The sequence below is a fragment of the Prionailurus viverrinus genome, chromosome B3, assembly GCF_022837055.1.
Source record: "Prionailurus viverrinus isolate Anna chromosome B3, UM_Priviv_1.0, whole genome shotgun sequence".
Classification (NCBI taxonomy): domain Eukaryota; kingdom Metazoa; phylum Chordata; class Mammalia; order Carnivora; family Felidae; genus Prionailurus; species Prionailurus viverrinus.
Genome location: NC_062566.1, coordinates 34,785,532 through 35,050,965, shown reverse-complemented (window position 1 = coordinate 35,050,965; position 265,434 = coordinate 34,785,532). Strand labels below are relative to the sequence as shown.

Below are 265,434 nucleotides of genomic sequence, written 5' to 3'. Positions count from 1 at the left end.
CCTGTGGCCTGAGAAGGGAGAGATGGCCCTGGCCCTGGGGCTAGGAAGGCTACATCTAGAAGGCAGGACACACACAAAGTACTTAATTTACATTTTTATTTGACTAGTATTATCATAAAACCCTTAGCCCTACTTACTTCAGCTTGGCGGTGCTGCTTGGGTCTGCCTTTTTATACCCTCTGCTATCTTTTTGTTTTATAGTTTACCCTGATGCTACTCAGTACCCTCTCCATTTCAATTTTTTTCTTCATGGATTTCCCCTGGAGAGAGGAGTCCACAAGAGCTGGCCTCCTTGCAGGAAAATTTAGAAATAGCCAGTAAGATCATCAGAGAGGATGGAGTCTAACTCTCTCGTTTGATGGATATGGAAACTCAGGCCCAGAGAAGTTTCCAGTACATTACTGGTGTTCAGTTGAACCAGGCTGCATAGGCCCTCTTCCTTTGTATCTTTCTTAAGGAGGACCTGAAGCAAAATGTCCAGATTCATTCTTCTTGCTTATCAATAGCTCTCATCTTGGATGGAGGTCAGTTGATAAGCCTCAGGTTTCAAGAATGCTGGATTGAAATGATTTTATTTTTTTTTTTTTAATTTTTTTTTTTTCAACATTTATTTATTTTTGGGACAGAGAGAGACAGAGCATGAACGGGGGAGGGGCAGAGAGAGAGGGAGACACAGAATCGGAAACAGGCTCCAGGCTCTGAGCCATCAGCCCAGAGCCTGACGCGGGGCTCGAACTCACGGACCGCGAGATCGTGACCTGGCTGAAGTCGGACGCCTAACCGACTGCGCCACCCAGGCGCCCCAAAATGATTTTATTTTTTATTACACACCTACCAGAATGGCTAAAATTAGAAAGACTGAAAATACCAAGGATATAAGGCAACTAGAACTTTCAAGAATTACTTGTAAGTATGTAAATTGATCAGAACACTTTGTAAAACTGCTTATCTCCTGTGTCAACTATACGAAAAAAAACCAAAACAAAACCAGGAACCAAAAACCCCCAAACTGCTTATCTACTAAAGCTCAACATACACCTACTCTATGACCTTGCATTTCTACTCCTATGTATTTATCCAAGAGAATTAAGCACATTTATACACTAAAAGACAATTACATAAATGTTGATTGCATTCCATTATTTATTTATAATAGCTAAAAACTGGAAACAATGCAAATGCCCTTCATCAAGAGAATGGATAATTTGTGGTATATTCATACAATGAAATGCAATACTGCAGATACCAACAAAAACCATTCCATTTATATGAAATTCAAGAACTGACAAAAGCTACTCTATGGTGAGAGAGGTCAGCATAGAAATTTGCGGGGTGGGGGTAGATGGGAGGCAAAGGTGTATTGATATGAAAGAACCTCTGGGATGCTGGAAATGTTCCGGATCTTGATCTAGGTGGTAATTAATTACACAGATATAAACGTAAGTAAATATTCAGCTTAAGCTAAACATTTAAAATGTGCTCATTTCCTGTATGCCTCAATTTTTTTAATGCCCTATAATTGGGGGCACCTGAGTGGCTTAGTCAGTTGCGTGTCTGACCTCAGCTCCGGTCATGATCTTATGGTTCATGAGTTTGAACCCCTGCATTGGGCTCTCTACTGTCAGTGTGGAGCGCACTTCAGATCCTCTGTCACCCCTCTCTACACCTCCCCCTCTCATACTTGCTCTCTCTCTCTCTCTCAAAAATAAATGAACATTAAAAAAAAAAAGTGCCCTATGTTAAGTGAAATAAGCCATACAGAGAAAGACAGATACCATATGGTTTCACTCTTATATGGATCCTGAGAAACTTAACAGAAACCCATGGGGGAGGGGAAGGGGAAAAAAAAAAAAGAGGTTAGGGTGGGAGAGAGCCAAAGCATAAGAGACTCTTAAAAACTGAGAACAAACTGAGGGTTGATGGGGGGTGGGAGGGTGGGGAGGGCAGGTGATGGGTATTGAGGAGGGCACCTTTTGGGATGAGCACTGGGTGTTGTATGGAAACCAATTTGACAATAAACTTCATATATTGAAAAAAAAAAGTGCCCTATATTGGATCTGCATTGTATTAAAGGCCATGCAATAAAAACACGTTTACCATTTCAAAAGCATTTTTAAAATTCAAGACTATCAAGTTTATTGCTTTCACCATCCCCCATACCCAGCAGATTACTTCACCTCCAACAGGTTTGTCTATTACCAGTTCCTCCTCACTGACAGGTGGAGCTGCCAAGCACATATTTGATTTGGCTCCAGTTTAACAAACTTCTCTGACCCCCATGTGTCTGTGGGACATAGTACAGACGCCTGATTGAAGCAAAGACTTTCCTATTTCATTTCCCATCTGCCTTTCCAGATCCAGGGTGACCTCTATTCTCCATGTCCTTAACCCCCAGTACACAGAACCTTCCATAGCTCTTCACCTTTGGACGCTGGCTCTATGCTTCCGCTATCCTACCTCTGCTTCTTTCTCTATCAAATTTCCTTCTCACATTTCATTGTCCAGCTTTTAAGGATTCACTCTCAAATGTCCACCCATTGGGTTTCCAAAACCCTCATTTCCCACCTTCCTGCCTTTGTAAGTTCAGCACATTCACCATATGTAAAACTCTCTGTATTTTATATGATCCACCCCTGAATTAAGTGTTTCCCAAGAGCCTGTCTCATTTCTTCTTTTTAAATTTTTTTAACGTTTATTCATTTTTGAGAGACAGAGAGAGACAGAGCATGAGGACAGAAGGGGCAGAGAGAGGGAGACACAGAATCGGAAGCAGGCTCCAGGCTCTGAGCTGTCAGCACAGAGCCTGACAAGGGGCTGGAACTCAGGAACTGTGAGATCATGCCGGGAGCCCAACTGGGACGCTCAACCGACTGAGCCACCCAGGCGCCCCGAGCCCGTCTCATAGCTCTTCATCTCTGGATCCCTGTGCTCAGCACTTTGCTAAATAAATAGGTGCCAACAGAACTGAATTATAAGTCTCATTTTTGTCCCAGACTTCTGGTTTTCATAGTAATGTTGCTTCCCATTATTAAACTCTTCACTGCAGCAGACTTAGGGATGAAAGTGGATACAGACAAGATAGCTTAAATTAGACATAAATTAGTGTTGTATCTAGTCTGGGTCCCTTACTTTAAGAGAGAAAAGTCTCCTGCTCTGGCCAATAGGATAGCCACTATTATGTCGCTGTTTAAATTAATTAAACGTTGGGGTGCGAGTGGCTCAGTCAGTTAAGCTTCCGACTTCAGCTCAGGGCATCATCTCCCGGTCTGTCTGTGGGCGCTGTGCTGACAACTCAGAGCCTGGAGCCTGCTTCAGATTCTGTATCTCCCTCTCTCTCTGACCCTCCCCCATTCACACTGTGTCTCTCAAAACTGAATACATATTAAAAAATAAATTAATCAGAAGTAAATAAAATAGAAAATTCAATTTCTCAGTCTCACAAGCCACATTTCAAGTACACAAAGTCTCATGTGGCTGGTGGCTACCAAATCGAACAGCGCAGAATGGAACATTTCCATCACCGCATAAAGTTCTATGAGACTGCGCTGAAAATTTCGGGCCTTTACATTTACTCTTCCCTCTTAGAACACCCTTCCACCCTCTTCCCATACTCCTTCCCCTATAATATCAACATTCTTATTGTGTCTGTAATTACAGGATTTCGGGACAGCAGGGACTGTGTCTTACTGCTTTAGCTCCAGTGTTTAGCTTCGAAACCCAGCGCAATTGATAGGCTCTCAATAAACGTTGAAATAAATAGGTGATAGAACGGGGTGATCTTCCAGATACATCAGTCCCAATCCCTTTCTCACGCTGATCAGTTCTTTATGAGTCTCCAGGACTTTTCATTTTTAAGCCTATCTTAAAGCATCGCCCCGGAGAAGAGGGGAAAGGGCCTTGCATGCACCTGCTGACTCCCAACTCCCCAAACCGCTGTATCAAGCTCTGGCGTCACTCGTGCTGGGCCCGCCCCTTCCCACTTCTGCGCCCCGTGCCGCCCCCGCCCTGCTCGCGCCAAGGTCTAGAGCTCGCGCCACCGCCCCCCTCCCCCGTCATTGCGCAGGCGCAGCCTGCGAGCGTGGGGTGTCTCGAGGTTGGCGGCTGCCGGCGCTCAAGAGCGCAGGGGTTTGTGGCCTGCGTTCGACCGGCACCAGTCTCTCACTCTCCGAGGCAGCGAGGCGCAGCGATCCGTCTCCCCGGGCCCCGTGCGGTGTGGCCATGGAGAATCAGGTGCTGACGCCTCACGTCTACTGGGCTCAGCGACACCGCGAGCTGTATCTGCGCGTGGAGCTGAGTGACGTACAGGTAAAGGCCGCTGCGGGCGGCGGGACGAACGCGGGGTCGCAGCTCCCGGGACCCGCCGATCCCCGCCACTCTCTTTGTCCCAGTGCGCGCTGGAGAGCCTGCAGTGCACCAACGGGCTCGGCGACGCGGTGCACTTTCGGCGTCCAGGCCCGGGCAGGAACTGGCCCTGGTCGAGGCGCACCCGCACACCACGGGCCTGGGGCGCGACCCCCTGAAGGCTGCAGGTACCTTCGGGTGCTGCATGAGTCCTGCGCGGGTCTCAGAGGCTGCCCGGGCCTTCTCTTTGTTCGCAGTTTGAGGCCTGATGGAGCCCGAGCCCGGCCCTGGAGGCCTGGCCGCCGGGGTTCGAGTTCGCCAAGGCCCTTGGAGACGTGGGATGAGCTCGTTGGGCCAGGGGTTCAGAGTGACCGTGGCTTGCTAGGACGCCTGGCGTTCGCCTGAGAGGTCCAGCTGGGCCTGTCCGACGTTCACAAGGCCCGCCGCTGCCCCAGAGGGGCCACACCCACCTTCCAACCGTTCAGTGATGGAAATCATTCTTGTTAATTTTAATTTTAAAATCCGGGGGACCCCGAGAAAGTGATTTCCGCCCCTATTCTGAAGGCTATGAGCTCAGGTTTGAGGAGTTGCATAGAGAACTTAAAAATTAAGTTACATCGAACATTTATGTTTGATTTCCTTAGCCTCCTCCATGAACAAGCTGTTGCCCCCTAAATGGTGGAGATCCCACGACCTGTGTAGCCTCTGCCTCTGTCCAGAGCATCCGGGATTCCAGTCTTTGAGAAACTGGAGTTTTCAGTGTGGAATGTTCTTTCCCCAGTCATCCTTACTCCCTACTTCTCCCTGATATCTGTGGCAATTCGTAACCTCCTTCACTCCACTCAGCTCACTGCCTCTGAGTCAGGCGTTTGTGCTCCTGTCCCTCTGCCTGCCTGGCATATTGTCTTGTGAAGTGAGTGTAGGTGCTCTTTCAGTGTAGATTTGAATTTGTTGAGTTGAATCTGTTTCTGGAATTTAAACCTGTTTTCCCGTTGAAAGATAAAGACAGTACTGGCCAGAATGCCTTTAAATAGGATGTGACATTGCATGGTGTGTCATTTAATGTATTAAACCAGACTGAATTATATTTTTGCATCAGAAGATGAGTAAATGTCCTGTGCTCTTCAGGGTGTTGTAATAAAGAAGGAAACAAACAAAATCTTTGTTGATGGGAATCAAAGTCCCCATTTGGAGAGGGTTCTCACTCAATAAGTGTGGAATGTGTGTTAGTTATGACAGTCTCTTGTTAAAAAGTATTTAGTCAAGCATTATGTAGACCAGTTAAACTCAGGCCCTGTCCTCTCTAGATGTTATCATGTAATAAGGATGTACTATTCTGGGATACTTTTGAAGCTGCAAACACTAAAGGTGTTTAAGGGCATAGGGGGGTGGTGGTGGAAAGAAATGGAAATTAGTTGGACAAATGAATGCATCATACTTATGTTTGTCTTAAGAGATCTCAACCTCTTAGTTGAGAAGTATGAACACATGTTCATCACACTTGGTATGTTTAGAAACACGAAAAGTTTACATTTGAAATGTGTTATAGATAAGGAAATGTAAAGGTGGAGGAAGAAAATGGAAGTTTCTTTTGGATAGAGAATCCTTTTATGTTTGGGAAAAAATACATTTTTCCTCCAAAAGCAACATGTTAGTACCGTTCGTAAAAGAAATCCTCTACCTTGTGTGGGGTACTAGAGATTTATAAAGATGAGTCAGATAGTCTCAGCTTTCCAAGGGCATACTGTCTAGAAGAAGCATATTATCTTATACAAACAAAAAGTTTTGTGTATGGGTATGTTTATTGGTAGAATTAGAGTTGACTATGAACCAGGTCTCCTTTAACCTGGTGTTAAAGGAATTTGTTACCTCTCTTTTGTTTAGTTAGACATGACCTTCAGAAATAAGATGAAGTGTTCTTTTCAAACTGAGATTGGAAGAACTTTCCAGAAAGAGAAAGGCATAAACTTTTGGGTTTTCTGACTTGTACCGTGTCAATGCATGACAGCCAAAGACTGCCAGAGAAATACCTCTAGTTGAACAGGTTGGGTTTATTATTCATTCCAGCAAGGAGAGCATAGCCCATGGGGGACAATGGTGTCTCATTAAGGGGGTTGGAACTGATTGTAGGATTTGGATGCTGTCAGAAAACAGGGACAATTCTGTGGTTGGTTATCTGAATACATCTTATCTGTTGGGAGGAGAGACTAGCAAAAGAATAAAAGTAATTGGTAGAGAAGTAGCAGTCACTCATTTTGGCCAAGAGAGAAAGGGTGTCTGGTATTTTGTGGGTAGCATAGTGGCCATGTTTTTGTCTGTGCTTACCCAAAATTATGAAATGACCTTTGTCTCATTTCATTCATGTTTCATAATAACCTTGTCCGAGGTTGGTATTCTGTGCCATTATGCCTAATAGGAGAATAATGTGGCCAAGCTGTGACAGGCCACCCTCTGAATGTCAGGGGCTGCCCTTTCTTTTTAATTTCTCACTTAACTGCCCAGTGAAGGGCTGTGGACCTGTGATTCAGGGTCCGAATGAAGCAATGCACTTATTCAGTGAAAACCATTTGCAGCGTGCCTACTACTCTTATCTCATTAAGCTAGGTGCTGGGTTTTTGGACAGCTCTCTGTTGCTCCCTGCTTTCTGGCATGTTTCACAGCTTCTATGTTAGTGAGTTTTAGTGTTGAATTCCAATTTGGGGGCAGCAGCTCCCCTCCCGTCCCTTTCTAAGACACAAAGAACTGTCCAGTTTTCACGTCTCCATCTGTCTTTGGAGGTACAGGGTTAGTGGCTGCGGAGAAACCACTACTGATATGAGGAGGAATAGTATACAGTAAAGGCTTCAACTGCAGCATTGTCTGAGTTTGAGGTAAGCAGTAGCAAAGATGCCAGCTGGAGTCCAGGGGGCTAGGGCAGAGTCCTTTTCACAACAGAGTTTATTTTCAAGATAAGCATAACATACAGGTTTGTGCCAGCCACGGCAACTGTAGTTGTTAGAGCATTTGTTCATTTATCAAGGTTTTTGTTTGTTTTAAAGTTATGTGGGAACAAAGTGCATACCTCTGTTCGGGAGCTGTTTGGCAGATACTGTTGTTGTCCTTACTTGATAGACGGTCTGGTAGAAAGAGTGGTAACTGAAGACATGAGGGTGGGTTCTTGCTCTTCTACTTACCGTCTAGGGGCTGTGGATAATTCACTTAACCCTCATGTGTCTCAGGTTCTTCACACAAAGTTTGAATACCCCTCATTCACAGGATTTTTTTTTAAGTTTGAATTGGATCATGGATTTGAACGTGCTTTGTAAATTCTAGTTTGCTATTCAAATGAAAGGGATTATATTGTGATGTTAAACGTTAGATGAGAGAAACCAAAGAGCAGTAGACCAAGGTAGAGTCTATTAGCAGAGTTATCCGTATATGGTATCACACGTATTGTACGACAGAGGTGGCTTTGCGTATGAATAGGGGAAAGGATGAACAATTCGGGAAATTATTTGGGGATGACTGGTAATCCAGATAACAATATGAGGGGCCCCTGGGTGGCTCGGTCTGTTCAGCATCTGACTCTTGATTTTGGCTCAGGTCAGGAGCCTGCTTAAGATTCCCTCTCTCCCTCTGCCCCTCTCCCCTGTGTGCACACACTCTCTCTCTCTCCAAAATAAAAAATAAGAAACCCCCAAACAACAACAGCAATGGCAACAACAACTACAAAACACAGATAGCAAAAAGATAAAATAAGATCTTGCCTTATGTCATACACAAAAGTTAATTCCAGGTGGGTTAATGACCTGAATGCAAAGCAAAACTACGAAAAGAAGATATAGGAGACTGTCTACGGTATTGGACCAGAGAAGAATGTGTTAAATAAGACACACAAAGCATAAACCCTAAAGATTAACAAATTTAAGACAAACCTGAAGAAGATATCTACAGCACATATCACCGACAAACGATTAACGTCGGAAATATATAAAGAACCACTACAGATCAATTAGGAAAAGACATATTACCCATTAAAAAGGGGGCAGAAAATATAAGCAATTCAGAGTAAAAGGAAACAAGAATGGCCAGTATACCTGAGAAGATGCTTGATCTTAGTTATAATCAGGGACATGTAAATTGAAGGGATAGTGTTCGTTAGTAAACCGGTATTTCTTAGATTGGGAGAGATGAAAAGTCTAACATTATCGGTTGTTGGTGAGATTGTTCAGCAATGGGACATTTTTATACAACTCCCCCTCTGTCAAAGACCACCAGAAACACCTTGTTTTAACAAGTGGCTTTATTGCTTGTTTCAATGAGGGAGAACACGTATTGGGGAATCTTGGGGTATCTCAGTAAGGGGGTGTTAGAAATAAGTGATAACAGAAATCCCAAACTTGGATGTTTGGGAAAGGGTCTAAGGACGTAGGGATTCATTTTAGATTGGATGCTGTAGAAAATGGGGACATTTCTATGATTGGATATTTTGTGGATGGGATAGTGACGTGTTCTTAAGACAAAATTATGAGTTGACCTTACTTTGTGTCATTTTATCATGGTCTCAGAGAAACCTGAGGTCAGCTGGTTTTATTTGAGACTATTTGTGTAGGAGAGCAAAAATGGCTTTGCTGTGAGCTTTAGAACAGCTTGTAATAATTTTGAGATCTAGCTGTGAATGTCAGATCAGTTTCAGCTGTCAGGGCTGCTTATTTTCTTTTTTTAAAAACAGTTTTAAAAGTCCTAAATATCTTTGCATATATAGTTCACTCTTCTGTACATGTAAGTTTAAGCAAAATAAATTAGTGAAATTACTTCTAAACCATCTTCATATTTTAGAACTCACTCTTCTGAATCACCTTCAGCTCAGAGATGTCACTGTCCCTGCTTTTCCACATGGTATCATCCTCTGTGCCATTAAGAGGACCAGAAATGCAGCATTTCTGAGAGAGTGCTCTACATGAGCATTGTTTTTTTTCAAGTCATCAGGACCTATTTATAAGTTTTGATGCGGGCACTTCTTGATGTTACCAGAAGACGTCAACAGAACATTTCCAGAATAGAATCAGGACTCCTACTCCTTCCTCAAATGGCCTGCAAGTGGTTTGTTGACTGAAAAACTGAGTTACACCCGTGTCGCCATGCCATCTGGAACAATAGCCAAATTCACATGTTCAGCCAGGGACAACCACGTCATGGCTGCCACTTTACCAGAGCACTTGTAAGGTGCCACTATCTATGGTAGTATATATCCTGATTTTAGAGATTTTAAATGTGAAAAAAATGTGCACTTCAGAATTGCTGAAATATAGCAGAGTTTGGAGTTGTCAGTTAATAAGTTGTAGTATTTAAATTCCTGAGACAGGATGAGCTCACCCAGGTAGAGACTGTAGATCAAAGGTTACCAACTCAAATGCCCAAAATACCGCGTAGCGATTAGGAGCCTGGGTGTCTCTTTTTGCCTTGATTTGAATCTCGGTTTTGCCACTTGCTGATCGTGTTATCCTGGGCAAGTTACAAAGCCTCTGTAAGCCTTAGTTTCCCATTTGTAAAATCGTTGTAATAGTACCTATTTTATAGGGCTTTGTGTGTTTCTGCGTGTGAGCTAGTAATGTGAAACACTTTAAATGATACCTGGCAGGGGCACCTGGGTTGGCTCAGTTGGTTAAGTGTCGGACTCTTGGTTTTGGCTCAGGTCATGACCTCACGGTTCGTGGGTTTGAGCCCCGAGTCCGGCTCCGCACTGATAGTACGAAGCCTGCTTGAGATTCTCTCTCACTCCCCTTCTCTCTGCCCCTCCCCTGCTCGTGTGTGTTCTTTCTCTCTCTCAAAATAAATAATAAACTTAAAAAAATTTTTTAAACGATATCTGGCATATAGTGAGTGCCAGTAAATGTGAAGTGAGCTGGGTGGGGAGTGTGGTCAGTTGGAGAGAATAGGGTTCATCTTACAGAGGGAGCTACTGTTGTGCAAGAATGCAGATCTGAGGTTGGCATCTAATTCTCTAATTTGTGAAAGAGAAGCTGGAAATCCAGGTTTTTTTTAATGAAAAAAAAGTCATAGTTTTACACTGAAGTTATTGAACAAATGTATGTAAATGCCTGCTGTGTGCTTGGGAGTCTTCTAGACTCAGATTCTGGGACTTGGGCATGAGCCAAGGCAGACGGAGGTCCCTCCTCTCATGAAGTTTATGTGCTGACACTGGTGGTGGTGGAAGAGTGATAACAGAAGTAAACAAGCTCATCGAATAGTTTGAGCTAATTGTGAATGTTACGGAGAAAGCCAAACAAGACAAATAGGAGAAAGAATCACGCGAACCGCCTCAGACTGGGTTGTCAGGGAAGCTGTCTGAGGAAGTGTCATGTGAGCAGAGACCTAAATGTGAAGAAGCCATGCAAAATGATGAGGACTGAATGTCACAGAGAGAGGGAACAGCTCCTGCAGAATCCCTGGGTGGGAAGTACTTGGTGGTGAGTTCAGATGAAAAATTAATACATAAATAAAACAAAAATAATTTCTGCAGGCCATATAAAATATTGTGGGTGTAATTTGGTCTGATGCCAGTTTATGACAGAAAACTGATAGACATTAAAAACTGGTAGAGGGTCAGCTGGGTGGCTCAGTCAGTTAAGTGTCTGACTTTGGTTCAGGTCATGATCTCGCAGTTCATGAGTTTGAGCCCCATGTTGGGCTCTGTGCTGGCGGCTCGGAGCCTGGAGCCTGCTCCGGATTCTGTGCCTCCCTCTCTCTCTGCCCCTCCCTTGCTCATACTCTGTCTCTCTTTCTCTCAAAAATAAATAAACGTTAAAAAAAAATTAAAAACAAAAAGACTAATGGAGATAGGAAGCAGCCCAGGGTTGAGTCCTGAGCTACTCAGCCATTTAGAAGTTGAGCAGAGGAGAAAGAACAGCAAAAGATAGAGGAGTAGCCTGTGAGGCATAAAACCCAGTGTCCTGTGATATTCTAGATGCCAGGGGATAGGGGTGTTTCTGTGGGGTGTATTCAGCTGTGTCCAGTGATGCTCACAGGTTGAACATGTCTATTGGATTTGCCAGCATGGAGGTTATTGATCTTGATAATAACAGTTTCAGTGGAATGGCAGGGATGGAGGCTAGATCAGAGTAGATTTAAGAGTAAGTTTATGGTGAGGAAGAAGTAATAATTATAGATAACTTGTAAAGAAGTTTTTTCTGGGAGGGGGGAAGGGATGGGCGGAGAAATCAGTGGTGCAGCATTTTGGAGTTCAGAGATAAGAGGAAGGCTTTCTTTCTAAAAGATGTGGGCCTTGAGCTGCGTTGTTTTTAGAGAGCGCACAAGCAGGGGAGAGGCAGAGAGAAAGGGAGACACAGAATCGGAAGCAGGCTCCAGGCTGTGAGCTGTCAGTACAGAGCCAGATGTGGGGCTCCAGTCCACGACTGTGAGATCATGACCTGAGCTGAAGTCGGACACTTAACCAACTGAGCCACCCAGGTGCCCCGCGTTTTAAAGTGTAAGTAGAATTTGGATTCCAAAAAGGGAGATTGAAGGGGATATGTACTGTTATGTTTACCCAATTGAATATAATGCAGCCGTAAAAAGAACAAGTGAGGTCTGTATGAACTGGTGAGGATTGGGTTAGGTGAAAAAAGCAGGTATGTGAGAATGTATATTATATGCTACCTTTAATGTAGAATGAAAGGGATACAAGAATATCTGGGTGTATTTACTTATTTTTTGGAAGACGTGTACGCATACCTATAAAGGAAAGATTAACCAGAAACTACTGAAATGGTTACCTATAGGTGGTGAGCGGGAATGTGGTAGAGGGAGATAGCTTTAAGACAGGACTTCTGAAGATACATTTCTACAAAGTTTGACTTTTGGACAATGTGAGTATTTTACGTATTCAAAAATAGAACTCAATAAAAAAGAATACAATGGCAAATCTTGAAATTCAAAAGTAGAATCAAAAGGACCTAACTATATTTCAAGTGGATACCATAGCCATCCAGATGAGTAAGTTAAATGCAAGTAACGATTGAACACAGTACTCTGGTTCTTTAGTAGAATACATTCTGAGAACAAAAAGAACTGCAAAAAAATGTTATACTTTACTCAGTAGGTTTATTGTAAGTAAAAATAGATATATAATTCAGAAAATTTTTGAGGATCACACAAATAAGTAAATAGGTTAATGCTATTAGGAACCAAGATTTTCACTGTAAGTAAAAAGATAAAAATGTTGAGTGACAGAAGATGAGAAGCTCTATAATAGTAAATTTGAATTGGAAATTTAAATATGACAATGTGATTTTAAAAATTCCTAGCTAGACACTAAAAATGAGCATTGAGTATACCTCAATGTACCAGATCCTGTTTCCTGAATTACCATTTCCCACTAAATGCACTAAGGCTCCTTGAAGAAATGGCAGATTATTATAAGTCTGTGCTAGAGAAAAATACAACATCCTCAAAGGCTACAAGGTCAAGTCAGAATAACATAGCAGCCAGTTTGAAGAGATTTCCACTGGCCAAATTTGTGATAATTTGAACATCAAAAAGAATAAGAATAGTAGTGGATTTTGGTAGGGAGAAGTAAAAAAGAAGATCCACCAGTTCATAGTGATAGTCAAAAAGAAATGAAGGTGGAGCTATGGGGGAGGCTGGGGGAAGGGGACAGGAGGTAGGTGTGGTTAAACACCAGGGATCTGTAACTGTTCAGTATCTTGACTGTGATGGATAGAAGAACCTATACTTGTAGTAAAGTTGTATAGAACTCACACACATACACACAAATGAATACAAGTTAAACAGGGAAACTAGGAAGAAGTTGAGTGGATTGTATCAATATCAATATCCTGATTGTGATATTATACAATATGTATAATTATGTATGTCATGTACAATATGTATACAATGTATAATTATGTAAAATATCATTGGGAGAAGCTGGGCAAAGAGTACAAAGGATCTCTCAGTGTTATTTCTTATAACGGCATGTAGATTTACAATGATCTCAATAAAAATTTCAATTTAAAATAAAAGAGGGAAGGGAGAGAGAAAGGGGGAAAAAAGCTCTTCCTTACACAAGAATGCCAGCTTAAAAAAGAAATGAAGGAATGATTGAATTAGAAAATCGTTGTGGAGCCTCCAAATCGGGCAAGGATTAACAGTGGGTGACAGCTGGAGGAAAGAGTTAGAGAATAGGAGATGACAGTTAGATTACTTACTAATTGCAAAAGAAAAAGTACCTTTACAGTAGAGGGTTCTGGCAGTCCCCGTCTCTTAATCAAATGATCAAACTTAGTATCACCCATATGACAGTATTGGCCTCTTCTTATGATACCTTAAGAAGTATCCATATCAAAAAAAAAAAAAAAAAAAAGAAAAAGAAAAAAAAGAAGTGCCTATATCACTTATGAAGTATTCTTGTCAAAAACGATTAATATGAAGGAAATGTACAGACAAATGCAGGACATGATATATTTTCTAAGACAACTGGCATGGATTAAACATAATAAAAGTAGAAGTCTGTATTAGGTTAAGATAGACATTAAACAGTCAAATGGGATGTATGATCCTTGATTGGATTCTGGATTGGTTTTTTTAAAAAAGTATACATGTAGTAGTGGTTTAAAGGCACCCATATCAAGAGCTCAGTTGAGAAGTGGACTCTATTTTCTCTTCCTTTGAATCTGGGCAGGTCCTGTGGCAGCTTAACTAGTAGAATGCTGCAGAATGATGCTGTAGTCAGTTCCAGACCTAACTTTTTTTAAGAGAACTGCCAGCTTATGCTTTCTCTCTCTTAGAACACTTGCTTATTGAGACATTCCTTCCCAGAACTCAGCAGCCCCACTGTAAGAAACCCAGATCACAGAGAGAGGTCACACACACAGGTACTCTGGTCAGCAGCCCTAGCTGAACTCCCAGATGACAAGCAACATCAACTCTGAGCCATGTGAGTGGATGTTCAGCCCAATATACTATATATAGGCCTAGCGAGCATCCCGGGGAGCCGTCCATCTAACCCCAGTCAACCTGCATAGTTTTGCTTCAAGCCTCCAAGTTTTGCGTTACAGTAGAGAACTGAAACAAGTAAACGTTTTTTTTTTTTTCAGACAGTTGTTTGAATATAAACTGGTTGTTAGATGATACAGAATTTTTGTTCTTAGGTATGAGAAAATTGTGGTAAGTATGTAAGAGAACATCGTCCTTTTTAGAAGAAGCGTGCTCAAATGTTTAGGGGTGAAGCGTCACGATGTCTGCAACTCATTGTGAGATGATTCAGAAAAATCATGTAGTAGAAAAAGCAAGTGTGATTAAATACAAGCAATTGATGAATGGCATATGAGTATTCATTACACTCTTTTTTTCCCCTCACTTTTTAAAGTGAACTTAAAAATTTCCAAAATAAAACATTGGGTTGAGACGCTTTTTGGCACGGATGCCCAACACCCACCTCTATGTTTGCTAATTCACTTAGAAGGATTCATGGGATTCAGCATATGGTTGTACTCCTGGCTAAGGTTTATGACAGTGAAAGGGCATATGATCAGCAAAGGATAAAAACACAGTGGAGCATGGAGAAATCCATGCACAGGGCTCCTCATCCTCCTCTTTCCTGTGAGGTTGTATACTTGAGTTGCTCTTTTTCCCAGCAGTGAAAAATGCAGTGACTTTTATGTAATGTTTCTGTCCATGGAAGCCCCTTACAGGTGCAGCATCTATGTACCAAAATTCTAGACTCCCAGAAGGAAAGTGGGTGTTCACCATTAATCACATTGTAAGCACAATCTAGGCACAGTGAACCAACTGTTAGGTGATGGAGGAAAGCCAGGTTCCCAGATGCCAGCCAAGGGCTGATTTTGGAAACAGTCCCTTTTAAAGATAGCAGCCCCATGGTTGCTATGTAACTTTTTTGTGCATATATTAATCACACACGTGCAAAATGAAATACGAATGGTTTAAATGAGATCTAAATGTCTAAAGGCTTAGGTAGCAGATAGTTCCCTGAACTCTGTAGCTCTGTCAGAAATTATGAAAATGGGATGCATTGATTTAACTTCAGTTCACTAGTTGTTGAGATAGTAGGAATTCAGAGATGAATAAGACACAGCCCCTGCCATCAAGGAGCTCAAGTCTAGAGGGGCCCATGCACCAATAAACAATAATTGCAGAACAGTGTGATAATTATTATAATGACGACAAAGACAAAGTAGTAAGGAAACTATTAATGCTGGAGGTGAGTAGGAGAGAAGAGGAATTAATATTTGGCCTGGATTTTGAAAGATGAATAGTATTCAACAGATAAGGAAGCTTAGAAGGGCATTCTAGTCAGAGGAAGAAAAGCAACGGGAATATGAGTGCTTACTAGCTGCCAGACTGTGCATGTTACTGTTCAATTCTTGCAACAATTTTGTGAAAAAAGTGGTGTTACTGTTGTTTTAAAAATAATGATGGCTGTTGGGGTGCCTGGGTGGCTCAGTTGGTTAAGCGTCTGAGTCTTGAATTGGCTCAGGTCATGATCTCAGGTTCGTGAGTTTGAGCCCCGTGTTGGACTCTGTGTTGTCAGTTGCAGAGCCCACTTCAGATCCTCTGTCTCCCTCTCTCTCTGCCCCTCCCCCACTCACGTACGTGCGTGCGCGCTCGCGCTCCTGCTCTAAATAAAGTTAAAAAAAAATAGTTGCTATGGATTTGAAAGTGAATGATAGAAATAAAAGTGGTGTAATTAGGATTTGAACTCAGGTCCACCTAACTTCAGAGTCACCTTTTACCCTTGTCCCTAACCACTCCTCTTTTCATAAGCAAAAGTACAATTCTTCTCTAGTGAAAGATGGGCTAGGTTGTGCAGATCCTGAGAACAACTAAAAATATTCAGTGAAAATCTTAAAATCATCAAAGAGTGAACAGGTTAGAAATTAAAGTGGGAATTCTGGTAAAGCCGAATATAGAAACTGCTTTGCCCTGAGAACATTTGCTCAACTGAGTACACTTGAACTTTGCCCGACAGAGTGCAGGGAACAGAATAAGACCAAAGCCCATCGAATATGCAATATGTAACAGGAAGCCCTTCTTCGCACAAACTACTTCAGAGGACTATACTCTTAGGGTAGCGATGACCTAGAAGTAAGTCCATCCCATCCCCTCCTCCCCAGATGTCTTAGCACTGAGTAAAGTGGAGGAAAAGGTCCTTGAAGAGTTAAAATCATTAGTTGGCTCTTAAAAGATTATGTAGCTCAAATACACCGTACAGTTTTGGAGATCTAAAAATCCTCAAGTCATGAATTTAGTTTAAAGTGGTCTCAACTGGTAGAGCCCATAGGTGCCTGGCAGAAGCAAATGCAGATCCCTGTGGTATAGCGATGCTGATATCAGATAAGAATTTTAGACAAAATGTATTTTTAGAGACTGAATGGTCAGTTCATAATGATAGAGGTTTCAGTTCACCAGGAAGGCAAAACAGTATTATATGTAACTAACGTGGCTTCAGTATTATGTAAAGTAACAGAAGTACAAGGACAAATAGACATTTACAGTAGTGTGATTTCTCAGTAATTGATAGAATAACAAGGTAAAATTCAGTAAGGATATAGATTATGTGAGTAAATAGTTACCAGTAAACCCAGTAGACATATGTAGAACCCTGTGTCTAACAATTCTAGAACACACGTTCAAGTACACTCAGAACATTTACACGATTTGATTGTATACTGCTTCCTAATGCAAGTCTCCACAAATTTGAGAGGGTTCAAATCACACAGAGAATATCCTCTGACCACAATGCAGTTGAGGTAGAAATTGATAATAAGATGACTAGAAAATCTCATGTATTTTGGAAATTAAATACTTCTTAGTAACCCACGTATCAAGAAAGAAACAGTAATGAATATTAGAAAATATGTTAGACTGAATGACAATGAAAATAATAATTCAAAGCTTGAGAGATGCAACAAAGTAGAGGTTGGCAGGAAATTTATATTCTTTTTTTAAAAAATTGTAGTTGACAGGGGCTTCGCTGAGTGTCTGACTCTTGATTTTAGCTCAGGTCATGATCTCACGGTTCGTAGAATCAGCCCTGCATCGGGCTCTGCACTGACAGCGCAGAGCCTGCTTGGGATTCTCTCTCTCTCTGCCCTGTTCCCCCTCAAAATAAATAAATAAATAAACATTTAAAAAGTTCTTAAATCTTAGCAAAGTTTTTTTTTTTTTTTTTTTTGGATAAATACCCAGAAGAAGAGTCGCTGGATTATATGGTAGTCCTATTTTAATTTTTTGAGGAAACTCCATACTGTTTTCCATAGTGGCTGACCAATTTACATTCTCACCAACAGTACATGAGGGCTCCCTTTTTTCCACATCCTCACCAAGATTTTTTTTTTTTTCTTTTGGATAATAGCCATTCTGACAGGTGTGACGTGATAATCTCATTGTACTTTTGATTTGCATTTCCCTGGTGATTAGTCATGTTTAGCATCTTTTCATGTGTCTGTTGGCTATCTGTATGTCTTCTTTGGAAAAATGTCTATTCATATCCTGGGCCCCTTTTTTAAATTGGATTTTGTTTCTGTGTTGAGTTGTATATGAGTTCTTGATGTATTTTGGATATTAATCCCTTATGGGATATATCGCTTACAAATGTTTTCTCCCATTCAGTAAGTTGCCTTTTTGTTTTATTAATGGTTTCCTTCACTGTGCAAAAGCTTTCTGGTGTGATGTATTTGTTTGTTTTTGCTTTTGCTGTCCTTGCCTGAAGAGACAGATGTAAAAAGTATTTCAAAGATGAACATCCAGGAATTTACTGCCTATGTTTTCTTTTAGAAGTTTTATTGTTTCAGGTCTTACATTTAAATCTTTAATCCATTTTGAGTTTATTTTTGTATATGGTATAAGAAAGTGGTCCAGTTTCATTCTTTTACATGTAGCTGTCCAGTTTTCCTGACACCCTTGATTGAAGAGACTGTCCTTTTCTCATTGCATATTCTTGCCTCCTTTGCCATAGATTAATTGACCATGGAAGCTTGGGCTTATTTCTGGGTTTTCTATTCTGTTCCATTGATCTGTGTCTATCTTTGTGCCAGTACTCTACTGTTTGGTTACTATAGCTTTGTAGTATAGTTTGAAATCAGGCAGCATGATGCCTCCTGCTTTCTTCTTCTTTCTCAAAATTGCTTTGGCTATTTGGGGTCTTTTTGTGGCTCTGTACAAATGTTAGGATTATTTATTCTAGTTCTGTGAAAAATGCCATTGGTATTTTGATAGGGATTGCATTTAGTCTGTAGATTGTTATTGGTAGTATGGGCATTTTAATAATATTAATTCTTCCAATCTATGAGCCTGGAATATCTTTCCATTTATTGACATCATCTTTCAATTTTTTTCACCTGTGCCTTACAGTTTTCAGAATCCAGGTCTTTTCCCTCCTTGGTTAAATTTATTCCTAGGTATTTTATTCTTTCTGATGCAAGTGTAAATGAAGTTGTTTTCTTAATTTCCATTTCTGATAGTCCATTATTAGTGTATAGAAATGCAGCAGATTTCTGTATATTGATTTTGTATCCTGCAACTTGATGGGATTCATTTATTAATTCTAGTGGTTTTTTGGCGGAGTCTAGAATTTTCTGTATTTATTAGCTTCATGTTATCTGCAAATAGTGACAATTTTACATCTTTTTTTTAACCAATTTGGATGCCATTTATTTATTTAGTCTGATTTCCAGTACTATGTTAGATAAAAGTGGGGACAGTGGGTGTCCTTGTCTTCGTGATCTTAGAGAAAAGCTTTCAGCTTTTCATCATTGAGTATGACATTAGCTATGAGTTTGTCTTATATGGCCTTTTTTATGTTGAGGTGTATTCCCTCTGTACACTCTTTGTTGAGAGGTTTAATCATAAATGATGATAAATTATATCATTGTATTTATCATTGGATGTTGGATTTTGTCAGATGCTTTTTTTTTTTTTTTTTAATTTTTTTTTTTTTCAACGTTTTATTTTTATTTTTGGGACAGAGAGAGACAGAGCATGAACGGGGGAGGGGCAGAGAGGGAGACACAGAATCGGAAACAGGCTCCAGGCTCTGAGCCATCAGCCCAGAGCCTGACGTGGGGCTCGAACTCCCGGACCGTGAGATCGTGACCTGGCTGAAGTCGGAGGCTCAACCGACTGCGCCACCCAGGCGCCCCTGTCAGATGCTTTTTTTTATCTATTGACATGATCATGTATGTGGCTTTTATCCTTCATTCTGTTAATGGGGTGTATCATGTTGATTGATTTTAGTATATGGAAACATCTTTGCATCCCTGGAATCAATCTCAATCATGGTGTATGATCCTTTTAATGTACTGTTGATTTAAGTTTGCTAATATTTTGTTGAAAATTTTTGTTTCTGTATTAATCAGAGATATTGGTCTGTAATTGTGTGTGTGTGTGTGTGTGTGTGTGTGTGTGTGTGTGTGTGTAATCTCTTTTCTCTGGTTTTGGTATAATGGTAATGCTGGCCTCACAGAATAGGTTTGGAAGCGTTTCTCCTCTCCAAGTTTTTGGAATAGTTTCAGAAAGATAGGTATTAACTCTTCTTTAAATGTTTGGTATTTACCTGTGAAGCCATCTGGTCCTGGACTTTTGTTTGTTAGTTTTTTTGGCTGCTGATTCAATTTTATTCATTTTTCCTTCCAAGTGATTTAGAGTATAGGAAACATACCCAGTTTGGGCAAGAGGTGATCTCGGTAGGAAATTTACCTCCAGACATTCTAGAACTTTAGATTTAATGAGAACAGCTATATCAAAACCCTGTTTCCGTTACTGAGGGACTATGTCCCTGGAAGTGTAGTCTCTTTTACTGAGGTTTCCTAACTGCCTCTTCCTGTGAAAGAGATCATCTAGATTTTTAGCTCCTTCCCATGAGCATCTCAGCCTGAAGTCTGTACTCCCAGTAGGGAGGTTCTTAACATAAAGCTCGGCCCAGTTGCTCGCCCCCACCCACCCCAGCCTTCGTTCTTTCCCTTTTCTTAACACTCTTGGCTGTGAATAGAGCCTGCAGGCTCCCACTCCCCATGAGTATACCCCCTCTCCAACCTTCTCTCTGTCTTGTCGGTTTCCTTCAATGCATGATGGAGCTCTCAGCACAGAGAATGAGCCTACAGGGGAAAAATTAAATGAATTAGTTATGTCACTGGAAACACGCTGCTCCCTGATTATTAACTTTGAGCTGGGAGGTAGGAGGTGAGTAGTTTCTTATCCATTGATAAAAGAGTTTCACTTTAAGTTATGAAGTTAAAGGCACATATCAACTTCTGGGAATAAGTGAACAATTTGGAGAATTTAATCTCTTCTAGTGTTGGTTTGGATGAGGGTTAAGAGCATGAGGAGCATGAGGTGAGGGCACTGTACATTTCAATTTGAACCAATCCCCTGTGACTGTCAGCCCTTCTCTCTACTTGTTGGAATTAATTGACTCTTCATGTTGCATTATAGGCCCCACCTTTGGTGAAACTTGCCCCAGCCATTCGATTCTTGAGCTTGCTCTCTTATTAGTGCCCATAAGACTCACTGCTTTTTACTACTCTCTTGGTTTTGAGCATATGTTATTTGATACTATTTGATATCTTCTCACAGGAAATGACTCATCTGTTCCACTAGATTCTGTGCCTCCACAGCTCAGGGACTGAGTCTTGGAGATCTGCGTATTCCCTGGAAGCACCTCACGTAGCACCTTGTGCCATTTGCCATTAGCAGAATGAACTGACTCAGTATCTGATAGTTCTGCACAGTGAGAACAGTTTAGGGTTCTTCTTGCAGCAGCCTGCAATCTCAGATGGGTACAGATAGGCACAGAGAAATCCCGTACAGAGCTGTGAATAAACAACTAGATGTATTTTCTGGAGGAGGCGTAGGTAGGAGGTCAAGTCCCTAAGGGGGAAGGATGGAGGGAAGTAAGCCCGGTGTTAATTTCATTTTTCTCCTATTAAAATGCCCTTCTTGCATCCTTGGTCTCTTTTCACAGAATCCTGCCATCAGCATCACTGAAAATGTGCTGCATTTCAAAGGTCAGTATCCGGGCAAATGCTCCCCGCTTTCTACACAGCTACAGAGGCGTGGTGGTGGTTTCTTTTTCTTTTTGTCTATTTGTTTTATTCACTTTCTATTGATGCTCACCTCTCTGCTGCTCTTGGGGTAAACTAGATCGTTTTGAAATACATGATTGAAAAAGTCAAAGAACTTATTTAAAGTCCCACTTTTCTCTTGGAGAGGCAGTAGATAGAGCAAGAAAGAATCCCGAGTTGGAAATCAGGAGATCTATCTTCTAGTTCTAATCCCGCTATCACCTTGGACAACTTACTGCCTTCTGTGGACCTATAAAATGAAGGTATTTGGTTATAATCTGTGTTTCTCAAACTTTAGGACCTATGGATACCTGAAAATATGTCCTAAGGATCCTCCCAGGCCATAGGCCCCAGTTTGAGAAAACATGTTAAGAATTAAATATGGTCACTTTAAGTGATATTTGGCTCTATTGGAGCTGTGAACATGGCCACAAACACAGCTGCTAAACTTGTATGTCAGTAGTTGATTATAATGTAGCCATCTAGATGATCCAGACTATGATTTTTTTTTAAAGATTATAATCAAAACACAAAATAGAAATTTTCTGAATAGATTTTGCAGCTCCCTGATATGGTACACTCAAAGGCCAGTTTAAGAAACATGGCATTGTGGATGATACCTCGAGCCTTTGCTGCTCTGACAGTCTTTGTTTCTGTGAACTTGCCTCTGTCTCCTTTCTCCTTAGTTCATCAGCAGATATGCTGCTGGGCCTGAGAGGGTAGGTCCAGATTCATTGTCACCCAATGGGATGGGATTCTCCCTGCTCTCTCTTTGTTCTAGTTCTTTGGAATGCCATTACTTAAGAGACTGGGGTTATGGGATATTGACGAGTTTCTGCTTTACTTGAGATTCCATCTACCTTGGTATATTTGCATGAAAGCACAGCCTGGCTTTCGTATCTGCTTTTCAAGATGAGAACACTTGTAGCAGCTCAGATTTTTGGGGTGTTATACATTTGAGAGAGGAAGTTAAGTGATGAAAGTGTATCTTGCCAGTTGGAGATTATGGACTGCTCAACCTTAAGGAATTTATGGTCCTAGAGAACAGTAGCCACCTGTATATAGCAGATATTAGGCAAGTTGTACCACATGTGGCCAGATGAGGAATGAGAATCCAGGAGGGAACCAAATGATAGACAAGTCAGAGAGTTAGAGAGGAAGGGATGTCTACCAGTCATTGGCACCTAGGCACGGCACCTGCTTGATCTGGGGAAAGGAGCCATGTCAAAGCACAGGAATGGTGTAATGGGCAACCCAGGGATTTTCATCCCAGATCCATTTATCCTCTCTTAGAAATGAGCCGAGGAAATTATATTTCTCTTTTTCATTCCTTTTGGGATGTGCTAAAGGAGAAGTGAGCGTCTCCTTTTTCTGTCATTGGTAGGGAGATGTTAGATTCAGAGCTTTCTCTGAGACAGTCCAGCACTTCTGTGTTCTCCACACAACTCTCCTTAACTGCAGTCAAGAGAATACGCCCACCTGATATTTCTCTGTTCTGAATTCAGCACCAAAGTAAATGTGAAAGTTAAATTTATATCTATGTGATACCTTTGGCTTTGCTTTCTGTATTGCTTTTCCTGCCTCTTATTTGTACTGGGTATTATCAAGGCCACATTGGAAGATTCAGTAAATATTCTGGAACTGATCATTAGAAGGACATGTGGAGATAAAACTTTTGTCTGGGATTCGGCTTATCTAGCTGTCGAGTAGTTCTGCTCACAAGCCCCTACTCATTTTGGAAGGACCCATTACTATTTGTATACTTCTGAAAGAACTGCACCAAGCTTTTGGATGGCCTTGCTCTGCCTGTTCACATTGTAACCCACATTTCTTTCTTTTTAGCTCAGGGACATGGTGCCAAAGGAGACAATGTCTATGAATTTCACTTGGAGTTCTTAGACCCTGTGAAACCAGAGGTATGTTTTCTCTTTTCTCACTTCCCTTTCCATTTTAGGAAATAAATACTAGTAGTTTAGTAAAACAGGAGGGCAAGGGTTGTGGGGGGAAATAAGATGAAAACCAAAGGAGAATATGGTTCTTTTATTGGGAACTGAGCCCAGATTTTAGCTGCAAAGGAGTAGGAAAGTCAGAGAACCTGAGGTGATTAGCAGTGCAAACAAGTCTCTTCACTTCTTTGAGTTACAATTTCCTCGTGTGTGTTAAATGGATGATTGGACTAAATAATCTTTAGGGTCCTTTCCAGCTCTGATGTTCTGTGGTTTTCAGTGAAGACAGAGGGGTGTGGCGCTCACAGGGAGCAGAGTTACGTAAGCTAGGTAAAGCCCACGCCAGGGGCTTACTTTCATGTGACTTTGCCACAGGGGCAGTAGAAATCCAAAAAGGTGGAGGCAGCTGACTTTCAGAAAGAATGCTGGAAGTATAATTGAAGTTTCCTTTCTCTCAGAACTCGAGGAAGTTTTTCTGACAGGAAGAGAGAGAATCTCACAGATGGTGTATTGAAGTTTCTGGAATTACTCTCTTATCTCTGGGGGCCTGGGCATATTGATCTCTCTGTGCAGGAGGGGTCCCTTGTTTTGGTTGTTTTAATAGCCAGCAATAGTGTAAGGGATAGAGAACCTGTCATAGGTCTTGCCTTGGAGGTAAGGAAGGAAGAGGCTATGTGGAGGAATAATGAACTGGAACAGCCTCTCAGAATTTGAGTTTTGTTGGGAAGATGCCCTAGGCTGGCCCTTGTGATAGAGTTGTCATTATCCACTAAGTATCCACTAAGTATCCACTAAGTTCCAGTCTTGAGTAGACCTTTCTAAAAAACAAGGGCTCGCTAGGCCAGGGATTGTTGACCACTTGAATTCAGTCATCTTCATGGGAGAGAAATGTGGACAGTGAGGATGCACTGAGAGAGTGATTGGAAGTCATGCCTTGCATGATACAGGTCTGGCAGGAGGTTCGCCTGGTTTCCTCCAGGAAAACCGGAACTATATGCCTTTCTCACCCTGATTTCCTCTGAAGTCATTTGCTGGAGGAATCAAAGAAACAGAGCGCCATTCTTAGCAGTTCTTGGCTATCCCAGCCCTTGGTCCAGATGTTCTCCTTGCATCACGGCTTGTAGGAATGGAGGAGGAAGGGGAGTGAGCATATATTGTGAGCTTCTCTGGGCAGCTACACTGGCTTGGTGCACTTGTCGCAGGAGGAGTGAGGGATGGGAAGGCAAGGGCACTCTCACATTCTCACTTTCTCTTCTAGCCGGTTTACAAACTGACCCAAAGGCAGGTAAACATTACAGTACAGAAGAAAGTAAGTCACTGGTGGGAGAGACTCACCAAGCAGGAGAAGCGCCCACTGTTTTTGGCCCCCGACTTTGATCGCTGGCTGGACGAGTCTGATGCGGAAATGGAGCTCAGAGCCAAGGTCAGTGAGGACCTGGATCCTAGTAAAGATCTAGACAAATCATAAAGAACATAAGTTATTTGGGCTACCTCAGATACCTATTTGGTAGGTATCTTTATCTATCTGATAGAATAAAGACAAATTCAGTTAAAGACACAAATTCAGTTAAAGACCTGGAAACATGGTTTTATAGAAGTACTGGACATGTATTTTGTATTTTGTCTCTCAACTGGGGTGTGTCGAATGTTTTTCTTATGATTAGATGGGGTGATGGGTTTGGGGGGAGGAAGACCACAGAGGTTTAATTCTTACTGTGTCATATCAAGGGCACATACTATCAGCATGACTTATCACTGTTGATATTGATCTTGGTCATCTGGCTGAGGTAACATTTGTCAGATTTCTCCACTGTAATGTTACTCCCCCACCTTTCTTTACTTTGTACTTTTTGTTTAAATTAAAAAAATATTTTTCAATGTTTATTTTCTTTTGAGAGAGACAGAGCGTGAGCAGGGGAGGGGCAGAGAGAGAGGGAGACACAGAATCTGAAGGAGGCTCCAGGCTCTGAGCTGCCCGGCTCAAACCCACAGACCGCGAGATCATGACCTGAGCCAATGTCGGACACTTAAACCGACTGAACCACCCAGGCGCCCCTACTGTGTACTTTTTGGATGGAAGTCACTATGCATAGCCCATGCCAAAGGAGTGAAGAGTGATGCTTTCCAACTTTAGGGTAGAGTGTCTATGTACTTTATTTGGAATTTTTCCACATGGGAGATTTATCTCCTCTTCCATTTATTTATTCAATAATTTGTTTATATCAGTATGGACTGATGAATATTTTATATTTGGGTTATAACCCAGTACTATATTATTTATTTTGTTGTTTGTGTTGTTCCAGCTTTGGCTGTTGGAAGCTTTTTCAGTTGACTCTTGTGTCCCTTTGACAAAGCTCCATCACTGTGGGGTGCTTTTTTTTTTTTTTTTTTTTTTTTTTGACATTCTTAATTTCTAGCACTATAAGCTGCTCCAGGCTTATCTTGTATATTCCCTGCTCCAGCCCTAGAGTCAGCCATTCTTCAAGGAGCTCTGTTCTTTTTATTGAAGGATAATAGTGGAAACCAAGATCTGGGCTCTAGATATTGCTTCTAGGCCCTCTCAGGTAACAGAATGAGCAACTAACTATATGCGTGCATGCAAATCCTACCTATATTTATAAATATTTCTGTACGTATCTATATATTGACCAGATGTGGGTTCTTACTGATGTTGGCGACATGATTTTAGCTTCTGGAAAAATTATACTAAAAATCTGGAAGTCTCAGAAACAACAACAACAACAACCACAACCAAAACTGCTGTCTATTTACTGCCTTAAAATTCTGTTTAATTCCTACGACCATGACACATCTTCTGGGTGTCTTTTCCAGCTCCATGATTCTAAGACTATCCACTTTGTAGTTTGGAAGCCAGCTGATTGGTTTAATTCTGTGAGCATTGGAAGGGCATTCTATGATGCTAGCACTACCTAGTAGGAGGAGTCAGGCTTTCTGGCACCATTAGCTAGGCCGTTTGCCCCAGTGAAATATGAACACAATTGGAGGAAGTGGCTTTGAGGGAGTCAGATCACTTATCCTGCATGTGGACTTTTGCAAGCATCTGGGAATCCTAACCTGTGTTCTTGGAAATCTGTCCAAATTCTAGGAAGAAGAACGCCTAAATAAACTAAGAATTGAAAGCCAAGGGTCCCCTGAAAGTAAGTTGCCCCCACGGCCGTGGGAGTTACCAGTTAACTAATGATAGAGTTGGGGGTATGGAGGGGTGCGAACAACTGAGCCACCTAGGTGCTCCCTGATGAAATGAATTCTTTAGGATGGGGAAGTATAATACATTTTTGTAGTTTTGAAGAAAAAAGTGTAGTTACATGTTGCGAAAAGTCTGACTCTTTCGGCTTCTCAGGACTGGGTTGCGTTTAATTGAGCACACTATTTAGTGTGATTATTTGAGCATCAGCCAAGGGTTATATGCAGAATATCTGTAGCCTAGGAATAAATATGTAGCAGGAAAATTTGAACTCCATAGCTCTTCTCTTGAGAACTGTCCCATTTCCTGTGTCCTACCCCTTTGACTCAACCGTGACTCTAACCTCCTTACTCCTTCCTTAACTCTGTAATTGGCTGTGTCTTCATGAGCCTTAGGCTGCAAACAAAATTAATGTTCCTTATCCTCCTGCATCTCAGTCTGTAATTTTCCTTCTTTGGTTATATCCTCATCCTACCCATCTTCCAAAGCCCAGAGCAGGCATCGTCTCATCTATGCAGACTGCCTGATTCTGACTTCCCCAGCCTAATGTCATTTTCTCACCTCGAAATTGTCACAAGACATTACCTATTACTCTTTATTTTGTATTACAGCTTTCAGATTATAAGTTCTTTGAGGGCAACATCAAGTCTTAACATCTTTGAATCCCAGTAGTGCCCCTCAGTACCTTGCATGTTGGAGGTGTTCAGTTAATACTTGGTTGAATGAATATATGATCAAATGTCAGAATTCTTTTTTTCATTGTGTTCCTATTTCTTTGAGCTACTTTGACCTGCATGGCCTTAAAAAAATTCCAGGAAGAAGAAGCTATAGATAATATAAAAATGGTAAGAGCAGGAGCTGAGTATAGCTTTATTTACCTTCTTTAATGCCCTCTAAGGTGGTCATTCTTTGCCAGAAGTAATTTGTCTTTATTCTCCTTGGACTTATGTCTGTGTACTTACCCTTCAAGGCTATGAGGGGAAAGACTGCTAAAAACATACCTTGGAGTGCAATGTTCATAATTTTACCCATTTCTCTGTGGGACTAGGATCCCAGGCCGGCACAGATCTGGGCCAGATATCTTTTTGGGAGCTTAGGGCACCCAGTGGGAAAGTGGGGAGAGGTCACCCAGGTATGCCCCCCATACTCCCTCCTGCTGCACCTACCCCTTGTAACAGTTTACTGTCTTGTTTTGCTTTTCAGCTCTTACAAGCTTGAAGAAAGGATACCTGTTCATGTATAATCTTGTGCAGTTCTTGGGATTCTCCTGGATCTTTGTCAACATGACTGTGAGGTTCTTTATTTTGGGAAAAGGCAAGCACAAAATTTCAACATTAGTTTTCTGTTTTCAGTAGTTTGACCTACTACTCACCAAAGGTACTAATAATACCCTGCCTCTGGTGTTAATAATAACCCCCCATGTTTGTGTAGCACACATGCCTTCCATTCTACTTTCATGTCTCTTATTTCCCTTGACCTTGTGAAACAAGCAGACTGGAGATTGTGTGCACTTAACATGTGCAGAAACAGGCTTAGAAATGGTCCCCATTCACACAGCTGGCCGGAGGCACATCTTGGGCTAGCATTCCTTTCTCTGTTCACTATATGACAGTTCATTTATAACCAAATAGACTTATGTGGTAATTTCAGTGACAAAGTTAAGCAAGTCCTATTCCAAAATTGAATGAAAGGACTATCATAAAGATGTTAGTTCTTGATGAATTAATTTATATGTTTAACAGAATTCTGGCAAAAGTAAAGACAATGGAAAGTTTTTGAGAATGTGATCTAAAGTATTCTAAACTTATATTATGAACAATAAATAGGTAATAAAATTTGGAGGAAGAAAGGATAATGGGAGAGTACTTTCTCTGCCTGACAGGAGAGAATAATTAACATAGCAATTATTAAAAAAATAGAATGATCAGTAGAGCAGATTAGGTGGTCCAGAAATAGCTCTTACATTATATGTATGTATGTATATGTACACACACACACACACACACACACACATATATATATAAATTATATAAATATTATAAAAAATAAATAATGAACCAATGGAAGGGGAAATATTACCCAATACTTTTTTACTGGATGGGAATTCTAATAATATTTCCAGGGACAATTGGTTAGGTTTGGATACATGAGGCAGGCAAGAAATCTCTTTGACTCTTTTCCTTACATTGTATACAAAAATAAATTCCCCCAAAGGATTTGAGTCATGTATCAAAAATTTAAAACATAACAGAAGATATAAGTTAATGTTTATAACCGTCTCATGTGGAAGGTTAGTACTTTCCAAGGTTAAAAGTGTTAGCGGAAATCATGAAGAATAAGGTCAATATATTTGACTAAGTAAAATACCTAAATTCCTGTGTATCTAAAAATACCCCAGCTAAAACAACACTAAAGATTAAAAGCCTATTGAGGCTAGTAGCATGGGGATGAAGGGTTGGTGGAAAATTGCAACAAATACCAGCAAGGGTTGATTACCTATAAGGAATATGTTACAGATTGATCCAAAAATGTGACAACTTCATCCAATAGATAAATAAACAGAAGTCATGTGCAGGCAGTTCATAAAAGGAAGTAAAGCCAATTTAATGTACAGAAAATGTTTAACTCAATGATGAAGGAAATAAAAATAAGATTTTTATCAGTTTTTCAAAGTTAAAAAAGATACCTAATTCAAGAGGACATATGCTAAAATACACAGTAGTGGCTACTGGGAGGGTACATAAATATGACTCCTTGGAAAATCATTCAGCAAAGCATATCAGGAACCTTAACTGTTCATATCCTTAACCCTGGTTATTTCACTTCTGGGAATATGTTCCAAAGAAATCATTGAAACTACAAAAACAGCTTTTTCAAAAAGATATACATTATGGCATTACTTTTATTAGTGACAAGTTAGAAACTACCTAGATGTCCATCAACAAGGGATTACTTTAGAATACTTACTCAGTGGAATGATGAGAAGCAGATATAAAATATTCAAGGAGTTTGTAGTGACATGGAGAAATATGATAGGCTAAGAAAGTAAAATATAAAGTTGTTCTTCCAGCTTCATCACATCTGCATAAAAAGCGGAAACAACTGAACCAATATGTGCAAAAAGATCGGAAGGAAATGCACCATTTCAGATGGTTTGGATGTGGATAATTTAGACATTTTCCCTTATTTTATAAAATAAAAATGAGGACAAATATAAGTATAATGGAATATATAAACTCTGTTTTAAAAGAGGAAAAAAAAATCCAATATCTGTTTAATTTTCAGTCCTAAATTTTCCAATCTGAGGTTGGTAGTACGTGAACTGCAGTTAGCTCAAGAGTCATTTGAAAGAAGCGCATGTTGTTTTTCCAGCCTTCTCAACACCTTAGAATTCTGCAAAGCACAGTGGCAGGAAAAACTTCCCAGCTGCCTAGTGTCTTACAGCCCCAGGTGATCAGAGGTCTACAGATGAGTTACTTAAAAAAAAGAAGGCAAGTCTCAGACCTGTAGTTTTTATTTCTCTGGGTTTATCACAAGGTCCACGGAATGAACAGGGACATGCAAATACATAAATAATTTAACATAGTTAGGTGGATTCTCCACGTTCCCGTGCAAGCCTGCTGGCCATCAAGTGATCTAGTCCAGAAGCTCCTAAGTTATTTGGGTCATGTGTTTAAGCTGCTTGGATTTGTAATTTCTATTTTGGCGCTCAACCCCTTCCTAACCCCCTTCTGGAATGGAGCTGCTGGTTTAATTCTTCCCTTATCAGTCCTCAAAAACGTAGTAAGGACTTGGGGCCTGGCACTCAATTTGCCCTTAACACTTTTCTCCTTTTGAACAAAGGGTGTTGGGAAATAGCAAATACCACACATATACTTAAGCACGTATTTCCCAAACTTCTTATGCTAAGGAAACAGAAGCAAATTCTTGGGCTTATGTAGAAACCCTTGTTTGAGCTTATCTAGCTCCCTGTTAAGGAATGCTTTTTTTTTTTTTTTCAAATGTTTATTCATTTTTGTGAGAGAGAGAGAGAGAGAGGAAGACACAGAATCCAAAGCAGGCTCCAGGCTGTGAGCTGTCAGCACAGAACCCGACACGGGGCTTGAACCCACAAATGGCAAGATCGTAACCTGAGCCAAAGTCAGATGCTTAACTGACTGAGCCACCCAGGCACCCCAAAGGAATACTTTTTTTTCTTAGTAAAATTAATTTTTTTCTAGCTATAAAAAGGTGTTATAGAAAAATCAGAAAATAAAGACTTAAGACATTCTCCTATAATCCCATCTATGACAGCAACAGATTCTTGGCATCCTGATGTATATTTTTCCAACCCACAAAATTTCCTTAGGAGCAATTCCTGATACGGAATTGCAAGATTAATGGCAAATTGTTTTAAGGATTTTCACGTATACTGTGCAGATAGAGTATACTATATTATACTACCACTATTTAAATCTGTATCTCGTTAACAGATGAGTGCCTTTTGCTACTTAAAACAATTTTTTTTTCAAATCATCAAAGTAAGTGTGCTGACTGAAGCAAATTTGGAAAGTGAGGGAAACCAGGTGGAGGTGTGGGGGAAAAGAAAGGAAGGTGAATAAGCCATTGTCCATCACTTTAATATATCCATACATTTCCTTTTAGTTGTTGTTCTCCTACAGTTAAAAATTTTAGGGCATCTGGGTGGCTCAGTCCGTTGGTTGGGCTGCCAACACTTAATTGTGGCTCAGGTCATGATCTCCCAGTTTGTGGGATCAAGTCCCGTGTCAGGCTCCTTGCTGACAGCGCAGAGCCTGCTCGGGATTCTTTCTCTCCCTTTCTCTGCCCCTCCTCCACTCACGCGTGTCCACGTGCACACACTCTCTCTCTCAAAATAAATAAACTTTAAAAAGTTATAATCATACTGTGTACACAAATTTCTGTCTTGTTTTAAAAATAAAATTATAAATGGGGTGCCGGGTTGGCTCAGCTAGTTAAGCGTCTGACTTCAGCTCAGGTCATGATCTCACCGTCTGTGGGTTCGAGCTCTGCATCAGGGTCTGTGCTGACAGCTCAGAGCCTGGAGCCTGCTTCAGATTGTGTCTCCCTCTCTCTCTGCCCCTCCCCCGCTTGCTCTCTGTCTCTCAAAAATAAGTAAAACATTAAAAAATTTTTTAAATAAAAAATTAGGACCATTTTAATGTTACTAATATTCTTTGTAACTATCATTTTAGAAGCCAGATTTCTAGTCCTGAATTGAAACAGGGATGAATTTCCTATAAAATCAGAGCAAAGCCACAAGATGTGATTTTTGTTCACCATATGCCAAATCTTTTTAAAAAAAAAAATTTTTTTAATGCTTATTTATTTTTGAGAGAGAGAGACAGAGCACGAGTGGGGGGTGGGGTGGAGAGAGGGAGACACACAATCCAAAGCAGGCTCCAGGCTCCAAACTGTCAGCACAGAGCTTGATGCGGGGCTTGAACCCACAGATGGTGAGATCATGACCTGAGCCAAAGTCTGATACAGGCAACCCCACCATATATACCAAATCTTAAGTCACAGCTTTCTGTTTCAACATGGGAGGTTCTCATGTTTCAAAGATTTGTCCAGGAGAAATGCCACCTTAAAGGGAATTCCCTTTAAATGGACACCCGAATTTCACTGTGATTTGATTGGGATTTTGTCTTGGAAACAGGGAGATTTAAAATTAGAATAAGGGGCGCCTGGGTGGTGCAGTCGGTTGAGCATCTGACTTCAGCCAGGTCACGATCTCACGGTCCGTGAGTTCGAGCCCCGCGTCAGGCTCTGGGCTGATGGCTCGGAGCCTGGAGCCTGTTTCCGATTCTGTGTCTCCCTCTCTCTCTGCCCCTCCCCCGTTCATGCTCTGTCTCTCTCTGTCCCAAAAATAAATAAACGTTGGAAAAAAAAATTAAAAAAAAAATAGAATAAAATTTTTATCTTATATATAGCAAAATTCACATTGTAATTTTGCATTAATTCTTCAAAGAAAAGAATTAGTCAAATTTTGAACTAAATTACTAGTGGAATTTTTCTGGAAAAATTACGTAATAACACCGTATATACCATTCTTCATTTCACATTTGACTTCGTAGGATTGTAAAGTGGATCATTTTTGCAAAAATAGTAGATGGTTTAAGTTTTTGGAAGGGCCTCTTTTATTTAAGTAATATTTAAACCATATTCTTTCGAGGATCCTACAAGGGTCATCTTTGTTTGGCACCTGGCCTACCTGTGCCAGATCCTTGGAGGCGCTACTTGTATTTAATAGGCAGGAAGCCATGGGGCGCCTGAGGGGCTCGGTCAGTTTAGCTTCTGAGTTCGGCTCAGGTCATGATCTCACAGCTTGTGCGTTTGCGTCGGGCTCTGTGCTGACAGCTCAGAGCCCGGAGCCTGCTTCGGATTCTGTGTCTCTCTCCCTTTCTGCCCCTCCCCTGCTCGCACCCTGTCTCTAAACAAACAAACAAACAAACATAAAATTTGTTTTTTAAAAGATAGGGAGCCAAAAATCCTAATAAACTCCTAAGGCCAAAGAATTGTCCTGCCCAAATTGTCAGCAGTACCCTGGTTGAGTAGCACGCAAAGAGGAACGTGGGGAGGCAGGAGGTCAAGTGAGGATCAATGTGAAAAGTAAAGGATTTTATATTATGGTCCACTCAGAACTGATACCACATTGGCTGATGTCATATAGGCAATGACTGTCACTTTAAATATTACATACTATTCCATGAAGTAGATAAACTGTAGTTTACTCAAACTTTCCATACGCTTAGGCATTTAGACTCTTTGCACTTTAATGCACTTAGAAATGTTTCAGAGAGCAGCCTTATTCCTAAAAAGCTTTTGGTTTTTTCATTTTAGATTTTTTAGTTAGGATAGATTCTTAGAATAAGAATTATAGGGACGAAATAGACATAAATAAGGTTTTTGAAAGTTAATTTTATTTAGTATTTTTACACATCTGCGTTTGTTTATGATTGTACACTTGAGGTTTTTAAGAGGCTAGATTGCATTCAATATATGTGACATAATTTTAGCTTTAAATTCAATGAGATAATGGATCTGAAAAGACTTAGCCCAGTGTTCCTGATACATAGACTTTTCAGCTTATAATAACTGAATGAAGTATAGGTATACTTTTTTTCTTGCCTCTTAAAATGAGAAGGACATACAGGGTTTATGTGTTTTAACTCTCTGCTAACCAGTAGAGTTTACTATTTATGACTCCACAGGCCTGTTCCCCGCCAGCTTTGTTTGGATACTAAGCTCGAATCTGAGGGGCTGTTTATTTGACTTTTCCTTAAATTCCTTTCATGTAAGGAGGTATCTAGTTTGAGAAATAATTCTGTTGGAATTTGCCATTTGATTTACCCTTAATGTATATTTGTCCCACAGAGTCCTTCTATGATACGTTCCACACCTTGGCCGACATGATGTATTTCTGCCAGATGCTGTCAGTTGTGGAAACTATCAATGCAGCAATTGGAGTCATTAAGTCACCAGTGATACCTTGTCTTATCCAGGTATTGAGTAAATGACTTCTAGGTTGGGGAATGAAAGATTTCAGAATTTAGTAGGTACACCACAATTTGCTGAGAAGTCTCAGTTAGTAAAAATCTCTTTACACAGGAATAGCATTGTTTTTATCTGAAAAAAGAGGGAAACTGTAAGCCACAGGGATAATTTCCAAAGTAGACTTTTGCTATTTCAGATCTGTGTTTTTTTTTTTGTTTGCTTGTTTATAATATCTTCATGAAATTACAAAGTGATAAAAAGGGCTTTAAAACTAGCAAAACTTGACTTTCAAGCAGGAGCAGAAAGACCTCACCCACAGTCTTCTCAGGTAGAGACATGCTTAGTCTCCTCCCATCTTGGGTAGGTGAAGGCAGTGTGATCCTAGGAGATCTTTTCACTTTGGACTTTCTTCCATATATGAAGGTAACATTTTTGGTTTGTGTGGGGATTCTCCCCCTCACCATACATCTGTGTTATTTCCTAACATTTGGAAGATTGCTATCAGGAATAGGAGTCTTTTAATTTCCTTGCCCTATTACCTACCTATGTGATTGTATACTATCAAATATAGTATTTGACCTGGAGTCAGGGGGAACCAGGTGATGGTTGGTTAGTCTCTTCCAGAGTACTGTTGTTTGTTTTTCTGTTTTTTTTTAATTTTTTTAAATTTTTTATCCATTTTTGAGAGAGACAGAGCAAGAGAGAGGGAGAGGCAGGGAGAGAGAGAGACACAGAATCAAAGCAGGCTCCAGGCTCTGAGTTGTCAGCACAGAGCCCGACACAGGGCTCAAACTCACAAACCTCGAGATCATGACCTGAGCAAACTTGACCACTTAACCAACAGAGCCACCCAGGCATCCCTGGAGTACTGTTTTTATAGTTCTATTCTTTTATGGTACACCTGCTCCGGCATTCTGATAGTATCCATTGCATGGTAAAGTGTGTTAATGCAGTGGACTTATTATTTCTAGGTTTTCTGTTCTCAGAGAGAGGCTGTTTTGTTCAGTCTAAAAAATAAAAGAGGATACAAAGTGACCCACTAATATGGAATAATATTTTTTGTACATCAAGGACTACTGCGATAAGAATGAGGATAGCATTTCTAGGGCAAGATGGAAGGGACAGATTGAGTTATTGTCATAACGCATGGCCCCAGGGAGTGCCAGTCACAGAGAATGCAGTGTGAGTAAAACCTCCTGGAGTCGGACAGTGCCATGCGCACTACCACGGACGAATCTCGGAAACAAAACATGGAGTAAGAAGTCACAGAATAATACATTCTGTTTCTTAAAGTTTAAAAACAGGCAAAGTGAAACAGTGTACTGTTTAGAAATATGTACATAACTAGTAAACCTCTAGAGAGACAAGATAGTAGTTACTTATGAGGGGCTGCCACACTGGTGATGTTCTAAAAGATTTTTTTTCTTTAATGTTTATTATTTGAGAAGAGACAGAGAGCAAGCAGGGGAGGGGCAGAGAGAGAGGGAGACACAGAATCGGAAGCAGGCTCCAAGCTCTGAGCTGCCAGCACAGAGCCCGACATGGGGCTTGCACCCACAGACCGCAAGATCATGACCTGAAGTGAAGTCGGCCGCCTAACCGACTGAGCCACCCAGGCGCCCCCACAATGGTGATTTCTTGTTCTTGGGTTACGCAGACACGGATGTCCATTTGGCAGTAGTCTTTAAACCGTGTTTGAACTATTCGTAATGATATGTATTTACACACATGCACACAGTCTATTCAGAAAGACTGATTTGGATACTTAACTTGTTCCAAAGCTGGAACAGAGAATTAAACTAGCTGAGCTCAGTCTTTTCCTGGAGGAAAAGAGCCCCTGAATTTAGTGGGGCTCGGTTTTGGATGACACTTTTACATAGTTTTTGTAGAATATATTTTTAAACTTTTTTTCTCTCTTCTGGGTTCTTTTAATAGCTTCTTGGAAGAAATTTCATTTTGTTTATCATCTTTGGCACCATGGAAGAAATGCAAAACAAAGCTGTGGTTTTCTTTGTGTTTTATACATGGAGCGCAGTTGAAATCTTCAGGTGGGTGAAATGCCAGCATGGTTGTTTGAATGCTTCTCCTTTCTCTGGAACAGCTCTCTTCTGGAGGGAGTTGTTTTATTCCGAGTCTCATTTGGTTTGAAATTAAGGTTCTACATATATGGAGAGTTCTAGCTGAATCTGTGAGCTCTGCAAAGGAGACACACAGTGTCTTTTTTTTTAAGCAATCATAATACCAGTGTAGGCACTGGAGAACAGAGGGAGGAGAGATCTGGAGAAATGAAAGACCTGTGTTACCCTTCTTGCTGTCTTGTTGGAAAGAGAGGACTCATCCACATGGAAATATTTTTGAAAAAGCTGAAGAAACATGGGGTTGAAGGAGTAGTCAGGCTGGATGGAAACAGTGAATACCAGCCTTCTAGAAGGAATGATAGAAATCTTTTACTACAAGATTACTGAAATTTGAATCAGCCTTATATGATTCTTCCATTCTCAATTGTCATAGAAAAAAATATCTTTAAAAAATATATCCATTAATAGTAGAGGTGTTCTTATCTACCAGACCATACATATTCCATTTCTTTTTCAGTCAGGTGGAGAAAGGATTTTGCACATTGACTCCTGAGCTCTAGTATTTTGCAAACTTAATAGTTGAGAGGGAGAAGTAGTTAGCAATCCTAGATTTATCTTAACAGTGGTGTGGTCCCATAGTATCCCGTATACCCTCTTAAATCTGCTAATACAAACGTGAAAGAGATTATAGGTACTTAATATTAACTCTGTTAAAAATTCTTTTATCTCTTATCAAAAAAAATTTTTTTTAATGCTTATTTTTTGAGAGAGACAGAGTGCAAGCTGGGGAGGGGCAGAGAGAGAGGGAGACACAGAACCTGAAGCAGGCTCCAGACTCTGAGCTGCCAGCACAGAGTCTGATTCGGGGCTCAAACTCACGAACCATGAGATCATGACCCAAGTTGAAGTTGGCTGCTTAACTGGCTGAGCCACCCAGGTGCCCCTTGTGTTTAAAATAGAGTGTCTGTGGGGCGCCTGGGTGGCGCAGTCGGTTAAGCGTCCGACTTCAGCCAGGTCACGATCTCACGGTCCGCGAGTTCGAGCCCCGCGTCGGGCTCTGGGCTGATGGCTCAGAGCCTGGAGCCTGTTTCCGATTCTGTGTCTCCCTCTCTCTCTGTCCCTCCCCCGTTCATGCTCTGTCTCTCTCTCTGTCCCCAAAATAAATAAACGTTGAAAAAAAAATTTAAAAAAATAAAAATAAAATAGAGTGTCTGATTCTAGATTAGGGGTCTTTTGTATACTGAAATTATGATGACATTCGTTGATCCAGGGATAAATTGTCACGGTGTTTGTCTTTACGTCTTGGAACTTAGAACTAGGAATGAAGCCAGAGAGCTTCTGAGCATTCACTCCATATACTGAACTATTCCAAAGGTTGTCTTAGGACCTAAACTTAGTCTGCCATCAGAGTTCACATCCACTGAAAATTGGAGGAGGGGTGTGATGGGAGTTTGTGGGTAGAGAGCCCAGGATTAGAATTCTGTTCTGAAGAAGCCATGTGTGGCTAATTGTGAAATGATTCTTCTTGAATGATGTTCTAGGGTTGCATTCAGGACCTGAAGTGGCTTTTCACATCTGAATTCCTTATTTTCAATAGGTACCCCTTCTACATGCTTTCCTGCATTGACATGGATTGGAAGGTGCTCACATGGCTTCGTTACACTGTGTGGATACCTTTGTATCCTCTGGGATGTTTGGCAGAAGGTACTTTCAAGAACACTAGGTTTTATAAGCTTAGTTCTAAAGATAGCTAAGCTAAAAGATAGCTAAACTTTCTTTCTTCCTGTGCCAGCCTTAGTCTGATATATGGGTGTTAGACTTTTTAAGAATTTCTTTCTCGTGGCTTCCTTCCATAGTACTCATGGTACCCAGACTGTTTCAGGGAAGTAGCTCGTTTTTGTAAAGTTTGGAAGCTGGGTGTTCATGTATTGTATGCTTCCTATTTATACGGTATTTAAAATTTTCCAAAGCAGGTTCTTAGCGACAACTTCATTTTATCCAACACACACCTAGTGGGTGGGTCAAGTAGGGCTTTTTCTCTCCATTTTAGAGAAGACTGAATCTCAGTGCTATCAAAATGACTCTTCTTCATTCATCTTCCTTTTGTCAGCGTGGAGGGTTATCACATGAAAACTAGGGGGGTGGGGAATGGAAGAGGCACGAGCCCTCTGTATTAAGGAGGCTAGATGGGACTGTATTTCATTTGTTTCTGACAAGTTATTTCTGCTCTCAGCTGTCTCAGTGATCCAGTCCATTCCAGTATTCAATGAAACAGGAAGATTCAGTTTCACATTGCCATATCCAGTGAAAATCAAAGTTAGATTTTCCTTTTTTCTTCAGATTTATCTCATAATATTATTTTTAGGTAAGTATTGGCTCTGTAATAGACTTTTTCCAGTCACTTCTTAGAGAGTAGAATTAAATGAGTCAAAGTTTTCCAAGTCCTTATTAGGGATTTTCTTTCTAGAAGAGTAGTGTAGAGTTAGAAAAACATTACTTGTATAAAACGGACCCACCAGAATATGCTACGTGTATCTTCCAAATCTCCAGTGGTTATCTTCTTGGTCATTGGGAGTTCACCATATTTCATGTTTAAAACAATGTAAGAAACTCTTTTAAGAAGCTCATTTTAATAATTTCACTGACACATTCCTTATCTAGAGTTCACAGAGGTGGTAATACCACTGGCAGCAAGGAAGGAAGAAGGCAGTAAAGGCTTCTGAGCAGCCAAGAGATGTCATAAAGCCTTCTACTTAACAATAGGAAAGCTCCCTTAGCCCCCACCCTGTTCCTTATGTAAAACCTGCTTATATATTAATTTACTTTTATATAAAATCATAAATTCTTGCCTTAATTCATAAAAACTAAGAATTAAAAGAAGCAAACCTAGTTATTGAAAATATGAGAAATTTAAAAGTCTTCCTAACTGTAAGGACTGTTTACTTTAGATAAAGTTCTAATGCATTTTAATCTATATATTTCTGTTTTAGTTCTCAAAAATCTTAAGGTGGCCCTAAATAAGTATGGCTGTCTGCTCTTCTAGCAACAGGATATGAGAGCGGATACTATGTTAGTTATCTATTGCTGTGTAACAAATTACCCCAAAACTTAGTTGCTTAAGACAGCAAACGTTTGTTATCTCACAATGTTTCTGAGGGTCAGAAAGCAGTCTAGCTGGGTGGCTCAGGGTCCCTCCTGAGGGTTCAGTCAGTCTGTCAGCCCAGTGGGGACTGCAGTTTCTGCAGACTTGACTGGGGCTGGAGGATCTGCTCCAAGCTCACACATGTAGCTGTAGACAGGAGGCTTCAGTTTCTTGCCACAGTACATCTCCATGTGGCTGCTCGTGACATGGCTTTCCCCCAGAACAAGTGGTCTGAGAGGCAGAAGCCACAATCTTTTTTGTTTTTAAATTTTATCTATTTTTTATTGAAATATATTTGACATATAACATTGCGTAAAGTTAAGTAAGGTATACACCATGTTGATTTGACTCATTTGTCTCAGGAGTGACATACCATCACTTCTGCCATATTCTGTTGGCTACACAGACCAACCTAGTAGAGGACAGGAGGGGATACACAAGGGTATGAGATCCCAGAAGGTAGGATCACTGGGGACCATCGTGGTGGCTACCCCAGTGAGAGGAAGACCACAAAAAGTAAACCCGAGAACCCCAAAAGCTCAGTGGTCTTGATCAGTTAGTACTGATCACATACCCTTTAGGAGGGCCTCCAGGTATCAGCACGTGGCAGAAGCACAGTGTGGGTGTAGATCATTTGCCAAAGGTTAAATTTTATGCAATTTCTCCTTTCCTATTTCAGAGAGGGTATCATTTGTTTTAGAAAGATTTCTAACCAGAAATATTAAAATGTTTGGCCCTTGAAGGGAGTAAGCTTCAATTTGGAAGATGCACTCATTAAAAAAATTCTTTATCCCTATTACTGGATAAATAAATCTGGTTTACTGCAACTAGGCTCCATGAGGCATGATACTGAAAGTGTTAAAAGAGGAAGAAGTATTGGAAAGACCCTTAAAATACTTTACTAGAAAAGTTAGAAGAGTAGAAGTATTTTAATGTGCATTAACTTTAGTGGCTTTTCTTCAGGTTATATTGTTATACACTCTAATTTACGAGGTTTTATACTCCTATTTAGTTTGCTTGCAATGAATAATGTGGTTCTTATTTGTCAGAATGAAATCTCAAATTTGCATAATTTAGAAGCAGTACTACAGTTACATTTGCATATAGATCAAGGTGCTTTTCCAAATACACATGCTTAGTAATCCTGTGAAATAGGTGTTTTTAACCTTGTACAACAAGGAAACTGAGGTGAGGCTAAGCCATAGAACTAGTTAGTAGTCAAGTAGGATTGGAAAGTTTTTTCTGACTCTGAAATCCTGCGTTTTCGAATTTACTTCCTAGAAAAGCATTTCATACCTTTTAGACTAGTGCTTAATACACATTATTATATTAAAAATTGAACTAAAAATAGGGTTGTTTTTATACTTAAGGTTTGTATATTTAATTTTGTGTAAATCTTACCTTAAAAGGAAGAAAAAAAGAAAACTGAACTCTAATTAATGGAATGTTTCAGGGTGAAGTATACTGATGTCTGCTACTTACAGTGAAATACATCAAAGATGAGGTGGGAGTGGGCATGTGCTCAGACGAATATAATAAAAACTTAAAGTTTAAATCTAGGTGGTGTTCACTGTACAGTATTTTAATCTTGTAGCATGTGTGAAAATTTTCATATTAGAATATGGGATGGAAGTTAAATTATAAACCCTCTGGGGAAAAAATGAAGGGTCTCCAGTGCATTGATAATAACTTGGTTCAAAGCTGTAATTTCTGAGCACCTACAGTGAGCACAGTGCTGGTGGATAGGACAGGCAGACATCTAGAGACTGTCCTTGCCCCAAGAGCTTCTGGTTATAAATACAGACCAAGATTCCCTTTTCTCACTGGCTTCTTTTCTTTTTCAGGGTTGTACATAAATTTTCGTCACCTTTATAAACAGCGCAGGCGGCGCTATGGACAAAAAAAGAAAAAGGTCCACTGAAAACAAAGATTGAGAGGATTCCTTGCCAGTTTGAGCCTAATCTATAATTCTTACAGTTTTACCTTCTTGTACTGATGTAAAAGTTTTTTTAAAGTTAAATGATTAAATTCTCAGTGAAGCTATCTTCCCTTTTCCCCCATAACATTCCTGAATTTACCGAACTATCTTAGTGTAGTACTTGCATGACATGGGTTCCTGGTATCTGAGGACAGGTTTGTTCTTGTGTGTTCCATTAATGACCGCAAAAGACTCAGCCCTACCCCCACACACTCCTTGTCCTGTCACTCTCACACGGGCCAGAGATATTTCTTCAGTGCCCTAACCCTACCAGGTACTGGCCATTCTTATAGCTGGGAATTGTTCTTTTCAGCTGTTGCTTGCAAGAAAAAAACCACTGTTGCCTCTACAGGGGGCTGTGAAAGTGACTCAGGCAGGACCTTGGATCCATTCTGTATCCAAGGAGTTGCTTGTTAAGTGGGGTGGCATTGATTTTTGGAAAACCAAGTTCAACTCAGTCATTGATAAAACATTTCTGAGTCTGAGTGGAGCTAGAGAACACCTATTACCTCTGAATCTTTTGGCCTCTAACACCACCTGCTACGTGCTTACCTGTGTGTGCACGGGAGAGGCATGGAATGATTTGGGAGAAACCGGTCAGAACCTTGGAACACCATGATCACTTACTTCATTCCTGGCTAAATCAGAACTATTTTCAACACTAGAGAAAGATGAAACATTAGTTAGAAAACAATGAGATTATAAGAGTTCCAAACCCAAATGGCTACAGGGTGTCAGAGGGTGAAACTGGCAGTAAGACAGCGGCTGGCAGTGCAGCCTGTGGCAACCTGGGAGCAGACAAAACAGACCTACAAAATGGCCTCAGGCTGTGCACATACATAAAAAACCTTGCTATCATCCTCCGCACTGGCTGAGTCCATTTACTCGTGTACCTGTCAGAGTGACTGGTAGAACTGACCTCAAAAACACCTGCTTTCTCTGGTTTCACCTGTCTGCCGTCAGACGGTAAAAACAGAGTGAGAACTTTGGCTGGAGAAGCTTAACAAAGCTTCCTGGCAGGAAACCCACCAACAGAGGAACTGAGGAAAATCCAGACGTTGTAAAGTTTGGTCATTGTCAAAAACATTGTTTCCTCTAATACATTCCAAGTTAACCAAGTAAAATATGTTAGAAGTAATGCTTGTATTAAAGAATTTAAGAGCATGATAGCTCTTTCTGTTCTGCCATTCCTACTGTTCTTGGGAAAGGGGGACTCAGTGAGTTATGCTGTTTCTCTGAGTCCAATATGGAAACTTGGTTTGACCTAAAAACATCTGATTAGCATAGGCTGGCTGATTTTTATAAGTTCACTGCACTGAGGGGTATTTTGCATGTCTGTAACTTCTGTCAACACTTGTTTGTGTTAACTTCCGTTGTTCTTTCAATTGACTTTCTATGTTTATTTGGACAGATCAGTTTTGCAGTATATGCTGCATCTTTGTGGCAGAATCCTGTATTCTTAGTGATTGTTAAAACTCCTTTATTGCTGTCTGAGAAAGCAAAAGATTGTGTATTTCTATTAAACATTTACAATCAAAATCCTAATAACTTGTGTTTAAAGATCATTTAGTCTGATAGGTTTTCAAGTTGTTAATGATAAGTCCTTTGTTCAGGGAAAACATTATATAGCATGTTAAAATGGTTGCTCGGGTTAAAGCCCGAGGGAGGGAGTAATACCTTAGGAAGTCCACAGAACAATTTGAAAAGTATCGATGACATAAACAAAGCTTGGTGAAGTTATGTGACTTGCCTAATATCATGAAGCTAGCTAATGAAAAGGTACTGTAACTGACCACAGTGATCCGTCAGAATCCACGGGTGGAACCTGGCTTAGGCAGAGACCTAACCAATGTCAGAAACAAGGAAGTCCATGTGGAACCCAAGGAACTCTGGGTACTTATGAACCTGTGCCGCTTAGGAAGCCGAAATTATACACAGGTGATAGGACAGACCAAAAGGCAAAGACCCATTAGCTTCCCAGTGAATCCATTTCATAGAAAATCAAGTATTTTATTTTCATTAAAAAAAAAAAACAAAAACAACTTGAAGAAACAGGAATCATTTTATACATTTATGGTTGCTGTTTAAAAGTCTGTATCTCAAGACATACCAAAAGCACCAAAGGGTTACCACCAAGTTTTTGCCCAAGTTCTAAGGAAAGTTCTGAAGCTTAATTAGGTGTTGGGCTTGTATTTAGCAAGCCCCAGACAGTCTGGGCTACTCATTCTAAGGACAGGAGCCTGAAAGTGTCCTTATGGTTGAGAGAGAAGAGGAAAAAGGTGCCTTTCAGGAAGCTGGAGAGCCCTTGCTGGTTAGATTTCCTGAGGAAGTGGGAGAGAGCTCTGTGCTCAATAGTCCTTTAAGTTTCTGAGATGTGCCCATTGTGGGAGCAACAGCGTTTTTTTGGGCTTAAAGACTCAGCCCCCAAAAGCTAAAGTCAAAGCCCAAACTGGCAACCACTCTTCGGAACCTCCCTCAGACTCTAGCAGAGTCACTGAAACCAGCAAGTGGTGCTTCTGAGACAGCCTCGGAGTTCTTCGGGTGGCTCCTGCAGAGGTGAACAAACTAAAAAGTTTTTACCCTAAATCATTTTCACCTGGAATGACAAAAGAAGGAAGGCTCCCAAAGTCAGCTTTACATTCTTTCGGTGCTGCTTCCGGAGAAGTCTGTGTGCAAAGGTGTGATGTTGTGCTCATACCCAGCATACTCGGAGGTGCCGGTACTGGCGAGCTTGAGTTGCTGGGCAGCATGGGTCAACTGGAATGCAGCGTCTGGGTGCGCTGTGTCGGGCAGCAGTGTGCACTCCCTTTCCAGCATGTCAGCCACCCCTTTGAGCAGGTCCAGGAAACCAAATGCCAGGGCGGCCTTTCGTAAACGGTTTAGCTCCTGAAACAAGATTAAAAAGAAAACAAAAACAAAAAAAAACCAATGTTCCTGAAATGCATTTTCCTTATCACGTACTTTCTAAATGCTCAGCTTAGAATAAGTTTTCCTTGATCTCCGAACTTAAGTGAGCATTTTTATAGGAGAACAAATGCTCATACAGAGATGCCAATAACAAGAGAATGTGATGACACGACCAGGTCCTCTACAGGCAATCAGAAAGCTGGCAGACTGAGCGCTTACACCAAACATGAAGAGACCCTTGTCACACACCATTCACTTGTAACTCTCAGGAGGATTACCTTTCCCCTGTTACTCAGGTATGGAAAAGGCATGCCTCAAACCTCAGAGGGCTCTGAACCCTCTGGTGCCTCCTCTCTGGATGGGCCTCAGGCCAAACAACAACACGCTTGGAGGAGGCTCTGGAGGATTCAAGAAGTCTGACTTGAGAGACTGCCATAAAAAGAAGGGCCGGGCAGTGGATGGAAGCAAGAGAAATACAAAGTGCCTCTAAAACCACTTAGCAGTGCAATCTAGGCAAGCTGTGTAGCCTCTCCAGGTCTCAGTGGTCTCATTTATAAAACAAGAAGGATGACCTCGTCCTTGCCCACAGGAGGGGCTGACTCTTGCCCAACAAAAAGAGGCCCTTCCACATCTGGTATGTGGGATTATATAAAACCAGAAAAGAAGTGGGCTTTCTGACCACCTCTCTACTATCATCTGTGAACGGGTGAAAAGTTCAGAAGAAGGCGAAAGTAAAGCGTGCCATCTGGATAGACGGCCGACAATCGTGTGTAGGGGAGAAAGGGACTATAGCCAAATAGTGGTCATCAAGGGCCTGTGTGAGCTCAGCTTCATGGGGAGGGAGGGCATGGTGGACCGAGCAGCTGTTTGAACTCTGATTAAGGTTGCTCTTCTTTGCCACAATTAGGTTTGAAGACACCAGTGACATGAAGGTAATGAGATAACACCCAGACAGAGTAGCACGTATATTCTCCGGGAAGAGATGCTAGCCTGGGGTACGTTATGCGCACCATAATATATTAGTAGCTAGGCTACAAGTGACAACACGGCATACCTCACACTGCCACTTAATTTAATTCTGGCCAAACGCCAGATGGATAGGGGAGAAACAAGGAGTGTACTTAAATTACGCCCTCAACTCCCCTCCTTGTAACTTTATCCCCTCCACCAACTGTTCTGGATTCAGCTAGACAGGATTCCAGAGGGCCGTCCTTTTGCAACTCATAAAAGTGCAATGTTAATAGTCATTCCTGAGAGCAGCTTCTCTGGTACAGTAAGAATGCTTTGGGAGATCACCATCCCAGGAAGTCATCCTGGCTGCCTGGGGTTTGGCTGGATACTCACAGGAGAGTGGTGACAGGGGTTAAGGGCTTTGACCCACAGGTTCTTTCAACTCCTTCCCTCAGCCATTCACAGCAGCACCAATACAGAGGAGCCCTTCTGCACAGAACCAGGCCATTTAAAGACACCCACTTCTTAGATTTTGGGTCAGCAGTGGACCTATCATTTCTATTGACTTTATCAAGGAAAAAACTGAGGCATAAGCTAAACATTTCTAATTCCTGTCCATGTTCACTCGGCCACCCCACATTCATAACTACTGTGAACCATTTATTTTTGGCACACATCCCAGGGCCCACCCTTTTCCACTATAATTCTGACAGTCTTACCTTATAGAATGTCTGTGTTTTTTCAGGTAGTTTCCTTGCATTTCTTAAAATCTTCTGTACGTCTGTCTATCAAGGGTAAAAAGATTTCAACATAAGGATTCTGTGGTAACAGGGGTAAGAATACAAAAGGATATCCCTAAATGTTTAGAGAAATGAATATGGGAACAGAGAATCTCTTGTGAGTTAATGTCACTGTTCTGTTCAACATTAGTAAAGCACCTCCCTCCTTCAAAATGTTTGATAATAAATCCCCTTGGTGACAGAAATGAACTTGTCTCACAAAAACAAACCCAGTAAACTCATATATCTATGGCCAGCCGCTTTTTGGCCAGGGCACCAAGACCTGGGGGGAAAAGAATAATACTCTCTTCAACAAATGGTGCCAGGACAACTGGATATCCACATGTAAAAGAATGAAGCTGGACCCTTGCTTCACACCATATACAAAAAAATTAACTCAAAATGCTTCAGAGACCTAAATGTAAGAGGAAAAACTACAAAATTCTTGGAAGAAAACACAGGGGTAAACCCTCATGACCTTAGATTGGTAATGATTTCTTAGTTATGACAACAGCACAGCAACAAAAGAAAAAAAATTCTGACAAATATTCACAGGAGCATTATTCACAATAGTCAAAAGGCGCAAACAATTCAAATGTTTGTCAACTGAATGAATGGATAAATGTAGCCATCATCAAAAGAAATGAAGTACTGATACATGCTACAAGATATATGAACACTGAAAACATTAAGCTAAGTGAAGGAAGCCAAACACAAAAACCCACACATTATATGAGGCTATTTATATGAAATATCTAGACTAGGCAAATCCATAGAGACAAAAAGCAGATTAGTAGTTGTCACGGGCTGGGGGAAGTCAGGAATGTAGAGTGACTTGCTTAATGGGTACAGGGTTTCCTTTTGGGGTGATGAAAATGTTCTAGAGCTGCACAGTGATGATGGTTATATAACATTATGGTTGTACTAAATGCCACTGAATGGTTTACTTTAAAATGGCTTAAATGATAACTTTTATGTTATGTGTATTTCACAATTAAAAAATTCATCCAAGGGTGCCTGGGTGGCTCAGTTAGGTTAAGTGGTTTTGGCTCAGGTCATGATCTCAGTTTCATGAGTTTGAGCCCCACATCGGGCTCTACACTGACAGCGTGTAGCCTGCTTGGGATTCTCTCTCTCCCACTTTCTCTCGCCCCTCCTCTGCCTGCTCTCTCTCTCTCTCTCAAAATAAATAAACTTTAAAAACATATACAACCAGACCAAAACAAAATATAAAAAGTAATTTAAGAAAAAAATCGCAATCCTTATGACAGGGGAGTGCTGGGATCAAGGATGGCAGGAAAGAGAGAACCTGATTTTCCAACAAAACCCCTACCCTCTTAGCCACGACAGGACATGTCCAGTCTCCACGGAGAGGGGGCTAAAAGAAACTGTGCCATCAGCCAAAGCTATTTCCCTTGTCAGGTGGCCTAACCGCCTCTTCTCATTTGGCTTAGATTGAATTCATTGGAGGAACAAAGAAAAAGAAGATGGTGCTCAAATGAGAAAAAAGGCTCAAAAATGATTTTTAAAAACAGGCAGAAAGGACTATATGTCAGGGGAAGGAGAAGCATCACTGAGTACTTTGCCTGAAAGCAACATACCTTGTGACAGTATCATCTTAGCTTCCCATGAAAGTGTGTTTGTAGAATTAAAGTGTAATGCCATTGCTTGGGTTCTACTGTGGGGACAGAAGAAATAACCCCATAGAGATTTTTATATCTTTCTCAAAACTGTTGTTAAAGATAAAAACCCATTATGTCAATGCCTCACTATGTCAAAAATTTTACACTGAAATTCAATGCCAGGAAAATGTATCTCTCTAGAACTGACATGCTTCCTTTTATCAGACCAGAAAAACCATATAATCCTACATGCTGCTTTTTTGACCTTGGTAGCAGGAAGCTCAGAGCCAAATTGCTCAAATATAATTATCATTTGCCTTGGGTTCCTGGCACAATTGTCTCTCCTCTTCCTCTAGGTTTTTTACTGCTCTAAATTTTCTAAGAAGTGATTCTGCTGCATACGTGTTTTACTGTAGGCCACCTCAATTCTTTTTTGGAAATAATGACACACATTAGAAGTAAATGGATTACTAAGTATCAAAGGAAAGGAAAATCAAATCAAAGGTCTGCCTGCTTGCCAGAATCCCTCCTCCTGTGCCCAGTGGAAAGCAACTTGAATGGTAGTATTACCTGTAGGCCACTGGGTTTGATCCAGACAGTCACATTCTGGGCATAACTGCGTTTGTTTTTGGGCTGCAGGGGGAATGGGCTCTTATTGTCATCTTCACCATAAGGGTTTTCTTTAGCATCTTAAAAGAAAAAGACATTGTTAAAATGATATCTGGCAAAACATAATCAATTACATTTCCAATTAGGCTAAAAGCTCTTTGAATCATTCAATCTTCTACATCCTGTTACTTCCCTAATTAAGAAAATCTATTAACTTCCCTCAGGTTAGGGAATCTGTTTGTAATAGAAAGCCACTGATGTAGAAGTCTATAAACAATCAACTGAGGCCCATGTAGGTAAAAAACCAAAACAAAACAGCTTAAGTTTTCAAAGAGACAAGCTTCACTTATCTGCTTTATAAATTGAGTTCAGAGAGAATAATACAAATACATGCAACAATACTGAAGTACGTATTTAAAAAATATATAAAAATACATAATACAATTCTATATAGTCAAGCCCAGCACTCTCCAACAGAATTTACTACAATGATCAAATGGCAGTCACTAGACCACACGGCCATTGGACACTTGACTTGTGGCTAGAGTGAGGAACTGAATTTTAAATTTTACTATCTTCATTAAATTTAAATATCCTCAAGTATCTAATGGCTCGTGGGTTGGACATTAGTCTAGGCACTGAGAAAATTCCAAAGGAAAATTACATATAGCCAAATTAAAGAAAGAGCATAAAAAATATTTTTTGGTGAAACATATCCCAGGTCATCATAGTTTATTAGTTCTTGTTTCCAAAGATTAAAAGCCAGGTTGTTTTTCAGTCATGTGAATAAACAAGGATTTCTGTTTTTCTATTTGCTTCCTGAGCCAATGAAACTTTGCCACAAACTTACAAAGCATACTTACATCTACTGGCTCATTTTATCCTGATTATTACCACCTTCTGGGGTAGACAGAGCAGGGATCATTTCTCCAAGTTCAGGGAGTTTAACTCCCTTGCCCAAATGTTCATGCTGGAAACTGGAATTAGCCTAGTTTCTCTGAGTGAGAAGCTCTCTAACCCCAATCTTGTCATTAATTTAATGTTTTATACTGGCCCCACAACTCCTGTCAGTCCCCTCTCCTCCGAGCCCCTCCAGAAGTACTGGTCCAGCTTTTCAGACCTATTTCCGTAAATACTTGTATGTATGTATGTATGTATGCACACACACACACACACACACACACACACACACACACACTTTTTTAGCCAGGCCAAGGCCCCAGCAGTCTTTTTCCATGTAACATGTTTATTTCCAACTTCTCTGCCACTATTTCTGTTATTTCCTCTGCCTGGGGTGTTCCCCTTTCCTCATTCATTTATTCCCTTACTCACTTATTCACTCATGAGCTATATGGTCGACCCACCATGTAGCAAGCACCTGCTAGTGTGACTGGAGAAGATATTTTTCTGGATTCAAGAAACTTACAGAATAAAGAATATTTATTAAATTCCAACTATGTGTCAAACATTTTACATATAGACCTTCTCTCCTTAGAGCAACCCTACAGGGTAGATATTATCAGTCCCATTAAAGATGAGGAAACTGAGGGTTAGACAGGTTGGACCTTCACGGGTTTCACAGTGACCCAGCTGGGCCTGGCTGCAAAAGCAACAGGTTTTCTATCACTGAACGCCACTGTTCCTCGCATAAACTTACACTCTAGGTCCTGATCCTATCCCACCTTCTCCATGATCTGTCCCAAGTTTTCCTGGCACACGGTACTTTCTCTAGACCCTTTTCTACTATAGCACCCAGTATCAGTACCAAACATTTCAACACCTGATCAAAGTCTATCTTGTACTGCCTCTAATTGTTTGGGGACTTTATGTGATAACTGGCTTGGGAGACAGAAAATACTGCATTTATGAATAAAGAACAGGAGACTCTTAGAAATAAGAAATATGATAGCACAATTAACCAAAAAAAAAAAAAAAAAGACAGCTGCAAGGTAAAACTGAAGATAACTTACAGGAATTAGAAAAAAAAGGAAAAATGGGTGGAAGGAAATTATACACAAAAATCATAAACAGATGTTCTAGAAAGGGAGAAGAGAGAATACGGAGAGGGGAAAATCAAAGACATAATTCATGTTTCCAGAACTGAAGAACATGAATTGCTAGATGGAAGGGCCCACTGAATGCCCAGCACTATGAATGAGGAGACCAACAACTAAGGACATCATTCTGAAAATCCAGAACACAAGGGACACAAAGAAGCACCTCCAGGAGTGCAGAGAAAACAGAGCATCAAAGCCCTGACAGCATGGCACTAGACTCTTAACAGCAACACTGGAAGCCAGAAAGGAAAAATAGAGCTATGCTTCAAAACTCTAAGGGAAAGTGATTCCAAGCCCATAACTCCAACAAAACCATCAACTGAGTGTAAGGGATGAAATATGAACATTGCCAAATAGGCAAGGTTTCAAACATCTACTTCCCATGTATCCTTTTCTCAGGAGGAGTCATGAAACAGGAGAGCCAGAGGAGAGATGGGAAGGCTGACAGCTCTCCAACAGGCCTCGAGAACAACCAATTCACTTTATGAAACAAGAGGAAGGGAAATGATACTAAGGGGAAGAAAAAAGAAAACTGACAAAAATACATACTGGAAGAATGTACCTGGAAGGTAGGAAAGTAGGAATTAGCAGTAAGTACACAAAAAAAGGAGCAAAGAAAAACTAAGTAGAGAGGAAGGCCACGAGAGCCCTGAGGGAGGACTGCCCTCATCTGCCACTGGCTGCCCCAGAGCCTGCTTGCCCAGTTATTTCTTGAAGTCTCTGAGCAACCTCAGAGATCGGAGTGTCTCTCTGATTATTGCCTTCCTTTTCATGTTAGGATACAGCTGACCTCTGAACAACATGGGTTTGAAATGCACAGGTCCACTTACACACAGAATTTCTTCCATAAATACAAGTAATGTTAAGTGTATTTTCTCTTCCTGAGGGTTTTCTTAGTAACATTTTCTTTTCTCTAGAATACATTATATAGTACACATACAAAATATGTGTTAACTGTTTGTTATCGGTAATGCTTCTAGTCATTAGTAGGCTCTTAATAGTTAAGTTTTGGAGGAGTTAAAAGTTATAACCCCCATATTATTCAAGGGTCACCTGCACATTTATTTTGCCTGCTAGAAAAAAAAAAGTGGGGCAGAGAACAAGGAATTGCAAAACAAAATGTAACTTGGTATACACCACATGGCTTAGGTGTAATTAACACATTGTCTAACAAGGACAACCAAGAACACTATAACCGCACTGGAAGGATACAGAAAGGGAAAATGTGCTTCTTGGAGGGGTGGGTTGGGATGGTGTTGATAAGAGAGCTAAGTAGTGAACCTTAAAAAGTCAAAAATATGACATTTAAAATGAAAAAAAAGTTAAGAAATAATTATATATGTATATTAATTAGAAATGTAAATATCAAAAAAAAAAAACAAACCCATCCCCAAATTATAAGTTGTTAGTGGTTGTTTCTAGGAACAGAATGAGAAGTAGGAGGGAAAGGTATAAACAATGGTATTGTTCTGCATGCCGTGCTGTGACTATAAATAAATAAATAAATAAATAAATAAATAAATAAATAAATACAACTTCTTTGACATAGGCCATAGAAATATTTTTCTAGGTATGTCTCCTCAGGCAAGGTAAACAAAAACAAAACTAAGCTATTGGGAGTACACCAAAATAAAAAGCTTTTTGCATGGAAAAGGAAACCATCAACAAAACAAAAAGGCAACCTACTGAATGAGAGAAGGTATTTGCAAATGATATATCTGATAAGAGGTTAATATTAAAAATATATAAAAAACTTACACAATGCAATACCAGAAAAACAAATAATCCAATTAAAAAATGGGCAGAGGACTTGAACAGACAATTTTCCAAAAAGACATACAACTGCCCAACAGGCACATGAAAAGATGCTCAATATCACTAATCATCAGGGAAACGCAAATAAAAACCACAATGCTATACCATCTTGTACCTGTCAGAATGTCTACAATAAAAAAAAAAATTAACACACACACACAAAATAACAAGTGCTGGCTAGGATGTGGAGAAAAAGAAAACCTTGGGCAATGCTAGTGGGAATACAAATCAGTGCAGCCACTGTGGAAAACAGTATGCATGTTCCTAAAAAAACTAAAAACAGAATTATCATATGATCCATCAGTTCCACTACGGTATTCACCCAAAGAGAATGAAAACACTAATTTGAAAAGATATATGTATCCCTGTGTTTTTTGCAGCATTATTTACAATAGCCAAGATATGGAAGCAACTCATGTCCTTTGATAGATGAATGGATAAAGAAGATGTGATATATATACACACACACAAGGGACTATTATTCAGCCATAAAAAAGAAAGATCTTGCCATCTGCAACAACATGGATGAACCTAGAGGGTATAATGCTAAGTGAAATAAGTCAGAGAAAGACAAACACCATATGATTTCACTCATGTGTGGAATTTCAGAAACAAATGAACAAAGAAAAAGGCAAAACAAAAAAGCCCAGACTCTTAAATATGGAGAACTGGTGGTTGCCAGATAGGAGATGGGTGGGAGGATGGGTGAAATAGATAAAGGGAACTAAGAGTACACTTATCATGATGAGCACTGAGTAATATAATTGTTGAATCATTATATTGTACACCTGAAACTAACAGTGTACATTATACTTTTAAAAAAGGAAAAGAAAACAATAAAAACAGCAGGATCTACCATTTATATATCTATTGTGTGTCAGTCACTTTATGCACATTCTCTCAATAAATTCTCTCAACAACCCACTAAGGTAAGTTTTATTATCAATTATTACTTGCTGTCATAATGGCAATTCTAACCTCATAAGACTGTCACGAGAATTAAAGGAGATTACACACTTCATTGTCTAGCAGAGTGCCTGGTACAAAGTTAAATTCAACAAAATGTTAGCTTTTATTATCTTCATTTGAAGAGAACAAACCCTGAGGGAGAAAAAAATGAATATGGGGCAAAGTAAAAAGCAGTTCAATTTGAATAAAGAACATGTGTAACAAACCAAGCACTACTAGATTGGAAACTAGATTAGAAAGGAACTTAAATGCTACATCTTAGATCATCAACAAGTATCTGCGTGAGAATGTCACAAGTCTAGGTCAGGGGTTGACAAACTTTTCCTGCAAAAAGGCAGGCAGTAAATATTTTAGAGTCTGTGGGTTATATGGTCTCTGTTGTAACTACTCAACTCTGCCACTGAAGCAGGAAAGCAGTCCTCGATAACACATCAATTAATGCATGTGACCATGTAATAAACCTTTAGAGTAGAACTTTATTTACAAAACAAGCAGTGGGCTAGTGTGGCCAGCAGGCATTGGTTAGCCGACCTCTGATCTAAATGAAAGGTAAAAGAAAACCAGACCAAGGCAAGAGCAGTGCAAACAAAAAGGTAGAATAAATTCAGGAATGCCACAGAGACAAGGAGGTGAGCAATCTCTTCACCCTAACACATACACATGGCTTCCTGCGCCCAGTGCTCTCCAATTACTGCCTTACTTCTTTCCTCTTGTGGCAAACTTGTCATCTTCGTTTCCTCATCTCTCACTCATTCCTCAACTTGTCTCCTGTCTAACCACAACTGAAGCTACTCTTACAAAGCCACAAAAAATGTCCTGTCGACGTCAAATGATTCTTTCCTCTTCATTTCCATTCCTTCCTAAAACTCTTTAGTCATTTACAACATTCTGTGGCCTCTTTCAGATTAAGTTCTCAAGGTGGCAGTCCTAATCTTCCTGTTGGCCTCCATTCAAAGGAGATATAATGCTCATATAATCTAAAGGCTTTTCTTCAAATCAGGAACTCATCTTCAGCGAGGATGGTTTTTCTGCACAAGTCCTTATGCCCTGTGTTGACATTATATTAACTCCGGAGGTTGCACCGTGGGTTTCACTGCTTCAGAAATGGGTTAGTGCATTGCTTGGTTTTGGGGATCCCCACTTCAGAATTGGGAGTGTCAATCTGCATGGTGCAGGACTCATGAGACTTTTGTTTATTTATTTATTTATTTGGAGGAGGAAGAGCAGAGAGAGAGAGAGAGAGAGAGGGAGAAAATCCCAAGCAGGCTCTGCGCTGTCAGCACAGAGCCCAGTGCAGAGCCCAATGCAGGGCTCAAACCCATGAACCTGAGCCCAAACCAAGAGTCAGCTACTCGACTGAGCCATCCAGGCACCCCAGGAGACTTTAATTTTTATAATATCTGGAAAAGCAGGTAGAAACAATGGGTAGAATTTTTCTTGTCATCCTCTCACTAAGGGAGTAGACGTTCCACATTCCTAGCTTTACTCAGAGTTTTCAGTTTTATCTTATTTGGAAGCAAAGTCATATTCTCTTTCCCTGTGTAAGCTTTAAAACACCAGCCCCTGCATCCTAGATCAAGAGCTGGCCAACTGTGGCCTTCTTTTTGAGTTACAAACGGTTTTTATATTTTTAAACAGTTGGGGGAAATCAAAATAATATTTCATGACATGCGAAAATTGTATGAAGTTTAAATTTTGGTGTCCATGAAGAAAATTTTATTGGAATACGTCATTCCCATTCATGTATGTACTGTGCTATAATGGCAGAGTTAATAGGAGTTATAACAGAGAGCACATGACCTGCAAAGTCTAAAATATTTATTATCTTGCCCTTCACTGAAAAAGCTTGCTGACTCTTGGTCTAGCATCTAGGGTGTATATTTAGTCAAACTCTTTTCTAGGCATATATGTGCATATATGCATGCACATACGTATAAGACAGAGTATGTAGGTCATGTATCTTACATGTGTATGAGACAATGTACTTTCTTCTTGACTCTCTATTGTTTTGGTTTCTGTGACATCACTTTTTTCTACTTTTCCTTCTGCCTATTCCTTCTCATTTTCCTTTACTAGCCAGCGCCCTTTCCACTGTCCCCACCAGTTAGTCCTTCCTAGGGGTTTGGTCCTTGGCTCCTTTTTTGCCTTAACTACACACCTTCCTGAGGGTAGCGCTTCTTAAAGTGTGGTTATGGATCACCTGGACTGTTATCACTTGGGTTATATTAAAATTGTAAATTCTTAGGCCAGAATTCAGACCTACTGAATTAGTCCTACCCCATCTTTAAGTGGGGCCCAGGAAACAATTTTTAAACAAGTTTTTTTTTTTTTTTTTATGTATACGAAAAATGAAATGTGTGAACCACTACTTAAGCTTATGCTCATTTTCACCATTTTAACTATCAGTGATATGCTTATAACTAAAAATTATATATCCAACTCTGCCCCCTCTCTAGAACTCTTCCAGGAGTTGTCTTTAGGCACCTCCACTTAAATCTCATAGGCATAAACTCGAAATGCACAAAAGATGTCTTCCCAAACCTACTCTTCCTCCTCTGTTCTGTTCATTTTTTTTTTAAGTTTTATTTATTTTGAGGTGGCAGGGAGGGAGAGAGAGGATCCCAAGCAGGCTCCGTGCTGTCAACACAGAGTCCAACACGAGGCTTGAGCCCACAAACCATGAGACTATGACCTGAGCTGAAATTAAGAGTCGCATATTCAACCAACTGAGCCACCCAGGCATCCTTTTCTCTCTTTCAATCAACAGTATCACCTTTCACCCTGCAGTCTAGTTCAGAAACCTGGGATCATTCTTGACACTTCCATTTCCTTTATTCCCATATCCTAAGAATGTTGATTCTACCTCCTGAATATCTTTTGCATGGATCCCCACCCTATCTATTCCCAGCCACTGCCCTGTTCTGGGCTCTCATCTTTACATCTCCAGGACTGTCACAGTAGACTTCTAACTGCAGGATGCCCTTACCTTTCCAAATCCACACTCCACAGTATTATCTTTCTAAATGTAAATTTATTAGCTCTCGCTTAATTTCAGCCAAACTGCACAACTCCAGAGGCTCCACTGCCCAGAACACAAAGTCTACCAACTGGTATCTCCACTGTTCTCACATGCACCTCCTTCAGTGGCTTCCCAGTACCTACAGAATAGTTTTAGCTCTTCACACTTCAAATGAAGCCTGCCCTATTCCAGCCATTGCCAAGCTCTAACCTAACATCTGGCCCTCCCACCACTACCCTCATCCTTTGTGTTCCAGATTTGTTTTTCTATAGGTGTTCCATTTGTCCAGGATGCCCCCTTTGCCTTCATCAGCTCAGTACATCTTTTTCTTCAAACTCCAGCTAAGGTGTCCCTCCTCTGTGAAGATTCTCCTGAGTTCTCTGGCAGAGATGATCATTAAAGCCAACTCTGATCTTGTACCAGTCTATGTTTATTATTCCACTTTCCACTAGACTTTGAGCAACTAACTCCTGCTAACTCTTTTATCCCCTGAAAGGTTGCTTGGTAGATGTACCTGAAATTTAAATGGGCCCAAATAAGTCAAGGATGACTCTACAGTTGGAGCCTGGGTACCTAGAAGTATTTAGGCTTCCATCAGTAGGGGCAAGGAAATCAGAAGAAGTAACCGTTTAGTGAGGGAAAGGGTGAGAGACACTGGTTTCTGTAACAAACATGCTGAGCTTAGTACTAAGGCAGAATATCTAGGTGGACAGGTCCAACTAGGAAATGGAAATACAATATGCAAGTTCCAGGGAGAGATCGAGTAGGACCAGAGTGATGGATCTAGGGGAAGCTGAAGCTGTAATGGTTGATGAGATAACCAAGAGAGAATAATAAGCTAAGAGAAGAAGGCAAACAGCATTCTGAAAATCATGAGGCAAGAGAAAACGACAAAAGGACAAGAAAATACCAGGAGAATGTAATGTTAGGAAAGGTGAGGGAAAACACTTTCCAGAAGGAAGGGAATTAAATTCTCTAGGAATGACTGAGGTTACCTGGTTTGAAAATAGTGCACTGGAGAAAATAAAGTTTATAGACAGTATCTTTTCACCCTAAGCAGTGAAAGTATTTACATTTACTTAAAGCAACCTAAATGTTGGTTTTCCTTGACATAAAGTTAAAAGTTCAAACATCAAATTCTGTTGGGGTTCTCCATGCACATATCCAGCATCAGAGACCACAGCACACCCCTAAGGGAGATCACACAGCTCTCTGACTACACAGTCAGAGCCATTCAGAATAGTAGACAGAAAACAAAGTCAAGGTAAGTAAAATCTGATCTGGGTTATACCTGAAATAGGACCCAACTGTGCCATTTTCCCTAGCCATGGGAGAGGTTCTGGGCCAGGCTCAAAGAGAGACATCATGAGGTTTGATTTCTTCTTGCTGTCAGCTTGGGAGTAGAGCATTCCATGCCATTCAGGACTAGATGGAGAGAAGATGGAAGACCAGAAGAATGTCAAGCCTGGGACTGTAAAGTTAACAGCTGGGAGCCTGGAGTCTGCTTCAGATTCTTTGTCTCCTTCTCTCCCTGCCCTCCCCCTCTAGCACTCTGTCTCTCTTTCTTAAAAATAAACATTAAAAAAAAAAAATCACAAGGGCAGCAAATAGCCACAGAGGTCGGAAGGAGTAAGGGCTGCAACCTATGTTTCAGCTGCCTCCTTGAGTCATTCACAGCAACACCAACACAGGGAGTACTTCTAACAAAGGGCACAAAGCCATCACCCAACTCCGTTCCCGCCTCTCAAGGGGCCCCAAGGGATTCTCATATTCAGAGCCAGTACAAGTAACTCAGCAAACTAATACCTAATAAGAATTGTATTCTTCTTTTTGGACTAGGTAATTTTAACTCAAGTAGAAATAGAGCTTCATTTGAGTACTCCTAATCTCTTCATCTTCTATACCAGTCAACCCCAGGTGATGGCCAGAAGATGATCAGTCACCTCTTCTTTCCTAACAATAAGTATTATAGAGAGGGAAGCAGATGGCTTTGCAAATTTCAAGACTGCAGCACACGTGAAAGCTAGAAAGGTTTTCCTCATAGGGAAGGGTTATAGCACAGTGGTTATGAGCATGGGCTCTGGAGTCAGAATGCATGAGTTAAGAACCCTGGCTCTTTGGTTTACAAGCTGTGTGACCCTGAGCAAGTTCCCTGACCTCCCTAAGCCTCAGTTTCCTCATCTATACAATAGGGATAACACTATATACAACTGTTGTTGTGAGGGATTTAATGAATTAATACATGTAAAGTGACTACAGGAGTGCCTGGCACATATACAATGTTCAACCAATGTTCTTGGCATCTTGTTTTCATATAGTTCTACCTCCTCATTTTATAGCTAAGGAGGCTGTGAATATTGCATAAGATCTCACAGCAAGCAGTAGCACTGTTATAACTAAGTCCAGATTTCCTGGATAAAAATAGAAAAGAGGAAAATAGAGAAAGGATATAAAAGCAATATAAATAAAAAAAGTCTCACTCTATACTGACTTTAGGGGATGATTTAAAGAGCAGTTTAGAAGGTGATGGTAGGTGGGAAGGGTATGGCAGGGAGAGGAAAAAGATGACAAGAATATTTCTATTTCCTTCAGAAGAGTCTAGGAAATCCTTCGCTTTGTAAATTGATTCTCCCTTTCATTCAACCAAAGGTAAACAAAGTTTCTTACCCTAATTGAACTATTGCCACCATTCCTTCCACTTTTAGGCTGCCATGGAGCAGGACACAAAAGTTGGGTATTTTGCCTGCAATCTGATTGGCTGAGTTTTCATCTTCATTGTCATCAGTTATTCCAGTACCCACCTCATCACCTTCTGTGAAAAGAAAACAGGTCAGACTGAGATTAGCTACAAAACTCCCAGACCCCAATTATACTCCTAGGCTGTTTCTAGCCTTGGAAGGAGAGTATTTGCTTATAAAGGAATATTACTTATAAATTGCTTATATGGGAATAAATAAGAAAAATTCTTATTCTGGTTTTCTTATATCCATATAAAAACCCATTTTCCCATATTATATGAATTCCATTTATATGGAACATCCAGAATAGGTGAATCTATTGAAACAAAAAGGACATTTACTGGTTACCTGGGCTTGAGGGATATGGGAAGCTAGGGGTTGACAGCTAAAAGGTTCCTTTTATGGTCGTGATATTAAAACAGCAGAACCAGTTTCTTAGTACATTAGGCAACATTCAATTTTTATATAAAAAAATTTTAAGCTTATTTATTTATTTGAGAGAGAGAGAGAGAGCATGCGCATGTGAGTGGAGGGAGAGGCAGAGAGAGGAGAGAGAGAATCCTAAGCAGGTTCTATGCTGTCAGCGTGAAGCCTAACATGGGGCTTAAACCCATGAACAGTGAGATCCTGACCTAAGCCGAAATCAAGAGTCAGACACTTAACTGACTGAACCACCCAGGTGCCCAAGACATTCCTTTTTTTTTTTTTCTTTAAATGTGTATTTTTGAGAGAATGTGAGCAGGGAAGGGGTAGAGAAAGAAGGGGACAAAGGATCCGAAGCGGGCCTGGCACTGACAGCAGACAGCCTGATGTAGGGCTCAAACTCACCAACCATGAGATTATAACCTGAGCCAAAATCAGATGCTTAAATGACTGAGCTACCCAGGCCCCCATTCCATTTTAAAAAATCCAATTCAGTAGGGGTGCCTGGGTGGCTCAGTTGGTTAAGCATATGACTTTCGATTTCAGCTCAGGTCACAATCTCACGGTTTGTGAGTTTGAGCCCCACATCAGGCTGTGCACTGACAGTGTGGAGCCTGCTTGGGACTTTCCCACTCTGTCTGCCCCTCCCCTGATCATGCGCTTTCTCTCTCTCTCTCTCTCTCTCAAAACAAATATATAAACATTAAAAAATTAAAAAAAAAAACCCGATCCAATAACTATTCCTTTCCCCCAATTCTTCAGATCATAAGGTGCTTCATCTTTATAACCAGAATAGGAAAAGAACTCACCTTTGTTAAGTGCTATTGGTAGGACCAGATGTCTGGACAGAACTGGGGGACTAGAAATATCAGCTATATCAATAAATCCCACTATTTCCAAATCTGAAAAAAAATGGAATCAACACAATTAATTCATGCTATAGGGAAGTACATTATTTTCTACGTACTAGATGTCACAAATACAGTACTTAGGTGAGGAATTCAGATGCGCTGACTAGGAATGTTATTAGAAGTTTCTCTGCATGATTCAGAATTTGCATTTTAAATAGCTGAAGAAATAATACTACCTGCCTTTCATTTAATGATTTAAGTTATAAGACAAATCAGCTAGACTTTATTTTTATGAGGCTAGGTCCCCAGCCAAGACGAAAGCTTCAAGGTTGAATCCCTGTTTAGTCAGGGATGCTCTGGTCAGCAGGGGGCATCGCAGTGTAGCACGTCCACCAAGCCACCGTCGCAGGAGGAACTGCCATCCTGGGACAGTAAAGCTATCATTAAAAACATTTCTGTGAGAAAGAAATATATTATCTATAAACCCAAGGTAGCAGTATAACCATGACAATGATTGCTTTATAGAAGCTGTATTAAAGACCATGGGTATTTGTTGAAAACCTAATAGGTAAAAAATGAAAGTTTTATCCCAAAGTACTTTTTTTTTTAAACTTTATTTTCTGATTATATAAATAGTAGAAAAACTTGGAAAAACACTAAAAATTGTAAAGAAGAAAAGTCAGTCGTTCTTCACCGTCAAAGGAAACCTCTCTTAATATTTTATTGAATTGCTTTTCAAGTCTTTCTCCTAGGCACAGACATACTCATATTCTCAAAACGATTTTTAAAAAAATCAGAGTCACAGTGAGTACGTTGTACTTCAAACACACCAGGAAATCTGCTTCTCTGGAGAGTTGTTGTCATTACCTTCTTCAGCTTACTAACAAATGAATCAGCATAAAGCAGTTACATATTTTTCATTTGAGTAGCACAAGGCCTGCATTTTAAAGTGGCTTAGAACAAGAATAAGCTATGGACAAAGATCTTGGACCAAAAGTTTATATGGAAAAGAAAAGATCAATTCAAAGGTACTTATCAAAAGAGACGGGAGGGAGTAGAATCTAGAAGGTCTGAAGGCAACAAAACACTTGACACAGCTTAACACAGTGTAGGAGCCACAGTGAGAGAGAGGGATGCCCTACTTCCAGACAGCCAGGAGCTTAAAGACACAAAAAATAAAAAGCCTCTGCACGGCCCTTCACTCTCAAGACTCCTTCAAATCTATACACCCATGAGTGAAATGAACATTTACTGTGCACTTAATTTTAATCATTTGTTGACTGAGCAATTATCTAGTAGACACCTATAAGCATCAGATACTGTGCTAGGCACTGAAGGGACAATGATGATATAACGTGCACCCACCACCTCGAGGGGTACACCTACCAACAGGAGACAACTCTCCTCTCCACTCTTGTTAGGTTTGACTCACTTTGCCAATCTCAGCTAAGCACAGCACTATCAGCACGAACCAGGTAAAAGCAGTAGCACATCTCTTCCTTTTAGTCATAATATAAGCACCAGGGCTAAAGGGGTACAGTATATCAGAGCAGAGACCTCAGAGAGACCATGATTCATCTAAAGATTTCCACGCACCTAGGCAATCAGAATTAGAGGAAGTGATTTGTCCAGATCACACAGGAAGAACCACACAGCCAAGTTTAGAAGCTAGCTCTTCACAGATGATCTTAATTATGATGCTAATCAATCTTAGTATCTCTTAAGAATTACTTCAAGGATATCATCACTAGTAAATCTGGTCATGATTTCTAACTCTATTTAATTTGTGGGCTATAGTTATCTAGGATTGGAGATTAATTCATGACCTCACCATGAAAGATTACCAGCCTGCCACCCCTTAGGCAATGCTTCCTCCCACCCAAAATATACATACTGGTGATGACAACAGCACCCTGGTATGAGAACTTACATTTCTTTTCAATCCTCTTGGATAGAGAAGAGTAGAAGTCAGAAGTTACAAGAAAGTAAGGATGACAGAAGAACTAAGAAGGAAGTTAAAAAACACATTACCTGTGTTGATGACTTTAGGAATGGGATCGATTTCCTCATCTACAACAAAAGGCTCTGGTCTGGGGAAGACTTGCACATCAGCGGTTAGATGGCCGCACTTGAGAACAGCATGGAAAGGCGTATATGCTAGATCTATTAGTTTTCTAGAATATGAGGATTAATTGTTATTAGAAGAGTAATATGATACATATTTTTTCATGTAATTTTTTCAAGATGCTAAGTTTATTTTCCCTTCAAGTTGATTCCAAAACTATGATCTGACCATTTGTGAAATAGAACAAAGTCTGACACTTTTGGTGAGCAAATTTCAATCCTGAATAGCCCAAAAGCAAATTAATCTTTTGAAACTGCTGAGTCGTTGTAAGGAGGTCAATATCTATAGACATCACTGATTCAGTCATGCCTAATTTAAAAGGGAATGAACTTTAAAAAATCACTACTACCATTAATTTTTACCTGACAATTGTGCAACTCGGGAAAAATAAAATAACAATTAGAAATAATGAAACAGATCTTATAGTGGAATATCAAATTATAACAACAGATTGTAAGAAGGCAAAAAAAGCTCAAAGGATATACTCACCCAAACATAGACTGTACATTTTTCAAGCACAGGGGGCCATCAATAGTAAAAATCTGCCCTTCACCATTGTTTAAATCTATGAGACGTTCAAGGCAATCCAAAGAATCAGTACTCTGAAGCTACAAGGCAAAACAGATGACCCTTGTAAAGTGGCACACAATGACAGATTATTATCAGCACACCAAGGTCAAACCCATCACAATAACACAGCCAATAAGTAATAGAAATGATTTTTTTAACAATGTGAGAGAAAAATAACTATAACAATTTTGATTCAAGGTTACTAAGAGGAATGTTATATAAAATGATACCAGTAGAGCTATTTCATTCAGAAAGTTTTACAAAGATTCTCAGAAGTGACCACAGTTGGTATTTACAGTCTCTTTCCTCCAAGGCGTTTCTAACATCTTTTGGTGAGAACCATCATTATCTACATTCTACAGACAGAAAAACTGAGGTGAAGAAAGGTTAACTAACTTTCCCAAAGAAATGAGAAAAGCAGGAAGTAGAGTTTAATAAAACATGTATCAGTAGTGTTACTTTACTGAAAAAGTTCAAGCACACTTCTGTCAACATTTCTGGTGGAATGGACATAAGAATTCCTAAACGAGAGAAATGTCTTAACACCAAAACGAACATTTTGACTTTTAGGCATCTGAAGAGTCTCTGTGGGAAGTAGGACAAACAACAAGTCCAGCTATGTTTCCCGAGATGGGCAACCTCTAAACCTCCAAAGAGCATTACAGACCTAGAGTCTTTTCAAATATAATTTAGTGACCAGCCTCAGCTGAAACCAATGGAGTTCAATGCTATAGTATACACAATATTACTATTAATGGAATATACTAAAAAATAAAATCCGAAGATGTATCTAACCAAACTAAAAAGAACTTGGTATTACCTCCTCCAAATTTGCCATGCACATGATGTATAACTTAGATGGGAAAGGAAAAGGTAGTGGAAACCTGTTGCTCTCGCTTCGTTGACTGTGAGTAGCTAGGGAATGCCGCAGTGACCCTCTACCAATGCCAAGACAGCCATCTGTCACCAGAACAACCTGTTTGCAAAGTGTGAGAGGAAGTTTGTACATGAAATAACATATTTATTTAAAGCAGTCTCATTTAGCAATGTTTTCATTTCTCCCTAATTGCACCTACACTGAAAAGCCCATCTCTTCAGGGAGATAAGAAGGTAAATAAATCTCAAAAACATTTTGTCAAGTGAAAGATGACACAATGTAGGACTCTATTTATATGAAGTTCTAGTACAGATGCAACAAAGCTAAGATAAATCAAACAGGAGACTTCGGGTATAGGGGGAAAATGACTAGAAAGGGGGTTGAGGAAACTTTGTTGGATAACGGAAATGTTCTAGATCTTTACTGGAATAGTGGTTACATAGGTGTATGCATCTGTCAAAACTCAGGGAACTGTGTGCTTAAGATCTATGCATTTTACTGTATTTTATATAATTAAACATAAAAACTAGTACCTACCTATGAATACTTAAAATCATATAATCAATTCTTACTTAATTGTATTAAAACTAGAACTCGATCTCTTAGCTAAGGGGTGGGCCCCTATGGCACTGGACATCAAGAATGACATGAGGATCTATTTTACGTGGACCTAGGAAATCTGAACCTTGACACTATTTTCAGAGATGTTAAACTCTACCTGGTCAATTAAAAAGACCAGTGTTTCAGGGGTGCCTGGGTGGCTCAGTCGGTTAAGTATCCAACTTCAGCTCATATCACGATCTCGTGGTTCGTGGGTTCAAGCCCTGTGTTGAGCTCTGTGCTGACAGCTCAGAGCTTGAAGCCTACTTCAGATTCTGTCTCTCTCTCTCTCTCTCTCAAAAAATAAATAAACGTTAAAAATATTTTTTTTAAATGACAACTGTTTTAAAAATGTATTCATAAAAGCCATTTAACCAGACATGTATAAGACCTTTAAAATACATTCTTAATCAACCTGCAATTTGAAAAAGCCTTCGAACTATACCAACAATAGACAGTGGTTACAAATCATTTTCCTCATTGCTTCAGAGACCCTACAGGGTGGTAGACTTTCCAAGCATTCCAGAGGAGGATTGTTTTGGCTTTTCCTATTCTAGACTTGTACTTGATAAAACAGCCATTAAAGCAGTATTAGGTGACTGCAACCATTGAAGTACCAAGATTGGCCCTTGTTTCTAAAGCCCAAGAATGCTCAATGGCAGTCTCCTGGAGGGATGTCATCTTTTGGGAAGATAGTTTATTACAAGGCAATGTCCTCTTCTATGAACAAATGCTATATAATGATTTACTTCTGCCCCTACTTTTTTCAGATGCTTTGTGATAGTGGAAATATTTCATGTAATATCAAAATGAGACAGACTTCACTGAGATAATGAAGACATGGTCCAGCTGTCTAAAACCTTGGTTAATAAAACTCCATGTTAAAACAAATCTATATGATAGCAACGGATTATAAAAACAATCACTAATAACCTCCACACCTAACACACTGTTTTGGACCTGATTCACTCCAAAACTCATCAAACAAATCTAAGTGGATCCAGGCCTAGCCCCATGACCTCAGGGTACAGTACATCTCAAATTCAGATTCTTCTTTTTGCAAAGGAAGAAAAAATATTAAAAGGCAGAAGTCTGCATGGTACACAAGATCTTGCTTGTTACATATTTTCTGAATTTCTTCTCCAAAATGACTGAAGTAGCAAAGGAAACTGTGCTACCAGCTAGCTTCTAGTTCAGAAGATACTGACAACAAAATTTCATTTATTCAGTATATTGTTAGGACATTAGAAATTCTGTATGCACAGATTTACCAAATAAATGTTTATGAAGGTGCCAAATATGTTTATTTCTGAAAATAAACTGATCTAAAGGCATTTATGGCATTTGCTAAAGTGATTTAACCTTTAGTAGCAGCTCAGGGTCTTCATTAACCCATGAGTTCATACTCTGTAAAACAGGGTGGTTTGACACTAAGAAAAAAACCAAAAACCAAAAAAAAAGTTGGGTTCATGAGACAGACTTCACATGCAATAAAACTCACCCTTCTTAGTATACAGTTCTAGGAATTCCAACAACTGCCTTTAGTGAGCAACGACTTCTACAATCAAGATAAAGGCTAGTTCTGTCCTGTCACTTTCCATTCTCCCTTGTGCTTCATTTAAGTCAATCCCCTAACCCATCCCTCACCCCCAGGCAACCACAATCTTAAAAAATAAATACCAGTTATGCCATTGACACTACTAAAGAATCCATGTTTGACCATATAATAAAAAATCATATGCTATGGCACACTGCCTGCTTTCGTAAATAAAATTTTATTGCAACACAGGCTTTTCATTTATTTACTTTTTATCTATGGTTGCTTTCATGCCATGACAGTGGAAATGAGTTGTCGTCACAGACATCTGCAACATCTAAAATATAGAAAAAGCTTGTTGGGGTGCCTGGGTGGCTCAGTTGGTTAAGTGTCCAACTCTTGATTTCAGCTCAGGTCATGATCTCATGGTTTGTGAGACAGCCCTGCAAAGCCTGCTTGGGATTCTCTCTCTCCCTCTCTCTCTGCCTCTCCCCAGCTCATGCTTGCTCATGTGTGTGCATGCGCTCTCTTAAATAAATAAAGTTAAAAAAAAAAGAGAAAAAGAAAAAGCTTGCTGACTCCTGTTGTAGATTACTATAATTTTTCTGTTAGTGATTTTTTGTTTTCTCCTTTAAAATATGGTACCACTTCTCAAAGCACAAGCATATTCGTCATTGTATTTTTGGTTTTGTTTTGTGTTTTTGTTTTGTGCTTCACAGATATTACAGTTTTTACAAATCGAAGGTCTGTGGCAACCCTGCACTAAGCAAGTTTATCGGTGCCATTTTTCTAATAGTATTTGCTCACTTCGTGTCTCTGTGCCACATTTTGGTACTTCTTGCAATATTTTAAACTTTTTCATTCCTGCTATCTTTGTTATGGTGATCTGTGTCAGTGATTACAACTTTCAGTTGACATCATTTTAGCAATAAAGTATTTTTAAATTAAGATATGTACTTTTTTTTAGACATAATGCTATTATACACTAAATAGACTACAGTATAGTATAAACAATTTTATACATACTAGGAAAGCAAAAACTTCATGTGACTCACTTTACTGCAATATTAGCTTTATTCTGGTAGTCTGGACCGAACCCACAGTATCTCTGAGGTATGTCTGTACCTAATATTTATAGCAAACTTCCAATTCTCTTTCCATCTTAATACTCTGTTCTGATTTGATGCTAATGTGGACTCTGCTGTGGACTCTAAGTAAAGGGCAACAGATATATGACATTCATACTCCCCCCATTTTTAGACAACTCAGTTGAGATGGTTAAGTTTGCTAAATAAATGCTACAGTGAGATAATGAAGACAGAGTATAATGTACTGATGTTTATAATTGTATCATTCAAAATTATAATTACCCCTTCTAGGAAGTGTTCTAAAATTCAACTGTGAGCACTTCGTGTTTTATACAAACAATATTGGTTTGCAATAAGCCAATTTACTAGGAGAATGCTTTCCTCAAGGCATAATTTTGCTGTTTTCTGAGCATGGTAGTGTTGACTTAGTGCCTTCTTTTAAAAAGATACCAATCGTGTATAATGTAGTTTATAGAAATTACAATGCATGCTGTGTCAGAGCCTAAAGAAAATCGAAGCACCTCAGTGGTTAATGGTTTTAACTTAGGGCAATGAAAAAGAATTGATCATTACCTGGCAAGGAATTGCACCACCCCATTCTTGCTGAACAATATTGCAAACACCAACTAATGCAGATTCCAAGCAGGTTTTATCATAATCATCCATATTACTTAGTGCTTCCTAATTGAATAAAAGATAAAATTGCTCATTATTCTTTACTGTCTTAATCTGTTATTAGAAAACAACATAAACCATTCAAATCATGAATGTTACACAGGGGCCATTGTGTTTCTGAGAGCCCAAAAGCATAGTTTCTCAAAGAAAAATGGTAAGACAGGCTTCCTCAACCACAAAGGACAATTAAAACAGCTTCCCCTTATTCTATTCTCTTATCAAGTATGAGTGAACAATCCACCAAGTTCATAGCTTTGTAAGGGAACCCTGAAGAAAGTAACTAAAATGAAGAACTTTTAAACACACCGAAAAAATGACAAAAATTGAGTAGTAACTATATCCTAAACATCAACCTAGGCACTTTACATGCATTTAATTATCACAACACTGTAAGGTACAGATTATTAACCTATTTTTAAAATGAGGAAACTGAGGTACAGATTGATGAGGTAACTTTCCTAGGTCACATGCCTAGAAGTGGCAGAGTTTAGATTTAAACCCACTTAATTGGACTCTAGGGCTCCTGGTCTTAATCACTACTATGAACAACTTAGATAGTAATTCTCTAAATTTCAGAACTACTGAACATCCGAAAACTCTTAGTTTACTACTCATTTATAATAAATCCAGTGCAGGGGTGCTGGGGTGGCTCAATGAGTTAAGCGTCTGACCTTTGATGGTGGCCCAGGTCATGATGTTGTGGTTGTGGAATCAAGCCCCAGGTCGAGCCCTGTGTTGAGCTCCGTGCTGAGCTCATGCTCGCTCCCTCTCTATCTCAAAAATAAATAAACTTAAAAAAAAAAAAATCCAGTGCAATTTTTAAAAAGCTTTTAGGTAACATTAAGAAAGTGAGATAATAAAAGCAATGATTTAACAAAATGTTATTACTTATATTAAAAAAAAAAATCAAATTACACCGATCCTGGATTTCTAACCTACCCAGCAATTATTAACTATTTTCTTTTCTTTTATTGATTGATTTTGAGAGAGAGAGAGAGAGAGAGAGAGAGAGCACACGCACGCATGCACATGAGCAGTAGGAGACAGAGAGAATCCCAAGAAAGCTCCAAGCCCAGTGCATAGCCCAACATAGGGCTCAATCTCACAACCCTGAGATCATGACCTGAGCCAAAATCAAGAGTCAGATGCTTAACGAACAGAGCAACCCAAGTGCCCCTAAACTGTTTTAATTCAACACTTATTGACTATAAGCAAGGCACTATGGAAGGTACTGCTGGAAATATGATTTAGAGATGTTGTCAGAAAGTAAATTTTCTGGCATTTCACAGACATCTTTTGAACTGACACCTAACAATTAAGGTTTAAAAATTATACTTTCTTGCCATCTGTAAATCAAAGCTATTTATTGGAGAGGAAATATAATTTTGAATTACTCTAGAATAAAGGTTTTTATAAGAAGGGCCATTTTTCAACTACTTGGTTTATAGGAAAATAGAAAATAATCAAGTATTGCACCTAAAGACCTTGAATTTTAGAAAATGGGGCACTACATCTTCACATGCTCTCCTTTCCACAGAAAAATTCCAGAAAACCGAGAGAAGAAAATAAAGTAACAACTCACAGCTCGAACTCATAGCTCTACCAAAGGCATAAGGCTTACAGTTTATGAATCTTTGTTTTACAGATATTTTATCTATAAACTTAACATTAAATAATCCCAAATTCTAAATATTCAGCGCACTATGGTAACACTGTTTTCCTCCCTAAAAATTTGAGCCTTGTATTGCAAACACTTATTCCTTTTTGTACCTGAAGTGTGTTGTAATCTCTTGTGAAGGGAACCATCAGCTCCCAGAGTGATGAAAAAACCACCAGGGCTGTAAACTCGAGCTTATAATTTGTGGCCATGTGCTCAAACAGCATCGTCAAACCATGGGCAGCTAGGTGCTTGCGTTGATATTCTTCAGACCCCTCAATAGACACGGGTCGGGTCATGGAAAGGGATACGTCCATTACCACCACTGTTGGCATGATGAAAGTGATCCCAGTGTTCCCAGTCAGAGTGCAAACACACAGCTACGAACAGAAAAATGCTGTAGAAAATAAACATGATTAGGTCTCACATGTCACAGAGAGAAAAAGGTTTTTTGTTTTTTGTTTTTACCCCACCATAATTTTAACCAAACTTTGCAGAAATGGGTGAAGGCAAACCACATTTAAGTTGAGGTGAAGGCAAATCTGTGGAGAGTTCAATGGGAGGGAAGCAAGCAGCTTAGTTCCCTGTGAGGAAGACTCCTAGAATCACCCACTAAATGGCCATAAATCAAGGACCACATAAGTATTTTTCTTGTTTTCAATTTATTTATTTATTTTTAGAGACAGAGAGGACACATGGTGGGGGGGAAGGCCCGAGAGAGGGGGAGAGAGAAAATCCCAGGCAGGCTCCACACTGTCAGCACAGAGACAGATACATGGCTCAAACTCACAAACCATGAGATCATGACCTGAGCCAAAGTCAGATGGTCAACTGACTGAGCCACCCAGGGGCCCCGGGCATTATTACTATCTTAATGAATACAGCAGTATTTGTATATGTGTTTATTTAATTATCGTGTTGCTTGGTGCCCTTTTTTTATTAAAATGAATGCAAAATATAAAAATGAAAGGGTTAGAAGAGTCATAATCCAAATCAGACAAAGCTGGAAATCATTAACTATTACAAAAGCAACACCCTCAGTAGTATGCACTGTACATAAATCAGGCAACAGTACTTTAATTGAAGGAAAAGAACAAAATTAAAGAATGTGAATGACAGCTGGCATTATCTCATGAAATTGTGTATAAAAGTCAATATGCAGAATAAATGGAGAAAATATTTCTATTCTCAAAAATAAACAACATAGTTCATAGATATACAGACCTGTTCATGGGGACACAGCTTGCTGCTACTGTTACTAAGTAAACTACATTCTATTGACATAATCAAATCTCGTATAGCTATAAATGAAAGACACATATGTAAATATGAAAAATATTTACACAAAATACCAGTAACTGAGAAAAGCAGGTCATAGCATTCTATGTATATACTGATTACAACTTCATAAAAATTATACTGCATATACAATTAGGGAACACACTGGATGGATAATACTCATTAAAAACTCATTAGTTTCTTTTTTAGAACTTTCTTTAAACACACTTAACAGTAGCCAGGCTGCTTGTTTCATTAAAATATCCAACTGCTAATGTGTGATATTCTAAAATTCCATTTCTACATAGGCTGCTGGGAACTTAGAACATACTGGTTCAGGGAAGCAATGTTATAAATGGGAGTCAGGGACTCAAGGAGGAAAAGCCTTTTTACCACATAGTGGCCCGAGATACATTTCAAATATAGTAATGCCTCATGTATCTAACACCAATAAAGATTAAATGAGAGATATAAATGACTTTTCCAGACTCCTCAAGATTCTAAAATGTTGGGGCACCTGGGTGGCTCAGTCAGTTAAGCGTCCAACTTCAGCTCAGGACATGATCTGTGGTTCAGGGGTTTGGGCCCCGAGTGGGCTCCGTGCTGACAGTGCAGAGCCTGCTTGGGATTCTCTCTCTTTCCCTCTCTCTCTCTCTCTCTCTCTCTCTCTCTCTGCCCCTCACTGACTCATGCTTTCTCTTCCTCTCAAAATAAATACATAAATAAACTTAAAAAAATTCCAAAATGTTTCACCATTTTGATAGACAAAATTAAAATATGTATCTTTCTTCTCTGCCTCATTAAACACTGTGTGCTGAACATAATTTATCTCTTATGATGACTTGGCATCACCCGTCTAAACACCAATACTGCTTGACACCCTGGTACTCTGATAGGTTTCTTTACACCAACATTCCCCCAAGTACGTGCTGCGGAACACTGTTCTGGAGAAATGCTCCAAGAAAAATGAGTTCCGGCCTTATTAAAGATGTTGAAAAGTACCAGCGCAAAGAATTCAGTTTAATTTGCTAACCCTGTGTTTCCCATTTTACCTTTCTCTACATAATTATCATTAAGGTCCCAAAAAACAGGGCTTATATAGAACATACACAGAAACAATGCCTTAAGAAAAAAAAAAAAGAAACAATGTCTTATATTCAAGGTATCCAGGCTGTTGTGCTTTGTTTTGGTGTCTTTTTATAATTAATTTTTAGCCTCTAAGTTTGCATTCTACTTTCCTCAGTAATCCCCTGTAATCATCCTCCTCTTTCTAATTTGCTGCTTCTTGGCTACTATGGGCTGGAAAGTCAGGTAATCAAGCTTGTTAAAACTGCGTCCAGGGGCGCCTAGGTGGCGCAGTCCGTTAAGCGTCGGACTTCAGCCAGGTCATGATCTCGCAGTCCGGTAGTTCGAGCCCCGCATCAGGCTCTGGGCTGATGGCTCAGAGCCTGGAGCCTGTTTCCGATTCTGTGTCTCCCTCTCTCTCTGCCCCTCCCCCGTTCATGCTCTGTCTCTCTCTGTCCCAAAAATAAATAAACGTTGAAAAAAAAATTAAAAAAAAAAAAAAAACTGCGTCCAAAGTCAAGCGGGCTCTCAGAGTCTGTGGGTTTCTTCTCGTGTCAAATGTATGGGCTTAGGTGTGCCAACTTGGTAAGATTTCACCTCCTCAGTCTTTTTTATTTCCTTTCTGGGTCTTAGCTGTGTTGTTCAAAAGGTGAGGTCCTGTACAATATCGGTTCAACTATACTACATTAGGCCATAAATTCAATAAAAGGGCACTGCCCACCAATGGTCTCCTCGGAACCTATCACAGTAACTGGCACACAGTGTGAGCTAGACAAATGTTTCATAATGACTACCCCTCATCATCAGATGTAACATTAATTCTTTGGCAAAACACATGATAAATTTTAACCCTGGACACTAGGAACACATTTCCTTCTCTCCTCATTCAATCAGAGATACTAGGGACACCTAAGCCTCTTCCCACAAGTAGAATCTCATGGGTAGACCTATTCATGCATAGAGGCCTACCTGTTACTGAAAGTTGGGGATTATGGGAAGTACTTCCTCAACTCTTAGAGGAAACTGAGAAACAGGCTACAAAGATTTAGATCAGGTACACGAAAGCATCTCTCGCCCACGAAATCGGTTGTAACACCGCACTGGGAGACCATGGCTGGCAGTCCTGCCTTCTCTGCGAACACCTCGAGTGCTGGCTCTTTCTCCTTACTGATGCATGTGTGTCCATCCACCTTCTTAATAGTGGCAATGTCATGGGAAACCATTTTAGTACCCAGGTTGTAAGCACAGAAGTAAAAGAGGGAACTGCATGTTCTTGAAGGATGATTCACTCAGTCTAGCCCCGATTAAAAAAAAAAAAAAAATCCTGCCCACCACAGTCCAGCAATTTTGTGAGAACGCGAAACATTTCTCACTTGGGCTAATGCTCACCTCCCCGCCCCACCCCCGCCTTTCCCCATAAGTACTGTTTACATACATGGCTAAAGACAACTGTAGGTCTCCTTTCTCAAGGTCAGTCTACTGCTGAGAATAGACCCTAGCCACCTGATTTGGCCCTAGGGCCAAGTCACAGAAGTACACATTTGCAATTCTTCCCAGCAGGTGATAATTGGCTCATTCGTAAAGAATTGGTTCTCTCCAGTTTTGATTCCACTCGGATTTCTAGGCGCCCGCCCATTCACGTTCGGGTCTTCACCTACCCTCAGGTTTCTGAGTCAGCCTGACTTCCCTTGCCCTGAGGTTCTCAGATACAACTTCATCTCGAAACCTTCAGCCTGGAAATACAGCACGCCTGCATTTGAATCGCAGCTGGAGGGGTGTATTTTTACCTTAAAATCAGCCCAAAACAAAATTTTTGATCGGGAAGTCTCTCATGGGTAGAGGGGACGAACAGGGCCCAGGGAAGGGCCGAAATCGTGGTGTTTACGCGCGGCCGACGACCCCGAGCCGCGGAACGAGGGGAGCCCGGGAGCAGACGCCGCGAAGCAGGGCCCGGAACTGGCCGCAGAGACCGCGCGGGGCGGCGGAAAGGCCGGGCGCTGGCTCCGCGTGGTTCCTCAGCCTGACCCCTTCTCCTGCAGCTCCAACAAGCAACGAAGGACAGCCCGAGACCGCAGCCACCTCCACTCACCCCGCGCCCATCGCCGTCGCAGTCCGTCCGCGTAAACTTTCCGCCCGTGCACCACGGCCGGAACTATAGTGCCGCGCGACAGCAGGGAAGCCGGCGCCAGACGGCTCACGGAGCTGGGGCGGGGCTTTAAGGCCTGAGGGGCAGGGCTCTGGCGCAGTCGGGCCGCTAGGGGGCGCGCCTTCATCTCTCCTTCCCTCCCCGTCCTTTCTCAGGCGCTTCCCTTTTTACCCCTGGCCTCCTGGCCTCCTGGCCTCCTGCCCACCTGCCCACCTGCCCACCTCCCCCCCTTTCTGGTAACTCTGAGCTCTTCACACTCCTCTCGCCTCACGCACCTAGGCCCGTTGGTGCACCAGCCTCTCCCTCGCTGACACTTGTTCCTCGTCGCCCGCACTCTTCAGCCCCCTCAGTCAATATCCTACGAACCAGTTGACAGAGTCCTCTCCAAACTTTTTTAACTGCAATTCCTAACGGCTAAGCACATTTTTTTTTTTAATAGCTGACCTGAGCCAGTTTACAAGTCAAGACTTTCTCTCTTGGTCTCCTCAGCGCGAGACTCACCTTATCCCCCCACCCCCACCCCCACTCCTTCTTTAAGGGAACGGGGTTGGGGGGCGAGGGGGCGGGGGGAAGGTTCAGTGGGCTCTCCCTACAATAACAGGTGCATTGCACTTAAACTTACCCGTGAGGCACCATGAGGCCTCGCCTGCCTCACCTCTGGCCGCCTGGTGTCCCACAGCAACCTGTGGGCCAGGTCTAGCCACGTAGGGAGCCAGGAAATGCCAGCTAGAAGTAGGTCTGAATGGATGCCATCAGGCTGTGGGTAGATGTGGTTCAAGAAATCATGTTGTACCACACAGGTTACAAGTGAGAACAGAAAAAGGCCTCTGCCTCTTTCTTTTTTTTTTTTTTAATTTTTTTTTCAACGTTTATTTATTTTTGGGACAGAGAGAGACAGAGCATGAACGGGGGAGGGGCAGAGAGAGAGGGAGACACAGAATCGGAAACAGGCTCCAGGCTCTGAGCCATCAGCCCAGAGCTCGATGTGGGGCTCGAACTCACGGACCGCGAGATCGTGACCTGGCTGAAGTCGGTCGCTTAACCGACTGCGCCACCCAGGCGCCCCTCTGCCTCTTTCCTTTAGTTGGTGGGATGGGGTGAATTGGGGCAGGGGTGGGAGGGGTGGAGGTTGAGTCCAGGAGGGAGGATGCTTTGAACTGAACCACCCAGTCTGTCTGACTTTCCACAGCTTGTTCTGTGGGAGAGTACAGGGTCCAGTTGATGGGGTTTGGGGAGATGGGGGTTCTGAGCTGACGGCCAAGAAAGAATTCTTGAAGACATCTTTGGTGCAAAAAAGGTGATGATTTTATTAAAGCATGGGGACAGGGTTGTGGGCAGAAAGAACTGCACTGTGGTTGTGAAGAGTGACTCGTTATACACTATGGGGCTGGGAGAGGTGAAGTCAAGAGGAAGTTTCTTTTTTAAAAAAATTATTTTAATGTTTATTTATTTTTGAGAGATGGAGAGACAGAGCATGAGTGGGGGAGGGGCAGAGAGAGAGAGGGAGACACAGAATCCAAATCAGGCTTCAGGCTCTGAGCTGTCAGCACAGAGCCCAACATGGGGCTCGAACTCACAGACTGTGAGATCGTGCCCTGAGCCAAAGTCGGATGCTTAACATTTAACCAACTGAGCCACCCGGGTGCCCCAAGAGGACTCACAGATTACTGGAGGCCTATCTCTTGTCAAGCTAAAATTGTTTTTCCCTCTAGCAAAGTATTAACATTAAGACAGTAGGGAGTTCCTGGAGTTCTACTCTGCCTGCCTCAAGTATATGTCAATGCCTGCAGGTTATAAGGAAATTTAATTTTACCTGCCATTTCCTTTTTGACTTTGTTCCCCATATTACTATGGAGGGGTGATGTTGGGGCTCCAGGAAACTGAGTGTATAGTTTACTGGAGATTAAGTTATTGATAAGATTGCCTTTTTCTTGTAATTTACTAAGATATTTGTATACTGATGGAAAGACCCTATCAGTTTAACCATTTGTTTTCTGTCCTTTCCTTTGTCCTTGGGCAGCCAGGAGTGCGTGAGGACTATCACACATTTGTCACCTGTAGGGGGAGGGTATGCTAGCTTGTACTTTGCCCTCAGCCTGCCTTATGGTCCCTCATCACATTTGCTTATAGTTCTTTCTTCTTCTTCTATCCAAGGTGGCAGAAGAGGAGTCAGTCCCTGGGAATGTCCCTGCCAGCACCAAGGCCCAAACACCTACAGACTGTCCTTTTGTTTCCGAACTTCTTTCCCCAACTTGGCCAGCCTCACTGTCTCAAAACCTTACAATGCTTGAGCATAATGAGTAAGTAAGGCTGCTTTCTGATTACTTAGTCACCATTTCTTTTTTTATTTTTTTAAATGTTTATTTATTTTTGAGCGAGAGAGAGGGAGGGGAGGGGCAGAGAGAGAGAGAGAGAGAGGGAGACACAGAATCTGAAACAGGCTCCAGGCTCCCATCTGTCAGCACAGAGCCCAATGTGGGGCTCAAACTCTGAACGGTGAGATCATGACCTGAGCCGAAGTCGGATGCTTAGCCAACTGAACCACACAGGCACCCCTACTTAGTCACAATTTCTAACTTTTTCCCTAGTGGGAAGGATGTGGCCCAGAATATATGGGCAAGGGAGTCGTCTAGTTACACTTAAAGTGGTGATGACTCAGCCATAGGGTCGCTGTTCTCCTGGTAGTTCCAGCTCAGCTCCATGGACTGATTCGTTACCTTCCTCAGTCCTAAAGCTTACGTTTATTAGTTTGCTGATGGTTGATCAGATTTTGGTAATCTAGTTCTGAATACAGGCTTTCAGGAGACTAGGGAAGCAAAAGGGCGATTTACTAAAATTGAATGGTAAAAGATAGACCTACCAAGGAGGCTGCGTCACTTAAGGCAACTGTTGAGTGCTTTTGTTTTTATTTTTAAATTCTTAGCAGAATCCCATTAAAAACTGGAAAATTGTTCAGTGATTATAAAAAAAGAGAACATCAACACGAAGAGTTAGAAGGTCTTACAGGAGATGTCTTTCAAGCTGTAGCTGGCTAATGAATTTCTTTGTCCCACTCCAGAGATCCTCATTTGCATGTTTCCACACACACATTAGAGAGAATCAATAAACAACTTCCTTTGCATAATCTATCATCCTTTCATTTTTAATTAATTTATTTTTTATTTTTTTGCCATAAAACAGTGGACTGCTGTCAACAGAGGCTTTAAAAGTCAGAGTGGCAAAGTAAAGGTTAGTGACAGAACCACTCATAGGTGCTAGATACTCGGGCTCAGAGGGAGGTTCAGATATCCACCATTGTAGCACCATTCAGAATATTTTCACTGCTCTAAAAATCCTGTGTTCTGCCTTTTTATCCCTCCGTCTAGCCTGATTCCCAGTGACCACTAATCGTTTTAATGTCTCCATAGTTCTGCCTTTCCCTGGGTGTTGTAGAGTTGCAATCCTGCAGTATGTAGCCTTTTCACATTGGCTGTTTTTGCTTAGCAACACTTGGTTGCTTCCAAGTTTGGGCAATTATGAATAAGGCTGCTATAAACATCATTGTGCAGGTTTTGCGTGGACATACGTTTTCAATTCATTTGAATAAATACCAAGGAAAGAGATTGCTGGGTCGTATGGTAAGAGTGTGTTTAGTTTTGTGAAAAACCACCAAGCTGTGTTGAAGTGGCTGTGCTGTTTTGCGTTCCTAGCAGCAATGAACGAGAGTTTCTGCGGCTCCACATTCTCAGCAGCATTTGGTGGTGTCAGTGTTCTTGATTTTGGCCATTCTAATAGGCGTGTAGTTCTATCTCCTTGTTTTAATTTGTAATTCACTAATGATATATGAGGTCGAACATATTTTCATGTGCTTACTTTCCATCTGTATATCTTCTTTGGTGAAGGGTTTTTGCACATTTTAAAATCAGATTGTTTCTTTTCTTTGAATTTTAAGTGTTGTTGTTTGTGTATTTTTGATAACACTTGTCAGATATGTGTTTTGCAAATATTTTCTGCCAGTCTGTGGCTTGCCTTTGCATTCTCTTGACAGTGAGGGACTTAAAGAAAACCACAATAATTACAATATCCTTATAAAATTTAAAATAATGAACAATAAGGCCCTAATATCGTCAAATGCCCAGTCAGTTTTCAAATATCTAGGTGTCTCATAAATATCATAAATTTGGGGGCACAGGGTGTGGCTCAGTCGGTTGAGCATCCAACTCTGGATTTTGGCTCAGGTCATGATCCCAGCGTCGTGGTATCCAGCCCCAAGACAGGCTCAGTGCTGAGCATGCAGTCTGCTTGGTATCTTCTCTCTCTTCCCCTCCCCCTCTCATGCTCTGACACTCTCTCTCAAAGATAAAATAATAAACATTAAAAAAATAAATTTTACTTTTTTTACACTTCGGTTGCTTGAGTCAGGATCCAAGTATGATCCAGACATTGCAATCCCTGAAGTCTCTGATCATCTATAGGTTTCTCCCTCCCTCCATGTCTTTTTTCTCTTGCAAAGTATTTGATGAAGAAACCATAACATTCTCTCTTTTAATTGCTCTCAATCCTTCCTTCCACAACATTTGAGAAAATCACAAAGTTTCTCTCTATTCTGAAATCATAGAAAGACTCACTGAACAAAGAAGGGATTTCATCTGTGCTCTGCAAATAGGGGTGAGCCTTGGTTGCCAAGGGTCTGGCATGTGACACCGAGTATGCATTTGTGGAAAGAAGATAGGAAGGAAGGAGGAGATTATTTGGGGGAAAAAATCAAAGGGAAAAGCAGAGAAAATTTGATACTACATATGTCTAAGAAAGTAGAATTGAACTTCTTTATTTGGGATACCTTCTCCTTTGAGAAGTGTTACAAAACTCTAAATTGTTAAAGACTCCTCATGATCTGGGTCTGCATCTATCTTGCCGGGCTCACCCTCACCCTCTTAAAACTTTGGTAGCATCTTATAAAAAGATATGCAATATCACTCATCGTCAGGGAAATACAAATCAAAACCACAATGAGATACCACCTCACACCTGTCAGAATGGCTAAAATTAACAACTCAGGCAACAACAGATGTTGGCGAGGATGCAGAGAAAGAGGAACCCTTTTGCATTGATGGTGGGAATGCAAACTGGTGCAACCACTCTGGAAAATAGTATGGAGGTTCCTCAAAAAATTAAAAATAGAACTACCCTATGACTCAACAATTGCACTACTAGGTATTATATCCAAAGGATACAAAAATGCTGATTCAAAGGGGACACATGCACCCCAATGTTTACAGCAGCGCTATCGACAATAGCCAAAGTATGGAAAGCGCCCAAATGTGCATCGACATTCCACAATGGAATATTACTCAGCAATCAAAAAGAATGAAATCTTGCCGTTTGCAACAATATGAATGGAACTAGAATGTATTATGCTAAGCAAAATAAGTCAGAGAAAGGCAAATATGATTTTACTCATATGTGGAATTTAAGAAACAAAACATGAACATAGGGGAAGGGAAGGAATAATAAGTTAAAAACAGAGATGGAAACAAACCATAAGAGACTCTTAACTGCAGAGAACAAACTTAGGGTTGCTGGTGGGGTATTGGGTCAGGGGATGGGCTAAATGAGTGATGGGCATTAAGGAGGGCCCTTGTTGGGATGAGCACTGGGTGTTATATGTAAGTGATGAATCACTAAATTCTATTCCTGAAATCATCATTACACTATATGTTAACTAACTTGGATTTAAATGAAAAAAAAAAAAAACCCACTTTGGTAGCATCTTTCAGTGAAAAAGCAGATAAAGCAAAACAAAACTTCTTTATTATAAAAGTAATTCATTTATAAAGGGAAAAAATTCAAACAGTTTTAAAATATATAAAGTGAAAAATAAGTGTTTCCCTTCCTGAAAGTAACCATATGTATCTCCCTGCCTCAAGGGTGGTTCCAACCACTGGCTTTAAGGCATGAAATATCAGAGAATTTTTTGTTTGGTTTTGTTCATTCTGTAACTACTGATGACAAAAGTACAGCCATTCATACATACTTTTTGCAACTTTGTCTATATTTGTGTGTAATGTGTGTTTATGTATGTATATATGCACATATAGGTAATAGTATGAAATATGTAATACTTTAAAATTGTTAAAGTTTATTTATTTATTCTCTCCACCAAACGTGGGGCTCGAACTCATGACCCCAAGATCAAGAGTCACGTGCTCCTCTGACTGAGCCAGCCAGGTGCCCCAGGTATATAATATCTTTAAACTAAATGCAGTAATGTTATATATACTGTTTTACATCTTGTTTTTATTATTTCTCGTTCATTAGTATATCTTAGGCATCATCTTCCTTCCTTTGAACTGCTATATAATTGATTACTGGGAAGATACGACACCATTTATGTAATCAGTTTTCCATTGACATTTAGATAGCTTTCCATTTCTGCTCTTACAAGCATTGCCTTGTAGACCATTGTGGGGGCTTTTCCTCTGACTGAAGTGGAGAAGCACTGAAAAGTTTGGAGTAGAACAGGGACATGATCTAACTTATAGTTTAACAAGGTCTCATGCGCTACTGTACCAGATTGACACACACTTCATCAGCACTGGATAATACATTTTTTAGTCTTTGTCAACTGATAAGAAAAATACAGGGGTGCCTGGGTGGCTCAGTCGGTTAAGCGGCCAACTTCGGCTCAGGTCATGATCTCGCGGTCTGTGAGTTCGAGCCCCGCGTCGGGCTCTGTGCTGACGGCTCAGAGCCTGGAGCCTGTTTCAGATTCTGTGTCTCCCTCTCTCTGACCCTCCCCCGTTCATGCTCTGTCTCTCTCTGTCTCAAAAATAAATAAACGTTAAAAAGAAATTAAAAAAAAAAAAAGAAAAATACAATCTCACCATTGCTTCATTTGGTATTCCTCTGTGGGTTTTTTTTTTTAAGTTTATTTATTTTTGAGAGAGAGAGAGAGAAAGAGCACAAGCAAGGGAGGGGCAGAGAGAGGGAGACACAGAATCCAAAGCAGGCTCCAGGCTGTCAGCACAGAGCCTGATGCAGGACTTGAACCCTTGAACTGTGGGATCATGACCTGAGCTGAAGTCAGAAGCTTAACCGACTGAGCCACCCAACAACCCCCAGTTGGTATTCCTTTGTAAAATCAGATTGACAGTGTTCTTAATTTTTTTTTAACGTTTATTTATTTTTGAGACAGAGAGAGACAGTGTGAGTGGGGAAGGGGCAGAGAGAGGGAGATACAGAATCTGAAGCAGGCTCCAGGCTCTGAGCTGTCAGCACAGAGCCTGATGCGGGGCTTGAACTCACGAAGAGTGAGATCATCACCTGAGCCGAAATCAAACACCCAACTGACTGAGCCACCCAGGCGCCTCAGATCGACAGTGAGTTTTACTTAATAGGCTGTTACTCATTTGCTCAGTGGGGAGTTGTTAATCAGACTGGTGCTGTGTGGGTTCCTGTATGGCCACATTGAAGCCCTCTGATAGTGCCTGTCTGACTTCTCTAGACCCCAGGCCCGTCCAGATGGGTCCTTGAGAAGGCCCAAGCCCTGGCTCTGAACCATTACTAACCTGAAGTGTCACCACCTGCAAACTCCCTGCCTCAGGTAGGGCCCCAGCCACTGGTTTAAGGAGATGAAGTATTACAGGGTGTTATGGGATGTTTTGGGGCTTATTTTGCTTATTCCCACAGTGACAGCTGTGTGGTCATTTTTTGACCTCTTATACACAGTATTATATAAACAATTAAAACAATATAAACAAAAGGTCTTGGGCTGTGACAGAGTTCAGTGCCTGACAGATCCAAGTGCTGTTCCACAGGTTCCCACTGGACCTCTTACATCACCCCCACAGGTTTTATAAACGAGAAAGCTGACTTTGAGAGACCTTAGGAGACTTGCTCCTGTTCTGGCTTGTTCCTTTATCAGATGTTGTTTAAAGTAGTACCTGTAGGTCAAATTTGGCCCATTTCGTTTACATTTTAATATTTTAAAATTGCTTTACGTTGGAATGCCTATTGATAGGTCATTCATTCTCTGTCCAGACACAGGCCTCATTACTCTCCACGGACTTTGAATAGAACTAATGTAACTTAATTTTATCCACCCAGGCACCAAAGGCATTTGATTTTGCAACCCCTGCCCAATCTTGTCTACTTTCCACTCTGAAACTGTTGGGTCAATAGCAGCTCCCGATGTAGCCCAGAAATAAACCAGCTTCAGCCAGAAACCCTCTACATCAGGCAAAAAATCCCATTCCCTCTTCCTCCTGTTCTAAAAGAACCACAGGAAAAGCCCTGAGATGCAGAGGGAAAGGAAGGGCCTCTGTGCTGTCCTGTCCAGTCTCTAAACCCTGCCTTCCTCCGTCCCAGATGCTACTATGAGGGTCAGAGCCAGAATGGCCATATCTGTCCTGCCACCCTGTTCCAGGGAGAGTATCAAATGAGGCAGCTTTGTAGAACAAAGTATATAAATTTTTCTTCCTCAGCGGTCATGGTCTTTTTCCAGCACTTTGTCTCTAAAAGGACATAAACCTATGTGAGTGGGCATTTCCTCCGCACCCTCCTGACCTCATGCGTAGCTCAGGTACCCTATCCCAGAGCATCTGCTCACTGGGATGTACTTTTTCATTCCATCAATAAATATACAGCCCACTGTCCTGGGCTCTGGGGATTGATTCAGTCATGAATAAGACAGGCAAGGTCCCTGTCCTCCTCTTAGAGCCACTAACTAGTAAGAGATTCAGAACGCTAATCAGGTGATCACACTTAGTACACAGTACAGTGTTGTCACAGTGGAATGCATGGGGACCGGCTGCCCCCCTAGCAGCCTATGATCTCCGGAAGAAGAATAACAACAGTACCAGACACTGTTGATGTGTTTTCCATATTAATTTACTTGATCTTCGTAACAGGCCTACCAAGCGGGTAGTGTCATTATCACCCTCATTTTACAGGGGAAGAGATTGCCCAAATTCACCATGCCAGGACAGACAATGCTTCCACTCTTGGTTGAGCAGCAAACTTTTCTACAGCCTGGTGAATTTCAAAATGTGCCATAACCCCATGAGAACAAGACAGAAGGAACCAGATTCACCCCCAGCAAGTGAGATTTGGGTTGGACACTAGAAAGAACTCCTTGGCAACAGTTAGTTATAAGTATATGAGAAAAATTGGGGCGCCTGGGTGGCTCATTTGGTAAACCCGCTGACTCTTGATTTCTGCTCAGGTCATGATCACAAGGTCGTGTGATCAAGCACCATGTAGGGCTCCAGGCTGAGCGTGGAGCTTGCTTAAGATTCTGTCTCTCTCTCCCTCTGCCCCTCTCCCCTGCGCTCGCTCTCTCTCTCTCTCTCTCGCTCTCAAAAAATAAATAAATAAATAAATAAATAAATAAATAAAGCATATGAGAAAAGGAATTCCTTTTCTGGGAATTTGCTTTTTTGAATTTTCTGTATGGCATAAATAACATTGTAAAAAATAGAGGAATTAATCTAGAAAAAAAAAGATCTCTCAAAATTCCACCTGTGAATTGGGTTCCTTTGTTCATCTTTCCAGGCCGCATGGAGACTGTGAGCTGGTGTGGGAGGAGAAGTAACTAGATCTGGGGCTGCTTGCAGCAGCCTGAAGGCAAGGATGTGCTAACTAGCAGAGGTCAGCCCCCATCTCTCTGCTTCCACAGGGGGCAGGCACCCCTGTGTGTTTCAGCAGGGGGAGCTGGCTACCTTCTGACTCTGACAGGCCACTCTGGATAAAGTAGGGCAGGGGTGAGGCTGTGAGGGATTACCTGCTTTTTCAGATGAGAACAATCAAAACTGCATGCTCTCTAGTCCCTGGGGGAAACAGGGAGGGAGAAAGGAGCAATCAGCAATCCAGCAAAGCTAGGTGAATGATTAAAATGACTTCCAGGTCAATGGGTAGGGTCCTAAGTCCCCATTGCTTCACCCCACCTTCACTTCAGCAGCTCCAGCCATGAGCTGGAGGCATAATTCCTTGGGTATCTTGGGATGTCCCAGCTTGTTCTGGGGAGTTCTGCCAGTGCCCTCTCCCCCAAGGATTTCCCTCTGGCCTAATAAAATATTTTTTATGTGTGAAATACTTTAAGGTAGTTTGAAGTATTTTCCCCACATTCTCTCATATTTTACCTTATTTTTAAAGTTCATTTATTTATTGAGAGAGAGAGAGAGAGAGAGAGAGAGAATGGTGGGGGAGGGGCAGAGAGAGAGACACAGAGAGAGACAGAGAGAGAGAGAGAGAGAGAGAGGGAGAGAGAGAAAGAGAGAGAGAGAGAGAGAGAGAGAGAGAGAGAGAGAGAGAGAGAGAGAATCCCAAGCAGGCTCTTCACTGCCAGCCCAGAGCCGGACTCAGTGCTTGAACCCATGAACTGTGAGATCATGACCGGAGCCTAAGCCGGATGCTTAACCAACTAAGCCACCCAGGGGCCCCTCTCATATTTTTAAATAAACTTTATTTCTTAGAGCAGTTTTAGGTTCACAGTGAAATTGAGCAGATACTCCCTCATTTTTAATTTTGATTCTCACATCCACCCTACAAATAGATAGAAGGGGTATTATCTCCACATTTTCGTTACATTTAGACTCACAGTAACAGAGCCTGGTGTTAACTGAGGTCTTCTGATCTCTTAAGCCCCAGGTACTTTCTCTTGGTTACCTCAGAGTGCCTTCTGAATCTTTCCAGATCTTTCCTCACACTAAGCCTGGGAACCTTGCACCATCTCTCCTTGCGAGAGCTTAGAGCCAAGTTTGAGAAGTTTCCCCCGGTTCCCTGTTGACTGCAGGGGGCCACTAGAGAGCCCATCTCTTTCCCGGGTGAAAGGTCCACCCTCTCAGGCTCTGGCAGAGGCACTGGGACCCAGAACTTGTACAATGCCTTGATAAGCTTCTTAGAGGTGGGTATTAGCAGGGATCGGATATTCTTTCCCTGAGATGCCCTTCACACCCGACCCTGCTTTGAATTAGGATTCCATAGGGGAGCTGGGGACAGGAGAATGGGGTGTGCTCTGCTGTCCAGCTTCAGACTCACTCTTTGAGACCCTGGGTTCTGACAAGTTTCCAGAACTGAGAAGACACTCAGATGTCCAGGTTTGAAGGTAAATGATGTGCTTAGGTAGGAGGGATCAGCTGGGGTGCCAGCTCAGCTCTGTTATACAACACAGGCACACCAGGAATAGGAAGACCCTCCAAAGGTCTTGAGGAGAGTCAAGCGGGTTGCTACGGAGTTGAGCGTCCGGCAAGGGACAGGGCGGCTGCAGGGAGATGGTGGAAATACAGTTACAGGAATCAAGGACAGAGAAGGAAATTCGCTTATTCTGTACTGCTCCTTTAGCTTGCTCCTTTTTTGTTTTGTTTTTTAATGTTTATTTTGGCGAAAGAGAGAGGGGGTGGGGAGGGAGAGGGAGAGAGAGGGGGACAGAGGATCCGAAGCTCACTGACGGCAGTGAGCCCGATGCAGGATTCGAACTCAGGAACCATGAGATCATGACCTGAGCCGTAGTCGGACATGTAACCGACCGAGCCACCCAGGCGCCCCCTGTTTTGGTTTTTAAGATAAATGAATTTGATGGGGCGCCTGGGTGGCTCAGTTGGCTGAGCGTCCGACTTCGGCTCAGGTCATGATCTCGCGGCCTGTGAGTTCAAGCCCCGCGTAAGGCTCTGTGCCGACAGCTTGGAGCCTGGAACCTGCTTCGGATTCTGTCTCTCCCTGTCTCTCTGCACCCTCCCCCCCCCCGGCTCATGCTCTGTCTCTCTCTCTCTTTCTGTCTCTCTCTGTCAAAAATAAATAAGCATTAAAAATTAAAAAAAAAATAAATGCATTTGCATCTCTAGTTAGCATGGTATGCTGGAAAGAATGGGGCATTAGAAGGCTCACCTGCTCTGCTATGCACTAGCTGTGTCGTATTGAGAGAGTCACATCTCTTCTCGGGAACTCGGTTTCTTCATGTCTCAAATGGGGAGCTGCACTAAGCAGTGTCTGCAATTCCTTCTACCTTTAATGTCCTAAGAGTCCTAAAGAGTCTTTAATATCCTAAGAGTCTACCTTTAACGTCCTAAGAGTCTATTAGTCTAGACTCTAATATATTAGAGTCTTCTAATATATTACTTTATATGCAAACCCAACCATTTCTAGCTATTGTTTTATAATAATCTGCGGACACTAAATAGAGATTTAATGAATATTTAGTTCTTTATAAATTGAGGATTTTATGAGGGCCCTTCACGTTCTTCTTCCCTCCTGAAGAATATAAATTAAACCTTTGTATAAGATTAGAAAATTAAAATTTTACATAAAATTAACCCTTTATATAAAATTAACCCTTACGTAGCACTTGACTCTCTACAATGCTTTTTGTAGACCTTATGTGTTTTTACTCTCAACATTCCTGTGACATAGGTATTGTTATTAGTATTTACATGCATAGATATTGTTATTACTATTGTTATTTCTGTTAAATTTAAGTTTAAAATACCATAGTGACGCCTGGGTGGCTCAGTCAGTTAAGCGTCCAACCTATGGTTGGACCTGTGGTTTTGGCTCAGGTCACGATCTCATGGTTTCATGAGTTCAAGCCCTGCGTCAGGCTTTGCACTGACAGTGCAGGGCCTGCTTGTGATTTTCTCTCTCTCCCTTTCTGTCTACTCCTCCCCGGTCTCTCTCAAAATAAATAAATAAACTTAAAAAAATACAATTAAATGGCACAGGATAAAAAGGTTAAACAGTTAATCTGAACATTATGATACACTGAAAAGTGGGGTGCCTGGGTGGCTCAGTCGGTTAAGCGTCCGACTTTGGCTCAGATGGTGATCTCATGGTCCATGGGTTTGAGTCCCACGTCGGGCTCTGTGCTGACAGCTCAGAGCCTGGAGCCTGCTTCAGATTCTGCATCTCCCTCTCTCTCTGCCCCTCCCCTACTCTCTCTCTCTCTCAAAAATAAATAAAAATAAACATTTTTTAAAAAAGGATATACTGAAAAGTAAGTCTTCCTCAGACCCCTGACCTCAGTTTCCTCTCTCCACGTGTCCTTCCAGGGACCCTCTTTGCATAATCAACATATACATTATCATGCTTATTTCACAGAGGAGGCAATGAGGTTCGGCCTGTCCAGGGAGGCACACCCAGTAAGCAGCTGAGCTGGAAATCCAGGCCTTTGACTCCATTCTCCGTGTTCTTCCCACCACACCACACTGTCTGGGAAGCTCTATGGCATTAGATTTTGTCCTCTCTGGATGATATGGTGGAATTGTTTTAAGTCAGTCCAAAACCAGAAAACAAAAAATCACCAACAGAGACTTGAATTCCCAGCGCTGCCTTCCACTGCTGCCTGTTTTTGTCTGAAGCTTAAAATCATTCCCTTCCTCTGCCTTTGACAAGGTGCGATCTGTGGCCTGGGGCACCAACTATGGATGACTGAGCTCCCAGTATGTCAGGCTTGGATTTGGGGGATACTGGCAGACCTCTTGCGGGGATCCCAAAGAGGATTAGGTAGTCCCAGCTCAGGAACCTGGCTGCTGGCATGTCTACACAGAGGACCTCTAATGCTTTTTCCCAAGAGCAGGCATTTTTCTCTGGAACAGACGGCAGAGGTACTTTTGTTCCAGCAGAAACAACTGCCTCCTAGCACAAAGGTCCACTCTTCTAGATGATGGTTTGATGGATCTCAGCTCTCCTTGTAAGGGACAAATAACCTCTTCTTTTTTCCCCCTGCAGGTTTGTGGATACCCCCTGGCTGGGCTTCATGGAGAATTCTTCACTGATCACCAACCTGAATCCCAGAACAGACCCCCTCTTTCCCTGGACAGAATGAAAGGCCTTCCGTAGCCAGGCATAGCTGGCCATCATGGGGAAATTGATCAGAATGGGGGCACGGGAGAGGCGGTTACTCCGGCCAAAGCGGCTTCATTGGAGTCGCCTCCTCTTCCTGTTGGGAATGTTGGTCATCGGTTCCACCTACCAGCACCTGAGGAGCCCCTGGGGCCTCCCCTCATTGTGGGCAGCAGTCTCCTCCCAACATTCTGTAAAACTGGCCAGCCGTGACCTCCCTGACAATGAGATGATGATGGTGAGCAGTGACCCTCCAAGAGCTAGCTCTGAAATGGAGGTGCCCCAAGCCACGGTGGGCAGGGTTCGTGAAGCAACACCTGGGATAACAATGAAGAATACACACGATCCACCCAGAAGAACAGCCGATATCACTCCAACAATACCCAAGATTAAGTACACAGCAGGAGACATAGAAAGAGTGAAGGGAGACAGCACAACCATACCCAGTGGAGTACTGAGTCACTACACCCCAACTTCAAACAGACCAACAGTGAAGAATTACACCCCAACACCACCACCCAGGGGAGAAATGCAGAGCTACAATCCAATTCAAGCCAAGGGAAAGGTGAAGAGATACACCCCATCTCCACTTGGTAGACTAGTAGGCAATTATGCCCCATCCACACTCATGACAATGACAAGGAGACATGGGGTCACCCCCAGAACAACAGTGAAAGACAGTGAAATTATGACAACCACCAAAATATTGGAGACTAACCCCTCTAAGAGAATGGTGGAGGAAACCACCCCAGCTACTTTCAAGGGAATAATTAACACCCCAACTTTCCAGATAAGTGGTATAGAAACAAACATCTTGACTTCTCCAAGAAGTATAACAGAAAAGAACACTGTGAATACCCCCAGAACAGTGGACAGTAAGAGCCCAATCAAGCCACGGGGGTTAGTGGGAAAGAACAGGCTGACAACTTCTCTGGGAACGGTCCTTGAGCGCATCACAGCCATCTCTGAGGGGCAAGTGATGATAAGCACCATGACAGGCAGTAGCCCAAAGGAAATCAAAGCCTCTACTGCTACCTGGAGTGTTAGTGATCCTTTGTCTAGGACCAGTGCATTGACCATGGGAATATCCTCAGCCACCTACAGGGGGCTGGCAAAGAAACCTTCCATAGCACCCGGGACCTCATCAACCTCCAAGGTCAGGGTGAATCCAAAGATCCATGTGCATCACTGTGTTTTTGTGGAGCCAGCCCCGGCTGTGCCCCCTGCTTCCTCCCCCAACCTGACAACAGCTGCGATCCCAGAGGCACCCAGTTCCAGTCCCTCAGAGCTGCCCCCTGGCTGGCCAGACCTTCACTCCAAGGCAGAGTACCCCCCAGACTTGTTCAGCATAGAGGAGCGGCGACAGGGCTGGGTGGTGCTGCACATCTTTGGCATGATGTATGTGTTTGTGGCCTTGGCCATCGTGTGTGATGAGTACTTCGTCCCAGCCCTGGGTGTCATCACGGATAAGCTACAGATCTCTGATGATGTGGCAGGTGCCACCTTCATGGCTGCTGGAGGCTCTGCCCCCGAGCTCTTCACCTCCCTCATTGGCGTCTTCATCTCCCACAGCAATGTGGGCATTGGTACCATCGTGGGCTCTGCTGTGTTCAACATCCTCTTTGTCATCGGCACCTGTGCCCTCTTCTCCCGGGAGATCCTCAATCTCACGTGGTGGCCCTTGTTCCGTGACGTCTCCTTTTATATCCTTGACCTGATGATGCTCATTCTCTTCTTCCTGGACAGCCTCATTGCCTGGTGGGAAAGCCTGCTGCTGCTGCTGGCCTATGCCTTCTATGTGTTCACCATGAAGTGGAATAAACAACTAGAGATATGGGTGAAGGAGCAGCTCAGCAGGAGGCCAGTGGCCAAGGTCATGGCCTTGGGGGACCTCAGCAAGGTAAGGACAGGATGGTTCAAGTTCTGCAGCCCCTTTGGAGCAAAAAGGGGGGAGAAGCCAGTGACTAAAGAGGAAAGTGCTGGGTCAGACCTCAAGAGATGGGTGCTTTGGTTCCCTTTGCTATTCATTCAACATTTAAAGTCCTATTCTTTTCTAGGCACTATGCTGGGACCTTTGCAAGAGTGACTTTGGCTCAGCCCCCGATCACCCAGTGGTTATTATCATGATCTATCATTGGTAGGGGAAGAAACCGAGGCCTAATCAAGTCAAACCACTGTTCAAGGTCACACAGCACATAGGCAGTGGAGCCAGGATTTGAACTTGGGCTGGTCTGACTGGGTCTTTGGAAATGGCATTTGAGCTGGGCTTTGGAGAATATCCAAGGAAGGTATCAGGCAGGGAGAAATGATAATCTCTTCCCTGTCCATGGTGTTGAGGGCTTGTCTAGCACCTCCACTTTCACTTAATCTTGTTTGTTCACATTCCAGATGTGGAGGGGCTAGTGGCTGGGATGGGGTCTGGCAGGGGGAGGTTTTTGGGTTTTGTTGTGTTTTTGATATATTGGAGAAGATGAGAGCTCCACTCATCCATGATAGGCTAGCCCTGCGTGCAGAGCCCTCTCTGCGTGTTGAGTGGAGACCAGATATCAGAGGCTCTAACCCTAAGGCTTTCTCCTGACCCTCAACTTCCTTTTTAAGAATTTCTTTGCCCCCATGAGGGACCCTCCCTCTAAGTTCACTGCATGATTCAATAACCTGGAAGATGAGATTAGACCGGGGAAGAGATTTCTGAAGATTCATCTCAGAGTTTTTGTTCCTTGACTCCAAAGTGAGATACCCTAGGGAACACAGATCTTGTTTCTTTCTTGCTCCTAAACAGTGAGTTTGGGCAAAGGTCAACTCTCAGCCTGCCTCTTTCGGGTCTCAGACAAACCACTGGTGTGAACATAATTTTGTGTGCAAAGAGTGGAAGGACTTAGCTACTTAATCCAGAGCAGTTTTGATGAGTGGGCAGGATGGAGACCACATTTAGCAGCATGTCTGGGAGATCTATGATGCAAGGAAGAGAAAATGAACTCCCTCTAGGATTTTTGAGATGATGTGGTGTTCTGGACAGAACACAGAACTAAGAGTCAGGAAATCTGGGTTCTATTCTGATTCTGCCTCTAACTAACTGTGTGACCTTGGATGGGTCCCTTCCCTTCTCTGGGGGAAATGACAGAGTCCACCTGGCCACCAAAAGGTCTTATCTGACAACCATTGTCCAAGTGAGTTCAGTTCTGGCAGGCCCCGCATCGTGGTTTTTTTGTCCAGTCTGGTCAACCAAGCTCCAATTGCCATATCTGCAGATGACTCCAAAGGAGAATGTCCTACCCAAGGTTGTACAGCCAGCAGGTGTCAGAACTGGCATGAGAACCCAGGATCTAACTCCCCATTCAGTGCTATTTTCTATTAGGCTACTACTCCATGAAGCCAGAGGCTTAAAAAAGAAAGGGAGGCTCAGAGCATTACATAATTTAATATGAAGAAACAGCGGCCTCCCTCCTAGTGAGGTCCTCAGGGCGCATCTTGCTGAGGGTGGCCATAAGCCTGGTAGTCTCCCCTGAGAAAAGCATCTAATGCCTTGGTACACACAGGCCAGCCGTTTTCAAAATGCCTCTGACTTGCCTCCTAATTCTTATCAGTAATTCTGTTTTTTTAATTTTTTTTAATGTTTATTTATTTTTGAGAGAGAGGGAGACAGAGTGTGAGCGGGGAAGGGACAGAGAGAGAGGGAGATACAGAATCCGAAGCAGGCTCCAGGCTCTGAGCTGTCAGCACAGCATGATGCAGGGCTTGAACTCACAAACCATGAGATCGTGATCTGAGCTGAAGTCAGATGCTTAACCGACCAAGCCACCCAGGCACCCCTGTTTTTTGTTTTTTGTTTTTAATTTTTAATGTTTTATACATTTTTGAGAGAGAGGGAGACAGAGCATGAGTCGGGGAGGGACAGAGAGAGAGGGAGACACAGAATCTGAAGCAGGCTCCAGGCTCTGAGCTGTCAGCACAGAGCCCGACGAGGGGCTTGAACTCACCAACCATGAGATCATGACCTGAGCCGAAGCTGGACGCTTAACAGACTGAGCCACCCAGGCGCCCCTCAGTGCTGTTTTTATTTCAAGTCTCCAAATTCTGAGTTTTCCATTTTGCCAGGGCTAGACTATCAAAGGAAAGCTCATCAAACAGTGAAACATAATCATGATTTTAAAGGAGAATTTGTAATCTACTTAAAGAGACTCTTCAAGGGCAATAGTAGCAGGTCTTTGCCAACCACCAAGAGTGATGCCGGTTACAGCTCTGTTCTTATCTGTTGAAACAAATCCAGCATGAATTTTAATTAACAGTGTTATTTAAAAAAACAGGTTGAATTACGGGCTATTATTAAAAGTAAATTTATATTTATTTAAAGTTAAAAACCTATGGGGTGCCTGGGTGGCTCAGTCGGTTAAGTATTTGACTTTGGCTCAGGTCATGATCTCGCAGTTTGTGAGTTCAAGCCCCACATCAGGCTCTGTGCTGATAGCTCAAAGTCTGGGAGCCTGCTTCTTTTTTTTTTTAAATTTTTTTTCAACGTTTTTATTTATTTTTGGGACAGAGAGAGACAGAGCATGAACGGGGGAGGGGCAGAGAGAGAGGGAGACACAGAATCAGAAACAGGCTCCAGGCTCCGAGCCATCAGCCCAGAGCCTGACGCGGGGCTCGAACTCACGGACCGTGAGATCGTGACCTGGCTGAAGTCAGACGCTTAACTGACTGCGCCACCCAGGCGCCCCTGGGAGCCTGCTTCTGATTCTGTGTCTGCCTCGCTCTGCCCCTTGCCTGTTCGTGTTCTGTCTCTGTCTCTCTCTCTCTCAAAAATAAATAAACATTCAAAAAATTTTTTTAAAAAATTAAAAACCTAGCCTGGTGGGCTTGGCCAGTAGAGTATGCGATTCTTGGTCTTGGGGTTGTGAGTTCCAGTCCCATGTTGAGTGCTTAAAAATAAAATCTTTTAAAAAATAAAAACCTATAGTTAGTACTTTCTAGCACTAACAACTCCTCACTGAAAATTAGTACAAGTAACAAGAACTATAGCTATTTTGACATGGTTTTTAAAGCATCTGGATTTGAATTTCACCTCAAGTTTCTAATAGCAAGAGAGATAGAGCATTCTTTAAAAAAATTTTTTTTAATGTTTATTTATTTTTGAAAGAGAGATAGTGTGGGAAGGGGAGGGGCAGAGGGTCCAAAACAGGCTCTGTGCTGACAGCAGGGAGCCTGATGCAGCTTGAACTCATGAACTGTGAGATCATGACCTGAGCAGAAGTTGGATGCTTCTAGAGATAGAGATAGAGGTAGATAGATATATATAGAGAACAGTCTTTGTCTTTGCTTCTACCTTTATGTCTATGTTTGGCTGGCCAAGACCTATGATTTGGTCAGAGGGAGATAAATTATCCTGCACTTCACTGATAGACTGAGGGCGAGCTATTCGGTTTTGAATTCATGCAACAATTCTCGAAAATCCAATTGTTGATCTAGTAAACTGTGTTGGCATTTGTTTTTTGCAGTTTACCCCTGTGAACTGTTTGACTTTAACATGAAAATGAACGTGCCTTGCTCTCTCACTAATGTTGACATACTGACGCACACCTCTCCACGACTAATGGTTCCTCTCTGAGCATCACCTCTGGAAAGTAGGGATCCAGGGAAACCGGGCTTATTCAGTCTGCCATGGCCCAAAGTGAAGAAGTCAGAGAGAAGTGGGGCATACCCAGACAGGGTGGTAGGGAGCCAAGGAGAGGCGGGGTAGGCCAGGTCAGAGCCACAGGTGCTCCGGAAGTCTAAGCAGCAGGAAGAGAAGTGGAGGGCGGTGTGAGCCAGCTCCTTTTGGAGAGAAATAGGAATAGGAAAGACACCTGGGCCTCCCCCTGCCTCCGTTAGCAGCCTGGGGTGAGGGGTAGAGGGGGTGGCTACAGCATCAAGCTCATCATTGCCACTGAACAGGAAACAGTCTTTGCATCTCCCAAAGAGGTGCTCCCAGGGTCTTGTCTCTAGCAGGAGATCCGTAAGTATTTGGTTTGGTTTCCTCAGGAAATCCTAACAGTTCAGGGACTCCAGTGTAGAGGAAAGTGAGGCCCCCAGCAGATATTTAACTCAGCTAGTTTCACAGTGAGTTGGTGGTTCTTACCACTGATTCCTGAAGCTGTATTTTTGGATTTTAATCCAGGCTACACTGCAGACTCTCCCCGTTGCCCTGGGCAAGTCAATGCCATTCAACAAACCTTTATTATTAAGCACTTAGATGAAAAGCAGTGTGGGAAAAAGATTGTGTCCCTTCCAGTAGAAAGGACAGGCTTGGCAAGAGTAATTGTAATAAAACGAGCTTTATACAAAGTGCTACAAAGTCACTTTGCTCTTCAACCAGGCCTTAGATTGTTTGTCTATAAAGTGAATGGGATGACCCAGAGCAGGGGTTGGCCGACTTTTACCGGAAAGAGCCAGATAGTAAGTATTTCAGGCTTTGCAGGCCATACTGTCTCTGTCACAACTACTCAGCTCTGTTGTTGCAGCATGAAAGCAGCCACAGACAGAACATAAACACACGGAAATGGCCACATGGTGTTTTACCAATTGCAACATACTTGCAGGTGTTTTTCTATGTGAACAATTTGGAGACAAGATCAGAGAATTATTAATTCTTTAAAAAATTTTTTTCACATTTATTTATTTTTGAGAGAGAGACAGAGTGTGAGCATGGGAGGGGCAGAGAGAGAGGGAGACACAGAATCCAAAGCAGGCTCCAGGCTCTGTGCTGACTGAGCTGTCAGCACAGAGCCCGACGCGCGGTGCTCAAATTCACAAACTGTGAAATCATGACCTGAGAGGAAGTCAAGTCAGACGCTTAACCGACTGAGCCACCCAGGCACCCCTGGGCTAAGATATTTTAGACAACATCGTCAAACTGGCATGTATTGGTTTGGGATACCTTTTATGACCCCTATTATCGATATAGGCTAACTTAGCTTGCTCTGAAATTTTATACCTGAGTAGAAAGTATGCCTGAATATAAAGCGTACACCTGTCCATGTATTTGTTCTAGCCTGACATGATAAATATCTGACTTGCCTTGACCATGCATAGTCACAGAAAGCCAATAAACAGCAAAGCCGATGCACTAGCCGGGCTTTAAAAGCGCTATCTCTCAATGGTTGAAGCACCTCTGGCCATTATAGAGAGAGCTCCCAGCTTAGCTAGAAAGGACCAGCCATCCGCAGGAGATGCTAATTGGCAATATGGCCTGAGGGGAGCCAGTGGTGAAAAGGAATCCAAGGGAGGAGGTGGGGGGGAGGGGAACAAACCTATTTTGGGTCCCTTTGGGTCTCTATCCACATCATGCCCTCAAGAATGCTTCAGAATGTGAAACTCTGGAGAAAAGTCTGTCACTCTTTCCTAAATGCATTGAGGCCTGTTTTTTTGTTTGTTTTGCTTTGTTTTGTTTTCCTGGCAAAGTTTTTTAAATTAAACCAACCAATATGACTCTCAAGCAGGCAAACCAAGTACCTCCTAAGGAGCCACCCTTTCCCTTTCTTGCCAGGGTTGACATTTATTCCAAGGGCTCCTGTCAGTGGCTTATATGGTACCTGTCTGCTGTGGAGACAAGGGGGCTGTGGACAGGAAAGCCTTTTCAGTCTCTGTGGACCACCCCCCTCCCCCGTCCCTGCTCTAGGCTGCAGGGAATCCACTAAGCATCCTAGCCTGGGCTCAGGGTTTTTTTTTTTTTTTTTTTTTTCCTTCCTTCCTTCCTTCCTTCCTTCCTTCCTTCCTTAGCATTCACCCATTTTTAATTAATTAATTTATTTAATTTTTTAATGTTTACTTATTTTTTTATTATTATTTTTTTTAGCATTTATTTTTGAGACAGAGAGAGACAGAGCATGAATGGGGGAGGGTCAGAGAGAGGGAGACACAGAATTCGAAACAGGCTCCAGGCTCCGAGCTGTTAGCACAGAGCCCGACGCGGGGCTTGAACTCACGGACCACGAGATCATGACCTGAGCCGAAGTCGGCCGCTTAACCGACTGAGCCACCCAGGCACCCCATTGTTTACTTATTTTTGAGAGAGAGAGAGAGAGAGAGAGAGAGAGAGAGCAGGAGAGGGGCAGAGAGAGAGGGAGACACAGAATCTGAAGCAGGATCCAGGCTCTGAGCTGTCAGCACTGAGCCCGACACGGGGCTCGAACCCACGAACCATGAGATCATGACCTAAGCTGAAGTTGGATGCTTAACCGACTGAGCCACCCAGGCACCCCTATTTTTATTTATTTTTTTTTAAATAGGCCTCACACCCGTTGTGGGGCTTGAACTCACAATGTTGAGATCAGAGTTGCACGCCCTAGTGACTGAGCCAGCCAGGAGCCCCAGGGTTCCCTCCTTCAACTCCTTGAATACTTAGCTTCCCCCCAGTTGTCACAAAAAGTTGGTATGAGGTATGAGTAGAATTCTCAATTTTAAGCCTTCTTTTCGTCATAAAATTTTTTTAGTGTTCACCTGCTAGTCAGTGCTGGCAGATGACAAAATGAATGTGTAAGAAACAAGTATGAACAGAACTCAAGAACCTGATCATGGCTGGTCTAATAGCTTGTTTCCATGAATGCATGTGTGCTTATAATTGAGATTTTACATGCATTCATGCAACACAGTAATATTTTCTCATACTGAAAATGATGGGATTAAATATGAGATTAGATATACATGGTGTTCTACAAGTAACAGCATGATTTCTAGATGCTCTACCACCTGAATAACTTGGAAATAGAAAACCAACATTAATAGTGTGGGGGAGAGGGCATATGGATGATAAACAAGTAAAAACAAGATAATTTCAGGGGCACCTGGGTGGCTCAGTCAGTTGAGCATCTGACTCTTGGTTTGGGCTCAGGTCGTAATCTCATGGTTTGTGAGTTGAGCCCTGCATCGGGCTCTGTACTGGCAGTGTGGAGCCTGCTTGGGATTCTCTCTCCCCCACCCACCCCCAAAGTAAATAAATAAAGTTAATATCACCTGTAATGGTATAGGAAAGCACTGAGGGGTTTAGTACTGCAGTGGGTACTGCTGAGGGGTTAGACACCTCAACAGACCAGAGAGTTAGGGAAGGCTTCCTCCGGGAGGTGATGTCTAACAGAATCTTGAAGGACCAGCAGGGGGTGGCTGACTGAAGCTGGGGCCAGGACTCTCCTGGGCTTGTGGAGAGGCCGAGGGAATGAGACACCATGAGGAGATATAGCCGCACTGTCCAATATGGACCAGTTGCTACATGTAGCTACAGAGCTCTTGAAATGGGGCTGGTCCGACTGAGTTATGCTGTTAAGTATAGAATATACACTGGGTTTCAAAGGTTTGGTATGATGAAAAAAAGGGGGGGGAGTAAAATAGCTCAATGATATTAATTACATGTTGAATTATAATATTTTTCGTATATTGGGCTAGAGTATATTATTAAAATCAATTCCACTCATTTCTTTTACTTTAAAAAAATGTGGCTGCTGCAGGAATTACATTTGCGTATATGACTTGCATTCTATTTCTGTTGGACAGTGCTGGACTGGAGGTAAGCAGGAGGCTAGTGTGGGCTCAGCCAAGGAGTCTGGACTCCCTCATGAGGACAGTAAACCCCCAGGATGTAGGGGAGGGACATGATTTGTGCTTTGTTCAGAAAATCACTCTGGCTGAGGGGTGGAGAATGAGCTGCAAGAGGAACAGATCAGGAGTCAGAGGCTTGCAGGACTGCAGGCAGGAAGAGTGGAGACATGAGGCCACAAGTGAGGACTTTGAGTAACTAGATCTGACAGCTGATTGGACCTGGGCTGTGAAGGAGAGGGAGGAATTTGGGTAGACTTTTGGGTTTCCAGCCTAGACAAATGAGTGGATCCGGATGCAAGACTGTACTCAGCAAAGGGCTAGAGTGAAGAGTCCCCTATTAGAGTCTAACCTCGGTGAAGGCAGGACTCAGACCAGGGACTCAGTAAATATTTGTTAAATGAACCTTAAAACAACAATAACAACAGAGACTAAAATACATGGTTCAGAAAATGTGTCATGGAAGGTCTAGAAGGGGAGAGGTCAATGATTAACTGCTATACCAGTGGGAAACAGAAACTGGAAGTCAGGAGGGGAAGCCCCCTGAGGGCCTGCCATATTTGCCATCCCAGGTTCCCATGAATGGCAGCAAGGGGTCCTATTGCCCAACCTCAGCAAGATACCATGCAGGTGCTGGGGGCTTTGGCTGGCATGGAGACATCCTCTTTGGTTTCCTCAGCCCCTTTGCTAGTTTTTGTGAGGAGAAGGGGAAGGTGGGGTGATGAGGCTGAAGAAAGAGGAGGGGCACTGGGTTGGTGTGAGAGGTGGATATGAAATGTGTTTGTACTAAGGGCATATTCTGAATGCACCCACTTGCCGGACTGCTTCCTGTAAGTGGACCCATCGTCCACACCTAAAAGTAGGCAAACATTTATGTCCATTTATCTAAAATGTCAGTAATTTGCAGAGCCACTAGGGAATAGAGATTTTTACCTCAATACCTTGGGAAAAGAAATAGGAGTTCGTAAACAACAACAGCAACAAATATCTCCCTCCAATGGAGATCAGAGTTCTGACACTGTCTCTGTGAGTGTGGGCAAGCCCCGGGCTCTTTCTGCATCTCAGTTTTCCCATCTATCAAAAAGCAGTAATAGCGCTAACCTTGTCTACTTCACGGGGTTGGCGGTATTGGATGAGAAAGTGGATGTGAAAGGTGTCAGAAGGTTAGAAGTACATGCTGAAGGGAGAAGATATTGGTGTGTGCAAAGAATGATGCGCTCCTAGAGAAGTACTTTGGCTTGAGTAAACCCGAATAGCAGAAAAATCACGAGGCCTGTACATCATGGGGCAAAAGTCAATCTCTCCTGCTCCTCTGAGGACAGAACTGGCTACCCCAAAGGGCAGTCTGGCTCCTCACAGTTTGTTACCTCCAAAAACTCACTGGGTGTGGGTGGGACATGATAAACAGTGAGATGGCTGGGCCACTGGGGGTCGGTGCTATAGCCTCCAGTATCCCAGTGAACTTACAGGTGTGTCATGAAAGAGTCAGGGGCTTTGTTCAAGAAATCTAGAGTGCTCCCTTCAGATGCAGATTGGTTATTTCTGCTCCATTTCATTCATTTGCATATTCATTTGTTCATCCATCTGTTTATTTATTCAAGTGTATATCCAGCATTCAGACCTCCCCCATCCTTCAAAGCTTACTCAGATTCTATCTACATTAAAAACATTTTTTTAAATGTTTATTTATTTTTTGAGAGAGAGAGAAAGAGACAGAGCGTGAGTGGGGGAGGGGCAGAGAGAGAGGGAGACGCAGAATCCGAAGCAGGCTCCAGGCTCTGAGCTGTCAGCACAGAGCCCAAAGCAGGACTTGAACCCACAAACTGTGAGATCATGACCTGAGCTGAAGTCGGACGCTCAACCGACTGAGCCACCCAGGCACCCCAAGTTCTACTTACTTTTGGAAGCCTCCTCGTCCCTCCAACCACCGCACCTTTATCTGACCTTCTCATTTCTTGAATCACGTTCTGCTTTCTATCTGGAGATAGAATTGGTCCCGATTCCTTTCTGGCCCAGTCAGTGTTTTCTTTATTTTCTGAGCTGAAACACAGACAGGAGATACAGAGCAAGTCTAGTTCTAGTTCTGGCCATGGAGGCCAGCAGTGAGGAGGGGAAGACAATTCCTGGGGGCAGCTATCAGTGACCCTGCCACCTGAAGATAGTACTGGAAGCCACTTAGGGGTAGCTCCTCATTCAGCTCACCTTTAGTGAGCACCTCCTGTATACAAGAACCTATGCCACAGGCTTGGGGAACAGATGACTATATCGTAAGTTCAAAAAAATATGGAGTCAAGCTGGGTAGATAACTCACATATGGCAAAGTTAAAAAAATGATTCTATTAGGGCCACCTGGGTGGCTCAGTCGGTTCAGCGTCCAGTTTAGGCTCAGGTCACGATCTCATGGTTTGTGGGTTTGAGCCCTGCGTCGGGCTCTGTGCTGACAACTCAGAGCCCGGAGCCTGCTTCGGATTCTGTGTCTCCCTCTCTCTCTGCCCCTCCCCCCCCACCCCCACCGTCTCTCTCTCAAAAATAAACATTAAAAAAATTTTTTTTAAATGATTCTTTTAAAAGTTCAAACAGCATTATAAAGCAATAAATGCCGGGTGGAAAGCTAGTGGTCCAGACAATAGTTACTGTGGGTTTAATGATTCTTCATCTTGGATTTTTCTAGGGCTGTCTCATTTCCCAGATGGCTGCCCTACAGCTTCCCCAGGACACTAGCACTTACTTGATCACAGAGCCAGGTTTTGGTAACACAAAATGTGCTTACTCTTGTTATACAGCTTTTGAAGAGAGAGGTATTGTAGTGAGCTGGAGTGAGTGGGGGTGGGGGAAGGGGCCATTCAGGAAAGCTTTATAGAAGTATTCACCGTGAATTTTCTGAAAAACTGGAGACATGGGGGAATGGATGAGGCATTTTATGCAGAGGGAAAAGGTGTAAACAAGGGAACAGGAGCTCGAATAGATTGGGTGTAGTTACAGGATGGTTCATTCATGCATTAATTCAACAAATATTTATTGAACCTTTGCTAAGTGCTCAAGAGTGTTTTCACGCCAAACACATGGTGGTGAGTGAAAGAGGCAATCTACCTTCAAGATGCTAGTGGGGCAGTTGATTTATTTGTCTGTTTATTAAAAACAAGACTAGATTGAGGAAAGTGCTATGAAGGAAAAGAACAGGAGCGTATAAAAAATAATTAGACAGCACTTTAACCTCACAGAGGAAGGTGACATGTAAATGGAGGCCTGAACTATGGGGAGTGAGGGAGAGAGGGTTCCAAACATGGGAGGAGGGACCCTGTGATGAGGGTTTCACAGCAGGTAAAGACGGTGCATTTGAGGGACTGAGAGATGGTTGGTGGTACTGGGCTGTCGTGAGTGGACACATTTAAGAAGAGTGTGGGGGCGGGGGGCTGAAGCCAGACTGTGAAAGGCCAGGCTGGGGTTTGCACATGTGAAAACATGTCCCGAGACCAGGTTCTCTCTGGGTGTGTTTCTCAAACTGAGGGTTCCTTGGAGAGAGAGAGAATTAGGGAGAGAGAGCAAGGGTCTCTCCAGACATCTCGTGACTCCTGTCCCTGTTTGCAGCCAGGCAATGGGGCAGTTGCGGTGGATGAGCTGCAGGAAAACAAGAAGCTAAAGGTGGGTGCCATGTGGAGTCTGCCCAGAGGGGGTGCTGCAGGGTCTCAGAGGCCTGGGGGTGCTGGGCCGGGTTCAGGCTTGGGAAGCCCCAGGGAGTGCTGTCCGGATGAACCAGGGAAGGCACCAGCTCCTCTGCCAACAGGACTGTCACCTCTAAGGTGGCCTTGGACGAGGTGCTTGAGGTGCTTGGGAGCTGAGGCCAGAACATCACTACTCGCTCCATCACTAGCTTGCTGTGTGAGCTTTTGCATCTGTGAAATGACTGTTTGGACTAGATGAACTCAAGCCCCAACATTTAGAATTGATCTCAAAGCCCAATTACCTGTGGCTTTGGAATGCCCTGGAAATAAGAGAAACATAGGAGAGGCACTGGGGGCATGGGGGGGGGGGTGTCTGAGGCTTCTGAAAAACTGTATCTTGGCTGCTTTGGCCTATGGGATATTTGGGGAGAATTATGGGAACCTTAGAAGGGAGAGTCTGGGGCCTGACTGAAACCTTCTTCATCTGAAGAAAATCCCCAGAGCTGTTGTGAAGTACTGTGCTACCACAGCCACTAGATGGCAGAAGAGTTCAGATCCAGAGGGATGGGGGTGGCGTGGGGAGCGTGGGGGAGGGACAGAGCAAGTGTCAGTCTGTCTTTGGATGTTCCCTTGGACATCAGATGATATTTCTATGTGTGTCACATCTGGGTATCTGCATGTACAGATGTGTGTATGTGTGCACCTACGAAGGTCTCTTGAGCACCTGTGCGTAGAAAAAAGGACTGAACTGGGAATCAAAAGACCTGAGTGCCCATTTTGATACTTTCATTTACTCCCCACACGACCTTGGATAAATCACCTAGCCTCATTGAGTTTCCATGTCCTTTTCTGTAGAAGGGGGTCACAGCCTTGCTTATCTGGGGGTGGGGCAATGATAAAGCGCGATGATGCTTTGTGGACTGTAAAGGGCTGTGCCTGTGCACAGGGGTCCGTCTGTGCTGTGTGTGGGTGTGTGTTTCTATGACAGTGCATTTTCAGGGAAGGACAAACCCTTGGTAATGTGTTATGCTTAGTACACATTGTCTGCTCCCTGTTGAGACCTTGGGGAATTATTCGGTATGTAGAATTAGCCAGTCATGGAAGAGTGAGAGGAGCCTGAGAAAGAAAGCAGAGTGTAACTCTTCTCACTGAGGGGAAGGGAGAAGGGAGGCCAGGAGAAGGCTCCTGTGCTTTGTTCTGAGCTCTATGGGAGGGAGGCAGGGTTAGGGAGGCCCTTGTGTGGCTCCTCCTCTGGCTTGGGCAGGGGCTCACTGAGGCCTGTGCGGCTCTCCCCTGCTCAGCTCCCAGCAATGCTGACCCGAGGGAGCAGCTCGACCTCTCTGCACAACAGCACCATCCGCAGCACCATCTACCGGCTCATGCTTCACAGCCTGGACCCTCTGGGAGAAGGTAAGCAAGGCCTCCCTGGACCTGCGTGGTCTCCTGTCCACTCCCTCCCTCCCTCCCGCAGGTGGACAAGACCTGGGACATGCAAAACTAGGAGGCAGTGGGTAGGATGAGGACGGAGTGGGGAATGGGGGGAGTGGGGGGGGTGAAGCCAACTGTCTGGGAGACAGGGTAGAGAGAGGACATGGGACTCAACAGGAGAGGGCTCCAAGGAGCTAAGGTTAGGCATCCGTATCCCATGGCTTCCATGTCTGTGTGTCCCCTCCTGTAAAAGGGTCCACTTGTAGTTAGTGAGGCCATGAGTGCCATGTGCCCTGCTCTGGTCGATGTCAGGGCTGTCCTCAGTGACTTCCCTGCGTAGCCCACCACCCACGAGTCGTCTCCAGTGTCCCACAGAACCTCCAGCCAGGCAGCTTGGCCCAGGCTGACTGCCAGGGCCACTTCTGGGGGTACCTCCTGTAGGGCCCCACAGCCCAGAAGCTTTGAGTAGCACCTCCCCTTGCTCTTTGTCTAGCTCTGGAGTCCTAGGGAAACTGCTAACCATCTTCCTAGCCAGGAACCCCAAAGGAGCTGCCAGGACCACTTCTGGAGGATGACAGGGGTCCAAAGTAAAGTGGGTCCTGATTGACAAATGATGGGGGTAGCTAAGATTCTCTCCATGCACCTTACCAAGTCTTGCCTTTTGGCCTGCTTCCCCAGAGAACTGTTCCTAAAATGCTTCTCAGGCCCCTAAAGGGCACCCTCAGGTACACTCCTGTTCTCCTTGGGTCCCTTCATCTCTGGATCTCTGGTGCAAAACTAGGAGCCCAGGTTGGCCTGTGGGCAGAAGCCAAGGGGTCAGAGTGTAGTTGGAAGGAGGGCTGAGGGCTGAGCTGAATATGACACTGGAGACTGGCCCATGAGCATAGGGAAACACTCTCACTGACTTTTCTGGTTCAGGGACAAATCTTGGGTGGGGGGGGAGGAGTGGCAGGGGGAGAGGTTGGGAAGGGGCTCAGAATTTCCTCAGGCCTTGAAATATCCCCTTCAGATACAGTATTGGGTTTAGGGTATTTAAAAGGCTATTGTACTGGGAAAAGCAGAGACAAAGCCGAGGTGATGAAACCTTCCTCAGGAAATCCTCAGGGCAAGCCTCTGCAGACATTGAGAGAGGTTACTCCCAAATGTCAACTCCAGAAAAACAGTGCCCCTGGAGTTTTGAGAGTGGAGTTTGCATTACGCAGTAGCCTGTGGGTGATCGTGCTGGGGGCGTACCTGGCCTGGGGCGGTGAAGGAAGCTGTATCTCTGTGTTACTCTCGGCCACTCCTTGTAGAATCACCAACTCTAGCAAAGTCCTGAAGATAAAGATCTCCTGAATGGGACTGCAGGGCCCCTTGCCTGGGCCACTTCCATGACTGGCAGCCTGCCAACAGCTGACCTACTTGTCCTAACAGGATTATGTGATGGCCAGGCCAGGCAGAGGTCAGAGGAGATTGATACTAAGTAGGAGATGATCCGGCCACGCTGAGAGTAGAGAGGCCACGTGAGGAAACAAGTGCTGGGGGAGCCAGCGACAGTCATCCCTAGGAAGACAAGCAAGCTTGGTATATGGTGGGTACATGTGGCAGGCAGGGAGGCGTGGAAAGGCCCTCGTGGTGGGTAACTGCTGATACGCTCTGGGACGAAGTCCTGCTCTGAGAAGCCAACCCGGATTCTATACTCCCAGACCCCATCCAGGAGGGCCTGGGACCTTGCAGAACTGTGGTGAAGGCCTTTGTTCCCAAGACTTTCCAGATCCATGTTTGTGTTTCCATATGCTGTTTCCAAATGGCTGTCCAGATGTTTCCACCCTTTCCAGGTGTTCCAATTCTTTCCACAGAGCTGATGTGTGGTCTGAACTCTCACCCACCCTGTGAAGGGGCCTTTCTTCTCCAGGATCCTATGCCTTCTATGGTGACTTCACATCTATGGATGTGTGCATATGTAAGAGAGAGAGGGAGAGAGGGACAGAAAGAGGTTCTGCAGCTGACCTGCTTTCCTCAGTGGCAAGGGAAATGAGAGGTTAGGGTGTGTGATGAGGAGTGAGAAGGAAACAGGGGGACTTGGTTTTTCTTGCCAACCCTTCCAGCCAACAGTCGGCAGATATTCTCAGCACCAGGACCAGAATGAGTGGGACTCTCTCCTTTGGTAACAACTCTGTTTGTTGCTCAACAGAAGATTGCAATGCGTCATCCACGCCAGGGGGGCATTAAAGGTGTGTGGGTGAAGGAGGCAGCGGAGGGCCTGCTTCCTAACATCTCAGCTCTGAAGAGCACCTGCTGTGTTGGCCCACCAGGACACTTGGAAGTCATGCCAGAGTGGTGGCCCTGCAGGATGGAGCCTGTTGCCAGACGCAGCTGCAGCTGAACCATCTCTGAGAGCTTAGTTGACAGGCTGAAAGGAGGAAATTCCAGACCCGTTTATGCTTCCTGACCATCCTGGACCCAGGCAGAGTTTGGTCCCAGCAGCTTCCCATATTGTACCTTCTCAGTCTGTCTGTCATAAACTAGAGGATCTTCAGGGTCCCGTCTAACTCAAATGCTCTGGAATGCTGGGCCACTGCAGAGATGCTTCCTGGGTGGGACAGCTGCTCTCCATTACTCACTTCGTCCTTGTTGTAGCTAATGCTTATATAGTGCTTTCTAGGTGCCAGGCACTGTTTAAAGCACATACCTGTATAAACTTATTTATTCCATTAACAACTCTGTAAGATTTTACAGATGAAGAAGCTGAGGGACAGAGAGGTTAAGCAATCACTGAGCTAGGTCCCTGACTATCAAGCGGCAGAATTAGGATCCAAACCCAGACTATCTGGTATCAGAATCCCAGCTAACATAGCAATATTTAATTGTAGCATTAAAGCCTTTTTATTTATTTTTGTCTCACGGACCCCCACATCAGTGCTCTCGGTGTATCATGATGTTGCCTTTTTAGAGGGGGACGCTGAGGCTTAGAGAGGGCACACAGGCTTCCCAGGGTCACCCAGCGCTCACAGGGGGAGAGCCAGCCTGGACTCCAGAATAGATTCCATGGTGCCACTTTTTTTTCTCGCTTGTGCCGTTGTCCTTACCCTCCCAGGTTACACAGCTGTGAGGACCCGCAGGAGCCCCTGCACCTGTCTCTGTGCCTCCCACCTTGAATTACACATGTAAACTTTGCATGTTGCCTGGAGCATCATCACACTGAAAAAGATTGCCCTCCCTAGTTTTCCTGCCTGGAAATCAGAGCAGCACTATTCTGTCCATAGTTCTCTTTGGGCCTCTGGCAAAATGTGTTCATAGAGATCCAAAAGGAGGCTCCGGGTACCTAGGGTCAAAATGGTGTGGCAGGGAGGTTGGTGGTAGGCTATTTCCCCATTCTGACCAGAGAAGAAAGTCTCACCAGTAGTGCTCCTGGAGCTATAGCAGAGCTTCTGGTAAATTCATTGAAGAAAGCAAGCTACAAAGGACCTTACAGATAATCCAGTCCAAGGATGGCAAAAATGTCTCCCTGCCATTTTTCGTCCGTTCCCTGCTCATTGCAGACATCACCAATAAATCACGGTAAAACCTCCACTATCCTTGGATCAGAATCCTCCTCAATCCAGCACTCAAAACAGCCATCATTCGAACTCGTAAAGAAAATAAATCCTATTTGTTGCCTCTGAGTCCAACCATGTCATCTTGCCAGAGGGGAAATAGGATCAGAGAGGGGACATGACTTGCCTAAGGTCACAGCCAGTTAGTAACATACAGGGAATTTAAGGCGAAAGCTTGGGAGCGGGCAGCAGGAACATGCGGAGTAGGACCGGAACCCAGACCATGACTTCCAGGCCAGCCTCTTCCCACCCACTTCAGCTGCTCTGGTTGCTCAGCTGACCAGTGTAACTGAAGGGCCTCAGATAAGATGTGTTCCCCTTTCTCATTTGCAGCCCATCCCTCCAAGGATAAGGAGGAGGAGAGCTTGAATCAGGAGACCAAAGCCAAGCCTCATGCTAATGCAGAGAACAAACCAGGTGAGAGGATGGTGAAACTGGTGGGTTTCCTCATGCTACCTTCCTCCTTCCTGTTGGCCAGGGGCTGAGACGTGCCTCTCGTCCTGTCTGGGCCAGTCAGCTGGAGTGATATAGTCTGGTGCTGCCCTGAGTGCCACTGCACTCTAGCCTCCTCCTTCCCGTATGCTCCCTTTCTGACTGGGCTGCTGGCCCTAGGGAGGCTCTGGACAGCCCCTCCGCACTCTCCTCTGATGGGCCAGGCCAGGCCAGGCCAAGGGGTTATTGAAGGCCCATTTCTTTTTCACTAAATCTCATCCCAAATGAGACTCCATGGGACCTCTGTTTCTTCTTCCTGTCACGTCTACAAAAGGACAGTGCTCTTAGGGATTGGTCTGAGACCAGCAACCCCAGGAGGGAAGGACACCAGGGGTCTGGTGATGCAGAAGTCCAGCATCCATGTGGCACCTGGGATGGAGGGAATGAGGAAGCTCCTGCCCCTGTGGGTTCTGCACAGCACACCGGGCCTGCCCCATGCACCCAGCGACCTGCGGAAGGAGGGAGAGCGGCAGCCATTTTTTCCATACAATAGACAAGGAAACCCAGGCTGAGAGGTCAACTGACTCGTCTGAAGAAGTGAGAGGGTCTGCTCCTAAACCCGGCTCTCCAGGCTTTCTGAGTCTCCCTTCCCTGCCACCTATTTCAAGGCTTCCAAACTGCTGTGCTGCCTTTGAAGTCATCAGGATCCTCTCCATGTAGGCGGTAGGGGGCAGGGTCAGACCCTGAGGGCTGGGGCTTTGCCCTCTCTTTGGTCCCAGTTGCCCAAGCTTTTTATAGGTTGGATCCCTGGCCCCACTGGTTGGGATGGAAATATGTGTGAATACAGGGGGAGCAAGGATGGCCACCTCCTGGCTGTCCTATCTGCAGCTATCTCTGTGGACAGGGCAACAATAATTCCTATCACATCATGTTACTTTTCCTAACAACAAGAAATTCCCCAAACTTACTGAGACCCTGGGGTGGACGCGTCCTGTAGCCCCTCACACTGGCTCTGCCAGCTGCCCTCAAAAACTGGCACACTCTTCTGATCTTTTCCATGTTTGTCCTTTAAAGAGGAGGAGTCAGCCAAGCTTCCTGCGGTCACGGTCACACCAGCCCCTGCTCCAGATGTTGAGGGAGATCAGGAGGAAGATCCTGGCAGTCAGGTAGGCACGAGCCTCTTCCCAGGTGGAGGGGATTGAACAGGCCAAGGGAAGGAGTTGCTGACCAAAGAGTCTTCCTTCTTGAAGGTCTGAAATGCTGCTTGAGGTTCATTCCTCTGAAGTAAGTATGGCCCTTTCTCTGAAGATCAAATAATACCTCATGGGGCCAGTTAATTCACCGTTAACACCTTAGTGTGAGTGCGATATATGCACACGAGAATGTGCCGCCACGGGTCACGTGCTAGGAGAACATAAGGAATAACTGTTAGGGGGTCTGTCAGAAACTAGGGGGCAGTAAGACCAGGCAGCTCAAAGCGTAGCTCCATGCCTTGGAACCCCCTGAGGTTTGTCTACAGGGCTTGCCGCTGCCTTTACAGCCACACAGCCTCTTCTTCCACCACGCTCCAGCTACACTGGACTCCTGTCTCCGTGCTCTTCCGGACCTTGGTTTCCTCCCTGTCCTGTATCCCCCCACCTGCATGTATGCCCTCACCCACCTCTCCAGGCCACTGTAAATGCCTCCATTGCCCTCAAGCTTCCCTGATCCCCCACCCCCATCTGATGAATAAATGCCCATGTGCTTTGTCCCTGTCCCAGGGCTCTTATCACTGCCTTCCCCGCACTCCATTTAGGAGTCTCTCTTCCTTCAGCTCGCTGCTGAGTGAAGTTCCTGAGGGTAGGATGCACTCCTGAACTGTCTGTCCCACAGAGATAAGTGCGGTGCCTGGCACACGCGGCTGTGCTCAGTAAGGGTTCAGAGATGACAGTGAGGGTGTGGGGCCAGCAGCCCAGTCAGAAAGGGAGTCGATGATGGTCAGTGATAGACTTGCATTTAGTATGCAGGTTCCATCCCTGTTTGTTTTTTTAGTTTGCCACCCAGAAATAGTCAATTATACCTCATCCTTAAGCCAGCAACTTTGGGTTTAGTGTCTAAGACCTCTTGATGGTATCATGAGTGTCCTGAGTAGACCCACTACAGCCAGCTCAAGTACAAGGGATTAAGAGGACAGAGAGATCTCCTGGAATCCCAGGGCCAGAAGCGAAGCTCCATTTCACAAAGAACTGCCCCCAGCTCTAAGCAGGCAGCTGTGACCCTGGTGGCTTCTCACTGTCTGTCTTTGCTCCCTCATGTTCCCTTCCCTGTGTGCAGACTTTTTTTCCTCTCAATTTTTATTTATTTTGGGAAGAGAGAGAGAGTGCGAGTGGGGAGGGGCAGAGAGAGAGGGAGAGAGAGAGAATCCCAACCAGGCTCGGAGCCTGATGTGGGGTTTGAACTCATGAACCGTGAAATCACGAACTGAGCCGAAGTCGGGTGCTTAACCGACTGAGCCACCCAGGTGCCCCGCATTTGCTTTCTTATTAGCACACATAGCACCACTCTAGGCCCCAGTCCATTATGGGGGTCAACCGATGACCGGCTCCCAGTCTCAGAAGAGAGAATCTGTTTAAACCAGGTCACAGGTCAGGGATCCAGCCTGTGTCTAAGCTGTGACAGGGAGTGCTGGGTGCTCTGACTCCAACACAGAAGAATGGAGTCACCCATTCAGAGGGTGTTAGGGGTGACAGTTCTCAGAGAAAAGGGCGCAGGCTGGGCAGACACTCCCACACCTATGGATTTAAATGACTTGTCATCTCCCCCAGTAAGCCTTCTCTCCTGATGGGGTTGGGGGAGGGAGGGCAGGAAGTATTTCAGGGGCACCTAGGTGGCTCAGTCAGTTGAGCATCCGACTTCGGCTCAGGTCATGATCTCACAGCTCGTGGGTTCGAGCCCTGTGTCGGGCTCTGTGCTGACAGCTCAGAGCCTAGAGTCTGCTTCAGATTCTGTGTCCCTCTCTTGCTGTGCCCCTCCCTGGCTCATGCTCTGTCTCTCTTTCTCTCAAGAATAAATAAAAAACATTAAAAATAAAAAAAAATGCACTCTCGACCATTAAGTTAGAGTATCTGGGGTGGGTATGAATGTTTTTAAAACCCTCAGGTGATCTGAATATGCAGTGGAGTTGAGAATCACTGAGTATCCCTTGGGGTTGGCTGTGTGAACTTCGTTACAGATGACCTACTCTATGAGCACACAGCGCAGGTCACTTGCTCAAGGGACAGGCCAGGCATGTTGCTATAGGTTAGTTGGGCGCCTAATCTGAGGACACTCAGAATCAATGCCTTTTAGAGTGCATGGAGTCACAGTGTTTGGTTCCCAAACACTGGTCTGCAAATGCATGAGCATGTTAAAATAGATTCTTGTGAGCATGTTAAAATAGATTCTTGGCTTAGTTCTCATCACAGAGATTCTAATTCAGTTGGTCCAGGAGGGGCCAGGACATCTGGATTTCTTTTATTTTATTAACTTATTTTGAAAATTAGTATTTATACTAAGCTCCCCAACGGAGAACCAAAGATCTCATTCAGCCCTGGCATTTGCGAAGAAGGGTAGCTTGGTGGTTAAGAGGCCAAGAGCTGGACTATCCATATGACAAATCCCAACTTTATCACTTACACCATGTGGACCACTGTGTGGACCACAGGCAAGTTATTTAACTATTCTGTACCCTAGTTTCTCCATCTGTCAGATGGGTTTAATTCTATCTATATCATAAGTTAATTGACTCATGAGACACAGTAAGTGCTAGCTATTATTATTGAAGCCACTTAACATAGTGCCTGGCACATAAAACCCCCCAGTAAATAGGTATTACCATCATAGTTTTACATTCATAAGGTAATATAACAATTTAGAAGTTTTAGTAGGCTCAGCAATGTAACCACCAAAAGATATGCAATATTAGGCAACATTAATGGAAGTAGGTATCTAAGAGAGGGAAGTGATAATCTTATTCCATTCTGTGGTCCAATCCTATTATGTGTGGTGTTCTGTTTCAGTCTTCAAAGCTTCCTCATGGGGTATAATCTAACTAGAATGAGTTCACCAAGATGGGGAGGAGGCTCCAGGCCATAGCATGGAATAAAGGAAGGGACTGGGAATCTTTAACTCAGGGAAAAGAGCTGCTTCATGAAAGAGTGATTAGCTTTGTTCTGTGTGGCTCCAAAGAGTCAACCTATGCACAGAGAGTAGAACCTTGTTACAAATATGGACTCTAATCACAGTTGCCAAGATACAGAGGGTGCCTTAGGTGGTGAGTTTTCCATCCCTGAAAATAATCAAATAAAGAAAGGACAACCACTGTTGTGGTTGTGGAGGACTTTTGCTGAATGATTTCTCCTCCTACTCAAGTTTTTAGATCCATTCTGAGAACAGCAACAACAACAAAGTGGGGGAAAAGTGGGAGGGAAAACAAACCCAGCAGTTATTACACATTAATTTGGTGGCTTTGGACTGCAGGGAGGAGATGTGGCTGGAGCTGAGAGCACAGGTGAAATAGTAGCTGAAGAGGGTGAAGCTCCTGGTGAAGGCAAAAATGGAGAGCAAGGTGGAGGTGAGACTCAACTGGAAGGTGAAGGTGAAATTGAAGCAGAAGGAGAAGAAGGTGAACATGGCAGTGAACTCCAAGCAGAAGATGAGGACATGAAAGCTGATGAAGGTGGAGGTGAAGGTGAACTCCAAGCAGAAGAGGGTGAAATGAAAGCTGATGAAGGTGGAGGTGAAGGTGAACTCCAAGCAGAAGAGGGTGAAATGAAAGCTGATGAAGGTGAAAATGAAGAGCAGGAATTCAATGCTGAGAGTCAAGGTGAAGCCAAAAGTGACGAGAAAGGTACAGATGGTGAAGGGGGAGGTGATGGAGGTGACAGTAAAGATGAAGAGGAGGACGAAGAGGAAGAGGAGGACGATGAGGAAGACGAGGACGATGAGGAAGACGAGGACGATGAGGAAGAAGAGGAGGCAAATGAGGAGCCTTTGTCCCTGGAGTGGCCTGACACCAGGCAGAAGCAAGCCATTTACCTCTTCCTCCTGCCCATTGTGTTCCCACTGTGGTTGACGGTGCCTGATGTCCGGAGGCTGGTGAGTTTGCCCAGCTGTACCCCAGGGAATCTGTGGAGTCTCTAGGCACTCCCGCTCAAGAAGTGAGAAGACAGGGCAAACCAGCTTGGCAGGGCTCAACCACAGAGAGTATCTGAGATGCAACTTGTAGCTCCAGATGGGGCAATGCACCTATGGGGACATACCGGTGGGCTTGGGAGGCCCTAAGACATGCTTATTTCCATCACTATAAGCATGTGATCTGGTCCCTCAACTCCTATTCTCAGTTTCTCGATTTTAATATGGGAATGATGCCAAGATGCCCCCACTCCGCCCCTGTATTTCCAGGGATATTCTGAAAACCTAGGGGGAAAGTACTGTTTCTACCCAGTATTCTCATTTATAGGGAAAGTGCTAACATACCCTACCCAAAGGCCATCCATACACTGTCTCTAGGTCCAGAGATGGGTGGGGTAGGGGGGAGGTGACAGATACCAAACCAAACACCTAGGCAAGCCTGGATCTAGGGCAAGCAAACAGTCCTCTTCAGTTTGGTGACTGCTGAATGCCCTGCTGGCTGGACTCCCCTGCAGGCCACCATCCAAGGGTCCTCACTGGAGATCCAGATCTCAGCTGACACATCCCCAGATCCTCTCCATCACTCACTCAGCAGATCCCGTCCCTGATTCTGGGGCTCCCTCAGAAGGGCCAATGACCTTTAGCATCTGCAACTTATTTCTCTTCCTTTTCAAACTTGCAAATAGGAGTCTAGGAAGTTTTTTGTTATCACCTTCCTGGGATCCATCGTGTGGATAGCCATTTTCTCATACCTCATGGTCTGGTGGGCTCATCAGGTGAGTGAACAGCAGGAACTATATCCAACGTCAGCGGGGCCCAAGGACAATTTTTACCTTCAGGGTCAATGGCCAGTACCCAGGGAACGGTGAGGCTCAAGTGACTTTGTAGTTTCTAGATTGTTTACGAAGGGTCAAAGTTGCCTTTTTTCTTCCAGTGAGTGTAGTGTTTTCAAGTGTGGCTCTTCTGTCTTAATGTTCATGCTGTAGCCTCACATAGAAGGCCCTTCACAGTCTGACCCAACTGACCATTGCTTATTAGCCTTACTCCAGGCTTTCTCTGTCATGGATGCCCTGCTCCTCCCCACCTGGCGATGTTGGACACACTTGCGAGAGCAAGCTCAATTTTGCCTTGTCTCTGGCATCCAGTGAGTCTTCCTCTGAGTGCCCATTGCTTTCCTGTTCTACCTGTAATTGTTGTTCACGAGGTTTTTCTTTCAGTAGGCTGAGGGTAGGGGCAGTGTTGTGGTGCCCATACTTCTATCTCCAGCCTCTAACTGGCACATAGCAGGTGTCCGTGGTTCTGGAGATGGAAACGTGACACGAACAGGTGTTCGGAGGGGCAGTTCTGAGAAGGTGCAGGTGTTATAGCTGGAATATCAGTGACAGCTGGTATCAGGGAGAGACGTGTACTCCAGAAAGGAGCTGCATCATTCCCTGCAGCCTTGAGGAGGGGCCCTGCTCCTTCTCTCCGTGGCCCATCTCCCCAGCTGTCGGTTCACCATACCCTCCCTCCGAGGCCGTGGGAGTATGCTGAGCTCTCCGGAAAAGTGTTGGGTTTGCACAAAGTAGCATGTGGTTGATGCTTTGAAGAGCTTCAGATTTTTCCTTTTGCTGTCGCCATGGCTTATCATCGCTGTTCCTTTTTACCAGGTTGGTGAAACAATAGGGATTTCAGAAGAGATCATGGGTTTGACGATCCTAGCAGCAGGCACGTCCATTCCTGACCTCATCACCAGTGTGATTGTCGCTCGGAAAGGCCTGGGAGACATGGCTGTGTCCAGCTCTGTGGGCAGTAACATATTTGATATCACCGTGGGGTGAGTGGCAAAGTTGCTTTCCAAGGCATATTAAGAATGACTGGAAAACACGGTGTTGGCTCTGTTTGCCGGTTTTCTGTTTCATTATTTATACATGGAATAAAAGGGCATTTATGTTATTAGTTTCTACTAGGCATCAAAGTGTCCTCCCTTCGTTCATCACAGCCTGAGGGGATAACAGAACAAAAATGCTGTCTGAAATGTAACTGACTAGAATTTATAGATGAATCGAAAAACAAAGTCCTTTAAATTTCATTCCCAAATTCAGTCAGATGCTCTGCTCACTGACCTCCAAGGTGGTGGAAGTGGGGTTGGAAGGAGCAATGACTCAATCTCACTCGCTGATACTTCTGCTCCTTTGTGTTTGGGATCCTGCCAGCTCGGAGGCTCTCAAAGCATTTTGTCTAAACAAGCAAATGCCGCATCCTCCTGTACCCATTCTCTTGCCCCCTCCTCCCAACTTTGTCAGAGCCCAACCTCTGGGCTACTTTCATTTCCCCAGGCGTATCCTGGATTTGGGTGGTGGCTTTGATTTTTCTAAATTTTTATGGTAAGTCCTAGCTCAGGCTAATTTAAATGTAAAGACACGTTAGCCTGAGCTAGGACTGATGGCAAAAATTTACAGATGGAAGAGTCACACATCAGCTCACCTGGGTTACTCATAGGAAAGTCATGAATTATAAAGAAAAAAATACCCACTCAGACCCTGAAAATTTCAGTTTTAATATAGAACTCCTTGTTATTAGCTGTGAGACCTTGGGCACGTAATTCAATTTCCATGAACTTCGTTTCCTCATCTGTGACATGGGGCTATTATTTTCTGCTCTATTTCATAAGCTTTCTTGTGTGTGTAGAAAAATAAGTGCTTTGTAAATTGTAAAATACTGTTTATGTTTATGGGATTAGTGCAGACATTCAGAATATTCACATTGTTTCTTCAATCTTGCAGCCTGCCTGTCCCTTGGTTGCTGTTCTCTCTTATCAATGGATTACAGCCTGTTCCAGTCAGCAGCAACGGCTTGTTTTGTGCAATTGTTTTGCTTTTTCTCATGCTCCTGTTTGTGATCTCTTCAATTGCATCATGCAAATGGAGAATGAACAAGATCCTGGGCTTCACAATGTTCCTCCTTTACTTTGTATTCCTGATAATCAGTGTGATGTTAGAAGATCGAATCATTTCCTGTCCTGTATCTGTCTGAGGCAGAGTCACTGTTGCTCACAATGGACGTGGATCAGAAAACCACGCCAGAAGCTACCATACTTCTTGTTACATTAACAAAAGAATGAACATGGTCCATGAGAGAGACCAGAGTGGCAAAGAGCCACTGATGGGAATGTGATCGGGGACTGAATGTTAGCCTTGGAAACACCCGCAGCTCGTTGTGGATTGTCTCACCTCTGGAGGGATGGCGTTTTTACCCCTGCCTGATGTTGGCAGCTATCACGTGGAGGCCAGTAGAAGGACCTCTGGAGCCAGAGGGTTTTCGGAATGAGGGATCATTTGGGGGTGAGGGCTGGGACAGGCACAGTAGCAGGACAAGCCCCTATCCTCACAGTTCCCTGATGGTTCCTGAAAGGCTGCTGATCCAAAGACACAGATGTGGTCTACACCCCACCCTTTGGCCCCTGTCCCAAGCACACACTGCAACTTGCCATCCTCTCTTTTTCTGTTTAAAACATGAGGTTCTACCAGGTTTGTAAACGTTACACGTCCAGTTATTGGTGGGTTTAAGGAGCTAAGACTCGGAAAAAAAAAAAAAAGTATAACAGGAATCAATGATCATTACACACTGTAGCCCAGTAAAATGTGTACTGATATTTGATAGCTTAAAAAGACTCCCTTAGCTCTTCTTTTGCATTTCTGAAACATGAAATTAAAATAAGTAGCCCCCCAAATGAAAATGTATAATTTGCCGTTGTACCAGAAGGGGGGTGGGATATTAGGGAGGGCTATTTAAAAATATGTACTTACTAGAAAATCCAAATTAGTGTTGTCTCCATCAAGTGGTCACCTTGGGGGATTAGACAGTCATACAAAGTTGTCCTGACTTTGCTCCTCCAGCATATTCTCACCTAACAGTGACAAATGCTACTAGTGAGTCAGAAGGGGAGTGATTTTATTTTATTTTATTTTATTTTATTTTATTTTATTTTATTTTATTTTTTTAAATGTTTTATTTATTTTTGAGACAGAGAGAGACAGAGCATGAGCAGGGGAGGGGCAGAGAGAGAGGGAGACACAGAATCCGAAGCAGGCTCCAGGCTCCGAGCCATCAGCACAGAGCCCGAAGCGGGGCTCGAACCCACAAACTGTGAGATCATGACGTGAGCCGAAGTTGGACGCTCAACCAACTGAGCCACCCAGGCGCCCCAGGGGAGTGATTTTAAAAAGAGTCCAAAATCAGTAGGGCCAAGTCTGCTATATTAAGTAAGAGATCTTGTGGGGTAATGCTACTTCTGAATGCCAACCTACATTGGATGATAAAGCCAGATTGATTTCCCGTGTGGCTTACATGTGGCTCTTAAGGCAATTACAAAGGAGAAATTCCAAAAATGCTTAACATAACGACAACACAGTGAGAAAAAGAGTATTACTACTTCTAATAGCTAGTGTAAAGGACTTCTGTGTTTTTAAAAATTGTGTGGTTATTGAAGCAGTGCTTGTGCAATTCGAAGTGCTTGTATGTTAAATACCACTGCTTGCTGCTTTTACTAGCACTCAGTTAGGGGACCATTAGAAATGAAGCAGTTCCGTGTTCCTGGTTTCAGAGCAAAAGGAGCTCAGGTGACTATAGATTATGATGGCAAATATGGCTTTAATTACAAACGTGAGAGGATTCAGACTGGAATATAACAGGACAGATGTGATGTGGAAAAAAAAAAAATCAAACATTTTGGTGTTGAAGGGCTGTACTGAAAATACTTTAGTCCATAATCCATCTCTTAAGATGGGCTGATTAATTAATGGCCTCACTACCCCAGGAGTCACATTCTTTGGAAATGACTTTTATTAAATTTCAATAAATTGTGAGTCCCCATGGTATTTTATTTTACGAACATGGATGAGTTCACCTGTATCTTTAGGTCACTGGGTCAGAATGCTCAAGAAGAAGAATATGGAATCATGTTCACATTCCATTTTCTTACTTATCCTCATTGCCGTTGCTGCTGCATTTGCCCAGTCTCCATATGCCATGGCCTAGGAACAGGAGAGAACAATGCCCACAGAAGGGTGACCCCAATGCCCAAACTCTGGGCATCTGTGTCTAATTCCAGCTAGCTTCAGGGGCATCACCTGGGAGTGTGGGATCTGATGCCTTCCCCAGAATGACTGATAAGGAGTGATGGACAGTGGAACATTTTGTCATGAAAGTGTGTTGGACAGTCATTTCATGATTAGAGTCAACTCTAATGATCTAACATTCTTTTTCTGATTAGCTTGCTGGATTTTTGGCATTTCTCTTTGCTTAGAAGGGATGATCTGATCACTTCACACTATGACAGTAAGGGTCAAGTAAAATGAAAGCTGGGTCTTGATGGATGAGTAAGAAGTCACTGGGGTGGGCAGGAGAAAGGAGGTTTCAGGGAGATGGAAAACTTATGTAACTTTTATAAGATCAATTTGTTATGCTTGGAAATTAAAATTTTTGTCATATTTTTAAGCCTATAGTTTATTAGAATTATGCTGTTGTAGGATAAAAAGAGTCATCTTAAAATGTCAAGATAATGGTGACACGGCCCTCTCATTTGGTAGGCAAAATGATCTACTGAGTTACAAGGGACACATACTAGATCACTCATTCAGCCCAGGAAGTCTGAAGTGTCCCAGCTGGGCATCTCAGCTGGAAGACAGTGGCTGCAGAGACGACTGCTCCCTCCCTCTGGAGGTTCCATTTCCTTGTTGACCCTGGTAATGGGTTTAGGTCAAATTTCTAAAAATGTGAGGGTCTTCCTAATTTAATGGGTTAAGTTTCTATATAGTACTAAGAAAAGATTCCTTCCAAATTTTTGAAAAATGGTGTTATGTTTAAATGGTTACTATACGTGGTTAAATGGTTACTTTCATCAATAGATCTGAAAATGTTTTCATCAAATTATAGGCTTGGCCCTTTAGGACACCGTTGTCTATATCATAATGATCATTTCTTTAAAGACTGATACCAAAGAGGTCAGGAACTGGAATTTAGTGTGTAGGGCACAGCCTGGTAGATACATTTGAAGAACTGGCTGGCCTTCCGTGCCAAAGAATACCCTGGGGATCTGATTCCTTTTTTTGTGGGAGGGTCCCTCCATAGGTGCCACCTGCGATGTGTTTTGGGACTGGTCACTGTGGAAGGTGCAGAGAGGGCTCATGATCACGGCTGTCTTTGCCTGGTGTGGGTGGGGAGTGGGGGGTACCGGAGCCAAGCAGGCCACCCTGGCCTAAGACAACATGGTTGCCTTCACAACCAAAGGCAAGCTTTAGGTCTTCACTGTGATGAGCAGGCAAAGCCTGGAGAATTTCATTTACAGAAAATTCTGTCAGTTGCTCCAGTGGCTCTATCACAGCACAATGTTTGAAAAAAATCTTTACAGACAAAAGGAGGGAGCCATGCAAACGACAGCAACCGTGGGAAGGCCGCAGAGACTTCATCAGGAGGGTCTGCTACCATCTCAGAGGATAAGCACATGCACACACACCTGAGTGAGAGACAAACTCCTATACTAATTTGTGCACTGCTCATTTTGTAAACGACAATAATTAAGCCAGCAAATGCACTTGCTTTGAGGCCAGAGGAAGAGGCTAGTGTGAAGGGATAAGAAGATAATAAGCCTGAGAATATTAAGGTAAACTGGTATGCAACTGCTAGTGGTTCAGTTCTGAAATAAAACTTGGTCTTGTATCCAAACAGGAAAGACGGAGCACACCAACTCTACCACACAAAGGGGCCAAGGGCCCTCTTAAAGAGGCAGCCTGTTCTTTCCCTTTCTGCTCTGAAATAAAGCGCCTAATAGCAGCTTTCAAGTTCTAGTGGGAAAAATAAAACTAAAACTGGGCTACCTCACATTACCATACAAACGGGTATTTTCTAACCATATACTTAAAACGTATTTAGAAATACACTGTAACAGCTTCTCTATACAGCAGGCTAACACTTGCTAGTTTCAATAAGCATCATGGTAATGACCAGCATAAAATAAAATAAGTATTTATCACTAAAAATGCTGAACCAACATTTTCAGGGGCCATTTCTCTATATACAAAAATGTATAAACATCTTAGAAAACCTTAAAACAAAATAAGCTGGTAGTTTTAGGGATTTATCACAACCTCACGCCGTCCCCCCGCCCCAGAAAAAAATCAGGGGGAGAAAAGACAAAAATCAGAATATGAACAGGCTGCATAATTCCCCATCTGACAGTAGGAAGAAAAAGCGGAATACTGAAATAAGATACAAAATACAAATGTATGACATTAACACCATGAGAGGAAGTAGGAACAAGTCATACCAGGACACAGCAGGGTTTATTTTCAACTATTAAACATGTAAACAAAACTAAGAGTAAGAAAACAAGAGACAGATAATGTAGCAAAAGTGTATTTCTCTCCAACAAGATTGGTTGGCCATGATTCTTCAAAATGTATCTTCAACAGAGAGAAAATTGAAGAGAAGTTTGTATAGAGTTATTTTAAAGGATGATCTAGATTTTAATTTTCTTTTGAGCAGGGATTACTACTTTCTACTCATGTTTTTGGTTTTATTTTTAAAGACTAAATTTGCACAAATAATATTCCCTGGGAATTAAAAGTAGAGGAAATAAAACCCAATGAAAAACAGAACAAAAACTCTGCGTGTATGGGAGGAGATAAAAACTATACTCACCTTTCCCCATATGAGTTTGAACCATAATGAATGGGCTTTACCTCATTTTTTTTTCTGGTTAGGTACTTGAAATCAATAAACGATAATTCTTACATACAGTTTGTGTCAAAGACAAGTTAAACAACAGCGAAAGCTGTTCTTATAAGGGAAACAAAACCCCAGGACACAAAAACAGAATAGAACCCCAGAACCCTATTTGGAGGGATATTTGCTGCCAATGCCAAAAGACTCACCTATCAAATGTTTCTCTCGGTTGACAATTATCAAGCGATGTAGGGAACAAAAGACTCCTTTAGGATGTGAAACTAGGATACGAAGAGTGAAGGAGACTGGAGTTGTATTTACAAAGGAAAGGCATATAAATGTGCATAGCACCAGGTTTTTCAAGTAAGCAAGGTCAGTCCCAAACTAATTCGAACTAAAATTTCACATTTTTTAAACTCTCCCCATTACTTCCCAGGGTAGAAAGCTGTGAAATGTTTCAGCTTGATGCTATTCACTAATGGTGTGAACTCACAAGGTAGTTTTTGCGCAGCTAAACTGATTCTAAGTCTCAGATATCCCCAGGACAAGTGTCCTGGGCTCTACTGGCTTACACACCAGATTTGGAACCATCCACATTTTTCTTCAATGAAACTGTCTAGAGAATTCTTTCCTTCATGACAATGTGTGCAACCACGCACACACACATACTGGAAATCTATAAATAACTCTAATAGCCAAAGAATACTTTTTATCAGAAATTACCAAAGAAAGCGATATTTGAAATAATGGGACTAAAAATACTTTTTAAGAGTCTTTCTAATACCCATGGTGTTTAAACGTTCAATTTATTGTCTGATTTCTGGGTATTTCTGGATTTTAGATTCCATAAACTTCAGATTCTGAAGGCTTATTGAAAAAGCCAAGTTCCTCAATATGGGAAATTCTATCTGGCTGTACTTTTAGAGAGTTATTATTTTTCTATTTTTGAAAAAATATCTTGAATATTTATTTATATATATATATAATATGAACAGAATACTCCAATAGGTCATATTCCAGATAAATATGATACAATCTGCATCATATGCCACATTTTAGATATTAAAATAAGGGTAAAATCTGGAATAAATTGTCTGACATATTTCCCAACACAAGTGTTCGTATAGAATATTAAAATCTAAATTGATTTTTGGCTTTGTAAGCTATCCCTGTGTACTGTCTGTATCTGTTAGCAACAGAGAACATTTTCAGTCATGGTATACTGAACCTGATTTTGCAGAAGCAGACTTGGAACCTCCCCGGCTCTCCTTCGACAAGGCTCAATGAGTCAGTCTGGGCAGTGCGCACCCTGGCTTTCATCCACTCACTGCAGTCAGGCTTAGCGGTACTAACATGCAATCCTAGCACAACACTGACACTAGCGCTGACAGTTTTGAATCATTCTCCCAAGTAATAAAATATATATATATATATATATATAGATAGATAGATAGATAGATATAGATAGCTATACATATAGAGATCTGCAGCTGTACTAATTACTTCAAATAGCAGCAGACAAGGAAAATAAGCACTTAATTGCTTGCTTCGTAAGTTTCAGTTCATTTTGTTTGCTATATTAAGTTTAAAAATTAAAAAAATATCAACTTACTATAAACAATTTAAAATATGTATAATACAACTTCATGGTCAAAACATTTGAACAGTCTATGAAAACAGGAAATACTTTGATCTTACATTTGGTTAAGTTCCATACATGATTTTTTCAACATGTTTCTTCCAAGAGAAACCACGAAACAGGTGTCTTATTTTGAGAAGTAATTTTGTCTAGGGATTTCCTTGTCACAAAAATACTTAATTACTGGTTACAGGAGAAGTAAAGAAAAAAAAAAACAAAAACAAAGAGATGAGAAACAAAATGGCTCTCTCTTCACTTGTCACTCTTCTCTTCTTAGAACATTCTGTACATGAGCTATCTGGGCTTTCTGAACCATTTACAAATGCATTTTCAAAAATCGAAGAGAAAGAGTTTAGAATCTCCAAGTATTATTTTATACACTGACTATACAATACATATTGAAAGTATACACGCACGTGCATATCTTAAAGATAAGGTTCTCCAAAGGTTTTTCGACATTCCATCACCCCTGTACTTGGTGGTCGATCACAGTTGTGTGTACTCTTGACTTGACTAGGTGTGAGGCGATCGTATGCCATCTTGTATTCTTTATCAAATGCATCTGTAAAAATTCATAAAGAAACGAGGGCATTTAGCAATTTATACTCGATATTAACAACAATCAAGATTTTAAAATATCACAGAACTAAAAAATTAGAGGCCAAGAAGGCATCTCTAGGTCATTTCTGCCAACTAAAGAAATACAGAATTTCAGAGCTCAGACAAGGACCTCAAAGCTCTCAGCATTTTAGAGCTAGATTACACAGACCAACGAATTTTAAAGTTTTAAGATGGCTTCCTTTTAAAATTCTTTTTCCCAAATTTAAAGATTATGGTAAAATACATACAAAAGTTACTATCTTAACCATCTTGTAGGTCAGTGGTATTATGTACATTCATAACGTGCAGCCATCACCACCATCCACCTCAACTCTCTTCCCTCTTGTGAAACTGAAACCCGATACCCATTAAACATTAATTCCGTTGCCCCCTGCCCCAACTCCTGTCAACTATCGTTCTACTTCTGTCTGTATGATTTTTGACTACTCTAGTAAGTGACTCATAAGAGGAATTGTACAGTATTTGTCTTTTTGTGATTGGCTTATTTCATGTACATAATGTCCTCGAGGTTCATCCAAGTTATAGTATGAGCCAGAATTAACTTCTTTTTTAAGGAGGAATAATATTCCATTGCATGTAGAGACCACATTTTGCTTACTCATTCATCCTTCAATGGACACATGGGTTGTTTCCACACTTTAGCTATTATGAATAATGCTGCTATGAACATGGATGTAAAAATCTCTCCCGCAGACCCTGCTTTTAAGTCCATTTTTAATTTTTTGAAGGGACTGCCATACTGTTTTCCACAGCAGCTGTACCATTTTACATTCCCAATAATAATGTATAAAAGTTCCAATTTTCTATATCTTCACCAACACTTGTTATTTTTTGTTTTTGTTTTTGTTTTTGTTGGGGGGGGGGGGACAATAGCCAGCCTAATGGTGTGAGGTGGAATCTCACTATAGATTTGATTTGTATTTCCCTAATAATTAATGATGTTGAGCATCTTTTCTTGTGCTTATTGGCCACCTATATATCTTCTTTGGAGAAATGTCTATTCAAGTCCTTGCCCATTTTTAATTGGCTTTTTGTTGTCGTTGTGTTTTAGAAATTTTTCAAATCTATTCTGGATATTATTTTCTTCCATTCTATGGGTTGCCTTTTTACATTCCTGATACCTTTTAATGCACAAAATTTTAAATTTTCATGAATTCCAATTTTTGTATTTTTTCTTCTGTTGCTTGGGCCTCTGGTGTCATATCCAAGAAAGCACTGCCAAATCTAATGTCATGAATGATTTTGCCCTGTTTTTTCCTAGGAGTTTTATAGTTTCAGATCTCACATTTAGGTCTTTAATCCATCTTGAGTTAATTTGTTTTTTTCTTTAATTTTAATTTTTTTTTAATAATTTATATCCAAATTAGTGTATAGTGCAACAATGATTTCAGGAGTAGATTCCTTAGTGCCCCTTACGCATTTAGCCCATCCCCCTTCCCACAACCCCTCTAGTAACCCTCAGTTTGTTCTCCATATATATGAGTCTCTTATGTTTTGTCCCCCTCCCTGTTTTTATACTATTTTTGTTTCCCTTCCCTTATGTTCATCTGTTTTGTCTCTTAAAGTCCTCATGACTTCACTCAGAAGTCATATGATATTTGTCTTTCTCTAATTTCACTTAGCATAATACCCTCTAGTTCCATCCACAGAGTTGCAAATGGCAAGATTTCATTCTTTTTGATTGCCGAATAATACTCTGTTGTATATATATATACCACATCTTCTTTATCCATTCATCCATCGATGGACATTTGGGCTCTTTCCATACTTTGGCTATTGTTGATAGTGCTGCTATAAACATGGGGGTGCACGTGTCCCTTCAAAACAGCACACCTGTATCCCGTGGATAAATGCCTAGTAGTGCAATTGCTGGGTTGTAGGGTAGGTCTATTTTTATTTTTTTGAGGAACCTCCATACTGTTTTCCAGAGTGGCTGTACCAGCTTGCATTCCCTTTGAGTTAATTTGTTTTACAAGGGGTTCCAACTTCATTCTTTTGCATATGGATATCCAGTTTTGGCAGCATCATTTGTCGAATTGACTGTCCTTTCCCCAATGGTGTTCTTGGCCCCATTGTCAAAAATCATTTGACCATATATATGAGGGCTTATTTCTGGGCTCTCTATTCAATTCCATTGGTCTACATGTCTGTCTTTATGCCAGTACCACACCGTTTAGATTACAGTAGCTTTGTAGTAAGTTTTGAAATCAATAAGTGTGAGTCATCCAGGTCTATTCTAAGATTTTGGTTACTTGAGGTCCCTCTGAGATTCCATATAAATTTGAGGATATGTTTTTCTATTTTTGCAAAAAAAAAATCATTACGATTTTGATAGGGATTGCACGTTAATCTATAGGTTGCTTTGGATAGTACTGATATCTTAAAAATTTTAGTCTTCTAAGTACATGAAAATGGGATGTTTTTCATTTATTTATGTCTAATTTCTTTCAACAACGTTTTGCAGTTTTCATTGTACAAGTCTTTCACCTCCTTGGTTGAACAAATTCCTAATTATTTTATTCTTTTTGATGCTACTGTACATGGAATTGCTCTCAATTTTTGGATTATGCATTGCTAGTTACAGAAATATGACTGAGTTTTGTATCTTTTATCCTGCAACCTTGCTGAAAGCATTAACTCAAACAATCTAGGTAGTTTTGTTTTGTTTTGCTTTTGGTGTGGAATATCTAGGATTTTCTATATATATGATCATGTCATCTATGAATAGAGATAGCTTAACTTCTTCCTTTCCAATTTGGATGCCTTTTACTTCTTTTTCTTTCCTGGCTGCTTTGGCTAGAACTTCTAATACAATGTTGTCTTGTTCCTGATCTTAAGGGAAAATCTTTCCGTTTTTCACCATTGAGTATGGTGTTAATTTGGGGTTTTTCATAAATGCCCTTTATCAAGTTGAGGACATTCCCTTCTATTCCTAGTTTGCTGATTTTGCCAAATGCTTTTTCTGCATCTACTGAGACATGTGTCTTTTTTTAAAAATAATTTTATTTATCTCTATAACCAACATGGGGCTTGAACTCACAACCCCCAAATCAAGGGCTGCATGTTCTACCAACTGAGCCAGCCAAGTGCCCCAGAGAACTTGTGTCTTTTATTCCAATAATATGGTATATCACATTGATTGAGTTTTGTGTATTGAACCAACATTGCATTCCCGGGATAAATCCCAGTTGGTCATGGAACAAAATCCTTTCTAAATGTTGCTGGATTTCATTTGCCAGTATTTTGTTGAGGATTTTTGCACCTATATTAATAAGGGATATTGCTCTGTAGTTTTCTTTTCTTGTGATGTCTTTGTCTTATAATATTAGCTTCACAGAATGAGTTAGGAAGTGCTCCTTTTTCTTCTACTTTTGTAAGAGTATGTGAAGGATTAATGTCTTAGTTCAGGCTGCTATAACAGGATACCATAGACTGGGTGGCTTAAATGATGAACATTTATTTCTCACAGTTCTGGAGGCTGGGAAGTCTAAGATCAAGGCAACAGCAGATCTGGCGTCTGGTTAGAGTGCTCTTCCTGGTCTGTGAACAGCTGTCTTCTCCCTGTATCCTTACATGACTGAGAGGGATAGCTCTCTTCTTAAGGATATTACCCCACTGTGGGGGCTCCAACCAGATGATGTTATTACTTCCCTAGGGCCCACTTCCAAATACCATCACGTTAAGGCTTTAACATAGGAGTAGGGGCAGGGCATCAATATGCAGTCCATCACAATTGGTGTTAATCCCTCTTTAAACATTTGATAGAATTCACCATCTGGTCCTGGGTTTTTCTTTCTGGGAAGCTTTTTGATTATTAACTCAATCTATTTACTTATTACAGCTCTAGTAAGGGTTTCTATTCTAGAGTCAGTTTTGTAGTTTACGTCTTTGTAGGAATTTGCCTATCTGGGTTACTGAATTTGTAGGCATATAGTTATTAATTGTACTTCCTTATCATTCTTTTTATTTCTGGAAGGGTGGTAGGAATATCTCCTCTTTCATTCCTCATTTCATTAATTTGAGTCCTCTCTTTTTCTCTTAGTCTAACCAAAGATCAATTTTATTGCTCTTTTCAAAGAACCAACTTTGATTTTGATAAGTTTCTCTATTTTAAAAATTGTTTTCCCCTATATTTTCTATTTTTTCTCTATTTTATTGACATCTGCTGTAATATTTATTATTTCCTTTCTTCTGCTTGCTTTGGGTTTAATTTGCTCTTCTTTTTCTATTTCTTAAAAAAATTTTTGTTTAATGTTTTATTTACTTTTGAGACAGAGAGAGACAGAGCATGAGCAGGGGAGGGGCAGAGAAAGAGGGAGCCACAGAATCCAAAGCAGTCTCCAGGCTCTGAGCTGTCAGCACAGAGCCTGACGCAGGGCTTGAACTCACAAACCGCGAGATCATGACCTGAGCCGAAGTCAGAGGTTTAACCGACTGAGCCACCCAGGTGCCCCAAAGGAAACGGTTTTTTCTTTTTTTAAATTTTTTTAATGTTTACTCATTTTTCAAGAGACAGAGAGAGACAGAGCATGAGCATGGAAGGGGCAGAGAGAGAGGAAGACACAGAATCCGAAGCAGGATCCAGGCTTTGAGCTGTCAGCACAGAGCCCAATGTGGGACTTGAACCCACAAACTATGAGATCATGACCTGAGCCGAAGTTGGACGCTTAATCAACTGAGCCACCCAGACACCCCTTTCTATTTCTTAAGGTAGAAGGTTATGTAGGTATTTACATAGAAGTTCCTACCTTATTAAATTTCCAGTTGAGCATCAGAATCACTTGTCAAATTTCTTATTTTTAATGATTTCCAATGTTTCACAACCATCATAGTTAAAAAGCAAATATTCACAACATTCTGCTCAAAGCTCCCTAGATGCAATTTGAATCCATTCATCCTTTTCCTCTTTCTAATGGAAAGTGCAGCTCAACACATTCATACATTTGTTTACAAACAAAATTACAGGTTAAATACAGTTGTACTTCTGTTAGTCTTTTCCACCAAATAGTCCTTACTTCTAAGTTTTACTATTATTATTAGAACTTGTCCCAAATTTTCCACCCTTATTTCAACTAGGAAAATCAATGACTTAATGTGACTTTCGAGTACAACGTTCCCTGGTTATATTTCTTTGCATCATACTTTTTTTTTTCCCAAGCAAAGATACCAAACACTGATCTCTACTGGGCTCAGATTTATAGCTAAACATTTTTTTTTATAGCTAAATTTTTTGTTGTTGTTATACAGCTAAAATTTTTAAAAGCCATTTTAGTGTAAGGCCAATTTTCCAATTCCTAGCTTTTAAATCTTTCTTTCTTTTTTTAGATTTATTTTCTTTCTAATCAAACCAGTCTCTCTGTATTTTTTAAAAGTTTATTTATTATTTTTTAATAGTCTCTACACCCAATGTGGGGGCTTGAGCTCATGACCCCCGAGATCAGCCAGGTGCCCCTCTTTGTCCTTTAAACATTGGTTTTGTTTAAAATAACACACTTGTATAAGTTTCACTTGTACTATTGCATTAGCTTCTTTTTTTTGTAAAATTTTTTTTTTTTTTTTTTCAACGTTTATTTATTTTTGGGACAGAGAGAGACAGAGCATGAGCAGGGGAGGGGCAGAGAGAGAGGGAGACACAGAATCAGAAACAGGCTCCAGGCTCTGAGCCGTCAGCCCAGAGCCCGACGCGGGGCTCGATCTCACGGACCGCGAGATCGTGACCTGGCTGAAGTCGGACGCTTAACCGACTGCGCCACCCAGGCGCCCCTGCATTAGCTTCTTAATTGCCCCTTTCACTATCTACTGGGTCCCCACACAATTTGTTCTCCATAGACTACAGATCCTGGCAAAACATATATTTGATTATGTCTCTCTCCTGCTTAAAAATCCCCCAGATGTTTCCCACTGCCCTTAGAATTCAGTCCAAGATAGTTGGGAGACCCTACAGACACCGTACAATCTAGTTCCTGCCTGCTTTTCCAAACTCATTTCACCCCACACTCTACCCTTTCTCTGTGATCCCTCTCTTCCCTGGCCTTTCCATTACTCAAAAATGCCAGCCCTTTCACCTCAGGGTCTTCCTACAAACTTTAAAGTTTGTTTGTTTTCTCCCCCATTGATATTCTGGCTACGTTGTCAACTTAGTGTCATTTCCTCAGAAGCCTTCCTTATTTTCAAACTTGTCATTCTCCACACTCCTTCCTGGTCACAATGCACTTTTGGTACCTTCTCCCCATAGTCCAATCTACATCTCTGCAGAAGCCTCCAATAAATTAATTCTTCAACATCCAGATTGTCCATCCATCAGTTCATCCTAATACCAATTGCTTATTCATTTATGTTTGTTTCACACTTGCTTTTCTTTCCCATTATTGCTCTAGTCTCCAATCCTTCCCCTTGGGTTCTAAAATTTCCTTGGGCATCAACTCTGGTCTACACAGAAAGTGATAGTTTTTTGAGGGACACCCAACATATATAGACAGTGAAGAGCTTTGCCCCCAGTGAGGGCATAAAAGAGAGGCCATAGAACCCAGATGCTTCCAGAAACCTTCAAACAACTGGCAAAGGAAGCTGATATCAGGTCTGTAATCCTACAGAGAGTCAGAGGAAAAGAGCTCTTGAATTCATGAAATGGTAAATTTCTTTAAGGTACCAGTAAACCTATATAATAATCTCCAAGCAGATCTAGAGGAGGATTAAAATTGTCTATTTTTAAATTTCGCTCTGGTTGGGGGAGGGGTGCTGGTAATATACAAAGATAAGGAACTTGAACACCATCACTGCAGGGGTCAGGCAATGCTGGTCTTAGCTAGAACAAAGTAAATGACGGATTGCTGAGATAAAGAAAAGCCTTTTACTCTTTCCCTCTCTCAGCATTATTTTAGGGGGTCAGGAAATTGACTTTAAACTTTAAATAAATTTGGCTTTTCAGGAGAATGTGCTAAATAAAGGTTAATCCTTTTAGATAATGAGTACAAAAAAAAAATTTTAACCCCAACATATAATTCCATTCTATAAGATGCTCACGGTCTCACCCATACACATCATGGCTTCTGGATTCAACAACTTCTCTCCTGGCATCAAAGCAGACAATTCCCAATGATATGAGTCACCTTTGGTGAGATGGCACGTGATAACCTCTTGAGCGACCCAGTTAGGGATGGCTGCTCTAAGCCCTCAACTTCACTCACTAATTCCTGCTCTTTCCCATCCTTTAGTGAACTTGTTGGGAAGCCAGCACCACAGGGAGTACTCTTGTTCTCTATTCATGTTCCCTAAGGTCTGGCTGAGTAGCCTGTAATAGGGTCTAACCTTACTATACATATGATATACATATGTATGATGCATGTATGAATGATATATGTATGTATATGACTCTGATGAGACTAATAAATATCTGTGGCAAACGTCATGGGCACTCCAAAAGTCAACTGAAGTGTTGACTAGCACTAAATAACTAGATATATTTTGTTAAGATAGTATACAATCACCTAAAAGGTATGGCCTGTTGCATACTCTCTCATTAACCGGGAGTGGGTTTAATTAAGTAGGGCACCCAAGTTAGATACCACTTAAGTCAGGTGAATTATATGTATCATTATCATTTTCATCAACTTATTCACATTAGAATTTCCCAGACAAAACGCCAAAACTCTCTTGAGTCTCTCGATGCCTGACAGCTACCTCTTTCTTCTTTTTGTCTGTCAGGGGCTATTTCTGCCCTTTCCTGAGACTTAGAAACCAAAAGGAAGTCAAGCACAGTAACTGGGAGAGATGATCAGTTAAAAAAGTTTAGGACCTCCTGACATATATATTTAGCTACCTTATATCCCTTCTGAAACAAGCTTAATGTTATTTGTGATATGACCCAACTGTCAAAAGCATGGATGGGCATTTAGAACTGCTTGATTCAAGGGCTGCCTGGGTGGCTCAGCTGGTTAAGCGTGTGAATTCGGCTCAGGTCATGATCTCGCATTTTGTTAGTTCTAGTCCCAAATCGGGATGTGTGCTAACAGCTCAGAGCCTGGAGCCTGCTTCAGATTCTGTGTCTTCCTCTCTCTTTCTGTGTCCCTCCCCCACTTGCACTCTGTCTCTCTCTCAAAAATAAGTAAACATTAAAAAAAAAAAAAAAAAGAAGTTTATAAAACTGCTTGGTTCAAATAGGGCTCTGTTATTCATGGTGAAACCCAAGTTCAAGTTACTTAACCTCTTGGATCCTCAGATGCCTCACTAATAACACAGAAACGATAACAGTACCTATCTCATATGGCTTTGGGGAGAATTATCAGGATAATACATGGGAAGTACTTCCTACAGTGTAAGGCACATAGTAAGCCTTCAAAAAATGTTAGCTTTTATCATTTGACATTACTATCACTAACGTGACCAAAGTATCAAAGTATCTATTTATTACATTAAAATTTAAAAAATCAAAGAAAGAATTCTTCTAATATTAATATATATTATATAATATTAGTATAATTTAATATAAAAATAATAAAGACTATCAGTATAAAAATAATTTGAAAACAGCGTCATGATCTATAAATATTACATGTTAGATATTATGCTGAATTACCTATATCAATGTTTTCTCTTCCCAGTGCCACAAGCGAGAGAAATAGTATTTCTCTATATAAACTCCTAGGGGGGGAAAAGGAGCGGAGAAGATATTATTACTCATTGGTCTCTACATTCTGTACAAAATATTTATGCTAATTTAAGCGTGAAATAATCAAACAAATTACTAAGCCAGTAACAGGAATCTGCTTGGAGGAACAATACATTCATTTAAGACAGACTTACCTCTGTCTTTTAAAATGAGGGCATTTATTCAGGGTCTCTAAAATCTGACTCATTGGTCCATAGACATCATTCATTTTAATGCTTTTTACCATATTTTTCAATAGTTCCTGGTTAAATGAATTATCACCTTTTTGCAATAAATGGACCATTGGATACTTTTGGGCTACAAAAGAACAAAAGAGCAAATGAAGGAAAATGTGTATAAAGGACAACAAAATTAAGCAGTAACTGACAGTTATGAAAGAAGTTACAAAGCCCCCAAAACAAATTAAGGGCAATAGATAAAGGAACAGAAATCTAAGAATGAAGAAAGAAAAGAAAAGGGAAAAAAAATAAGACACATAATGATAAAAATAGGCCTAAAGCTTTCTGTGGCCTCAGACAAAAACTAAAAGGGCTGTTTTCCTTAATACAGCCCTGGAGGAAATTCTAAATCAGCAGCTTGGGATGGAAACAAATGTGTAAAAAGAAGCAGCTGGGACAAGCAATGTGCTAAAAGCAAACTCCACAAAACATAACCCCTTCAGCACATACAAAGCACCACTCAAGAAACAAAAACAAAAAAACAAAAAAACCCTTGACCTCCACGGAAGATAGCACTAAAAACATCAAACTTAACACTCACTCTCAAATAAAAGAGTACGATTTTGACCTGTAAGACAAAAAGTAGTATAGTAAAATAAACGTTATTATACATTAGTTTAGGCTTGTAAAACAAGTAGAGATCACTCTCATATGAACAAAGTCAGCATTCTGTGACAGTACTTACTGTGGGCATTCCAGAGGATGTACAAGGGCTGTCCCGGATCCTGATGTAATTTCATATTGTCCCATAACATCTGTATTAAAACATATTTACTATCTTCAGACATACAGTGGCGAGGAATCTGTGTTGAAGAACCAACAGATACTCATTAATGATCCTTACAAATACTTTTTAGGATAAATGTGTGCAAGAGAGAAAAGAGAACAGAAAATGAGTGGTTTGTATGCATTTTGTCTCTAATGCATACATTAGAAGCTAATTATCTCTAAAGTAACAGATTTAACTAAGGACTGAGATCAGTAAGAAAGGGTGCCATGAAGGTCTAATCCTGACCAGCTTATGATTGAGGGGTCCACAGAAAAAGGAATCCAGGAGCCTCATGATACATCAGTCCAAGACCCTACCCTAGATAACTCACTGAGATAACCTCTTGGTCATTCCTTCATCATGTACTGAAAATCCAAAGCACATGCACCATCACAGACATGAATACAAGTAGGTAGAAAAAGTTCCTGAATGTAGAAACTTGGCGATTTAGTGGTGGTGATACATATGAAGAAGTAAAACAATTTTATAGGACAATATATCAAAAATACAAGTAAACATATAACAACCTATCTAAATGTTAAGCAAAAACTCAGAGTAAAGGACTGAAAAGAACGGTAGCACGTGGCTGAAAAAGGAATTACAGACATCCTCCTAAAAACGTGTAAGGCTCGTTTGTGAAGGAGGTAGGAGACATGAGTGGGGCCAACTCACAGACTCTTCTCATAAAAGCCATTTACAGTTTCTTCTTGAGGCTATGATGAAAACACAGCCCATTTTGTGTAAATTTTACAAGGAGTCTAAAAACATGATCTTGTCTTACTGCTAGGCTGTGAGAAGAAAAATTATCTGTAAATATGACTAAGACATTTTATTGATCTAATGATTCCGATAATTATTTAAAACATTTAGCATAAAAATACTTTTTTGGTCATTAGGAATATGCAAATATTCCAATGGTGATGATAGCATTGCCTTTTAGATTGAATTTTCATTTTCATACCTTTGAATACTTGTTACAGTGCTCAGAAGAAAGAATCAATCCAGGTAAATTACTGGGTAAGTCAAGACGTCTAAAATACCACACCAGGTTCCAAAACACAATTGGATGATGGTCCACAAAGTCTGCCACTGTTATGGCATGATCACCTTCATTTTCCAATAAGCTTTCGAGTTCCTTCCATACCACTAAAGGACTAAGATAGGGAACAGTGATAGGATCTGGACTTGGGAGATGCCACTCTAATCCTAAAGAATCCTGTTGAATAAATAAAAAAACATAAATGGAAAATACAAGATTGGTGATACTAAATCAATTAAAAAACAAAACAGAATTCCTGTCAATAATTTCCATATAAATGGAAATATACTATAATTGTATCATGAGACTAGAAACTCTTCTTGAGAATTACAAAATTGAAGCTTGTAAGGCTATTTAGGACAAAGGGAACAAAATCATATGTAAATCATCAATGTCCAAATTTAAAAAGACACCAAAATACATACTGTAGCTCCTTGTAAAGTAGTTGGCAGGCTGCCTGTAGAAATGAGTTTCTGCCCTCCAGGGTCTTCCTTATCCAAGGGGCCATAAGTACTAACACTCCTGGCCATTGGAAATAGTGGACATTTTGACACAGCTGTTTTTGATCTATCAGCAGGGATCTGAATACTTCGGGCACATGTATTTTCCAGCAGTTTAGATTTGCTTCGGCATTGACAAAAGAAAAAAAGCACATCATTCTTTAGATTTACTTTTATTCAGAAAGACCAGCTCTTTAGTATCAGAACTGGATATGCAGCAAAGTTATCAAAGGAAAGATGTTACTTCAGCTGCATCTGGTAAACAGGATATGTGTATATATATATATATATATATATATATATATATATATACACACACACACATATATATGTATATACATACACACACATGTATTTTATATATATATAAAACAGAAATATATATATATATATATATCATATATATATATATATATCATATATATATCACAGGTTCAAACCCATGAACTGGGAGATCATGACCTGAGCTGAAGTCAGATCTTAACCACCTGAGCCACCCAGGTGCCCCTTTTGAGTAGTCTGATCATGTTAAGTTTCCAGAGAACTTTAAATACTCAAAAGTTATTCACTTATTAAAAACATTTAGTGGACAGCTCTTTAAAAAATATTTATTTATTTACTTATTTTGAGAGAGAGAGAGAGCATGAGCAGGGGAGGGGCAGAGGGAGTGGGAAAGAGATAAAGAATCCCAAGCAGGCTCTGCGCTAAACCTGATGTGGGGCTCAAACTCACAAACCCTGAGATCCTGACCTGAACTGAAATGAAGAGTCAGATGCTTAACTAACTAAGCCACCCAGGCGCCCCTAGTGGACAATTCTATCACAGCAGGAGCCACAGCAGGCCCAGAGGATACAAAGCAGAGAAAATAGGCACTTCAGGAGTCACAAGCTAGTCACAAGCTAGTCTCAGTCAGAGAAAGGGCTGTACTTAACCTATCATGAGAGAAGATGCGCACACAGATTTGTGGGTTTGCTGCCTAAGCACTCAGGATCAAACAGGTCACGCCAGCCTACCAGTACTCTGCAGGCACTTTCTCTTGCACATGCAGTTACCTATATGACTCAACCTGCCCAGCTATATAGATTGGTATCTGGCACGCCTCCAAAATGGAGTCGATTTCTGCATTTGTTTTCAGTGTAAATTCACTTATATCAGGCTTACTGTATAAGTGTTAGTTTGATTTTACAGTTCCTCTAGCAGCTCCAAATGTTTTCTCAGATTATTAAATATTCCAAAGTAGAAGTAAGTTAGTACTCATTTAATTCCTGAAGAGACCAGGGATAAGAGAAAGATGTTCACTGTAAACTTCAAGTGTTCTACAGAATTTTTACTTTTTTTTAAGAAGGTGCTATGCCCAACATGGGGTGGCTTGAACTCACCACCCTGAGATCAAGAGTCACGTGTTCTACTGACTGAGCCAGTCAGGTGCCCCTAGAATTTTTACTTTGATTTTTGTAATTTTTAAAATGGTCTAAACAATTTTATGTAATTTCTACACCCAATAATGGGGCTCAAACACACAACCCCAAGATCAAGAGTCATAGGCTCCACTGACTGAGCCAGCTGGGTACCCCTAGAACTTTTACTTTTAAAACACTAGTAAACATTATCATATAAGAATTATACAGCTTAGGGGCACCTGGGTGGCTCAGTCAGTTGAGCATTTGGCTCTTGATTTTGGCTCAGGTCATGATCTCAGGGTTGGGGTATCAAGCCCCATGTTGGGCTCTGTATTTTTCCTCTCTTTGTCTCTCTCTCTGTCCCCTCTCCTCCAGTCGCACTCTGTCTAAAAAAATAATAATAAAAAGAATTACACAGCTTAAACTCTGGGGATTCATAAAGCATAAACCATAACTATTTAAACATTTAGGTTTTCTTTTTTAAATGTTTATTTTTTTGTTCCCAACTGTGTTGATGGTTGTATAACTCTGTGAATAATATACTAAAAACCTTTAGTTTATATAAATGGGAGAATGTTAAGTGGGGGAACTTTAATGTGTGAATTATCTATCAAGAAATCTCTTACCACCCCCTCTCATCCCCGCCCCCCAAAAAGGAGTTGCTCTCTTTCCTCTGATGTTAAACTGGTAGAATAAAAACTTGAAACTGCTAGTGACCAAATAAATAAATAAATAAATGTTTATTTTATTTTTGAGAGAGAGCAAGGGCGGGCAGAGAGAGAGGGACAGAAGATCTGAAGCAGACTCCTCACTGACAGCAGAGAGCCTAACTCAGGGCTTGAACCTACAAACCTTGAGATCATGATCCAAGCTGAAACCCAGAGTCAGACACTCAACCAAATGAGTCACCCAGGCACCCCAAACATTTAGGTTTTTAGAGAGTTTAATGATCTTTTAACGAGGTGTAAAATTTTAAGATTGATTACGAATCTATTACACACAGAAATTTTACATGTTCAGCTGATTTTTCTGTCGTTTTCAGAAACGTGTAATATAGGTTGTTAAAATATAGTTCCCCATAATCATAGTTACCTATTGAGATCAAAATTCCCTTGAACAGAGATAACAGATGTGTCAAGACCAGTGGCTGATGTTGAGATACAAGACTGCCTTGTCTGACTTGAAAAGGAGGATGGAAAATGCATATTTTCTGTAGATGGGCTTGACTTCAGAAAGTACCTGCAATGTGAATCAAAGGAACTTCTTGAGAAAAGAAATATTCTGGGCAATATGATCTTTAAACATGAAGGAAAGAGAAAGCATAAATCATTACCTTCCAGGTCGTCTTAAATCTCTTATTTCAATATTCAGAAAAGGCAAGAAAAGATTGCCACAAAACGGGCATGTAGTATTGAGATTTGAATCATCTGCTGTCCAGCCAGCCATGATTTCCTCATCGTGGACAAGACAATCGCAAGTTCTACACCGAGAACAACTTGAGATAAGGACCTATGGGAGAAAACAGCATTATAAAGTGAGCCTGTTGGAGGTATTATGAATTAAAAATTATTTCAATCCATAAATCTACTGGAAAACTAAAACTCAGAAGGATTCAGAAGTTACAAACAAAAGAAAAAATAGATTACATTCAGTGTATTATATAATATACTCATCTTTCACTATTTCAGCTAAATCTATTTCAAAATTTTTACCTCAAGGGAACCTTGCACTTAAGTAAGCATTTTTACCATTATAATTAATGTTAAGCCTGCCATGGCTTTATTAATGAGAAAGTGAACCCAAACACTAATTTGCTAATACTCCAAATCAGTACATGTACTTACACATTATGAATCTGTGTGCTACTCACAGTGTGGTCACCAGACAAGTGTGGGCCCACAAACTCTTAGTGGTTAGGGGTAAGTAAAGAAACTAAGAAGAGGACTTAGAAACTTTCAAAGAATTGGTCATTGCTTCAATATTTAAGTTTGTGATCAACATACCGTATTTTATAAGACTATTAGCCATGATAGACTGGAAATCAAAAACGGCAACAAAGGGCACCTGGGTGGCTCAGTTAAGTGTCTGACACTTGATTTTGGCTCAGGTTCATGAGATAGAGCCCGCACTGAGCATGGGGTCTGCTTATTCTCTCTCTCTCTCTCTCTCTCTCTCTCTCTCTCTCTCTCTCTCTCTCTCTTCCCCCCTGCCCCTCCCCACTGGCTTGCGCAAGCATGTGCACTCTCTCTCAAAAAAAAAAAAAAAAGTGTTGCTATAGATAAATGTAAATGCTGTGATTACAATATGGAAATTCCTGAAGCCATCAGAAACTTTGCCAATTGTAATACCAGTGCTCATCATTTATTTTCCAGCCACATGCAAATCTATTTTCCAAATTTATGCCAATTGGCTTAGAAAAGCAACAACACTCACAAATGTATTTGGAAGTAACTTTTACACAAAAATTAGGGACAGGGCACCTGGGTGGCTCAGTCGGTTAAGTGTCCAACTTCTGCTCCTGATCTCATGGTTCATGGGTTCAGGCCCCGTGCTGGCCTCTGTGCTGACAGTTCGGAGCCTGGAGCCTGCTTCGGATTCTGTGTCACCCTCTCTCTCTGCCCCTCCCCCGTTGTCTCTCTCTCTCTCTCTCTCTCTCTCTCTCTCTCTCTCAAAATAAACACTAAATAAATAAATAAACACTAAAAACATTTTTAAAACTTAGGGACAATTTTTAAAGTGTAAAAGTGTAACTTTTTCCTCGTGAGCAAATAGGACATACAAGAAGCATATTGAACAGTTATTCACGTCAAACCGACACAAAGAATGAAAAACATGATGGAAAAATGGCACACAAATGCTAAACTGCTCCATGCCCCTCCTCAACACTGCTATGCCACGTGCTTGCACAGCAAAGCTGGTTTGTAAGGGATTCAGATGTAAAATAAAAATTTAAAGGGAACAGGGGAGCTTGGGTGGCTCAGTTGGTTGAGTGTCCGACTTCGGCTCATGATCTCGCGGTTTGTGGGTTCGAGCCCCTCATCCAGCTGTGTGCTGACAGCTCAGAGCCTGGAGCCTGCTTTGGATTCTTTGTCTCCCTCTCTCTCTGCCCCTCCCGTTCTCGCATGCTCTCTCTCTCAAAAATAAATCAACATTAAAAAATTTTTTTTTTAATTCAAAGGGAACATACATATAACAAGGGATAGCCAGAAATACTGAAAATGAAAATGCTTTTATATGTTAATAAATGCAAAGGAAGCATGGGACTTTTCTAAAAAGGTAAAGCAGTAGGACTTCAGTGTTCTGAAGAACTGGATACTTTCAGTTTATTCGGGTGCCATATACATTCTGAAATCTTCAGATGCTCTGTTTAACTTTTCAGTTACTCTACCCCAAGGCACGAATACTTAAGAAACAGAAGTTTTCTAAGTAGCATAAGTAGTACAGGAAGATGCTCTTTTGATTCAAATCGTACCTCCATTGCATAGTTCTGGAAGATATTTGTATTACTTGTGTTGCAGGAAGATGCCACTTCTGACTTCCCAGGTAGGGCAAACTTCGACAGGGATCCTGCTCATGATTAAAAAACAAAAAGCAAAACCATTACGATTCATGACAAAGGCTATGAAAATCTTTCACTTTCATAAATCCTCTGATAAAATGTCAAACTGTTCTGTTTAAAATAGTAATTTAAGAAATAAACCAAATAAATAGTGAAAAAATGCTTTTAAGGCATACATTTTTGTTTTGAGTACAAACCTAAGGACATGTGCTCTAATCCTACAGATCCCCACACACTAGGGGTGTTCACTCACTACTCACTGAGGAAGCGCTTTGTGCATTCAGGCTACAAGGCATTCCAATTATTTGTCATTACCATTTCGCTGTTTCTATTTTTCCATGTTTAAAATCCAAGAATGTGGGGGCGCCTGGGTGGCTCGGTAGGTTAAGTGCCGACTTCGACTCAGGTCATGATCTTGTGGTTCGTGAGTTCGAGCCCCATGTCAGGCTCTGTGTGGACAGCTCAGAGCCAGGAACCTGCTTCGGATTCTGTGTCTCCCTCTCTCTCTGTCCCTCCCTGGCTTGTGCTGTCTTTCTCTCTCTCTCAAAAATAATAAACATTAAAAAAATACAAGAATGTGTTCAGTTTTAAGGTCTAAAACGTGTAAAATAGCTAATTTTATTTCCCATCATAAAAAGATTTACTAGCAATTCTCTGTCTTGGAAGGATCTTTTAAGATCTGGTGCAGTAATCTTGTTCTTAAACATGAGGGAAGAATTTCCAAATGTATTCTTCAGAGTAATGGATATTAGTAGGTATTAAAACAACAACAACAAAAAGAACAACAAAGGGGAGTTCTGTGGTCAAATCACTTGTTGACAGTGGCTATTATATCTTGTTAGTAAAACTGGAGGTAAGCCATACCATTTTTCTTTTTTTTCTCAATAGTTACAAAATGTTATAAACACTTACATTTTTATAAAGTAAAGGTAAAAATGAGTCATGGGATAGACTACCAGTTCACAAGAAATAAAGAAGGGAAAACGTGTTAAACACCAGTCATGGGGATGCAATCGGCATAATCCAGACAAATGACCTGATTGCTTCCGTAACTAAATGACGATGAAAAAAAAAATTGTTCTAGATCTGCCACCACTGGTCCTAGGTTGTGCCTCACACGTGCGTTGAGAGGGACAGAGAGAGCTGAAGCCTCGCATCAACCTTTAAGCTACTGAGAGGTGGTGGTATTGCAGTCCTTTCCTGCATGGTTCCCCATAACCCTCTGTAATTCCTCTCTGCTAAAGCTAGTTGAAAACTCCCTTCTCATACCTTCTATTAGGCTTGAGTAATGTAATTATTTATGTGGGCAGCCTACCTTTTGTATCTAATTAATCTAGGGCACAGAATAAATATGCATTGTGATAAATACGAATCAGGCTCTAAGGTAATTTTTTTTCTTAGCATAATAAATTGTTCTTGTCTATTCAAAAGAGGTGGGGGGAGCCGATTTCTTCACGAATGGATGACAAGATGAAAAAAAGAGAGGTAACAAAGATAAAACATATCTTAGGAAAACATATGTTAACAGACATATTAACCAGATGCGACAAGTGGACCTTGTCTGGATCCCAATTTGAACAAACCACCTATAAAAAGAGCTTTATGAGATAAATATGAAAATTTAAACCAAGTGAATATTTGATATAAAATGTTATATATTATCACATTAAAAATATAATATTGTAATTATGTTTTCAAACGGCAAATGCTTCACAAAAGACATGCTATAAGAGTTCCTAACTGGCCATGCTAACACACAGTGTTAGAAGACAACGTTCATCTGTGAAGGGAGCAGTGACTAGATGTGGGCAGGACAGGAGCGTCTGGATGTTGTTAATGTTCTGTTTCTTGATCTGAGTGCTGGTTACTTAGGGGTAACCTGAGTACTGATAATTGAGTAACCTGAAATGTATTTACATACATAAAAGTATACGCATTACATGCATATTAATAAAATTAAAAATAAGTTTATGAAATACATGATTTTACTAAAGTGTTAAAAAATTTTTTTGAAAAGAAAACCCCTGGCCCCAAAACGCATCACTAAGGCTGAATTCCCAAAAGGGCTTTATATCTAATCTAATTGCAGTTTCAACCTCCCTTAGAGTATAGTTTTAACCAGTCAGTCAGGAATTTTCCAACCAGTGCCAAGGAGTCTGCCACATGGGCCCCTCCATCTCACAAAGGAAGATGAAGTCATCTGCATGGTAAGACTGCTTCTCCCAAGGGAAAGTGACTTTGCCTGGAAAATTCTTTTTCTTTTGCTAATAACTTTCTTGCCCCACCCTTCTATAAAAACCTTCTGTTTTGTATAATTTGGAGCTCCCTTCTACTTGCTAGATGGCATGCTGCCCAATTCATGAATCGTTTAAGAAAGCCAGTTAGATCTTCAAATTTACTTGGTTGAATTCCGTTTTTTTAACAATATAAAACATTAAAGTCCTTATATTTTAGAGATACATATTGAAGTACTGATGAATAAAATTATATGCTGTTTGGGATTTACTTAAAAACATTTTTTTTAATGTTTATTTACTTTTGAGACAGAGAGAGAGTGCAAGCGAGAGAGGGACAGAGAGAGAGGGAGACACAGAATCTGAAACAGACTCCAGGCTCTGAACTGTCAGCACAGAACCCAATGTGGGGCTTGAACCCATGAACCATGAGATCATGACCTGAATCAAAGTCGGACACTCAACCGACTGAGCCAAGCAGGCGCCCCTGGGATTTATTTTAAGATAATCCAGTGGGGAAGGAAAAAATGTTGGGACTATAGGAGGGGGAAAGACAAAACAAGACTGGTCATTTGTTGACAATTGTTGCAACTGGGTGAAGGGTAATGGGGATTCATTGTGCTATTCTTTCTACTTCTGTGTACATTTGAAAATCCCCACAACAAAAACTTTTGAAAATAGCAAAGGTGCAAATGAAAAAAATACTATAGTGCGTCCATTCCTCACATCATACATTAGGACAAATTTCAAATGTATTAAATATCTAAATCGGGTGTCAAATCTACTTGTGTATGGCCAAGGGCTAAGAATGGTTTTTAGACTGTTGTTATAAAAAGAAAATGATGGGGGCACCTGGGTGGCTCAGTTGGTTAAGTGTCCGACTTCGGCTCAGCTCATGATCTCACAGTTCGTGGGTTCGGGCTCTGTGTCGGGCTCTGTGCTGACAGTTCAGAGACAGGAGCCTGCTTCAGATTCTGTGTCTCCCTGTCTCTCTGCCTCCCCCCCCCCCCCCCCCCACGCTCATGGTCTGTCTCTCTCTCAAAAATAAACATTAAAAAAATTTTTTTTAAAGAAAATGAGAAAAAAGAATATGTGACAGATGTATGTGGCCCACAAAACCTAAACTATTTAAAGCAGGCCCTTTACAGAGAAAGTCTGCTGAACTCAGAAAATGTTAGAAAGAAAACTAAACAAGTGTCAGAAGAAAACACTGGCAAACTCTGGAAGGGGAAATCTTTCCTAATACCTCAAAATCCAGAAGTAGTCAGGGAAATGCTGAGAAATTTGATGACATAACATTAAAAACTTCTGTGTGGCAAAAATACCCAAAGAAATTTAACACACTTGGAAGGAAATATCTGACAATTATATGACACAAAGGATTCCCTAATATAAAAAAAGAACTATCAAAACTTAAAAAAAAAAAAAGGGCCAACAAGTGAAACGCAGGCAAAAGATAGTCCATAGAAAAAGAAATACAAATAGTCCTTGAACACATAAAAAGTTACTCAACTTACAAGAGTAATATAAATGAAACCAAACTGGAATACAGTCCTCACCTATCAGATGGCAAAAAATCCAAAAGTGTGCCAACATATTTTGTTGACAAGGCTGTGGGGAAATAGGTAGTCTTATATACTGCCAGTGGGAGTGCAAAACAGCACACCCCCGAGGAAGGCAACTTGGCAATACCACTTCAAGGGAGAATTTTTGAGTATCTTCCAAAGATACCCTGTCAAAAATATAATATGACATACATGCATCATAGCATCACTGATAATAGTCAAAGGCTGGACACCTAATGTCCGTCAACAGGGAAGTGATTAAAATGAACTATGGCATATCCACAGATGACTGACCATGCAACTGTAAAAATGAATAGGGGACAATGCTATGTGATGTGATTTAAGATACATTGTTAAGTGAAAAAAACAAGGAGTGGGAAAGTAGGTTACTTTTGAGTAAGAAGCCAAGGAGGCAGTAAGAACACACACACCCCTATATTTTTAAAGCAGCAGCAATGAAGGATAAACCAAAATGAAGAAAAATGGTTACTTCTAGGCACAGGGAGAAAACCAGATGAAGGGGTGAGGCTGGAAGGCACACCTCTCTAAAAGTGCCTGGGTTTCTTACTGTTTTGGAGATCTGGAGCTACGCAAATCTTTTACAAAATGCAAACGAAGGAAAAAAAGTAAAGGCACCACATATAAAATGCAGTATGACCAAGCTGCGTGGACACACCTTCTAAGGAGGCAGAACTTTCCAGGCTTGTTCTGCTGAAATCAATTCCCTTAGTCCCTGAAGTGGCACTGCTCTCTTGGGAGGAAGTGGCTCCTTCCAACTCCTGGCAAACATCTTCATCTGTTAAAGAGGTAGATTCAGAATCCTGGGCTCCCACTGAAGAAAGACTGGTACGATCAGAACTTTGATCCTGAGGACATAATTATAAGCTTAATTTCCTTCATATTTAGAGTTAATTATTTAAAATGTCACTCCTAAGGCAGAGGAAATGCCTAATTACTCAGATGATCGATTAATCAACATTACAATGTCTACAGAAAGAAAACAACCGATTTCACAAGGGCTACTAATTTGGACAAACAGCGGGCTGGAAATCATTTAGATAACATTTGGAGTTAGATCAAAGCAGATACCTGCTAGTAAGATACCCTTGGCTGATTTCGAATCTCTTCATTTATTGTTCCTTTTCCTCCCTGCAAATCCCAGCCCAGGATGATACCATTAGAATTGCATTCTATTAAAATTTATGTTTACATTTTATTGTTTTCCATAATAACCTAGGTTTCAAAGACATGTATTTCCAGTTTTCATTTTTGAGAACACCAAAATGTTAAGTTAAATATTTTGCTGGTTACATCAACAATACATATGAACATCTGATAGGTATGAACTTTTGTATAAAGAAAAATATTGGAGGGGGGTGCCTGGGTGGCTCAGTCAGTTAGTGTCTAACTCTTGATATCAGCTCTGGTCATGATCTTGAGGTTCACAGAATCAAGCCCCACGTTGGGCTGGGCTCTGCACTGGCAGCACAGAGCTTGCTTGGGAATCTCTCTCTTCCTTTCTCTCTCTGCCCTTCCACAGCTTGCTCTTGCTCTCAAAATAAGTAAATAAACTTAAAAGAAATTTAAATATCTATAATTCTACTGCCCAGATAATACAATTTACATTTTTTTAGTCATGGGGTGTGTGTGTGTGTGTGTGTATGTGTTGAGTTGTTCTTTCTTAGGATTATTTGAACATTTTTATTGGCTTTTTTTGGCTACATCGCATTGTGTTTTTAAAGTGGGTGCTCTAGGAATTAGAATATACACACCTAATCATTTACAGCCTACTTCAGGTTCATATCATACCACTTCATATATAATAACTAATGAATGTCAGCAGAGTGAATCCCTTCACCACTGTAAAACATGTACCTATGTTGCATATTCCGTAACATGTCATAAGTTTTAGGTTGGAGAATTATAAGCATTTTAAGGAATTTAAGAGACAAAAAAGTATATTTTTTTATATTATACAACTATTTACCATGTATTTTGTTCTTCTTTCATTCCTGCAGATACAGTTTTGCTTGTGGTATCATTTTCTTCAGCCTGAAGAACTTCCTTTAGCAAATTTAAACAGCAGGACTGCTGGCCATGAATTCTTTTCCTTTATCTGAAAATGTGTTTATTTCGCCTTTACCCCTGAAGAGTATTTTCACTGGATAAAGAATTCTGGTTGACAGGTCTTTAGGCACATTCATGGTGTGGTTCCAGTGTGTTCTTTCCTCCACGGATTGTGATAAAAAATATATGGTCATTCAAATCCTCATTCCTCTGTAGGTAATGTGTCATTTGTCTTTAACAGTTTTCAGGATATTTTCTATTAATTCCCCCCACCCCCAGCAGTCATTTTATTAGTAGATGGATATCTTTGCTTTTTAGCAGTTTTGCTTATGTGTGTATAGATGTGGTTTTGAGTTTATCCTATCTAATAGTTTACTGAGCCTCTTACACCTGTAAATCTAAATCTTTTACCAAGTTTGGGAAGTTTGAGCCATTATTTATTTCTTCAGATATCTTTTCTACCACAATCCTTTTCTCTAATATTTCTGGAACTCCAATTATATGTTATATCTTTTGATATTGTCCCACAAGTCTCTGAGGCTCTTTCCTCTACCGTCTCCATTCTGCTGAGCCCATCCAATGAGTTTCAGACTTTTTTTTTTTTTTTAGTTATACATTGTGTTTTTCAAAAATAGTTTCTATTTCTTGCTGAGAATTCCTTTTCATTTATCCAAATGTGTTTTTCTTTAACCTCAGGAAACCTGGTTATAATACCTACTGTAGAGTTTCAGTTGGATAATTTCAACATCTGGGCCATCTCAGGGTTGTCTTTCCCTTGAGAACTGGGTCACATTTTCCTGGTTCTTTACCTATCAAGCAATTCTGGATTTTATTTTGGACACCATGAACGTTATGTTTTGGAGTCTGGGTACTGTTATAATCTCTTGGAGAACACATGCTTTTGCTACAGCAGGCTGGCAATAAAGTTATGTTCTGATTATAATTTGTGTTTCAATTTTTATAGGCAGTGACTTAATTCTTAGTTTAGTCCTCTAAGCTTCGTCTCTGCTGGTTTGCATTTATCCCATGCACGTGTCACTCAAGGGACTCTTGTTTGGGGCATTCACAGAATCTGGGAATCCCCTTCTCTCAGATTCCCCTCAAACTCTCCAGCTCACAGTTGCCCCCCTTCTCTGGTTCCTCTGCCCAGGAACTGTGGGGTTTCTCTTGAAGTCTCAGCTGCCAGGGCTGTCATGCCACACAGTGACTGGACCTGCTCTTGGGGTGAAGATGCAGGAGAAAAGCAAATGGGGAATTCACCTCTGTCTGGGTCCCTCCCCACAACCTGCCTGCTTTTTCAGAATTCTTAGTTGTTTTTTGTGTTTTGTCTGGAGATTTTAGTTATATTCAGGGGGAGGGATGGGCTTTGGTGGCCTTAAATTACCACACTGGAACTGGGACTCTCACCCTAATTTTTAGAGACGATATTTGCTGGGTGTAGGAAAACAGGGTGACGGTTTTCTCTCAGCGCTCTAAAGGGGTCTTTCCAGGATCTCCGGACATCAAAGTTTCTGTTCAGAAGACAAGTGTCGGTTTCTTACTGTTGTTCCATTTGAAGGTAAGACAGCTCTTGTCCCTGGCTCCTTCTATGATTTCCTCTTTGTATTCCATTCCCATCTATTTTAACAGAAATTGCCTGTTTTCTTTGCATTTATTCTGCTTGACATTTGTAGATCTTCTAAATATGTGAGTTGCCATCTTTAGTCACTTCGGGAAAATCTTTGGCAATTCGCTTTTTAAATGTTCCTTCTATCTCATTCTTTCTTCTTTTGGAACCCTGTTACATCAGTGTTAGGCATTGTCACTAAATCCCACCTCTGCTTTTGTATTTTCCATTTGTTTTCCCGTCTGTGCTTCAGAGTGGATATTTTTTACTGAGTTTCCATCTAGTTTACTACTTTCTTGTTCTGTGTTTTGTCTGCTGTTAAGTCCAACTACTGAACTACTGCATTCTTAATTTCAAATCTTTTTCAGTTCTAGAATTTATACTTGATTCTTTTTAATGGATAATTATCCAGTGAAACTTTCTACCTTTGCAGCTGTTTTTCACCTTTTCCTCAATTTTCTTGAACATACTAAAAGTATTTCAAAAGTCTCCTGCTAAGTTAACTATTTGGACCACCTGAAGGTCTCTTCCCACTCCCTGTTTTTCTTTTTTTAGTTATGGTCCCATCTCTTGGTATAGCTATTTTTCATTAAATGATAGAATATAAAAAATTATATGTAAAAAATTATGAGGACTCTAATGATATTCTTTTCCTCTGGAAAGGGCACACTCTTTCATGTGTTAGATAAAGGCTGATTATCTTCATCTAATCACAGGCTGAGCTGAGACAAGCCCGGGGTGCAGTTCTGGTCAGGTGTAGTCCACCTCTGGTTTGCCACCAGCATGGCTCTGTAGGACTTCTGACCAAGGGCTCCGTGTGCTTATCGAAGCTCCCTGCCTCCACTCCCGCCCCCTAAGAACTTAGGAACTCTTTGCAACTGTCTTCCCAACACCGTGAAACTGCTGAAAACTCTTTTTTGTCAGAGACTTTCGGCTTACCTTTTTAGCCTCCTGTCTCATGCACTATCAGTATTTGGAACATATCTTGAAGGAAAAAAAATGGTGTTATTTGAGATTTGAGGACCCTCAAGCCTCTGGTTTTGTCTTTCCAGTTTTACAAGATCCCCAAAGCTCTGCGGCCCCTCACCTCTCCTCAGTCCTCTGATAAGGGATTTGCAACTCCCAGTTCTGAGCTCAAATTCAACAAATGCCCTCAGGGGAAATGTAGCTGTAGTGTGTCTCCTCTCTGCTATTCTCTTCTTGCTAGAATCTTGCCCCAGTACTTTCTAGTTGCTTTAGCAAATGTCTGATGACTTTAAACAGATACTTTATATTTCCTTTAGCTTTTTGCTCTCCAGAGATATGTAGTGGGTCCATTACAAGCTACTGCATCCTAACTAGGAGGAAAAATCTTATGACGGCTGATCATTCTGAAGGCATGCTAGACACTACCTGAAAAAAAAAATCCCCATTTTGAAGGAAATAATGAAGTTCAGTAGGCATTTTCATGTAACACTAATTTTGACTCCAGCTACAATCATTTTCGTTCAAAAGTGAACCAAAAACATAACCCTTGGTTAGTGAATTTTCTTTCGAAGTTATTATTCAAGTTCAGGTTCTGATATTTACAAACCTTATGCATCCCAAGATTCCTTTTTGGTCAAGTTGTGTTTAAGGAGAATGGTAAAAACGGACGTCTTTGCAAGGAAGGGGCTTTTGGTGGTGGAGGAGGATAAAAGGGAAAGTAGAAAACACAAACAGAACTTACCTTAGATGAGGTGGTATACATGGTGAATCTTGAATACCATTTGCTGGCTTTCTCTGCAACTCCTTTCCCAGCAGTAAACATACTGTTCCTCAGAACGTCTAGTTTAGGTACTAGCAGTGTATCTAAATTAAATGAAGGTGACGAATGGGTTAATGCGTCTTGAGAGTCTTCCCTAAATGGGCAAGTAGGTGAGAAGGCCGGAGAAGACCAGAGTCTGTCCCTTGGTCTCTCCTCAGTTTTCGTGTAACTTTTAGATTTGGTAAGTCTCATTGGCCTAGGAGAATGAGGAGGCAAGCTGGATCTTCTGCACGCCTTGACCAGTGTTGGACTTTTCTTACCAGTTGATTTATCATCACATGCCCGTTGTAAATCAATGCTTGGCGTGCGGCTCGTCAACGGACTGCTCATGTTATTCATATACATCACAATTTCTTCAGCCAAATCACGCCTAGCGGATGGTGTTGAAACGCTTTTGCTGTCATCGTCATCCTCCTCCTCCTCCCCTTTTTGCTGCTGTTCAGTCTCAGCAACCAAAAGGGAGAGGGGATCAAATCCCGTGGCGACATCCGTTTTTTCAGAGGGTTTTACTGAAAAGCTGCTGCTGAGACGCTGAATCCTCTTGGGGTTTTGTGAAGCAACATATCCCACTTTTGACCCATCTGTTTCGCTGTCTAAGTCCTCCAAATCAAAAATAACGGGAGAATCCACTTTATCTGCCAAACAATCGGAACCATCGAAAGGTGTATCGTCATCACTAGATTCCTTTTCTAGACTGTCTCTTTTTGATCTCAAAGGTGGCTTTCCAATATCAAGACTAGTTGGTCTTGTGCTTTTTGAGATCACATTTGAAAGTATTTTTGCGTCAGCTCCTAGTTTTTCGGCCATGTCTCCAGGATTTGCTTCCTGGTTGACTCTACTGAGCACAAGTCCCACCAGTACTCCTCCGCTAAGACTGCGCTCTCTGCTTCCCCAGGAGAGTCGCTGCTGCAAATCAGCTTCGTTGTCACTTTTATGTCTTTTCCTGAAGCATCTACTTTGACTCTTTCCTGTTTCATTTGGACCCTCAAAGGATGACATTAAGAGCAGCTCAGATGTGCTTTCTGAAAAACAAGTCAAGTGTTTTTAGCCATGAAAAATGTCATGTGCAAATGTAAGGTGGCTTACATTTTGAAAATACTAAGTAATGAAAGTGATAATAGCAAGTACTCACTGAATTATTTCCTCTGAGTACCGTCTTATTTGACAGACACCATAACTAGGCACTTTCCTCGCATTATCTACTACAATCATTCCAACATCCTTATGGGTTGAGAAGAAACTGACACTCAGAGAGATTAATTATCTAGCCCAAAGTTACCCAGCCCTTAAGTGAAAGAAGTGGGATTCAAGTCCAGACATGACTGACTATGAAAGGTATGCTCTGAGACATTTACATGTACTCCTTTTTAAAATTATTTTTATTTAAATAAAAAAATTTTTTTTTAACATTTATATTTGAGAGAAAGAGACAGAGCATGAGCAGGAGAGGGGCAGAGAGAGGGGGAGACACAGAATCCGAAGCAGGCTCCAGGCTCTGAGCTGTCAGCACAGAGCCCGATGTGGGGCTCAAATTCACGAGTGGTGAGATCATGAACTAAGCCGAAGTTGGATGCCCAATTGACCGAGCCACCCAGGCACCCCTAAATTTTTTTTAAATTCATATTTGAGAGACAGAGACAGAGTGTGAGTGAGGGAGGAGCAGAGAGAGACAGGGAGACAAAGAATCTGAAGCAGGCACCAGGCTCTGAGCTGTCAGCACAAAGCCTGACGTGGGGCCTGAACTCACAAACTATGAGATCATGACCTAAGCCCAAGGCCGATGCTCAACTGATTGAGCCACCCAGGCACCCCAGCGTGTACTGCTTTTTAAAACTGATAAATTAAGATTAATATTTACCTTTCTTGGAGTGGGAGATACAGGCTTTCAACTATGGAAGAAATAAGTCATGGGAATAAAAGGCACAGCATAGGGAATACGTCCAGTGACAGTGTAATAGTGTCATATGGTGATACACGGTAGCTCCACTGTGGGGAGCATACCATACGTCTAGAGATGCTAAATCACTATGTTGTACACCTGAAACTATTGTAATATTGTGCGTACTCAAAAAAAAATTTTTAATGTACCTTTCTTATATTTAATAATAAATTTATATTAATTCTACTAAGTTGATTAAGCAACAGTTACGCAATCGTGGTTGTACTAGATGACCTTGAGATTCTAAGACTTCTGCCTGTAAAAATGAAAAACAAAACAAAAAATGCTAAACCAAACCAAATAAAAGGCAGCTATGTTAGTTTTACCCCATATGTAAAAATTATTTTAAAAAGCTCTAAATCCTAGGACTATAGATATGGCTAAATAATTTTACCTTTGTTTTACATATGGTTTGCAAGTTTGTAACAGTCAAATGTGAATGGCTACTTTCTACTCAGAAACACTTTTCACTGCTTTTTGCCAAATTACTTAGATACCAAGGCTGAAAGCAGACATTTAGATTTCTGATCACCTTAATTGTTCTAATTATGTGTGAGTCTTCTCTAAAGCATTAGCCTAGGTATGGTATTGTTAACTATTCTTTTTATATGTTTATCCAAGAGAATTAGTGTGCTATCACCAGGCAATTATTAAAAATGTGCCTTTTTCTTGCCATGTGATGTATTCATTTAACAGGATAGGAGATAAAAGTAATAATATAACAAGTAATAATATAATAAGCATGTATCACTAACAAGGAAAATAGCATAACAGAAAGGTAAAATTTATTCTTTGCTTCTATATCACCTTATGATTAAGGACATAAAAAATAAAAAATATGCTTTCTTTTAATATTCTGAGAAATCTCCTGCCTGACAGATTATATATTATCAAAGACCTGGAGGAATTTTTAAAAAATGTTTATTATTGAGAGACAGAGAGAGAGCACGAGCAGGGGAGGGGCAGAGAGAGAGGGAGATACAGAATCTGAACCAGGCTCCAGGCTCTGAGTTGTCAGCACAGAGCCTGACGCAGGGCTCAAACTCACAAACCGCAAGATCGTGACCTTAGTTGGATGCCTAACCGACTGAGCCACCCAGGCACCCCGACCTGAAGGAATTTTACAACCCAAAGACAGTACTCTGGGATTGCATTTAAATAGCTGTGTAAGGGTTCCCTTGCAAAGTCAGAACCATGCTACAGCCTGAAGGCAAATAAAGCTGGTTATCAAATTATACCAGGGGAGGGCAAACTATGCTTCTGAGCCAAATCTGGCCTGTTGACTGTTTTTGTACAGGCACCCCTGGTTTTTTCATTTTTCTTGTTTATTTATTTTTAAGAGAGAGAGAGAACACACATGGGGGAAGGGCAGAAAGAGAGGGAAAGAGGTAATCCCAAGCAGGATCCAAGCTCAGCATAGAGCCTGGCGGGGAACTCAATCCCATCTCCGTGAGATCATGACCTGAGTCGATATCAAGAGTAGAATGCTTAACAAACTCAGTCACGCAGGCACCCCTGGTTTTTAGATTTTTAAAAGGTTGTAAAAATCACACACCCGCAAAGAAGATTAGGTGAGAGAACTGTGTGTGACCTGCAAGGCCTAAAATACTATCTGGCTACTTACAGTTAAATTAGTCCAATCCTTGGTTCATATAAATGCTAAGGTCCACCAGACTATGCCGGATGCTTCATGCCTCTGACACAGAGCCACAAACTACGTAACTTCCTTGGACCAGGCAGTTCTGTGACATAATTCTGGCCAGTAATGTTAAAGCAGCAGTTTTTGAGGGTTTCTGGAAAAGTTTTTGCTTTCCTGATAAAAGGAGATAGATGTGGCTGGTGGTCCTATCATAGGCTTTTAAAACCTGACTTGTTCAGCAAAGACAGAAGTCAGACGATGAGTCAGCTGCTGATTACTTTGACAAAATGTCAGGATCAAAGGATGGTTTACAATCATATTAAAACAGCAAGGTCATAAAAGCAGATCTTAGGAAAAAGGCAAGCATGAATAGATAGTAATGGAAGAACTACAGAGCAAAGACTACCAAAGGCAAGGTATTAAGAGTTATAATTAGACAATGACTAGGAGGGACTAAATGGTGGTGAGGCAATTCCACAATGCCAATGAAACAAATGTTAACATTTTAGTTTTAACAATTATCTAATAAAGAAATGCAAAGTAAGATGGCTATAGATCATTTAACATTTTTTTTGATAGCTAGAGCAGGGGCGCTGCAAACTTTTTCTGTTGAGAGACAGTACATGTTTTGTTTTTTAAAAAATTTTTTTAACAACTATTTATTATTGAGAGACAGAGAGAGACAGAGCACAAGCAGGGGAGGGGCAGACAGGGGCAGGGAGACACAGAATCTGAAGTAGGCTCCAGGCTCCGAGCTGTCAGCACTGAGCCCAATGCAGGGCTCGAACTCACGGACTGTGAGATCATGACCTGAGCTGAAGTGGGACGCTTAACCGACTGAGCCACCCAGGCGCCTCTCCCCCAAAAATGATTTGATGAAAATTTGTGAGACCAAGTATTATCCCAAATCCTAAACACTCTTTTCCATTAATTAGGTGATAACTTATATGACCTGTCAACAGTCAGAATATGCCTTAGTCTTCTCATCTATAAAAGAGCGCTTATATCCTCTCTCCTTAATCTAAGCATTGTTCTATTAACAAATACAAAATAATATGTAAAAAGTACTCTGAAAAGAAAAAAAATATTAGGTATTATTATCTAAACTATCTGGAAGACTATCCTCTTGCTTCTGAGAAAACAGGGACAATAATGAAGATTAAAGAACTATAGGCTTCAGGGGCTCCTGGATGGCTCAATTAAGTGTCCGACTCCCAATTTTGGTTCAGGTCATGATCTCATGGTTTGTGGGATCAAGCCTCATGTCAGGCTCTGCACTGACAGCTCGGAGCCTGCTTGGGATCCTCTCTCTCCCTTTCTGCCCCTTTCCCGCTCGTGCTCACTCTCTCACTCTCAAAATAAATAAACAAACTTAAAACAACAACAACAAAAAGAACTATATGCTTCATCTAAAAACTGGTAAGTGTAAGGTACCCTCAGATGGATCATCTCACTTGCTCCCACTTCCCCCTTCCAGAAAGTCCATCATTCCAAACTCAAAAGATGTGTACTGTTCAACTTACCAGAGCCTTCTTCTGATATTTTATCAGCACCATTGTTACTGGTGCCACTGGGGCGAACTATACTGGAAGAACTTTGATAATTAAGCTCAGGAAGACAATCAGCACTTCCTTTTGCACTCTCGCTCTCTGATACTGTAAAGATTAAAATGAAATCATTAAGATAAAAGCTATGTACTTCATAGAAGGCATAAAGAGAAGAAGCTTTTGGTTCTAAATATTTCTATCTTTAAAAAAATTTTTTTTTAAATATTTATTTATTTTTGAGAGAGACAGAGACAGAGCAAGAGTGGGGAAGGAGCAGAGAGAGGAAGACACAGAATCTGAAACAGGTTGCAGGCTCTGAGCTGTCAGCACAGAGCCCGACGCGGGGCTCGAACTCACGAACTGTGAGATCATGACATGAGCCAAAGTCAGACGCCCGACCGACTAAGCCACCCAGGCACCCCTAAATATTTCTATCTTAAAATAGGTGATTAGAAAATACCAAACACCTCTCTACATCTATTTGTCAATCACAAGTACATGATTCCAGTTATTTGAGGCCTCAAGACGTGTATCAAATTACTAAGTACTGGTCATGTGTGAGGTCCACACATTTTGTATTTCTTTTTGGTTGTGAAACACTGCTTTTGATGGAGGTGGGCAAAGGGGAAAAATAGAAGTCACAGACCATTAACAAAGCATTACATAAAAATATTGTTAAACCTTAGAAAAGAGCCACTGTTTGAAGAAATATATATATTTGTACTACGAGAAGAGAATTTGACTGGAGAGTGTTGTGCCACTGAGACGAGACACTTTACACATAAAGTATTTGTGTGTCGGAACATTAGGTGGTGAAGAGAGCCTGTAATGTGAGGAAAGAGGAGTTATAATGGGAACTTGGAAAATAAAATTAGTACTTTTATACTTGAAGCCACTTGTGTTTTCCGTTAATAGACGTGCACAAATTTATACAATATCAACTTAAATAATACCTACGGGAACTAGAATCACTCCCTTTCTTATCTTTTTCTTCTTGAATTTCTTCAGTAGATATACCCCCTCTTCTAACTTCATCCTTAGATAATGAATTATACCCAAGATCAGACTGGCCACCTAGGAAAAAGAGAAAAAAAAAAGAAACAAAAACCCTCTGCTGTTTATCATAAGCTTCTTTAGTGAGAACAACTGGATTTAGGAGCAACACACTAGTGTTTAGACTTACTGATGAGAAATTTTCCGGATAACTTACAATTGAAAGCATTATTTTGTCAGCCCCCCTCTTCCATCTCTACTAATGCAAGAAAGGGATGATCGCAAAGTAACATTTCTGGCTCCACACTGCAGTCAAAAGAGACTATGTACATTCACACTACTGTCCGGGATCCTAAAGGTACAGACTATCCAGATGTTCTTTAAGCCCATGACCTTTCCAGGTTAAAGTCTAAGTTTCAGCTAAGCAATGGAGAAGAAAAATCTGCAGGGAATTCCTGACAGAACATTCACACGCAGATCACTGAAGCCAAATGTATAAATGATTCTACCCAAAAATCATTTAGGTTTGGGTTTATTTAAATTTATTGATAGGTAATTATTTTTCTGCAAGTTCAACGGAATAATTAGTGAATTGCACTTGAGTACAGATACATGGGAATGAGAAAAAAATGTGTCACTGTTAAGAAAAGCAAACCCTGCACTGATAGAAGAAAACTTCTAATACATTGCTGTTCAAGAAGTCCTCTGTAATTTTCAGCAAACTGTTTTCACTAGATTAGCATCAAAATACAAGGTTTTAAATCCTACTTCTCCATCTTAGGAGACACGATTTTAAGCAAACCACTCAACCTTTTGGTCTGGATTTCAAGTCTCCAGATTTATAACACACAAAGCAGTTATGACTATATGAGAGAGGCTATATATTGAACGCTTTTATAAACCTATAAAGAACTGTGTAAAGAAACTGTATTAAGTATCACTAGGTATTTACTTTAAAATTATAATTTTGAGGGGCGCCTGGGTGGCGCAGTCGGTTAAGCGTCCGACTTCAGCCAGGTCACGATCTCGCGGTCCGGGAGTTCGAGCCCCGCGTCAGGCTCTGGGCTGATGGCTCAGAGCCTGGAGCCTGTTTCCGATTCTGTGTCTCCCTCTCTCTCTGCCCCTCCCCCGTTCATGCTCTGTCTCTCTCTGTTCCAAAAATAAATAAACGTTGAAAAAAAAAAATTAAAAAAAAAATATAATTTTGAGGGTTTTTTTTTTTCTAATCAAACTTTTGGCTCCATTTCCACAGAAAATACAAATTTAAAAATATGAAGATGATCATGATGGAAATTCATGCTTTTGTTAGATTTTGCAATGCTTTAAAATAAACTTTTCAAAAGCCACACTTAAAAACAAAAGATAGAGGGGCCTCTGGTCGGCTCAGTCAGAAGAAGGTGCGACTCTTGACCTTAGGGTTGTGAGTTCGAGCCCCACGTGGGGTGTAGAAATTACTGAAATACAAATAAAACTAAAAAATAAAATTGATTTCTTCATTTTTAAGAGAGAATGCCTGAAGATGACTACTATAACCCGGATTAATTCATATCGCATGATCAAAATATAAAACCAGCCAAGTAAGAACAACTATGAAAATTACACTGCAACACAATTTGCTTACATTCATTACTCTTAAAAGTAGGCATAAAAGGAGACAGACCAAAATAATGTTACCATATGTAGAGAAAGAAGCCTTCATATTTTGTTATTAATGCTCAGATTTTTAATTTAAAATTTCTGTCTGTTAAGAGGTGGCTCTTACACTATGCACAAAAGTCATGTATCTTTTTTAAATGTACTAATGAAAAGAACAGAATTATTCAACAAATTTCAGTGTGTCAGTTTTAATTCTTAGAGGAAGATTATGTACAAATCTGATATTTTAAGGAAATTAATGGCATCTTCAGTGCTAGAAGACTACAAGCTTTATATATATTTGAAAAGTTTTTTATAATGCCTTTTTATTTTACTATAGTATAAGACTCACAAGAAGCTGGCAAAATAATACAGTCCGGAGAGTTCCTGTGTACTGTTTACCCAGCTTCTCTCAATGATACTATCTGACATGAAATATAATACACTGTTAAAACCAGGAAGTTGATGTTGATATGTACTATTAACTCAGATCAGGGCTATAAAGTTTCTCTTTAAAAAAACCTCTAATAACATTTTCACAATTACAAGGAAGATTTTATACTTAAAAAATTACATGATAAAGATATCTGTGTGCTATCCAGAGTTAATTGGATTATCATCAGCTAAATACTTGAATAAACTCTCACACTTTTATTTCTATTCAAATAAAGAATGAATAAAACAGCATGTAATTATTAAACACAGTATCAAACCAAATGCCTATCATATAAAATTAAAAAGTAACAGTTAACTTAAATACATCATTGAAAATTAAAATCTAAAAAAGACAGACGAGCAAATCTAGTTTGTAAAATGTACTGTAATAAATGTATACATAAGCACACACAAACCTGTACTAGATCTATCATCAGTAGCATATACTTTGATTAAACCCGTATTAAAAGGTGCCTGCTCCACAGTTTGTGTCCCATGACCACTATCCATGCTGCCATGACTAATAGCATCCAGGTCACTGCCATCTGCTTAAGAACACAATGTGACAGCATTTTACTACTCAGGGAGATATCAAAAATACACATTAGTTGTTGCTCAAGCTAATAATCCACTAATACTGAACACGAAATGTGCCACATAATTAGCAAAATACAACTGTACCAACTATAACCATTGTGAATTATTACTGAACACTAAAGCAAGATCACCAGAGCTTCATAATTTAACAGTTCCAGGAAAAAAGTGAAATTTGGTGTTTTTCAAAGGGGAAAATACTCTAATATTAGAATTTGCTTAATGGCAATAAAAACTAGAAAACATTAAATATTTTGAAACTATGTAAAAGTTCTAAAGAAATGTAAAGTGTAACTAGTCAATGAATTTTTTTTTAAAGTAAAACATATACATCCTTTAAGAACCTTTAATTACCTGAGAGAGTTGTTTGTGATAAGTGTGCGTGTTTCTTTAAAGCTCTTTTGAACTGTGCTACTCCTAAAACAACGTTTCTTACTTTTGTCCAAAGAAAATAGCCACTACGACTTCTTGAGGGCCAAGTACTTTCCAGAACAGCCTATGCATTCAACAAAATAAAATAATTAGTAAAATAATATTGATAAGTGAGTGTACATTGGCTTTATAGTTAAGCTAAAGAAGATCTAAATAGATTGTATAACACAAAAGAGAATAAAAAATCTTATCTGGTTTACAAAATATACTTTAGTACTCCAAAATTAATGCCAAACAAGGCCTGAATCAATGATTTTTGCCAATAAATTAAGGTTGTATAATCACAAAAGTTATACTTTTTCTCCACTAAATCAAAGTAATTACCTTATTATAATAACCATAAGTAATGGCATTGGGGTCAATACCAGCTTTCTGCATTTCGAAAAGCACTCGAACTGCAAGCACGGGCTGATCATACTGTCCACAGAGCTGCATGAGAATGCGGTAGCACACCTGAAACACAAAACACAGAGTGTACAGAAACAAAGTACGCATGAACATAAATCCAAAATAAAGTAATGCTTTTTATTTCATTTCTTACAGTTGCTATTGTTTTTCCCGTTTTTAAGTTTTTAAAATAATGCGTTAAAAAACATGTTTAAAATACATTTATTACTTTTTTTAAGTTTATTTATTTATTTTGAGAGACAGAGAAAGAGAGAACCCCAGGTAGGCCCTGCACTGTCAGCACAGAACCTGCTACAGGACTCGGACTCACCAACCGTGAGATCACGGCCTGAGCTGCAGTTGGATGGTTAACCAACTGAGCCACTCAGGTGCCCCTAAAATGCATTTGAAAAAACTGTTACCTCATCAGGGGGATCCATCTTCTTTGACTGCATTTTTTTAAGCACATCATATGCTGTTTTCAGGGCCCTGACTTTTGAATGACATACTTTCACATAAGCTGGCAGACAAATAAACCATAGTCCGTAACAGTGACGCAGTAGACACCTAGACCACATTTGGGGAATGGAAGAATACTTCTTGGCAATTTTATGGGCTGATTTAATTTCCTAGAAAAACAATGCAAGGATCTCATTAATAAATATACACATTTAAGTATTCTTATTTATTAACTGAATGCTGAATAAGGGCAGGTCATATGCTTTTATAATATTTCGCTCACAAAATCTGTCTGTAATTACTATATAGTCAAGCCTCTGCTTGAATGTGTATTATAAGATGTGTAAAATAAAATTCTAAGATAGGAAAATTAGTTAATGTTTTGAAGTCACATTACTATGAATTCAGGACGCCTTGTGGAGCATGATAACCTACTCATATATACGGGGCAGTAAAATATATTAAGAAAGAGTATCACATTAATTTTGTTCTAATACTTGAATATATGAAAAGCGCAAAATTGTCAAAGTACCTGTTTTGTTCTTCTGAACATGGGAGAAGGGCTACTAGGACTACTTGATTTTGAAGGCAATTTGTTCTTTCGTGTTTGTAGAAATCCTTCAGGTCTCTCAAATAAATTGTTTCTAAGAACTGGAAATCCATTATAGCTGTTTTTGAAAAGAAAAAAAAATCTCAAGCACACATAGATGATCATACTGGTTACAATCTAAAAAATATTCTGACCAATATTTCAACTATTTTTCTCCATCAGACAATGCTATACACTTAACAAATATTCACGCTAATGTTGCCTTGTAATAGTCAAACACAAACTCAAGTATATATTTTAGAGCTAAAAAAGCAAAATATATTTAAATTTTGTTGAACTTGACATCAAACCCTAAAGTAAATCAAGCAAGCTTTGTAAGTTAGTATTCATGTAGATACACAGCAAACATATCAGATAATATGATGGTAAAAGGTCCACCAAATCAATACGCTCTCAGACAGGACAGTCATTAAAATCACTGCTTTAGATTAAAATATTATTGTTGAACTGTCCCCTTAAAAAGATACAAATAACGTATTAGTGCTCCAGGACAAACATATTATTATGAATTGGTTTATCACGTTAGTTAAGTAGGTTTAGGCCCTCATTTATGAGAAAGAAAATTGAAGAGGTTGGAGAAGAAGAAAAGATTAGAATGAGTGGCTCTATGAGGAGGTGGGCCTAATGTGGGTGCTAGAGCAAAGTATTTTGGGAATTTAAAAGGTAGCAGCAGCTAGGAAAAAGACATGCTTTAAAAAAAATTTTTTTTTTCAACGTTTATTTTATTTTTTGGGACAGAGAGAGACAGAGCATGAACGGGGGAGGGGCAGAGAGAGAGGGAGACACAGAATCGGAAACAGGCTCCAGGCTCTGAGCCATCAGCCCAGAGCCCGACGCGGGGCTCGAACTCCCGGACTGCGAGATCGTGACCTGGCTGAAGTCGGACGCTTAACCGACTGTGCCACCCAGGCGCCCGAGACATGCTTTTGAAAAGAGTAGAAGAAGCCCCTGAGCATCACAATGAACCTACTTTAAAATCTTCCTAAGGGCATACAAATAGTTTCAATTAACTGAGAAAACCAGTTATAATAAAAGATAGTAAACTATATCTATTATACATTACTATAGGCAAATTCAGTAAAATGAAAAAATATTGATAAATATTGAATGTTAAGTAGGAATAAAATAGCAAAGAAGTTCAGGAAAACTATGCCCCTTAAAAAATTCATTGTATGTACATGTGTGATAATGAGACCATTCTGTGTGTCTTATGGAAACTTGCTTACTACCTTATCATTTTACACAGACAGTGTAAGAATATGAGTCACCTCTCACTAAGAGGACCCACTGTACTCATTAAAGACATTTAAGTTGTTTTTCCAATGATTGGTATGATTACACCAGAATTACACTGTTAGTCTCAATTCAAAGAGTGACTTAGACTCTTTAAAAAATAGAAACTTTCCAAGCTAAGCAATTTTTTATTAAAGTAAATCTAAAAGTTAAATTTTGAAAAAGTTAAAAGCAAATCATAAAAAAACAAAACTTTATTAGTGAAACATGTCTCCCCACAAAAGTCTTGGAAGTATAATGTACCAAAGGGATCAAAGAAATGAGATCTTGGGGCGCCTGGGTGGCGCAGTCGGTTAAGCGTCCGACTTCAGCCAGGTCACGATCTCGCGGTCCGTGAGTTCGAGCCCCGCATCAGGCTCTGGGCTGATGGCTCAGAGCCTGGAGCCTGTTTCCGATTCTGTGTCTCCCTCTCTCTCTGCCCCTCCCCCGTTCATGCTCTGTCTCTCTCTGTCCCAAAAATAAATAAACGTTGAAAAAAAAATTAAAAAAAAAAAAGCAATGAGATCTTGTTTAGAAAGAAAAAAAAAGTGAGAAAGAAATTAGGAGAGAGATTTTGAACACCTTTGACAAAAGGCAGAATTTTAAAAAGTGATCTGAGCAACATCATCAACAGACAAAAAGTAAGGGCAGGAGCCAAGTGGCCTACGAATTAACTGACATTCACAAACACCTGTTGCACCACTTTTTTGTCTGTGAAAGGAAGAATTTAATCCGAGTTACAAATAAGGATGTTCTGAAAAATCCTTTTTCAATGAAAATAAACTATGACCTAATGAGTGATAGATGTGAAATGGCTTTAAAGTAAGAAAATATTATTGGAGAAAGAAATCATTTATTATCTAACACGAAATATCAGGGGCGCCTGGGTGGCTCAGTCGGTTAAGCGTCCGACTTCGGCTTAGGTCATGATCTCACGGTCCGTGAGTTCGAGCCCCGCGTCAGGCTCTGTGCTGGCAGCTCGGAGCCTGGAGCCCGTTTCAGATTCTGTGTCTCCCTCTCTCTGACCCTCCCCCGTTCATGCTCTGTCTCTGTCTCAAAAATAAATAAACATTTAACAAAAAAATTTAAAAATAAATAAATAAATAAAACGAAATATCAGTTTAGGGGCACCTGGATGGTTCAATTGGTTAAGTGACTGACACTTAATTTCAGCTCAGGTCATGTTCTCACCGTTCCTGAGATTGAGCCCCGAGTTGGGCTCTGCACTGGCAGCTCAGAGTCTGCTTGGGATTCTCTCTCTTCCTCTCTCTCTGTCCCTCCCCAACTCTCTCTGTCTCTCAAAATAAATAAATAGGGGCACCTGGGTGGCTTAGTCAGTTAAGCTTCCGACTTTGGCTCTGGTCTTGATCTCATGGTTTGTGGGTTGCAGCCCCACGTCAGACTTTGTGCTGACAGCTCAGAGCCTGGATCCTGCTTTGGATTCTGTGTCTCCCTCTCTCTCTGCCCGCCCCTGCTCATGCTCTGTCTCTCAAAAATAAATAAACATAAAAAATTAAAAAAAAGTTTTTTTTTAATGTTAAAGAATAAATAAATAGGGGTGCCTGGATGGCTAGGTCAGTTAAGCATCTGACTTTGGCTCAGTTCATGATCTCACGGTTTGTGGGTTCAAGCTCCTGCATCGGGTGAGTTCAAGCCCACTTTTGACTCCACATTCTCTCTTCCTCTCACTCTGCCCCTCGTGGGATTCTCTCTCTCCCCCTCACTCACTTGCATGCTCTCTCTCTCTCAAAAATATAAATAAATAAATACATACATACATACCATTTATTAGAAGGAAATACCATTCTAAGTAAAAATAAATGCATACTGGAAACCACCTCTAGTAGATAACAAGTGTATGTGCATAATATACATCTAGATACATAGATGATAATATATCTAACTCTATCATAACCCTATCTCAGAACTTTCCTCTCTTTTCCACTAGACTTGAAAGCAGTAAACAATGTATCATTCAAGTCTATGTCCCAAGCACTCAGCAGTGTCTGAATAAACTTCCTGAATTAACAACGATCAATTCCCAATAGTTCTGTATTTCCACAGCTTAAAAGAAAAACTCACAAAAAAATTAATAGCCTAAAAAATTATATTGTCAAAATCAAGGCCACAAATATTGACTCTATATCAATTTTTGTAAACAGATTACATTAATCAATATGTGTGTGGGGAAGGGGATGAAAGGGAGGAAATCAGCTTTAGTGAGAAACAAAAATCAAAATCTATAATAAAAGCGCTGCATTTTGGTGGGGTGAGTCCTAACTGAATTTAGCCAACATTTATGAGAACAGATACTTATGTAGATATATACAGCTTCCCAAGTCTAGATTATGCAAAATTATAATTCTTTTCTTTTTATACCTCAAAACTTAATAATGGATGTGGGATAAGCTTGCTTACCACCTAAAAATTAGGAATCTGTAAAGTTTGGATTTTTGAAAATACCACAGTCCTTAGAAAGCTACGTCACAGATGATGGATTGCTTCTCTCTTTCAATCTCAAACATTCTGCCTCTTGAATACCTGTACTGTAAAGGGGGTTCTTCACCATTGGGTAGATGGGGGATCTCAGGTGGTGTTACAAAAACAGTATGTTCACTTTTGAAAGATTCATCCAGTTCTATAAGTCGCATTTCACCACTCTTGTCCATATCCACCTGAAAAAGTTTAAAAAACATACATTAAAACAATACATTGGTTAGCCAAGAGTTTGTCTATGGGGAATGGTTAAATAAACCATTTACATAACTGGATACTAAAGAGCTATTAAGAAGAAAAAAAAAAGCAAGTTCTCTATGCACCACTAAACAAGACTTCCAAGATAATTAAATAATAAGGTGTAGAACACTGTATATAGTGTACTGCCTTTTGAGTAAGAGAGAAAACTAAAAACACATATTCATATTTTTGTTTGTATTCACATAAGGAAATATTAAAGAATATTATGAAAAGCAATTACCTGTATGGGGAAGGGGAGATGAACAGAATGGACAAGGATGGGATAGGACCCACATTTCCCAATGTGTACCTTTTTATATTATTTTGCATTCTGAATCATGAGAATGTACTCAAGAAGTAATATTTTTAAAAATCCACAAATACATGTGTGTATTTGTTGAGAATAGTGGGATCTTTGTTTAATTTATACTCAATATAACATATTTCCCTAAGTTCTTCCAGTTTAGGTGGAAGCATAACGGAGTTAAAATTCCAGTCATATCAGTATTAAAAGTACTGTAGTAGTATAATGTCCCCTAGATACTCTATGGCAAGGTAATAGTAAAAAAACTGAAAACAGAGTCCAAATTGCCCAAAAGGAGCTCATAAACAAAAAAGCACACATCAACATCAATTGGAAAAAAAACAAACAAGAAAACCAAGATGTCATACGTATCACAAAAATAACCCACAGCACTTTATTAGGATGGAGAGAATATCATGTATCACTTGGAAATAAACGGGAGGACAAGAATTATTAACAAGTCAAATCTTTATTTATTTTTTAAAAAATTTTAAGGTTTATTTATTTTTGAGAGAAAGACACATAGTGTGAGCGGGGGGAGCGACAGACAGTGAGGGAGACAGAATCTGAAGCAGGCTCCAGGCTCCAAACTGTCAGCACAGAGCTTGATGCAGGGCTCAAACTCATGAACAGCAAGATCATGACCTGAGCCAAAGTCAGACACTTAACCGACTGAGCCATCCAGGTGCTCCAACAAGTCAAATCTTTAAGATAAGGATTCAGGGCACAATCTACTAAAAAAAGGACAGGGATAGCTTTTAAATTTTTCTAACTCTTATAAAAAAGTTAAACATTCAGAGTGTTCTTACATTAAGTGTTGGTTATAATTTCATAGTATTACATGCTGTAATCTCCAAGATTAAAGAATGTTTTTAATGGTATATCCGCAAAGTGAACTAAATAACGATAAAGATGGTGTAGAATAATGACATGAAAAAATGTTCACAAAATAATGACAGTTGAAAAAAAAAAGCATACTATATATATAGTACGATTCTAATTTTTAGGAGTGAATATATACGCCATATATAATACATATTTCTGTATATATGTGCACATATATACTTTTGTTCATTTCTCTCTCTCATACACACTCTTATCAAATGTTACCTCTGAGTAATGGTATTACTGCAATTACTTTTCTTCTTTATATTGTTCTCTTTCAGCTAAAAAATAATAAATATGTATTACTTAAAAAAATTTTTTTTAATGTTTATTTATTTTTGAGAGAGAGAGAGAGAGCATGAGCAGGGGAAGGGCAGAGAGAGAGGGAGACACAGAATCTGAAGCAGGCTCCAGACGCCGAGCTGTCAGTACAGAGCCTGACGTGAGGCTTGAACTCATGAACCATGAGATTATGACCTGAGCTGAAGTCGGACATTTAACTGACTGAGCCACCCAGGAGCTCCTAAATATGTATTACTTTTATTGGTTTTTCAAATATTACAAAAGTAATAAATGCTCAGAATAAAAACTTAAAGTAGAATACGTTGGAAGTCCTGCTTCAGATTCTGTGTCTCCCTCTCTCTCTAGCCCTACCCCTCTCACACTCTGTCTCTCAAAAAATAAACATTAAAAAAAAAAAATGTCAGTGGAGGGAGGAGCAGGGAGAGAGGGAGACACAGAATCTGAAGCAGGCTCCTGATGTGGGGCTTGAACTCACAAACCGTGAGATCATGACCTGAGGCGAAGTTGGATACTTAACCAACTGAGCCACCCAGGCACCCCTAAAAAAAAAAAAAAAATACGTTGGAAGTTACCTATGTTTTCAAAAAACAGGCAAATGAATAAACTATGATAAATGGGTGGAAAATACAATCACTAAAAATTAAAATAGTAAAGATCACGTAGACTTCTGGTTAAGACAAATTAAACACAACAATTTACCTTCAATCCCTCTTGAAATCTCACCAAAATGAGAAGTAAGGGATTGAAAAAAAAAACCAACGAAGACAAAATGAACTGGAGAGAGGACAGTAGCGCAGCTGGAGTTCAGAACATTTCAGAAGCTGCAAAGTAGACTGATGTGACCCGTGAAAGCTGAAAGCCACATCTCTGGCACTGGGGAGGGGATAAAGGAGAGAGCCAAAAAAGCAAGCCATTTGCTCTGTAGAGTCCCAGAAAGGTCGGGAATTAAAAGTGCTTGATGACCCGGAAGATTGCAGTACACATGGGGCGGAAGCAGGAGAATTAGTTAAAAGCCTACATTCAAGGACTCCCAGATCCCTGACTCAGCCCAGTGCAGTTAGGCTACTACCTCTCCCCACTATGGCCCGAGATGAGGTTGAGTCTTTTTACGTGAACCAGAGGGACTCTACACTTGAAGATATCAGGCAGAGCTGTGGGAGATGAAGGAGGTTAATAAAACAGGTGAAGTGAGTAAAAGCCTACATGTTACAACAAGGGAAAACCTCAGTTACCTTCCCCACTGAGCTGGGAGAATACTGGCAGTCAGGCTGACAGTCCTCAGGCTAAAGACTGTAGATACCTCTCGGGGAACCTAAAATAGCCTAAAAGAAAAGAATTACAGACACTGCTCAAATAGGGCAGTGAATGAATGAATAGCTGAGTTCCTCTATGATCATCAATCTCATACCTAAGGAAGCTCCAAGTTTGAGCTTCCCAGAAAAGCTCCAATGAGTTCTTTGTTCCTCATTGAAATACCAACCAAAGATCACATGAGGAAAGCCAATCACTTGGAGGACAAAACAAGCAAATATTAAAAGTAACATCTGAGTAAAAAATAGACACAGTGCAGGAGGAAAAAAACCCTTCAAAACAACTAAAACAAATAAGTCTACATCCATGATAAGAAGATGGTATGAAGAAGAGACGTAACAAAAATTACAAATATGATAGCAGAAATAAAAAGTATATTATAAAGGATGAAAGATAAACTTTAGGAAATCTCCCAGAAAGTGGAGATGAAAAACAGAGAGACAGAAAATGGGATGAAAAAATATAAGAAAATTAAGAGGATCAGGATAGGAAGGCCACCATCTAAACAACACATACTTCAGAAAAGGGAACCAAAGAAATGGAGGAATGAAAGGGGATGCAGGAAAACTGCCCAGAATCTGAAGAAAATGGGTCCACAGAGTAAGTAGAAGGGACTGCATGTGTTCAACTCAGTGAAGAAAAGCCATCTACCAGGCATATCCTTGTGCAACTTTAGTAGAGTATCAAGGATCTTAAATGCTTTCAGAGAGAAAAAGAGATCAGGTATAAAAGGTCAGAAATGAACATGGCATTAGACCAGATGTTATTCTCAACAGTAAAAATCAAAGCTAGAAGACTTCAAAATTTTACTTCCAACCAAATTAGCAATCAAATCTTAGGGGAGAATAAAGAAATTTACAGACAAGTAGGGCATCAAAAAATGTGTATCTCCCACATACTATCTCTCACTAAGCTACCAGAATTTGTGCTCCACCATTAAAAGGAAATATGCCAAGAAAGAAGTTATTGAAGCCAGAAAGCAGGGGTACCAACTCCGAAGAGAAATCAATATAAGTCCCAAGATGATGGTGAAGGAAAATCCCAGGATGACAGACTAGAAAGCAATCAGTTCAGATTGGAATACACATGGAAATTTCCAGTAAAAAAAAATTAACGATATAGTGGAAAAATTGAGGTTAGATTTTTCACTTTTGTGAGTTTGGAAGAGTTTGGAGATGAATTAATAGTAGACATAAAACAAGAAACATAGCATTAACTTCAGAGAAAACAAAATCCATGCATGAAAGTAAATCTAATTACAATATATTACAAATTATACATATGTGGTCTAGCTGGGATTACATACAAATTGAAAGTAATATTAACACTGAACACCAGGACGCCTAGGTGGCTCAGTCAATTAAGGTTCGACTTCAGCTCAGGTCATGATCTCACCGTTCATGGGTTCGAGCCCCATGTCAGGCTCTGTGCTAGCGCCTTGGAGCCTGGAGCCTGCTTCGGATTCTGTGTCTCCCCACCCCTCTCTCTCTCTCTGCCCCTCCCCCGCTCACGCTCTGTCTCTCTTTCTCTCTCTCTCAAAAACAAATAAACATTAAAACAAACAAACAAAAAACCACAAACACTGAACACCTCTTGACCAAAATTCATTATAATGACAGTGGGAGAATTCAGGTGGTATGGTAGATAAGACATTAATGTACAATACATAAAACAATAAACAACAATAAAATCACATTATTTGGAAATCTTAAGGTAAATGAAGAAATTGCTGAAAGAGAAAAGTGGTTGCCTTTGGGGAGTAGAAACTAGGGGCAGGAAGGAATGGGCCTGAAGCTTGGACAATTATCTGACTTTTTAAACTGTTATGTTTTGCTGTGTTAAAAATGAAAATCTCCTTTTATGAGATTTGGCAGTGATATTAAAAATGCTTATAATGGGGCGCCTGGGTGGCGCAGTCGGTTAAGCGTCCGACTTCAGCCAGGTCACGATCTCGCGATCCGTGGGTTTGAGCCCCGCGTCAGGCTCTGGGCTGATGGCTCAGAGCCTGGAGCCTGTTTCCGATTCTGTGTCTCCCTCTCTCTCTCCCCCTCCCCCGTTCATGCTCTGTCTCTCTCTGTCCCAAAAATAAATAAACGTTGAAAAAAAAAAATTTAAAAAAAAATGCTTATAAGGGGGCGCCTGGGTGGCTCAGTCGGTTGAGCATCTGACTTTGGCTCAGGTCATGATCTCACAGTTTGTGAGTTCGAGGCCTGCGTCAGGCTCTGTGCTGACAGCTCAGAGCCTGGAGACTGCTTCAGATTCTGTGTCTCCCTCTCTCTCTGACCCTCCCCCGTTCATGTTCTGTCTCTCTCTGTCTCGAAAATAAATAAACATTAAAAAAAAATTTTTTTTAAATGCTTATAAGATCTGGTTATGTAAAAAAATTAGGAAAGTATGTATGATAATTATGTAAAAAACACTGAAAGTAAATGTGAAATGGTATTAGGGTACCAGGCTTTCCAGAGTTTTTTCTCACTTTTATTTCCCACACTGTTTCTTCAATCATTTAATAAAAGTGTTAAAAATATTAAACTTTTAATAAAATCATAGAGCACCTGAGCCCTTATTAGCAAACTAACAATATTTTTAAAACATTAGGAATATGTCAATTATAACTCAAAATCATAGGTATGCCTAAGTAGGATACGGTGTCCATGGGCAACCCAAGAACAAATGAGAAGCTCTACCCACAAATATTTTATGCAGATGATATGTGGTTAATCTAATTACAAGGGCACCAAAGATAATGAAAAAGAAGAGATGGACCAGAATGAAAAGGTTAAAACAAATACCTAAGGTCACTGGAAAGAAAGCTGGCAACCACTCCTGTCTCCATGATGGAACATTACAAGAGAACTGCTTGTTTATGGACATCATATGTTTTTATTTTATTATTATTTTTAAAATAATTTTTAAATGTTTATTTTTGAGAGAGGGAGAGGGAGGAAGGGACGGAGGGAGGGAGGGAGAGGGGCAGAGAGAGAGAGAGAGAAGGAGACATAGAATCCGAAGCAGGCTCTAGGCTCTGAGCTATCACCACAGAGCCTGACGTGGGGCTTGAACTCATGAACTGTGAGATCATGACCTGAGCTGAAGTCAGACGCTTAACTGATTGAGCCACCCAGGTCCCCCCATGGACACAATATGTTTTTAAATTTTTATTTATTTATTTTTTAACAGCTTCTTCTTCTCCAGACCTGTGCCTACTTCCTACTCTCCAGCCATTTTGTTCACAAAGAAAAAACCTGTTTATGAGCACAACTGCTCTAATTCTCAGTATCATAAAGTCCATTAAAATATTAAAATTTTGCACCACAGATTCAGTACCTTGGGAAATGATATTTCTCTTAACTTGTATACCAATAAAATCTCATTTTAACATTATAAAAACAGCCATGCTATACGTCCTACATGCATCAGTTGGCCATTTCTGTCTTTTGGAAAGCACAGTGATGTCTGCCCATTAGGAGAAAAAGAAATCCAACACCCATGGCAAGATAAAACTAAAAGAATTTTCATATTCTCTTCAAATTTTTTTCCACATTAATATGCTCAGAAAACACTGCAGACAGATGCTTGGGAGACTAAGAAAAATCTTACCAGACTATCTGTTACACAAAACTGCCCTTAGTGGGGCACTTGGGTGGCTCAGTTCACTGAGCATCCAACTTTGGCTCAATTCATGTTCTCATGGTTTCTGAGTTCCAGCCCTGCATTGGGCTCGCTGCTGTAGGCAGTGATCCTCTGTCCCTGTCGCTCTCTGCCCCTCCCCCATGCATGCTCTCTCAAACAAACAAACAAACAAACAGACAAAAATATGGCCAACTAATCTTTGACAAAGCAGGAAAGAATATCCAATAGAATAAAGACAGTCTCTTCAGCAAGTGGTGCTGGGAAAACTGGACAGTGACATGCAGAAGAATGAACCTGGACCACTTTCTTACACCATACACAAAAATAAACTCAGAAGGGATGAAAGACCTAAACATAAGACAGGAAGCCATCAAAATCCTCCAGGAGAAAGCAGGCAAAAACCTCTTTGATCTTGACCACAGAAACTTCTTACTCAACACGTCTCCAGAGGCAAGGGAAACAAAAGAAAAATGAACTACTGGGACCTCATCAAAATAAAAAGCTTCTGCACAGCGAAGGAAACAATCAGCAAAACTAAAAGGCAACCCATGGAATGGCAGAAGATAGTTGCAAACAACATATCAGATAAAGGGTTAGTATCCAAAATCTATAAAGAACTTATCAAACTCAACACCCAAAAAACAAATAATCCAGTGAAGAAATGGGCAAAAGACATGAAGAGACACTTCTCCAGGGAAGACATCCAGATGGCCAACCAGCACTTGAAGAAATGCTCAACATCACTCATCATCAGGGAAATGCAAATCAAAACCACAAGGAGATACCGCCTCACACCTGTCAGAATGGCTAACATGAACAACTCAGGCAACAACAGATGTTGGCCAGGATGCAGAGAGAGAGGATCTCTTTTGCATTATTGGTGGGAATACAAGCTGGTGCAGCCACTCTGGAAAACAGTATGGAAGTTCCTCAAAAAACTAAAAATAGAACTACCCTACGACCCAGCAATTGCACTACTAGGCATTTATCCACGGGATACAGGTGTGCTGTTTCGAAGGAACACACACCCCCTAATGTTTATAGCAGCACTATCAACAATAGCCAAAGTATGGAAAGAGCCCACATGTCCGTTGATGGATGAATGGATAAAGAAGATGTGGTACATATATACAATGGAATATCATTCAGCAATCAAAAAGAATGAAATCTTACCATTTGCAACTATGTGGATGGAACTAGAGGGTGGATGGAACTACGTGGATGGAACTAAGCGAAATTAGTCAGAGAAAGACAAATATCATATGACTTCACTCATGTGAGGACTTTAAGAGACAAAACAGATGAACATAAGGGAAGGGAAGCAAAAATAATATAAAAACAGGGAGGGGGACACAACATAAGAGACTCTTAAATATGGAGAACAGAGTGTTACTGGAAGGGTTGCGGGAGGGGGGATGGGCTTAATGGGTAAGGGGCATTAAGGAATCTACTCCTGAAATCATTGTTGCGCTATATGCTAATTTGGATGTAAATTTAAAAAGTAAAATAAAATAAAACATTAAAAAAAAACCCAAACTGCCTTTAATTAAGCACAATCCTATAGGAACTGATTGTAAGAATTCAAAACATAATCATATGAAGAACACATGGTTCCTAAATTAGTCATAAATGAAACTTGTACAATTCTCACACATTGTTTTTCTTATTCCTATTCAGCATTACCCACTCTAGCTTTTTAAAGTTGGGCAAATGTGGGGCGCCTGGGTGGCTCAGTCAGTTGAGCCCACTTCGGCTCAGGTCGTGATCTCAAAGTTCATGAATTCGAGCCTTGTGTCGGGCTCTGTGCTGACAGCTCAGGGCCCAGAGTCTGCTTTGGATTCTGTGTGTGTCTCTCTCTCTGTCCCTCCCCTGCTTGTGTCCTGTTTCTGTCTCTCAAAACTGAATAAATATTAAAAAAAAAAAAAAAAAACTTAAAAAACAGTTGGGGAAATGTTTTCTGTTTGAATATGCTAAGATCAAAAGATATGTCTAATTCCTGTTCACTCTTAGTCATAGATTGACTTAGGTAGTCTCTCTCTCTCTATATATATATATAATTAATAATATAATAATATATTATATATAATAATATAATATTATTAAATAAATATAACAAAAACATTTTATATATAATATATATGATATAAAATATTTATATATAAATATATAAAAGTAAATATTACTTTCCACAGCTAAATTGCCAAAAGTAAGAGGACCTATTCACTTAAAATATTAAGTTAAAAGGGGCACCTGGGTGGCTCAGTCAGTTAAGCATCTCTTGATTTCAGCTCAGGTCATGATCCTCAGTTTGTGAGATCAAGTCCTGCTTGGGATCCTTGCTCTCTCTCTCTCTCCCTCCCCCTGTCACTCTCTGCCCCCCTTCCATGCACACACTGGCACGCTTTTTCTCTATCAAAATTAATACATTTTGAAAAAGAAAAGTCACCCAAATAAGAACCCCAACATAAATGATTATTTTTTTAAGTTATTATTGATATTCAGGGGTGCCTGGGTGGCTCAGTCGGTTGGGCATCCAACTCTTGATTTTGGCTCAAGTCATGATCTCTTGGTTTGTGGATTTGAGCTCCACATCAGGTTCTCCCCACTGAGTGTGTAGCCTGCTTAGGATTCTCCCTCTCCCTCTCTCTCTCTCTCTCTTTCTCTCTCTCTCTCTCTCTCTCTCTCTCTCTCTCTCTCTCTGTCCCTCTCCTGTTCGCACACACACTCTCTCTCTTTCAAAATAAACAAACATTATAAAAATCTCAAGTATTACTGATATTCAGAAAACATTTGCAGACTAAAAGCAAGTACTAACTTGCTGTGTTGAGTATACTTAAATTGTGGTACTAAAATATGAAAGGTAGCAACAGTACTGCGTATTTACTATTTCAGAGAGTTCTGCTTAATGATACTAGAAATACAATGAACCTCTAAGTGTATATGAAGGTTATTAAGGTATATTTTGAATCTTGTGACATTTTGTTATTTTCTCTAATAAAAAACTTCCTTTGAATTATATAATAAAGCAAATACAACTATGTTTTAATGAGTTAATTTTCGGTGTTAATTTTCTTAGTCATTAAAATATTTAATTATAACGTGATTCCATTGGATCTTTTGTTGGATCTAGAGTTTGAATAGGTAAATAGCATTGCAGGAAAATAATCTGCCTAGAAACAATGGTTACACATTTAATGGGATTGGTTTTTCTCAACAGAACGTATATTCTTTGTGCAATTATTCTAACCATGTCCTGCACGGACTCTTATCAAGTAAATAGCAGGTGTCCTACTTTCAGAAATTCCTAGACAATATAAGGTAGTAATTATCAGTAATAAAATATCCTCCTCAGAACACGATGCCCTAGGTACCTAGGAAAAGTGTTATGTGTCTTACAATATTAATGAGTATTTTAAAAACCATGTGATATGGACACTACTGTATGAGTTCTTAGTTGAAATACAAACTTATGAACAAGGTGCACAAAATGAGTAAAAATAAAAGGGAACAATACAAGATTTCTGTCCTCTGCATAGTTAATTGAATTCCTACAACAAATTCAGTGTTCCCATGTGGATTAATCCATGTATTGGCTAAAGTATGCTATTACCCAATCTCTGATCGTGAGTTTAGTCCCTTATGATTCAGTTAGTTTGGCACAGGAAAAAACTGTTATACAAATGTATGCCACAGTTCACAAAGCAAGCTGAATTGCACATAAAGAAGACCAGTGGAAGTCCAGCATCACAGGGGAAAAACATTCAAAGCGCATAATGCTAGTCAGAAACCCCACTTTTTAAAAAAAGCAGACTCCATGCCCAATGTGGGGCTTGAACTCACGACCCTGAGATCAAGAGTTGCATACTCTACCCACTGAGACAGCCAGGTGCCCCCAGAAATATCATTTTTACCTACAAAACCAACACAATTATTCCCATAAAAAAGGACTTAAAGAAAATATGTTTTAAAGCACACTTTTCTATTTACCACAGACCTTTCTATTTATTTATTCTTTCTATTAAGCACCAACTAAGGCAAACTTACAGATTTGATTAAGATAGTGAATAAACTACCAATCTATAAACTCAAATAAAAATCAGCAAAATATAAATAGACTCATAATGTTTTCTACTTTTCGGTTCATACTACACTACTCTGAACACTGTGAGATGTGCGTAATGATCTCTACTCACAATATGTTTTAAACATAGATAAGAAAACAACACAGAAAGACTAGATGACTCCACAAAAGTTACAAGTATAAGAGCTGGAACTCAGGTTGTCCTGATTCCCAATGCAGTGTTTTTCCTATTACATCTGGCATAGTCAGAATCATTTCTCATTTTTATAAGACATATTTGGTACTTATTTAACAATTAGTAAAGGACATTTTCATGTCAAACTCAGAAATGAGACAATTTCTGGGGCGCCTGTGTGGGTCAATCAGTTAAGCGTCCAACTTCAGCTCAGGTCATTATCTCATGGTTCGTGGGTTCGAGCCCTGCGTAGGGGTCTGTGCTGACAGCTCAGATCCTGGATCCTGCTTCGAATTCTGTGTCTCTCTCTCTCTGCCCCTCACCCGCTCACACACTCTCTCTCTCTCAAAAATAAATAAACATTAAAAAAAAATGAAAAAACAAAAAGAACTGAGGCAATTTCTGAATGTGAGGATGAGTTGTATTTTGGCTGTTGTGCTCCCTCCGCTCAAAAATCACTGATTTTCACAATCCTAAAATTTGTATGGAACCAGAAAAGACCCCAAATAGCCAAAGTAACGTTGAAAAAGAAAACCAAAGCTGGAGGCATCACAATCCCAGACTCTAGCCTGAACTACAAAGCTGTAATCATCAAGACAATAGGGTATTGGCACAAAAACAGACACAAAGACCAATGGAATAGAATAGGAAACCCGGAAATGGACCCATAAACGTATGACCAATCTTTAACAAAGCAGGAAAGAGTATCCAATGGAAAAAAGACAGTCTCTTTAGCAGATGGTGCTGAGAGAACTGGACAGCAACATTCTCTTACACCGTACACAAAAATAAACTCAAAGTGGATGAAAGACCTAAATGTGAGACAGGGAACCATCAAAGCCCTAGAAGAGAAAGCAGGCAACAACCTCTTTGACTTCAGCCCAGCAACTTCTTACTCGACATGTCTCTAAAGGCAAGGGAAATAAAAGCAAAAATAAACTATTGGGACCTCATCAAGATAAAAAGCTTCTGCACAGTGAAGGAACCAATCGACAAAACTAAAAGGCAACTGACGGAATGGGAGAAAATAGGGTTAGTACCCAAAATCTATAAAGAACTTACCAAACTCAACACCCGAAAAACAAATAATCCAGTGAACAAATGGGCAGACGACATGAATAGAAACTTTTCCAAAGAAGACATCCAGATGGTCAACAGACATGAAAAGATGCCTGACATTGCTCATCATCAGGGAAATACAAATCAAAACCACAATGAGATACCACCTCATGCCAGTCAGAGTGGCTAAAATTAAGAACTCAGGAAACAACAGAGGGGCCTGGGTGGCGCAGTCGGTTGAGCGTCCGACTTCAGCCAGGTCATGATCTCGCGGTCCGTGAGTTCGAGCCCCGCGTCAGGCTCTGGGCTGATGGCTCAGAGCCTGGAGCCTGTTTCCGATTCTGTGTCTCCCTCTCTCTCTGCCCCTCCCCCGTTCATGCTCTGTCTCTCTCTGTCCCAAAAATAAATAAAAACGTTGAAAAAAAATTAAAAAAAAAAAAAAGAACTCAGGAAACAACAGATGTTGTTTCTCTTGTTGGTGGGAATGCAAACTGGTGCAGCCACTTTGGAAAACAGTGTGGAGGTTCCTCAAAAAATTAAAAATAGAATTACTCTATGACCCAGCAATAGCACTACTAGGAATTTATCCAAAGGATAAAGGAGTGCTGATACACAGGGGCATATGTACCCCAATGTTTACAGCAGCGCTTTCAACAATAGCCAAATTATGGAAAGAGCCCAAATGTCCATCAACTGATGAATGGATAAAGAAGATATGGTATATACATACAATGGTATACTACTTGGCAATGAGAAAGAATGAAAACTTGCCATTTGCAACAATGTGGATGGAACTGGAGGGTATTATGCTAAGTGAAATAAGTCAGTCAGAGAAGACAAATATTACATGTTTTCACTCATATGTAGAATTTGAGAAACTTAACAGAAGACCATGGGGGAAGGGAAAGGGAAAAAATAGTTTCAAACAGAGAAGTAGGCAAACCATAAGAGACAAATACAGAAAACAAAGTGAGGGACAATCGGGGTGGGGGAGTGGAATGGGTGATGGGCATTGAGGAGGGCACTTGTTGGGATGAGCACTGGGTGCTGTAGGTAAGCAATGAATCATGGGAATCTAGTCCTGAAGCCAAGAGCACACTGTATTCACTGTATATTAGCTAACCTGACAATAAATTATATTTAAAAAATAATCAATCACATTTTCTTTAAGTCACATAAATTTGAACGTGATGGACTTCTTTAAAAAACCTTACAAGCATAACTTGTTGACTAAATACATGACAAAACTTTGCTTTCCTCCTTTTTTCTATGGTCATGGGCATAAAATCATGAACACTGTATGCATATATACTCACAAATATACAGGAGTTTCAAGTACAATAACTTTTCAAGTGCATATAATGTTTTCCCTTTCATCGTCTGAGAGTAAATTGCTGGCCTGATGACCCAACACCCTTCAATACTTTAGTGTGTACTTCCTACAAACAATGAAAGTCTGCTATCTAACCATAATACAACAAATTGTGGAAACCAACATGTTATACTACTACCACTGTCTAATCCTCAAACTACCTCCAAGCTTTACTGATTATGTTAATGATGGTATGCCAAGAGCATCCAGTTCTGAATGATGAGCCTTGTATTTGCTTGTCAAGACTCTTTAGTTTCCTTCACTTTTGAGCAGTGTCTTAATTTTTCCTTTATTTTCTTAACCCTGAAAATTTGTGGATCACAGAAGGGGTATTTTGAGGGATGTCACTTAATTTGGGTTTGTCTCATACTTCCTTGAGATTCTACAGGTCATGCATCCTTGGCAGAAATATCACAGAGTTGATGTTGTATTCTCACCATGGCCTATTATAGGCATATGATGTTGATTTGTTTCCCTACTTGTAATGTTCACTTTGATGACTACATAAAAGTGGTGTCTGCCAGGCTTTCTGTTCCACTATAAAATTCCTCTTGCCCATTTTGTAATTAATACGTATTTTGTGCAGAGATACTTTGAAACGAAAATCCTGTTTCTCATTAGACTCTTAGTACCTGTGTAAACTCATAGTTTCCTATTTTATCCAATGGGTTATAATCTGTTACTTAGATTTGATGTTCAAATTGTCTCAGATATAGCCAGTGGGGGTTCCTTCAAGCTGGCTTATCTTTGTGTGTGTGTGTGTGTGTGTGTGTTGTTGTTGTTGTTGTTGTTGTTGTTTTAAAAAACATGTCTCCATTATTCTTGGAGCAATTCCTTATGTTCTAGCACAAGCTACTTCAGGGCTCATCCTGTACTTTCCTTGCCCTAGGCCCAATTATTCTCCAAGGAGTCCTAATTCCTTTTAGTGGAGAATGGGCGTTAGAAGCCAAATTCTGTTCATTAGGTGTACTCACCACCATTGGGGTATGGCTGCTTCCAGATTCTCTAGGTGTACAGAGCTAGGGAATATATGTATGTACACACACAGACATACATACTTACATCTGTACTTATTTCTATATTTGTCTATACATACTGAAAACCAATGATATATCAAACCTCTTACTCCACTCTAATAACACAGGGTTCATTCTGGTTTTCTCCTTTTCTGTATTTGTAAGTCCCTTCTCTGACAGTGAGTAACTTCATTATCTTTAATATATTTATTTGATCCACTCCTCTTTACATTCTCCCATTTCCACCACCACCCCTCTCCACACATACGACTTCTTCATCCTAATTTGGCCTCAACAGCTACTTCCAGACCTACCCTCTGTCCCCACCAAGCTGGCATCTTCCTCATCTAGATCAAACTTTGATACTCCATTTGCTGCCCCTACCCTGTGGGGACACTCTCCTCACCTTGCTCAGCCTCTGATACTCCATGCTGTTTTGGCATGGATACTCTTCTCATCTTGTTTATTCTGATCCTCTGCAGCTGTCTGTCCCCCAGCCTGGGCACTCTTTTTATCCTGCTCATCCTCTGATTCTCCATGCTAGGTCACCCCTTACATAGATGCTGTCTTCACCTGGCTTGGGCTCCAACACCCAATGCTAGTCTGTTCCTCCTTCCTCACCCCATTCAGGTTTCAACACCCCACTCTAGATCACTGTTCCCCAACCTCCTCTATGTTCAGCATAGATAACCACCTTATGATATTAGGACTGAAGGGGAAGAGAAGGTTTCATACACGAATTTAAAATAGAATTAATTCACTTAATTTATGCTATAAACTCACTTCCAAATTGTAGAAGAATTCAAGTGATATATTCATTATGCACTACACCTACTCTCAGCATGTGGCAAGGTACAATAAGGAGAGGTGAAAACTACAGATGCTCAAGTTGGAGGTGCACAGACTTGGACAGAACTCCCATAGTCTGTAAGTGGGCAGGCAAAGTTATAGACCTGGTTGCTAAAATAAGACTCATGATTCAGTAAAATCCTGCAAGGTACTCCTAAGAGTTTGTGGTTTATAATATCTAGCAGTCCAAACAAAACTTTAATAATATAAAGAGTCAATGATGAAATGAAATGAACTTAGATTCTGTCAAGCGCTGATAAAAGTTAAATAGAAACTATAACTCATAACATGTAAAACAATCACACAAAATAAGTCAGGGCACCGTAGACATACTCTTACTTACTTTATCTACACAGTCATCAAAAAATGCCAGGCTTGCATCTTTGTCACTGACAAAAGAACATTCCTCGATGAAGCGAATGAACATTTGTGTTTTGGTCATCATGTTATAGAATTTTTGATGTGATCGGTCCCGGCTTCTTAAGAAAGCTGTTCAACATAAATTCATAATGTCACAAAATATAGGATCATTCAAAGATTCATAGAATTTTAAGCCAGAAGGAACTTGATTAACCATGTCATCTGTACTTCCTCAACCTACCATTTTGCAGAAGAAGAAACTAAGACCCCTGGGGAAGTGACCTGACAAAGACAGCAATACGAAAGGAACTTGAACCCAGATCTTTCAAATCTTCACCCAGACTTGTCTCTGTTGTCCTCTCATTACCTTGTGGATTATATATAAAATTGTAAATGTGAAAGCATTTTTAAAGAGCAACAGTTACAACCTCTCTAGTGTTTGATTATGTCTGTGCCTTACTGAAACAGAGGAAAAGTTTATTTCCTGATTTTGCACTCCACACTGCTTACTATGATCAGTTACACTACACTTGGGCCTTCTTTTGGGCCCATAAATTCAAACTATTTCCAAATGTTCTCTCTGTCTAAAACTTTCTACTTTTCTTTTGCCTGGCTAATTTGTATTCATCCTTGACATTATGGCTCAGAGATAAATTCCTCAGAAGGGTTTTCTGTGATCTGAAGTTGTGAAATAAAGTGTTCATTCATATTATTTTTTTAATGTTTGTTTTTATTATTTTTGAGAGAAAGAGAGAGAGAGAGAGAGAGAGAGAGAGAGACAGACAGAGTACAAGCTGGGGAGAAGCAGAGAGAGAGGAAGATACAGAATCCGAAGTGGGCTCCAGGCTCTGAGATGTCAGCACAGAGCCCCAAGCAGGGCTGCAACTCATGAATAGTGAGATCATGACCTGAGCCGAAGTCAGATGCTCAACTGACTGAGCCACCCGGGTGCCCCTCATTCATACTATTTTCAAATTGCTTATCTTTTTTTTTTTTTAAGTTTTATTTATTTAAGTAATCTCTAAACCTCATGTGGGGCTTGAACTCCTGACCCTGAGATCAAGAGTCACATACTCCTCTGACTGAACCAGTCAGGTGCCCTTCAAATTGCTTATCTTCTTGACTATAAGCTCACTGGGAGAAGTGACCATGTCTCTCTCTCTCTCTCTCTCTCTCTCTCTCTCTCTCTCTCTCTCTCTTATGACCGTGTATCTTTTGCATGCCACTATATACCTAGCATTTAGAGGAACTCAATATATGCTTATTAAATGAATTTCTCTTCCAAATGTTATATACTACAAAAGAAAATAAATCTGTATTTTGACACAAATTGCACTCGGGGGCTCTCCAACTTCTTTTGTTTCAGGGCACAAACAGAAAGAAAGGAATATTTATAAAGTGTAATGAAGTAAAATGAATGAGGCTGTGCATGCTTGGGGGTGACCATCCCAGAGGCTCCTCTGAGTGTTCAACATTGCCCAGCTGCTCTGAAAACTAAAACTATCAATATCCTAACACATCTGTGGCACAAAAGAGTGAAGCAGTACATGGTTACAAAGCTCTGTGCTTTTCAAATAGTTTCTTCGACATATTTTGTTAATGGGATTATTTCTAATTTGTCTGAGAAATAACTAGCTGTGTGGAAATGGATTACCAACAAAATTGGTAGATTCACATACTTCAAAAATAGCTATGTATTTTGATAAACATGAGCTACTAACACAGAAAAACTGTATCATCATAAGGTTAAACTCAGTGATATGAAAGCTATAAAAGTGTACAATTGCTCACCTTGCAAGGCAAAAAGAGAGGACGCATCTGTGGCTGTCTCAGATGGGGCTTGTGTTATTGGTCTTAAGTATGATCTATAGCCTTTTAAAATAGAGGCCATGAAACACAAAAATGCCTCTTGGATTTCCAAATCTATCATGTGCAACCTCTTTCCAGAATTAAAATCATAGTCATTCATTGCTAAGTCCATTAGTCCATCGTCTCTTGGTCTCTGCTGCACTGTGAAAAAATACAGGGTGAAGGTTTTCTCCAAACTATTGAAACCAATGTTAATAATGGTATCAATATAAATCTGTTCTATATGTATGTCAAGTCACGCTGTACACCTTAAGTTTATACAGTCCTGTATGTTAATTACATTTCAAAAAAATTGAAAGAAATAAGTTATTGTTTTCAAAAGGGCTCCAGCTACTTAACTCTTTGTTTACATAACTTCATAATATGTAAACCCCAGCAAAGCTTGCTACATCATTTGTTAGCCTCTGCTGAGTTCGTTTCAACCAAAGTAAATATAAAATTATTCCTGTTTGTCTGACTACCATAAAAAAAAATCATGTTCTGAAGTAACTATATATAAATTAATAAGAGAAAATCATAGCAACCATATCAACAGGAAACAGGGTTAAATGCATTAGTTCTACCCTCTCTCCCTTTTAAAAAAATGTAAGTGCCGACAGGAAAAACACACATGGATTAAAATGTGAAAAACAGCTCTTCCTTTTCCTGAACAACTCAACGCTAAAGCCATTAGGTAGTAAAAGAATAAACTCAAGTAAAAGAGGCCTGCTAGATGCCACTCAAGTAAAAGAGGCCTGCTAGATGCCATCACCTGTCAAGATGCCACCTTGACAAATCAAAGTAGTTCACGATCTGATAAGGATGCTAGGAAAGGAACATAGTGTCATTTCTGTGATATTCCTGCCAAAACTGTAGGACCTATATTTACCATGTGGACACTCAAGACAAACCCACATCATGGACCATTCTATGATAGCAAATACCATCTTCAAAAGTATCAAAAAAAAAAAAAAAAAAAAGAAGGAGAAATCGAAGAAGTGTGTGCAGAAAAGGAGACTAAAGAGACTTGAAACTAAAGACATCTGATTTGGAAATGGATTATTTTGCTATAAAGAACATTATTATAATAAAACTTGAATCTGGTCTGCAGGTAAAGATGGCAGAAATGCTCACTGGTAATTTCCTGATTTTCATCGTTAGGTAGTGGTGGAGGAAAATGTATTTTTGGGTAGGAAATATATTCCATTTGGAGGTGATGGGGGATCTATTCTCAAAGATCAGGGAACATGTTTGTGATTGTTTCAAAATTTAAAAACTTTTCAAACTACGAGGAACAATAAATCATCTTACAAAGTTTTTTCTGGAGTTCTTATTGTAGAAAAAAGTAACAGTACTAGAAAGAACATGGGCCTTTATACAGAAGATCTAGATTTTAATCCTAGCTTCATCTGTGTTAACTGTATAATCTCTGACAAGCTATTTAACCTCCCTCAATTTATCTTCAGAGTTATAAAGATAAAAAATATACGTGGAAGTGTTCTGAAGCTATAAAGTGTTACACAATCCTCAACTATCAGTATTGCTTAAAAGTTTATAATTTTCAGCTTTAAGGTTCTGCCCTTCAACAGCTGGACAGGCTATTTCACAGATTTTAATATTTTAAATATTGCTACAAAAGCTGCTGGACTTCTCAGCTATTTATAAGAAGTGTATGCCTTGTTAGAAAGCAGTTAACTAGTCAGCTTAAATAAAATTCTATACATAATTTATTTGCCACCTAAGATGACATGCTGCTCTATTTCATGTCACTGTTTTCCTATTCCAGTACTTATGAGACACTTCCAGATTCTCTGCTTGCTGTAAGGTTTACTTGGGAAACACTGTCGTCTTCCATGTCTATTTCCAACTCTATGGTCACTTTGAACCCTCAAGGATATAGGCCCCTTCCGCTGTCTATATTTCACCTAATACATAAAAGAGAACCTCAAATACTGCTATACCATTACTGACCATTTTTTAAACAGTAAGTATTAAATCATGGACCCTGAATGGGCCATTGTTCTAAAAATACCAAGAGATTAAGTATATGAAGGTTTAATTCTTCTTATCGATAATTCTGGATCACTGTCAAGGTATTCTTCTATAAGCTTTTTACTGAAACATTCTATATCCCAATCAATTTTCATTTTGATTAATTTCCTAATGCATTTGGTAGGCTTCTATTTTCAAATTATTTGAGGTTAGGACGGCATTAAGATCCACTGAAGGTGAAAGCTTAAAACCCAGCTCTCACCCCACTAAAATCATCAGCACTTTCTAATTTAAACCATCTGTCTTAAATTTTCAAAATTAAACTTCTATTCTCTGTATGAAGAGAATGTTATACGAGAGGAAACCCTTATTTTTTAATTATTATTATTATTCATTTATTTAATTTACATCTAAGTTAGTTAGCATATAGTCCAACAATGATTTCAGGAGTAGATTCCTTAATGCCCCTTACCCATTAAGCCCATCCCCCCTCCCACGACCCCTCCAGTAACCCTCTGTTTGTTCTCCATGTTTAAGAGTCTCTTATGTCCATCCCCCTCCCTGTTTTTATATTATTTTTGCTTCCCTTCCCTTATGTTCATCTGTTTTGTCCCTTAAAGTCCTCACATGAGTGAAGTCATATGGTATTTGTCTTTCTCTGACTAATTTCACTTAGCATAATACCCTCTAGTTCCGTCCACATAGTTGCAAATGGTAAGATTTCATTCTTTTTGATTGCTGAATGATATTCCATTGTATATATGTACCACATCTTCTTTGTCCATTCATCCATCAATGGACATTTGGGCTCTTTCCATACTTTGGCTATTGTTGATAGTGCTGCTATAAACATTAGAGGGTGTGTGTTCCTTCGAAACAGCACACCTGTATCCCGTGGATAAATGCCTAGTAGTGCAATTGCTGGGTCGTAGGGTAGTTCTATTTTTAGTTTTTTGAGGAACTTCCATACTGTTTTCCAGAGTGGCTGCACCAGCTTGCCATTCCCACCAATAATGCAAAACAGATCCTCTCTCTCTGCATCCTGGCCAACATCTGTTGTTGCCTGAGTTGTTCATGTTAGCCATTCTGACAGGTGTGAGGCGGTATCTCCTTGTGGTTTTGATTTGCATTTCCCTGATGATGAGTGATGTTGAGCATTTTTTCATGTGCTGGTTGGCCATCTGGATGTCTTCTCTGGAGAAGTGTCTATTCATGTCTTTTGCCCATTTCTTCACTGGATTATTTGTTTTTTGGGTGTTGAGTTTGATAAATTCTTTATAGATTTTGGATACTAACCCTTTATCTGATATGTTGTTTGCAACTATCTTCTGCCATTCCATGGGTTGCCTTTTAGTTTTGCTGATTGTTTCCTTCGCTGTGCAGAAGCTTTTTATTTTGATGAGGTCCCAGTAGTTCATTTTTCTTTTGTTTCCCTTGCCTCTGGAGACGTGTTGAGTAAGAAGTTTCTGTGGCCAAGATCAAAGAGGTTTTTGCCTGCTTTCTCCTGGAGGATTTTGATGGCTTCCTGTCTTATGTTTAGGTCTTTCATCCCTTCTGAGTTTATTTTTGTGTATGGTGTAAGAAAGTGGTCCAGGTTCATTCTTCTGCATGTCACTGTCCAGTTTTCCCAGCACCACTTGCTGAAGAGACTGTCTTTATTCTATTGGATATTCTTTCCTGCTTTGTCAAAGACTAGTTGGCCATATGTTTGTGGGTCCATTTCTGGGTTCTCTATTCTGTTCCATTGATCTGAGTGTCTGTTTGTGTCAGTACCATACTGTCTTGACGAATACAGCTTTAAAATACAGCTTGAAGTCCACGACGGTGATGCCTCCTGCTTTGGTTTTCTTTTTCAAGATTGCTTTGGCTATTCAGGGTCTTTTCTGGTCCCATACAAATTTTAGGACTGTTTGTTCTAGCTCTGTGAAGAATGCTGGTGTTGTTTTGATAGGGATTGCATTGACTATGTAGATTGCTTTGGGTAGTATTGACACTTTAACAATATTTGTTCTTCCTATCCAGGAGCATGGAATGTTTTTCCATTTTTTTGTGTGTCTTTTTCAATTTCTTTCATAAACTTTCTATAGTTTTCAGTGTATAGATTTTTCACCTCTTTGGTTAGATTTATTCCTATTTTATGGTTTTTGGTGTGATTGTAAATGGGACTGATTTCTTGATTTCTCTTTCTATTGTTTCATTGTTGGTGTATAGGAATGCAACTGATTTCTGTGCATTGATTTTATATCCTGCAACTTTGCTGAATTCATGGATCAGTCCTAGCAGGTTTTTTTTTTGGTGGAATCTTTTGGGGTTCCATATAGAGCATCATGTCATCTGTAAATAGTGAAAGTTTGACCTCCTCCTGGCCGATTTGGATGCCTTTTATTTCTTTGTGTTGTCTGATTGCTAAGGCTAAGACTTCCAATACTATGTTGAGTTAACAGTGGCGAGAGTGGACATCCCTGTCTTGTTTCTGATCCTAGGAGGAAAGCTCTCAGTTTTCCCCATTGAGGATGATATTAGCATTGGGTCTTTCATATATGGCTTTTATGATCTTGAGGTATGATCCTTCTATCCCTAATTTCTTAATGGTTTTTATTAAGAAAGGATGCTCTATTTTGTCAAATGCTTTCTCTGTATCTATTGAAAGGATCATGTGGTTCTTGTCCTTTCTTTTATTGATGTGATGAATCACATTGATTGTTTTGCAGATACTGAACCAGCCCTGCATCCCAGGTATAAATCTCACTTGGTCATGGTGAATAATTTTTTTAATGTATTGTTGGATCTGGTTGGCTAATATCTTGTTGAGGATTTTTGTATCCATGTTCATCAGGGAAGGAAACCCTTATTTTTTCCACGGTATTTCAGTAATGGTAAAAGTAAGGAAAACAATTACCTCAACCTCTTTTTCAATTTTACTATTCTAAAATGGCTCTATGAACATGTAGCAGATATAAAATAAAATATAATAAATTTTATAAATCTATTCAGCTTCTAACAAAGTTTGCTTTAGTGTTCATTTTCCCTTAAGATTATAAAAACATTTCCCTTAGATAAAATAAACAGTATTCTTTCCCTAGGAAGGCAAAGTAACTGGAGTCCTTTCTCAGATTAAATTACTTCCTTTAATTAAGTTATACACTTACATTTTGCCAGCTGCTGGTGCAAATTATTCAGTGTGTTCATCAGATTTTTACATGGTTTCTTTGGAAGTATCTTCCAGGCTACATTTTTCTTGTCACCAGTTCTGAGATTAAATGACAACAACAATGTATTTGTTAGATTTTTTTTTTTTTTTGCTATATATATAAAAGGTAAAAGAAAACATATATTGAATAAAAAGTAAAATACATACATACAAAATGTACATATATACAAAAATAAAATATTATAATAAGAGAAAAATACTACAAGGATAAACTGGGATGCAGAATATTTAAAAATTAACTTACACAAGAGTAGACCCTTATACAATAATAGCGCAAAAAATTATAATTATGTTGGTACTGGGTAAATTCTACTTGCAGTGGAACCATGCTAATCACTACAAACTTAATATGGTGGTCATTACTCTCAAACCCCATTTAAGAGTCTTTAGACACCTCAATACTGAGAAAATTCTAGCAACAGGAGGTTTTTTTCTTATAGATTCTGACTCTAAGAACAAGCACTGTGGAAAACTTGCACTTGTAAAGACAAAATGAACTGAGGATCCAGAAAGCTTATCAAAATACTGCAGTATATTTAAGTATTTAGTTTCTTAGTTTCCTAAAAGTGGAAGTAAAATTTGCTTTCGTTTCTTTCAGAAAATAACTAATCCATGATATTAAATTATTTGAGCAAAGGATAATCCTCCAAAGTACTTTTATAACTATAAAAGAGGATACCTGCTTGAAAGTGCTATCTTTGTTTCTACAACAAACTCCCATAATCTCTTTTATTAAAATTATTAGGACACAGTTGTTCTTCCAACCACACGTGCAGTAAGAAAAGAGCATGGTGATAAATACCATAAACCTTTTGGACTTCACTATAGCTTTTTTGATTCCATTCTTTACTTATTAAATCTTTCTTTGTACTTCAGAAGCCATATATATATATATTTTTAGAAAACTTGAAAAATGTAGAGAAAAAGGAGAAGAAAACTGAATCACTCATGTATTAACCACCAAAAACAACACAGCACACGTGTGTAGTGGAAGCTGAATTTATTTTTCTGTTCCCTGTACTTCCCACAGAACAAAAATGGCAAAATCATCACCTTGGAAACCAAACAAAGAAAAAGGAGTGGATGGGAAAGCTTAGGCTAAAAAGAACCACTGTCTTGGAATCTACCCTATCTTTCCACAAATGAGGATAAAAATACAGATAGATGGAACAGGGCCACTGCAGATGTCCCACTGCGAAGGTTTTATTTTATAATGTGACCGGGAGCACGGAATCCTGCATTACAGTGAGAAGACAATGTAGAACACTTTTTACATTATTTTCTGGATAAAACTTTGCAACACAGCACTCCCACTGTACTTTATCATTCACTGTGTGCATGCTGGCCTTTAAAACTAAATTATGAGCAACTTCAGAGAAAGAAGTGTACTTAAGTGTACACTTAAGTACTTAAGTGTACTTAAGAGAAAGAAGTACACCAAGTTGCCCTTTTATTTCCAGTGCCTCTCAAAAAAGGGTGCTGAAGATAGATGAACAGAATCTTGGTGTCCATTCATTACACCTAATTACTGTTATTTACTCATGTTTTTACTCATGGTGATTCCCAAAATAACCAATAATCGGTGGCAGAGGAATTAGTTTTAAACCTGGATGGTGATGGTTCCAAAATCTAGCGGGCAGTAGATGCTATGTGCCCCTTCTGATAATTTACTTAAAAATCTAAGCTTTGGGGGTGACTGGCTGGCTCAGTGGAGTGTGTCACTCTTACTCTTGGGGTTGTGAGTTCGAGCCCCATGTTGGATGTGGTGATTACTTAAAAATAAAATCCAGAAATTCTGGATAAAGGAAACTAGAAAGCTGTTAGTTCACCTGCTTCGTCCTTCCATACATTTGGAAGGGTGATAATATCAAGAAGGAATACTACTAATGAGTGCCAACAACTCATGTTTTCTTTGATTCTTTAACTCACTAGCGATCAAAAGAAAAAGATAAAATAAAAAATTATTTTAACAAACCGGAAGGAAAGTATAAAAAGAGGGAAAATGTAATTTATTACCATAATAAATACAGTATATACCAATTCACCACCCTGAATTTCAATTTTTAAAAATACTATGTCATTGGGGTTGCCTGGGTGGCCCAGTTGGTTAAGCGTCCGACTCTTGGTTTTGGCTCAGGTCACGACCTCATGATTCATGAGTTTGAGCCCTGTGTAGGGTTCTATGCTCAGTGCAGAACCTGCCTGGAATTCTCCATCTCCCTCTCTCTCTGCCCCTACCCTCCTCATGCTCTCCCTAAAAATAAAAAAAAATAAATTAAAAAAAATTATGTCATGTAACATCAACAACTGGCCAAAAAAAAGATAATACTTTAATATCTAAAGAATTAAATATTCCTGGTAATGAGTGAAATGTTCCTGATAAAGAATATTAGACTCTATCAATCCCATATATAAAATGGCTTTTATGCACAAAGTACATCCCATATTTACTTGGTTAGGCATTCTCTGAAAAAAAGCTTTTTGACAGCATATATACTTTATAATAGAAAAGTATTCAGGGTGCCTGGCTGGCTCAGTAGGTTAGGTGTTCGACTTCAGCTCAGGTCATGATCTCACGGATTCTGAGTTGGAGCCCTGCATTGCACTCTCTGTTGTCAGCGCAGAGCCTGCTTGGGATCCTCTGTCCTGCTCTCTCTCTGCTCTTCCCCTGTACACTTGCGCACAGGCATTCTCTCTCTCTCTCGAATGTAAACCTTAAAAGAAGTATTTTTTTGCTGTAATATATTATCATTTTATATTATTTTTATATTATCTATTTAATAGAACACCATCTTTTCTAATGGTTTAGGCACTTGAGGTTTTGACATACGTGACAAGACTAGAATTAATGTAAGGTTAGAGAATTCAATCAAAACGCTTTAATATGAAACACGCTTAGTAAAAATGGAGAAGAACCTATTGCACATATACATATTTAAGTTGTAAAAGGTGTATTAGCTTTGGGGCTTTACTAACAGACTAACTTGTAGTTATTGTAAGTATGTCCTATGAATGCAGTGTGTTCAGTGCATCAATTTCCTTTTCCCTGAATAGCATAAGTATGATTCAACTGAAAATAAGGGATATGAGCGAACAACTGAAACTATGAAAATATAGCTCCAGTAGCTACAACTTAAATATTATTCCAATAAAAAGAGAGGAAAACTTATAAAACCCTTATATTCTGAAAGTATAAAGGTGATAAAATCATTTATAACTTAAAAGTTATTTAATTTTTTTTGAAGTACTTGTGTACTAATAGTATTACACAAGACTAGAAACAGAATTGGAATACTATACCAAGGTATAGTATTCCGATTCAATTTGTGATTTCACCTGTACTCATCTGGAAAATGGTAAATAAATTTTTGTTTTGTTTTTTTAATGGTTATTTATTTTTGAGATAGAGAGTGCTAGCGGGGGAGGGATAGAAAGGAAGGGGGACAGAGGATCCTAAGTGGGCTCTGCACTGACATCAGTGAGCCCACTGCAGGGCTTGAACTCACAAAAATGTGAGATCATGATCTGAGCCAAAGTCAGACACTCAAATGACTGAGCCACCCAGGCGACCCTAAAGTTTTCTGTTTCTAACCTCCATTTCCCTTCTGCTAAATTTCTACATAAGATTATAATGTTTCTTAAATATTTAAAGATCTGAGGATTAAAGGTATAATTTCTTTACAGTACAAGCTCTCTAATACCCTAAATCTATTCCATTGGAGAATAGAACGGGTTGATTCAAAGATGGTATAATCCCAAAACAAAAACAATACAGCTCAAAAGAATTCTAATTCGCATTCATAAAATATACAATTACATACATATAATACGAAGTTGTAAATTACTGAGTAGAGAATCACTAAAATGTACTTACTGAGAAATGGTGTTGGTGTCTAGGTCAACACAACTGACATCTGGTGGAGGGTCATAGAGATCAAAGTATCTTGAATCGATTCCTACTATGAATGGACATGGTGCACTCAAGACATCTGCTAAAGCCAGTGGGCAGAGAGGAACATATGGGCATGGCCAGTGGAAAGGGAAAATCATCTTGGATAAACAAAAGACAGGAGAATATTTAGCTGTTTGGCATTGAAGCATAATTTATCAGCACACACAAAAAACTGTATTTAAATATTCATACCTAAAGCCTAACACTTGATAACCAGTGAAATAATTACAACTAATATGAAGTGTCAGAAAATTAAAATTGTTTTCACAACATAAAAATTAATTACTCTCTGAATTTTAGTTAGGCTTTTAAAAAGTAGCTTTAAATTAGATGAATCAATTATGCTTAAAATGAAACTGACTGCCAATGACAAAACCTGTAATACTCACAGACACTAATGCTTCTGTCACACTAGTAAGCACGGAAGGGCGTAGGGAATGGATGAGAATCTTATGTTCTGTTACTGCAAACACAAGTAGTGTCACAGCATTTTCAGGGCCTAAATTTTGAAGTAGTGTTGAAAACTTGCCACCACTGTCAATCCAAACAAAAATATATAATTAAAAATATATATATTCAAATATCTCATTATCCAAACTAATGAAACAAGGTCATGATTGGGTTAGGATTATATTATATATTCAACTTTAGACGCGATTGCTGTCCTTATGTGTGGAAAACACTAGAAATCTACTATGAAAACAATGAAGTTTTCTGAGGTTTCAAAATCATCAGACTTTTCTACAGTGTATTCAATATGGAAAAATGAAAAGTCATTCTTTTTTTCAGAAAAAGATCTGCTGGGTAGATAATGTCCAAATAAAGGACTCAATCTATAGAGGGATGCTTTGGTTGAAAGCAAATTTTTTAATGAAATTTTTGTTAAATGGCTCACCTTTCATTGTTAATTGTCAGAAAAAATATATGACTTACAGGCCCACCTCCCTTAAGGCAAGCACATACATTAAGATTTGGATTTACAAATAGATTATCTTTACTATTGTAATGAAGAGAGTAATATGAAATTGAGAGGTACGAAGTGATGGTATATACATACAAAGCAAATTTATAACCCAAACTGAGACATTCTGTGTGGTAACAAAATACTGGACTAAGTAATTCAGTAAGCCAATCAGTATGTTGTCTATATAATTGGCTAAATAATTGGCTTCACCAAATTAACTTTTTTATTTTTATTTTTGTATTAAAAAACTTTTTAAATGTTTATTTATTTTTGAGACAGAAAGAGACAGAGTGAGAGTGGGGGAGGGCAGAGAGAAAGAGAGAGAGGGATTACTGTCAGCACAGAGCCCAATGCGGGGCTTGAACTCACAAATCTAAGATCATGACCTGAGCTGAAGTTGACGCTTAACCGACTGAGCCACCCAGGCGCCACTTAACTTTTTTTAAAATAAAGCAAAACTAGTAACAATTCTCTTGGAGAAAGGAAAACACATCCACAGAAAACTTGTGCACGTTGGTAGCAGCATTATTCATTGTAGGCAAAAGTAGAAACAACCCAAATGTCCCTCAACTAATGAATGAATAAATAAAAAGTGGTCTATCCATACAACGGAATATTTGTTGGAAACAGAAAGGAACAAAATATGATAACACTGATGAACTTCAGAAACATTATAATAAGTGAAAGAAGCCACACACAAAAGGCTACATATTATATAATTCCATTTATGTGAAATCTCCAGAATAGGCAAATCTGTAGAGACAGAAAGTTAATCAGTGGTTGCCTTAGGCTGGCGAGGTGTGTTTGTGCACACACACGTGTGTGTGTGCATGTGTGTATTTGCGTGAGTAGAAATGGGAGAAATTCTTTTTAGAGTGATGTAAATGTTGTTTATAGTGATCTCCATATATCTCTATTCACAGAGTGAATATAACCATTGAATTGTACAATTTAACTGGGTGAATTGTACAGTATGTGAATTATATCAATAAAGCTGTTACCAAAATAAAAAAAAAAGGCCTCTTGGGTAAATTTAGGATCTTTTTATACATAGTCACAGTCAGTATTTCTAGTTTATTTTTCACTCAAACAAAGGTTAAGAAAACACTGGTTGCTCTGGACTGAGACCTAGTGATGAAATAATCTGCAATTCTTACAAAATTAATGTCAAAGATGGCAGCTGGTCTCCCTCAGGTATGTGCTACAAAATAACTTAATTATATTGTAATGATTTCTCTGCTAGAAAATTACACTGCTAATTAAATTTCAAGAACTGATACTTTAGAAAAAAATTATTTCATAATTTCTTGGAACTTTTAAGGGATGAAATACATTATTTTATTCCATGGTTAGTATTTATGAGTACCATTTTATTAGGGGGTTAAATTTAAAATTAATTACGTTTGAATGTTCTTCAGAGGGTATTTAAAGTTAAAAACCATTGTTTTCATAATCTATATACACATATACTTATTTATGCAATAATAAGTACTTGATAATAAATGGATACACAAAATACCAAACTATTGTAAAGGTTTTTCTTTTTTCTTTAAGTAAAAGGAATTTAGATAACAAACAATTAAATGAGAAGTCTTTCCATCAACATTTGCAATTTTTCCTAGGAAAGAGAAAATATTTGAATGTCACTTTAGCTCGCACTAGATTTAGAGAAACATAAATAGAAAGGAAATTCTACTTGCCTTAGTGGAAGAGGTGAAGAAACAGGTTGACTGAGAATCAGATTATCATGTGGTGATAACTGGAAGAAGATTTACAATAAAGTGTTTGAAATATAAAGATGAGCTTTAAAACACCACTTTCTGGTAAAAAAAAAAAAACTTTTTTGGCTAATGCTGACATCCATCAAGTTTCAACATAACCATTAACCTGTATAGGAACTGTTTATATCACTTAATAAGATCTTGAAAAGTACATCCTAACCACTGACCTAACTACTAACTTCCCCTACTCTGAATTCTCTTTTCTCCTGTTCCTCAATGTTCCCCTAATGTCATTTTAACAAAATTTTATTGGGAGACTAAATTATTCATTTAGTACCACAGAGTCAGGGCTAGTAAACCTATATGGTCTCCAGGGCAAATCCACAGGCCATCTGTGTTTATAAATAAAGTTTTATTGGAACACTAGCCATGATCATTCGTTTAGGAATTATCTATAGCTGCTTTTGTGCAATAAGAGCTGAGTAGTTTTGACAGAGACAGGATGGCCTATAAAGACTAAAATATGTACTGTTAGGTCCTCAAAAGAAAAATTTACCAACATATATATGTGTGTGTGTGTGTGTATATCCTGGCACTAAATATCAAGAAGAGAGGGAGGATATGTGGATATACAGACTGATTATAAAGATTACAAAAATGACTTTTTTTCTAGACATTTTATCTGTATCAATATAATAATGCAATTATTTTTATCTACATTTTCAAATTTATGCACATTTCCACAAATTTGTAAATACCTATTTGCCAAATACTTCTAATTTTGAATGACACCGCACTCCCATTAAGGGTTGTGATAAATACAGTAAGGCACATATAGTGATAACACATAAAAATATTTTCTTTATATAAATCACTTTGTAAATGGTGACTAAATAAGCAGATATCTTACAAATCAAGACTATAAACAAGAAATGTAAACAAAAGAGAAAAGATAGTCAATTGGGAAAAGAGATAGGGAAAAAAATTATTCATTTTGAACTTCCCCATCACAAAGATATGAACACTTCTCCCTGCATAATATATGAAAGCACACCACTTTTTCTTCTATTTATTCTAAAAAAAAAAAGAAAAAAATATGTACACACACACACACACACACACACACACACACACACACACACACCCCTTTGGGAATAAATGCCAAAGACACAAACTTTCAATTACCTATAACAAATTTAGGGAAAGAAGTCCCTTTTGGTGTGTTCAAAATGTCTACTGTTGTCTACTTTAACTCTTCAACCTTTTACCTAAGGGGAAACATTAGATGTCTGTCTGGGAGACAATTAATAAAACAATAAGGGCCCAAATTCCAACATGAACTACCATCTGGTTCTCATTTGATCTTTTCCTCCATTTAAAATTGTTATTCTTATGGTACGTTTTGACAGGGCTAATAATCATTTAATAAGGCACTTACATCAAGAAAATCTTACCTGAACTAAAATCCGCGGCCTCTGAGGAGATGGAAAAGGAACTTTATGCATAAAATGAGAAATATGCCTTAAAAACAAACAGACAAAAACCCAATTGATTCCAAAGTGAACACCATATACTATAAAGGTCAGCATGTCACCACAAGTCCAAGTTGAGTCAAATGCTCTGTGTACTTATAATTTCGAAATCCCTGGTGCTACAAAAACAAGTGAACAAACTCCAAAAATCATTTGTCCCATTAAAGTTGCTTCTACCTAACTCCAGTGGCTTTTCATATGAATAGTTCCTCAGGTTCAACAATGTTTGTGTTATCCACATCTCAAAAGCTAGTTTAACTTTTACCTCTTCCTCAGTAGATAATATACAACATATTATGTGGACAGTGATCAAAGAACTTAATGATTGTTTTGTTGTTGTCACAGAATGCCATTTTTCCTTGAAATAACAATTGATAAAGTTATCCAATGTTAGGTATTCAGCAAATTTTTTCTATATAAAAATGAATAAGGTGAGCCTATTGCTTCAAGAAAAATAACTCATAAGAGCTCCTGGCTGGCTCAGACAGTGAAGCGTTATGACTCTGAATCTTGGGGTTGTGAATTCAAGACTCACATTTGGTGCAGAGATTGCTTAAAAATGAAATCTTTAGGGAAGCCTAGGTGGCTCAGTCAGTTAAGCATGTGACTTCAGCTTAGGTCATGATCTCACAGTTTGTGAGCTTGAGCCCTGCATTGGGCTCTGTGCTGACAGCTCAGAGCCTGGAGCCTGCTTCAGATTCTGTGTCTCCCTCTCTCTCTGTCCCTCCCTTGCTTTCACTCTGTCTCTCTAAGAAATAAAATGAAAACATTAAAAAAATTTTTTAAAAATGAAATCTTTAAAAAAAAGAAAAAGAACTCATAGTATTATTGCCAGTAATTCAATTCAATTCTAATTCAATAAATAAAATTTTAAGTGAAAATCTAATTTTGCCACCATGTACTTGATAACTTCTTGATACTGAAAAAATTTTTCTGATGAAATTGGTGGTTCTATTAACAAATGAAATGTATCTATGTTAAACACCATGAACTGGTATTTCCAAATGACCAACGTATGATGCTACAAAACCATGCATGTGTAAAAGTTCCACTTAGAGTGAGAAAAATCAATAGATTTTAATGTAACAGAAAAAGTCCATTACTAAGGCTTTAGATTACACACTGTAAATAACCTATAACAAACTTCACTTGTCAAATTTGGGGCAGTGTCAAAGCAGAAATTCCACACAATTTTCTGAAAAGGCTATTCGAATACTCTCCCTTTTCCTACCTACATACCTGTGTGAGGCCAGGTTTTTTTCATATACTTTTACCCAAACAACATATTGCAACAGATTGAATGCAGAGGCATCCATGAGAACCTAGCTGTGTTCAATTAAGCCAGACATTAGAGATTTGCAAAAATGTAAAAAATGACCCTTCTCACTAATTTTTTAAAAAGAGTTATTTAAAAAAAATACTTGTTAACATGTAATTATTTTAAAATGTAAATATTTTCTCTACTTTAATTTCTATTGTAGCAATTATTGGCAGATATAACACATAAAAAAAGTTCTTCAGGGGTGCTCATTTTTTAAGAGTATAAAAGGGTCCTGACACCAAAAAAAAAAATTTGCTAACTACTAGAGCAAAATACTGAGATGAGAGTGAAAAAGAGTAATATTGTACACTGAATGTTCTTATGATAATTCTATCACTTCCCAACAATCACTGAACAACTTCTTAACAATACGAAAGAGGTGGGGCACATGGTTGGCTCAGTCAGTTAAGCGTCTGAGTTCAGTTCAGGTCATGATCTCATGGTTTGTGAGTTTGAGCCCTGCATAGGGCTCTCTGCTGTCAGGGCAGAGCCTGCTTCAGATCCTTAGTCTCCATCTCTCTGCCCCTCTCCTGCTCTTTCTCTCTCTCCCTCCCTCTCAAAAATAAACATTTAAAAAAAAATACAAAAGAGTTTAAGTGACAGATGGTATAGAATAATCAAATAGGCATGAAGATATTTGGATTTCATTTGCAACAGATCTTATTGCATAAAACATTATTCACTTTTAGTGATTTTAAGGTAAATCACTGAATTTTTACAAAGAATAAAGAATGCATTTATCTAATTTTTTCTTTAAATTCATGATGTCTAAAAGTAGTAGGGAATATTTTTAAAAGTTCATGATAAACCCAAATAATTTGGAAAGTAAGAATTCCAAAACCAGCAAAAACAAACAAACAAAAAACAAACAAACAAAACAAAACAAAACAAACCAGTTAGGATCTCCAAACTTCACAAGAGCATCAAAAAATGAAATATTCATTTCATTCTGTTACAGATATATTTAAAATAATGTGGCTGTAAAAGTATAATAGAGAAATATTACCTAATTGAAATAACCAAATTCTTTTTTTCAAATAACTCTTGAGAAATCTAGTTTCCATATAAAATTTACTGAATTACCAGTTCAAATATACCACACATAATGGAATTATCTGCTAAATTTTGAACCAAGAAGGATTCTGACTTACTTCTCAATTGGAAGGACATGAGGTCCAGAGATAGAATAACGATACAGAAAAGTCAGAAACTTCCTGAATGCGTCAAAAAAAGGCCAGTGAGAAAGAAGACAGATGCATTTATTAGTGTGAATTGTTTTGGAACTATCAGATTTCCCATCTGCTGATGATGCTAAACCCAAGAGAAGTCTCTGTTTTTCTGTGAGATTTTCCTCAGAGTATGGTTCATAAAACTGAATAGCAGCACCATAGACCTGGAAAACAAGAAATATATTTAATAAATACACCTTATATCATTTATTCAAATCATATCATTAAATATTTAATGGAGGAGCCATTACGAGCTAGGCCATTAAAAGCCTTTTAGATGCCCATGAGCCAGGCAAGGTGCCAGGTAGCAGGAACACAGTGGTGAACAAACATCTCTCTTGGTTTCTCGGAGTATGTTTAAAAAAATAAAAAATAAAAAAACAGAAAACACTACACAGTGCTACTCTCACATCTCATTATTGAAAAAAAGATGTTTCAATTAAATCGAGTTTGTTTTCTGAAGAGTGAAAGCAATTGAATCAATATTCTCTATAACAAAATGACTGAAAATTATTATTTAGTAGACAATGGGACAGAATTTTAGACAAGGAAATATATATTCCAACTTCAGGCAATTCACTAAATTTCTCTGGACCTCAATTTCCCAATCTATAAAATGAGGATGTTAGACTAAATGATTTCCAAGGTCTTTTCCAACTATCATACTCTATGATTCTGAATAGCTTTGCATATATAATAATGTCTTTTGTATTACTCTCAAAGCATCTGGTTGACACAAAATGAAGCAATGAAAGATCATCATTTGATGATGAAAAAAAAAAATCTTTTACCATATTCACAAAAAAGCACTGGGGTGTATGGGACAGAATGAAATTTCTCTTTTCCTTTATCTCTGAATATAGTTATTTTAACCAAGTGGAAGAGGTAGGTGTAATAGATTCAATTTAACCAGTTTTTTTTTTCCTACTGTTCCTTACATTATATAAAACTTAAGACCTGAAAATGTACAAGAGGGGCACTTGGGTGGCTCAGTCGGTTAAGCGTACGACTCTTGGTTTTGGCTCAGGTCACGATCTCTCAGTTTTCTGAGTATGAGCCCCGCATCAGGCTCTGTGCTGGCAGTATGGAGCCTGCTTGGGATTTTCTCTCTCTCTCTCTCCCTCTGCCTCTTCCCTACCCATGCTGTCTCTGTCTCTCTCAAAATAAATAAACTTAAAAAAAAAAAAAAAGAAAACGTACAAGAAATTTGTCGACAGTTGTTAAAACACACAGTACCTTTTCAGCTGAGGCTCCAGTTAACACAAATGTAGAAAAAACAGGGAGAGGGTATTTGCTATTTGGTGGCCAACATTCAATAGTTGCACCCATTGGTAAACAAAATAGGGGAACAGATTCTGGGAGTGAGAAAGACTCATAATCTTCTTGAGGATATCTACAAATTAGACCTATAAAAACAATAATAAATATGAGGTCATCATCTCTTGAATTCAGGTACTCAAAATCTGAATGATGCTAAAATGTTTTATAACTACTTAACATTATATTACATACATGTTCATCAAATAGCTCTGAATGCTTCAGTAGAATACATCCAGATTTTTATCTTCAAACATTATAACTACTCATAATAACTAATTAATATTTATCAAGCTTCATCCATGAAGGCTAAGTAAGACAAACAAGAAAAGATTATCCTAAAGAAACATACACAGGTACAAACACAATCCTAAAACTTTAGTTTGTGGTCATACTACCTTGAAGCAAGTGAAAAACTCGTTTTTTGAAATTTTCAACACGGTTACCCATCTTCTTTTAAAATCAATCTTCCATTGAGTATCCAATAAATTTAAGGATGAGACAAAACAGAAGAAGAAAAAAACCCATGGGTTGTGGTGCCAGTCCTGACACTAATACATTATAAGATTTCTTTTTCCTTAAATTTTACTAGCCTTCATAATACATGTATATATTAAGTATTCCATGAAAAATTATACTTACCAGCTTTGTAAGATATAGTGTTAGTCTTTGCCACTGATTTTTTATAACATAAGTACACTGCTGATCCCCACTGAATCAAAAAAAAAAAAAAAAAAAAGGAAATATCATTTAACTTTAAAAGGTAGTAACTTAATAAAATGGACTCTTTGATATCTCCAGTACATATTATCTAAGATGTAGTAACAGATTTCTGTTAGGTATTTTCAGTTGGTTATTTTGTCATCATTTTATCAGAGTTTTTGCCCACTTTTCTTTCAGAAGTAATATTTCATGTTTTTTTCCCCACTGTAACAGCAATAACATGAGGAAAATTTGACTGTTTAAAATAATTAAGTCATGACAATTTAGATTTTATTCCAACTCCAAACTTTGGGCAGAACTGATTAAGAAATATCTAGGGGCGCCTGGGTGGTTTAGTCGGTTGAGCGTCCGACTTCGGCTCAGGTCATGATCTCACAGTCTGTGAGTTCGAGCCCCGGGTCGGGCTCTGTGCTGACAGCTGAGCACAGATTCTATGTCTCCCTCTCTCTCTGACCCTCCCCCGTTCATGCTCTGTTTCTGTCTCAAAAATAAATAAACATTAAAAAAAAAAAAAAAGAAATATCTACCCATGGGTATACCTTCCTTTAGATTCCACAGCCTCTTTCTATAGCTCTTTATACCAAAACTTAAGAGTTATAATTTCCTATATCTGTTTCCGTGTTTCCCATTCTCTCCTGAATCCATTCCCAATCAGGTTTTAATCGCACCATTCCTTAAAAGAACAATTTAACAACTTTAATGATGCCAAATTTAACAGTTGATTCCTATACTACATCTTCTCCAACCTCTCAGCAGATCTGGACAGCACTAATGACTCCCAAAACATGTTCTCGCCTTTTGAGGCATCACATTCTCCTGGTGCCTTCCCACCAAGCCTCTGGCTACTCCTCAGTCTCCTCCTCCCTTTTTCCCTGATCATTAAATGTGATCTCTTCTTTCCTTTTCTTTCTGTGAATGATCTCATACATTTAGTCCCATCATTTTGTAGAACAGCTACTCCCAAAGGAGTCTCAAATTTCTAGTCCCAGCTGCAACAGAGATGGGGAAGACTGTGGATAAAGCAGACTTGGGGGTTGGGGGTGAAGAAAAGGAGTTCAGTTTTAGACATAAGTTTGAAACATCTATTAGACATCCAAGTGAAGTGTCAAATAGAGCTCAAGTGAGGTCTGAAATGAAGATGTGACTTGGGAGATTTGCTACTTGACATTAGATGATGACAGATACATGCACACAGACACTCCCTTACCTCCTCTGGGCTCAACTCCAAACAACACTTCATCAGAGAGCCCTTCCTTCATCACCTTATATGCAATAACAATCTTCCCTCTACCCTGTCCCGTCTTCCCTATCATCCCATCTTGCTTTCTTCTTCCTCCACAGCACTTACTACCACTTGGCATATTGTATATTGTCTTACTTATCAGTGCAAAGCCCAAAACGGGGCTCAATCCTATGACCCTGGGATTATGATCTGAGTCAAAATTGAGTTGAGCCGAATGAGGTTTAATCCTACCGAGCCACCCAGGGACCCCAGGATTTTATTTTTAAGTAATCTCTACACCCAACTTGGGGTTCAAACTCACCACCCTTAGATCAAGAGTCACATGCTCTACTGACTGAGCCAGCCAGGCACTCTATAAGTTAAACATTTAAAGCATTTCCAGAACAATGGTTCCTCTTTTTGCTGAACCTTGTGTGTGAAAAACTTCAGCAAACCCTCTTTTAGTTTTGATATCTGTGGTTCTTTTCCTCCAGAGTCCCATAACTTTTACTGTATCTCCAAGTCCTTGTTTTTTATTTTTGAATATTCCTTTTGTTTTCTGCCATATTCAAGTGGTCATATAGTTCCCTTCTTAACATCACAAAGGTTATCATTGAGGGTTTTTTGTTATCTTGAAAAACTGGTTTATTGGGAATTGGAGTTGGGACTTATCAATAGAAAGTCTTATTTATACATTTGTACACATCTCAGAAACTAAAAGCCTAGTTCGTCTACATTCATAATATCCACTTGACTTTTATACATCCATTCTTTTGATGCAAAAATACTAAACCGTTTATAAAAACAAAATGCCAACACGGTAATGAGGATAATTTAATGTCGTGAGCACAATTTAACATACCGGTCTGCTGGAGACACATGAAAAATATTTAGGAAAGCAAGAAAAATTTTTAGATGAAGAGTCAACATATTGCATCATTGTTCATAATAGATCCTCCCCGCAAAAGGGAAACAATCCAAGTGTCTATCAGTAGGTGAATGATTAAAATAAACTGTGGTTCATTTATTAATGAAATACTTTCCACTGGTTCAGATGAAGAAATAAAATCTGTATCAACTTTACTAATTTTCAAAAACATATTAATGAGTTAAAAAAAGCAAATCACAGAAGAATATATTCAGTATATTACCGTTTATGTTAAATTTAAAAGTACACAAAGTAATAATATATATTTATAGATGTATAGTAGAAAGTAATAATATATATTTATAGATGTATAGTAGAAAGTTTTTAAATACATGTGAATGAAATGCACTAGCTTCAGGCTAGTTGTTAACTCTGGAGGACAGAAAAGGATGGAAGATGAGGCTTTGGCTAAACCTGTGAAATTTTTTTTTTTTTTTTTTTTTACAAATTAAAACATTTGAAGCAAATATGTTAAATTGTATACAATTTGTTAAATATAGGGGATGAGCACAGGGTGTTATAGTAGTCTCTTTTTAAAATTCCTTTTTAATGGCTATTTATTTTTGAAAGAGAGATAGAGCACGTCAGGTGGTGGGGGGTGCGGTGGGCAGAGAATCCCAAGCAGGCTCTGTGCTAACAGCAGCAAGCCCGACGCAGGGCTCGAACTCATAAACCGTAAGATCATGACCTGGGCTGAAGTCAGACACTAAACTGACTGAGGCACCCAGGCACCCTATTATAGTAGTCTCTTAATTACTAGAAACATATCTTAAAGTTGGGGCACCTGGGTGGCTCAGGTGGTTGGGTGACTGACTCTTGATTTCAGCTCAGGTCATGATCTCACAGTTCGTGAGACTGAGCATGGCATCAGGCTCTGTGCTGACAGCATGGAACCTGCTTAGCCTCCCTCTGCCCCTCCCCTCTGCTTGTACTTGCTCTCTCTATATAAAAAATAAAGATAGTAATAATAAAATCAAATAAATGTTTAACTTATAAATTCAGTACCCATTTGTGGTACACACTTTCAGATGTCTTTTTTTTTTTTTTTTTTTTTTTTAGGAAATAGGTACATGATTTAATTACTTGCTTAGTTACTAACTCTACTTTTCTAAACAATCCTGATAAATCTTTTTTTTTTAAATGAACATTCTTTTTTTTTTTTTAAATGTTTATTTATTTTTGAGAGAGAGAGAGTGAGCAGGGGAGGAGCAGAGAGAGAGAAGGACACAGGATTTGAAACAGGCTCTGTGCTGACAGCCTGATATGGGGCTTGAACTCACGAACTATGAGATCATGATCCGAGCTGAAGTTGGACACTCAACTGACTGAACCATCCAGGCTCCCCTCAAATATGAACATTCTTAAATGGTTGTGAAACAAAAGCCATTTGGATATAATATTTAAAAAAATACTCTCGATGAGTCAAAAACTGAGGAGATGGTCACAAATTTGCCAGAAATTAGCTGTGTGAATCAAAGCATCCAGACTAGCAGTTTTCAACCACTTGAGCACTTTAAGATCTTTTCTGGCTCTAAAATATGCTTCCATTGTAAGTCAGTCAAAGTCTAAATCATTTAAGTCTTACAGTCCAAAACTTAAAAACAAATAGTTCTTGAAAAGTCTTTCCACAAGCTTAATGGGAGGGTGGGGAAGATTCTTTTTGAGGCCAAAGCTATAAGTCTGGTACAAAATATCAGGTAGGAATTTGAGGAAAGATTCACCACACATCTCATGTCCATTACCTTGGTCTTTTGGTTTTTTCCCTGGTTTAGAAACCTGATAGATGACTTTCGTTCAAGCTACCTAACCTTCAAAAACAAGAGTCAGCTACATAACTATTGCTGGGTATTATCAACACATCAATAATTTAATCCCTACCACTTCCTAATTCTTTACATATACATTAGACAGATATGAACGTAAGTCTTCTATATTGGATGTTTATTTAAAATTTTCTGAGTTAGAAGTCACTGTACATCTGCTTCAAAGAACAAAATTTGCTTTTACCACCTTATAGTCAATGGAAACAAAGGTTGGTAACAAAAATAAGTCACAACCCACTACTTAAAAAAAAGACATCAACTGCTAAGATCAGGCAAGTTTCCCTATACTCAGGACTGATATGTGTATGGATAAGAAAATAAACATTTAAGGGATTTTATTCTGGTAATATTTCTTAAAAATTTTAGGAGGAGCTTAAGTACTGGGCAAAAATAAAATTTAAAAAGCTCTTCCTTGGGGTGCCTGGGTGGTTCAGTCGATTAAGCGTCTGATTCTTGATTTCAGCTCAGGTCATGATCTTGGCTCAGGTCATGATCTCACGATTCATGAGATGGAGCCCTGTGTCAGGCTCTGTGCTGAGGGTGCAGAGCCTGCTTGGGATTCTCTTGCTCTCTCTGCCTGCCTCTCTCCATCTCTCTCTCAAACATTTAAAAAATTAAATTAAATTTAAAAAGCTCTTCCTTGCTGAATGTCAATTGTATCTCAGTTGAAAAAATGAAACGAAAAGCTTTTCCCCAGACATTAAGTACACATAAAAGGGACTGATGAAGCAGAGTTAACCAAATTTATAGCTAATATTTATATAGCACTCTCTGTGTACCAGACAGTATCCTAAGTTAGTTAAAAATATTTTGGGCTCTAGGCTGATGGCTCAGAGCCTGGAGCCTGTTTCCGATTCTGTGTCTCCCTCTCTCTCTGCCCCTCCCCCGTTCAAGCTCTGTCTCTCTCTGTCCCCAAAATAAATAAACGTTGAAAAAAAAAATTTAAAAAAAAAAAAAAAAAAAAAAGGGGCGCCTGGGTGGCGCAGTCGGTTAAGCGTCCGAATTCAGCCAGGTCACGATCTCGCGGTCCGGGAGTTCGAGCCCCGCGTTGGGCTCTGGGCTGATGGCTCAGAGCCTGGAGCCTGTTTCTGATTCTGTGTCTCCCTCTCTCTCTGCCCCTCCCCCGTTCAAGCTCTGTCTCTCTCTGTCCCCAAAATAAATAAACGTTGAAAAAAAAAATTTAAAAAAAAATTAATTCATTTAATCTTCACAAAAATAAAGTACAACTTTACCCCTATATCGTGAACGAGGAAACTGAGGCACAAAGAATCAAGGAACCTGTCTAATCACATATCTGGATTTCAAATCCACTAGCTTAGGTGGAGTCCGTTTCCGTTCACATTGTGTTACATTCCTCTTCCTTCTTTTAGTAGAGAATAAATGCTCTCTGACAACATTGGGACCAATGTTTCAGGATAAGAAAACCTAGAAAATTCCTATCTCCGGGTTCAGTTTCAATGCAGTAAGTCTACCTTGAGCACCCTGATTAACTAATAAAACCTAGAAATGGTTCTGATGACATTATCAATTTACTTTGTGTCAAAACCCAACAAATCCACAAAATAAATGGAAAATTCACCAATGGCAAGTTACCTGTGAGCCTGCATAATCTTGCTAAAATTCCAAACCAAATCTGAAATGATATTAAGCAGGACATTGTATCATAAAAGCTTAAAAACCCTTCTTATGGGGTGCCTGGGTGGCTCAGTCAATTGAGCATCAGACTTTGGCTCAGGTCATGATCTCACAGTTCATGGGTTCGAGTCCTGTGCTGACATGGAACCTGCCTGGCATTTTCTCTCTCTCCCTCTTTCTCTGCCCTTTCTCTGCTCATGCTTTCTCTCTCTCCCTCAAAATAAATAAATAAGCTTTAAAAATTAAAAAAAAAACCAAACTCTTCTTGACATCACTATCAATACCACATAAGGCTTGTAAAACTGTTTGCTACCAAGATCTTTTTTTTCCATCATAATCTCTCCAACTATCACATGTTATCACCAAATCAAAATAATATGGAAGGATGGCACAAAAGGATAGGGCATTTTGTGTGTGAATGGCTGTTGACAAAAAAAAAATGGTCATCTAATTAGGGGTAACACTGCTGCAGATTATTCTTTTTCGATACAATTTGGATCATGTCAATATCTATTTTTTGAATTACCTATTTAAAAATTTTAAACAAATACTGATACTACTTAAAGTTGCAGGTTTTTCTTAAAGAAAATTTTCTTAAAGAATTGAAAGATACAGATAATACACATTTAGTGCTTTCATACATCCCATGTGTACTGGGACACAGTTGTAAATTCATTTAATCATCACAATAACTTAGATGCTATTATCATCCTCAGTTTACCATTGTGAAGTCGATGCATAGAGAGACAAAGTAACTTGCCCAAAGTCACAGAGTCAGTGTCAGAATTAGGATTCACAGCCAGACACTCTGGCTCCAGTCTGTGCTCTGAACCACTTGGCTATATTGACCTTAACCACTACAACACCAATCTATTTTACTGTCTTACTGAGGGAGTTAACAATATTTTTCAGGGTCTCAAAATCTGTACTATATCCAGTCACATATCAATACACCCCGGTTCTTCCTCTTCTAGCTTTATCTAAACCTTCAGTGTTTCTCATGTTGCTAGCTTAACAGAAAAGAGAATAAATAATAATTTAAAAAAATCAACTTCCCATAATAAAAACTTAATAAATATGTATACAATCTTAAATACTGGAGGACCTGAGTGGCTCAGTAGGTTAAGTGTCTGACTCTTGATTTTGGCTCAGGTCATGATCTCACACTGTTCATGAGATTGAGCCCCGTGTTGGGCTCTATGCTGACACTGAGGAGACTGCTTGGGATTCTCTCTTTTCTTTTCTCCCTCTCTCTCTATCCCTACCCGGCTCACACACACTCACTCTCTCTCACTCAAAATAAATAAATAAACATTTAAAAAATATCTTAAATCTTAGCAAAGTATTCATTTACATAGTTATAAAAGGACAATGTACATATCTGTTTTGGGATAATTAAGAAAATAAGTTTGAAAATTTGTGATTAAAAATCCAACTATTTACAAAGTTATATTTAAAAAACCCAACACTTTCATATTTTGTTGGTAGCATTATAATTGGTTAAGCCTTTCTGGATAAAAATCTTAAAAGTAAAGCTTTGATCTACAAGTTTCAGGACATATCATAAGGGAATAATTTAGCAATGCCATATAGTGTTTAAGAGTTTGGTTCTAGAGTTCTATAGTTTGGGTCCGAATCTTGGTTCACCTGCTTACTGAAGGTGTATGAATGACCTTGGGCAAACAACCTTTTTAACTCTCAAATTTCCTTCTCTGTAAAATGTGGGTGGGAAACACTACCCAGGGGGTTGTGAATTAACTGAATTAATGGATATGAAATACTCAGAATAGTGAATAGCACATAAGAGCTCAATAAATGTAAATTATTCTATGGAAAATTTAGTTGTGATTATGTTCATAACAGCTTTGCTTATAATATAAATAAATTGAATCTAAATGTCTTACAATAGAAGATGGAGTAAATACATTGTGGCAAAATCCATTTAATGCAGTAATATTATGCCATTCAATGCAGTTATATATTAAAATATGCTCAACCTCTACAATAACGAAAGGAATGCAAATTAAAATTAGAATGATTTCTTGCTTTATTAGTCAATAATTAAAAAGCGATTGATAACAACCATTTTTTTAAAGTAGGCTCTGGCACAAAAACAGACACATAGACCACTGGAATAGAATAGAAACCCCAGAACTAGACCCACAAACGTATGGCCAACTCATCTTTGACAAAGCAGGAAAGAACATCCAATGGAAAAAAGACAGCCTCTTTAACAAATGGTGCTGGGAGAACTGGACAGCAACATGCAGAAGGTTGAAACTAGACCACTTTCTCACACCATTCACAAAAATAAACTCAAAATGGATAAAGGACCTAAATGTGAGACAGGAAACCATCAAAACCTTAGAGGAGAAAGCAGGAAAAGACCTCTCTGACCTCAGCCATAGCAATCTCTTACTCGACACATCCCCAAAGGCAAGGGAATTAAAAGCAAAAGTGAATTACTGGGACCTTATGAAGATAAAAAGCTTCTGCACAGCAAAGGAAACAACCAACAAAACTAAAAGGCAACCAATGGAATGGGAAAAGATATTCGCAAATGACATATCGGACAAAGGGCTAGTATCCAAAATCTATAAAGAGCTCACCAAACTCCACACCCGAAAAACAAATAACCCAGTGAAGAAATGGGCAGAAAACATGAATAGACACTTCTCTAAAGAAGACATCCGGATGGCCAACAGGCACATGAAAAGATGTTCAGCGTCGCTCCTTATCAGGGAAATACAAATCAAAACCACACTCAGGTATCACCTCACGCCAGTCAGAGTGGCCAAAATGAACAAAACAGGAGACTATAGATGCTGGAGAGGATGTGGAGAAACGGGAACCCTCTTGCACTGTTGGTGGGAATGCAAATTGGTGCAGCCGCTCTGGAAAGCAGTGTGGAGGTTCCTCAGAAAATTAAAAATAGACCTACCCTATGACCCAGCAATAGCACTGCTAGGAATTTATCCAAGGGATACAGGAGTACTGATGCATAGGGCCACTTGTACCCCAATGTTCATAGCAGCACTCTCAACAATAGCCAAATTATGGAAAGAGCCTAAATGTCCATCAACTGATGAATGGATAAAGAAATTGTGGTTTATATACACAATGGAATATTACGTGGCAATGAGAAAAAATGAAATATGGCCTTTTGTAGCAACGTGGATGGAACTGGAGAGTGTGATGCTAAGTGAAATAAGCCATACAGAGAAAGACAGATACCATATGGTTTCACTCTTATGTGGATCCTGAGAAACTTAACAGGAACCCATGGGGGAGGGGAAGGAAAAAAAAAAAAAAAGAGGTTAGAGTGGGAGAGAGCCAAAGCATAAGAGACTCTTAAAAACTGAGAACAAACTGAGGGTTGATGGGGGGTGGGAGGGAGGGGAGGGTGGGTGATGGGTATTGAGGAGGGCACCTTTTGGGATGAGCACTGGGTGTTGTATGGAAACCAATTTGTCAATAAATTTCATAAAAAATAAATAAATAAATAAATAAAATCAATTAATCAACCAAAAAAAAAAAAGTAGGCTCCATGCCTAACATGGGCTTGAACTCATGACCCTGAGACCAAGAGTCACATGTTCTAACTGAGCCAGCCAAGCACCCCAAGGGAAAGGGAATTCTTTTTTTTTTTTTTTTTTTATGTTTGTTTATTTTTGTGAGAGAAAGAGACAGAGTGTGAGTGGGGGGAGGGGAGAGAGAGACACACACACAGAATCTGAAGCAGGCTTCAGGCTCTGAGCTGTCAGCACAGAGCCCAATGCGGGGCTCAAACCCATGAACCGTGAGATCATGACCTGAGCCAAAGTCAGACACTTAACTGACTAAGCCACCCAGGTACCTCAGGAAAGGGAATTCTTATTGAAAGTGCCACAACCCTTTCAGAGCAATGTCTCAACACTTTTCAAAATGTACAGCATACCCAGGGACCCATCAATTCCACTTATAATTATTTATTCTTCCAGAGACACTCCAATAAATACACAAAGAAAAAGGTACAGGCTTGATCAAAGCAGCATCACAAATAATGGGAAGAACTGGAAATAACTTGTAATCATTACTCTTTATTCTTATTTTCTGGAATAGTATATAATTATTATAAGAAATAGAGAGTTCTTTTTTTTTTTTTTTTAATTTTTTTTTTCAACGTTTATTTATTTTTGGGACAGAGAGAGACAGAGCATGAACGGGGGAGGGGCAGAGAGAGAGGGAGTCACAGAATCGGAAACAGGCTCCAGGCTCTGAGCCATCAGCCCAGAGCCCGACGCGGGGCTCGAACTCACGGACCGCGAGATCGTGACCTGGCTGAAGTCGGACGCTTAACCGACTGCGCCACCCAGGCGCCCCAAGAAATAGAGAGTTCTATTAACTCATGAAGGTAGATAGTGGAAAAAAGCTTCTGTCAGAATATATAGAAAGTTCCAATTTTTTTTTTTTAATTTTTTTTTCAACGTTTATTTATTTTTGGGACAGAGACAGAGCATGAACGGGGGAGGGGCAGAGAGAGAGGGAGACACAGAATCGGAAACAGGCTCCAGGCTCTGAGCCATCAGCCCAGAGCCTGACGCGGGGCTTGAACTCACGGACCGCGAGATCGTGACCTGGCTGAAGTCGGACGCTTAACCGACTGCGCCACCCAGGCGCCCCAGAAAGTTCCAATTTTTGAAAAACAAAGGATGAATTCATTCACATTATGTATATTGCACACATATCTGAAAGGACAAAAGGCCTGAAAGGACACAAGCCAAATCAGTAATTGGTAATCCTGGAAAGGGATTACAAAAGATGAAAGTAAGAACAAGAACTTTCACTTCATAGGCCTACAATTTGCTCCCCCTCTCAATGTTTTGGGGGGCGGCACACATTTCTTTTTAAAATTTAAAACAGCAATAAAAGAACAAAGACAATTACAGATCATGCATAGCCTTAAGGCTACTGAAAGGACTTTGACTAAGAGTGAGATGGGAAGCCATTAAGGGTTGTAAGCAGAGGAGTGAATAGGATCCAATTTATGTTTTACAAGGATCGCTCTTGCTGCTACATGATGAATAGGCTGTAGGAAGAAGTAGAAGCCTTGATCAGTTAGAGCAGGGATCTGGCACACAATGGCATGCATTTGACCCAAGGCCTGTTTTTGTACACCTGAGCTAAGACTAGTTTTTAATTTTTAGGGGTTTAAAAAAAAGAATATGTGACAGAGACTGTATATGACCCACAAAACTTATTATTTAGCCCTTTATATGAAAATTTGCCTGTCTCCTAAATTAGAATACTATTGCAACCATCCTGTTAAAAGGGGATTATGGCTTGGACCAGAGTTGTAGCAATGGAGAGGCTGAGTATTGGTCAAGTTCAAGATATGTTCCGAAATTGGAGTCAACAGAATTTACAGAAGAATTGGATGAAAAGTAGAAGAGAAAGGTTAAGGATTACTTCAAGGTTTTTAGCCTGAGTAACTAGAAGAGTACAATTTTCACTGCATCATATAGAGATTAGGGCAAAGGGAAGGAGTTAGCAAAGGCAGAAGTGGAATGATGGGTAAGGTAGGAGGAAAGAGCTACAGAGTACTCAGGAAGAGAATCCATCTTATCTTCCTGCCACTGTTTCAAGAAAGAAGTGATCAGCTATGTCAAAACCTACTGAAAAATTACAAATTAAAACCACTGAATTCAAAAGCAAGAGCAATATTGGTGGAATGGTAGAGGCAAAAGCCTAAGCTAGAGAGAGTCAAAGTGAGGAAGGAAGAATATAGCCACGTCTTTTGAGATGTTTTACTCTAAAGGAGAACAATGAAATGAGGCAATAGACAGAGGCAAACATACAAGTCAAGAAGTTTTGTAAAGATGGTAAATATTGCAGTAGGCTTTGCATGCTGGAGTAAATAATGCAATAGAGAAAGACCAATGATTCCTAAAAAGTAGAAACATTGCTGAAGCCATGTCCTCAAATACGTAAGTATGTGGGATCTAGCACACAACTGAAGGGGTTAACCTTGGCTAGTGTATTACTTTTCCAGTAAGGGGAAAAATATTCTTTAAATTGGAAGAAAAAACAAAGCAAATTGCTTTTTGCACAGTTCCTTTTGAAAGTACAACTATCTTCCCAAAAAGGAAAGATCCACTATCTTTAAAAACATATTTTTTAATTCAGTTATTATGCTCTGCTGTTTTTCAAAGATTTTAAATCGTGTTCTTTTCATAAGTGGCTAATTTTACCAGTACAAAACAAGTCACTTACCATACTGTTATTGAGATTCTTGTCGACTTTGCAAAATGTGTGTGGTGGGCTTTCTCCTTTACTGGGTACGATAATACATATGTCTGTGACAGCCAACGTATTCTGAGTCATGTTTTCAGAGGCTCTTCGGTAAGTGATATAAATTTTTTGTGATGAGGTACTGCCACTAATATTTGCAGGGCGTCCATACGGAGTACTCTGAATAATTTCACACCCTTGTTTCAATCTTTCTTTCCAGTCGTATAAAACCCTAAAACAAAAATACATAAATAACTACACAAATGCAAAACATCTTCAAATAGGATAGGTAACATTTTCAGGTATCATCAACTGATCCTTAAACGTAGCAGATATTCCAATCTTACAGCAAGTCTGAATTGAACCATCCCATGTAAAACTAAAGGGTAACGGTTTCCCTGCCCAAAATTAAAATAATGTAAGGAAAAGTCAGATTACCTCTTAGGTTTGTTGGCATAAACCACAGAAAGGCAAGGATTAAGTGCAGACGCACCTGCTGTGGCACTCCATTTAACAGATGTGTTTATTTTTGTCTCTAAAACCAAGCATCTTTTTTAGAAAAAGCAACTTGGTTTTAGCCAAAGTTGTAATTTTACAAAAGGCTCCTTGCCAGACAGTATAGAGCCTGCTTACACACTTTTACTTCCAACGCTTCCCTCAGGTTTAAGAGACGGTTTTAGGTTTTCAAAAGGGAAAATAACCTCAAATCCACCTTTAATCGAAAGGATGGGTGAAAGACATAGGCTTTTTTTTCTTCTTCTTTTTCTTTATTGTGGTAAAATGGTAGGATTTTATTAAAGGGCAGGCCAGGCATGTGTTCCTTATGTCTTCTAAAAAGTACTTGGGGATACAAGGAAAATGTCATACCGGAGTAACATCAGTCTATTCCCTCAGAGAATTCACTGATTTGTACTTGGCATGAGCCAATGAAAATTTAAAGCTCTACTATACTGAGTGTGTTTCCGCATTTGCTATAACAACTGTTGTAACAGGCAATATCCTCAACATCAGTCAGTATTTCCTTTTATAAAATCCCATAATTCAAATAAAAATAAGTGCCAAAAACTGGTCAAATTATTTCACTGTAATATAATTTTTAATTTCCCTTTATGTCATGACCATCTGCAAACTTAAAGAAATTTTTCTCTGAACATTCTATTTTGAAAATTTGGAGTTAGATTTGATAGTTAGAATTATAGCAACTATGTTTACCCTAACGTTAGCTTAAATGCTTATTCTTCCCTCTCTCCCTTTTGATCTTGCTTTTCTGTTTTGTTTTCTTTAATCTTTAAAAAAAAAAAAAGGTACTATAACAGAGAGAAATTAAACACACTTCAATTCAAATTTCTACTACTGGCTACTAGCTGTATTCTCTTGGGCAGATATTTAACCTCTCTGAGCCTTGTACTAATCAGAGAGGCTACAACATTGAAAAATCTAACTCACATGGGCACCTGGGGGGCTCAGTGGGTTAAGCATCTATCTTTAGCACAGATCATGATCTCACTGCTTGTGGGTTCAAGCCCCACATGGGGCTCTGTGCTGACAGCTCAGAGCCTGGAGCCTGCTTCAGATACCATGTCTCCCTCTCTCTCTGCCCCTCTCCTAATCTCTCTCTCTCTCTCTCTCTCTCTCGCAAAAATAAATAAACATTAAAAATAATCTAACTCATAGGATCTTGACAGAACTGGAAAACAGCTGCTCAACTGAAAATAAGAAATCTAAATATAACACAAACACCACCAACAAACTACCATCACCTCAAATTTTTTAAAGATATGGAATATATATTTGATAACTATTTTCTTTAATCAGGTATTGTGTTGTTAAATCCAGTACTTGCATTACTACTTTTGATTTTTAAATTGTTAGGAACTTTTCTTGTCTAACTAAACTAAGCTTTTCAAAGGCTGCTAAAAAATGATGCTCTCTCCTCCCCAATGACAACAAGTTAGGATAGTTGTAAGGGTGGTTAATTTGGGGTGTCTGGGTGGCTCAGTGGGTTAAGTGTTTGACTCTTGGTTTCAGATCAGGTCATGATCTCATGGTTCATGAGACTGAGTCCCAAGTTGGGCTCTGCTCTGGGTATGGAGCCTGATTGGGATTCTCTCTCCCTCTCTCTCTGCCCCTCCCCCCTTCTCAAAATAAATTTTTAAAAATTTAAAAAAAAAAAAGGATGGTTAATTTACATTCCAGTTTAAGTTCTTCACTATTGGAGAATCCTTCATGTGCTTGGAAAAGTCCTCATCTCTAAACTAGGAAACTTCAACACCTTAACGAGAATCTGCAACATTCCCTTCATTTTATCCACAAGTTAGAATTGTGATGATGATCAGTGATCATAGGAGCAAATTACCTAATCTTTTGAAAAGAAGATCTAACAGCTGGCTTACTTTCCCAAGCCATTTACTAAATATATAAGCTTTAGAAGAAGCAATATAGTAGCTGTTCTGAAACCAACTTAAAATTACTGTAATTCATTCATGAATTAATAGAACCAAAATTATTTTTTTTTTTAGGTAGGCTTCATGCCCAGCATGGAGTCCAACATGGAGCTTGAACCATGACCCCGAGATCATGACCTGAGCTGAGATCAAGAGTCAGCCACTTAACTCACTGAGCTACTCAGGCGCCCAAAAATTGATTTTTAGTATAACTTTTTGATATCAAACATTAAGTGACAGAATTTTTAAGTGGAAGAAATTTCAGGAGCTCTTCCAATTCCAATTCATTCTATCTCCCCTTAGGCATTAGTAAATATGACTATCCACTTTCAGACTTAATATAATAGTAGGAGATGAAACTTTTATAGCCCCTACTGGTAACATCAGTAGGGATATTGATATCTTCTCTGTTTTTATTTTTTGAAGTTTATTTATTTACTTTGAGAGAGAGAGAGAGAAAGCACAGGCGGGGGAGGGGCAGAGAGAGAAAATCCCAAGTAGGCTCCCCAATGTCGGCGCAGAGCCTGATGTAGGGCTCGAACCCACAAACCATGAGATCACGACCTGGGCCGAAGTCAGATGCTTAACTGACTTAGCCACCCAGGCACCCCCTTCCCAATTTTAACTCAAATATTGTAAGTTAAACTCATGCCTTTTTTGCAACTGAGTAATGAAAACAATAAAGCTAATCTTCATTCCTTATAAACTTTTCATCTATTTTGAAGACATTATTAGAGCTACCTGTAGCTTTCCTTTGGCCTTTTTCTTTCAGTTTTTCAGTGGGCATCTTATTTTTCTACCTTTAAAGTGTTGTTCCTCTTTTGCCCCATGTGTATATGGATATATCTGTATCTATATCTTATGTAGATATCTTTACACTTATATATTCTCCTTTTGTATATATAATACATATTATATAATGTATATAATGTCAACTTCAGCAAAGATTTGGGTTCTTTTTAAAAAATGTAAACTACATATACATGTAAAAGAGAAATATATAAATGTAAATATATATGTATGTGTGTGTGTGTGTGTGTGTATATGCACACACACAAATACTCGTCTTTTAAAAAGAGCCCCAATCTTTGCAAAAATTGATGAGCTGGTCCTAAAATCCATATGGAAATTCAAGGGACCCAGAATGGCCAAAACAATCTTGAAAAAGAACAAAGCTGGTAGATTCACACTTCCAATGTAAAAACTGAATACAACGGTACAGTATTCAAAACTGCATACTGGCACAAAGACAGACATGTTGACAAATAAAATGGAATTTGCAAGTCCAGAAATAAACCCATATGTCTATGACCTATTAATTTTTGAAAATGGGGAAAGAATGATCTCCTCAATGGATGGTGCTAGGACAATTGGATATCCATAAGCAAAATATTGAGGCTGGATCCCTTCCTTGACCATATACAAAAATTAAGTCAAAACAGATCAAAGATCGAAATATAAAGGCTGAATGTATAAAACCCTTAGAAAAAAACTTAGGTGTAAATCCTCATGACTTGGGATTAGTAAAAGCTTTCTTAGAGAGGATGCCAAAACACAAGCAACCGAAGAAAAAATAGACAAATCAGACTTGATCAAAATTAAAAACTTTTCAGCTTCAAAGGATACCATAAACAAAGTGTAAAGACAACCCACAGAATGGGAGAAAATATTTGCAAATTATATATTTGATAAGTGACTTGCATTTAGAATACATAAAGGACTCTCAAAGCTCAACAAAAAGATAAGCCAGTTAAAACATGGGTACAGGATTCTAAATAGACATTTCTCAAAAGATTTACGGATGGCCAGTAAATACACGAAAAGATGCTCAACATTATTAGCCATCAAGTGAATCAAATCAAGACCACAATGAGATACCATTAGGAAAGCCACAATCAAAACAACGATACAAAATGTTGGCTAGGATGCGGACAAACTGGAACCTTCATACACTGCCAGTGGGAATGCAAAGTCATGCAGCTTTTTGGGAAGACAGTCTGGCAGTTCCTCAAAAGATTAAACAGAGTTATTAAATGACCCAGCAATTGCACTCCTAAGTATATACATAAGAGAAATGAATGAAAACATATGACCATATAAAAATTTATATATGACTATTTCCAGCAGCATTATTCATAATAACCAAAAAGTGCGAACAACCCACATGTCCATCAAACTGATGAATAAATTGTGAAAACAAACAATTTATGGTGCATCCATAAATGGAATATTAGTCAGCCATGTAAAGGAATGAAGTACTGACACATACTACAACACGAATAAACCTGGAAAACATAATGCTAAGTGAAAGAAGCCAGGCACAAAATGTATTATTTTTTTGCCTTAGAATATGATTCCATTTATATAAAATGTCCAGAGTAGGCAAATCCATAGATACAGAAAGCAGAGTAAGCATTGCCTTGAGCTGAAGGGGTTAGGCAGAATGGGACAGCAGCTAAAATGAGTACAGGGTTTCTTTCTGCCATAATAAAAATGTTCTGAAGTTTATTGTGGTGATGGTTGCACAACTTTATAAGTTATACTGAAAACTACTGGATTGTACATTTTAAATCGGTAAATTTCATGGCATATGAATTCTATCTCAATAAAGCTATTATGGGAAAAAGAAGCCCTAAGTTCAGTATCATATCCTAAGTAGAGCACTAATTTACCCCAAGATCCTTGTTTGACGCATACAGATTTAAGCATCCACCTACAATGATCATTACAACTGATGCTCAAAAGCCACCCTTTTCTAGTACTTTTAAAATGATTAAAATTTTTACGGTCAGGAAAAAACACTAGTTTTCTGGTACTTTACTGTAGAAGTTTGAAACTTTCAAAAGAAAAAAAAAAGTTTATTTAACAGAAAGCAATTCCACCAAGATGAAAGTGCTGGGAACCTGCAGGACAAAGGAACACTCAAACGGTATAAGGAACACAGAAAGACAACACAGGATTCTAATCATGTCCCTATTTTTCTAAAGCTGCCACATATCTATTAATGAATGAATTGAACGGTGAACTTCAAAATCTACAAGACATATTATTTGGATCAATAACAACAATTCTTAAAAGACAAAAACAAACAAACAAAAAAAACTTACCCCAGATCTGTAAGTGGAGGCTTATCTCTTCCTCTTCTGTAGCAAAGGTAAATCTGTGGCCCCACAAGACTTCCATTATTGAGATCAGCTGACAATCCAGTTGGAGTAACATCAATACAGATATAATCCCGTGGCACTTCCTCCCCAAGAGATTTAATAATAACTGCAACATCTGTAATAGGTTCTTTTGGTTTAGCTACTTTATGACAGGCATCATTGAAGTGAATTTCTTCTTCCAGAGGCTTTGAAACATCAGTTAATCCAGCTACAACAAAGTAGTCAGCAACACGAGGCCCCTTATCTTCAATCATCTTCCATTACAGAAGGTTACATCTAAAAAGAAAGTGAAAGACTAACATTCTCCTCTAATAAATTAAATAAATAGAAGTGGTTTGTGCGTAAATAAAAATGAAAATCTATAAAAAGAACACCACTTCCCTGATAAACACAGTACTGTTATTACACATTTCATTTTAATATGTAAAATGTGTGGCCTCTTTAAGAAATAGGAATGGATTCAGCACTATTTTCTGAATATAAGAATTTCTGAATACATGAATTTCCATTTGTAACAACGTGGAAGCTTGGATTACCTAAGTAGACAGCACAAACAACAACAAAACACATCTTGTAAATGCACACACTAACCTGTAAAAATGAAATCCCCAGGGCCTCAAAACACTGAGAAAACCAAAGACCAGAGTGCAGCATATGAGCTGATAATGGGTGGGGGAAGTTTGCTGATCTCGTCTCATCGGTAATCAGGGGGTTTGTGTTTTAAAAGGCATTACAGGGACCGAAGACAAGGCTTTGGGACCACATAAGACAGGGAATTAGAACTGAAACATCTGCATAAAGCCAAGAGCTGCAAAGGGCTATATCCCCCGTTAAAGAGTGGATTTAAAAAATCCATCTGCTGGTACAGTGAGATAATACTGGGCCTCAATCTGGGCCCAGCTTTTGGAAGGGAGGAGGTAGAAAGGCTCCTATGTGAATGTATAACAACAGGCCTACTCATATTTGGATATGAAGTTTGACCTTAAGCCATCTCCATTGTCCCAAGAAGCTCCAAACAGATATTAACAATAACTGTGTTCCCAGGCTAGTGGTACCCTGGGGGAAGCAAATACAAAACAGTTCTGGAAGGCAACACCCTCAACCCAGGTTTTCCACAGATAGACCCCAGCTGAAGATGACCTCCTATTCCAAAACTATAAAAACATACAAAGAAAAATCCACCCTGAATGAGTCTCAACAGATACAACAAACAGAGGAACTGCAAATACTACAAGTACTTAGGGCAGAGATGTTAAAAGTAATACACGCTTATAAAAAATTCAAAGAAAAAATATGCAAAGTAAAATTCCATTATGTGTTTGCAAACACTTTAATAGCAAAATCTCCTTCAGGTGTCATTTAAACCTTATTTGTTTCTTTAGGAGAATATGCCCCCCCAGAGTGTGGTCATTGCTTATATAACAGTTATAAGAAAAAAGTTTAATATATAGAGCAGATATTTTCCAACATACGTCTCATGTTAAACTTAGTTTCAATAAATGCAAAGAAAGAATTCCGTGTTCAAATACATTAGGTATATACACTTCATGCCTCTTTCATATATTTATAATAAAATATATAAAAATATTTATGTCTCAACAGTACTTTGAAAAAGGTACCTGTTAACTTTGCTTAGCCCAGGATTTCCCAAGTGTATTTGAACAACTGGTGAACTCTATTTTCCCACTTAAAAACTAGAAAAAACACCCTCAAAACATGCGTTAGAAACTGCTAAATAATTTTCCTTTGTAGACCATAAAATAACTGAGGGCAAACAATTTTTTATGGGGTAGACTTGTTTATAATATAATTATCACCATCTTCATCATAATCCCAAAACTTACCAAATTTCCTATATTGCTAATGCAATGAGTTTTCAGAATTCATGCCACATTTCTCGGAATCTGTATCCATTGCTCAAATATACTCTGGAAATATTCCTACTGTTTGCTTAGAAAACAAACCTAAAGAGGATCAAATGTTCCTACTTCCTTTATATGTATATGACTCCTATGTAGCAATTCCCTTACACATCAGATTTCTGCACAAAATAAAGGTTTTAAACTTTTCAGAAATGGTTCCTAGCCTGACAGTAAAGAGAAAGTAATAACTTGTCTCCTGAGTTAAACACAGAGTAGTCACCGTCAGCTGACTACATGTAACAGGTGCTGCATGAAAAACAAGTAGTTTTACCCAATTGATCATCTATCCATTTCTAAAAAGTAGGAGAACAAAAGCACCTTTTTTTTAAAGCACTTCTGTATTAAACCTTTTTTCTTCATTTCATTACATAGTCTTTGTGTTTTTTAATGGCTGCAATGGTATTTAAAAAAATTTTTTTAACGTTTATTTATTTTTGAGAGACAAAGAGACAGAGCATGAGCGGGGGAGGGGCAGAGAGAGAGGAAGACAGTATCTGAAGCAGGCTCCAGACTGAGCTGTCAGCATAGAGCCTAATGCGGGGCTTGAACTCACGAACTGTGAGATCATGACATGGGCCAAAGTCAGATGCTTAACCAACTGAGCTACCCAGGTGCCCCTGCAGAGTTTTTTTTTTGTTTGTTTGTTTTTAATGAATAGAACATTATTGAGCTCTTTCTTTATTGTTCATCGCTTTTACTTTTACTTACTTTGCTAATTTTTTTAAATGCTATGATGAATAATCTTGAACATAAACCTATGGCTACAACTTTTTTTTTTGAGAGAGAGAGAGAGAGAGAGAGAGAGAGGGCACATGTGAACAAGAGCAGAGAGAGAGAGAAAGTGAGAGAAACCCAGGAGGGGTAGAGAGAGGGAGGAAGAGAGAGAGAGAGGCGTGGCTCACCCGAAGTGGGGCTCGAGCTCATGAACCTTGAGATCATGACTTGAGCCAATATCAGATGCTTAATGACTGAGCCACCTAAGTGCCCTGGCTACAATTCCTAGTATTTCTTCAGAATGAATTTATTAAACTAGAATTTCTAGGTCAAAAGTTACATAACCAAGCCTCTATGTATGTTTATTTGTTTTTATGTGTGCATGAATTTTAAGCTATAAGCTCATGGTAGATACAAATCTTAAAAATACCTTGGTAAAACACTTTCCTTTCATTATACTGAAGACATTTAAATACTCTCCTTTTCCCTAGACTAACTTCATGTTATTTAAGTTTATTTATTTATTTAAGTAATCTCTACACCCAACGTGGGTCTTGAACTCACAACTCCAAGATCAAGTCACATGCTCTTCCAGTTGAGCCAGCCAGGCATCCCCCTAACTTCGTATTAAACTAAAGCATATAGTCACTATTGCATACTATATAGTTTTATGTATTTCTATGCAGAAAAAAGGGAAAGAGAATGAAAACAATACCATCATGAAAATACACATGTATTTAATACGTTCTTTTGAAAGCTACTACTTAACTGTTGGAAATAAAAACAGCTATTATACTAATAAGCAGATATTTGAGAGAAATTTGTATGAAAAATTCATTTTGTTATATCTTTCTGATTCACAAATTTTAATGATTTGATCTCATTTACTGACTACAGTTAACTACTAACAGGGAACAAATTATTGTTCTTCATCAATACATATAAGAAAATAATCAATTTTAAAGTGGCACTAAAATCCTCTTACATTTATTGACAGAGAAGTAAATGATCCCAGTTCTCTTGCCTTGATGTTGTTGTTTTCCATTTATTCATTTGGGGAGAGTGGTTAGGAAGGTAAACAAAATATTTTAAGGCACTGCTGACCAAGTATATAATGCCAAGGACATAGTTGGCGACATTCCAGGTGACTTTTCTTGCAAGAACTAAATGCCCTTTAATTCACTCAAAAAAAAGTCTATAAAGTCTACAATACTGAAAATGCATCTCTAATTTTTTTTTTAATTTTTTTTCAACGTTTTTTATTTATTTTTGGGACAGAGAGAGACAGAGCATGAACGGGGAAGGGGCAGAGAGAGAGGGAGACACAGAATCGGAAACAGGCTCCAGGCTCCGAGCCATCAGCCCAGAGCCCGACGCGGGGCTCGAACTCACGGACCGCGAGATCGTGACCTGGCTGAAGTCGGATGCTCAACCGACTGCGCCACCCAGGCGCCCCTCTAATTTTTATTTTAAATCAAGTGTTATCAAAGTAAGTTTGAGGTTCGGGGCGCCTGGGTGGCGCAGTCGGTTAAGCGTCCGACTTCAGCCAGGTCACGATCTCGCGGTCCGTGAGTTCGAGCCCCGCGTCGGGCTCTGGGCTGATGGCTCGGAGCCTGGAGCCTGTTTCCGATTCTGTGTCTCCCTCTCTCTCTGCCCCTTCCCCGTTCATGCTCTGTCTCTCTCTGTCCCAAAAATAAATAAATAAAAAAACGTTGAAAAAAAAATTAAAAAAAAAAAAAAAAAAAAAAAGTAAGTTTGAGGTTTAGAACCTAGAGGGAAGACATCGTTAAAAATTACAAGGCAAAGAAAATACTGAAAATCTTTAATATAAAACTGAACAACAGTATTTTCTTAATTTTTATTTATTTTTGAGACAGAGAGAGACAGACAGACAGACAGACAGAGTATGAGCAGGGGAGGGGCAGAGAGAAAGGGAGACACAGAATCCGAAGCAGGCTCCAGGCTCCAAGCTGTCGGCACAGAGCCCTATGCAGGGCACGAACCCATAAACCATGAGATCATGACCTGAGCCAAAGTTGAACACTTAACTGACAATCTCACAACTGTACTTTTTGGCAATTCCATTTAGGCAACAGACTTCCATTGGTGTGTAAAAATTACAATCCTCATGAAAAATACTACATATATATTAAGACAAAATGCCTTGCGTTGCCAAGAACTACCCACAGTTCCTTGGAAAAAGGATTCCTAGTTACACGCAAAACTTGGATTTTTAGTGTAGTGCATGAGAGCAACCCCCCCCCCCAAAAATTAGAGGGAAAAATTTTCTTTTCCCCTGGAAGTAAATGTCTTTGAATGCATTTAAATTGGGGGCCACACAAAATAAGCAGTTGATCCAACAGCTCTGTAAATAATCAGTAATAGAAAAACCCTGACATAACTTTACTCAAGTTGGAATAACGATAATACTATGTCATTAAGCAGTCATTTTTTAATTCTTCTTTGTTCAACATGATATAGATAGCTTAAGGAGTTAGCTTATAAAATGTTTAAAGCCATCTTCTTAAAATTTCAGATACCTGCTCAGCTAGTATTTCACTTCAAAGTACATTTATTTTCTTTAAGAATAGCAAACAAGAAGGATGTGCTCTCTATTCCTAAAAGGTTTATGAGAACTAAATTAAGAAATCATTATAAGAAAGCTCTTACCCATTCAGCAACTAATGGAGACTGGTTTATTTTTCTCCCTTTATTATTTTTTAATGCTTATTTATTTTTGAGAGAGAAAGACAGAGTGCAAGTGGGGGAGGGACAGAGAGAACGAGACACAGAATCTGAAGCAGGCTCCAGGCTCCGAGCTGTCAGCACAGGGCTCAAACTCACGGGGCTCGAAGTCAGACACTTAACCAACTGAGCCACCCAGATGCCCCTGTTCTTCTTCTCACTTTAAATTTTTTTTTCAACGTTTATTTATTTTTGGGACAGAGAGAGACAGAGCATGAACGGGGGAGGGGCAGAGAGAGAGGGAGACACAGAATCGGAAACAGGCTCCAGGCTCTGAGCCATCAGCCCAGAGCCCAACGCGGGGCTCGAACTCACGGACCGCGAGATCGTGACATGGCTGAAGTCGGACGCTCAACCGACTGCGCCACCCAGGCGCCCCTCTTCTTCTCACTTTAAATATCTGCCCAATCTGGGGCGCCTGGGTGGCTCAGTTGGTTGAGCGGCCCACTTCGGCTCAGGTCACGATCTCACAGTCTGTGAGTTCGAGCCCCACATCGGGCTCTGGGCTGACAGCTCGGAGCCTGGAGCCTGTTTTGGATTCTGTCTCCCTCTCTCTGCCCCTCCCCCGTTCATGCTCTGTCTCTCTCTGTCTCAAAAATAAATAAACATTAAAAAAAAATTTTTTTTTTAAATATCTGCCCAATCAATTCAGAGTCTTTTGTATTTCTTCTATCATTCCAGTAGGTCAAAGTAGCTAAGCATTTGCTACCTAGGCTAACTTTAAGGACAAGAAAAGAGTGGAAATCAGAGGTAACATTTTAAAGATATATGAAAAACAAAGTTGAGCATAGAAGTTTTGCAAAATTATAAACTATTACTGAAATGGTAAAAGGAACAAAAGTCTCTCAGGGAATGATAGAAAGTCACACGCTCAAGACTTAGATATGAAAATGGGCGATAACACAACGGACCAGTTCAACTACCCCTCACTCCAGTTCACTTGAATAAACAAGCTAGAAAAAACTTTCTTTTTTTAAAAAGTAATTCCACAGTTAAGAATGTAATCTAGCTCATCCTTTCTTACGTTACCAAAACCAGAGACCCTCATATCCATCCTTTCTAAACTTCATCTCTCATTGTTCTTCCAACCAACTTATCTACTGTCTGACAAATTTAGTTTTGCTCTCTTCCTCTTTCACAAAACACTATTTCCTCTTTCTGGCTGATACATATTCATCATATTTGTTTTTAAACTTAACTTTATTTGGATTTTCATTTAAACTTTATGAATTGTACAAAATAACAAAAAGGAAAAGAAATCCAACAATTCCATTCACAACAATAAATCTGGTTTATATTTGACAATGTTTCCTAGTTTTCTCTGAGAACAGAAAACTTCCTCTTTTTTGAATGTTTAATTATTTTTGAGAAAGAGAACATGTGTGTGCAAGCAGAGGAGGGGCAGGGAGCGAGGGAGACAGAAGATCTGAAATGAGTTCTGCACTGACACAGTAAGCCTGAAGTGGGGCTCAAACTCACAAACCATGAGATCATGACCTGAGCCAAAGTCAGATGCTCAATCAACTGAGCCACCCAGGTGTCCCCAAAAAACATCCTTCTAATCCTCATGCACAATTACAATATAGGATATCAATATTTATATAGTTATTTAATAAGTATTTTTCTAAACTGCTATAACCTTCATAATTATACTAAGGGGCTATACAATATTCCATCAAATAGAACTACACAATATAACTACTACCACATTTTTACATTCTTGGCTAGTACCTAAAGTATGATAGGCAGGTGCTTAAAAAAAATATGTGTGCAAACTGATGCAGTCATTCTGGAAAACAGTATGAAGGTTCCTAAAAAAATTAAAAACAGAACTACCCTATGACCCAGCAATTGCACTACTAGGTATTTATCCAAAGGATACAGAAATGCTGATTCGAAGGGGCACATGCACCCCAATGTTTATAGCTGCACTATCAACAATAGCCAAATTATGGAAAGAGCCCAAATGCCCACTGACTGATGAATGGATAAAGAAGATGTGGTATAGGGGTGCCTGGGTGGTTCAGTCGGTTGAGCGACCGACTTTGGCTCAGGTCATGATCTCACAGTTTGTGAGTTTGAGCCCCGCGTCGGGCTCCGTGCTGACAGCTCAGAGCCTGAAGCCTGCTTCGGATTCTGTGTCTCCCTCTCTCTCTGACCCTCCCCTGTTCATGCTCTCTCTCTGTCTCAGAAATAAATTAAAAAAAAAAAAAAGATTTTCTCTCTCTCCCTCTGCTCCTCTCCCTGGCTTGCACACTCATACACACTCTCTCTCTAAAATAAAAACAATACAAAAAACTAAAAACTAAAAAAATAAATCCCTGAAGTATATTATACTAAATGTAAGGTCTTTTTTCTATAATTCAGAATCACTTTTCTGAACCTCGATACCTTAAATACTGTCTGTAGTTGTTGAATGCAGAGCAGACACAGATAATATAGATGATTTGAATCTAGTAACCAATAACCAAAACCATCAGGGCCTTAGGCAAAATTAGAAGTTTATGAGTAAGTGATTCATTAATTCATTCAATAATATTTTCATAACTGCTTATTCAGATCTGACGCTATTCTAGAAGCTGGTGATAGATAATACTGATGAAAGCAATAGCCTCTGCCTTCAAGGAGTTTCCTGTCTAATTCTACTTTTCCACATCTTTCTATACTTTCTTTCCTTCTTTCTATAACTTTTATTCCACCTCTCATTGTCTTTTCTCCTATCACCCTTCCAGATTTCAAGTGCTGGCCTTCAACCTGCCCAAAGTTTCTGTACTATCTTCCCCCCAAAAGCCCCATGCATAGACGTGACCCTTACTTCACTCTCCCTTTCCCCCATCTCCTTGAAAACTGGTATTCCTTCAGTATCAGCATTCTATGGAGATTCTGAAAGGAAAGAAACCTTATTTGTATATTTAACAATAGGGTGAGTTTCTTTATTGCTTTCTTTCTTTCTTTTTTTTTTTTTTTAATTTTTTTGAGAGCAAGCACATACGAGAGGGGTAGAGGGACAGAGGGAGAGAGAGAATCCATACTCAGCGTGGAGCCCAATGTAAGACTCGATTCCATGACCCTGGGATCATGACCTAAGCTGAAATCAGGAGTCAGATGTGCAACTGAGCCACCCAGGCATCCCAAACATGACTTTTTAAAAATAAGCTTTTTAGGGGCACCTGGGTGGCTTAGCCAGTTGAGTGTCTAACTTTGACCCAGGTCATGATCTCATGGTTTGTGAGATCACACCGCATTTGTGAGTTCGAGCTCTGCATTGGGCTCGCTGCTATCAGTGCAAAGACTGCTTCAGATCCTCAATCTCCCTCTCTCTTTGCCCCTTCCCCGCTCATGCTCTCTATCAGAAATAAACATTAAAAAAAAAACACAAAAACACCTTTCATAAAATAAAAAAAAATAAGCATTTTAACCCAAGTTAATGGACTATGCGAGGTAAATTCCTTGAGCAAGGGGGGGCTTACTTATTTCCTAATTTGGAGCCACCTTCTCTCTCAATATATATTCCCAAGCAAAAACCAACACACACACACACACACAAATCCAAACAAAACTAGGTAATTTGAGAGCTCCCTTTTGGACGATTATTAACCTTAGATTTATTGCAACAACAACAAAAAACTTAAGCTGGGAATAGACATTTATTAAGGGGATATTATTAAGGGGAAAGGATCTTATTACTCATCCTAGACTAATCCCTCATTTTATAGTCAAAGAAACTAAATACCTAGCTAGTTAGAGGCAGACAAGGCAAGAATTCAAGTTCTTTAACACAGTATTCTTTACTTGAGGATGATGCCTCCAATAATGGTCAGTAATAGTGACCCAGGGCACATCATAAGACATCTTACAATAAGGTGTTTTGTTTTTGTTTTTAATTTTTTTAATGTTTATTTTTATTTTTGAGAGACAGAGCATAAGCAGGGAGGGGCAGAGAGAGAGGGAGACACAGAATCCGAAGCAGGTTCCAGGCTCTGAGCTGTTGGCACAGAGCCTGATGCGGGGCTTGAACTCACAAACAATGAGATCATGACCTGAGCCGAAGTCGGACGCTTAACTGACTGAGCCACTCAGGCTCCCCCTGAGGTATTTTGTATCACTTGTTATTCGTCATCATTATGTGGTGAATATATGCCAAATTCTGGGTTTCTTTTAAATATATAATTTATTGTCAAATTGGTTTCCATACAACACCTAGTGCTCACCCCAACAGGTGCCCTCCTGAATGCCCATCACCCACTTTCCTCTCACTCCATCCCCCCATCAACCCTCAGTTTGTTCTCAGTATTTAAGAGTCTCTTATGGTTTTCCTCCTTCCCTCTCTGTAACTTTTTTTTCCCCCTTTTACCTCCCCCATGGTCTTCTGTTAAGTTTCTCAGGATCCACATATGAATGAAAACATATGGTATCTGTCTATCTCTACTGACTTATTTTACTTAGCATAATACTCTCCAGTTCCATCTATGTTGCTACAAATGGCCAGATTTCATTCTTTCTCATTGCCACGTAGTATTCCATTGTTTATATAAACCACATCCTCGTTATTCATTCATCAGTTGATGGACATTTAGGCTCTTTCCGTAATTTGGCTATTGTTGAAAGTGCTACTATAAACATTGGGGTGCAAGTGCCCCTGTGCATCAGCACTCCTGTATCCTTTGGGTAAATTCCTAGCAGTGCTATTGTTGGGTCATACGGTAGAACTATTTTTAATTTTTTGAGGAACCTCCATGCTGTTTTCCAGAGAGGCTGCACCAGTTTGCATTCCCACCAATAGTGAGAGAGGGTTCCCATTTCTCCACATCCTCTCCAGCATCTATAGTCTCCTGATTTGTTCATTTTAGCCACTCTGACCAGTGTGAGGTGATATCTGGGTGTGGTTTTGATTTGTATTTCCCTGATGAGGAGCATCTTTTCATGTGCCTGTTGGCCATCTGGATGTCTTCTTTGGAAAAGTGTCTATTCATGTCTTCTGCCCATTTCTTCACTGGATTATTTGTTTTTTGGGTGTGGAGTTCAGTGAGTTCTTTATAGATTTTGGATATTAGCCCTTTATCCAATATGTCATTTGCAAATATCTTTTCCCATTCTGTCAGTTGCCTTTTAGTTTTGTTGAATGTTTTCTTTGCATTATTGAAGGCTTTTATCTTGATGAGGTCCCAGACCAAATTCTGTTAAGTGACTGGTAAATTAACTATACAGTGTTCAACACAGAAAACAGCTAATAGAAACAAATCAAATGGAAAAAAAAACAAACTACTTACACATTACTGAAGGTCTTTCTCTGAAAATGATGCCAAATCTCAATTTGTGAATTCTGCAAGCCTCAGAATTTGAGAAAGACTGTATTGAAAAGAATAAAAATTGAAGTTAAATTAATCCCATTGAAATATTTCCTCCTAAGATGCCCATGGATACTTAAAGTTCTGTTAATAATGATAATTTTCAAAGAAAACTATTGCATATATTATTTTCATATGCTTAAGACCCAATAAGTAATTTTCAAACACCAGCTCTTCCACAAACACCTTTCAGTCAAGAATAGCAACACACTTAGAAACCAAAAATATCAGATAATGACAGACAGAAAATAAAAGAATAAATAATGGCACAAAAGAGTAAATGTGTACAGGAGCAAGGAGTATAAGAAAGAAAAAAAGGCCTATTTCTGGGGCATAATGTATAGTATCTCACTCCTACAGTAAAATATACATATTTAAGACAATTCATAGACTCAAGTAATTTCCATTAGCAAATTTCAAAGAAGTCAATACTTGAAAGTATTTCCCCTTTATTACAGATTTTTTTTTTTTTTTTTTTTTTTGGAGAGAGAGAGTGTGCAGGAGGGGCAGCAAGAGGGAGAGAGAGAAAATCCCAAGTAGGCTCTGCACTGGCAGAGTAGATGCAGGGCTCAAACTCACAAACCTGAGCTGAGATCAAGAGTCGGATGCTTAACCAACTGAGCCAGCCAGGTGCACCTGTTTTCTTAATTTCTATGATAGTTCATTATTAGTGTATGGAAACACAATAGATTTGTTATATTAACTTTGTATCTTGCAACTTTACTGAATTCATACTCAGCGTGATATGTCAATGTACTTCCTGCAACTATATATGTTAAATTATCTTTCAGCACAGACGCCTATAAATTGCTATTATTTTTAGTGAAACCTTTTATTTTCAGATAATTATAGATTCACATTCAGTTGAAAGAAGTAATAAAGATCTGACATATCTTTCATTCAGTTTCTCCCAATGACAATACTTACCAAACTATAGTACAATATCACAGTTGGGATACTGCATTGATGAATTCACCTATCTTATTTTGATTTACTCAGTTTTACTTGTATTCATGGGGGTTTATGTGCGTATACATGGTTCTATGTAGTTTTATCACATCCGCAGCTTCATGTATTATCATGCACGGTTAAGACAGAACAGTTCTATCACAAGGATTCCTAGTGTTGACCTTTCATAAGTATGCCCACCTTCCTCCCACTCCCCTCAACCACCATCCCTAACCCCTGTGGAGTCGTATATCTTTTACTGGAGAGCACATATATAGTCTATGAAAGGAAAAGATAATGTCTCCAAAAGCAATACCCCCTTACCAAGTAGGTGCAGAAACAAACCAAAGAAAACATGTAAGTATATACGGTGTGAAAGAGACTTGTTGGTCACATTTACTTAGCCATCTGGAACATTATATTTGAACATAATTACACAAACATAAATGCACAGACATATGAACACACACAAAAATATAAGAAAGAGTGATCTCTACTAACATACAATGAAGACCAATCTTCTTAGTTCTAAGATAAATTTTCCTATTACGGATAAATTCTAGACTAGAATTGAGTGGACAATATAAAACAGTGCTATAGGACAACTACAACGGGGATTGCTAGGTGTATAAGAACATAAAAAGGAGACTTTTACTGTGTTCAGGTGCAACCCTGCCCTTCACCCAGATATTAGTTGGAACTAAGTAGCTGGTATTCCCTTGGGAATGTGGATCTGGTCTGGAGAGAACAGGAAGAGACTAGAAATTATTAAGTGTTAACGTAGATACCTGTTGTCTCTCCAGACAGACTATAAACAATTCAAAGGCAGGAACCTTGTCTTTTATTTCTTTTGATTCTCTCATATAAATTAAAGTAGTTATAAACACATGATAGGTGTGTAAATATTTATTAAATGAATGAGGTCAGCACAGTAGAAAAAAATGGGAGAGTTAAGACACCACAGAATCATAGGATTTTATAGCCAGGAAAGGTCCTTAGAGATTTAGGTGCAATTCTTCTTTCTGTAACTGAATTGAGACATAAAAGTTAAATCACTTGTCCAAGACTAAATACATTAATTTATGACTCAATTCTCCTGACTTTTAATTTGGAGTTCTACTACATCATGCTTCAAGAATGGTAGAGAAGAAAGTAATTCCCTGGGGAGATCTAAGTGTTAACTAGTGAACATGGGCTTTGATGGGCAAAAAAAAATTAATAGGTAAGTGGGAGAAGTTAAGCTGGTTGACGAATATATGGCAAACAGCAGGTAAGAAAAGGAACAGTGACCAACAACATGAGAAAAGGAAGAAAGGTGAACAATGAGATACAGCAAGAAAATAAAAAAGATGAGGAGGGAAAGGTATAAAAAGAATAACAGTTAAAAAGTGCAGAAATGGGAAGGAGAAAAGTAGGAAATGGTTAAAAGGGATGAAGTGGGAGCCTGGCTGGCTCAGTCCATGGAGCATGAGACTCTTGATCGCAGGGCTGTGACTTCAAACTCTACACTGGGTATAGAGATTACTTAAAGATAGAATCTTAAAAATAAATAAATAAATAAATAAAGGGATGAGGAAATGTTATCTGGAGAATTTGTAATGTTATTTGCATTCTTTTAACATAGAGAAATTATGAAATTTACCACTCCTAGAGTGAAATTAGATTCCATATAAACTAATGGTGACAACAAATACCAACTCCCAATCCTGTACTGAAAATCTGCTTATATTCACCGCTGTGTATGAAATGCAAATATATGGTACACACCAGTCTAGAGTGAAAGGGAAGTCTGGTTTTAAATTTTGTCTCTTGCACCATCTTTTTTTTTTACTTAATTTCCCATATGCATACCCCTCCCACATCTCAAAGTTCTTGCTTCCTCTTTAAATTATCATAAGTGTTTTTTAAGCTAGTGTCTGAAGTGAACTGTTGCCTCCATTGGAATATTCCCAAAAGTTTCTCTCAAACAATACAATATCTGGTTTTTCTTCTCTATTTTCAGAGCCATACACAAGCTATTTGAAACAGCACTCACTGGCATAATTAAAAATACATTTATATAGGGGCGCCTGGGTGGCGCAGTCGGTTAAGCGTCCGACTTCAACCAGGTCACGATCTCGCGGTCCGTGAGTTCGAGCCCCGCGTCAGGCTCTGGGCTGATGGCTCAGAGCCTGGAGCCTGTTTCCGATTCTGTGTCTCCCTCTCTCTCTGCCCCTCCCCCGTTCATGCTCTGTCTCTCTCTGTCCCAAAAATAAATAAAAACGTTGAAGAAAAAAAAATTAAAAAAAAATACATTTATATAAAACAAGCAATCTAAAATTCAGCTATATAAATATATAATAAAACTGAAATCAATTGAATAAAATATCACTTTTCTTTTAAATTTTAATGTTTATTTTTCAGAGATAGAGAGCACTAGTGGGGGAGGGGGAAAGAGAGAGAGACACACACAGAATTCGAAGCAGGCTCCAGGCTCTGAGCTGTGTGCACAGAGCCCTACGGGAGGCTTGAACTCCTGAACTGCGAGATCATGACCTGAGTGAAAGTCGAATGCTTAACCAACTGAACCACCCAGGTGCCCCCAAAATAATCACTTTTCTTAAAAAGTAGACATGTAAGGTTTACAGTTTTGTCATCTGATTAATGTTGAGCATTTCGACTTATTTCATCTTACCACCTATTTAAATATACTTTAAGGGTACCTGGGTGGCTCAGTTGGTTAAGTGTCCGACTTCGGCTCAGGTCGTGATCTCATGGTTCATGATTTTGAGCCCCGCATCAGGCTCTCTGCTGTCAGCACGGAGCACACTTTGGACCCTCTGTTCCCCTTCTCTCTGCAATTTCCCCTGCTCATTCTCTCAATCTCTCTCTCTCAATAAATAAATATACTTCAAAAAAATAATAATAAATATACTTTAAATGCCTTTTTAAAAATCCTTTTTTACTTTCCCTCACAAACTATAATAATACATTTATTTGTTATTAACACCTAAAGAGGACTTCTGAGAATTAATACTTGAAAACAACTTTGAGAATTCTGTTATTCTTCTAATTAATAATGATTAATATGATTTGTTAAATTGTAGGACTTACTAGATGATCAATGACTATAACAAACAATTCATACACGAAGAAACCCAAATACTAAAACACATGGAAGAACTGTTAGCCTTGCAAATAATTAAAGAAATTAAACTTTGAGGTATTACATCATATCCAGTAAATTAACAAATATGAATAAAAAAACATTAAATCCAGTGCTGATAGTGCTGTGAGGGAAATAAACACACTTAAAAATTATTAATGGCACTGAATTAGAATAATTTTTCTGAAAAGTAATCCAGCAAGAACTTAAAACTAATTATACTCTTATCAACTATTCAATTTTGGTGAAATCATCTCAAGAAAATATTTTAATTTTTTTTAACGTTTATTTATTTATTTTTTTTTAAATGATTTTTTTTTAATTTTTTTAACGTTTATTTATTTTTGAGACAGAGACAGAACATGAACGGGGGAGGGTCAGAGAGAGGGAGTCACAGAATCTGAAACAGGCTCCAGGCTCTGAGCTGTCAGCACAGAGCCCGACGCAGGGCTCGAATTCACGGACCGCGAGATCACGACCTGAGCCGAAGTCAGCCGCTTAACCGACTGAGCCACCAGGCGCCCCAACGTTTATTTATTTTTAAGAGAGAGAGAGAGCACTAGCAGGGCAGGGGCAGAGAAAGAGGGAGACAGAATCTGAAGCAGGCTCCAGGCTTTGAGCTGTCAGCACAGAGACCGACACGGGGCTCGAACTCACAAACCGCAAGATCATGACCAGAACTGGGGTTGGACGCTTAACCAACTGAGCCACCCAGACGCCCCTCAAGAAAATATTAAAAAAAAAAAAAAATCAATCTGTTGGCTTGGATTTACAACTGCATGTCTTTCAAGACTCAGAATTTAAAAGGACCTTAAAAATCTTTTGGTTCAACCTCATCATTTTGTTGGAGGAAATTAAAGTATAGAAAGGACTTGCCCAAAATAGCACTGCTCCATCAGTAGCAGAGCAGGACCTGAAACTCCTTATCCCAGATCTCTTGATACTGTAGTTGACCCTTGAACAATGCAGGGATTAGGGGTATCAGTGCCCCATGCAGCTGAAAATCTGCATGTAACTTTTGAGTCCCCAAAACTTAACTACGAATAGCCTACTGTTGACCAGAAGCCTTACCAATAACATAAAGTCAATTAACACATGTTTTGTATGTTATATGTGTTATATACTGTATTCTTATACTAAGATAAGCTAGGGAAAAGAAAATGTTCCTAAGAAAATCATAAGGGAAAATACATTTACAGTGCTGTACTTTAAAAATTACAATAAATAGACCTGCACAGTTCAAACTGGTGTTCAAGGGTCAACTGCATACATATGCCATGTAGACTATTCCAGAGAAGGGGGAAAAAATGACCCAGAATTGACAAGGGTAAGCAGATCAACTTAGTGAGGCTATATGACACATTGTTCTTTCTAAACATCCTGATGGCCAGAACCAGTCCTAGACAAAAGGTATCTTCTCTCCTTTAAAATCCCTTAACAGGGGCGCCTGGGTGGCGCAGTCAGTTAAGCGTCCGACTTCAGCCAGGTCACGATCTCGCGGTCCGTGAGTTCGAGTTCGAGCCCCGCGTCGGGCTCTGGGCTGATGGCTCGGAGCCTGGAGCCTGTTTCTGATTCTGTGTCTCCCCCTCTCTCTGCCCCTCCCCCGTTCATGCTCTGTCTCTCTCTGTCCCAAAAATAAATAAACGTTGAAAAAAATAAAATCCCTTAACAAATTTTCAGTAATCAAACCAACCTCCACGATTTCCCCCTTCTTCTTATTCCCATGAAAATGTATTAGTCCCACTGACTGCTCCCCACTTTTAAATTTATATCACCAACCATGACTTGCCATTGAGACCCAAAATGCCTACTTGATAACTCTACCTGTATATCTAATAGCCAAAACTAAACTATTTCTTTGGTAAAGCTCCATCATTAGACCCAAACACACTTCTCTCACACATGCACACACTTATACTCTATAAATTCACCAGGAAGGGGATCAGTTTGAACATGGAATGTTGCCTATACATATTATCAGTCACAGGAGCTGATATTCTGAAGGTAGTATGAACTCCAGGAAAGAAAAAATAAACACTGCAGGAGTACAAAGGGGGAGGGGGGAGGGGAAAGGCCAAAACCAGAACAACCTATCCCAGAGGAAACAGAATTTATGGTCCAGACCAAACACATTTCTTAGATAAGCATAACAAACATATTCAGGAAACTAATGTAGGATATTAGGAAAATAATAATGAATAATGAAGAACCAACTATAGATACTGTGTGTTAAAAATATAATAACTGAAATTCTTATATACAAGTTAAATAACAAAATGGATACAGTCAAAAATAAAATCAGTAAGTAGATGATCAAAACGAGGCATTAGGAAGGCGTAATAAATGGAAAAAATATATTATAAAAGTTTTAAAATGTGGAGGCTTAAGAGAATGAGAAGACAACCCACAGACGGGGAGAAGTATTTGCAAAAGATATATCTGATATAGGACTGTTGTCCAAAATATATAAAGAATCCCTGAAACTCAACAATAAGAAAACGAACCACCTGATTAAAAAATGAGCAAAAGACCTGAATAGACACCTTACCAAAGAAGATATACAGAAGACAAGTAAGCATATGAAAAGACATTCCACATCATATGTCTTAGAAACTCAAAGAAAATAACAATGAGATATCACCGCACCCCTATTAGAATAGCCAAAATCCAGGACACTGACAACACCTAATGATGGCAAAGATGTGGGGAAACAGGAACTCTCATTCACTGCTGGTGGGAATGCAAGATGGTACACACAGTCACTTTGGAAGACAGTTTGGCCGTTTCTTACAAAACTAGGCATACTTTTACCATATGATCCAACAATCACACTTTTAGGCATTTACTCATATGAGCTGAAAACATGTTCACACCAGCTTTATGTGAGTACAAGGGAGGGGGACAACTTGGAAGGAACTAAGATATCTGTCAGTAGGTGAACAAACTGTGGTGCAACCAAACAATGGAATATTACTTCTAAAAAGAAATGAGCTATCAAGCCACTGAAAGGACACAGAAGAACTTTACATGCATATTACTAAGTGAAAAAAAATCAATCTGAAAAGGCTACATACCATATGATTCCAACTATAGGACATTCTGGAAAAGGCAAAATTTGGAAATAGTAAAAAATCGGGGGTTGCCAAGTGGTTAGAGAGGAGGGGTTAATAGGCTAAGCACAGAGGATTTTTAGGGCAGTAAAACTATTCTATATCTGTCACTACATATATATGTCATTATATGTTTGTCAAAATCCACAGAGTGTACAACACAAAGAGTGAAGCCTAATGTAAATTTTGGACTTTGGGTGATAATGATATGTCAGTATAGGTTCAGAGATTGTAACAAATGTCCCATGCTGGTGTGGGATGTTGATTGTGGAGGAGGCTGTGTCTGTGTTGGGGGAAGGAGTATATGGGAACTTTGTACTTTCTGCTCAAATTTGCTGTTAATTTAAAACTGCTCTAAAAATTAACATGTAATTGAAAAGAAAAAAATTAAAGAATTAGTTTTGAACCCCTCCCTTACGAAACGTGGAGGCTAGAAAAATTAGAGGCAACATCGAAATAACAGGTCTTTCAGAAGGTGAGAAAAAAAAAACCAAATGGAGGTGAGGAAGCACTTAAAATAATGACCAATAATCAATAAGCCTTAAAAAACTGACAGACAAGAATGAATACAAATATGAATCCAAGGGTAACCGCCAGAAGAATAAAAATAGAATACATAACTTTTAAACTGCCACCAAAAATTTTATTTTTCTTTAGAAAATAGTAACAGAGAAAGAAGAAAGGAAAAGAAACTAGGGTAAACAGAAAATACAAAATAAAATGGTGGGAATAAATCCTAACATACTAGTAAAAGACAAAAAAATTTAGCATACTAAAGAAACTCTTAGAAAGCCCTCTTGCAGGTAACACGCCAGGGTTCTTACTGATCCTTGAACAAATCAGGCATGTTCCAGTCTCAGGAGCTTTTCTACCTGTTCTCTGTGTCTGGACTAGCCTTCCCCGATGCCAGCCCAACCAGCCCATCCTCAGGCTGGGTCACCTTCTCAGTGAGGCTTTCCATGACCACCCTATTTGAAATTTCAACAACCTCCCACATCCAACACCTCATATTCTCTTTTCCTGTTCTGATTTTCTCACCTTATTACTTTTCACTATCAAACACGTACATATACTCACTCATTTTATTATCTCATTGTCACTCCACAAGCCTGTAAGTTCAATGAAGGTAGGAAGTTTTTGGTTTCAGGAATTTTTTGGTTTTAGTCACTGCTCTATAACTCGTATCTAGAAGAGTGCCTGAAGAATAGTGTGTGGTCAATATTTGTTGAAACAATGAATAAACAAATTGAGGTGCCCATAAGTAAAGGAATAATTTTAAAATGTGGCAGATACCATGATTTGAATGCCATGTAGAAGTTAGGAGCAATTAAATAGATGTACACAGCCACACAAATAATTTTTTTTTTAATTTACTGAAGATAAGAGGAAACAGCAAGGAATATATACCAAAATATCATTTACATAAATTAAAAACATATATTCAAAACAGCACTGTAGTTTTCAAAACTAAATTCAGGATGATATGCTAAATATATTACAGTGGATATCTACAGGGGAAAGGGAATTTGAGTATGAAGGTGGAGCATGTAAGAAAATAAAATGAAAGCAGGGCCCCCGCGTAAGCACAGGCAAATGATGAAAGCGTACCATGAAATGAGAAATGATTAAATCAAGTCTCTATACCTGAGGCGCTCTCACCCTGCTTCCCCTCAAAGAGAGAGACTTAACCACTGGTTTCAACAAAACTCAAATCACTGTGACCTTGAGAAGACTCATTTCAGTTTTGTGTAAGATGGAAAGCCCAACTGGAATGAGCTGAGGAGAAAAGAGGAGATGAGAAAGCACACATAACCTTTCGTAGGCATTTTGATGTGAAGGGAAGTTGGGAAGCAGAGTGATAATTGGCAGAAGACATGGAATCAGCAGATCTGTTTCTAAAAAGATGAATGAAATTAAGGGGGGTTATGCCAACGGCAATTGTCCAGAGGGAGACAAAATGAAGACGAAGGAGAAAAAGAGGATGAGTATAAAAAAAAGCAAAAGCCTTGAGAAAGTGTGAGAAGATTGAATGTAAAGACAAAGTCTGATTATAGAGGCAAGGGTTTACCTCACTGTAAAAACAAGCTTATGTGTTTAACAATACTTTTTCTGAATATTCCGGCTTTGGTGAAGTAGCGTCTTAACATTTTTAAAGTCGTGACCCCTCTGAGAATCTGAGTAGTGTTAAGGATCTTCTCTCCCCTAAAATACATTGACATATTCAGATAAAACTTCATGACTTTAGGAGGATCACAGAGCCATGCTTCCCAAAGTAGTCCATACACATGTCTGGTTTTTGTTCTTCGCTCTTCAAATATAACATACATATAGAAAAGGCACAGCTCCATGAATTTTCACAGAGTGAACGTACCACGTGTAAAAAAGATCTCCCAGGTGAAGAAATAGAACATTACCAGTAACAGGAAGCCCTCCGTCCTCCTCCAATCTTCCCAAAAAAGAACCACTACCCCACTTTTAAGGCTAGATGAGTCTTGTCTGTTTCTGAACTTTATACAAACCAAACACAGAAGGATTCACACAGAATATATTCTTTTGGTCTAGCTTTTCTCATTCCACAGTATGTGTTTGAGATGCTCATACTCATATGCGTAGCAGTAGCTTGTTCGTTTTCATTTCTGTATAGTTTTTCATTTTGAGACTATAACACAGTTTTACTTATCCATTCTATTGTTAACAGACACTTGGCTTTGTTTCCAATGTTAGGCCATTATAAATAATTACAAAATCATGTATAAATTATTCTATATGTCTTTGATGTGCAAGTGTATGCATTAAAAAATACTTATGAATAAAACTGCTAGGATACAGTCTGTGGTTATATTCAACTTTGGTACATAATGCCAAAATGTGTCCCAAGTAAGACCTTATATTGGATGGCTTAGAAATAAAAACTTTTTTCCACCCGCACAAATATTCCTCCGAGCTAAAATATTAGTTTGGGGGCGCCTGGGTGGCTCAGTCGGTTGAGCATCTGACTTTGGCTCAGGTCATGATCTCGCAGTTCGTGAGTTCAAGCCCCACGTTGGGCTCTGTGCTGACAGCTCGGAGCCTGGAGCCTGTTTCGGATTCTGTGCCTCCCCCTCTCTCTGCCCCTTCCCCACTCATGCTCTGTCTCTCTCTGTCTGTCAAAAATGAATAAACGTTAAAAAAAATTTTTTTTTAAATATTAGTTTGGTGTCGTGTTTGCCTTAATTAAGTCATTGCTGAAGAAAACTATACAAAGACTATAAAAACAGGAGTTAAGTGCTCTGGAATCAGTTTGACAAGTTCAAATCCAGGCTCTATCCAGTGTCAGATGATGAGATAAGCAAGTAAGTAAGTGCTTCGGGTATTACAAAAAAGGGGAACCAAAAAATGCTTTTAATTTAATTCAAATAATTTTATTTGAATAATTTAACAATGCAGCATCATTTTAAAAAACACTTTGCTGATTTTGCTTATATTTTCCTTATTTTATGGTTTGGAATTTATTTTCTTGTGAATTACAGAAGTGGTACCGTAATCACTTCAATGCTTGATGATGTAAATGTTTAAAGATAAGAAATTATGACTCTGATTCTCTCATTCATTCATCTAGTAAATATTTATTGAATGTCTACTGAAAAGGACACGTGTCAGTTTTATTTTCGACTGTCCACCATCTGAACTCCCTTTCAATGCTTAAAGAAATCTGCCACTGTGTGTGTCTTGAAAGGAAGTTGGGCCCTAGAATCAACCATGTAAGCCAAAAAGGCCAGGGACACAGGTTGGTCAATTAGATGCTTTCATGCAGAATTTTAATCTAGGCCTATAGCTGCTAAGACAGTTTAAAATTCATTTTTAGGGCAGTAACACACAACACACAGTGGCAGTGTCCAAGCAATGGCATCCCGTGTCCTGCAGGGGAGTCAATGTGGTCTTAAACAGGAAAAGGATAATTCTATGGCATGACTATGATTATGGCCTAGCCTGGAGCGTGGTTGGTTGTTTTCCCATTTGTTCCCAGAGACTGGTTCTCCAGCCTTCCAGTCATTTCTGTAAACTAATTAATATCCTTTCAATAAACAACTTTTCTTCTGCTTCAGCTAACCAGAATTGATGTCTGGTGTCTACAACCAAGAATGGTAATGCTCCATGTGCCATGCCCTGTACTAGGCACTGGGAACACAAAACAAATGATATGGCCCTGCTTTACAGGAGTTGATAGAGAAGGCAAGTAAACAGGCAATTACAATAAATGGTGTAAGTCTATAACAGGAATAATCACAGAAAGCACAAGAAGGACACACCGTTTAGGCTTGAGGAGTCAGAAAAGTAAGGGATGTCATCTAAATCTTGAAATATGACCAGGGTAATAGAGGAGAGATGGAAGGTCATTACAAACAAAAGGAGCAACAAGTAAAAGGCATATAATCTCTCTGCTCATCACCTCCTTCCAACACAGTAGCAAAAGCATATTTGAAGGACAAAAATGACACAAGGCAGACCAAAGGGTTTGTGGAAGGGGATCAGAAAGTCATAATTTGTGACCTGGGTAACAACAGTCGTGTTATTGAGCTTGCTGTATGAAAATGAACCTCATGCCTAAAACACACCCACACCCACCACCACCACTACTGCCCCCACCACAAAGCTGGCCACAAGTACCTTCCTTTTCTCTATCGTTCTCACCCACCTCAGTCACTTCTCAGAACAGTCAACTAGGGAGTGCTGGGGTTTTGGGGGGGTTTTGGGGGAGGGTTTGGTTGTTTGGTTGTTTCTCGGTGATGGGGGTGGTGTAGGAATCATGAATGAGTGGATAAAGGAATTGAAAACAGAAGTAAAGGTATTAATCAACAGATGAGAGTAGTGAAGCACAGGGCATTCTGCCAACTGCTTACACTAGTTTTGCTTAAAGGTAGGTACAATTCTGATGGAGGAAAAAAACTGATGTGTGTGTGTGTGTGCACTCTTCTAAAGTTATATAATTTCAGTGTTGACACAGGTCGCTTTTAGAAATTTACCTTTTAAAATTATATTAGGCTTATACTATTTATATATTATAGGCTTACATATTATTTTCACTGTTTACTTTTATAAAAACTATGATCTTCATCGGTTTTATAAGCTCTAGCATTTTCAGCCATCTATTGTATGGACATCTATGCTTGAACAGGAAAAAAATCACCATAAAATAAAATAACAAACCAACCAAACCACTCCAAGAAAAATTTGATAAAACAAGCTGAAAGCAAGGATCCGTGACATGTCATTCTCAAAAGTGACATCAAAGTTTTAGAACAAAGTGATTTGAATATTCTAAAATCTATAATTCTCCTTTGAAGAAAGCAGTATTCACTACCATGTGAAGGATATGAAAAAATAAGTCATTTCAGTTTCATAAATTGAATGGTGCAAAAATACACTTCAGTCATATCAAACTCCACACCACCTTTACAAATTTATTTCTTTAAAAAATTTTTTTTGTTAAGTTATTATTATTTTTTAAGTAGGCTTCATGCCCAGCATGGAGCCCAATGCAGGGCTTAAACTCACAACCCTGAGATCAAGGCCAGAGCTGAGATCAAGAATTGGACGCTTAATCGACTGAGCCACCCATGCAGGCGCCCCTCAAATTAATTTCTTTCTGCCAGAATGCCCCTGTTAAAATGGCCAGCCTCTGCATAGTATTTGAGACCTGCTCTTTGAAGCCTTCCCTAACCTTTTTCTCCAGAAGAGAGTTATTCTCTCCTCTTATGCTTCAAAAACACCCTCTACATATCTCTATTATGATAATCACATGAATACTGTAACTGCTTCTTTGCAACTAGATTAGGAATTCTTTGAAAGTAGGCAATGTTACATCTCTATCTCTGTAAATATGTTTCAGCAGTCTCTAGCGGAGAACAGGCAGTCAGCAAATTCTTGTTGAAGAGAGACGGACATGATGTATTCATAATGATATTAATATAAGGTTATTTGCGTTCATGAAAAAGCATGACTCAAACTTCAAATTCTGTACGCGGAAGCTAAAAAAATCAGTTCCCTTGGTTTTTATTTGAGAAAGGGAGAGATTTTTACAGCTTTCAAAATAATCACCTATGGATTGGGGATGAAATAGTTTTGTTATATTGACTACTATGCAAAGGCAATGAGTGAGTGGTCTCTTTTTTATTTCAAAATAATGCCAATTTCATTTCACATTACTTAGTATTCCTTTCTAATCACCACCTTCACACTAACATACTTACCTTCTAAGAGTTATATTCCCTGCATCTCCTCCCCAACCATAAAAATGGGGCCTGATACGTTTTATGAAACCTTCGTTTCATCCTCCATAGCTGACTCAACTAGACATAAACACTTGCCTCAGACTGGATTTTCTCCCAGAGGGTTAGAATAGGGTCACAGAACCATGAGTGAATGTATGACTTTATGAGTTGGAGGACTTGTTCAGCTATGCCCAGTAGTAAAAAGCAAAATGCAGATAGAGGAAAATGAACCGGGTAAGTAGAGAGAGGCAGAGAGATCATGCTGCCCCAGGGTGGTGAGAAAATGGCTACCTAAGTTACCGAGGAATTTCTGGCTCCCAGTTCCCCTCCCCTTCACGAAGCCTGTCTGTACTTTCATCTTCAAGGCACTGTGACATCCCCAGGATCCTTGCTATTAACATTAATTCCTCTTTTTTTTTCTCCTAAGTACAGTGGTTTGAATTTTATTTCTGTTACAAACAAAAGAAATTTGATTTTAAAAACCTCAAAAAAGAAGAGGTCAACTAGAAATATAAAAATGTCAGTTAATCATAGGAAGGAAGAAAAAGCCTTGCTAAAAAATGGCTGTTACATTGGTATCTTCAGGCATTCTTCAGCATAAGAAAATGAAAACTATTCACCAACCATAACAGGTTCTAACAGCAGCCTATACATCCAATTTTAGCACAGTTGTGAGTCAGTATGAATAAAATTCTATTTCAAAGTACAGGAAAAAAACAACAAAGATTAAGGGACAGGGAATATTTTAGAGACTATTAGACCAAAAAATTTTTTAAAGAAAAATAATACTGCTTACTACAATTCTGACCACAGAGTAGATGAGTTATATCTTCTCATAGCCAGTCCTATGTAATAAAGCCTAAATATCATTATGTAGTTTTCCCCATCCATCTAAACCTATTTCTCTGAAAAAAACATAATACTTCAGAGTCCTCAACTAAAATACTTAGTGGTAGATGATAGTAACCTTTAAAAAAAAAAAAAAAAAAGGAATCATTTCACAACAGTACTGCCATTATGGCATTGGCTTTTTATTTTATTTATTTATTTATTTATTTTTATTTTTTTTTGGCATTGGCTTTTTAAACAAGACTGTTATACTAGGTGTTTCATGTTTCTTTGATATTAGCTCATTAGTAAAAAGTTTTCTTTGGCAAATCAGACTTTAAAAAAAACAACACACAACTAGTTTCTTCAGTAATAATTTTCAAATGGATGGTGGAGAACAATGAATATCAGTATCTTGTACTATTCTTAAGTTCAAAACATAACTTTTTAAAGAAAAACTGACTAGTTTCACATAATGAAAATTGAGCAAGACTGGGAAAATCTACAAATGTAACGGCAAGTTCGGAGATAAGAACAAACAAAACAAACAGTACTTCTATCAAATTCACCAAGATTATATAGACAGTTGTGGCGTTCGGAAAAAAAAATGAGAGACAAACTTAGGGTAAAAGGAAAAGTTCTGAAAAATTTAACAGTGATTGCCATAAAAAAGATTTAAAGCAAACAAGTCTCAAGTCTCAATTCTTTACAATAATAGAAGGCGGCAGAGGTGTCAATAATTTTTAATGATTTTTATTGTTTCTAGAATTTTTGTTGAAATTACATTTGATTACGAGTACTTCATATTCCATGAATTTATTTTAAATCAAATACCGAAGGGATACTGTGCAGGTTTGACCCCGTAGTTGAGAAGTTTTCCAATTACCCTATTGTACCCCCCCCGTTCAATCTTTGTCTACAACATGCTTCAGTTCATCTCCAAAATTAATAAAAAGCCCAATCTTACACACCTTAATCCTTAACAAGAAAGGCTGGTTATATGCTACAGTACAGGCTATATGAATACTAAGAGTAAATAAAGGGCATTGCTAGAGTTTAAACAGTGTGATTAATAAGAAAAGTGTGCTAAACTTAAGTACCCATCTATAGAAGAATGGATAAGAAAGATGTGTGTGTGTGTGTGTGTGTGTGTGTGTGTGTGTGTGTGTAAATATTATATAGCCATAAAAAAGGATGAGATTTTGCCATTTGTGACAACATGGATAAACCTAGAGGATATTTTGCTAAGTGATGTAAGTCAGACTGAGAAAAACAAATACCATATGATTTCACTCATAAGTGGAATCTAAGAAAACATAAATACATTAAGTAAATAAATAAACAAAAAGCAGAATCAGACCTATAAATACAGAGAACAAACTTGTGTTTGCCAGAGGCATGAGAGTGGGAGATGGGCAAAATGTGTGAAGGGGAGGAGATACAGGCTTTCAATTATGGAATGAATAAGTCACAGGAATAAAAGGCACAGCACAGTGAATAAAATCAATGCTATTGTAATAGTGTTGTTTGGTGACACATGTAGCTACACTTAAGGTGAGCAGAGCATAATATAGAAGTCAAATCACTGTTGTACACTCAAAACTAATGTAAAGTTGTGTGTTAAGTATACTCAAAATTTGTTTTTAAGTGTGGTGAAATTTAAATAGTTAAGTAAAATTAAGAAATACTAATCCTCATTAATGCCGATTTCAAATTTGTAATAAAATACCAAATGTTGGAGCTACTATAAAGACTAATGGTCAACTTGCCATGACAGTCTCAAAAGCTAGTAATGTATCTTTCATTTAAAAACCCACAATTAGGGGCGCCTGGGTGGCGCAGTCGGTTAAGCGTCCGACTTCAGCCAGGTCACGATGTCGCGTCGGGCTCTGGGCTGATGGCTCAGAGCCTGGAGCCTGTTTCCGATTCTGTGTCTCCCTCTCTCTCTGCCCCTCCCCCATTCATGCTCTGTCTCTCTCTGTCCCAAAAATAAATAAACGTTAAAAACCCACAATTAGCTGCTTTGTTCATTCATTTGCTAATTCCAGGTTGGTGAGGGGACACAGATATATAAGTTAAATATCCTGGGCTCCTGGGTGGCTCAGTCAGTTAAGTGTTCAACTTCGGCTCAGAGCATGATCTCACAGCTTGGGAGTTTGAGCCCCGCATAGGGCTCTGTGCTGACAGCTCAGAGCCTGAAGCCTGCTTCGGATTCTGTGTCTCCCTCTCTCTCTGCCCCTCCCCTGCTTAAGTGTGCGTGCGCACACTCTCTCTCTCTCTCTGTCTCTCAAATATAAATAAACGTTAAAAAAAATTTAAAAATATAGCAACAGGAGCTATAAAGAGTATCTACTGAATATTTACTGAGTGCCAGACACTGTTCTGAGTGCTTACTTGAATTAACAGATTTAAGTTTCACAATAATCTTAGGAAGAATTCACTATTCCCATTTTACCAGGGAAGAAATGGAGGTACAGAGAGATAACACAGATAGTCAAAGAGCAAGGTCAGGTTTCAATCCCTGACATTCTGGGTTCAGAACCAACTACTTTATATTACCTCTCCAATACTACAATCATTCTCTCAAAAAACTCTTATGGAGGGATGCCTGGGCGTCTCTCAAAAAACTCTTATGGAGGGACGCTTTTGAGGGCGCCTGGGTGGCTCAGTCGGTTAAGCGTCCGACTTCAGCCAGGTCACGATCTCGCGGTCCGTGAGTTCGAGCCCCACGTCGGGCTCTGGGCTGATGGCTCAGAGCCTGGAGCCTGTTTCCGATTCTGTGTCTCCCTCTCTCTCTGCCCCTCCCCCGTTCATGCTCTGTCTCTCTCTGTCCCAAAAATAAATAAACATTGAAAAAAAAATTTAAAAAAAAAAATTTGAAGCTATAAAAACTCTCAGTCCAAATCATAAAGATGTCAACTAATAACCAAATGAAGGAGTACTGTTCTGACTAAACCTCAAGAAATATTACTTTCAGAGATTTTTTTTTTTTTTTTGGCCCCAAAAGTAGCGGGGGAGGGAAGCCATACAAAACTAAGGGTCTATAATTAAGCAAGGGAAGTTTTGTTGACTTTTTAAATTTTGATAAATTTTTAAAAATGTTTATTTTTGAGTGAGAACACAAGCAGGGGAGGGGCAGGGAGAGAGGGGGACAGAGGATCCAAAGTGGGCTCTTCTCTGACAGCAGACAGCCCTATGTGGGACTTGAATTCACAAACTGTGAGAGAGGAGTGCCTGGGTGGCTCAGTCAGTTAAGCACAAACTGTGAGATCATGACCTGAACCGAAGTGGGACATTTAACTGACTGAGCCACCGAGATGCCCCTGAGCTTTGGTAAATTTTTGATAAGATGTAATTACTGTATAATTTAGACTAATTTATAAAAAGTAAAATTAAAATATGGAAGATGGAGGAAAAAAGGTTCTGCCAAGTTCTGACCTCAGTAACTGAAAAACAGTGTTTTCACTAGAAACTCTAAGAGTAGAGACAAAAGAACTGTACATAAAACTGCTCTACTTGGTGGGGGGGGGGGGAACACCTCTCTTCTCCCTCTCTCTCTCTGCCCTCCCATACTCAGACACACACATGCTCTCTCCCTCTCTCAAAATAAATAAAAACTCTAAAAAATCTGCTCTAGTTGGTACAGTTGTTTCTGTTGTACATGTATGACAGGACTGACCAAATAAGTAAATAGATGGCAAACAGTGAGAGTCAGGTTTCTTACTTTTGGAGGGAGAGGTTATAGCTAAGCAAGAGTGTACAGCTAGGATGAACCAGAAGGCACTGAAGTAGAGTCAAAGGTAACAGTATAAACTCATGTTTAGCTTCAGATAGATTAAAAAAAAAAAAAAAAGAGTTGTATGTTTGTATATGTGCATTAATATGCATACATATACTTCCTAGGTCTGTGCACTGACAAAGCCTAAAAGCGATGATATCCCTGCAGCAATGAGCACACCCAGAAACCAGATCTTGGTTTCTAATATCATTCTCTAATAGAAGTAACCAGGGATCCTTGGAGAAATAGTTGACTGGGGGACTGAGGCAGGGAATACACAAGATGAGTTTGGGGCATATTGTTTCTAGTGCCAGAAAGTAAAGAAGTGCTAATAATAATAATAATAATAATAATAATAATACCAATATGTCTTACTGGTCACAGGAACTAACCTGAAAGAGGCAGAACAACTTAAGCAATAACATAAAATGGTAGAGGATCATAACCCAAAGTTATAAAATGAATATCCAGCACTACATATGGATTGAATAAAAAATAATGGGGGAAAAGAGAAAAACCTCCCTTACAAAGAATTCCAAATAATTTTGCAGATATTTCCCCTTCAAGGAGTTGGAACTCAATTCTCCACACACTGAGTATGGTTTCCACAAATGACTTGTTTCCAAAAAGTAGAGTATGGGAAAAGTTTACAGTAGAGACACTTGGCAACACTGCCTCAACCAGGTAATTGAGGCTAAAAATATCAGCGCAGGGACACCAGGGTGGCTCAGGCGGTTGAGCATCCAAGACTCCTGATACAGGCTTAGGTCCTGACCTCTAGGTTGTGAGGATGAGCCCTGGCATCAAGCAGAGTCTGCTTGGGATTCTCTCTCTCTCTCTCTCTCTCTCTCTGCACCCTCCCCCCAACTCGTGTGAGCACGTTCTGTATCTCAAAATAAATAAACATTTTTTAAAAATAAAAAAATTAAAATAACACTGCTAAGTCATAGGGATAGTATGTACCCTTCAGATGATGTAATTAGGATGGCATTTTTACCTCTGTGGTCGTCCTCCCCCAAACCTATACCTCAGGCTAACACTGAGAAAAATATCAGACAAACCCAAACTGGGGTACTCTCTACAAAATATCTGACCCAAACTCCTCAAACCTGTCAAGGTCATCAAAAACATGGAAAATTTGAGAAGCTGTTACAGCCCACAGGAGCCAAAGGAAATGGAACAAATAAATGTACTGTGGTATTCTGGAACCCAGAAAAGACATTAGGTAAAAACTAATGAATTGGAGTAACATATGGACTTCAGTTAATAGTAATGTCCCATTGGTTGCTTGGTTGTAACAAACGTAACAAAGAAATGTCAGATATTAACAACAGGGGAAACTGGGTGCAGGGTACATGGTAACTCCCTGAAACTTTTCTGTAAATATAAAACTACTCTAAAATTAAGTTTATTTAAAATAACAGTAATAATAGGGAAGCTATTCTCTTAACCAGACTGATTTTAGTCCTGTAAGTCATGTATAGTAGGTTGGACAGCAAGAGAAATAAAGTTAATACTGTGCAAAACAATCTCAATATTGATGAATAGTTTCTAATATTGGACATGTAACTACAGTCATTTAATTTGTGTACATTTTTAGTTGGTATGCACTTTAGGAGCAGAAAACTCTCCTCTAAGCAGGACTCATATTTTGGATTAAAGAAAAATTGTCATACTAATATTAGTAAAGATTCCACCTGGTTTTTGAGGTCCTAAAAGTTTAAATAGTTTTAGGCAAAATATATTCACAGTACATTACTGAAACATTTCCCATACTTTCAGAAGGAGAAAAATGTAGCTACATACTGTAAGAAAATACACTGGAAAATTCACTAATAATATACTACAGTATAAAATTTACAAAAACCTGGGTCCTTAATGGTCACTGTTCAAAAAATCTAGAAACTTCAAAAAACAAAAACAAACTTTACCAACAAACAAACTTCACTAACATTTGTAACTATCTTAAATATATTTAAAAACAAACCAAAAAACCTCCTACAAATCATTGAAAAAAAGGAAAAAAATACAACCCAATAGAAAATGTGTAAAGGACAGGTATAGGCAAATCACGTAAGAGGTAACTAAAAATGCTCATGCATAAGAAAGATGAAAGAAAATAAAAACAGAAAATGAAATGCGATTTCACATGAATTAGATGGGAAAAAATCAAAAGTTTGACAACATTAAATGTTGGTAAGGATATGAAGGAACAGAAATTATTCGTCAATATCCCATAAATATCCTATACAGGGAAAGAGGCTTCTATCCTAAGACCCAGCAATTTGACAATTAGGTATATGACGTGGAGAAACTGGTATGTGCTTCAGAAGATAGAAGGATGTTCATGAGGCACTGTTACAACGCATAAAAAATAAAAAACAATCTAAATATTAAATTAGATTTAGCAAATGATCAATTGCAGTATATTTATTTAACGGAACACTACACCAGTCAACATAAGTGAGCTAGACCTAGAGGGTTGACAAGGATGGGGGAGGGGGGTAAAAATTAAAAAAGCAAGTTTCAAAATATGTATACCACAATAAAATCACATTAACAGCTGCTTAAGTTACTTTCTTTCTTTCTAAAGAAGTTGCTTTAGAAAGTTGCTTTCTAAAACAACCTTGTGAGATAGGTAGATCCATTATCCCTATTTGATAGATGAGGACATTGGAGGCATGCAAAGATTTTAAAATTTGCCTAAGGTCACAAAACTATTAAATAGCAATCAAGATTTAAATCAAGGGAGTATGGCTCCAATGCCCACAGCTCTTCAAAAGCACTGAAAACAATGCCAGGTACTGTTCACATATGGAGTTTATGAAAAGGTAAAATGGAAGGATACACATCAAATTTATTATAACAATTGCCTCTGGGAGGGATTATGAAGAGAGAGGCAGGAAGGATGAAACTGGGGAGAACAAAAGGACTTTAACTTGATCAGCAGTGTTCGAGTACAGTATAAAGTTCTACTTGCTCTGTTAGTATTCAGTGTGATAACTGTGATATACATAAATCTTTTATATTAAAATTATATCTGGGGGCGCCTGGTTGGCTCAGTGGGTTAAGTGTCCAACTCCTGATTTCAGTTCAGATCATGATCTCATGGTTCATGAGTTTGAGCCCCAAGTTGGGCTCTGCACTGTCAGTGAGGCTCCTGCTTGGGATTCTCTCTCTCCCTTTCTGCCCCTCCCCTGCTTACTCACATTCTCAATCTCTCTCTCTCAAAATAAATAAACTTAAATATATATATATATATATATATATACACATATATATATATATACACACACAAATACATATACTTATATATATACATTTATGTATATATAATTAAATATACTTCTATATATACTCATATATATATTTATGTATATATACTCATATACATGAGTATATGTATGTATATATATTTATACTCATATATATATATAAACTTAAATATACACATATATAGGTCTATACCTATGTCTATATATCTGAAGCAAAAATGAAAAAATATTAACACTTTTTATGGTGAGTATATGTATGCTTACCACTCTTTTGGGTAATTTTCTACATTTTTAAAGCTTTTCAAAAATAATTATGTCTCATCTACAAAATATTACAGGAAAAATAAAAAGAGATTTAAGAAATTTCCAATCTACCTATTTCAGCTTTTATTTGGAAAGGAAAACAGCTAAACTGTGAGTTAATGTATGTATGTATATGGAAAATCCATTTTTATAAGGATCCAAAGAGATACTAAAAGCATACCAGAAACAGTATATCTTACTATACATTTTGACGACTGACTATTCTCAGTGAAAATAAAGTATAACACCAGTAGGAAAACTCCCCTGATATCTCTCCACCTTTTTTATTTTTTTAATGTTTATTTTATTTTTTTGAGAGAGATAGAGCATGAGCAGGGGAGGGACATAGAGAGAGGAAGACACAAAATCTGAAGCAGGCTCCAGGCTCTGAGCTGTCAGCACAGAGCCCGATGCAGGGCTTGAACCCACAAACTGTGAGATCATGACCTGATCTGAAGTTGGCCGCTTAACTGACTGAACCACCCAGGCGCCGCGCACCCCCCCCCCCCAACCTTTTCCCTTGCTAGTTTGTCTCTTCTCTCTGTTGGTCTTTACTTGTTTATGCTTTTTAAAAGAAGGAAGCAAGGAGGTACTGAGAAATTGTCATACACTTTAAAATTAACAGTAATAGCCACAGATGAACATACATGTGGCCCTTCTGAATGTAAAATTCCCCAGCACACAAATAATGCTCCAAAAATTTATTCATAAATTGGTTGTTTGGAACTCAAAATATATTTTCCCATAAAGAAAGTTAAAAGAGGGTATGACCACCAGGAAAAAGATACTGGGAAAGCAGAGTACACAGTATGCACTGGCGGCCCAAGAAGAAAAGAAGGGGTTCTCAACCAGAGTTTGAGGACAGAAATCATGCTTCATTCACCTGTGTATCCTCAGTGACTAGCAAAATACCTGGCACCTCATAAACATTCAAAACCCGCTGCCTACTGACTGATGAGGTACAGAGGAAACGATGGAGTCAAGCAGTCCATCAATAGGTGGCACTGTCAATATAAAGTAGTTTGGGTGTAAGATCCACACAGAAAGGAGGTTGGGCAGTAACAGTGTGCATTAATGTAAGCATCTACATCTGTAAAACCACTACCAAATTGGTGCTGGTAACCATGTGCCTTCACCTAAATTATTAGCTCCTTCCATTACTGTGTACTGCGTAAGCACCATGTTTTGAGTTATCTTTCTAATAATGAATCATAAGACAGTCTATTGGAGCAGTGGCTTTGTGGGATTTTTAGGATTTTCTCCTATGACCCTTGAAAATATTTTAATATCACTTTTGTGATTATCAGAGTAATACTATTCAGAAGACAGAAAAAAGTATAAACACTAAAATAAAAATCATCTACAATCCCATCATCCAGACATCTTTTAATATTTTATTAAAATATTTATTTCCTGCCAATGATTTTGCCATTTGTATGTGATATGTTATAAATAATAACAAAGCATATTCTTTATGTTCTGATTTTTTTCTCAACATTATATTGTACTTTCTCATGCCAGTAAATATTTCCAAAAACGTGACTTTTAATAACTGCATGGATTATCGTTAGTTTCACTATTCCTCTATTATATGGTATTTTGACTACTGTAAATTTTTCACCATTATAGTAATAAACTATGTAAATTAATCCTGTTTAGTGTAAAGTTCTACACCACTGTTTTAGAATTCAAAGTGATAACTATGATGTACGGTAATAAAATGCGGAGTGCTTCACTTCCCCCAAGTCACAAGTTCTACTGAGCAATGATCAATAATCTAGGGTATTAAACAAGTAAGAAGTTTTTATCAACTTTTCTTAAGTCATTTCATCTTTCACATCTAGTAAGCAAGAGGAAAGTCCCAAGATAAGTCTCTGACATCAGAGAGGATGAAAATAATAAGTCAATTTTCTTGCTACAGCCCCTGTTGTTTTCCACTTGGAATAATGAGCCATCAACTTAAATAGGAATAATATAAGATTTGTAATATACATCTCTATCTGTATCAGTTCTTAAATCCAGGTTTCCATAGTAAGTGGATGGCTTAGAAAAAATCTGCAAACAAAAAGATAGTGTAAATAATATCACTCAACGACAAAGAAAAGTTTTCTTTTACAATTCTGCCATGATTTTTATTATTTTTGAACAAGTTAATAAATGTCATATACTCTATTCCCTCTTATAGCTTCCCAATTATTCCAAATATTATTCAAGTTACCATAAATAGGCCAACAGTTCCAGGAGCTTAAGAATCAATAACTATTTAAGCCAGTGGTAATTCATGTGGAAAAGTTCAGAACAAATCAGCATCAGCTTCCTGGCTCTCTTGCACAAACAAAAAATTTATATCGCTTCACCAATTTTCAAAAGTGCAAATTTGTGTACATAGATTTAAAACTCAGGCCAAAATTTACTCATATTTAGTTCAATTGGGCTGGTGTCAAGATCAATTAATTTTCCTAAAAAGTACATTCTTTAAAAATTCCACAATGAAGTAAGTCTATGTTTATTCATTCAGAAAAAGAAAATTATGTAACATATAGTATATATAATGATGATGAGGAGGAGGATATATGCTATTGTGGACTCCTATTAAGAGGTGCAATTCAAAGGGAAATTGTGAAAATGAAGTAACCGTTGCCCAAAATGTCTAATTCTGGCCAAAACAAAACAAAGTTCCCATAAAAGAAGCCACATACAATCTTTTGTTTCATTATAAGTTCAACCAGGGTTCAAATAGCTTAGAAATTCTGTATACTTACTTTTCAAAAGCTGTATACTTTTCAAAAGCTGAATCCCAGAACTATCTGCTTTAAACATAAACTGAATAACTTGCCCAAGAGTCCTCACTTATTACCTAACCTTGGGTCCCCCAGAGACGACTTTTTACAATAATCTCAAGGGTACTAGAATAGATTAGTGTAACCTGGGCTACGCTGTTTACAGGTGTCTCTGCCTCCTTCCCCCAAGACGAGAAGAGGTAGACTAGAGCAAGCACAAAATAGTGACTATATACAACAAACAACAGCTTACAATCTTGTAAAATTGTTTCTTTTACACTTGGGCTATTATTTTCATTAACGTATAATGCATTTTAAAGAATAACATATTCAGGGAGCAATACAATTTCTGTCCTCACGAGTCTCTAGCTGGCTGACACGCGTTTTCTCCTCAAATAAATACATGCCTGTTGACTGATGCCTGTCCTGCTGTTGCAAACAACAAATAACTGTCCTGTAAGACAAAAACCCTTCTCTAAGGCTCCAGGCGTAACCATACGTTTGAATTAAAAGCACCCTGGAACAATAACAAAAATCTTCCAGCACATCTGTCATTTAAAAGCACGATAATGAAAAGCTGTCGCTGCGACCCAGTTTTAGGTCACAAGCTCCCCCCCCCCCTCCCGAAAGCGATAAACTTCAAAGGGAATGGTGGCGACCAGGAACGTTTACCCCCCTCCCCCCCCCCCAAAAAAAAGACGAAAAAAAAAAAAAAAGCAAGTGACCAACTTAAACGCTAGCCCGGCCCACGCTGGCCGGGGTTACCTAAGCAGACCCCTAGGAGAAAATCGGGCCTCTGGGGGCCCGCCAGGCTCCCGCTGCTGCCCGTTTAAAATATCGAGCAGGTGGGATTCCGGAAGGCCACCTCCGTCTTACGTAACGGGCTTGTCAAAAATCCGAGCTCCAGGACCTCCCTTCTCAACGCCCCCGCCCCCACCCCACCCCCACCTCCCAACAACCGGAGCCCCAAGCCAGCCCGGAATAGAAAATCTGGAATGAAAACACCAGAGCCCCCCATGCGTCCGACACAGAGGTGCGGGCGCTACTCTCAGCACCGCCGTGCCATCCCAGAGCGGACCTAGCCCGCGGAGGACCGCCCGGCTCTGAAACGCCCCCGGGCGGAGGTCGCGGCCATCCGTGCCACCTCTCCCAGCCCGGGCGACCCCGCTCTCGAGACCACCGCTGTCACCGCTCCGGGCCGTGACAGCTCCACATGCAGCTGCTGTCCGAGCCGCTACCCCCGCACTCACCTCACCGCTGGCTCCAGCGCGAGCAACGGGTCGAGCTTAGAGAGTGGTGCACTGTCCCCTCCCGACGGCGGCGGGACACGAGGGGCTGGATGCCGCGGCGCTCTGAACCCGCTTAGCTCATCCCCTCCCGGCGCTCCGCCCTGCGCGGCACCCCCGCCCGCCCAGGCCTGCCGTCTCAGTCAGACGGGACTCCCCCTCCCCTCGCAGCCGCTGCTGCCTCCGCCTCCTTCTCTGGCTCCAGCCGCCGCGGCCGCCGCCGCTGCGACCGGTGCCATCTTGGCAGTGACGGAGGGGCAGGGGCGGGGATCGCGGGCCACAAGGACCAATCGGGAGCCAGGCCCAGCCCGAGGGGGCGGAGCAGCGCCGGCTTGATGGTCGTGGGGTCCTAGCGCCTGCTCCTCAATTTGCGGAGAAGGTGGGCGGGGCCGAGCCGCGCTCACCCGTGACGCAAGCAGTAGTTGGGGAAATGCACGCTAGTTCCCCCTGCGGTCGGGAGATCCCGAGCCCGAGGCGGGCGTGGGTGAGACACACCTTCCCTTCCCCTTTCACCACCCGGAGCGTCGGGGATCTGTCTTGGGCTAACCGACCTGTTTCCTCCTTCCTCCCCAGCGGCCCCTGGAGTCCTGACATTGCCTAGCCAGAGCTAGGCACGATTGTCTGAGCGGCTGCCCCTACAACAAGGGCTCTCAGATTCCCCCAGGAAAACCCCCGAGGGTTTAGCAACCACCTAGTAGGTTTCGGTCCCAAGATACTGAAGGTCAGGTAAAATGGGGAATTCTAGGGGGTTCTCTGAAAAGTACGTTGATAAAACATCTATTGTTGACTGAAGGGGTGTCGATTACATTGGATTAATGGGATATGGCCTACTTAAACCTGGCTATGGCTCCACCATTAGTGGGTGTTGGCAAATTGCCTCTAAGAAATGAGAGTAATGAAGTTTGATTACCGCCACAGGGTTGCTCTGAGGGTTAAATGGTATAATACATGTCAGGCCTAGCGTAGTGCCTGAAAGTAAGTACTCAACGAGTATTCCATGGTCAAATGAAGGCAGAAGTAGGACCCTAAAAATCCCTTTGGTTTCAAATCAACTTTCTAAATTGTGCAGATTAGGCATTAATTCCTTTTACTAACCAAGTTTACCGCTGTATTTCCTATCTCCATTTCTTCCATTGTATTCATTCATTCAGTCAACAAACATTCATTGAAATGCAAACAAATGCTGAGCGACAAAGCTTAGAGGGAAACAGAAAAAGGCCCGCTTTCATAGAACTGACAGACTAGTGGGGAAAGGAGGGACAATAAATAATTCACACATTTTGGGGGAAAACATGTATAAAGGTTATGAACAGAAATCTGGGAGAGCAAATAGGATAGATTAAAAAAACAACATCAACAGAGTGGTCAGGAAAGGCTCATCTGAGGGATGAGGAGTCAGTAATGTGAGAAATGTCCTGGAAAACTGTTTGAGACAGAGGGAATGGATGTACAAAGGATCTGTGGTAATAAGGTATTAGAAATGAGTGGTGTCTTTGGTGCTGGGGAATCCAAAATATAGAGAGGAGCCTGGAATGAGCCTGGAGAGGTGATTGACGGCCCATTCCCCCAGTTCCTAGGAAAATACAGAAATGATATCAGATTTTATTGTAATTGCAACTGAAAACCATTAGAGCAAGGAAATCAGAAACAGTGATGTTTATGGTATGACATCCATGTCTATATTTTAGGCATGTCTATATTTCAGGTGACATATGTCAAAGAACTGGGTTTCAAGTAAAACAAAACGAAAAGAACCTGAGGTTGAACCTGTTCAACACTAAGTTGGACAAATTATATGTTCTCATCTTCAGTTTCCTTATTAAAAATGTGTGAGCATCACATAAGCCTCTATACAGAAAAATACTACTTTCACTGACAATTGTTAAATAATGTAAGTTGTTTCTAAGTGTTTTGTATGTCACGTTAATGTCACTTAAAGTTGCCTAATCAGTGCTATTTGAGAAGTGCGTTTAGTGGTGTTTGTTTTTATTGCAAGTAATAATCCATAGCAGTCATTCTTAACTGTTTTTGTACAGTGTGCTACTAAGGAAAAGAATATGTACTGTTAAAAGTGTGTAGTTCCTTTTTTTCTTAACATTTTATTTGTAAATAATCCCTACCCCCAAGATGGGGCTCAAACTTACAACCTTGAGATCAGAAGTCTCATGTTCCACTGACCGAGCCAGCCAGATACCCCATAAGTGTGTGGTTTCTTGATATTGTAGTTCCAAATGTATTTTTAAGTACTTAGCTGTGCACTTTCTAATGAAATTTGCTATCGAGACATGAATTATTGTCTTTTTATTTGGGCAAACTATACATAACATAAAATTAACTATTTTAACTATTTCTAAGTGTACAGTTCATTGGCATGAAGTACATTCACACTGCTGTGCACCCGTGACCACCATCCGTCTCCAGAACTTTTTCATCATCCCCAACTGAAACTCTACCCAGTAAACAATAATTCTTATTCTACCTTTTAAAATATGTATGTTTTTTTAAAGGTATCTGGTGAGTTCTCCCCCCAAAATGGAAAATGGTCCTGGTGATCAATAGGATGGTTTGTTCCCATGGAAGGGTTCAATGGACCATTCCATGTAAATTTAGAAACCACCACCCAAGAAATAAGGATTAGTGTAAGTTTTTAGCTCAGATGGCTAACACATAATAATAAGAAGTACTGATTAATTAATTTTTAGCATTGAAAAGTTGTGTTCTCTGACCATAAAATATGTTCTATGGCCTTGTAAATGTTCGCTCCAAAGTGGCCCAGACAACGTGCCCTTCCTTTTATGTACAACTTCTCTAAATGCATGTCTAATTGATGCCATTAATTTTCATTAAAATAGAAGTGATTCCAGCTCTGGGTAAATTTAATTTTAAAAATCACTCTTCTGTGAGGAATGGTTTAGAAAAGGGCAAGAGAGAAGGAAGCAAGTCTTTGCCACATTTCAAATAATCAAACATTTGATAAAGTTATGAAGATCCAAAGATCAAGATTATTTTTGACCTGAAAATACTGTAAGTCAATAACTTTATTTTTTAAGCACATTCTACATGCAGCATTTTAACTCCATTAAACCAAAACCTAAATATCTTTTCCAGGCTGGACCCTTCCTCCTGCTGCCCATGTACCCACAGTGTTTTTATCCCCAACATAGGCCAGTCAGTGATTGCAAAGGAGAGATTATGGTATGAAGGGCCATATATGGTATGGGCCATAAAAGTACCATTTATGGTATAAAGGGAATTTGGGGGGATGATGGATATATCCATCTATGTCCACTATGAGGATGGTTTCACAGGAGTATACCTATGTCATACTTACCAAGTTGCACACTTTAAATATGTATAGGGGTGCCTGGGTGGCTCAGTCAGTTAAGCGTCCAACTCTTGATTTCGGCTCAGGTCATGATCCTAGGGTTGTGGGATGAGCCCACCCAACCCTCCCTGTCAGGCTCCATGCTGAAAAATAGAGTCTGCTTAAGATTCTCTCTCCCTCTCCTGCCCCTTCCCCTATGCTTGCATGTGCTTACTCTCTCTCAGAAGTAAATAAATAAATAAGTGTAGTCCCCTGTATGTCAATTATATTTCAATAAAACTGTAAAAAAAAAAAAAAAAGGAAGTCCAATTGCAAACCTCCCATTCTTTCCCTGTTGCATGCAGATTTAGCCTTTTATCAGTTTTAATTGTTGTGAAACCTATTTAATCAATTCCTCTTTGGGCAGCAACAGGAAGCACTCTTTTAATTGGCTATATATATATATATATATATATACATATATATATTTTATCTACATTTACTAATTGAAATATTATGGACATACAAGCACATTTTATAGAATGGGATTCTAACAAGTGTCAAAAGTTGAAAATGTTTGAAGTTGTGGGGTTTTTTTTAATCACACTTTCTGAAAGAACATATTAAAAAGCAGAAAACCAATAAGCAGTATTTGTATGCTCAGGAAGTGCCTTTAAATACTTCAGAGCCCTTAACAGTCAGTCGTATCTTGAGTTGTCTCAACATCCCACGCATGTCACTATAGTCACAGTTAAACAAACGTAAACCCTAAATGTGATTTGGGCAAGGGAGTCTAACAATGCAGACATGGGCCACATAGAAAAATGTGGCTTAGATGTTTGAGCCTCATGCCTTTTCTGAAATCATGTCATTTTTTTACACCTGGAACAGTATCTGGTTATTTCTTAAAGTTCTTTTTAAATAAATACTGTGGTTTGAACGATGCATGAAGGAAGACTGAAAACAGTAACAGTTGAAAGCACTGGCAGCTCAAGCTGCTGAACAGCCTAATCCTCTCCACCTGTTAAACATATTCACCTTTAATTGTTCTACCAGAAGTTTCCCACGTCTTTAAATGAAAACGTGGAGCCTTCTATAAAGCGGTCTTGATAGCTATGCCACAGGGCCTCCTTATGGGTGCAAAAGCCTTCCACCAGGGATTTATGGCCCTTTAGAAACTCTTTGGATGTTTCCCAAAGCAGAACACATGTTGCCAAATTCTATTCATTGTGCAAGTGTTAGAATGACATTCTAGTGTATTTAATCCACCAACTGAAATTTATTAGCAATGTGGTCAAATTACCTTAATGTCTTAAAAACACAAATCTGATGAAATACTTTTGAACGACAAATTATCTGAACAACTCACAAGAATAGCGAGGAATGTCATGCTGTCAATGACAAATTCTAAACGTGATACTTGAGAGCAGTGTCCAGGGACAGGAAGGCTGCAATAGGCTGGGCCACTGCTGTCTCTAGCCTCTTGGTGGCCAACTGAGGAGTCACATCTTTGACTCAGCCCTTTTTTCAAATTTGAAAATTATCACCTCTCAACATCTTTATCAAGTGAATGCTTTCACCTCTTTCAACAAGTCCTTCTGATTTCAGTTTTTAGTTTTCAAACGATCTGCAAAAGAAAGGTATTCGTATGTAGTGTGTTTTTTTACCTGTCAATGTCCACAGCCAATTATGCCTCCTGAACTTTCTTTAAATGGTAAGGCAGTATTTTTATAACTTTTAACAAATCACATCAGTCAGGTTTTATATACAGAATGCTATGCTGGGAACAGAAGGAAAACAAAGAAAGATACATAAGCACCTTGTACCTCTGAGGCCCAAGGTATATTCCCAGGCATGTCACTTTAATAAAAATCACATTCTGAGAAGTCCTGCACTAGATGGTGGGATTATTGCTGTGCAGACTGGGAGAGTAGAGTGATTCATTCTGATTGTGGGAATGAAAAATGACAAATAGATAACATTTGAGCCAATCCTGAGAGAATCTAGACTTTCTATGAAAGGTAAGGGTGTCCCTGTTTGGGGCATGGGGGAAAAGCTTCCCCCCCCCCACCCATGCTGAAAAAAATAACAGATGTGCTAGAATTGTTCTCAACAAATGAAAGGGATGCTCATAAATTGTTCCAACACTTTGACTCTCTTTGGGAGTGGCCAAAGGTTCAAATAATTTGGAAGGATGGATATCTGTGCTAACTTGTAGGAAATATGAGTCAGCTTTTCTCACGGACTCAGCACTGTTGTCACAGCTAGGATATTTGGGAAACATGAAGCTGAACAAATCAGACAGTGTAAGTCTTTTCTTTTTCTTGATTGGCTCAGACATGCATCCTGCAAGGGGAGACAATAGGGATGCCCTTTTTATTAGTGAGGGGAAACCCCTGCAATTGAAAAAAATACACTTAAACATAAAGTACTTCTGTTTTCCCTGTTATTCATCAGACTAGGAGACAGACACATCTTTCGTCCATCCTCTCTTCTGTGCTTCAGGAATGTATATTCAGTTGCCTCTAGACAGCTCCGTCCCAAGCACACCTGAAACTCCATGTTTTTGAAGGGAAACTCATTATCTTTACTCCAAACCTGTTTCTCCTACCTTCTTTAATTTCTTGAATGGTGCCCACCATGCGCCAATCACCAAAGTCAAAGCCTGTGAATAATCAACTCCTCTTCCTCACCCTCATTCTCTAACATTTAATCATCAAAACCAACTGATACCACCTTTTTTAACATTAATTGTATTGTTCTGTCGTTCCTCCTCTCAACCTCCATTCCCACTGACCTAGTTCAAACTGTATCTCTGGTTTTGTTGTTGTTGTTTATGTGTTTGTTTGTTGCTGTTTTACCTGAAATTTTGTGGGAATCAACTCATTGGATTCCCTATCTCCTGTCTTTCCCTCTACAACCCTACCTTCCCTTTGTTGCCAGGCTAATCTTTCTAAAGAAGAAATATGGTCAGTTCCAGACACAGTTTGAGGTTGCTAGCTTCCTCCTCCCCTTTCTTTCTATTCTGGTGGAAAAGCTCGTCACTGTCCAATCTTGATGTTATCTAAGAGGAGCAAGGCATTAGGGCCTATGCGTTGTTCTCCCGTGCCTCTCTTCAGTATGGTGGTGACAATCTCTCAGTGGGAACACTTTCAGATTCAGGACAAGTGGTTCTTAATTGAGAGAATTTAGGCCTCTGCAGTCCATAAGAATTGGGCTCTCCTACAACTGTGCACAGAAAGAGAGATGGGTTGATTAGTTATATCAAACCACAGTACTTATATGAAGGGCAAAGTTAATCCAGAAGCGAAAAACCCTAACAATTACCTTACTTGGAGTTTGGAGAAAAAAATAGGCTTTTAATAATAAAGACTTAAGTTAAAAACAAAAAAGATCTACAAACTGCTCCTGAGGCTATTTTAGGCTCTCTAAAGTCAGCATCACTTTACTCTCTCCTAGAAATGGATATCCTTCTTCTATATTCTCTGCTTATAACTCTGCATGTTTTCATGTTCATATTTGCTTGTAATTATTTTAATAGCACTTTAAATATAATAAACATCACCTAATTGATTTAATAGAATTTAGGTGTTGTAATAGTAACTTACAGAGTTTTAAATTATACTGAAAGGGGAACTGAAAGAAGTTGGTATGAAGCTTTTATTTGAATGTAGTGGAATTGAAATGGAAGAAAGGCTTTTAGAGATGGCACAATAGGGTGGGGCTGGCAAACCTCTTCTGGCCTGTGCAGTGCAGCCTGGAAGGTAGTGGGTGGCACAGTGAAGAAAGGAGAGCCATAGAATCCTTGATTCAGGTGAAGAGAGTGTATGATGATACAGCTCATTTTTAACAAACTCTATGCTAAAAGGGGATAGGGAATTATGGAGTTATAAAGAGACAAGAAAAATATTCTTCCATTTCATATTCTCCCAGTGATCACACACCATTAGGCTCTGTTTGCCACAAGGTTAGAAGAAATAATTGAAATACTAAAGGTAATAAAAATGGGTTGTTGGTTGCCAAGGAAAATCTCAAGGGTGGAGTTCAGGCAACTAGAGCAATTGGATAAGGGTAGGGCTAAATGGATTGGGTTATAGTGCAACTGGGGTGGGACAGGCAATTAGAAATGGATTTAAAACGTATCATCTGACCCACATCATGATGGCTTTACGAGGATGTCAGCTTTCATAAATTGACTTCATGTTTCTCTGACCTAGAACATAGGAGCTTTGAGCAGGAAGGAACCTTAGAGATCATCCAGTAACCGTTTCATTTTCCCCAAAGTGACCGTTTGCCAAGTTGTGACTTGTCTAAAGTCATATACATCCAGTTGTGGGAAGAGAGATAGGAATACAATCCAGATCTCCAGTTCTTAGATTTCTCTGTTGCATAATATCAGTTATGAGAACTCAGTATTTCAAAATCCCGGTGAATACATAGGAAAATCCTTATTTTAGAGATGAAGAAACTGTCGATCAGGAAGGTGGAGTCAACCTACCAAATTACATAGCTGGCCTGGACCAGAGCCCAGGCCTCACAATTCCTGAGCCAATAAACTTCTACCAAACCACACTGCCTAGGAGATTCAAAAAAAATTGAAATCTTTTTTTTTTTTTAATGTTTATTTATTTTTGAGAGAGAGAAAGAGCAAGCAAGCAGGGAGGTGGGGGACATAGAGACAGAGGGTTTGAAGCGGGTTCTGTACTGACAGCAGAGAGCCTGATGCAGGGCTTGTACTAAGAACTGTGAGATCACGACCTGAGCCAAAGTCAGTTAGTTGCTTAACCAACTGAACCACCCAGGCGACCTGAAAGTGAAATCTTCTGTGCCATGTGCCATGGCATAGAATTTCCTCCTTCGACCTACAGGTATTTTATTTTGTGAAGTTATAGGCTGTGCTTTTTTCCAGGTGCTATTGAAAAAAATTATGAGACTAAAAGATTGATTTTGCAAGACTAGATTTCTATTTTGCAGGACTAAAAATTGAACGTTACCCAATTATCAGGCAAACGCATGTGCCTTTTTGTGGTTGATAAACTAGCAGGAAGTAAGTCTTGGTGTACTACAGTATTGGGAATGTTTTCCCTTTCATCAAAGGATGGGTTTCAGATTCTCTACTATATTATCCCAGTAATACGTCTATCAGATGGGCAAACATTTAAAAATCTGACAACACCAAGGGCTCTTGAGGCTGTAGGAAAACTGGAACTCTCATGCTGTATTGCTGGGAACTTAAATGGCTCAACCCTTTTGGAAAGTAGTTTGGCAATATGTAGTAAAATTGAAAATGCATATGCCCTACAATCCAGCAATATCATTTCTGGATATATACTCTAAAGCAGTTTTTTGTTGTTGTTGTTTTCAAGCTGTGATTTATGATCCATTAGCGGATTGTGAAATCAATTTAAGGGTTACAATAAACCTTTTTTACAAAAGAAATAGACTAGAAAATATTAGGGTAAGGATGGTTTTGTGAATTTTTGTGTGCCACCTAGATTCTCCCTCTCTGGACTGAAGCATTAGTTCATTAGTTCATGCAGCCACTGGGAGGATTGGCAGTCAACAGCTTTAGCTGAGTCCCTCTCCAGAACTCTTTCCAGGAAGAGAGCTCCTTGCCCAAGGTCACGCCCTCTTCCTGGGTGCAGCGGTATCCAGTAACTGGTCAATGCAGTTGTATAAAGGTCCAATTCCCTTGCCCCAGTTCGAAAGTATTCTGAAGCATCACTGCAGCCCACATGGGATCAGCCGAGGCTGTTGCCACTTCATTAAAGTCCAAAATGTTCTCTGCACATTCTTGCTTCCTTCACTCTGCCACAGGTGCTGATCCTGGGACACCCCCCAATAAATGTTCTGCACACAGATTTCTGTCACCGGCCTTCTACTTCTAGGCAACTCGACCTGTGACGATATACTATGCATATATGTATGTACAGGATAGGATGTAAAATTATTTCTCACCATACACATACTGGCCATAGAAGCTTGATAAGCCCTGCACCTGGAGAAACTTTTGCACATATGCCCCAAGAGATGCTATGAGGATGTTCACTGGGGTATTGTTTGCAGTAATGATGATTGGACAAAAACTAAATGTCTATAACCATGCAGTGTAACACTATACAATAATTAAAGTTAGTGAAATCTCCTAACCTCTATCAACATGGATAAATCTCTGAAATACAAGGATATATTCAGGATAATAGCTACGTCTAGAGAAGAAGTGTGGGAGAGGGGATGAAATTGGGGCCTCAACTGTAGCATTGTATTGCTTTTTTTAAAGAAACATCTAAACAAATATAGCAAAAGTATGGCATTTATTACATTTATATGGACACAGGTTTTTTTCACTATTCTATATATTGAACATATTTTGAAATTAAATTTTATCTAATGAATTATACTGCAGAAAATCTACATGCAAAAACAAAGCATTTTTAACTTTATCTTACTATCAGGAAATAGTGAAAGGACAGCTAACAAGGTCATTTCCTCTGAAATTTGGTCCAAATGTACTGTTGGCTGATTTATTGTACATTATTTTTTTTCTTTTCCTATTTTTATTATTACTAAATTCCATGTAATGAGAATGATGGTGGAATCTTCTAGAAGTTCATTGAATTTTACTGACATTCTCTTTGAAGATTTTTGCAATAATTAAATATGAGGGAATACAAATCCCTAGGTGCAACAGGCAAGGATAGTCTTCATCATTTTTTATCATTTTCATAATGTGTAATTTTTTTTAAGATTTATTGAGGTAAAACGTACATATAGTAAAATTCATTCTTCTAAAGTGTACAGTTTGTTGAGTTTGGGCAAATGTATACATCTGTGAACCAGCACCACAATAAAGTTACAGAATATTTCCATCATCCCTTAAAGTTCCTTCTGTTCCTTTACAGCCAGTTTCTCCATCATAGCCCTTGGCGACCACTAATTGGATTTTTATTCCCATGATAATGCCTTTTCCATGAAGGCAAATAAATAGAATCAAACAATATGTGACATTTTGGTTTTGTTTGGCAGGAGGGAGGGACAGAAGGAGAGAGAGAATCCCAAGCAGGCTCCACACTCAGTGAGGAGCCCAACCAGGGCTCTATCCCACAATGATGAGATCATGACCTGAGCTGAAATCGTGAGTCCGATACTCAACTGAATGAGCCACCCAGGCGCCCCCTTCCTTTCGTTTGTTTGTTTGTTTACTTAGCATAATGCATTTGAAATTTGTCATGTTGCACGTTGCCTACATCAGTAGTCTGTTTCTTTGCATTGCTGAGTATAGTCCAACAACTGTTGGACTGTTTATCCATTCTCCAGTTGAGGGACATTTGGGATATTTCTGTTTTTTGGTGATTATAAGTAAGTCCTCTATAAATGTTTGTACACATTTTTATGTAGACCTATGTCTTCATTTTCCTTAGGTAAATACCTAGGAAGGGGGCTTGCTGGGTCTTACGATAAGAGTTTGTTTACAAGAAACTCCTGAATTGTTTCTCATTGTGACTGTACCATATTGCATTCCCACCAGTGATGCAGTATGAGAGTTCCATTTGCTCCACTTGGTATTTTCATGTTTTGGTTTATTTGGTTGTTTGGGTTTTGTTTTGCTTTGTTTTGTTTTGTAATCTGTTCTAATTGACTTAAAATGGTATGATGGTATCTTATTGTACTTTTAGTTTGCATTTCTCTAATGACTAATGCTGTTAAGTAAGCTTTCATAACATTTTAAATAAGAACACTTGTCAAAGATTGGACTATTACTAAATCACCTTTCCTACCCTGAAAATGATTGAAGAAAGATTCTCTCAGCTTCTCAGCTCTAAATCAGTTGTACTCTATGGTGCCAAAAAAAAGGGATATTAAAGCAAAGCAAGCAGAGGTATTTAGTTGACTATGTAGGTATGGTCATATAGTTTACTTTAATAGTAGCTTCGTATTCATGGTGATAGATAAAAGAATAGAGGAGAGAAAAGGCAATAGAAATATCATTACTATTACTTTCCTGGGTCTTTAGGACATTGCCTTTTGTATCATATGGGCTATCTAGAGTTCAAGGGACACTGGCCAAGTTGCTTCGGAAGGAGGAATTCAATAGAGGTTAGTGTTATTGCCCAAAAGCATATATAAGAGATAGATCTAAGGAAGAAACTAAAAAAAGTAACCAGAATAAAAGTGTGGCCAGTAATGAAACTATAAATTAGGGTAAGAAGTGGTTGTGGCTTTGGGAAAGTCTCTGCTAGATTGTTTACTTGACCTTTTATTTTACTTACTTAGGTTTGGTTTCATTTTTCTACAGAACATGTGCAAAGTGAAACACTTTGCCTATATAGATTTAATATGACCTACAAGACCTAATGTAGAGGCTTTATTAATACTTCTGCTAAGGCATACACTTAAGGAAAAGCAAAGTTTTAGAATATTAGTAAGTCCTACATATAAAAGCAATCACCATAAAATAAATCTTCATATGTAAAGATAAGAGCACAGTGAACTATTTATAAGGAACTATAATAATGCAAAATAGACTCTAAATGATGAAAAATAAGGGTTTCCAAAGCAACGGGGAAGACGAAACAAGTACATTTGGGGGGTGGAGCCTATTAGAAATAGTTGCAGATGAAAGTTTGGGGAAGAATTGCTAATGCCTACTGAAAGAATTTGAATAACTGGACCAGAAGCGGAGTCGGATAAATAAAAATGTCATCCAGACTGAATACATCAATGCTGCTAACTAGAGTGGGTCAGAAAATATCTTCCAAATCTTCCAGAATAATTTGCTCTTGTCACTACCGCTGCTTTGATTTGTCAGAAAAAGATTTATGGCTTAAGTAAGTACACTGTCTATGAAACAAGGTTTTGTTCCAGACGTTAAGCCAGTCATAAAACGAGATCTGTCAATTTCTGAAACTAGAACAGGAAAGATGTGTGTGATGCATGTTTTGTTGGTGAAAAGACCTTTGGACCATGATTATTAGCTTCTAGTTCCAGAGAAAACTTCATATCCAGGGCCTAAGAAACCTCACTCAATTTTTTTTTTCTTTGTGTCGTGGTTAAAGTCCTTGGAATGGGAAGTTATGACGCTAATACTTTCAAGAACTGCGCAGATACTTCTGAGAAATTTATAAGGTCCTTAAAAGAATCCATAATTTAGAAGGAACAGGAAAGGGAATTTTTGTAGAGAAAAGGCTAGAGTTAAAAGCCAGACGTGAAACAGCTCATGGAAGAACTGGGTTTTTTTGTTAGTTTTGTTTGTTTGGTCTTATTCACAATTGAGAAGCTATTAAGATCACAAATCCTAGCCCAGATTTGGAGATACTGGGGGGAAAGCCCTGACCTTTTATTTTCAATTCACTACCTCCCTTCCGCTGCAAATACAACCCCAACTACATCTGAACCATTCTCTACTTTTGAGTATTTTATGATCAAGGCTACAATTGTTTGAAGGATTTCTCAGATCTTTCATCACATTACCTATCATTCATTTTGTGAAAGTATGGTGTCGCAGTTCTTTTTTATTTTTTAATGTTTTTATTTTATTTTTGAGAGAGACAGAGAGACAGAGAGGCAGAGCATGAGTGGGGAAGGAGCAGAGAGAGAGGGAGAGGGAGACACAGAATCTGAAGCAGGCTGCAGTCTCTGAGCTGTCAGCACAGAGCCTTATGCAGGGCTCAAACTCACAAACCATGAGATCATGACCTGAGCAGAAGTCAGTGCTTAACCAACTGAGCCACCTAAGCACCTCTGTTGTCCCAGTTCTTAATACAACCTCTGTATTGATCTGATAGAATGATCATTAACTATCACCATTATAAAAAAACATTCAGATGTCTATATAGACCCACACAAATAGGCATTTACAAAAGAAATTCCACATATTCCCTTTTTTTCCCATCAGCCAAAAATAACCTCAACACCAGACAGTTATTTGAAATGATCAATTTTTGGTCTCCCATTTTTCTTCCTGAACCCCATTTCAAACGCTGAAACCTCAAAAGGAACCACAAAAAACTACATACCTTATGGGTACTCAATAAATGATGAGCGACTGTTGCTATTGCACTGGTCTTCATAATTCTCGCTTTATAAAGATGGTGGTCATTGATTCAGACAATCAATTGTCCTTAATTCATTTTTGTCCTAAACTTTAGCATCTCTGCAGGAATCACCATAATCTTTAATAAAACCAGAGCTCATTTAGGGTACAAGCTGAGAGAACTTAGAAATTTTGGTTTTAAAAATCAGTTACCTGGGCACCTGGGTAGCTCAGACGGTTAAGCATCCGACTTTGGCTCAGGTCATGAACTCGCAGTTCGTGGGTGCAAGCCCCACGTTGGGCTCTGTGCTGACAGCTCAGAGCCTGGAGCCTGCTTCAGAGTCTGTATCTCCTTGTGTCACTGCCTCTCCCCCATCCATGCACGCGCTCTCTCTCCCTCTCTCTCTCTGAAAGATAAACATTTTTAAAAATTTTAAAAAATAAGTAAAAATCGGTTACCGACTATGAGATCTTCATGTGAAAAATTATATGGAGGACTCTTTACCCTGATCTTTTCTTCTTCTTCCTTTTTTTTTTTTTCCCTGTCTTCTCTGGTTTACAACAGACACAGCTACTTTACAGCCACAAAGCAGTTTTGCAACAGAATGGCCTCGAAATAGAATACTGCCCAGCTGAAAACTTAGGCAATCAAAGTGGAATAAATGAAATGGTGCCTGCTAGCCTTCACGTGTCATTTCTTAGAAGGAAAGCTATCACATTTTTAGGAGAATGTTATTCTTTAAGTGACTCTATACCTTCTCCATATCAGAGTTCTCAATTGCTGTAACATTCAGTCATGGCACGGCAACTAAGACATTACCTGATTATCTACAAGTGCTGCTTTAGTCACGAAAATGCAGCTTCTGAAAATACGTTAAGTGCTACCGCTTAGTAAGTACAATAGTGTTTCTCATTTCTCTTAGAGTGGTAAAATCACTGAGAGCACATAAACTCTTTAAAAATGTAACTATAAATGTCTACCTACTTTGAGCTGCTCCAGCACATGAATTAAACTGCTGCAATAATGCTCTGAAACCAAAGCCTCTTTCTGAAAAATGTGTTAATCTCTATGGGGTTTTTTTGTTTTGTTTTTCTATTTTCTTCCTTCCTTCCTTCCTTCCTTGCTTCCTTCCTTCCTTCCTTCCTTCCATTTCTTTCTTTCTTTCTTTCTTTCTTTCTTTCTTTCTTTTTCCCTTTCTTTCTTTTTTCTTGTGAGAGGCCCTACTCTGGCCACAGATGACTTACTTGGGTCTCAGAGTTTTCTTTTTTTCAGTTTTGATTCTGATATGAAATTGAAATGATAAAAAGCAACATATGGGCCACTCTGATAGACTGAAAATTCTAGAGCAGCGCATGACTCATGATAACTGTGTAGTATGCTGTCATTAGAACTGCTTGTCCCACCATCTCAAAACATTTTGTAAACATGTTGTGTCCACTCAACACCAGCCCGAGGGGAGTGACTTTTCCACATTTTTTTTTTCTCCATTCCTACACACGTGAGATCATTTTTAATGTGGAAACTTGAAGAAAGGTTTAAAATTATTTTTTTAAGTCATTGTGGGTAAATTTGCCAGAGTTCTTATAAATGTCAGAAGCCAGTGGCCAACAAATCAGTAATATGGATTTCCTAACCACGTAGAAGTATGTGCAACTAGTCAGTGGTCTCATGATCTATCTACTGGCTTTAATCATGTGACTGGGTGCCCTATTTTATGATAAT

The 265,434-nt window shown here is 39.7% G+C and overlaps 4 protein-coding genes across 21 annotated transcripts; 2 read left to right on the top strand and 2 right to left on the bottom strand.

Annotated features, from left to right (window-relative positions):
- The first annotated feature begins 4,032 nt into the window (after positions 1–4,032).
- On the top strand, positions 4,033–42,064 carry HACD3 (3-hydroxyacyl-CoA dehydratase 3). The gene is made up of 11 exons (XM_047863256.1): positions 4,033–4,305; positions 21,302–21,344; positions 23,244–23,317; positions 24,606–24,770; positions 26,454–26,505; positions 27,756–27,866; positions 33,948–34,075; positions 36,003–36,115; positions 37,743–37,849; positions 38,379–38,510; positions 41,132–42,064. The coding sequence occupies exons 1-11, from the start codon at positions 4,219–4,221 to the stop codon at positions 41,206–41,208; spliced, it is 1,089 nt and encodes a 362-aa protein (XP_047719212.1). The 5' UTR covers positions 4,033–4,218; the 3' UTR covers positions 41,209–42,064.
- Positions 41,130–74,318, bottom strand: INTS14 (integrator complex subunit 14). Of its 5 annotated transcripts, none has more exons than XM_047863252.1 (12): positions 74,246–74,318; positions 69,248–69,531; positions 67,376–67,483; positions 63,521–63,676; positions 62,620–62,738; positions 62,037–62,179; positions 59,964–60,056; positions 58,661–58,805; positions 57,285–57,418; positions 48,095–48,213; positions 45,843–45,908; positions 41,130–44,151 (listed from the first exon to the last, which is right to left on the bottom strand). In XM_047863252.1, exons 2-12 carry the CDS (start codon positions 69,467–69,469, stop codon positions 43,900–43,902), a joined length of 1,557 nt encoding a protein of 518 aa, XP_047719208.1. In that variant the 5' UTR covers positions 69,470–69,531; positions 74,246–74,318; the 3' UTR covers positions 41,130–43,899. The 5 variants fall into 5 exon arrangements, with proteins under 5 accessions (XP_047719208.1, XP_047719207.1, XP_047719206.1 ...); XM_047863251.1 differs by lacking the exon at positions 74,246–74,318 and adding an exon at positions 73,567–73,665; XM_047863250.1 differs by lacking the exon at positions 74,246–74,318 and adding an exon at positions 73,265–73,598.
- Positions 74,319–87,451: 13,133 nt separating this feature from the next.
- On the top strand, positions 87,452–115,194 carry SLC24A1 (solute carrier family 24 member 1). Of its 3 annotated transcripts, XM_047863247.1 has the most exons (9): positions 87,452–89,335; positions 100,585–100,638; positions 101,960–102,068; positions 105,995–106,078; positions 107,168–107,259; positions 110,591–111,208; positions 111,931–112,020; positions 112,894–113,060; positions 114,010–115,194. In XM_047863247.1, exons 1-9 carry the CDS (start codon positions 87,452–87,454, stop codon positions 114,257–114,259), a joined length of 3,348 nt encoding a protein of 1,115 aa, XP_047719203.1. In that variant the 3' UTR covers positions 114,260–115,194. The 3 variants fall into 3 exon arrangements, with proteins under 3 accessions (XP_047719203.1, XP_047719204.1, XP_047719205.1); XM_047863248.1 differs by lacking the exon at positions 100,585–100,638; XM_047863249.1 differs by lacking the exon at positions 111,931–112,020.
- Positions 115,195–118,549: 3,355 nt separating this feature from the next.
- DENND4A (DENN domain containing 4A) lies at positions 118,550–250,492 on the bottom strand. Of its 12 annotated transcripts, none has more exons than XM_047863233.1 (34): positions 250,339–250,492; positions 224,593–224,671; positions 213,885–214,217; positions 208,316–208,565; positions 196,375–196,444; positions 195,652–195,821; positions 194,338–194,579; positions 191,788–191,854; positions 190,313–190,371; positions 188,038–188,182; positions 187,571–187,746; positions 183,635–183,735; positions 178,437–178,655; positions 176,629–176,774; positions 161,103–161,236; positions 157,212–157,347; positions 156,643–156,849; positions 156,158–156,286; positions 155,756–155,897; positions 155,224–155,355; positions 152,702–152,818; positions 151,721–151,852; positions 146,542–147,641; positions 141,837–142,026; positions 137,275–137,369; positions 135,136–135,311; positions 134,895–135,041; positions 132,328–132,526; positions 131,825–132,079; positions 130,780–130,897; positions 130,636–130,662; positions 130,011–130,173; positions 129,784–129,848; positions 118,550–121,149 (listed from the first exon to the last, which is right to left on the bottom strand). In XM_047863233.1, exons 3-34 carry the CDS (start codon positions 214,193–214,195, stop codon positions 121,013–121,015), a joined length of 5,757 nt encoding a protein of 1,918 aa, XP_047719189.1. In that variant the 5' UTR covers positions 214,196–214,217; positions 224,593–224,671; positions 250,339–250,492; the 3' UTR covers positions 118,550–121,012. The 12 variants fall into 12 exon arrangements, with proteins under 12 accessions (XP_047719189.1, XP_047719190.1, XP_047719192.1 ...); XM_047863234.1 differs by having other exon boundaries at positions 155,224–155,352; XM_047863236.1 differs by lacking the exon at positions 130,636–130,662.
- Between the last annotated feature and the right edge of the window lie 14,942 nt (positions 250,493–265,434).

Bases quoted from the DNA above. Each gene is read 5' to 3' on its own strand.
- INTS14 (XM_047863252.1), bottom strand. From the start codon at position 69,469: ATGCCAACAGTGGTGGTAATGGACGTATCCCTTTCCATGACCCGACCC. The intron at 62,739-63,520 runs GTAATACCAAGT...TTTGCCTTGTAG, and splicing joins GCATGGCAAATTTGGAGGAG to CTTCAGAGTACTGATTCTTT. The intron at 57,419-58,660 runs GTAAGAAACTTT...CTCTCCATCTAG, and splicing joins GTGGCAATAGTTCAATTAGG to TCCTGAATGGCATGGAATGC.
- SLC24A1 (XM_047863247.1), top strand. From the start codon at position 87,452: ATGGGGAAATTGATCAGAATGGGGGCACGGGAGAGGCGGTTACTCCGG. The intron at 102,069-105,994 runs GTAAGCAAGGCC...TCTCATTTGCAG, and splicing joins CCTGGACCCTCTGGGAGAAG to CCCATCCCTCCAAGGATAAG. The intron at 106,079-107,167 runs GTGAGAGGATGG...TGTCCTTTAAAG, and splicing joins TAATGCAGAGAACAAACCAG to AGGAGGAGTCAGCCAAGCTT.
- HACD3 (XM_047863256.1), top strand. From the start codon at position 4,219: ATGGAGAATCAGGTGCTGACGCCTCACGTCTACTGGGCTCAGCGACAC. The intron at 23,318-24,605 runs GTATGTTTTCTC...TTTCTCTTCTAG, and splicing joins TAGACCCTGTGAAACCAGAG to CCGGTTTACAAACTGACCCA. The intron at 24,771-26,453 runs GTCAGTGAGGAC...TCCAAATTCTAG, and splicing joins AAATGGAGCTCAGAGCCAAG to GAAGAAGAACGCCTAAATAA.
- DENND4A (XM_047863233.1), bottom strand. From the start codon at position 214,195: ATGATTGAAGATAAGGGGCCTCGTGTTGCTGACTACTTTGTTGTAGCT. The intron at 190,372-191,787 runs GTAAGATTTTCT...ATCTTCTTCCAG, and splicing joins GGCCGCGGATTTTAGTTCAG to TTATCACCACATGATAATCT. The intron at 130,898-131,824 runs GTATGAAAATGA...TCTTCAACACAG, and splicing joins ACTGTAACAAGTATTCAAAG to ATTCCTCGCCACTGTATGTC.